At 52.4% G+C, this 286806-nt stretch overlaps 1 protein-coding gene across 1 annotated transcript; it reads left to right on the top strand.

The window, feature by feature from the left end:
* The first annotated feature begins 54743 nt into the window (after nt 1-54743).
* On the top strand, nt 54744-277144 carry Igsf21 (immunoglobin superfamily member 21). The gene is made up of 10 exons (XM_028880731.2): nt 54744-55258; nt 147718-147830; nt 197726-197847; nt 240911-241029; nt 265725-265840; nt 268501-268975; nt 275155-275240; nt 275727-275919; nt 276242-276280; nt 276898-277144. The coding sequence occupies exons 1-10, from the start codon at nt 55189-55191 to the stop codon at nt 276969-276971; spliced, it is 1407 nt and encodes a 468-aa protein (XP_028736564.1). The 5' UTR covers nt 54744-55188; the 3' UTR covers nt 276972-277144.
* The last annotated feature ends 9662 nt before the right edge of the window (nt 277145-286806 follow it).

Genomic DNA, 286806 nt, shown 5'->3' with positions numbered 1-286806 from the left:
GCTTGCAGCAGGTCTCAGTCCTCCAGCTACCTTTGGTCTGACTGCACGCATCTCTCCCACTGCTATTTGGACTCATCCATCTGTCCCTGTTTACCAGCTCTAGTAGCGTATGGGTGGTCCTCACCTTCTAGAATGTGCCTGTCTCTCGTGGTGGGCAGGCTCCTGGCTTTTGCAGCTTCCTGTCTCCGCTCCTCACATGGTACCTCGCCGCATGTGCGTGCTACACTGGCTGAGCACATGCTCCATGCCTCTGCTTTCCCATCACAACTGAAATTCTTGTCGCCTCTTAGGTCCCAGTCCCCTGCCTAAAGCATTCTCCCTGACTTCTCCCACATCCTTCATCCTCCTGCCTATTTGGCAGCAACCATTACACCTCTATTCAATAAACGACACCTGGAATGGTTGACTCTCTGCCCGCTCATCCCCAGGCTCCCCTGGGCAAGTAATGTGTCTCCATTGTTTACGGCCCTGCCCCGAGGCTCAGCACAACAGTGCTGGGAAAAGCCTCCAGGGAACTTTTGCCATTTGTCTGATGGCCCAGAGGCTCCTCCAAGCAAGCACTCAGCCAAAGCCCTCTGGCCTTTCTCTGCTTTAGAAGCAAATATGGAAGTTATGGGTTCCCAGCAAGCTCACTCCTAGGACTCTGTTTGGTCTAGGTCCCAGAAAACACACTGGAAATGCCTCTTTCCTTCTTCAAATTGAACCAGCCACTTCACACCAACCAGCTTGGGAAAAGTTAGAGAGCTGGATCGTGCCACAGGTTAAGAGCAATGTGGGGACACCAGCATTCTGCAAACCAGGCACTAGAGAAAAGAAATCCCTGCATGGAATACTCTCTCACCCCACCAGCCCATTTCTGATAGACTCGAGAAAGTCCTGGCATAGGTCCCCAGGGACACCCAAGTGGTGAGGGTCACTTGATATCCACTAGAGGAGGATCAGACTCTAGAAATATCTGCAGCAGAGGAACTGGAGATTTATGGAGCACGGCAGGTAGATCCCAAAACACAACATTAAGTGAAAAAAATTAAGGCACACAATGAGATCTATAGCCCAATACAATTTATGTAAATTAAAACGCATCCGCACGATAAGCAACAGCATATATTTCACCGGAAGCATCCCTGTCTGGGGATATAGATCGGGGATGTTAGAAAGAGATGGGGTAGGGTGGGCTGTGTGGAGGGAAGATGATGGAATGCAGCCAAAACAGAGAGAGGTAGGGCCTGGATGCCACCGAGATCATGGCAGTGAGAAGAAGGGGGAGGGGGAGGAGGTGCTGGACTTGACTAATTCAACTGTTTCCAAGAGATAATGGCACCAACTGATGAGTTAACCCATCTTCCTTCCCCAAAATCTTGGCATGCCTCTGGAATAGGGCTAACCAGGGTTCCCACCCTGGGCAGTCGGACAGCTTAGGTCCACTAACTTTTCCTGTGTGTTGTAAGGCTGTCCAACAGCATCTCTGGTCCCCTCCAAGTTGTGATGATCAAGATGTCTCCAGCCATGGACAAATGTCCCCCGGAAGACAAATCACCCCTCGTTGAGAGCCAACCAGTTGGAATGAAGCCTAGCGACCTGCCCCATGTCTCAACTTGCTGACAGAGACCCAGGTACTAAGAAACCACACACTCCATCCTCAGAACCAGCAGTTCCAGTGTATGCTTAAATCAGGGCTCTGTGGAGACTCCAGTTACAGCCCATACCTCCTTACAGCCCACAACTTCAACTGCCTTCCTCATTTTAACCAGAGGGTGCATTTGCATAGGCTATTTGCATCTGAGATTACCCATGATTCTTGGGGAGACCTTCTCAGGCAGGCCATGGCAAATATATATAATTCCATTTCTGCTTGTAGAATAGGATGGAGAAAGGCAATGGGAGCTCACGGAGAAGGTACTGGAAGGACATTTCATTGTCTATACACTAGGGAGCAGGATGGGATGAGAACACCTCTTAGTTATTGGGCAGGGAAGGCAGCCTGTGCTGATATGAGGTGTGAATGAATGATTATAGGGAATGAGTGAGACCCCCTGAGACTCACCAGGAAGGGCTATTGCTTCTGGTTATGGAGAACAGTACAGACCAGCCTGTAGGATTACAGTCCCAGCCCCACCCAGGGCCTTATGCATCAAAGCAGCACAGTGTAGAAGCTTTCTCCATAGGGACCACATCCCTCCCTCATTGGGAGGAACGGTGGTGAGGAAAGGGTCTCCCATAAACAACTGCTTAGCTGTTTATGGGAGTGCACTGACTCACAGAGTTCATGAGCCAGGACCCAGCAGGAACAAAGCAATGGCCAAGCAGGGCTCCTCTCACCACTCAGCACGTCTGCTCAGCACAGCGCTCGGCCAGGCCTCAACTCCAGAACAGAAGAGCACATACCGCTAAGCTGTGGTCCAAACGCCAGATGAGGTACGAATGCCCCGTGTGGACCAGTGCTTTGCTGGTGCCTTCCCTGCCTCCTTCATCAGCCCCAGGCACCTCAGGGGAGCCACACTGTCCACATAGCCACATACTACCCCATGCCATCCCGTGTCTGTGAGGCTCTGGCACTGCATAGCATGTATTCACTTTAGATCTCTCTTCCTCCCATGACTATGAACATCCTAGGGGTGGAGGCTATGACTGGATCATCCCTCCATCCCCCAAACTCGCATCCCACTCACAACATAAGCTGAGCTGATTTTGGAGTGAGGCAGAAGACTAACCTATTCACACCATTCTTGTTGACGCCTACCTGTGCCAAAGAGTTTCCCAGTTCCTAAGATGAAAGAACGTCTTGGGTGGGACTTTCCCCCCAAGCTATGGGTAGCAGGAGAGTGCTAGGTCACATGTTACCCTGAGCATTTGATCTCCTCAAATACACTGAGGGGCCCAGAAAGGGTCCTTGTCTCATTATGTCTTCATTCTTGATGCCTAGAAGAGGGTTTTTCAGATAGGAAATAGCCATAAATAGACAGATGGATAAGTGGAAGGATGAATGAGTGAATAGATTGATCCATGGATGGATGGATGGATGGATGGGTGGATGGATCAATTGACAGATAGATTAATGCATGAGTGGATAAATGAATGAATCAATGGACAGATGTATATATGTATGTATGTTTAGACGGATGGATGGATGGATAGACATACATATGTATGTATGAATGTATGTATGTGTGGACAGGTGGACAAATGGATAATGAAAACATGAGCAAAAAAAGCGAACAGATGATAAGATAGACACATGGTTGGGTGGTGACTTGGTAGTTTGATGGGAGTGTGGATTTATGAATGAGTGAGCGGAGGAACAGACGTGTGGGTGGAGCCAGAGTAGTGGTTACATGAATGAGAACGAGAGAGGTTAGGAAGAGGATAAGTGGTGGGTGGGCTTCAAGAGTGGGAGGGAGCATTGCGGGTTTGCCGGCGAAGGAAGTGCATATGGGTGGGTGGTACAAGAAATTAATAAATGACAGCTGGGTCTGTAATGGTGGCGCAAACGTACAAATTCCTTCCGCTCCCAACATCTCACTCAGACTTCTTAAGTGAAACTGCCCTGCTGAACTCTGTTTCATCAAATCCCGTCGCAAGTCCCCCTTCCTTTCCGCTCTCGTCCCCTTCCAAAGCTAAGCTCTAGCGTGCCAGATGGAAGCCTTCCCAGAAGTTGGGCTCCAGTCCCTGCCTCTGCGCTTAGCGCTCATAGTGAACAGATTTAATACTTAACTCCAGCGTCGCTCCGCTCCTCACCTGCCTGAGGAGGTAGAGGCAGCAATTTGCATATTTATTAAATATCTCTTAGCAGGGTACACAGCCGCAATGCTGCATCCCACTCCTGCTGGCAGACAAGCCGCACGATCGGAGCCGCATCACGGCCCGATAAATAGCTATTAGGACCCAGGATGCTGGGAGGAGAGAGAGGGGGCTGTGGGAAGCAGGGGCCTTGCTGCGGAAGAGGCCCCAGGGGCCCAGCACGAGGATGTCACACACTTGCTGGGCAGCAGGAGCTGCTGTCTGTGGCCCGGGCAGAAAGGGCTCCTGGGGTATCTGTTCAGTCTGCCTCTATGGAGTACCCCTGGAAATCAGCTGTTTCCTCAGAAAACCCCAGGAGAGGAGGTTTCAAAGCATGCTTGTTTTGTGTGTTCTTCTGCTGTTCAGCATACCTGGAAGTTCTTCCTACTGTCTGCACAGAATAGTACCTGTTTGGGCACAAGCCCACTCCTGGTCCATGGCCTTGGGTCAAAACAGAGACCCATCCACTGTGGGTTGAGCCACCTTGCCCCCAAACAAGTCACTTAGTGAGGACCAGGTTTGGTTATAGATATCCAGGGTCCTGGCACAAGTCTCTGAATAGGTACTGAGTGCCCTTCTAGGGGTCAAGAGGTCCCTGCTAGGAGCCAGAATGAATTGACCCCCCCACAGTCTGCCATCCCGGGGGGGCCACAACTCATCTGTCTGCCTCCTGCCACAATGTCTAGGCTGGGTCTTGGGGAGTCATCCTGTCCTGGTGTGGGTCTCTCTTCACTTCTTTCCAACTGGATGACTTTGAAAGCTCACCTTCCCCATCCAGTCAATGGGGGTGATGACCTTACCCTCCCAGGCTTGCTGGGAGGATTACATACAATGAGGGGTGCCCAGGACTCGGCACAAGGGCTGCCTCCAGTGAGGCATTCTGGAAATGTTTGCTATTGTTAATGAATCATAGAAAGTTCTAGATGTAAGATCAGTCTGGTTTAACTACCTGTGGCCAACTATGGTCTGAAAATATGAAATGGAAAATTCCAGAGTTCAGCAGTTTATTAGGTTTAAATCTAATGCCATTCTTAATGGCATATTGTGGTTTTGCTTGCCTCCACCTTGCTTGGGGATGTGAGCCATCGTTCTGTCTTGTGTGTCCATGCTCTGGGCACTACCTACTCCCTGGTCACTGAGAAGCCATTTGGTTTACTAGATCGAACTATCTCAGAATCCCATGCTAAGTTCAAAGGACAGACGCTTACTTTACTAAGTAACGGCTACAGCTGCAAGGAGGTGACAGAAAGGTGACGTGGGGACCTAATACACAGAAGGTCAGGTTAACTCTGGTTCCCCAAGGAAGCACTGCAGGACAATAAGAAGAAACAGTATAAATAAGGCTTGCCGCTATCCACAGTTAGAGTTTCCATTGGGGATCTTGGATCTCGTCCACCATGGATAAAGGAGCTGTTATATTGTGTAGACTGCCTGCTGGGTCTGTGCGGAATGTGAGTCCTCACAACTCTTCAGGGTGGGTAATATAAGACCCTCAGTTTGCAGGTAATGATACGAAGTCCAAGAATACTGAAAGAAACACATGTGATCACATGAGAGTGGGCGGGACTCATCTCTCTTGTCTCCTCATCCAGGGAGTGAGCTGGATTGGGGTGAGCCCGGCAGGGCGGACCTGGAGAAGCTGCTAAAGCCTCTGGAAACCTCTCATAAACATAAGGCTTGCCACTTGTAGGGCTGCTGCAGACAGCAGAAATCTCTGGTCATAAAGTTATCCTCATAAAACAAAGATGAAAAGAAAAAATGTACAATAAAAGCAGCAGTGTCCCTTAGGGAAGGAGCAGAGAAAGGCTAAGCTCCGAGGCTTGCCCCCCAGAGTTCCAGCCAAGACAGTAAGTGTGCCTCCAGCATGGGAGGGCAAGACCGTTGCTGCAACTGTGGCTTGGTTGGGGGTCACTCTGGGGGTCCCAGATGACTCCAAAACCACTCCTTTCTGTACCTGGAGATGATCTGTCCCATCTCTCCCGGAAGATGAGAAAAGTTGACTGTGTAGTGAGTGAGGTCTGGGCTTGTTGAGGGGGGGAGTGGGGTGGGGACAGTGTGGGGTGTTCACAACCATGGAGACAATGGGCTCCCAGGGCTGAGGGATGGGCAGGTCCTCGTGGGTGAGAACAGCGTCTAGCTGGGTATGATGTGTCTCTTGGACCCATCTTCAGAGCCCGCTCTGAAGCATCTCTACCATGTCCCTTTAACTATCTGTTCCTCATACTCAGCTTTTGTCTGCTGGGTCTCCATCTTGAGGGAGCATTACATTCCCTTTGTTCTCGGGCTTCAGGGCTGAAAGAAGTGATCCTCCCTGCTGACAGAGTGGACTCTGCCTCTCCCTGTATAAGAGATGTCCCTCGTTGGCCCCTTGCAGCCCAAGCACCTCAGTAGTTCCCTTAGGTCCCCAGCCTAAACCCCCAAAGTCAACCCCATCGAACAAACATGGCTCTCTCTTCACTAATCAGGGACTTCACCTGTCTCCAGGAGAACTCTGGGAGAACCACCCTGACCACTTCCCAGCATGCACCTCTCTTATCCCTCCCACCCATCTTACCCTTGGACAGAGTGAAGGACCGTGTTGACCCACTCTCATCTTAGGAAGGGTGGGTTTGGGGTCCATGGCTCCCTGGGGGTCATGGAGCCTCCCAGGTTGAGAGAGAGCTAACCTGCTCCTAGGCATGCTGTCTCTCTCACACTCAGATCTCAAACACATTTAGTAGATGTAAAACAAAACAAAACAACAACAAAAAAACCCTGTCCTCTCAAAGGCTTAACCCCACCCTGCTTGGGTATGCTGTGAAGGGAGAGGGCCTGGGTTTGGGGCTGGAGTGGGGTGGGAGCAAAGCTTGCAGAGACCACAGTCTTACCACCTGGAAAATGGGTTCTTAACTATCACCCCATGGGGCTGCTTGGAGTTAGTGCAAGCATTCCATAGCACTTGACACATGGCAAGTGGGAGTCGTGTGTTATTAATAACCGTGCTGCCATGGGTGGTAATACTGTCTCAGAAAATGCAGTTTTCAAAGTGGGAACAGGAATAACAATGTCACACTAAATGGCTCCCTCAGTGCCTTGGACCCCCCTCATCATGATCTGAATAGGGGTCACTGTTGTTCCCTCCTTCTCTCCGGGCAATGGAGTGATTCTCCCAAGCACAGAGTCAACTTCTGTCCACATCTGCGTGGGCCTCTGCTACCTCCATTGCTGGGTGACTGTGGACCAACCATACTTGTTTTCTGAGCCTGCAAATGGAACGGTCACATCTACAGGGCTTGAGGAGCAACAGAGAGAGGTCTCCGGTTGGATTAGGTGACCAGCTGGCAAGGCAGAGGGCTGCAGGGTGTCCCCTGCACATGGAGCCTCCTGACACTGGGCTGCAGCAATCATTGACCATGGAGAGATCAGTAAGGCTGACGGCATGCACCCTAGGCCCAAGGAGCCAGCAGCAGGGTTCCAGTTCCTGGGAAGCCCCTGGATGATCTATGGAAGGTGTCAAGGTGACATCAGAGTTGGAAGCTCAGAGGCCAGCAGTGGCAGAGCAGACACTGTCAGAAGAACAACTGAGACTGAGGGAGTGGGGTCCTCAGCACTTGGTGGCCATAGTGATGGGGAGGGGCCTTACCATGGCTGGTCACTGGTAATGACAGCTTCGGCTCCTCCATGCTGACTGGACTTGGCATCATGTGATCTATGCCTCACTCCCAGCAGTCCTCGGGGGAGAGGCCAGTCCACTAACCTTGAAAACAGGCTATGAGGTCAATCCAGGATCACACGCCCAGCTCTGGGTTGGAGCTTGTGTCTACCTCCAGTGCCTACGTTTGCTATAAGAAGTCAGACCACCTCATCCAGGACCAGTGGTTAACATGGGTGAACGAGTCAAGTCCCCTCTCTTGCTGGGCACATTGCGCTGGGGGGCAGTGCATCCCATCCCAGGAGGTGAGGGTGGGCAGACCTGGGCTGGACTCCTGGTCCATGGGAACCCTGGCGTGATGGATACTTGTGAGCATCATGCGAGACATAGAAATGTGTGTGTGTGTGTGTGTGTGTGTGTGTGTGTGTGTGTGTGTGTGTGTGTAGTCATTTAACTGGTTTAAAAACAGGGGCAGCCCCTCCACACCCTGACTGAGATGGGGGGAAGAGTCCACACCAACTCTCTATGCTGAGGATCACTCTCATACCCTGCCTGTTCCAGCACCTTTCGGCATGCCTGAGACTCCATTCACCGTGGCTGGTGTCTGTGCCTGGAAGACGTTGTCCAGCCCAGCTCTTTCTTGCTCTCTCCTCCAGTTGGCTCCTTTGGGAAGCTGATTCTGATTCCCCAGGCTGTTAGGGGAGCCCCCTCCCTTCTGGCCCCACAGCACCTTGAACAGCCATCTCCTCCTGGTAATTGCCAATTATATGTCTGTCTGGAGTACTTCGGGGCAGGGGGGGGATGTCATATCTGTCCCCAGCACCCTGCAGCTGGCAGAAGATACTCTGGACTAGTTGCAGAGCAGATGAACAATTGACCCAGTGAACAAATAAACAGATAAATGTGACAATGACGGGAAAGCCACCAGGAACAGCCCTGCCACCCTGCCTCCTTCTGGGTCACAAACATGCATCCCTCCCTGCCCCTCCACCCCTGGTCCTACCACCACAGGTGACTTTTCTCAGCACTTGAATCTTCTTGTCGTCTTTGTAGAAGATGATCTCTGGCTCAATGTAATGGTTCATGTCTGTGATCCCAGCACTTACTTAGAAGCCAAAGCAGGAGAATTAGAATTGTAAGTTTGAAGCATGCCTGGAACACATAGTGAGTTCATTCCTCAAGGGGTGGGAGTTTTAAAAGGAAAGAAAGAAAAATGCTACCTGGGTCATGAGGCTGGGAGGTCCAATTACAGTGAGTCCACAGCTAGGGGTCCAGGGCACAGTCTGCATGTAACGGGGCCCTTATGGTTGGCATGTGTAATTGTGGGGATCCCTAAGATACCCTAAGACACAATTCTGAGTTCACTTTTATTGTTACACCTTTTGCTGGAGGGGGGAAGGGTAGTTGTCTTCCAAGCACTGGCCATCAATTCCTTATCCCGAGCATGTCCCCAAAAGCTCTGGCTGTGAGTTCTGCATCATCATGAACTGACCACACCCTCACACCTCTCAGAGAAGTTTCTCTGGAGCCCACTCCTGAACTGCCAATCCCTGTCTTCCTGGAGTTTGGACATGATCCCTGGGGTGGTCTGTCCAGAGGAGATGTTCTCGCCACAATTCCCTGTATTGTAAAATGTCAGGATGTCTGTGCTCTTTATTTATAGACATATTGCTTTTCAACTTTTCTCACTCCAACATTTCAATGTGTTATTTCTGAAGATAAATGCACATTACGGTTTCATAATAGAAACTGCATCTCTCCCGTGTGTCACCTCTAAGCATGTATATACATAAATATGGCACATTGCCTCTGACAGTAATTTAAAAGGCACTTTGGGGAACATATTGATCATGACCGAGGAGCTGAGCTGGCAAGGTCTAGATTTCATAGAATCTGCCTCCTCCCAACCCTGGAGTTGGGAGCTGGGGACTTATGGTTTTCATTGATCTTTATATATTGGGGTGCTTGCTCATAAGCACCATGGGCTTAGGGGGAGGAGGGGAAAACAAAATTTTATAACTAGAGTGTAAACAAGAAATGAAAAATGCAGAAATGCAGCCTCCACACCAGAGCAAATGGCCGGAAAGCCAGCGTCCCTCTCCCAGATGGACTCAAGGCTTCCCTGTGGGAGTCCGTCTGAAGCTGCCCGGGGCCCTGGGGACTGGCACTTTAGCAACCATCCTCCAAGGATGGCCAATGTGGTCCAGCCAGAGCATCCTCTAGGACCACGCTAGCATCCTCTCTCCTCACTTGTCAGCCTCCTGAAGACCTCAGAGGCTCACCTTGATATAGTCACCTACTCCCTTGGAACCAGTCATCTTTCGGAAAGATGCTAGAAACCCATCACCCCTAGGAAGTTTCCATGGCTACTAAGAGCTACATTCTAGCATCTCATTCTCTCTGTGGTACCCCGGGCCCATCTTAGACATGATTTCTCTCTAAGCTATTACAAAGAGGGTGTTGTCTGTCCTAAACCAGGTACCTCTTATGTCACCAAGACGCTAGCGTTTGCTGAGTGTCTGTTGTACACCAGGCCAGTTCCTTTGGCACTTCCCAGTCATTTTCTACAACAGCCCTGAGAGACTGCTTTATTCCCGTTTTTGTTCAGAAGATAAACTGAGGCGGTCATTTTCCCCCTCCTCCAACCATAAACCTGGAGATCTTCTGAAAGTACATAAAGCTGCTGCTGCTGGGGCTTCCCGTGGAGCTTATAAGATGCCAATTACCCATCCAAAGAAACGTTGCCTGTGTAAGCACGAAGGCCTGAGTTTTACCCACCTAAAAAGCCAGGCGTGGTGGTGGGCTTGTAATCTCAGCACTAGGGCGGTGGAGATGGGCGGATCCCTGGGGCTTACAGGACCCGGTCAGCCTGGTGTAATCTGTGAGCTCCAGGCTGGTGAGTGACCCTGTCTCAAAAAAAAAAAAAAAGGTGGAAAGCTACTGAAAAAAATACCCGACACCAACCTGGGCCTCCACAGCTACGTGCACACAGGACATATGCACAACACAGACACACATTTTTTTTTTTTAAGTGCAGCTGGCTGCTGTGGCTCTGCAGCTCACAAAGGTGGTAAATCTGGAACCTTCTCCATCATTCCTCGGCTTCCTGGGTGCTGGCCCCTAGGCTGGTCAACCGGAGGGGCTCTGCTTCCTTTACCCTCTTTCCAGCACTTCCTCTGATCCCTCATGAGCTCAGATCACCGCTCGATCGGCTTGAGTCACTGCCCTGGTTCCTTCACTCCCCTCACGGTCCTGCCTGACTCAGTTGTCTTCTTGTCCACATGGCTCATGGCAGCCCGAGGGAGGCAGGCAGGAACGGGTCAAGCCATCGTCTTCCTGAAAACCCACCACTGGGCCGGATCGGTGCTGCCGAGGGTCAGTGGATGTGTCTTGCCTGTGCCCTCCTCTTTGGGCAGACATACGCGGTAGATTTTCAACAGATGGTTGCCAAGTAAGTTCCTCCCTCACCTTTGGGCCTATTCCCAAGGCTCTGTGCCCGTTAGCTTTTCCTTCCAGAACCTTCCAAGAATGGTTCTGTTTCAGTGCCTCAGCTCTGCCTCGGAGTCAAGAGAAAGAGGGCTGAGCTGGCCTTTGCCTCTGCCTTCCCCTCTCAATTACATGGTAATCCCTGTTAAAATTACAAATTTATTTATAGTTTTTTTTCTTCTTTTTTTTCCCCACCCGGCAATTTTTACAGCTCATCGGCTATAACAAATTCTACTTCATAAAGCGAAGGCTTGCCATTATTACCACATGGAAATGGACGGGGCAGTGACTCTCCTATTCCCAGCCGGCACGTTGTCTCCGCACATCCATAATAGCTTCAATCAATACCCTCGGGGGATTTGTTCTGCTCTGCGGGGACAAGAGCATTTGGACCCGAGAACGGCGCTTCTGCCTCCCAGCCAGCTGGCAGCAATGACCTCGCCCCACGAGAAAGCAACAGCAGAGAAGTCCGGACTGCTCTGTCTGGAAACAAAGGGCCCACACAGTGCTATGTGCAGTGTGCAGTCGTGATGGAAACCACAGACACATGCTAACTATCATCCCATTTTCCAGAAGGGGCAAGTGACATCTGAGTCAGGCATGGTGGCCTATTCCTGTGATCCTAGCACTTGAGAAGCAAAGGCAGAAGGATCAGGAGTTCAAGGCCCGTCTTCATGATATAGAAAGTTCAAGAACAGCCTGGACGTCTTGAGACCTTGTCACAAACATCATTGATGAGAAAATACATGTAACTGACTCCCAAGAGAGCAGGGAGGGGCAGACATTGGTAGGGGCATGTCCCTCCAGGCCCAAGAGGCTGAAAAATCCTTGGGTTCCCATCACCTATTTTCTGGGCTTCACTGAGGGGGACCATTATGCTACTCCATCATTCATTCATTAGCTCATTCATTCATACACACAATCTTGGCATTTCCTAGGTGCCATGTGCTCTACCAGATGTCTGGACCCTAGATGATATGATAACCATCTGTGAAATAAGGGGCCATTATCTTCCCCATCATGTGTAAGGACATTTGTATAATGTCCTGTCAACAAGAAGGAGGACAATGAGGAAGGCCTGGAGAAAGAGGAGGAGGCACAGACCTCTCATTGATTCCAGCCTGTGATCTCCTGTTGGCCTCTTGGTATCACAGACACAAGGGTCTGAGGGTCCTCCATCCGTGACCTTGAGCAGGGGACTGACATTCACTTTCTGCAACTGAAATAAGGGTTGTCCCGACACCCACCTTCCACCTGTCTTAAGGAATTTAAGGCAGACATGTGAGGCCGAAGAGATGGCTCAGAGCTGGTGGGTAAAGAGCTTGCCACACAAGCATGGGGATCCGAGTTCAGATCTCCAGGACCCATGAAAAGGCCATGAGAGTGAAGGGTTGTGCCTGTAACTCCAATGTATGCAGGGGAGAGACAATCACCAGAGTTTCTTGGCCAGCCAGGCCAGGTGAACTGGTGCGGTCTAGGTTCAGGGAGAGACCCTGTCTCAAAATATAGAGCAGAGAACAACTGAGGAGACCCGGGACAGCCTCTGGCCCCTATATTCACATTCATGCAAACGTGTGCACACACATGGACATGTACACACACAATACACACACACACACACACACACACACACACACACACACACACACACTGGGTGGAGGAGAGAAACTGCTTTAAAATATCAACTTGTGGACAGTACTCACAGTACTCAGTCCACATTCTTAGCAACTGCAACTGTCTGTGGGCACATTTTATGGGCAGGCAAGAGGGGATCGAGATGTCTGCAATGGAGCCATCACGGACAGAGCTGAGAACTTAGAGACATCCCCACGCCTTGCCTTCTTACCCATCACCTTGCATTCCGAGTCCTTGCATTACCGTATTTCTGTGTACGGGTCTAGTGGTCAGCCTTGGAACTGGGAGCTGGACCGACAGTGAAGAATCAGCAGAGGTAGAGTGTCTACCCTTGAGATGTATCGACTAAGGCTAACTCTCCTCTCCTGTGAGTACATGGTGGTCGTCACGAGGAGATGAGAAGGTGCCTTCAGCCAGGCAGCAGGGGAGAAGTCACAGGAAGAGTGAGAATTACTGTCTTGGAGGTCTGGGAGGAAGGGTACAGAGAATGCACTGGTCCAACGCCACCCTTACATCACCTGAGGTGTCTCCACCACTGCAGGCCCTGGGAACAACCTGCCTGTCAGTCAGGGATGCTGCCTGATAGGCTCATAGTGTGCTGAGCCCCTGCCCACCCCTAGAATCCTGACACTCTGCCCCCCCCACTCCCCATCATGCTTGATTCTTCATTAGGGACATCACGGCCATTTTCTCATCCCCTCCCTACATCCAAGATCCCCCACAGCCCTAAGTCCTGTGAGAATGAGTGGTCACAGTATAAGTCATGAATGAAAGTGGTAAAGTGAACGCAGCTCGTGTGCTCATCACTGGACAGTTGTCATAACGACCTGATGATTACACCAAGGTCCTCCTCAGTTCTGTGTTGACTCCACAAGTGGATCCATCTATCTTCCTTTCGGAAGATCAAGAGTCTTCTCCAAGGGTGAGCATAGACCATCTTCTCCCTTCAGGGGACAGGGGTGAGGGTAGGAATGACCACTGACACTTGGGAGACACTGTTACACTGTTGACTTCTCTCTGCTTCTGCCTCCAGACCTGACTGTATTAGGAAGGAAAATCCATCATTGTCAGAGAATAACAGGACAGCCCAGTGCTTGGGCACGTAGTTAGAAATGACCTCACCGAGCCTCCTCTTGCATGCCTCCACAGACAGGAAACTCACTCACTTCAGAGAAAGCCCATTTCTGAGCAGTCCTGGGTTATCTTTTGATGGGCAACAAGGTATCTTCAGCTTGTAGGTCCCAGTTCAGCTCTTGGATATCTCAAGACCACGCCTATTGCCTCCCGTCCATGCCAGCTGCCTGATTGCAGCAGATTGGATTCAAGAGCTGGAGGGACTTTCATAGTCCACATGTCCCCTATTGCATGATGAGGCCATAGGCCTGGCGGCCCTGGGACACATGTCTGTACGTCTGTCCTCATAGCAGGAGGAGCTGACATTGGACTTGACCCTCAAGGCAACCTTCCTGACCATTGCTTTGGTTACTCCAGGATAGGCCTTGGTCTAGCCATGCCTATGCCCCTTGGCTACAACTTACTCATGTGCCTGAAGTACACACTGACTTAAACTTGGGAAGCTGGGTGCTGGGTTCCATCTGACTCAGTGGCTGAAAGACCAGCATAGCACATTCGTGGCTGGTGGCCATGGGGGCCTGAGTTCTTCCATCTCACTGACTCTTGGCTTACTAAGGCATGGAAGGGAGCTGGGCATGGTGGTACATGCCTATAATCTCAGCAATTGGGAGATAGAGGCAAGAGTATCAGAAGCTGAGGGCTAGCCTTGGCTACATAGTAAGACAAGACTGGTCTGGACTACAGGATTCCCTGTGCAACTCAACAAACAAGTATTCTAAAAACGTACACAGGGCTTGCTTATTCCTTAGTTCATTTCCCCCTTTCTCCCTGACATCAGGCTGGGAATTCAAATGTCCCTTCCAAGCTCCCCTCAGTAATCCCTTTCTGGGTCCCAGAGGCAGCCTAGTGGAGCAGAAAGAAAAGTCGGGGGATGCAGAAACCAGTTTGTACCTGCTTCTTTTCCTCCAGTAGCGTGGCCAACTCTAAGGCCCTTCACTGGACCTCAGTCTCCACATTTTCAAGAGATAGATAAAGACACCACACCCAAAAGAACCCTGTGGTGATTTATTTATTTATTTATTTATTTATTTATTTATTTATTTATTTATTTATTTATTGTTGTTGTTTTGTGGCAGGGTCCCATGCTGTAGCTTAAGCTGGCCTTGAACTTACTGTGTAGCCAAAGTTGGTCTTGAACTCAAGGTGATCCCCCTGCCTCAGCCCCTCTCAAGTTCTGAGCTTACAGATATGTACCCCGTGCCCCACTCTACTCTTAGTTTTTTTTAATGTAGAGGACCACATGTGGCTAGCATATTGTCCAGCTTACAGTAAACTCTAGAAGCTCTGGATTTCCCTTCCCCACCCCCTGCACACCCACCCTGGTCCTTGCCAAATTCCTCCATACCTCAGCCTTCTCTGGCTTGCTCATTGAAGATCATAGTTACCATGGCAACATCCACAGACAGTGAGGCGCCTGGTCTGTGCTCACCCAGCCCCATCCCTCTTCGCCCCTTCACCTAGCCTGGCCCATTTCAGCCCTGGCAGCTGCCAAGGCAACAGATCGTGTGAGATGCAACTGGCCTCTCGTCCTGGGGCAGGCCCCTCTGCCTGGGGGTCTGAAGGGTTTAAGATTCAGTAGACACCACAGACTTTTCTCAGCCCGACCCTCCCTGAAGATATATTCCTCACCACCAGCACAAAGCACCATTCATGGGGCTAAAAGCAGAAACAGGCTGCCTCATCCTTCTGGAGGCAGACATTTGAGAGGGAGGTGTCGAGCCACTGATAAGACTAACTCCAGCTGAGGCCATGAACTGCTCCAGCCCCTCTCCTGGTGGTAGCTTGTTGGCATTGTCTGCCCTCACCTTTGCATGGTGTCTGCCCTCTCTGTGTCCGGCTGTCCCATTTTACAGAGGACACTGGAAATGCTGAGATTGGGGCTCAATTAAATGACCTTTTAACCTGATTATTTTCATCAAGACCTTTTTTCCAGGGCTGAGGAGATAGTGCTGCCAGTAAAGCACTTGCCTCCCTATTACGAGGGCCTGTTTAGTCCACAGAAACCATGTAAACAACATTGCATGTGTTAGTGCATGCTTGCAATCCTAGAAGAGGAGACAGGTGAATACCTGGAGCTTGCTAGTCAGTCATACAAGCTCTCTCTCTCTCTCTCTCTCTCTCTCTCTCTCTCTCTCTCTCGTACATATACACACATGCGTGTGCACACACACACACATACAAGCACAAACACAAGGGAATGGTGGGTGGGGTAGGGCTGGGTATAAGTCAACCTCTCCCACTAGCTGTGTGGCCTTGAAAAGATTATGTCACCTCTCTGGGCCTCAGAAAGGCTTTGCTTGCAAATGAGGATGAAAATCATCCCCATGAGGCTGTTGCAAAAATTCCAAGTGACAAAGGGTACTGCCTGTCACTAGCTCCATAGCTGATGTGGCAAAGCTGTGTGCCTTCTACGTCATGTGGCCATGACACGGATACTATAATCACCAATTGATATATCAGGACATCAGTGTTCTGAGCCTGGTGTGATTTGCCCAAGGCACGGTGGCGCCCAGGCTTAGCAGGTGACCAGCAAGCACATGGCAAGCCATGGGGCCTCCCACAGGGGAATACATGTCTTTTCTCCACTGTGTAGCTCCACGAATACTTCAAGCCCAAAACATGGGTCCCTTGGATCATCCCACCCTGAAGGGGCCTCCACTTCTCCACACTCCCCCGCCATTGGCACTCTCCAACGACACTCCAGAATGGAGCCCCTGGTGATCTGTCTGGTATTTTTATCTTCCCTCCACTTGCCTTTAGTTGTTTATTGGTGCGACGCAGCCTGCATACATGTTAAATATATATGCGTCCCTGTGCGCGCCTTCTCGACTATATTTACACAGCTCCTCGGAGGATTAATTTAACCAAATAACTGGAGCTATTTAGGTAGCTGACATTTACGTGGAGTGAAGTTGGCAAGGTGCTGGCTTTACTCCCAGGCCTCAGTTTCCCTACAGTCAGGCCCCAGTGTACAAGGAGTGCAGTAGCTGGTTAATCATGAGCCCATTACAAGGATCTGTGTGGTGCCAGGGAAAGCCCAACGCCAAACCCCAGTTTGTTGAGCTCAAATGTTATTTTTCCCACAGGACTTACATAGTGGCTGGTGGATTGGGCACAGCTGAAGCTTCCCTCATTGTGGGCATTTATTTGTTGGTGGCATTTTCTGCCTCACTCATTTGTAGGGGTAGCAAGTGACATATAAAATAAAATAAAAATTCCCTGACTTGGCCTGACAAGGGGATGGTGTCCTCAGTTCTCTGGTTCAAGATAATTTTTCTTCCCAAAGAACATTCTGGAAATGTTATTTTCTCTGTGTTTAGTTACAGTGTGTTTCCATCGAGACAGTCAATGGTAAGATGGACTCTTGGTCACTCATTACTGTCATGAGCCTTCAGTCAGAATTCAGGGCTTCCTGGTGGTCTCATTCCACTTGTCTTACAAGCAGTCTGATGGAGATGGGAAGATGGGGGGCATCCTCACAAAGACCCTCACCTATACTCAGGAGCACTGTGCTGCCCTCTTACCTACTGTTACCAATATTGGGAGCCCTGGTGGCCTCTGGAAACATGTCCCCACAATGTTCCTTGTTGATTTCCTTCTCTGCTTCTCTCTTTCCCTGGGGACCCTTCAGAATAAATTCCAGTCATGGAATTTTTGTCTTGGGGCTCTTCTCCTTGTAACGCATCAAGTATAGTTTTGCATGCTAACAGCCTGGGCTCTGGCGTCTCCCAACTCACCTGTGAATCTGAATTTAAGAAGTACCAAGGGGTGATTAAGCCTTCCTGATGTGCGGTTATACACCCTCTGTACCAAGCGTGGTAATCATTGTGCATGCTCCATGGAGACACAGATGTAAGCAATGCCCTAGTCGTCTAGCTTCTGTGGAATCTGGTCACAGCTGTAGATCAGCACCTTGGACAGCTGCTGTAACCCCAGAACACCTTTCAGCACTTCGGACAGCTGGTCTACCGACCAGACTACTGTTCAGCATGTGGACAGCCACCATCCCACCAGAACAGTGTTCAGGGCCTTAGAAAGCTGTTTGTTCCCCACCCCCACCCCCTCAACACTGCTCAGCACCTTGGACCCTTAGACAGCTTCTCAGCCCCAGAACACTGCTGACCCCTTCTCCTTTCCCTTTTCTCTCAGAGCTCACAGGGCTGATTTCTGCTCTCCTGTGTCTATCTCCCTGGATTACTGCTCCATCCTCCACAAACCTCGTCTTTTCTTCATCTGCTGCTTCTTCACTCAGCTGTGTCTTCAGTGGCCCAGACTGGGAACTTGTTTCCTGAGGTGACCCCTCCTTCACTTCTCACCCTCCTTGCAGGGTCTGGCAGGATGCATTGGCACCTGCAGGCTGTTTCTGTCCTCAGAACCCAGCACAGAAGCATCAAGAAACTCCAGATCTCTTACGCTGCCACATTCACAAGATGGCCAAGCTCCCCTCTCTCCCACACACCCAAGTGACTGGCCTTACCCAGTTGGGTCATCAACCTTAGATTTGTATCCAGCCTTCCCAATTCCACCCTGTCACATCTCCAGGCTTTGTGGCTTCAGTTTCTTTTCTCTCTCTCTCTCTCTCTCTCTCTCTCTCTCTCTCTCTCTCTCTCTCTCGCTCTCTCGCTCTCGCTCTCTCTCTCATAATGTCTGGGACAGTTCTGAACAAGAGTGGGAAAACCAAATTTGATTAATTGAATCAAACCAGAGAGGGAACTCTTAGTAAGTGCAAAAAACGTTGACTTAGCCTGGTGTGGTGGCACACCTTTAATCCCAGCACTCTGGGGGCTGAGGCAGGTGGATCTCTGTGAGTTCAAGGGCAGCCTGGTCTACATAGTGAGTCCCAGCTCAGCCAGAGATACATAGTGAGAACTTTTCTCTAAACAACAACACTAACTGAAAGATCTTGGCTTGTCAACTTGCTTCATAGCCTCAGGGATTTCTTTAACCTCTCACTGCCTCAGTTTCTCCATATTACTCTGCACAACATAAGTGGGTTGTTCTGAGGGATTCCTTCAATGGAGGAGAAAGCACCCTCTATTGAGTATTAAGAAAATGTCAGGCCGGGCGGCGGTGGTGGCGCACATCTTTAATCCCAGCACTCGGGAGGCAGAGGCAGGCGGATCTTAGTGGCCAGCCTGGTCTACAGAGCGAGATCCAGGAAAGGTGCAAAGCTACACAGAGAAACCCTGTCTCGAAAAACTAAAAGAAAGAAAGAAAGAAAGAAAGAAGGAAAGAAAGAAAGAAAGAAAGAAAAAGAAAGAAAGAAAGAAAAGAAAAAGAAAATATCAGATATGTTCATAGCTGGTCGTGATGTTGGTCCATCTCTGCTCCAGTAGTTTACCAACTGACCCTGCCCCCATCTACAAGGAGAAAAGTGGAAGGGGCCGGAAGCCCTCGAAATATGCTGTCTAGCCAAGTATCAGGACAAGCTCTCCTATTTGGGAGCAGAAGACACCTGAGCCTGGAGGAGTTGCCGGAGTCTTGGGCCAGGATCCGCCCTCTGCTGCTGCCAGCCTGTCCCTCAGAAGCAGAGCCCCCTCACCAGTGGTCTCACTGGGGGCCCACCCTGCCCCTGGCGTGTGTGGCTCCACTTACCTGAGGTGTGAGGCTTGCAGGACAGGGCTCCATGCTTGGCTGAGGCCGACTGCATCAGGGATAGAGGCCCGAGATTAAGGCCCCCACCAGAGGCTGATGGTGAAAGTAAGCCAATCCTCCCGGCCATGCTTCAAGGCCAGTGTTGTGATTACCATGACCATTTCACAAAGGACAAAAGACTCTGGAGGCCGGGCAGTTTGCCCAAGGTCATGGTTTGGATCAAGTTTGACTCTGGATCAGGCCCCGGAAAAGTCCTCCTCCTCCCTGGGGCTGGCGGACTCACAGAAGTTCTGATTCCTCCTTGACTCAGGAAGCCCCGCGGGTCCTGCCTGCTGCTGTGAGAGCAGACAGACAGGCCAAGGCAACACAAAGGAACATACCCAGATGGAAAACCAGACAAGAGAAGGCTGGAGCTGGAACCAGAAGGCCCGGGAGCCTCGAGGCTGAGTCTGAGAGTTAAGGGAAACAGAGAAGCAAAGAAATTCCTGCGCTGTGGAGACCATGCCTCCCTGTGGCCTCTACCACCCCTAGGACACCAGCGTGAGCCAGAGCCCCATTCATGAGCAAAGCCTGTGCTCTCTTAAGCCTGGTCCTGTGGTGGTCAAATGCTTCCCTATCTGTAGAGAAGCTCCAGTGTTGTGTGATACTTTGATTGCATTCTGACAATAAAGTTTGTTTTGAATCAGAGGACAGAGAGAGCCACTAGCTGACCAAAATTAACCATAGAGGTTTTGGAGGACTGAGGACAGATAGAGAGACAGGAAGTAGTAAGGTAGGGCTTAGAGAGGACCTTGGCCCTTTTGGATGGAGGAATGGAAGAGGTTGGAGGTCACTGGTGGCTTCTCCACAGCTTCTTTGATCATTCAGGTTCTTACCCCGATATCTGACTCCCTATTTTTTATTGATAAAGAATTATTAGATAAATGCTTCACCCTAGGATATCTATGTCCCGAGTAGCCCCCTGCCCAGATGCTCTCAACACGGCCATCACACCCCACACTCTTGAGAATATCCCTCCACCCTGTCACATGCCACTTCATGAGCTCCTCATGCTACTACCTACATGAGCACTGCCATCCATTTCTCCTTTCATCCCATGGATACTCACTGAGATGCTCTCTCAGCCCCCGAGAAGACATGGGTGAGAAAGGCAAGCCTCAGCTCACAGGTCCACCCACCAGCCCCTTCCTCCTCCAGGCCCTCCGAGTCCTTAACGTACAGACCATCCCTGTCCCCAGCTCCGTTGTGAGAGGACTCACTCACTTACTGAGTCAGCTTTCCACAGCTGTGACAAATACCATCGATAACCACCTTAAGGAGAAAAAGTTTGCTTCGACCCACAATCCAGCATCCATGGGGGCTGGGCCCTGTAGCACCAGGGCAAGATGATGCCTCATGGTGAAGGCTGCTTACTTCATGTGGGGCTGGGAAGCAGAGAGGAAGAGAGAAAGGGGCAGAGGTCGAAAATCTCCAAAGATACACGCCCAATGACCTAACTTCCTCCTACTAGGCCCCGCCTACTAAAAGTTTCTTCATACCTTGGGCACCCCGCCATTAGCCCATGGGTTTTGTTTTGTTTTCGGGGGGACACCCCCATCCAAACTATAGCACTAACTGAGCCCCCTTGGATGTCATGTTCAGAGCAAGGCATTGGAGAAAGCAGAGGGATGCCCCTCCCCCTCAGTCCACAGCCCCCTTTCTACCTTGCATCAGGCATGGAGGGAAAACCCCTCCACAAAGACAGTCTCCAGCTCCCCCAGATGGTCCCTCCCGGAAGCCTGCTGGGAGTAGGACTGCCTGGCCTATTTGGAAATCTTTGAGTACAAAAAAAAAATAGCTGAAATGACATCCAGGAGGTGGCTGTTCCTCCCCAAGAAAGGGAACACCACAGAGAATGTCATTCCTAAATCCTGAAAGACCCTGTGCTGCCAGAGAGGGCGGGGGAGAAGGCTGGAGTATCAGCAAAACCCCTGAAAGGTTCATTTAAGGGGCAATTCACAACCGGGGGTCGGTAGTTGAGAAGCCCGTTTACTCCTCATGGGGTCCTATGACTGAAGTTTCCCCACGTTTGGCTTCCTTCTAACCCCATGCTCAGTATTAGAGAGAACGCCATCACCCTGGGCCTGGGATTTACTTAAACAGCCAGTGAGCCATGAGCCATACATGGCTAACGTGTGTATTAAGAAACATTTATGAAAATCAATATGTCAGCCCCATAATTGATCCAGAGATGAGAACAGCTGGAGGAGCCCAGACTCCAGGAAGAGCAGAGTGCCTGTAATCCTGAAGGTGACCACCTAGCCGAGGCCAGCCTCCATCGAGGGATGGCCAGTGGCCCCGGGGTGGGGTCTTGTCTCTCCTGGTGTTTTCTTTCCTATCGGTGCCTGGAGGAGCATTGGGAAGAGCATGTTTGTCTTGGCTCCATGGGGAGGCAGGATAGCCTGGGAGCAGAGGCCTATTTGGAGGACCAGGTAGGTGACTTGAGTCCGGGACTTGGTGGAGAAAGTGTCTGCATCTTTCTTGGTGACAGTCTTTCCTCGTGGGACCAGAGCAGCTTTGGATGCCTGGCTGACTTGTGTCTAAAGGGAAGAAGAGGAAACAGACAACATCCCCAAATGCCCTAATGTAGAAGCCTGTTTTTAAAAGTTTTGTGTGTCTCTGTGTCTGAACGTACTTGTGTGTGATTGTGGACGAGTGAACACGCCCATGTGTGCATGGCATGTGGTAGAGTCTTTCCTCAGAACCTGGGGACCATGGATTGGGCTACTGTAGGCACCAGCTTGCCCTGGACATCCTATCTCTGCCTCTTGAGTGCAGGGATTACAAACCAACCTCCTTGTCCACATGGTGTTTGCTTGTGGGTGCTGGGGATCCCCCACTGGTCCTCATCCCTGCATAGCAAACACTTCACCTCCAGACCCCCTTCCTAACCCCACCACCTTATTTTTCAGTCCAGGGTCTCTCGCTGAACCTGGAGCTCACCTGCTTTGCTAGACTTGCCGGCAAACCCCAGGACCCTCCCATCTCCTCCTCCTCCTCCCCAGCACTGGGGTTCCACTAGGCTCTTTTATGTGGGTGTTGGGGATCTGGACTCAGGTTCTCATGCTGGAGCAACAGGCCCTTTACTGACTGAGCTCTCTCCCCACCCTGAAGCTGCTTTATGTGAGGACAGCTACACTGCAGTTTTAAAATCTCCGCTTTGGTATCCCAAAGTGCTGGGTTCAAATCCCAGCTTTGCCACCATCTCCAATTAGTCATCCATCCTGTCTGAGAAGCCACTGCCTTGCATGTAGATGTGGGAAATAATACCCCCACACACACCGCAGCAGGGTTCCAGAGGAGGAGCACAGTGAGTTAATGAGCAGAAATGCTGAGCATAGAACCTGGGCATGGCTAGGGGTCGCTAATAAGATGGCTGGGATTGGCAAACAATGGCCCCAAAGACCTTGCCCCAACCTCCAGAACTTAGAAGTGTGGCATTGTGGCAAAAGGGAATTTGCAGATGGGATCAAGTCAAGGATCTTATTAGAGACCTTGAGATGCGCAGTTTACCCTGTGTCCTTCTAGGGTTGCTATGGGAGGGACAAGGGGAGACTCGGAGTAAGAATAAAGAAATAAAAGCAGAGAGGAGCCACACCTGTGACCTAGTACTCACAAGACTGACACAGGAGAACCACAACTTCAAAACCAGCCTCATACCCTGCCTCAAAATGCCAAGGGCTGGGGACAGGCAACCTACCACAGTATCCATGTGCCCCAGCAACCACCGGGAGAACCTGATGGACGATTAGGACAGAATGGCAGTTATTTCTCCCAAAGATTGTTCTGTTTTGCACTGGTGTGCACAGGACTGGGCTCAGGATCCTCTTGCGGAGGCAGGGACCCCCGCCTAGCTCACACAGTGGCTGGCTCAGCAGTGACTCAGGCTAGGAAGCAGTGGGCGGCCACTTCCTTCTCTTTTGTCTGTTCTAAACCAAGCTGCCAGATCTGCAGCTTCCTTGCCTGCCCCAGGAGGGACTAGATGGGGAGGAGAGATGGTGAGTATGGGTGGAGGAGGTGGGTGCTGGAGCTGCCATGGGGGTAGGGAGAGATATCGGGAAGAGAGTGGGGAATTGCCGCCAGTATGGAAGATTCTAGGCATCTGCTGAGTGTCCAAATAACACTGTGAGGACCCAAGCTTAGGAACCTCATTTGGTGATCTGGGGTGCATCTCAGTTTTTATGTGAGGTATAGGTCTGAGGACCATTAACCTCTGTGTAAGTTTGGGTATAAATAGCTTGCACATTGGCTTTGAATGAGCCATGTCCACAGGGAACCTATGAACTTGAAGAAGACAGAGAAAACAAACAGGAGACTTGGGAATGAGAACTGGCAGAGAGAAGAGGAGATTTGAGTCTGAGATGTAAACTGTGTCCAGTCAGGGCACCCAGGGGGCAAACTTGAGCCTGGGCTTTTTCTCACCAGCCAAAGCCACAGTGTCTTCCCCATATTCAGGGCACCAGCCCACAGCAGTCACCTGGGTGACCTCCTGTGTGCTCCGGCCATTCCCACTCCATGCCAGCTTAGATGGCGTCCTCTTCTCCATTTAGATAGCAGCTGCATTCCTTGCCGAGGGTCCTGGCTCTCTCTCTTCTCATCGGAAGAGACTCTTCCACAACCGACCTCTGCACAGAATGCAGACTCGATCCAGGACCAGGGCAATCCATGGAGTGAAGGCACGGTCCCTCATACTAGTTCTTCTCCTGGGTCTAGGCTGGCATTGCCAGTGTGGCAGGAGGGATGGAACCCACCCTAGAGGTGTGACTACAGCCTCCTCAGGAAGGGAGAGAGGAGGCAGTGGTGCCTTCTTGCTGCTGCCCCAGTGAGAGCCACGAGTCTGAGTCTTCATTGAGTATTCTCCCCAACAGTCAGAACATTCCTTGTTACGGGGGCTGTTCTGAGCACTGGGGTGGGTAGCAGCACCCCTGTCTTCTAACTACCTGTTCCTAGTCACAGTGCCCCCAAATACATCCAGATAACTGTATGGGAGGGGCAAAATGTCTCCAGCCATAACCGTGGGGCTGGTCCTTAACGTCAGTGGCCACTAATGTGGTCCTTTCTTCTTCCATGCTCTTAGCCGTGTGACTCGCAGTCTCTTGTTGAAACGCGGAGTCTGTTTCCTCATTTCAGTGATGCTGACCTCAGCCACAGACTTACTCTAGACAATGGAATGAGAACAGAAGGAAAGAAGGGATGCATGGGAGACATTACTTGTTCGTATCTTTCACTCTGCTGTAGCCTCTGGAGGAGTATTCTGGAAGCATCTCAATGGCTCCAAGGAGAGGCCAGGGACACACAAAGCAAACCCGCTCTCCCTCCTATAGTTGGCGCTAAACCCACTACACTAGGCTGTTTCCAGCCAGGCTGCATTCATGAGGAGACAAATGACGGTCTTCAGCCTTAGGCTGTTTGTTACATAGCATCCTGGCAAACACTGACTGATACAGCTTCCTCTAGAAACCAGGAGACATGGCAGACTCCCCCTCTGTCCTAGGAGACCCTGCGTTATGTGACTGAAACAGAGCCGTGCCGACGTGTCTACAGAACTGAATATGCCAGGCAGAGAGAGGAGTGTGCCACAGGCTCTGCTTTTCAGAGAACTCAGATTACAATGGACACAGACAGATTGAAAATCCAGGCTGTTCTGGATGAGAAGACGGCTCAGTTGGTAAAGTATGGTTTGCTGTGCAAGTATGATGATGACCTCAGTTCAGTCCCCAGAGCCCAAGCGATAAGCCAGGTACAGTTCTTTCTTCTCTTTCTTTTCTTTTTTTCTTTTTTTTTCTTTTTTCTTTCTTTCTTTCTTTCTTTCTTTCTTTCTTTCTTTTTTCTTTCTTTTCTTTTCTTTTTTTCTTTTTTTTTTTTTTTTTTTTTTTTTTTGAGACAGGGTTTCTCTTTGTAGTTTTGGTACCTGTCCTGGATCTCCTTCTGTAGACCAGGCTGGCCTCGAACTCACAGAGATCCATCTAGCTCTGTCTCCTGAGTGCTGGGATTAAAGGTGTGGGCCACCACTGCCTGGTGTGACACATTCTTATAATCCCAGCACTATGGAGGCAGAGACAGGAGACAGGCAGATCTCAAAGCCAGTGAGAGACCCTGTCTCAAAAAAAATGGTGGCTTGCACCCAAGGATGACTCCCAAGATTGACCTCTGGCTTCCATATGTACATGCGCATACACCCACACACATAAGCACACATGAACATACACAAAATTAGAAAAAAAAAAACCAGGTAGTTCCACTTCTGCATTCCACACATTAGCTCCTGAACCACAGGCAAAACCAATCACCTATGCATCAACAGCAGCTCCAGTGAGCACTCTCTAAGCTAAGAAATACATTGTATAAAATACCCATGCTGATGAGGGAGGGGCTACTCTAGCCATTTCACACACACACACACACACACACACACACACACACACCACACGCACACCACACGCACACGCACACGCACACGCACACGCACACGCACACGCACACGCACACGCACAGCAGCAGCAGCAGCATCCATGAAGTCGTTCCGACTCCAGCAGGCTTCCTGTGCTACTCTCCACACCCAGCTGTTGGACTTTTACAAGCTGTCTCCAAACCAGCATGCTCCAAGGGGATCCGCCCTCTGGCCTCAAGCCTAACCTTCGCCTTTCATGAGTTTTTGTCTCCTTCAAAGGCACCTCCATCCATTCACGAGCCAGACAGAGAAGGTATCAAGAGGAATCAGTCAGGCCCTAGGCTGTGAAGTTGGTCTTAGGTCTATAGCTTAGATATGCTGTTCACTGGCTGTGTGCCCATGAGGGAGCCTCTCCCAGGCTGTTTCCTAACTTGTACAGTGATACAGTCATACTCCTGCCTCCTGAAGTCAATGGAATGGGTCACACACAGTGCCCAGAGCAGCTCTTGGTACATGGTGTCCTATGTTCAACCCATCACCCACCCCAGCCATCCTGGCTTCTCAGTAGCAAAGTTACATCTTTCCTCCTTCACCAGGAGCACTCAGAGTACGGGTCACTACCACCTGTACCCACACAACTCCAGGCAACAACAGTAGTATAACCTTTGAGGGGGGTGTGAGGAGAGAGAGAGAGAGAGAGAGAGAGAGAGAGAGAGAGAGAGAGAGAGAGAGAGCTAGTGAGTATGTGTTTTAGTGTGTGTGTGTGTGTGTGTGTGTGTGTGTGTGTGTGTGTGTGTGTGCACATTCATCACTACCTTTACCCAGGACAACCCCAAATAACAGCAATGGTGTGTGTGTTTGTGTGTGTGTGTGTGTGTGTGTGTGTGTGTGTAAGTGTGCGTGCATGTATGCACCCACACACATCCATGTGGAGGCCAAAAGTCATTCTTGGGTGTCATTCCTCAGGCAACATCCACCTTTTCACCATCATGCTTGACTTTTCAACATGGGTACTGGGAATTGAACTCAGGTCCCCAGGCTCACTACAATTCAAGCCCTTTATTGCCTGAGCTATCTCCCTGGCAGCCTACATCCTTCTGATGCTTAAAATCTCCCATGACTCCCTCCTGCCCTCAGCATGCCGTCTCATTCCTTACGAGCCCCTTAACACTGTGCCCCACTTGGCCTTGACCTCCACAGCTTCCTGCCCTCCCTCAGCTTCTCCATTCAGTTTCTTCTCTGACTGGTTCTCTCTCTAGTGGGTCACCCACAGACCTCTGCTAATCTCCATACTGATGTTCCTCTGAACTCTTCCCACTCGTCTGCAAGCTGCCGCTGAGGTGGTACTGCCCTCGGGACACCTGATTCCATAGCAGTCCCTGACTCTGTGTCCCACTATCCACCTGACTTACGCTTTATGTCAGCACCACGTCCCAATCTCATGTCCCAAAATGCAAACACATGGCTTCTTGTCGCAAAGTAAACAGTAGGCAATGCTTTAGTGTTCAGCTCCTCCTATATTTTCATCTATGCTGCCTTTTTAGTAGCTAAGGACTTATTGCAAGGACAGCATTCCAGCCCAGCATCACACACACACACACACACACACACACCACCACCACCACCACCACCACCACCACACCATGCATACTGGAAGTATTGCAGCTCTGAGGGGAAAAGTATCCTGGTAGTCAGGAGCCAAGGACTATCACAAAGTCACACTGCACAACAAACTTCACACAAGAGATTTATTGGAAAGACACAAGAGGGTGGCCGCCTCTGCTTGGTGGAGAAGCAGCAGGGAACTGAGCAGGAGACATGCTTATATACGGTTTCTCAGGGAAGGAGTTTTCCAGGGTGGAGATTTCCAGGGTGAGGATTGGTGGGATTTCCAGTCTTGAGCTTGTGGCAAGCCTAAGCAAGGATTGGTGGGATTTTGAGCTCAAGGATTGGTGGAATTTTGAGCTCAGGGATTGGTGGGTTTTCATGCTCAGGGATTGCTGGGTTTTCAGGCTCAGGGATTGGTGAGTTTTTGAGCTCAGGGTATAGTGGGCTTTGGTGGGTTTTCAAACCCAGAAGTGAGCTCAGACCTTTTGCCCTACACATACACCGGCATTCCATGCCTGCAGCTTTGACATTCTGTTCTCTGAAGAGGCTTGGGCTAGCCTCACCCTAGACCTGGATTGACTGAGGGAGCAACAGATGTGGGTCCTGAGCTCGTGCCTCAGTGGGCCTCAGGTGTTCTCATACTCTCCTTTTTACCTTCACCATGGGGGACATCCTGGCCTTCAGGAGCCTGAGAGCAGTCACCAGAGTTGTTACAGAATCACTAGAAGCCTCCCCATGCACAGGTACTCCAGATGCACAAGATCAGCAGTCACCTGCCTAGCCTGCAGGGGACCATGGCTGCATGAGGAAGCCCCACCCAGAGGCCTTTCTTTGAGCTGGGTACTTAGTGTTCTGTGTCACTGAGACTAGTAGACATTTGTGACCTGGAACCGTTGGGAGGGTCAATTACTGGCTCGGAAGTTGCTGGAGAAAGAGCTGAGGGCTGGGGAAACAGTCTGTGGGCCTTTAGAGCGTCGATGTCTGTGAGTGTGGAGCTGACCTTGATTCTCACCTTCTCTGTCACCGTTTCTGCTGAGCTCCTAAACAGCAGCACCCTTTAAGCTCTGCTTTAGGGCTCCAGGCCCCTCCCCTCCCACTGAAAACCAATGGCAGCTTGGTACTGAAAGCCCCAGGGCAAAACCTGCTTCAGAAGCTCCAGGCTGCTCCCAACATGCCTTGGGCAACTGTTATGGGGAAACAGTGAAGACTGAGTTGTTTTAGGATTCCAGATCCCAGCACCTGGCTGCACCCCACCGAAGCCTGCCTGCCCTGGTTTATGGCTCTCCAGGATGCCTGGCTTCTTGAGAGGCCTCATGGAGTCCATGTTCACCCCCTGTGTAAGGACCCTACTGTGGGTCTGTCTCCTAAAGGGTAGATCGTTACCGGGACTACCTGTGTCCCCAGTGCCCTGTCTCTTGGCTGCTCTTTTCGTCTGCCAGTGCTCACATGGGTACCACTTGCTTATGGATGGTCCAAGAGAAAGCAAGAGTTAGACTTGTAGATGCAGACACTCTAGCTAACATCCTTCTTAGAGAGGGAGGGAGGGAGAGAGAGAGAGAGAGAGTAGGTTTTACAAAGGCTGGTCTTTGGCACCTAGCTGAGCTAGAACTGAAGAACACTGCCCACCTCCAGCATTGTAGCAGGGAGAAGGATGCCCCTGCTGTCACTTCGAAGTCACCGGCATAACTGCATGTGTCGGTGATGAGTTGTCCAAACACGAGACTGCCCAAACACTGGATAACCTCTAACTATTCCTTAATAGTTAGAGAATGCAGAGAACATTCTCAGACCAAAGGGGAGTGTCTTCCAAGTGTCCCTGGAGTTTTCATGTCACTTGTATGTTGCTCCTATTCTATCTGCTCTTACTCCAGAGACAATGGTCTCTCTTGCCCAGGCGGAGCTTGTCATGGTTTCTTCCTCGGGAGCTGGTCTCAGACAAGCTTCAGAGATGTCTGCAGGATGTATCAGGGGTGGCGGTACATACCTGTCATCCCCAGAAATCAGGAGGTGGAGGCTCAGGAGTTCAAGGTGATCCTTTGCTATAAAATAAGTTCAAAAACAGCCTGGGTTGTATGAGATCCTATCTCAGAAAAAATTATGTCGTGTTGAGGGGCTTGCTATGTTTCATAGAGATATCCGAGGCTGAAGGAGGATTGTGAAGAGTCCCTGTGTATGTTAAGCTGGCAACCCCACATCCAGCATACGCACTGAAGAGTCATGCTATGTCCTATAACAATGAGAGTCACCACAGCCAGGAGGGTGAACATCCCGGGTGACCATTTGTGATGATGAGTGAAGAAGGTGTGGACTCTCCATGCAATGGGTTTGTGACTGGGCTTTTTACCTGTGACCGGCCACTGAGGTAACAGCTCTAGGGAGGAGGGCTTTGTTCTGGCTCTCGGTTCAGAGTTCGGGGATGCTGCATCCATTGCTCCTGCCTGAGTCTAGGGAGAACACTGTGGTGAGGCGGTATGCGGCGGTGTGCTCCCCTCATGCCAGCCAGGAAACAGAAGCAGATCATAAGGGAGCATGGGTCAGAGAATAGCTCCCTGAGGTACACCTCTGATGACTTATTTCCTCCCAGTAGATCCCCACGCCTCAGTTCCACCCCTTCCCAACAGTCTTGCTTCCTGCCCTCGCTGTGGAGATCTTTCTATACCAGAATTTCCCAGTACCTCCTCCAAGAACTCATCAGCCTCCTGTGCCAGTCAGAGTCCGAGTATTTGAGCGGATATTCCTGGCGAGGTATTGCTCCCAGTGACTAATGTTGATAACTTGCTTCAGCTCTCTGGTATCTTCCGAGAAGGTCCTGTTAGCTTCCTCATCTTATGCAGAGAGAAACAGTCCTACAGTGCCTTTGGCACAGACCCAGCCTCAGTAATTGCTCAATAGTAAAGCAGGCGTCCCACTGGGCCTGGGGACCAGGTGGCATTTCTTATCACCAATAATCTCTGTGTGACTACCCAAGTCCTTATTTGTGGACACTGAGGCTCTTCTCACTCTTTCACTGTTACAAATAATGCTGCTTGGATTTATGTATACACGCATGTGTATATACATGTGTGTGAACGTGTGTATGTAGATGCTTGTGTGCATGTTCTGTGTGTATGCATATGCATGCATGTATGAATGTACACATGTACATGTGTGTGCATGCATACATGCACGAGCCCAGCCTGAGTGTGCACACGTGCACAAGTGAGAGCATGTGTACGTGTGTTCGAGTGGGTGTGTCTGAGCTTGTGTGCATGCATACCTTCTACCTAAATATAAGAAGGAATCCATGAGGGAAAGTCCTAGCGATGACAGGTTACAGGGTTTGTGCTTCTCAAAACTTGATATTATAGCCCAATTACCTCAGAAGCAGTGGAATCTATCTACACTCTCATTTTTAACACGTCGAGGGGCTGGCAGGGGGTGTTTCTGCAGGAGTAGCTGAGGATACTTTAGGAACCCCAGGGAGGTTCACAGCCTCTGTAGTGAGGCCAACTCCTTGAGGAGACCAGGGTACCACCCCAAATCCAGGGTCTGCAGAAAGTGTGGATGACTGTGATGTTGTGACAATGGTTACAGACCCATGTGCTGCCACCTGGCTTTCCAAGTGGAAGAAATTGCCTTATCCAGAGAGCACTGGGGACTTCCATGTGGCAATTAGGCAGGACAAGATGACATCTGGGTTCACACCCCAGCCGGGCCATCACTGGCTGTGAGAACTTGTACGTGCATCCTTCTTTTGGCCTGCATCTCTGTCTATTTAATGAGAGGGAGGTAGCAGTGCTGAGACTCGCCCAGGCTCTTGTCTTTAGCTCGGTGGCTCTCAACATATGCAGAAATTCCCCATAATCCTCCTTCAGCAGCAGGTATCTCTATGAGACACAGCAAGACCCTCAAATGCCCTGCAGCCAGGAAGCCCAGCTTAAGCTCATGTCAGCTGTGTGTCTTCCCAGACCCTCTTGATGGTCCTTCATCCAAAAGGACTAAAACTAGCTGTACATGTCAGAGCCGGGTATGGTGACACACATCTGTAACCCCAGAACTCTGGAGGGTGAGGTCAGAGGATTGTGAGTTTGAGACAACCTGGACTACGTAATAAGACTCTGTATTAAAATCTAAGAGAAAATAGTTCAAGGTGAGGGCTGCCGGGGGATTAGAAGAGAGATTGCATGCATTCTGTTCAACCCATTTAATCACTCGGGGAATGCTCGCACACTTTCTCTTGGCACCTGCGGCAAGGAGACTGGGCGGGGCGGGGCTGCTGCTCAGACTTCAGCTGCCCAGCTGGCCATCCACCAGGGTGCCTTCCCTTGCCTTGAAACCCATCTGTAAATGAAGCTTCTGTGTCACATGCCAAGGGCGTCTTGAAGAGCCAATGAATGCAAGTTTGCTTTTGCACCTAACATTAGGAAAGGGCTTGGGGCCAAATCCACGGAGAGCAGGTATCCAGAAATCCAAGGAGACGGGCACCTTTCCAGGCCTTGGGTCCTCTGTGCTGGCCAGTGCTGGAGAGTGGAGAGAAGCCCGGGGACTTTGTCTCTCGTTCCGTGCTGGTTGTGAAAGCCAGGACTGGAAAGCCTCCTGACCTGCAGTCAAGGCCACCTGTGGCACCCAGCAGCTTGTGTGCTTGGATGAAGAACTGTGTTCCTTAGGCCTTCTTTTCGTTGAGAGTGGAGGAGCCACGGCTTTGTGGGGCTGGAATAGTGAGACCATCCGCAGGCTCGGGCCTGTCCCGGGTGAGGCTCAATCCCCACCATTGAACATTCTCCCTTCTTTCGAGTAGGTCGGGTGGTCCTCTGTGCAGAGCTCAGGCAGGCGCACATGGGGGTCCCGGGGAAGCAACAGCTGTACCCACAGAGGATGCCCAACACAAAGGTGCCGCAGGCCCCATTCTTCATTGTCACAGGTGTCATTTGCTCTTCCCTGAGAAGCAAGCAGTAGGCGCAGGCCCTGGACCCAGAGCCCTGGCTTCCCATGGAAGCCCCAACCATGACGTATCAGGTGTCAGCTCCCACCCTGGACAAGATTCCCCTGTGACTCATGGTTTGAGAGTCTCATATGACAAACCAATGGAGTCCTCCCTCTCCAGCCCAGAGTTGCCACAAGCCCCCTCCCTGGGTGTGGTGGTTTGAAAGAAGATGGTTCCCAAAGGGAGCGGCACTGTTAGGAGGTGTGGCCTTGTTGGAGGAAGTGCGTCACTGTGGGGGCGGGCTTTGAGGTCTCTTTTGCTCAAGCTTCTCTCAGTGTGACAGTCAGTCGACTTCCGGCTGTCTCTGAGTCAAGATGTAGCACTCAGCTCCAGCACCACATCTGCCTGCACGCTGCCATGATGATAATGGACCGAACCTCTGAAACTGTACGCTGGACCCCTCAATTAAATGTTTTCAGTTATAAGAGTTGTCATGATCATGGTGTCTCTTCACAATAGAAACCCTAAGACAATGGACCCAGAAAGAAAGGAAAGGATGTGTTTCCCAAGAGCGGGATGGGAGTGTGGCAGAGAGGTTCCAGAGGGGTCACCAGTCCTGGCACAGGCTGCAGGGGCAGGAGACAGCCCCATAGCAGGCCATCAGGACACAGCTTCTGCCTACTCCAGGACAGGTTCCCCTCAGCTTCTTCCCTCCACCTCCTTGTCCCCAGAGTGAGCTGAGGAGACCAAGGCAGCTAGGGCCAGTGGCTGGTAATGAGGCTGAGCCACCAGCCAGCCCCCCAGAAGGCACATTAAGGACATTCTCTTGATCCCACTTTAATAACCTGCCAGCCTGTGCGGCCAAACGTGGCTTGGAAATTGTGGGACAAGAGGGGTTATCTCTTATTATTTTTAATAAAGAGCTTTCCATAACTGACTTTGTCGGTGCTATTAACATGCGGCTGTGTTTAATAAGACCACACATAACAAGGGGCCTGCCTCGTTACTCACGCGCTGGAGAACCCAGAGCAGCTGCAGGGCCCATCAGCCTTCATGCTCCAGCGAACACCGGGACGGAGGCGGCACGCCAGGTCTGCGTGAATCCTCACTCGTGTTGGCTCCTGTGCACACGTGGGGCACACACCTGCTCTCCTAGGACATACAGATCACACACAGTCTTCACATACTTGTGGGCCACACGCTCAAGTATATGAAGGAGACCTGGTCACATGAGATGCACATATATGCACATATGTAGAGGGATGTGTACCTACACACACACACACACACACACACACACACACACACACACACACACGGTTTTCCAGTCCATGGCCTGTTGGGACATCTGAGAAATGGCTGCCACGGACCCCCAGATATCTCAGATAACTTTCAGAGCAGTAGTGTTGGAGGAGGGGGCCTAGAGGGCCCCTTTCCCTGTGTGTGGAGCATGATGTGGGTGAATGGACCCAAAGTGGGCGTGGCCAGGGGAGGTGCTGCCCTGCCCCTCTTCCTTCCCCTCCATCAGCAAATGTGTGCTTCTCTGTCTCTGTAAATCCCTGGGCAAGCAGGGTTTGGGCCCGCAAGTGTGCTCTCTGACCACACCCATGGCCAGCCTGGCTAAGGATTAGGATGGAGGGAGAGGGAAGGAAGAAGAGAGAAAGCAGCAAGAGTGAGTGCCCCCGTAACACAGCAAGGACAACGCCAGGGCTCTGGGTCAGTCTTCACATCAACCCCAAGGTGAAGGAGACTCAGTGTCCACACCGGAGACCGGGAGAGTTGTGCCATGTGCCTGTGACCCAGTGACACCATAGGGGCAGGTACCTTTCCCAGGTCTGCTGATTATGGTGGGTCCCAATATGGTGGGCCCTCACAGCGTCACCACCCTCCTGCCCACTCTGCCCTGTGGGCCAGCTGTCCCTTTGTGGGTTGAGAATAGCAGCCAGCATCCTCTGAACATAAATCTGCTCTGGCTGCTGTGACAGACACCTGTCAGCCTCTTGTCCCAGCTTCTTCAAAAAGGATAAGAGGGGGCCCTTTGCAGAGCCGAGCTGAGAAGGGATGAAAAGAAGGGGGCCAGTGTGAGGGGGTGGGGAGATAGGAACAAAACCGTCTTTTGCAAAGGAGCATGTGTGCAGCTCTGCCTTCTGATCTATATGCCTCTGGAAGTTGAGGTCTGCGGGGGTCCCTCTGAGCAGCTGTTTTATTCCAGCTTCTCTGCTCCGAGCGGCTTTCCAGACCCATCATCGAACAGGCTCCCAAAGGAGCCATCGATGTGTCCACAGAAGACAAAACAGTGAACCCCTCTGCCTTCCCCAGGCACTTGGAGCAGGCAGTGACAATCGACGTTTTAATAGCTGCAGTCAGCGTGGCACCGGACGCCCCTGGCCCAGACAAAGGCACTGGATGCCTGTGTCTCCCTCCCCAACCCCAGCCTGGCCTCCTCCTACCTGCAGCTTCCTGGGCCCTGTTCAATGTTGGTTGCCCCCACACTGGGCCCTCTAAAAGGTCAGAGGCCCCACCCTGTCTGCACTGAACCTGGACCTTGAACTTCAGAGGGAGAGACTGTAAGAAGAGTTGGGGCTGACAGATGCTGATTCAGAAAAGAGGCCTGGGTGAGGGCTGTGGTGCTAGGAGCTGAGTGAGCAGGTGAGCGGTGGGGGGAGGGGGCATTGGTAAAAGCTTCCAGCATTGTGGTTAACAGCTCTCAAGGCAGGTGGAGCCACCAGCCCCTCCAGCTCCTGCACTGACCTAGTTTTCCAAATCTGCAGCTCCCCGCTCCCTCGCCCAAATCCACCCAGTGTCCCTGCCCCTCAATGCAACCAAATTCAATAACGATAATGGACTGCATAGGCATACCCCAGAACCCCCATTAGTGCCCACTGTCCCAGCACACGTCTCTAATCGGGTTTGGAAGCTCAGCAGGCCTCAGATAAAGGGCATGGAGCATCCGAGGAGCCCCACTCAAATGTAGACTGAAGCCTTAAGATGTTATAATCACCACCATGAAGATTTCAACAGCACAGGGTCGGCCATTTACATATGTGTTTAGTGTAGACATGATCTAAAAGGGAGATGGGGAAACTGAGTCTGAGAGGTGGTCTGAGACCATGTACAATGAGGGACTGAGTTTGGGTTGAGTCCAGGCCACCCGACACCACTTCCATATAGCTTCATCTGCTCCCAGCATCAGGGACCTTGATGTGTGGTCCTCTCCTTGGAGGGCTGACTTCTTCCCGCTGTGTCTCCCAGGTTACTCTACATCAAGTGGACAACGAGGATGGACCATCAGGCAACAAACGGGGACACTTGAAGGATGAGGGGCCTAATTTCCTGTTTGGAACTGTGCAATGGCCACCAGCCATATCTGAAGTCACCTCCTTTTCCCACCTCTGGAGGTTCAGGGACAGTGATAGGAGGCCACCTGGAGCCCACACTTGGGAAACATCCAGACTGTTGTCTTCACAGTGTGCCTTTGGCAAATAGCTCCACCACACAGCTGTAATTGCTGGCCAGCAATACTGAGCCATCCTCCTTTCCTCTGCTGCCCCAGCACTAGGCTGACAGATGCATGCTTGTACACGCTTCTGGGAAGCACACCTCAGATCTCCATGTTTCTATAGGGAGCTCCAGCTTCAATGAGAGACTGTCTCAAAAAAATAAAGTAGAGACTTATGGAGAAAAAGATCCAGTGTTGACCTCCATACACCTGTGTGAACACACACCACACACATATAAACAACCACACACACATACACCACAAACACACTTGTTTAAAAAAATTCAGACAGTGGTAGCACATGCCTTTAATCCCAGCACTTGGGAGGCAGAGGCAGGTGGATCTCTGTGAGTTCGAGGCCAGCCTGGTCTACAAAGCATATGCCAGGACAGCCAGGACTGCAACACAGATAAACCCTATCTTTAAAGACCACATACACACACACACACACACACACAGAGAGAGAGAGAGAGAGAGAGAGAGAGAGAGAGAGAGAGAGAGAGAGAGAGAGACCACAGCAAGAAAAAGAAACACCAGGGCAGATCTCTTGCTCTAAGAGTACTAACTCTCTTAGGGGAGGGCTCACTTTAAGGAGCTCATTTCAACTTTACACCTCTCCAGAGTCCCTGTTGCCAAACACAGTCACATTCCAAGATAATTGGTGACAGCTTTGCATATGAAAGGGGGCAGATTCAGCAACCAAGGAGGTTCATGGAGTCAGGTGGGAGATGATGCTAGAGGGGTGATCCCATCTCAGAGTGTGCACAGAAAGGAGACATCTGGACATCTGGAGGCACAGGTGAGGCCCCGAGTAGGAGGCTAGGCTGGAACCACACCTCCTCAGCCTCTCTGGATCCAGGTTGGAACACAAGAGTCCCAGGTGTGCCCCCTTGACAGCCATAAAGCAGAATTCTGATAACGCCAAAGCATTTCCTCTGGAGCCACTGCGCATGTGTGCCTCAGCCAAGGATGCATGATGATTCCTGAGCACAGAGCTCTCCAGTCTGCAAACATTTCAGGACAGACTGAAAACAAAACTAAACAAGTCACCCCCAGCACACTCTGATGATAACAGCAGAATCAAGTCAGTGGTCCTCAGTGATTACAAAGCCAGGAGATCTGCCCCCTGAAATATCCAGCTTCCAACTCCACCGTGCTGGGCTGGGGTCCTAGACTGGATAAAAAGGGGAAAGCAAGCCGAGCATCCATCTCTCTCTGCTTCCCGATTGTCGATACAATGTAACCAGCTGCCTTTTGTTCCTGCCGCCATGCCTTTCCCTCCACCACAGACTAGGCCCCCTGGAAGTGTGAGCTGAAATAAATTCTTTCTTGTGTTGTTTTTGTTTATAGTATCTTACCTTAGTAAAAAGACATGTAATGAATATGGCGGGAGGGGTGAATGTTTCCTACAAAGTTCACCACAATGTAACTAACCAGACTCCAACAGGAAAAACCCAGACAGGAAACCAAAAGGCCTGGGCTTGACTATGAGTCACCTGGGTAGAGGTTTTTCTTCCCTCTGAGTATGCAGTGGGTGCCCAGGGCATGTCCACCTTACCTGCATCTCTCCATCCTAGTCACTTCTTATATGAGTCAGCCATTGCTGTGTAACAAGTACCCCCAAAACAAGAAGCTGAAAATTTATACCTGCTTGTTATTGTATAGTTTATATGGGTCAGGCGTCCAGGTCCTCTGGCTCTGAGCCTGTCCCCAGCTACAGTCACCTAAAGGTTCAGCTGGGGACAGACCTTTTGGCTCACTCTATCAGTGCTGGGTGGGATTCAAACTCTGTTCCTTGTGAGCTGATGTCAGGGTTTCCTTCAGTGGCTGGCCACAATGGCATTGCCACAGGGTTGCTGCCAACATGTCAGCTAGAGTTATAAGGCTAGTAAGGGAGAGTGCTGGGGAACATCAGCAATCTCTTATAACTTGATCACAGAGAAGACATCACCCCTGCCCCCATCTCACCCCTGAGAAGCCCACATGAGTCTCCTCCCCAATTGAAGGGGACTGTGCAAAGTCAGGTGACAGGGATCGATGGGACTATCTTAAAAGCAAGCACCTGGCTTCTCTCATCATTCCATTTGGCCTCTCTGGGTCATTGGAGACCGTGGTCCTCCCTCTTAACATTTGCCCAAAGTTCTCCATCAGAAAGGGTACAGAGCCTAGGAAGTGGTAGATGGAACTCAAGAAGCAGATCAACCAGGCAGTCCCGGGAGCAGGTGCTCAGAGCACCTGGTGAGCTGGGACATGGCAATAGCTGTGTTCCCATGAACAGGAGCCTACCCAATTGCAATTGAGGTACTACATCCTAATGACTTAAATAACAGGGCTAGGGCCACAGCTCCTTTGGTAAAGTGCTCGTCTACTGTGCAAAAAGCCCTGGGTCTGACCCATCAACACTGCATAAATCTGGAAAGGTGATGCATGCCTGTAATCCCAGTACTTGGCAGGGATCAAGAGTTCAAGACGAGCCTGGGCTACACAACAAATCCAAGGTCAGTCTGAGCTACATGAGAGCCTGTTTCCAAAAGGGAAGAGCATGTGAGATAAAAAGTGTCAGGGAGGTACATCAATTCACCTCTCATGTTTCCAGGGTTCTTGTGACTCTCCTGACTCCACGTGACCAGGGCACCAGCAGGTGCTACTGTACCCAGATCTGTGCCTTTGGGTTTGCAAGGGCTTGGCCTCTGTGAGAAGGCAGCAGGAGAAGCCCCTCCAGTGTGTAGGGAATGAGACTTCTGCATCAGGAGAAGTTGAGGACAAGACAGACACTGTGGGAGACAGAGGGAAATGCCCCTGAGAGAGACAGAGATATCATTACAGGTGAGTCCCAGCCACCACCCATGTTCAGGCTCCATGAACAGTCTCACATCCCCATGCTGGGGTGGTCTGGGCTAGGTCTCAGGGAAGGTGCTGAAAGGGTGTACATGTTACCTTTGCTTAGGAGCCCTACTGTGGAGTGGAGTGCAGTGCAGTGCAGGGTTCCTGCACGAGCCCTGGGGCTGACAGATTGGCTGTGTGATTATTCGCTCAACATCAGCCTTTCCATCTACACCGGGCACTATGTCTGGTTTTGTTTAGTGTGTGTTTCCAGCATCTCCTTCGGGGGCTGGCGCTTGTACAAGGGATGAAGGAAGGAAGGGATCAATCATCCAGTCAAGCCGTGAGCTCTCCAGTGGGGGCATGCCCATTTATCAGGACCTTGCTCGGAGGGTGCTTCCTCCCAGATACCTTTGCTCCTGTCTGAGCCGCTGTCACCCCAGGCTTCACAGCGTGAACTGCCCCAATCCCTGAGGGGTCCTGGGATACCGCTAAAAACTTGAAGCTCCGAGCACCCTTGCCGGATTTGAGATTGCTTCCTCATCCCATCTCTTTTGAGTTGCTTTGCTAGCCCTTTCTGAATCCAGTTTCCTTCTCTGTAAAGTCTACTCGGTAACAATACCTTTTAGGAAATAAATATTAAGCACGTGGGATGATGAGAAGCACACAGTAAATGCTCAATGAATGCTGGTGACATCCCACTTATCACCCGCCACTGTCACAACTCCAACTAATTACTCCTGGCCAGCGCTTGTCCTACCTTTACTTAGGGACCCATTTTTGCATTAGGAGGGTAAAAATGGTCGAGCCTTGCAGCCTTTCATATCCTCTCCTCTGTGCATCAGCACCCCCTAATCCACATCCCTGAAGAGGACTCCAGGACCCAGGCTCTCCTGTCTCAATCCTTCATTAATCTCGATTCCAGAGTCCTTGCTCCTGAGTTGATTTTCAGGTAGATGCTGATCAGTCATGAAGGGGGATGTGAGGAGCGATGTGATGGCGGATGCTCTCCTGGCTAATGAGGAATCACGGCCTCATCATGATATGATATAGTTAATTAATACAGAGTGCGCGTTGTGGTGAGAAAGGTCAGGATGAGGTAGGCGGAATGGAAAAAAGGTGTGATTTCCAAGGGGGCATGGTACGGCTGAGGCTCAGCAGGGCAAACACTCAGACGCTGGCTTCTGGCTTCTCCTCCCCTGCACTAGGTCAGGCAGGCAGAGAAGGCTCCAGCATCTCTCCCTCAAGAGAGGCATGGGAACCCCATCTTGCCCTGCCAGACCGTAGCAGCTCTAGTGTGTGGATCTTACTGACAGCCTGGTGAGTAGGAGCTGGGTGGAGGCCAGGAGAACCTGGGGGCAGGAAGGTGAGAGGCAGGGTGGGAGGAGGGCATCAGGGTAGCCTGGCTATAGGATGAGGGGTATCAAAGCTGATCCAACATCCAGGAACCCAGAGCTGCCTTCAGTGCTTGTGAGGCGCTGTCATCCCTCAGCTCCATAGGCCCCCAGGGTCTCTCCACAGCGCTGCTGACAGAAACATGGCTTCTGCCTTTACCAGAGCAAGCAAGGGCCAGGGATGGAAAGAGTGTCAGAAAGACCACAGTTGCCCCAGTCACCTCATCTTCGAACTGACACCCATCACTTTGCCCAATGGAAGCCACGCCAGAGGCTGCCTTCCACACGTGCACTGGGGCTGCCTAGTAGAAAAGACTCAGGGAACAGGGCTTTGTGCTTCTACCCCTAGAAAAATGGTTGACATCACAAAGACACCTGATACTAATCAGTATAGCACCAGAGGCTTCCTCCCTCAGGGAAGGGACTGCAGAGGGGGTGGCCTCTTGTCCTTTTTGTCCTCTTCTGAGCCCCAGGCAGGATATACAGCCCAAGGTTGGGTCTTCTCTTCCCAGCCAGCCCAATCTGTCACAGCTGCTCATTGCCCACACCTCAAGAAAGCAAGCTCCACCCAGGAAAATGTGTGAAAAGGACTTTTCGGCTGGGGTAGACCTCACTACGTTTTATTTCTGCTGCCATGTGCCTTAGAAACAGAGACTGTTTCTTCACGCAATCCCTCCTTGCTGGACTCAGAGCCTCCACATCTTCACTGATGCCCTTGTGACAGTTTCTTTGGCTGTATTCACTCAGGCAAGTTGTCTCTTGTCCCCTGGTCCTAGCCAGCGTCTCCAGCCTGGTAGTCTTTACCCAGCTCCCCTCCTTCCTTTCCTGCAGCCAGAGAGGCAGTAGGGGAATGCCATTAGGGTTAGAGACATGGTCCATGTAGACCTTGTCTAGAATCCACCAGTGAAGGACAGGGGAATGACGCAGTGGTAGACCTTGTTTAGAATCCACCAATGAAAAAGATGGAGAGCGTGACTTGAGGCATTAAGCCATTTGTGCCTTCATATCCTTATGCGGCTCAATTGTTGCCTCCTCTAAAAAGTCCTCTTAGCTATACCACATCCCTTTGGCCACTGTTCACATCATCTTCATTTACTACCTGAGACAGGTTGTAACCGGCAAGCTTCTCAACCTGGCTGTTGCCTTGGAGATTGTTTCTTTTGCCAGCAGACACCCAGCTCCATAGACCCAGGGGGTCCTGGTGATCTCAGCTGTGTCTCCAGCACCAGCGACGTCAGGACAAATCAGTTCCCCCTTCCAGAAGATAGCAGCAGCTTCAGCGTGCCCATAAACTTGCCTCCTCCAGCCATCCCTGGGCATGGCTGTCAGATAAGTCCATGGAAGCACAGCTTGGAGCTTGTCTCTTGATGGCTCCTGTCACTCCTGGCTCCTCATTCACAATGCAACCATTCAGACTTCTTGAGTCACATCATCTAGGATGTCTCCCCTGCTGCCTCTGTTGTAGAGATGGGAAGAGCCTGGGATTCTGAGCCGGGCTGGGGTTCACATCTCTGCCTTGCTATTTGCCCTGGTGCAGTCTGGAGCCTGAACCTGCTTAGAAGGCACAACCCTGGCTAACCACCAGAAGGAAGGCTCTGTCCTAAGCAGGTGGGAGCAGCTTGGGGGTTCTTCTGGATTTAATGGCAACAGATGAGCCCCTCCCTTAACTAGCCCATAATGCACTTCCTCTGTCCGTGTGTGTTGTTCAATGAGCTACTTGCACCAAGACCATACCTTCATAGGCGAGAGCCATCTGGCTGTGGCATCTATCACCATGTTCATTGCCAGGGTTGGCTTGATCTGGCTGGCCTGGCTGCCTGAGGGGGTGCCCTCTTTCTCTATTGCCACTCCACATGTGCTGAAGCTGTGTAGTCGTGGGAAAGGATGAGCTTCCTCCATAGAGGAAGACCATTTTTCAGTCAAGGATAGAGGAGTCATGCTCATCTGTTAGAACCACCAGAAAAGCTCTAATGGTCCATTTGCAGGAGAACAAAGGAAGTTAGGGTTCCAGAGAGACGTATCCAGATGAGGTACTGCAAATCTCTCTCTCTCTCTCTCTCTCTCTCTCTCTCTCTCTCTCTCTCTCTCTCACACACACACACACACACACAAACACACACACACACAAACTGTCCTCCTCTTGGACTCTTCCCCACCAGCCCAAGCCTTTATTCTGTGCCTGGTGGTGTCTGCAGTTTGTTGACCGTTCTTGTCCTTTATCCTCCACTGAAATCCCTTCTTTATGGCCCTGTGTATTCACTCATTCTCGGTGCTCCCACCATATGAGCAAGAAAGAGCCTGGCCAGCATCTCTTATCTAGAATGTCCTAACCACCCTCTCTCATTTGATCAATGTTTTGGGAGGCTGTGGGTCTCAAATATCCCCCTACAGGCTCATGTGTTTGAACCCTTAGCCCACCACGGTGGTGCTATTTGGGGATTTGTGGCACTTGGCCTACTGAAATGGGCCACAGGGGGCAGTTCTTTGAGGGTTCTGGTTCAGCCTTACTTCCAGGATGTTCTTTCTGCTTCCTAATCTGCCGCATAGTTGACCTGTGTGCAAGCTTGCCGGTGGACAGAGCATCCAGACACCACCATGGACAGAGCCATCCAAACACCACCATGGACAGAGCCACCCCACACAACCATGGACAGAGCCACCCTGCACCACCATGGACAGCGCTACCCCCACACCACCATGGACAGAGCCACCCCACACAACCATGGACAGCGTCGCCCACCAACAAGGTTCCCCACCAGGAAGCAGTGATGCCCTGTAAACTGTGGGCAAAGCACTTTCTTCCTCCATCAGGTGTCTGTCAGGTATTGAGTCCCAGGTGTCTGTCAGGTATTGAGTCCCAGCAGTGAGAAAAGAAATGAAAACAGACAAGTGTCTGTCTATTCCTGTAGAAGTCTCATCTCTAGCAGTCCTTAGCTGTTAACGAGGACTGGCCACTTTCTCCCATAGCCTGGTCTGCCCTTGGGAGCTACTCTGCGTGGTTTTGGGAGGATATACTCTGCCCACTCTGCCCACAGTGAGACATTTGAGATGTGAGTGCCATTTTGCACTGGAGACATCCTGGCCCAGCCTCTCTGACCAAGCTCATCACCTTCAGAGGCAGCTGGGTACTTGTTGAGTCCTATAAGACCAGTCTCCAACCTTAAAAAAGCCCACTCTCGGGTGCCTAGCAAGAAGAATTGGAAACTCAGTCTAGAAGATACCTGCCCATGTGTTCACAGCAGTGTGACACAGGATAGCTCAAAGGTGGGAGACATGGAGTGTCCACTCATGGATAAATGGACAAGTAAAATACAGTGTCTGCATGCACGGAATATTACTTAGCATTAAAAGTGGAGGAGGTGCTGGGGGGACTAAGTAAAATGCTTGCTGTGTAAGGATAAGGAACTGAGTTCAAATCTCCAGCACCCATGTAAAAATCTTGGCACAGCACCACACATCTGTAATCCCTGGGCTGGGGAATCAGAAATGGGAGGGCATAAGGATTTGCTGGCCAGCCAGTCTAACCAAATCAGTAAGCCTTATGTTCAATGAGACCATTTTCTCACAAATTAGGTAGAACGTGATGGAAAAAGACACCAGACATTGACCTCCGGCTTCCATGGGCATGTGCACACATGTGCATGTACCTCTGCATATACACCCATGAAAAAAGGAAGGGGGTAGCAACATGTATTATCACACAGGTGGACCAAAAGGACATTGTGTTCAGAGAAGCCAGGCATGGGAAAATGAACACAATGCTTCGCTACTCACATGAGGAACCTAGAACACCTGAAGTTAGAACAGAGAGGAGGGCTCTGGTTGAGACGGGGAGCAGAGGGAGGAAGAAGAAAGGCAGAGGTATGGAGGAATTTGATGTGTGCTCTGTGAGATGATAAAGTCCTGGAGACTGACTGAACTGCGATGGGACTCCATGGATCATTCCCAGCTGAGCTCTTTAAGATACCGAGAATGGTGATTCACTGTGAGGTTCCGCATCTCACCAGGCAGAGCAAGGATGCAAACACCTGGGCAAGTGGGTGTGGCCCCAGGGTCTAGCCTGGTCTCTGTGCCTCACCTGAGGTCACCAGACTCTGCTTCTACCCCCTTCTCTCATTAGCATGGATGTCCCTTCTCTCCCCACACCACCTGGTAACAGCATGGCTGACTTGAGCTGTTCTTTTAAATTTCCTGAAGTTTGAAATAACCCTGAAAGAAAACTGACCCGATCAAGGAGGAAAGGTGGGTTTCTGATTCTACGGTTTTCCTTCCAGCCTCTTTCCACCCCACCAGCAGCCACCGACTGACAGCCACACTGCACTCTTTACTGGGAGCCATGATGCTTCTCCAATCAGCCCCCAGGCTCTGTGCATACCAAGGCTCTTGATAAAGCCTACTGCTCTAGTCCCCTGCCAATGCCAGGCTCTCAGTCTCTGCCTCCTCCAGTCTGCCCAGGGTTCTCCTTTAGGGCATCTGGGACTACAGAGTGAAACCCTGTTTTTTTTAACTTAAATAAAAAGGACAGAAGATATAGAGAGCCAGGGTGTGAAAGAGGCCGAGATATGGGATTGGAGCTCAGCATCTTTTGATCTTTTGACCTCCCATCATAACTATAATTGTTCTTATATCTGTCTTACCCTAGACACATGCCCACCACACCCTAGACTCTCTCTCTCTCTCTCATTTACACACACACACACACACACACACACACACAACACAGAGAGAGAGAGAGAGAGAGAGAGAGAGAGAGAGAGAGAGAGAGAGAGAGATAAAAGTCTGCTTTGACCCAAGCTGAATGAGAGAGCAGTAGTCTCCACAGACATCTCCTCATCCCTCACTTCCATGAGTGGGCTCTTCCACCAGCAGTCTGGTGGAACATTTTAGCTAGACATTCTCAGGTATGATGTGGCCTCCCAGGAGAGAGCAGTTACCTGTGGCTACCTATGGGAAAGCATCGAAATGCCCTTCACTCAAGCCTGGGCTCTCCAGCTCATTAATCTCTTTTGTCTCTCTGACCTCCGACCTCCTCCATAAGCAGGAATCATACCTCCCACTCAGGGTCGCAGCCATGTTTAAGTTCAATAATGTATGTAAAGCGCCAGGCCCTGTCACGGGAGATCTGCAGTTGCTCTCCCTCCCCTGCTCCTCTCCCCATGGGTGCGGAGGCAGGAACACCCAGAGCATCCATTGCTGGCATTACTGCAGCTGGCCTGCGCCATCACGAAGCGTGGCTGGGGAGGATTCGTGATAAGCCTCTTAGACTTGTGATATTAGCATTCTCAGATCCTACTGCAAATTCTTCATCATATTTGTTCCTTAAGAGAAAAAAAAATACTGGGAAGTTTATAGGGAGGCAGAGTTAACCTCAGGGTATAGCTCTCCATTCCGAGCTAGATACAGGGGAAGGACTTTTTCCAAGGTCACATGGCTGCTAGGTGGCAATGTAAAGGTGGGAAGACAGATCTTCAAAAACTTGTTTTATTTTTTAAGTTTTGTTTTGGAAAAGTTGGCCCAGGTATGAGGGCAGAGGGCACCTCTCTAGGAGATGGGCCGGGGAAGGTGGCAGGCATCTTTATCCATGGAGTCTGTGCCCTGTGTGAACTTGTCATGCTGTTTCCTCTACCACACAGTGCATCCTTCCAGAGACCCTAAAGTGCTTCTGTGTGCCTTGTACATATTTATATGCCTGTGTGCTCGATAAAAATAAAACCACTTCAACCCACCACTGAAAGGCAGCCACTCGGGGTGTGAAATATGGGGCTTATCGAACCACCGAGAAGAATGGCTCTCAGGAGAGACCTCGTCCCTCCTGACATTGTGAGGGGGCAGTGGGGAGGAGGGACTGTTTGATTGTCTTGATAACGAAGTTCTGGACTTCTGTCGAAGCAAGTGCCATGGATACCCTTGGCTTGGGTGCTCTGGGATGTGTCCTTCACACACATCTTTCACATACCCCTGAGCTCACTCCCTGACAGAGGCTGTAGGCATCGGGGGCTCTGGCCACCTGCACTCCCCAAATCCTGTCCCTCAAGAGTCACTTCATGCTTCAAGGAGAGAGTTAGAGGCTGCAATGAGGGAGAATGTACTTGATAAAGGCCCAGCACCTTTGGTGCTATCATTAAGGACTATTCCAGGAGGGGATGGACTCACCCTGGCTGCTGCGACCTTCCCCTGGCCTGACGGGGTCGTATGTGCCGGGTCAGAGCCCTGCGGACTGAGGCTTTGCGCTCCTCTTTCCTTCTCCTTCCACTCTGCCCTTCTTCCCACCATCCTCCTGACCCACTGGGGCAGCACAGAGTAGTGAGAGCCTGGTGAAGGCGCCACCATGGGTGTCCTGAGCCAGTGGAGACAAACCTAAGCTCCGAGCCTGAGGAAGAATCAGCCAGCTTCCTGGGCAGAAGATCTCCTGTGCCAGGGGTGGGGCAAGAGAGATAGGAGTGGGTGGGTGGCCTGCGAAGGGTGCTCCAGTCTGAGGGAATCACATGAATAAAGTTCTGTGCCAGAGAGTGAGCTGGCTGGGCTGCTGAGGCTTTAGTCACAGCCATTCAGGAGGGTGGAGCTCTAACTCCGAAGGTTGGAGGTCATTCTGGATAGCTTAGTAGGACCTTGTCTCAAATCTAACAAACCAAAACAACTGGGACTGTAGCTCAGTTCGTGGGACATGTGCCTAAGATCTGTGAAGCCTTGAATTTGATCCCCAGAATATGAGAGGGGGAGCAATGTCCCAGCAGTGATTTTATAAGGAGCTGGAGGCCACAGGAGCTAGTCTGAGGCTACAGGCCAGAGTCTACTGGTTATACAGGGTAGGACTCTGTGGGTGCTATCTCCTCAGTTTGTCACTGCTGCTCTGTCTGGGGACATGAGCTATGTCCATGGGTAGAGCTAGGCTCAGGAAGTGAGCAAAGGCCAGTCTGAGGACCCTCGCTCTCCCTTTCAGGAACGGGGTTTTATGTGGGCTGAGACTGGAGCATAGAGGATTTGGAGGACACCAGGGTGAGGGACAGAGACCAAGTGGAAAGCAGGCATGGAGGTCTGCCTAGAGGTGCAAATGGGTACCCCAATGCTGGCACCCCGTCCTGCCGACTGTGAGTGCCTCATGGTGGAGACCAAGTCTTTCTGTTCTCTGTCCCTGGCACTCAGCTTCATGAGCCTACATAGCCTTTAGTTCCCTTGAACTATAGTGGTGAACTTTAAGAACCACTGGTACAAACTTGTTGGCAAACAGGACGTGGTGATGTAGGTCTGTAACCCCAGCACTTGGAAGAGAACTTGATGAGATCAAGGGCAGCCAAGGCTTCATAACAAGACTCTCTCTAAACCATCAAACACTAAACAAAGGGTTTGGTCATATGCAACTGTGCTGCGCTGTCATGCTCCAACCTGGTTACCTTTGATGGATGTCTAAAAAGGACTAACAAGGCTCTGTCTCCAGCTGGTGTCCATCAGTTCCCCTTCAAAGCGACAGACACTTTGAGGAACAAGAAACTCTCTGCTCTGCATCCTGTAGCCTCTGTTTTTGGAAATCCCCCAGCCTGATTCACCAGCCACTTCTCTGCAAAGTCACTCCCTCCTCTGGAAAGAGGGGATGGACAGAGGACAAGAGCCAGGCATGGAGGGAGAGCTGAGTAATCTGTTGGGGTCCGCAGGACGGTTTTTGTCACCTGCCCATAGCAGAGTGTGATGCCAGTGAGCTGCAAGGATGGCATGAACTCTAGGATCTGGGAATCCGTCATCTGGATGGATCAAATGTCAAACATCACCAGATCCCAAGATCAGTCAACACTGTCTCCCACTGTCAGAGCTGTTCCCGATATTCTCTTCCACACATGGCTCTGAGCAGTCTCCAGAGATACCGACTAACCTTCTGGCCTCCTGCCCAGACTCTAGTTGCCCGCTGTTCTTCAATGGTGAACTGTGGTGTGGTGTGCCTGGAAGGCTTCCTATGGGTGATTCTTCCCCCCAAATTACTCCCTCCCTAGCTAACCTGACACCTCCAGAGCTTCAGGGTCTCACCTCATCCAGGAAGCCCAGCTCAGTGCCACAAATGACATCTCTGCTTCATTAGTGGCCAAAGAGGAATGAGACAGAAGTGAGAAGGAAGTGATCTGTCTCAGCTGTCAGGGAGAGCCAGCCCGGCCTTTGCCTCTTCCCAATGGGAATCATGAGACCTATAGAAAAGAAATCATCTACTTGTCCATATTGTAAATTGATGGGATTTTTCTCTGACACTTCGGGACCTGAAGACAGGAGACAGAAAGCAAGTTGTGTGGAGGGCAGAGGCTGTGGGGCTTCACCGTAAGACTTCTGGAATTAATCAAAGCCTTGGGCACACACACCATTGTGCTCCCAATTGCATGTTAACCTGGATAGTCAGACCTCCCTTCTCAGTTTCCGAACATGTGACCCAGGGCCTGCATGAAAAGCAACAGAGAAGTCTCACGGAAGGAGGTATAGTGAGCCGAGATCTTCCGGAACATTCAGTGAGACCCGGGAGACAAGATTCATGGTGGGAAAACCCCGCCCTTCTATGTAGTGGGGACAACATGCCCCTCCATGCATATTTCGTGGAGCCTCTCCCTGGCACTCAGTTTCCTCATCCACAGTATTTCCTCGTCCATCACACAATGGTGACTAACTGGGCGAATGTCTGGGGATATCATGCCTTGTCTTGGAAACACTGACACCTAAGGAATTTATGGACTAAGAAGCTGATTCATTTTATGGAACCAGGGCCTCCTATACAAAAGGCTAAAAATATGGGGGAAATCGCATGTTCCATGGCGCCACCTATTGGTAATGTGCAAAATTGCAGAGTGTCGGGAAAGTAGGCAAGGGAATGTCCAAGGCTGACCTCAGATTTCGGCCCAGAAATGTTAATTCAGAGACTAGAGTCTAAAGCCACAAATGGATGGAATAATTCTGTAAAGTGTTGTAGATGAAAATGAGTTGGCTCCCCCTCCTTTGGTTTCGGATTATAGCCAACACTTTGCAAGTCTCTTGAGACCACTGTAGTCCAGCAACCCCTCCCCCTCCACTGCAGAGGCTGGGAGGGCAACTGAGGACCACAGAAGCAACTGGATCATGAGTCATTGTAACACCACTGTGCTTCTGACTGCCTCGGGTGCAGGTTCAAGAGCCACAGCTGATCCTCGTGGTTTGAGCATCATCTGATTTGACTACAAGCCACACTGGTCACTCTTGTCCCATCCATATGTTACAGGTGAGGAGGATGAGGAGACTGCCCAGGCAGGTATAGTAATGTGATCAATTCACATTTGTCACATTGGATAGGAAGAGAGTGCTTCCTTTCTATTTTCCAGTCAGAAATCGCCTTTCAGAGAGTTGAGACCAGGATTCGAGTCTAGGCAGCTCAAACCCAGAGCCCATGTTTTAAGTCACTCACTTGACTGTGTCTACTGGCACCTCTGGTAATGATTAGCACCTGCTGGCCTACTTCTTCACAGCCAGACAATGCAGCGTAAAGGAAAAGAATAAATCCTGCTGATGATTTCTAATCTATATTCATCCTTCCACATCTCTGTGCACATCTACCATGCCTTTCTATGATCTGTCTACCTGTTCATCCATCCCATTGCTCATCCATTCATTCATCTATTCATCACTCAATAAATTTCTCAGTTCATCTACTCATCTGTCTATCCATCCACCTGTCAATCTACCCACTATTCTTACATCCATCCATCCATCCATTTATTCAGTTATCCATCAATCCAATTATATATAGATTCCTGTCTGTCTATTATCTATCTATCTATCTATCTATCTATCTATCTATCTATCTATCTATCCATCTATCTATCTATCTATTTATCTATCTATCTATCTATCTATCTTCATTATCATCACCATCATCATCATCATCCCTACCCATCTTCCCATCCTCTTATCTATTTCCCATCCATCTACCCACAATCTATCTACCCATCCATTCAATTACTCATCAATCACCCATTTATCCATTCATATCTTCCTCCCTTCTTTCCTTCCTTCCTTCCTTCTCTCCTTCCTTCCTTCCTTCCTTCCTTCCTTCCAATAGTCACTTTTGATCTTTTTTTGGCACAAATGATCAGAAATGAATCAGCTGTGGTCCTGCACACATTAGGACTGCAATGCCCCATGAGGACAGAGAGCAGACATCTCCAGCTGCAGCGATGGAGAGTGGAGTGAGTCAGGTGGGTTGGAGAAAATGGGCCGGGAAACAGATCTGGAAGCAGAGACAGGTCAGCAGAGGTCTTCTGGTTTTAGATGCCAGCTTTACCATGTACCAGGCAGGTGACCTTGGGCAATGGCTTCACTCTCAGTGCTTTTACTTCCTTGTCTATTCGATGGATGTGCAGATAGAATCTGCTCCACAGGGCTGTGCAGGGCTCCATTAAGTAGTACACACAAAGCACCTAGCCTGGCAGGCTGCACTCAGTAAGTGGGACGACATGTAGTCAGTCGGTGGTGGTCATTTCTATTCGCTGTTGCTGTCACCTGTCTGCAGAGGCACCCAAAGGTTTGTCCAGAGCAATGCTCCCCACCTTGCCACAAACAGAATCCTGGGGCACAAGTGTTAATAAGAATTGGTAAGAAGAGGGTTGTCAAACAAAAACAGATTCCCACCTAATAAAGCTAGAAACAGGTGAAGAACTGAAGGACTCCTCGGAGCCTTTACTGTGCTCTTGTGGGCTGAGGGGACTACTTGGCATTTTCCAATAGATTTAGCCATGGAATCCTCTTTCCAAGAATTTTTATTACAAGCTTGGAAATGGTCCTTAGGACCCTGTTTGGAGAACACTGGCCTCCAACTCCTTCCTCTAGGTGAATGATAGCTAGCACCCCCATGTACATCTCTAGAGATTCCCACCAAAGCCTGTGGGGTCCTCTTCTGCAGACATGTGTGGAAGCCTGAGAGTGTAGATGGGGTCAAGTCTGTTAAGGACATGAAGTGAGCCTTAACTCCAAGTGGCCGACTCACGATTGATTTGGGTCATGCCATAACTTCCAGTTGTGTTGAATTTAGGCAAAGAATAAAGAGCTGGTCCTGCCTGGGATGCATGCTGGTGGTGTTCATTCACGGTATAAAGAGAAGTACGGGAGGGCAAGAGAGAGAGAAAGAAGTAGAAAGAGGCAGAGAGGCAGGGAGAGAGAAGGAGAGAGAGGGAGAGGGAGAGGGAGAGGGAGAGGGAGAGGGGAGAGAGAGAGAGAGAGAGAGAGAGAGAGAGATCCTTTGGGCACACACCTGTCCCTATGCTCAGAATCCCCTGCCTTACCCACTCTACATGATTCTCCTGGTATCTCTGAGACTCAGTTTTCTTATCTACAAATTATTGTCATGGAGAGCTTTCATGATGATTATGTGGGATAAAAGAAATGGACGCAATGGACTTGTGAAAGTGTTTCCATCTGGCCTGTGTATACACGCGGGTCCCTTGTGGCGATGGCAGATGTGGGCTGGCCTAGGAGGCTATGCAAGAGCTCTAGCTCTGAAGTGCATCCTGGCTTAGACTCTGGGTCTGTCACTAGCTGTGTCCTGGAAAAGTTGCTTAACTTGTTTGTGCCTCAGTTTTCTCGTCTCTAAAATAGAACCCACTGTTTCACATGCTAAATTCTCTGCCAGAGCCTGGCACCAGAGGCAGGTCCCCGAACTCTCTACCTCACTAAGTAGTAGTCCCCAAGCTTACTAAGCCCACCCCTCGGAACCAGTCTGTGAGAGCCAATGGTACGCTCTCCGCTGCTCTCCGCTCTCCCTCCGCTCTCCGCTCTCGGCTCTCCGCTCTCCGGAAGGAAGCGAACTAAAAGTGACCTGCACCGGCCATCCCTGGAGTGGGGCGGAGAAGGTTGCTTTGTGTGTTAGCACCCTCTGTTGGGGGAGCCCGTCTCAGCACCAAGGACAGAGGACTAGGGCGGGGTCACAGCTGGGGGCAGGCAGACAGCTGCACCTTGGCTGCCTAGAGGCCCGTGGCTCCAGCTGGGCCAGAGCCCAAGAAAGAGGCGTGGCCCACTGTGACTCATGAGTCTGAGTACCAGGACAGAAAAAGGAAGGCCTGCCTCTGGCGGGCAGCAGGTCCATTAGTAGACAGAAACTAAATTAAAAGCCCATGGCTGCCCTGGGTGACTTTTCCTTTGCTCAGTCACCCCGTGCCCCCTGCTAACTGACTCCCTGCGCTTCGGAGTCGCCTTTCTGTGCCGCGGAAGAAAGGGCTCCGGAACGGTGCTTTATGGAGCTGGAGGGGCGGGGCTGCTGGCTGAGCGGGGAGGCGGGCTGTTGCTGTTATCATTACCATATGGTAATAGGCGTGCGTTGGCAGCCCGGCCTCTTCTGGGGGAACCGACTCTGCACCTGGGCGAGATGTCTTTTCTTTGGTGGGCCCTGCTGGGCTTCACAGTCCTGGGCCTCTGAGAAGGTTTGTGGTCACAGCTTGTCACCGAGGACAAGCTTGAGCTCAGAGATAAGGGACAAGCCAGTGATCTTCTCTCATTCAGCCTTTCATTCATTCTTCCATCCATTCAATACTCAGTGAAGACCTACTATGTGCCACCGGTGAGGGTGACCAGTCCTTTTTACATAGGGTGATGTTCAAGGACAGTGTGGACAGTCAAGAGGACTTGGGGATGAAGGTGAGTCCACTGAGGTGTCCAAATTCCAAGCCCAAGACCTGGCAACACATTTCTTTGATTTCAAACTTTTTCTCCTATCTACCCTCCCCACAGATGCTATTCTCAGAAGGGCTCCATGGAGGCAACACCCTGGCCCTCTGAAGCTCCCCAGGGCTCTCTCCCAGCTGGTTGAGGGTGGGGCTGACAGGGAGCTAATATCACCCAGGTAGGCAGGGGCTACAAGCACTGCCTGCTCCTCTCATCCCCCAATGGCAGGGCTGGGTAGGTGTAGCCAGGAAGCCTTACCCACTCAGGCGTCACCTGAGGAACTCTGGCCTGTCCCCCCTCACCTGGCTGACTCTCCATTGCAGCTTTGAGAGCAGGAATAATCACACAGCAATGCATGCATTTCCTTTAAGCTCAGCTGGGTATGAGGTGGGGGGGCGGGGGGGCAGCGGGGGGCAACGGGGGGCGGCGGGGGGGGGGGCGGAGGAGGGCTGCGGGGGGGGGGGGGAAGCATTAGGACTTGGAACTCCTCAGCCCGGGAGCCTCTCACACAGAGGGCTTAGAAAGCTGGATAGCTTTTTCCTGAGGCAGAAGCAGAGAGGTGGAAGGGAGGGATGGGCAGGACCAGAAAGGCAACGGTTGTGCTCTTCCCATGGCTGGGTTAGGTCAGAAAGAAGATTTGGGGAGAGAGAGATGCCCTCAAGCTCACCCTCAGCGGCTTGGAGAAGATGAGTCTTGGGGGAGGGTCAAGAGGAAGCAAAGATCTGTGAGAGGAAGGATAAAGGCCCAAGACTCCAGTGTTCAAGCCAGATCCAGCCCAATCAGGCTGGCAACCAATTAGTCTGATTCAAAAAAAAAAAAAAAAAAATACCCACATAGGGACAAACTGTAATCAAACACCTATTTATAAGGGTTTATTACGATCATTATTATTATTTTACTGAGAGGATCATTCTAAAGCTTGTCAGGTGAACGTATGCGTTCAGATCTAAATAAATGCAAATCGCTCCTTCCCTGGAGCAGAGCCGCTGAGCAAGCCTGAGCTGCAGCTAGCTGCCTTGGGAGACCACGTGCTGAGGCAGGCTGCAGAGGGCAAAGGAAGGGATCGGGTCACTCCGTGGGGCATCCTAGCACACGTCTCTCCCAGCACCTGCCAAACCACTGCCCACTGCCCACCTGTCTCCCGAGGACCGCAGCCAGTGGAACTGGCAGTGTACCCATTGCCCAGCTGAGTAAACTGAGCAACAAATGGATGCAGCAGTCTAGCAAATAGAAGAGTTGGGACTTCCCAGGAGAGCGCGGTATAAGGAGCCCTGGGTCTTGGTTTCTGGGCCCAGATTTACCCCCTCGTTCTACCGGCCATTCTGAATCTTGTCAGTCAAACTCATGGTCCCTTGTGTAGCTTCACTACCCCCCCCCGCCGCCGCCCACCCCCAAAACTAAGAGCACCGGGCTACTCTTCACGTGGCAGGAGCCCCGAAGGCCATCTTGGGCCCAGGCTTAATGGTGTGTATGATCTGTGGGTGGCCACCAGAGCAATGATCTGACACAAGGTTCAACCCCCCACTTCTCAAGTGGAGGAGCTGGGGTGTCAGGCCTGATTAGAAGGTGACAGCTTGGTCTCTGACAGAAGAAAACAGTCGTGCCTCTCTTGCCCGGTCCTGCCTGGATGCAGAATGCAGCTGCGCGGGGCGCGGGGGTGGATCCCTTATTTGTGGAACACTGAAGCCCCGAAGCCCCTAAGGAGGACATTCATGGTGCCAAAGCCAGCCCCAGGACCCACAGATCCACATCCCGCCGGGGAAAGCGTCTCTTTCTAGAGGGAGGGTGCTCGCATCTATCAAGGGGGCGTCCAGAGACACCGCCAGGTGGAGTAGGGGGGGGTGTTCGGGTGGAGCAAAAGCTTGGGTGTGTGTGTGTGTGTGTGTGTGTGTGTGTGTGTGTGTGTGTAGGTGGATGCGGCTCACAAGCAAGCAGTTGTAATGTGACGGGGGTGGGTGGGTAGGGGGTAGGAGCCGATGGGGGGGGGGCGAGTTCTCCTCTCTGCAATAAATCGGCTTAGCGGACGAGAGCCGAACAGCCCAGAACGGATTAAAGAAAAGTCTGTAGAATACAGCGGCGAGAGCGGCGCAGGGGGCGGGGGCTGGGGGGCGGGGCGGCGGGGAAGGAGGGAGAGGAGGGGGCGCGAGAAGAGCGAGCGCGGGGCAGAGCGCGGCGGCGCGGGCAGAGCTTCGGCTCCAAACTCCGCCGCTGCCGCCACGGATCCGACTCCGGCCGCCGTGGGTGCCGAGCGCAACCAACCAGCCGGCAGCAGCTGCGCGCCCCGACCAGGTCCGGTGCAGCCCAGAGCAGTCGGCGCATCGCAGAGCAGCCCGGCGCAGCCGGTGCAGTCAGTCCATCTGGTGCAGCCCGGAGCATCCTAGTGCAGCCCAGAGCAACCCGGTGGTGCAGCCCGTTAACAACCCGGAGCAGCCCGGGGCAGCCTGGCGGCCGGGCCGCGGTAGCATGGGGACGTCCCCGTGGCGCCCCTCGCTACCCGTCACCGCCACGGCCGGCGGCCCGGGTCACAAGCGCGTCTGAGCCCATGGCGAGGGGACCCACAGCCGCCACCACGATCGCCGCCACCGCCGCCCCGGCCAGCGCCGCCAGCTCCTGGGCACCATGCGAGCTGCTCCAAGCCTCCGCCGCGCCGCCTGTCTGCTGCTAGCCGCGATCCTGGACCTGGCGCGCGGTGAGTGTGCGGGCGCCCGCGGGAGCCCGGGGCCAGGGGACGCGCGCGGGGACCGAGAAGGGCGCGGGCCAGGGCGGCTCTGCGAGTCTCGGGCTGCAGGCACAGTCCTGGAGTGGGTCTGTGCCAGGGTGTGTGTGTGTGTGTGTGTGTGTGTGTGTGTGTGTGTGTGTGTGTTGCGTCTGTATGTGAGTGTCCAAGAATCAGCTGTGTGTGGAGAGGGCAGGGGAGTCCATTCAGATGTGCCTGTGTGGTGGTGTGTGGGTCTGTGTTTGTGAAGGGTGTCGGAGAGTCTAGATCAGTTACATGGAGGTGTGGGAGAGAAAGTCTGAGTGTTTGGGGGTGTGAACTCCTTCGTGAGGGTATGAAGTGTGTGAGTGAGTGTCAACGCCATGTGTGAACCTATTAAGGGGAGGATGTGTGAGGTGTGGCGTTTCACGTGTGTCTTGGGTGTGCTTGCTGGCCCCCGGAGGGCTGCGTGAAAGCTGGTGACTGTGTTTCTGTGATTCGGGGGCAGGAGTGTGCCTACCTACACGTGGTAGTCTAGGACTTCAGGTCCTATGAGCTTGTGGTCTGGGAGCAGGTGCTGAGGGAGCCTGGGGCTCTGTGTGCAGAGAACTGTGATCACATCTGGGGCTGGAGGGGATCCAACAGTACGGCTGTGTCTCTCTCTCTTTCTGTGTCCTGCATGGACTTGGCCCTGGGTTAACCAAATGGAAGGCAACTGAACCCCAAAGAGTTGCCCAGAGCTAGCCGTGCTGGGCAACTAGGGTGCCGGGGTTGGGGCCGTCTGGGAGGAGGGGCATCCTGCCCAGCACTGCCCTCTGGTGGGTCTTAAATGACGGGAAGCCAAACCTGGCGACCTTTCCAGCAGGGAACAGGGGCAGATGCCTGCCCAGCAGGGCAGAGGCAGGGCCAACAAAGTCATCGGAAGGGATTCCAGGGGGCGTAAAGAGAGAGGCCTTCTCCAAGTCCAGCCACAACCACTGGTTTTGAAATCAGAGTATGGCTCCCCCGGAAGGTGGGAGGGTGTGAAAGTAGCCATTGTCTTCAATAGGGCCTTGGCCTCTGTCCCGTTTAGGCCATAGTGGAGGGTCAGTCCTTGTCCCCCATACTGGGAAGGGCCTAGATGAGCTCTGAGATTGTCCTCCGAGGGGCGTGCCCCTAAAATTACTTGCACTCTTCCAACCTCCTCAGTCTACTGAAAGGGCTTCGTCTACTGATGGGAGGATTTGAGTGTAGGTGTGGGTCCTGTAGGCAATGGGGGAGGGGCTGGTGTGACCCTCAAGGAAAGTCAGGCAGGTACTTTGTACCTCCTATCCTTTATGGGAGCAAATACTTTCTGAAGTGTGTCAAATCTCGCTGTAACTTTGGGAGCGAGGGCTCCCCCTTTGGGATGCCTCTTGAAAGAAAGATGATGTGTGGGAGGGTCCGGGTCCCAGCGCTCCCGTGAAGGCTCTGGGCTTTGTGGAAACGCACTGGAGCCCTCACCTGGACGCTACAGGGAGCGGGATTGGGGGTTGGGGACAGGACGGAATTACCCCATTCCCTCAACCTGGAATGCGCATGGTAAAAAGAAGCAGGGGAGGGAATGGAAAGAGCCGGGTGGGGAACCCCGACTGCGTCAGGACCCCACCCTGTGAGCTCGCGCCTGAGCCGCCAGCCCTGGTCTCCAGCTTGGCTGCAGAGAGCTATATCCCGGCGCACTGGCGTCTCAGCTCCGCTCCGCTAGCTTCTGCGGGCTGCGGGAAGCGCTGTCTCCCGGCACCCGGGTGAACGCGTGGAACTGGGACTCGCGGGTGGGGGTACACGTCGCCTCTCAGCTCCGCAGTCCCACATCTCTCGGTCTCAAAACTTTGTGCTGGTCGCAGGGACCCCGAGGTGACAGAGGCTTCTCTTTTTGAGATCCTCCGGGAAAGATCCACTTTCCCTTTCCAGGCTAGGCCATCACGGGAGGCAGGAGCAAGAGGAGGTCCTTTCGAGGCGTGAACCAGCGGGCTATGCCGGAGGAGGGCGCCTTTCCTGCAGGCGGTCGCGATGCCCACGATCCGTGCATCTGGCGTAGCTTTGCGGAGCCACCTGCCAGGGGATGCCTGGGAAGATGTGGGAGGGTGGATTCCAGGCAGCGCACCCAGAAAGCACATTGGCCCTCCCTGAGAAGGACACAGACAGTCATTTCCGCTGGAGGGGTACGACCATTGTGGTGGCAGGGCAAAAAGGCTGAGTTGGAGAAGTGTCTTTGCAACACTCCTGTGCCCCACTTCCTACCACCAGGCTCTTCTCTGGGCTCCAACATCGCCTAGGGACCCCCTGAAGTATCTTGATCTGGGTAAAAGGAAACCGCACACTGCACAGTGTCCCTAAAGAGAGAAAGTGCGTCAGGCTGAGGAGGTAGAGGGAGAGATGAGGCTCTTTAGACTTGCCTGGTTCGGCCTTGAAACATTCTCCACTGAAAGCAGTGGGCGCCGGGCAGACCTAAGTAGAGCTAAAAGGGTCCAGAGACCTGGCCTGCTGGAGTCCATGGTGCTGGGGGCTGCGCGGCTCTACAAGCTCCAGTTCTGCAGCTGGGTGTCATCAGGTGTGGGCTGAGGGCTGGTTCCACGATGCTCACGAAGGCGGCGGCGGCGGGTGGGGGATTCTGCTCTATGAGCAGGTATACTGACTTCTCTGCACACACACACACACACACACACACACACACACACACACACACACACACCCTCACCGCTCGGGGACACCACACTCTGTGTGTCTCCACCCGCTGCTGCTAGGGACTGACTAGGGGCTTGGCCAAGACTGACTATCGGACCCCTATCCACCACTACGCCCCCATGGTCACGCCCCTTCCTAAACCGCACCTCCCCACACCCAAGAAGATTTCCCTGGGAGATCGAATTACTATAAAAGGGAGTTTCTAGTAGGCTCAGAGCAACTTCTGAGTTCCAGGGTCACTGAACTTTGTGGCTTTCACCTCCACCCCTAAGATCCCACTGCCTTGAGCAGGGTGCTATGTTTCTATGCTGACCTAGTTTGGTTTAGGCCGGTGCCTGGACCTGGAAGTCTTTGTTCACAGTAATTTTTTTTTTTTTTTAAATACAAACCTAGACCACTCCTGTCCTGGTATCCTAGCTGGAATCGGGTGGTTTGATTTTGATTTTTCCCCTCAGTAGTTCCCATTGTAGTGGCCTGTCCTCATCCCTGCCCTCAAGATGGGTTCACAAACCTTTTTTTCTACAGATTAGGAAACTGAGGCTCCATTCTTTAAGATTAATCACAACAGAAGCATAGCTCCTTCCAGTTCCCTCCTGGCCCTGCCCCAGGCCCTCTTTTTACTGTTCCCAGTGGGCAGGGTGTTCTGGCTAAGGCTATCAGGTGCCCTCTAAAGGATGCCTTTCTGCCTGGATCCCCTGACTCAGAAGATGGATTGCATGCACACTTGAGTCTCACTGGACTCCGGCGAGCCCTGGCAGAGAGGGGAAGGGGAGGTGATGGGGTTTAAGGAGATGTTCTGGTTTGTATCCATCCAGAACTTCAACTGCAGGGGGGCAGTGTTTCTGCTCACTGGTCTTAGGGATGCCCGGGGGTCTTTAATTCGATGGCCAGCAGTCTGACTTTCCCCTCTGCCCCTCTGCTGCTCCCCAGCCCACTGAACACTCATTTGTAGACTCAGCCCATCATATTGTGTGCAGTATGGTGGGATGGAGCTTTGCAGTGGGGATGTGGACCTGACCAAGCAAGGGAGCACCCACCATAATGATGCTTACAGCTCCGTGGGAGGTGGATCCTTTGCTTAATGGAGGAAGGGGCTGTGAGTACTCTAGTCAAGTGTTTCTTTCACATTTATTCCTCCCTCTGAGACATAAAATTAGCCCCATTTTGCAGAGGGGGAAACTGAGGTTCAGGGGAGTTAAGTGACTTTGCCAAAGTCACCCAGTCAGTAAGGGATGAGCAGGGGGCCAGCATTGGGCTGTCTGCCTCCTAGCCTGGGCTCCTTGCCCTGGGAAGATTGATCCTCCCGATTTCCTCAGGCCCAGCCCTGAGGATGGCTGAGGGAACCAGGTCTGTCTGCATACTTCACCCTTCACCAAACTCAAGGTGAAAGAGAATTATTCAGTGTGTTCATCTGCACAGATGGGCGAGGGCGTGTCCCTGGTAGACACTGTCATCATTAAGAAAATCAGTGGGCATCTGCTGGGGGCAGGGTATGTCTGCAAAGAGAAGGACCAACAAGCATGACCTCATCCCAGTGTGTAGCGGGGTGGGGAGTGGGGTGGGAGAACACGTTCCTGAAAAGATGAACTCCTCTCTCTTTTCTTTCCCAACCCTTCTTTTCCCACTACCTTCCCTTCCTTTCTGGGCTTTTTCTTCCCTTCCCTTCCCTTCCCTTCCCTTCCCTTCCCTTCCCTTCCCTTCCCTTCCCTTCCCTTCCCTTCCCTTCCCTTCCCTTCCCTTCTCTCCCCTCCCCCACTCTCCCTCTCTCCTGTCCCCCACTCTCGCCCTCCCCCCTTAAAACAAAAGCCAAACTGAGAACCCTTTGTGAGTGGAGACTTGGAGTTTCTGCCAGGTCTGAAGCAGTCCACACACACCTGCACGGTGGTCCTTGAAGGCAGCCGCAACCACTTGGAGCGGGTGCCGAAGGTGCTGGGCCTTCTTTCCATTTCAACCACAGATGGTGAAGCCTAGGGTATCACTCCTGAGGGGGGGTTCCCATTCCTAGGAATAAATTTCAGGGCACAAACAGGGTGACAAGGCCCCACTGTATGTTTCCAGTAGATCAGAGGCGTCTCCTGGCTGGTCAAGGCTCCGTAGAAGGACCCTGGGTGCAAAGTGAGGAACTGAAGGCAGTCACTATGGAGCCCAGAGCAGCAGAGAAAGGGCAGGAGCAGGGCCCTGTCGAGGAGGCTCGATCTTAGCCCGGGAAGGAATCTGTGCTGGCATGTCTGCCAGCTCTCTCCCACCTCCTAGGCACACAGGTCTGCTCTGGGTTTGATTGAGACGCAATTCCAAACTACGTGTCAGTGAGTGAGCCGAGCTCTTTGGGCTCCATGACCCCCCCCCCAGCTGCTCCCCACTGCACTGCGGTGTCTCCAGGAAGAAGTGGCCTCAGCTATAGGCAAGTGTGGCCCTCAGGTCAGGACTCCCCAAGACAGGATCATCAGATGGAACCTGAACATGCAGCATCGAGAAGACAGAGAACTACTTAGATGCTCTCCTTGCCAATGAGGCCCTCAGAAGCTGACCTCTGTCATTTCCCAGGGCCTGGTGCTGGTGAGACTCTCCTCTCAGGAAGAGAGCTGAGATGAACCAGTTACAGCTCAGAGGCATTTGCTAGAGGTTCTGGTAGGGGGGATCCCTGTGTTAGCCACAGTCACCTCCTGGCATGTCCAGCTCAAGGTGTTGGACGGGAACCTCCACACTCTCCTCATCAGCCACTCTGGAGGTGGTGCCAACTTCCTTCAAAGAGCAGCACGGACCCTGTGTGTGTGGAGGGCCATGTGGTCCATTGGCTAGAGGTGGCTGGTCCCATCCCTGTGCTCTGTCTTTCCACTGAGTGCCATCTGAGACCCACATTGTCACCTCTACTGAGTGAGACAGGGGCCTTGTTTGTTTCTGCTCATTACTGCTTCTTCCCCTAACACATAGTGGTGCCCAGCACAGGGCTCTATAGATCAATAGGTCATCTTTAACCTTTAGACACACGTGCCAGCTTAAAGGAGCCAACAGGCAGCTTTTCTGCTTCTCCAGAAGGCACGTGACAAGGTTTGCAGCATGTGAGATTTAGTCCGGATACACAAGAGGACTTCCTGTCGAGGAAAGCCTTCTGCTGTTGGAACAACAGCCTTTTTTGCAGAAGACTGGTAGATCGTTAGAGTGGCCATCAAATGAATGAATGAGGTCTACCCCAAGCCCTGTCCCCCGCCTCTGGCAGTATGAGAATGTTCCTGCTGTCCAGTTCTGTGCACTGACTGGGCACAGTCACTCTGGCTGGTATCTAGGCAGACCAGTCAACTGTAGAAGACAGTGGGAAGAGCAAAGGACTTCCTATCGCCAGTGTGCTCCCGGGGCGGGGGAGGGGGTGCTGCCCTCGGCTGTGACAGATGTTGGAGAGGAAAAAGGAAGGGGGAGAAAGGAAAAGAATTATTGAGCAGCGATCCTGTACCAGATAGATGCACCCACAGTTTGTGTTACACCCTCTTGGAACTCCTATTGGTGAGATAGCCTCCCTGTCTTGCAGACTAGGTTATGAGTCTTGGGTAGCTCCAGTGGCCAGCCCAAGTCCCCCCTAGTGAGGGGGCTGGCTCTACCTCTGCCTGTCCCTCCTCAGCCCTGAGTGTTTCCTGTTACTAACTAGCACATTGACATCCCAGAAATGGTCAGTGCTACAACAAGGGCTCCAGAAGAACCTGCTAGAAAACACTGGGCAGGACACTTAGGTCTGCTGGGTCCACCTCCATCTCTTCCTTATGGCCCAGTATCCAGTGGTCTTGAGTTCCAGTCCCCATTTGAATTGGGGTCAGAGCAGGTCACTTCCTGGCACAGTGTACCTAGGCTTGACCCTGACCACCTCTGTCTTAGCTTCTTTGTCTTTCAAAAGGCAAGAGCAGGAGAGTGGGGGCGTGGCTCCGTTGTTAGGAGTGGGGGCGTGGCTCCGTTGTTAGGCGTGGGGGCGTGGCTCCGTTGTTAGGAGTGGGGGCGTGGCTCCGTTGTTAGCCTGCTGGCCTAACAGCTCCATGCAAACCAGGAATGGTGGTTCACACCTGTAATCTTACACTAGAGATAAGAGGATCAGGAGTTCAAGGTCATTCTTAGCTACACAGTCTGAGGCCGGTGAGAGCTACATGAGACCCTGTCTCACATAAATAACTATAAATGAGTGAAAAGTGAGGGCTGGGGGAGGGAGGGAGATTTTACAGGACACACTCCTGTGTAGTGGGCCCTGGGGGTTGTGGTCCGGAAGTTTCTGACAGGCTACATGGACTCGCCCATCTGTCACATGTCACCACTGCAGGCTGACTTTGCATCTTACAGTCCCCTCCACTAGTAACAGCCACCTCAGACCTAAAGGGACCTCTACGGAGGACCCCCAGGGTATGGACACCCACACAGTACTGCCTGGCTTGAAAACGTTCAGAGAGAGCGAATCATTAAGGAGGTAACACAAATGGGGCCTGGAGATGAGCGAGCGAGCGGGCCCTGAAGGCTGTGAGGACAAGAACACAGTCAAGCCCTTGTTTAGTTCTTGGTCCAGAGGTCACAGGGTCACACACGGCTTGGCATAGCTGCAAATGTGACACAAAATCATAAACTAACTGACAGCCTTAAGAGGGGTGTGTGTGTGTGTGTGTGTGTGTGTGTGTGTGTGTGTGTGTGGTTTTATTACAATGTCTTTCGCTGTCCAGCGGTTGGAGGATATGCCTGATAGTGCAGAGGGGTCCAAGGAAGATGGAAGAACAAAAATACACCATTGAGCCTAGAAGGGGTGGCCAGTGAGCGACCAGGCTGGTGTTGGACTGTGGTGGGCAGCACGCAGAGGTTGCTGCTAGCCAGGCCCAGGATCTGGTCTGTGCTTGGAGCCTGGGAGCCAAAGTGCGTTTGGTCCTATACCTGGGAACTCTCCAGAACCTCTGTTGGGTGATGAATGGTTGCTGGGGCTGCCAGGGCTGATGTAGCCTCTAGGAAGATACGCTGCCCTTCAGGGACTGCCCATGGCTGCCGATGTCCTGACTGGGGTCTTCCAGGACTGCATTGCCTGGACCAGAGCCAAGACTGATGGGAGAGGGTACTGTCTATGGAGAAACTTCTAGTCTCCAGCAGGCATCTGACTGGTCAGGGCTTGTCTCCAACATGTGCCCCATGTATGAACTTGAGGCGGCCGTCATTGCTCCCAGCCTTGGTTTCCCCAAAGACACAAGTTGGGTAAGGCTGCTGGGACAGGCATGTCAGGTGACGTGAGGAAGCCTTGGTGCCTGGTACAGGACATATGAGATGTGGCCGCTGTAATCACAACCCCTGGCTCTCAGAGAGTGGTGGCACCCCTGCCCAGGGCCCAGACAAGGTGACACAGTGCAGAGCAGTCCTGGTGACATTGTAAAGAACCTCCCAAGTTCCAAACCTTGGAACAGCAATGTTGGGGTCAGAGGAGGAGGACACTAGCTCCTTCTCCTCCTCCTCAGTTGTTTGTTAGTTTGTTTTACTTATGTCAGCACCCAGGGCCTTCTGTGCGATAGACAAAGTGATCTGAGCCACGCCACAGCACCGCTTTTTTTTTTTTTTTTTTTTTTTTTTACTTTGTCATTGTTATTTTTTAGATGGACTCTCTCTATGCAACCCTGGTTGTCCTGGAACTTGTTAGGTAGACCTGGCTGGACTCAAACTCACAGAGATCCTCCTGCCTCTGCCTCCCAAGTGCTGGGCTTGAAGGCTTGCGCCACCACACCCAGCACTTTTTATTTCTGATGCAGGGGTTCGGTAAATTGTCCACGATGGCTTTGAACTTGTACAATCCTCCTGCCAGGATTGCGCACCTGACCCGGCTTGTCCTCCCTGTTACCAAGGCAAACCCAGAGGCAAGGGATGGGAAGGACTCTTTCCTAAGCACATGTGGAGTAATGTGGGGAACATGGTCCAGCTTCCTGTCCCAGGAGAGCCCAGGGAGAAGGTTTCTGGGGTCTTCTAGTGGCTGGTGGAGAGTGGCAGCAGTCGGGGATGGGGGTGGGACAGGGTCCCCAGCTTCATAAATAACAGGAGCCTCGGGGGTGCGAGGCAGCTGAGCTGCTGGGTGTTTGTCCCTTACCAAGCTGTCCTCTCTGCCCTTTGGTCTGTCACAGCCGAGGCTCCTCTGATGGCCACTCGTCATGGGCGCTCCCATGATCTCACCAGTACCATCAGTCCCTTCCTTCCCGATCACTCGCACCCCACCCAAAGGAAGGCGTCCACTGGGGCTGCCCTGGCATTTTGCTGGGTTGGATGGGTAGCTCAGAGGCTCTGGGGCACAAAGGCCAGGCTGGGGGGTAGGCAGGGGACTGGCATCTGTATTTGTAGTTAGCGTTCATGGCTCATCGCCTGAGCCAGCCTGGCTGGTATTTCGTCAAGCAGAAATTCAAGCTATATAATAGCCAAAGGCCAGGTGCCTGGCTCCAGAGAGCAGGTGAACAGCTGCTAATTGTCACGGGGCACCTACTGTCCCAGGCAGGGGCGGAAGGAGCGCCGTGGGGACGGCGGTGATGGCCACTTCACAAAGACCTCTTTGTTCACTTCTGCTGCCGAAAAGTGGGTCGCTGCTTGCTGGGAGGGGAAGCGGTGTGTATGGCAGGACTGGGGGTGGGAGTCTGGGCCTGTCGCCTGACTGAGGCGCTTGAGGTGGGATGAGGCAGAGGCAAGGGAGCCTGTGTGGAGGCTCCTGAGGCTGGGGCTGCCTGAGCAGGCAGGGTTAGTGGCTTCCAGGACAGCCAGGGCTGCAGGGAGTGGCTTCTAGGCTCAGGACAGCTAGGTCTTCCCTGGTTCTCCCCTCCCTCTGCCTCTGTGCCGTAGGTGAAGATGCAGGGTTCCTGGACCAGGCGCCGTGATGAGTTCTAAAAATCCAAAGGAGAATGAATGAGCTAGTCCTGACCTTCATGGGGCTTACAGTCTAGGGCCACAGCTGTGGCCAGGGGGATAGCTTGGTGGGTAGAGTGCTTTCTGTGGGATCCCCAGAGCCCATGAAAAAGCCAGGCATGCTGCACACTCATAATCCCAGGACTTGCAGGGGAGGACAGAGACAGGTGGGTCCCAGGGGCTTGCTAATCTGACAATCCAGACAAAAGAGGGTCTCCAAGACCTGTGAGAACCTGTGAAGAAGCAACTGAAGGAAGATATTCCAACATCAGCCTCTGGCCTCCACACAGGCCTACGTGGGGTGGAGGATACACTGTGTACACACAAAAATATACATACACACAAATATACATAAACACATACATACAAGTACATACACACACATACACATGTTGTTTGTTTTTGCTCTTTTAGGGCCCCACCACTCAGGTCCCAAATAAATCACACATGGAGTCTTATATTTAATTATAAATACCTGGCCCTAGCTTGGCTTGTTTCTTGTCAGCTTTCTTAAATTAGCCCATCTACCTTTTGCCTTTGGGCTTTTACCTTTCTCTATTTCTGTATACTTTTCATTATTTCTTTTCTTTCCTCTTCTCTTCTTTTCTTTTCTTTTTCAGAGCTGAGGACCGAACCCCGGCCTTGCGCTTGCTAGGCAAATGCTGTACCACTGAGCTAAATCCCCAACCCCTTTTCATTATTTCTTACTCCATGTCTTGCTGTGTAACTAGGTGGCTGGCCCTTGATGTCTTCCTCCTTCTCTTGCTCCTAGATCTCTCCTCTCCCAGATTTCTCCTTCTATTTATTCTCTCTGCCTGTCATCCCCTCCCATCCTTTCTCCTGCCTTGCTATTGGCTGTTCAGTTCTACATTAGACCATCAGGTGTTTTACACAGGCACAGTAACACAGCTTCACAGAGTTAAACAAGTGCAATGTAAACAAAAGTAACACACCTTAAAATAATTTCCCCCAACATATACACACATATACATATGTGCAAACACACATACACACACGAAAAAAGATAAACACTAAATTAAGTTTCTCAGTGTCCATGTGACTGAGTCAACAAGGTTCAGTCCCTGTGACCACACAAGACATTTGGCAAGAACTTCCTGGATGCTGGTGGCTGATGGCCTCTGTGTGGGATGGTTCAGAGGGATGTTTCTACCTTAGCAAGTCCCGCAGGTGGGCTGGTTTTTTGTTTTTTTTTTTTTCTGTTTGTTTTTTGTTTGTTTGTTTGTTTGTTTTTTCGAGACAGCGTTTCTCTATGTAGTCCTGGCTGTCCTGGATCTCACTCTGTAGACCGGGCTGGCCTCAAACTCTCAGAGATCCCCACCTGGCTCTGCTTCCTGAGTGCTGGGATTAAAGGTGCACGCCACTGCCCCCCCCCCCCCGGCTTGTGCCATATTTCTTTAAGGTGTAGAAAGGTGCTGCCACCGTGAGTGGGGTGGGGGTGGGTGCTCTCGCATCTTCTCTTTCATTCCTGTCCTTCCAGCCCAGGAAGACACTTCAGGGGATGCCGTCCATCTTGAAATCTCTGCCACCACCTGCTAGCCTCCTGTTCAGCAAAAAGATAATGAGCTGGGAGCTGGGCAGGGTGGGACATACTGGTTTTCTCAGGACTCTTGAGGCTGAGGTAGGGAGATCATGAGCTGGAGGCTAGCCTGAGCTACATAGCAGAGCCCTGTCTAAGAACAGAGTTCCATCGCTGGGGCCACAAGCCCTCCAGAAGTGTGAGGTAGCAAGACACCTCACATCCAGTTTGGTGCTATTTGTCATTGGTTTCTCAGTTTATTTAAAGTAACTGGTGTTGGCTTGCCATTTGGGTCCCTGATTTAAATTCTCTCTTTCTTTAAAATGGCTTTATCTGAGTAAATAATGAGGGGCGTTAAGGAAAAATGTTAAGTGTGATGCAGAGCAGGTGGCATGGATCAGGTAGTCTGTGGAGGTGGTAGTGGATGTGAGCTGTGAGCCACTGGGTGGGGAGGGAGCCTTTGGTAGACAAGGAACAGGCTTTGACTTCTGGGGCACTTCCTGCATGATCTGTGAGTACTCCAGGTGGCATGGGGACTCAGGGGAGGGACCATCCCTATGTTTGTGCAGGGACTGGTCACAGTAGCCTGGGGGAACTGTGGAGACCAGGAAGCAATAGGCACAGAAACTGCCAGAAGGCCAGGTGGCCTGGACAGAGGGGACTTGTCAGGGGCCTAGAGAGGGGGAAGCTGCCTGTGGGTCTGCTGTTGGTACCCAGTGAGCAACAGCTGGAAAGCCTAGGCCAGCCTCGGAGGCTCTCAGCACACAGCCAAGGTGGAGTGAGCTTTCCTGCCACCATGAGAGAAGCAGCCCACTCCTACCCAGCCTCAGTTTCCCCATTTGTCAGAGGAGGGACATGCTCTGTGGCAGCCTGATGTGATGGGGGTGGAAATGTGAAGCAGAGCTTGGTACACTAACTACACTCTCCACAACGACAGTGTCCCAGTGACAGAGTCCATGACAGGTTTCCCCTGAGACAGGAAGGAGGCAGCCTGGCTTCTCCAGGGCATCGCAGTGTGCACAGGGTGTGCCAGCTTCCACACTGATCTGGGACGGCCTTGGCTGTGTGTCCTTCCAACTCTGGATGCTTCAGAATCCCTGAGCCTCCCTGATCCTCGGCCATCTCGCTGATGGATGACTTCACCCCAGGGCACACCGATACGTCGTTCCCACTCTATTTTCCACTCTATTTCCCACAGAGATGTTCTTTCTTCTTAGATCCATTCTGATCATCTCTCCTCACATCCCCACCGGCTCTTGCCATGTGCCACCCAAGCCACATCCATCACCAACAGGCTCCAACCTCGCTACTCCAAGCGGGTGTTCCAGGAGTGAGCCAGCGTGGTGGAGTGAGGAGCCTTCTTCTGTTTAAAGTTTTTTTTAGAGCACTCTCAGTAGAGAGGTGCTGACCCCCAAAGTCTCCTCTGAGAACACCCTGCACATGCCCACCCACCTCCCTTTCTTCTGAATCGGCCAAGTTCTTGCCTCCTGACCAGCAACTTCCCCAGCCCAGCCCCTCCTCCTCCATCCACCTGAGCGTTCAAATTGACTTTGATGCTGACTAATTTTGCCAGTTGAAATTCTGGAGAGGTTTATGCACACGGTGCTAGGTGAAAATTGCGGTGACAAATGCCAGCAACAATTTCTTCTCTGGCACCGTCTCAGAAGTGCCGGGGGCAAGACAGAACTCCCCTGCTTCAAGCTAACTTGCAATTGTCCATGCAGCCAGTCCTGCCCTTGGCTCTGCTTCTGAGTGGGTCCTAGTCCAGCCCTTTCCTTCCCTTCCCTTCCCACCCTTCCTGGCTGAGTTTGTGTCCTGAGCCTTCAGGACATCTGGCGCCACCTTGGGGACCAAGTTGGAGCAGGTGGTATTTCCATGCTTGTTACCTCTTCTGTGTCCCAGACTGTTCAAATTGTTTGATAAGGACCTTCTTCTGTGTTCTGTGGGGTGGGTCTCTATCCACACTCCTTGGGTAGGGAGCTAAGTCATCCAAGAATCCCACTTCCCTGGGTAGTTGATGCTCGTGGGTGCTCTCTTCTTACACTCAGCTGAGCTATCGACCTAAGTCCCCTTTCCATGACCTTTGTCCCCAGCACATCCTATCCTTCCTGCTCACATGATGGGTCTCTGAAAGTCAAGTTGAAATGGCTTCACTCCCTATTCATTTGTCTCACGCTAGGCATAATGTACAGCTTGCGATACCAACTGAATGACTCATAGTTCATATTCAAATGCTCGTGTGGCTGGTTCTCCGAGAGACAGTTCTTAATTGACCTCAAGGTAGCTGCAAGAACCTTGAAAAGGACTAGTTTGATGGGAAAGTCCCCAGCCTGGGGGTCCTTAAACCTCAGGAGATGGAGGTTTATGAGACATCCCACCTCCGTTAACTCTCTCATCCACTCTCCTGAATCATTGAAGGATACATCAGAGCGATTCGGTAATCTTCCACAGCAGTGTGTGGGGAAGACAAGCTCCATCCGTGTCCACAAGAGCTCCTAAAAACTCAGCTGGTGTTCCCCCAGCTGCGGGATCCCATCTTTTACAGAAGGAGAAACTGTGGTTCAGATAGGTTAAGCCACTTGCTCAAGATAACGCAGTCTTTTGAGATGAAACATCACCCCTGCAGCATCCTTCTCAAAAGTAGATGTAACAGGGACAAGGGACACTCCAATTGCCATGCATGCCTGGAGTGCAGACCTGTCCCTTCTGTGAGCACCACCTCTGGGTTGGACCCTGTGCTCTGGCTAGGGCTAAAGCTGGTTAAGATTATTGTCCTCAAGTGGATACAGAATTGTGAATCAATAATTACTATTAGAAGTTCTAAAATGGGGAGAGCGGCCAAGTCCATGGGGGACATAGGCTGGGGAGTCACTAATCTACATGCAAGCCAAAGATAACTAGAGAGGACACACAGACAGTCTTGAATTTTAGAAGTTTGCATAAAAGGAGCAATAACCGAATCTTTGTCTACAGAGCACTGGGCACTGGATTCTGGAGCAGAGAAAGAAATGAGGTGGGGTATGACACGCTGTAGGTCCAGATGGCTTAGTGACAGTCAGCTAGACCTGCTATGAGGTGGTTTCCCAGGTGTGGACTGTGAGTCCCTGGTACTCATAGCCAACTTGACAGGACCTGGAGTCACCTAGAAGACAAATCCCCAGGCATCTCTGAGGGGTTATCTAGACTAGGTTAGCCTTCAGCATGTCATCAAGGGACTATCTTGATTAGGTATTAGGTGGGAAGACACTAGACACCTGGGGTCCTAGTCAGAATAAAAAGCAGAAAGTGAGTTGAGCACCAGCATTTATCACGTCTCTGCTTGGTCACATGACTGTAGATGCCATGTGACCAGCTGCCTCACACTTCTGTCGCCATGACTTCCCCATCATGAGGGACTGCGTCCTTGAACTGTAAACCCAAATAAACCCTACCTTCTTCATTGCTTCTGTCTGGGTATTTTAATCACAGCAATGGGAAAAGGGACTAAGACATAGCTGTACTCACAGCTCCATCCTGGGACTCATGAGAGGCCTCTGGGGCCAATGGATGCTAGTCCTTCTGTCAGCCGTGTGCACCAGGAGACACTTCTGGACTCACGGTCCAAGATAGGGCTGCCCAGGCCCAGGTCCACTGCAAGTGGTACCAACAGCAAATGTCCTCTGAGCATCCTCGGTGTGTCCAGCACTGTGTCTGCTCTCACTCCCATGATGTCTTCCTAAGAGGCACCTGCTTGTACTGAATCTTCACTTCAAAAGAAACTGCAGCTGCAGAGATGTTAAGTCCCTTTCTCAAGGTAGCCCGGCTGGTGTGGGGTCCTGTTTGCGGCCTGCTTGCTCTCTGCTAACCTAATCTTTGCTAGCCTCCCATCCAGACCCTATACGGCTCTTGGTGGGACTTTGGGGCTCTATGACCTTATGGCTAGGTCACTGAGAAGGCCACAGGGCCAGCCTCTCTGTGCATCTCCATCAATGGGAGATGCTCCCCGTGCACTGTTGTCTGTGACTTCGCGGTTATTGCTTTTCTACAGTACATGGCTAACAGCTTCCTGCAGAAAGCATGCAACCCAGGGCTCAAACTTTAAAGGATCTTACTTAAGCAGCATTGTTTTCCACAGGAAGGAGCCACACAGACAGACTGTGTGGTTATATTGCATCATGCGAAGCTGAGCAGACAGGTGGATGGGGTTGGGTAGGTGTGTGGTCGACCAGGAAGACATGGTCCATGGTGGTGGGTGAAGGCTCTGCAGCCAACCCTTCCTCTTTCTGGAACCCCAGAGAGCATGGCTTCAAGGAAACCCATTGTTTACTGTTCCAGGAAGAAGTGGAGGATGGGTGGTGTACAGGGAGGGCCACCAGGGACACACAAAACTAGACAAAAAGGCCAGGCATTGGTGGTGCACGCCTTTAATTCCAGCACTCAGGAGGCAGAGCCAGGTGGATCTCTGTGAGTTCGAGGCCAGCCTGGGCTACCAAGTGAGTTCCAGGAAAGGCGCAATGCTACACAGAGAAACCCTGTCTCGAAAAAAAAAAAAAAAAAAAAAAAAAAAAACTAGACAAAAAGGTCTGCCTCCCCATGCTGTGAGCTGCCCTAGGACTTTTGACTTTTGTACATGCCAAGCCCTCTGTTCAAACTGACATCCTTTGAACTGAGTCATTCACATGTGATAGACTCTCCTCTGAGACATCACTTCACTCATTCATTCATTCAACATTTGTGGGTCATGCTCACACGCTGTGGAGCCCAGTAATGTCTAATGACCCATCTTCAGATCCCACTCCACCGCCCACACACTAGCACATGCCCTGGGCCTAGTCAGTGTATCTGCAGAGTTTGGGGAGCTGGTAAATGTGTGTGTCTTCTCCCCAGCAGCTTAGGACTTTCACACCAGAGACACCTGGAGCTATGGATGGGTTCACTAGGCCTTCAAAGCCAGACCAGCAAGGAAGGAAGAATCCTAACTTCCTGTGCTCTATTCATCCACCCGCCCATAGATCCATAGATTCACCTGTGAATTGTATCCATGTGCCCATCCACCCATACATTCATCCTCTCATCCCCCATGCATTCACCCACATATGCATCCATCCATCCATCCATCAATCTGTCCGTCCATCCATTCATCCATCCATCCATCATTCATCCCTTACTCATTCTCTTGTCCATTCCTGTATCCACCCATCTACCTATCTTCCCATTCATCTATACTTCCATACACACACACACACACACACACACACACACACACACACTTCTGCCTATTTTCTCACCCATCCACCCATTGTCCATTCCCCCATCCATCCATCTATCCATGTACCTATATATACTCTTGTCCATTTGTCTGCCCATCCATCTACTCATCCTCCCATCCATCTATACATCCTTCCATCCATCTATACATCCTCCCATCTATCTATCTATCTATCTATCTATCTATCTATCTATCTATCCATCAACCCACCTGTCTATCTATCAATGCATCTATCTATACTCATCCATCTGTCTACCCATCCATCCCATCCATCCATCCATCCACCCACCCACCTTTCTCCAACAAGTATTTACTGGATTCCCACTGTATTACAAGTGGCACAGCAGGCATTGGACGTGTGGGGAATGAGACTTAGGTAGAGGTTTTCCCCTTGAGCTGCCTCCTCAAGGGCAAAACTAGAGAGTAAGTATCTCCCTGAGTGGGGAGAGGCACCCTGCTAGGAGCAAGAAGAAGGCTGGAAGGAGCAATGGCCACAAGTGGGGTTCAGTGGGGAGGGTTCTGTCTGCTGTCCATCTGCTACACTTCAGGTGCTGGGGCTGCAAAGGAGAGCAACACCCCAGTCACCACAGCAGGACCAAGTGACTGGAGGCTGGGCTTTCAGGTTTGCAGTGAATGAAAGGGACTCCGATGAGACCCGAGAGGGCCTTGGAAAGCAGGAAGGGGTAGCAAGTATTTGACTGGCTCAGAGCTTCCAGACTGTGCTTCCCAGAACACCCAGTTTTCCACTGGGTACCATGGTACCACTTGGGAGGTAGCACAGGGGTCACAATCATCTTGACACGTGGGTCATGATGGTGGCTGAGGGGCGGCTCATTCCTGATGCAAGCATTCCTGTTCAGTCTTTTCTATTTTCTTGCCTGGGAAAGTAACACAGCCAAGCAAAGCCTTCATGGGTGAGGACAGGAGGATGAGGGGAGGTCCCAACCTCAGGGTGCCAGGTGCAGGATCCACTCTTATCACCTCTGCGTATGGGGACACTAAGGCTCAGGGATCTGTGAGGTTTCCTGGGCCACCAGAGGGACATAAATGCCTCAGATTCCTCTCACCTCCCATGCGGCATCATGTGGGTTGCTGTGGAAATGCCCCTCTCCATCTCCTCCCCCTTCCCTAAGACACCCCCAGGCCCCGCCCTCCCCGCCCTCCCCGCTGCCAGCCAACAGCTCCGCCTCGCCTCACGGGAGCCTTGAATTAGTAGAAATGTCCTAGGATCCCACGCTTCATTGTGTTTTATTAAGAGCACCCGAGCTGGCTCTGGCTGGCACAGCTGCTGGCCGTTCCTGCCCCTCCTCTCCGAGAAGGGCCACGTGTTATGTGCTACCGTGAGGAGGGAACTCTGCAGATGCACACAGACTCTGGGATTTAGAGAGAGAGCCCTGCGAGGTGTTCACACATCTCTAACGCATCTGGTCTTGTAGTAGCCATTTGGAGGCTCAGAGAGACTGAGGGACCAAGCCAGAGTCACACAGCACAGGGTACATGCCCCTAGTCTTCAGTTTGTGAAACTTTCCCCAGGCTCTATGCAAATCCAAGGCCAGACCAACGTCCTGTCCCAAGAGGAGTTACTCTCGGTCCCCTGCTGACCGAAGGGATGGCTGGTACTCACCCAGGGGCTTGTGAGTTTGGGTTTGGGACCCTGAGAAAGCACCAATGACTAGTTATATCTTCTGGGTCAGCCACCCCCTCCCCACTGCCTGGAAGATGCTGTCAGGGGTGATGGAGAGTCAAGGCTGTGGCTCTTCTGTTAGAAGCCACTGAACACATACGGGGGCAGTGTCTATGGAGTCTCCTGGAAGGACTTGAGGTGTCTTGAGTGGAGAAAAGGGAGGAGGGAGCATCTGGCTCTCCGTATTATTACTGTTGTTGTTGTTGTTATCAGGTACAATCTGCTGCTTGCTTGTCAAACACTGGTCTACCACGTGCCGGTCAACGTGGCACTGACTGGGACCCCAGGACTGACAGAGAAGCAGATGAGGCAGCTGTAAACATCTGGCTATGCCCTGCAGTGAACAAAGTAGCCAGTGAGGAGCCTGGGGTGGAAGGAAGGGCAATCCAGGGTGGCTTCTCAGAGGAGGTGTCTTTGAGCTGAACACGGGGCAGAAGAGAAGTGGGGAGGTTCAGCTCCACCTAGCCAGGGTGTGTGCTAGTCACTGACCCCTTCGCAGGGGTCCTTACCCAGATGTCCACATTACTGGAGATCTGTTGCCTGCAGTCCCCTGGCACCCTTTTGGCCTTGGATACCAGAAACAAGGCATTCTGAGTCCAAAAAAGGAGAGCAGGAGATGGAGACAAACCCATGCCTGAGCAACTCTGGATGGCTTTCTGTAGATGAGGAAACTGAGGCAGGGGAGGGTGCTGTTTTTAAGGGAACTGGGTTCTCCCAGAGTCTTTCTATCACTTCTGACTCCTCTTCTGCTTCCTGCTAGGTGATTGTGTGTGTCTGATGGGCTCGGGGTGGAGCTACAGCGCTGATGATCCACCCCTCACCTGGTCAGTTCCACTGGGTCCTCGGATAGCCTCTGGTCCCACAGGTCCCAGTGAGGGCACAGTGGGCTGGGTGGCAGGGAGCCATATGTATTGATGTCCCTCAGAGCTGGCAGGCGACGGGAAGCAGAAAGGTATTAATTAGCAGTTATTTGCTGGCAGTGAGATGGATAGAGATTAAGGTGTCGGCCCGCACATCCGTTTTGTAGCAGCCGAGAAGCAGTGGTAAATCAGCGCTATGAATCGATGCTGTGAGAAGGAGATACGTTTTAATCTTATTAGTGGCGTAGCATTATGAAGCCGAGAAAAGCCTCACTCAGGCCTAGGAGGGAGAGACTATTTTGTGTGAGGGGTAGGGGATGCCCGATGGGAGGATTCCAGTCAGGGGGTCAGCAGAGGGGCCCTGCCCAGCTTCCTGGTGTCTTTGTCATGGATTTAGCCCTACTGTGTGTCCCCCTGGGGCCTCTTCAGGAATGGACGGCTCTAACTTGGACCTGTCTGCATGGCCTGGTTGGGGTTTGACTTGTGTCCTGGATGACCCAGGATCAGGATCAAAGTTAAACTACACCTGCTTCTTGGTGTAGGGCTCAGGCTGAGAGAGAGCTTGGACAGTGAGAAGGGGACAGAGTTGTGGTTAGAACCACGGTGGGTATTGGGTGCCACTCTGAGCAGTGTGGTCTTCAGCTCTCCAACCACTTAGGATGGTGGGCATGTTTGCATGCGTGATTGGAGGTGCACACGTGTGTGGTGTGCATGTAGAGGTGGGGGGCAGCCTCAGGTGTGGGTGATCACCTTCCATCTATTCTGAGACCCCCATCATGCTGCATACTCTGGGGGTTCTCCTGTCTGCACCCCCTATCTCACCACAGGAGGACTGGGGTCAGATACACACTACCATGTCCGGCTTACATGGAGTCCAGAGATTCAAACACAAACCCTCATTCTCACAACAGGTCCTTTACTGCCGGGCGGTGGTGGTGCATGCCTTTAATCCCAGCACTCGGGAGGCAGAGCCAGGCAGATCTCTGTGAGTTCGAGGCCAGCTTGGTCTACAGAGCACAAGATTCAGGAAGGGCGCAAAGCTACACAGAGAAACTCTGTCTCGGGGGAAAAAAAAGTCCTATACCCCACTGTGCCGCCTCCCACCCTGTCACTTCCTCTTTCCTCAGGAGAAGAGAAGAGGGCTCCCTGTGGATCCAGAAAAGCCATTCAAGGCAACAGTCACTGCTTATGAAAGTGGGCACAGCCCCGGGGAACTCTCATTCCAGCTTGGGGACAAGATACCAATAATGGGCTTTTGTTCTTCCTTTCCATGTGTCTCAGCAAAGGAAACATATTGGTGGCCCAGGGTTGACTTCCTGTCCCCTCTTCTGTACCCAGAGGCAAGGGAGGATGTCACATCCCATCCCTGGCCATGATTCCCTCACTGATACCTCCTGTTGTGAGTGTATCATCTGGATATTGGGTGTGGGAGATAGACATCAGTCCTGACCACTCCCCCATCTGCCATCTGTGTGACCCTGGGCAAGTGACTTCACCTCCCAGAGCCTCGGTTTTCTAGTGTAGAAATGGGGGAACAGCTGCCACATGGGACTGTCATAAAAGTCAAATTAAGTAAATCCCTCACTCACAGAATGGCTCTTTGTAGGATGGTGCAGTTAACCATGTGGTGCTGTAACAAGCAAGCCTCCAGCTGCCCTCAGAGGGCTCACCTGCTGTCTGTTTTTCTGGTCACACAATGGCTCACTGCAGCTGACTTTCCTCCACACAGAGTCATAGGGATCCAGTCTCCATCCACCTGGCGGCCCTGATGCCCTTTCCTGGGGCTGTCTACCTGTTTTCTGCCTTGTAGAAAAGGAAAGAGAGAAAAAAAGTCTTTCCCAATTATTTAAAAATTGGTAGCCCTATCCTTCTTCTCTTGACCATCTATCACCTGCCACACCTGAATGCAGGCTTGGGACAGACAGGCCACTGGGGTAGCAGGGGCAAGTGGAGACAGCCTTGCTGGGGAAGGCCATGGGTTTCCGGCCCTGCTGTAGTCAGAGCCCACTCGTCTCTTTCTGCTGGCTCTGTGTGACGGCAGAGTACCCTGATGCTTGGACTCTGGACTCTTCACGTTATCTGCTGCCCTAGCACCCAGCACTGAGCGGGGTGCAGTGTTTACACAGGATGAGACAGGCACATGGACCAGGAGACAGAAAGACTAGGTCATTTCACCGGACCCTGCGGCTCTCCTGGGATTCACCGCCAGTCTGTGACCCTTGGGACCCAGCCTGCCTCATGGACTAGACTGCTGGAGTCCTGCCTCTGAGTGTTTGGCATCTGTGTGTAAATGACAGGTCTCGTGTCTATGGAGTGGGGGCCTCTGTGAGCACCTTTGGAGAGGTCATTCAACCTGGGTGACTCCAACTTGCTGCGGAGGGATGGCCAAGGTGATGGAAGGGACCCCCTCGGTCCTTCCTTGGCAGAGCCCTGAAAACCTAACCTGCCCCCCACCCATTGTAACTACCCCTCTGTGTTTCTCTGTGGTTGAGGCCCTGGAGGGTACCATGGTGGGTGTGGCAAGTGTCCTGTGGTCACTTTACTGCCTGGGGTGTTTCTGGTGGTCCCTACTTCCTCCCCTGGTGGCCAGTGGAGCACAGAGACAATAGAGACTAGGCAGGCAGGCGCAGGAGGGGACCATTGTGACAAGTTGAGTGGGTTCCTCATCCTTGCCAGGCTGGTGAGAACTTAGCTTTAAATTCTTAACCTAAATAGAGTTGTCTCCACCCCGCCTCCCCTGAGGATGCAGAGCACTTTTTTGGAGCAATTAAGGAAGAGCATAAATCAGTCCGGGTTTAAAAGCTCCCTCCATCTGACTCTGTGGCTGGCTAAAATTAGAGTCTCCATAAAGGAGGGGGCAGGGGAAGCCGGGGTTCATCAAGGCTGGGGGTGAAGCCAGGCTTCAGGCCAGAGCCGGAGCAGGCGAGCCAGGACCACCAGCCCCACCTCACCTCTGCTGACTGGAGCACCTGGATGTCCGCCTCCAGACTTGGACCTCCCAGATGCCCTGCTCTGGGGGGAGCGGTTTGCAGAGTGACAGAGCAAACACACACACATTTTCTGTGTGCCCTTGAGCAAAGCGCTCCACCTCTCTGAGCCCATAGCGTCTGCATGTAACAGCCCTTCCCCACTGTGGGATTACATCATGTGAGCAGATGGGATTTGATGCTGAGTGTTGCTGGCTGGGGTGCAGGCTGAGCACCCCGCAAAAATGCTTGTGTGAGAATGCTTTCAGAACTTAGGCTTTGGACTTGCATGTGCCTGGTATGCTACCCCGAGATGGGTCTGGAGTCTAAACAGTAACTTGGAATTGATTTATCTCATCTACATTTTAAACACGGAGCCCACAGGGAAGTTCAGATAAGATCAAAATGGTTCCAGACACAAGACAAAGTTTTGCAATGTGGCATTTTCTGCTTATACCATCACACATCTTTCAGAAAGTTACAGACCTTGGAGATTCTTGGACTTTAGATGTTTTGATTAAGGGTACTTGACCTGGGCCCACACCCTATGAGACTGGCAATATTTCTCTGTCCCCTCTGATCTGAGACTTTCCACTATGCCTGACCACCACAGCACACAGTGAGAGCAGGAAATGTGACCCTCACCTTAGCCAGTAGTGACACATCCCCAAGGCGGACACCCTCCCTCTCTCCCCAAACCAGTACAGGCCGGCTCACAGCAAGCTCACATCATAGGCCCAACAAGGCTGCTGAGCATCAGTGGGGTCCCTGAAGACTGGCAGGGTCTGTCCCTGATACTCACACAGTGTCTCCACTTCTCTCAGAACCTTGGCATCCTGAGTATTAAGAGCATTTGGGGAGCATTCCCTTTGCAGGTGAGAACCAAGTGAGACCCATCTCTCACACAGGAGACCGTTGCCCAGTTCCTGCCATGTGCTGGGCTCCAGCATGCTGCCCTCCAAGGGTTGGTACCAGAGGGAGAGCAGATGGTAGAGTAGCTGGGAAGCATGAGGCTGCTCTGAGGTGAGCAAGTGAGAGAAAGGGTGAGGGATTGAGTGAGTGATGTGTGAGAGATTGAGTGAGTGAGTGATGTGTGAGTGAGTGAGTGAGTGAGTGATGTGTGAGAGAGTGAGTGAGTGATGTGTGAGTGAGTGAGTGATGTGTGAGTGACCAGTGAGTGATGTGTGAGTGAGTGAGTGAGTGATGTGTGAGAGAGTGAGTGAGTGATGTGTGTGAGTGAGTGAGTGAGTGATGTGTGTGAGTGAGTGAGTGAGTGATGTGTGAGTGACTGAGTGAGTGATGTGTGAGTGAGTGAGTGAGTGAGTGATGTGTGAGGGAGTGAGTGAGTGATGTGTGAGTGAGTGAATGTGTGAGTGAGTGAATGTGTGAGTGAGTGTGTGAGTTAATGTGTGAGTGAATGTGAGTATGTGAGTTAATCTGTGAGTTAATATGTGAGTGAATGTGTGAATGAGTGAATGTGTGAGTGTGTGAGTGAGTGTGAAGCGAGTGAGTGAGTGTGTGAGTGAGTGAATGTGTGAGTGTGTGAGTGAATGAGTGAGTCAGTGAGTGATGTGTGAGTAAGTGAATGTGTGTGAGTGAATGTGTGAGTGATGTGTGAGTGAGTGAGTGAGTGAGTGAGTGATGTGTGAGTAAGTGAATGTGTGAGTGAGTGAATGAATGAGCAAGTGAAGGAGGGAAGGAGGGAATGGATGAGGGAGCAGGTGAATGAGCGAGTATACGGATGAGTGAATGGAAGGCCACTCCTCCCTCTGAGGCCCCCGACCCCACCCTAAAATTCTCATTCCTGGGGATCCCATGCACAGTGGTGGAGATGTGGCCCTGTCCACCCTTTGCCAGTCACTGGGACCGTACATAGGCCAAGGCAGGTCATCACTCAGGCCCCTCCAGGGCTAGGCCTTCACCCATCTTATGCCTGTGACCCCAAAGGCCCTGTGTGGACCACTGTGACTGCCCTCTCTGTGGGACAGGTTTGTGGCTCCCTCTGGGGTGAGTTAATTGTTCCCAGCTTATCTGCTCATCTCCAGGCCTCTTATCTGGGAATAAGCATTTGGGCAAACACATTAGGGCCAGCTGGAGCCTTTGGATAAACACCTGCTGCCTCTTCTGGCCCAAAGCTGGGTGCCTGCCTGACTGGCCAGCACCTTTCTGGCTGAGCCTTGCTCTTGCCCGTCACCAAGTCTGTCCAGCCACCCAGCACCCACCTTCTGGGGTCTTGACAATCCCTGGTGCCCGAGCCCTGGCTCTCCATCAGCTGCAGCTCAGCCCTGGGCCTCAGTCAGTCCAGGGAATCAAGGTGAAGAGTCTGCACACAGTTCCTGGCTGTGCCCAGAGGACCAGGAGTGCCTGGGTCTTGTGCCCAGTGCTCCCCCAGCCCTGAGAGGAATGGACTGCCATTGTTCCGGCACCACACAACGGAAGCCCCAGTGCAGTCACTAACAGGGACGGCAGTGGCTGGGCTTGCTTCCCTGCTACCACTGTCTGCGGCTCCCCAGTACCTGAGACCCCTGGCCACTAGGTCATCCTGGTTACAGGAGACTTCAGAGTCTGCCCCTAACACCCGTGCTCTGATGCACAGTGAGGGGAACCAGCTTGGGGAAACAGAAACTTAAATGGAACTCACAGCTGTGATCTGTTTGCATGGGTTTCCACCACGGAGGGCGGATTTTCACATGTTTATCATCTGATGATCCCACCACAACCCTTCGAGGTAAGCAAGACATATTTATTTAACAAATATTTATGTACTACTTACTGTGCGCTGGGCACGCTTTGGAGCGCCTTATGAATATTAATATCCTTAATCGGCATTAAAAACGCTGCACTAGAGCCTATTATTCCCCCCATTTTGTGAATGAGGATATTGAAGCACAGAGAGGTTAAGACACTGACTTGAGGCCACATAGCAAGTGAAGAATAGAGTTAGTCGGCAAGGCTGCAACTCCTCCAGGTACCTCTGCCTGCCCAGACTGGGGCTGAGGATCAGGACTGCCAGAGCCAGGATTAACACATGGGCGCCAGCATCAGTGAGCTTTAAGATCTGTATCTTGCCTGGATATAACATAATCCCTCCCAGGCCACAGGCCGCCTTTCTTCCCAGCCGCAGCTTTGTGCTGATGTGAGTTTTTACATCTTCCATGACAAGGACCGGGGGCCAGAGGCCACAGCGCAGACACTCGCTTCTCAGGGGTCACGGGCTTTGGGGGTTCCCTTCAAAGCAGAGCCGGATGCAAGGGTTTATCCATGGCTGGTATCTTTGGAAGTGGCTCCCAGAGGCAGCTGCCCTGTGGAGGAAGGAGGTTGGTGACCTGTTGATGGCCAAGGACACTTTGGAGTGCAAAATCCTGATTGGCTCCACATCGAGCCAAGCACACCGGTGGCAGATTCCTCTTGGGTGAGATTGTGTGTGTGTGTGTGTGTGTGTGTGTGTGTGTGTGTGCGTGCGCGCTACACAGTGGTTACTAAGTTTCTGCTCTGTCTACAGATGGGGAGACTAAGGCACAGAGAGGAAGCCCCACAGTCTGTGACTGAGACAGGAATCAGGTTGCCAATCATGGAGCATTAATGGTGTGCCCACTGTGTGCTGGCTGGTAGCTCTATCCTGACAGTGGCCCCTATGGGACTCAGTCCCTCCTGAGTCCTTTGTCCCTCCTGGGCTCAGCCTGCATTTTCTTGCTTCTCAGGGATGGTTCCAGTCGCGGATCCTTTTATTCCATTCGATAAAGACAATTTGTGGCATATGTGACCCCAGCATGTGACATTTAAGCCTCTGTAAAACGCTTTGTGTGAGTAAATTCTTTCTCCCCTTCCCTCCAGGAATACATAAGGAAGGAATGTGGCCACTGAGCAGAACAGGGGTACAGGCTAACTCACACAACCCATTGCTGGGGTCTATGCCTAGGACACCCCCGTGAGAGCCCAGAGACTCAACCTCTCCACTACTGGAAGATTGTGGGGCTTCTTGGGTGATGTCTCCTAGTTGGCTCATGGCCTCTGGGCTGTCCCACCCTTCCTTCTGACACCCCAATATTCCTCAAGGTCCTCACCCTCCCACAAGAGCTACCCAGGTGGACCCAGCTGTGGGCAGGCCCCGGGGCGTGTTGTTAACTGCAGGTCTGATTTCTGTGGCTGTAACAAAATACCGGAGGCTGTGCAATTTATAACAACATAGAAGTTTAGTTGGCTTGTAGTTCTAGAAGCTGGAAATCTGGAGCCTGGGGCTGGCATCTGCTTGGCAACGGTGAACTTGGGGTGCAGCTGGAGGTTCAGCCTGACCCTGAGTTGAAGTCTGGCCTCACTGTGTGCTAGGGTGTGACCCAGGATAGATTGCTCAGCTGCTCTCGGCCTGTGCCCTCCCCTGTGAGATGAGCCAAGTTAGCCATGCCTGCGGTGCCCGCACTCCAACACTGTGACTTCTTGTGCCCCTGGCCCACTGTTAGATCACCCCAGAGCTGAGAGCCACAGTGGTTCTGAGTCAAGGGCAATGGGGGAGGGCAGTCCCCAGCAGCATTGGGCCTGACTGCCCACAGGCCAGCTGTGTGGACATCTGTAGGAGAGACATCTACGGCAAAGGGGGGGGTGATCTAGGCCCCATCTGCTAATAATGGCAAGTTGGCTTTAAAGCAAGAGAAGCTGGGATCAGACACAAGAAGGCACTCTGCATGAGCAAGGTTGGCCATCTGCTTCTCCACTGGCTGCATGTGGGGCGAAGGTGTAGGAAGAGGAGCCTGGAGTCCAGGCCTGAGCACAGGACACGAAGACAGGAAGACGAGAGAGAGGAGGTGGGGAGCCTGGTACTCACAGAGCTAGCAGGCTGCTGAGAGAGGCCCAGAGGCCCTGAGGCCCTGTTCCCTGTTCTTCCCATGCTGGAGAAATGAGGTAAATGGCTCCACCTCTCTGGGCCTCCATTTCCTTATCAGTAAAAATGGGAGAAATAACAACAAATCCTGCGGGCTTGGTCCACAATTTCTTCAATTGCCATCTAGAACTGTACAGTCCACAGCCACGGTTTCACACACACTGTGTCCGGGGGACCCTGTGTGGTCTACACTGCGCCCTACCCTTAGAGACCCTTTCTGTCTTCCCAGCAGCCTGGCTGGAATGTGCTGTCTCTGTTTTACAAATGAGAACACTGAGGTTTAGAGAGACCTGTTGTTCATTATTACACAGCATCAGGCTGGAGAGTCAGGACTAGAACTCAGAGATCAAAACCCTGGCTTGGGATGGGACACTGGAGTCAGTCCGTGTCTCCAGTGTCCACTCCGCTGGCATCTGGTGGGAAGGCTCAGGGCCCTGGTCCAGCTGATGAAATCACTGCCTCTGGTTAGTCTGTAGGCAAGCATTCAGCAACGCTCAGCTGACCCAGCACAGAAGGGGAACCTGTGCCAGGCAAGCTCCGTGGGGACCCCCTCTCTGAGGAACCCAAGGGAGATGTTCAGTTGCTGTGTGCCTCAGTTTCCCCATCTGTGGCCTCAAGGCTGGTGTCCAGATGGAGATGAGGGTGGCCCAAGTGGCATCCGCTGTCCTGGGTGAAGAAGTCTGGGAAGCCAGGGCTTCCCACAGCCTCAGATGAGCCAGCTTTATTCTCTATTTTTTGATTCTGAGAGGGAGGCCTGAAAGCTGCCGGTAATCAGAGTGTTTGAGGCACACAACAGAAAATAGCGTCTTCACCCGGTGTCATTATCCCACCCCCCATCCTGAGCAGGGGGACATTGTCTGCTGGAGGGGAACACAGGGGAATGGAGAGATTTCTATCTTAGAAGTCATCACCCCGAGTCCAGGGACAAGGCTGTTTTGGCCTTTGTACCCTGGCTCTCACACTGGTGTCTAAAAGCTACCCATTACCCTGTTTTCACCACCAATTTCCTGGATTCATCCTCCTGAACCACCTGGGGGACTTTACAGACACACAAAGGCATTCAAAGTTAATGGCGAAGACAGTGTGGAAACTCAGCCATAAACCCGCCTCCTCCCTGTGCCCAGCATCCGGTCCCTCCCAACTCCTGCCTGGCAGTGTGGGCTCTGCTGCCCCAGTTGGCACTGGTCCCTTGGACACGGGGAATAGTGGCAGTGAACGTCCTAGAGGTGACCTTCCCCCTGCTAGGGACATTCACTTCTGCCCAACAACACACAGGCAATAAATAAAGTCACAGTTTATGTAGATGCTTTGAAGTCCCACAGAAGGCTAGGTAGGGACCAAGATGGTAATATTCCTCATGTCAGCTTCGAGGGCAGTCAGTACTTCAAGTTCACAGTGAGCATGCGTGCAATCTCCTGTGGACACAGTCCAGAGGGCGCGTGTGTCCTTAGTGCGTCCTTGGGCCCCCAAAGGGCTCTGGGAAGAGACAGGGTCCAGATGTGGGAGGAGTGTTTGATGCAGCTCTAGCATTTCCAAACTCTGTCCTTCCTCCTGGGGAGACCTCTCGGTTGGAAGGGACAAAAGCCCCAGCCTGGTCTCATAGGGCTGAGTGGACCAGAATTGAACCTGGCTGTGCTATGCAGCCTTGCGAAGATCTCCCACCCTCTCTGATGCTGTTGGGACAAGGGCCTTAGGAGGAGTCTGCATGGCACTGTGAAGAGCCAGGCAGAGCTGGAGGTGAGCCATGCCAGTGCCTCTCACCTCTGTCACTTTCCCATTTCCTTGCAAACTTGGAAAGGGCCAGACTGGCTGCTGAGTCTGCCTCAGAGCCCCCAGTGAGAATCCCTGTGTTTCGGGTGGACTTGCCCATGCCCTGGAGATGACCCTGGTAGAAAGGGACCCTTCCATCCCTCCATCCCCTCCAGGGAGCGAGCCATCAGGGTGGGCTGTGGGAGTGGAGGGTCAGCTGCTCCCATCCCATACCCTTGGCCCTTGGCAGAGAGGGGCTCCCTGTCATCTAGGGGGAGTGGGAGGAGCAGGTGGGGTCCCCCAGCCAGCCTATGCCATGGCCAGGATTGCAGCCATGGAGGGTCTCAAGAGTCTTATTGGGGTCATCATCAGATCATCTCCACCCCCACCCTCTTAGTACCCTTAGTATCCTCTTAGTACCCTTAGTACCCTCTTAGTACCCTTAGTACCCTCTTAGTATCATTAGTACCCTTAGTACCCTCTTAGTACCCTTCCCAACCTTAACCAGCTTCCAGCAGATCCCGTAAGTGTCATGTGGCTTCTTGGCTCAGAGATGTTAGAGGATGACTCAAGGTCACACAGGGAAGCCAATGTCAGGGTCCACACGTACCTCCTCTTCTCACTCACCCCCATATCCAGAATCTGGCTGCTTCTCTCTGTTGCTACTACCGCCCCCAACCCAGGCCACCATCTGCCATTACTGCTTCCTCCCAGCTGGCCCTGGCTGCCACTCTTACCCTCCATCTCAGCTCCTCATGGTGCCCAGAGACACGTTATTAAAATGTAAATCAGATCAGATTGCTTCCCAGCTCAAACCCTCCAAGGCTGTTGTACTTGACTCCTAATCCCCCAGCTCATCCAGCCTGCACCCCCTGCTGCCTCTGTGGCCTTACCTCCTCCCTGGTCTCACTCACACACTGACAGTTTCAGCTCCCTCCCTCGGGGTCTCCTGGCTGTCTCCCCACACCTCTTGTAAGGAGCTGTGCAATCAGAGACATTAGGTATCTTACCTGGGGTGGTGCAGCTGATTAGCAGTAGAGCCAGGATTTGAACTCAGGCAGTTCTGTTCGGCATGCAGGCTCTGAGCCTCAATGCCAACTGTGAGCTGGTCTCCAGTGCCCAGAGCAAGGCATGCCTACAAGATAAAGGAACATGGACCCAAGTGAGCAACACCCAGTGGGGCTCTCAGAGGCCAAACCCAGGGGAGCAAAAAATGAGTGGAAGAGGCGAGTCTGTGCCACTTAGGGAACATTGTGTTGTCATCAGTGAGCAAGGCTATTTGTATGCAGTATGGAGTGGCCACCCCACACAAAAGGACCAGTGTTTGCTATAAGCTCAGACCCGAAGCCCAGAGCTTGAGCTTGAGCAGGCCATGCCTGGGGCCCTGTGAGGCGGCCTGCTGGAAGGCATGCGGCTGTATCCGCAGGTCTCTGGCAGGCTGAGTCCAGGGACAGGGCTCCAGGTCTGTGTTGGCCTGCAGAGCACTGTGTCACGTGTGCCACACGTGTGGCCCTGAGCTCTGCCAGTCAGTGCTGGGACTTAGACCAGCAGCCTGCAGGGCCATGGGCCCACGATGGGTAATGATGCATAGAGACAGGAATGCAGGGAGACTGGGGTGCTTGGGAGGCCAGGGCTGGGAGGTCCCTGAGATCTTGGGGTGAGGCCCCTGTGTGGCAGGGAAGGTGACTGGTCAAAAGGGATACCCAACAAGTGCAGGCATTTGGCCACACGGCTAAATACTAATTGGTGTTGTCAATACTGGTGTCCGTGAGACACAGGACAGTCGCTGCTCAGAACTGGTGTGGTGTGTATCTCATGGAGCTAGCTGGATGCCTGCCCAGTGGACCAGTGTCCTCAGTGCTGCCCGGCTTAGTCTTCAGCCCCCCACACAGAAAGAGTTCTTAGCAGGGTAACCTCTGGGCTCGGCCCTCCTGGGCTTCACTTACCCAGCCTTCCTCAGCTCTGTGACTGTGGTCCCGTGGTCCCCTCATCACTTACCTGTAAAATGTCTTGAAGTCTACTATGGGGTCTGAGGCTTCTGAAAACCCCAGTGAAACTCTGAGCAGAATGTGGGCTCTGAGCATCTGGAATTCAGAAACCCCAAACCCAAAGTGGTCCCAAAACCAAGTGCCAGCCCAGAATCATGATGGAAAATTCCGTACTGGGAAACTTGTTGCATGCACAAAATCATTAAGCACATTGTATATGGCCTGGTAGTATTGCTCAGTGTGTATGGGACCCTGGTTCCATTCACACTGCAAATAAACAATTGTATATCCATCCACCCATCCATCCACCCATCCACCCACCCATCCATCCACCCATCCATCCATCCACCCACCCATCCATCCATCCCATCCACATCTATGGTATGAAATTACCATAAGACCATGTCAGAGACACATGTAAAGCAAACATGAATTTGGTGTTTAGATGTTGGCTAATTTTAGTTGTCAACTTGACAGGTTCTAGAATTGCCATGGGGACAAACCTCTGGGCGTGGCTGTGAGGGAGTTTCTATCTTGGGTTAGCTGAGGTGGGAGGATCCATCCTGAATGCGGGTGGCACAGTCCCATGGGGTGGGGTGAATAAAATGGAGGAAGCGAGCTGAGCACCAGCATCCATCTCCCTCTGCTTCCTGACTGGGGATGCCATGTGACCAGCACCTCAAGATCCTATTGCCATGCCCACCCCACCATGGATGGGAGACAAATCCTTCCGCTTGTGGCGGGTGTTTGGACACTGAAATGAGAAATGAGCCCATTACACACACACACACACACACACACACACACACACACACACACACACACACCGCATCATGGATGCACAGGTGCCGTTCAGTTGGGGGCATTGTGACCTGGGCATGTTGGATAAGTGTTGGGGGAGAATCCTCTGGCTGATACTCACTCAGAGCCTCGCAGACCCCCAGTGTCTTCATCAGGAATGTGGGGCTCCTGCTGTGACCTTGTGAGAATCAGGCACTGCTTCCTGATCTAGGGACCCACTGCGGCTCCACTTGGCCTCTTGGGAGCTGTGAGAACTGGAGGCAGGTAAAGCTGTCCCCTCGAGCCTCAGTTTCCCCACGGGAGGACTATCAAAGCTGTCTTTGGGGCAAGGACTAGAGAAGAGAATACCCAAAGAGCCTAGCGTAGAACCTGCCCACAGCATTGACTTAGCAAGCCGCTGCTGTGTGTGCCGCAGCTGTGGTGACGTCCCCAGGGGCACACTGGTCCTGCTCTAGGCTGCCAACAGCAGTAGCACATGGCATTGAAGGGAGAAGAGTCCCAAGGTTGTCCCCTCTTGGAGCAGGAAGCTTGCCTCTTCCCCTCCCCAAGGAGAGTGATGCATGTCGTTTTCCTCCTGGAACCGTCCCTTCCTAATGACTTCAGAGGCCAGCACTGAGGTCCTTGTCCTCACTGGGCACAGAAGGCCTGCTCAGTCCCCACTGAACCCTGCATCTGGCCTGTGTCCAGCCCGCACCCAGCCTAAACCACGTCCGTGCCCAGGCCTGTTCTCTGCACTCAGCTGGGCCCTGGCACCTGGTCTCTACGAGGAAGCTGCAGCCAGCACAGTGACTGCTAATTAAACAGCAGTGGCTGGATTCTCACCCTGAGCCAGGTGGGGCCTGGTGGCTCCTCTCCTCCTCCCACCCCATGACTGGGTTAACATCCAACTTCATAGATAAGGCCATTCGGGTCAGGGAAGCCACGTGACCTGCACAGGGCAAGAGAGATGATTTACTCTGCCGCCAGGTATGACCGTGGCCAGGGACGCAGATCAAGGTCACGCCAAATACTATGTTCAATAAAGAGCTTGTAGTTAATAAATAGAACAGCGGCAGCAATGAAAATCAGGAGTCAAGGCATTTTTCAGATACATTGTTAGAAACATGAGGTAGGCAGGTTATGGGAAACCACTGCCATAGGCCTCAGATGTTATCTGAAGACATTCTTAGCCTTTGGTGGAAGCTGGGAGTCAGTTTGTACTTTCCAAAGGGATTTTACCTGATAGCCCAAAGGGTGTCAGGTTAAAAACAAGTAGGTAACTGATCATTATTCAGAGGCTGAAGATACCTTGGTTAGGATTGGTAGCATTCCAACTCCCCAGAAAAACTGAAGTCTTCAACAGTCTATCGGCCTTGTAGTGTGTTCAACGCAGGAGCAGCTTTTGTGGGAACTCCCATTCACACCCCAACCTCATGCCGTGCATACAAGTCCATCGCCACGCCTCAGAGCTCCTGGAGCTCTGTCTCGTTCCCCAGCTGGGTTCACCTTCCTCTAGGAGACACTGGCACTCAAAGCAGGCCTGGGCCTGAGTGACCCAGGTGGTAGGAGTGACGAGCCTCAGGCTCCGCGTCCTCCTAGGCCTCAGTTCTGAGCTCTCATTCCCCAAGAACCATGTCACCCACAGACTTGCCGGAGAGATTTCACTCTCCCGTGGCCACAGTGGCCTGTTGTCTGCGTACCTGCCTTCAGGTGGGGCACGTATTCTCCTAGCAGCCTGGTCCCCAACACACACCTGGGCAGGTGCTTGCCGGGTCAGGGCTTCCAAGGCAGCTCCTTAAGGGAGAGGGAGGAGAGGGGAGCTGGCAGACTTGGGTCTGTAAGCAGCTCAACTGTCTCAGCACATGCAGTGAAGCACCTGTGTCTCCCTCCTGAGGGCCCCCCCCTCCACAGCTGTGACCCCAGGGGCTTGATTGGCAGTTGCGTTGGCGCGCTCAGCTCAGGATGGGCTTCAGACCCTCCTTCTGTGGGAGCCGCCAAGAAGTAATGGCTCTAGGTCCTGACTCTGTCCTTTGTGCTGTGTGACTTGGGTACCCATCACCCTCTCTGAGCTTCTGCCTCTTCCTCCATATGGACCAAGGAGATGATGATGCCTGGTTAGCGTGGCTGCATGGGAATGAACCCCCCCCCCCCGTCCCTGTGCACAGTCTGCTGGCCATTTCTTACGAACCCACCCGACACCAGCCTCGGCACAGAGAATGGCCAGTACCAGCTCACACACTTCTCCATGGGTGATGCTGCTGAGTCCCAGAATGGAGGGCCTCTGGGCATCCGAAAGCCGAGTCCCTGCCAAAGAGCCTCAGCCCAATGGGCTGCGGGCATAGGGTGGCTGTGCCAACTCAAGGACGGCCAACCTGAGCTGGGGGCTGAATGTGGACTGTGCTGGGCCGGGGGCACAGGGGAAGTGCTCTGGCAGGCCTAGAGGCAGAGGGTGTTGAGCTTTTTGGATGCTGGAGCCATGATGCGACCCTCGGTGTGCCTCGATCTTAGCCGAGGGAGGAGGAAGCTAATGAGGAGTGGGTACAAGGCCAGGAGGCTAATTGATTAATGCTGGGTTGTGTTTTGATGAGAGACACGGGGCTGGTGAAAGGTGAGGTATTAATGCTCGCACACATAATTTCATGTCTGCTGACGGCGTCTGTGTAAACAGTTACCCAGCGGGAGCCGATCTAGAAAGCAGTCCACTGCTCCAGGCCCCTACAGGGCCCCGGGGCAGGAGCTAGCCCTGCTTTTCCAACATGAGGGCATCATTCTGACTGGGTAAGCCCATGACCAGGACTGTGACTGGCTCTTCCATTGTCTGAGGGGCCACGTCAATGGAGAAAGTGACCTTTGGGGAAGGAAGCAAACTTCCGGGAGAGCGTATATATCCATCCTGCTCATGTTATGTCTCCCCCTTCCTCTCCATAGACAGGAGATGAGTTCAGAGAGACTAAGCCATCAGTCCAAGGATGCCCAGCAAGTGGGTGTCAGAGTTAAGATTCCTATCCCATCCAGCTTAGCTCTGTTCCTGAACTTGGCCTTCAGGAAAATGAAGCTGAGGCCACTGTTCCCAGGCCTGAACCCCACCGGAGGCCTCATCTGCTGAGCCTCCTGCTGAGGACACAGAAGGAGGCTGCAGCATCCTCACCAGGGACAGTCCCAGGTGGCTCTGGGTTCCACTGACCTCCAGCCACGTAACCTCCATCTCTCTCCACGTCTGTGTAGCCAGAGAGCAACCTCATGGTGTGACAGGGAGATGGAAAGGATAGGTTGAGGCCTGGTTCCTATTCAGCAGGTCCCAGGAGAACCTCCTGACTCCCACAGCTTTCTTTATCCCTAGCGCTGAAGGGGATGGGACCCAAAGCCTCCACACACGAGGCCAGCACCCTGCTGCTGAGCTGCACCCCAGCTCTGCCCCCCTCTGTGCGTGCCCCAGCTCTGCCCCCCTCTGTTCTGCACCCCAGCTCTGCCCCCCTCTGTGCTGTGCCCAGATCTGCCCACCACCGAGCTGCCTTCCTCCCCACAGCGTCAGCCTCTGCTTCTCTCTGGTTCTTCTGGATCTTGGGGACTGAAAGGTGCTGACCCTGGCCACCAAGGTCCCAGCGGGTCACCTGCTCCGCGTCCTTGCCGTGAGCGACCTCACCCTGTGGCTGCCCAGTCCGTATGATGGGGCTCTGTGGGTCTCTGTCACAGCCCCCATCTGTAGTCACCCTAGGCAGGGGCTCGGCTCCTCTCTGTGGCCCCCATGTCATCCCCCTGCAGCCGCTGGGCCTGCTCTGGCTTCTGCCTCTGGGTCAGGCCAGTGGTTAGGAAATCAGGCCAGCTCACCCCCACCTCCCTCCTCGGGCTGCAGGGCTAATGGACACTAAGTGGTTATTTTGCAGATGAGGAAACAGCAATTAAGAGAGGCTAAGTAACTTTCCTTTGGTTCTGGTTCGGCTCCAGATGCGCAGTTTTTCTGCTTCATCCGATTGCCTCAGACGGACAGGTCCTCACAGGCAAGACTCTTCCCCGAGTCTCCTTTGCATCATCTCCATCACGCACTGTAGGCTGCATAGGGACAGCAGTTGTGCATCTCCTGTCAGCCTGGGAGCCTGCAAAGGCAGCACCCGAGCCTCCCCCATCAGACTGGGAAGTTACCTCCCCCATCAGACTTGGAAGTTACCCACAGGATCAGAAAGTTACCTCCCCCATCAGACCGGATCATCCCCCACCATCAGAAAGGGTTCCCTCACTGAATGCAAGCTCCAAGCCTCCTTCCTCAGACACGAAGTCCCTGGAATAACTGAACGCCCTTCCCACCACACACCCGACCTCGGGACCTCTTGCTTTGGCCCCTGCCTAGCTGTGCCCGTCACGGGACCAGTCCTGGGCCAGGGCAGGAACTACCAACAGACCACAGCCCCAGGCACCCCAGGTGTTAATTAGCACTGCCTGCTCTCCAGTTTTCCCCCATTTATGCTAATCAGAAAGGTAAGAGGCGGATAATGAAGTGTTTGGTTTAATACTATGTGCTAGGAGGGAAGAGGAATTTTAATTACTGGCTTCTAATTGGATGGATGGCCTGTTAATATCCTCCTGACAGCATGTCTGAGCTGCCACCGCCCACCTGCCCAGGCTTCCTTGTCCAGTCCGGCTATGGATACTGGCGTCTTAGGTACCTATTCAGTCTGTCCTTGTTCAGGGGATCATGTCAGCAGCCCTCTGCCCTGACATCGAGGACTCTGTGTGACCTCGATCAAGTTGCTGCCCTTCTCTGAGCTTCCTGCTCTTCAAGGGTAGGGAAAATAAGCCGAGCCGTGCAGGCAAAGGTTTGCTGGAGAAGGCGTCCTGGAGTTAGAGTGTGTAGGTAGGAGATGAGGGCAGCCTGGAGCCCTGGAGGAGGGCAGGAAGTGGAGGGTCTGGGGAAAGGGGGAGGCAGCAGGTTCAGAGGGCAATCTGCCACTCATCCTTCAGGGCTTAGCTTGGTGCCCGCCCCCACCACCACCACCAAGCAACTCCTGATCCCTGGACTCCTGCTCAGGGGTGTTGTCCTGGGCTGAGTGGCTTCTGTTCAACCCCTAGTTACCCTCTTGGTCACACAGGGCTGTCACCAAGACCATCAGATTCAGAGTTCCCCGGGGGCTGTTCTGTTTTGCTGACCCTGTGTCCTGGGCCCTGGACAGCTCTGGAAACCCACTGTTCACTTGGCACATTTATCCAAGGAAAATGGCCTAGTTCCAGCTGGATCTGCTTCCTGAGCATGCTCTCAGTCAGAACAGTCTGGGTTCCTGAGCAGGTAGGCAACAGGGAGCCACAGAGGATTCTACACAGAGGGCTGATGGACTGGTGTGGGCCTCTTCTTCCCTCTGATGTATTCTCTCTCTGTCTCTCTCTCTCCGTCTCTCTCTCTCTCTCTCTCTCTTTCTCTCTCTCTCTCCATTTCTTTCTCTGTCTTTATCTCCCTCTCTCCCTTTCTTTTCTCCTCCTCCCTCCCTCTCCCCCTCCCCCTCCCTCCCTCCCTTCCCCGCTCTGTCTTTGTGTGTGTGTGTGTGTGTGTGTGTGTGTGTGTGTGTGTGTTGTGCAGACACACACTCAGGCCAGAGGAGGATGTTGGGTATCTTCCTCTACTGTTCTGCATTGTATTCCCTCGAGACAGAGTCTCTCCCTGACCCTGAAGCACTGGGCTAGGCAGCTAGGTGGTTGGCTGGTGAGTTCCCAGGCCCCACCAGTCTCCCCTCCACACCCCAGAGGTTACAGACCTGTGTGGCCACGCCCATGGTTACACGGGTGTGAGGATTTGAACTCAGGTTCTCAGGTGTGTGCATCAAGCATTCTTACCCTCTGAGCCACCTCCCCAGCCCTAAACACCCCAGTCTCGACCAGGCCCAGTCCTACGGGGGGACACTAAGGACTGTTTCTGGGTCTTCTGGGAGGAGCAGAGAGAGAAAAACCCTCTGGGAAGGAGGGCCCCCGAGAGAGGAAGAAAGAAAACAGTCATTCCATGCCAGGAGTGTCACCGGATTCTCAGAGTGTAATAAGGGTCAAAAGGCCTCAGGAACCTCTGGATTGGGGACTTCCCCAGCCCTGTGGCCTTCTGAACCTCAATGGTTATGTCTGTAAAATGGGCTGAACCTTCCTTCAGAGTGCTTCTAGGAGAATCAGTGACAAAGAATCCAGGTGGTATTGGACCTGTCCCATCCTGGGATGGCACCTGACAGGAACCACTTAAATGAGGGGAGGTCTATTTAGGTTCATGGTTTTGGAATCAAATCAGAATTTGGCTCATGGCAGCTGTCACAAGCCGAGGGGAAATGGGAGTCGACTCTTAAGCCGTGCTTCATTCAGAGAAGACAGGGATCTGAGAAGACAAGGGATTAGCATCCTAAAAATCTCCGCTCCATCTCATCTTAGCTGCCAGATTGTACAGGGAGAGGAGGCGGGGACAAAGGCTGCCAGTCAATCCTTGCTCAAGCTCACCCCCTGCTCAGGGGGCCTGCAGCTTTGCTGAGATCTTCAGCGACTGGGTTTCTCCTGCTCCTCCCCACGCCCGGCAAGGGTCAGGATTTATTGAGACTCGTCAAGTCAGTGTCTTGTCCAGGATCAACCTTGTCCTCTCGGGTGACATCTGGGCTGGGAGGGATTAACCCACAGTAAATACACCATCAACTGTGTGCGTGCGTGCGTGCGTGCGTGCGTGCGTGCGTGCGTGCGTGTGTGTGTGTGTGTGTGCGCGCGCGCGCGTGCAGATTGCATTCTATAATATGGAGGACAGGTGTCTCTTTCTAACACAGAATGCGGACACCCCTCCCCCCCCCCGTCCACCCCTTCTGTTCCATCTTGGCATGGAAGGCCCGACAAGGCACCTTAGTCTTCGTCGGCAGGACTGCTCGGTGGAGGCTGTTCCCATCATGGGTAACTGGAAAACAGAGTGCCAAGGAGGCTCCAGGGCCTGGCATCACTTTCAAAGGGCCCCTGGTGCCCACTCCCCCCAGCCAGGCTCTCTTAAATATTTCACAGCCTCCTCAGTAGTCCGGCTGCCTAGAGACTAAGTGTTCAAAACGGGAGCCTTTGGGAGGACTTTGAAGATCTAAGCCACAAACCCAGGACAGTGCTCAGCGCATAGAAGGGCTCGCCGCTCAGTGCTCAGCAGAGGACATTGCTGTTAGACCCAGGGGTTGATTGGCTTCCTGGAGGGAGCTGGTTCCCTGGACAGGGAAGCATATGTGTGTGGCAGAAGGGAATCCTGGCCTGCCTTCTCTACTGGTGGATGGGACCCTGCTGGGAGCTCATTAAGTGGTGGGGATGGTCTAAGGCAGTGTGGTTCTCAACCCAGGGGTCATGTATCAGATATTTACATTATGATTCCTAATGGTAGCAAATTACAGTTATCAAGTGCCAACGAAGTAATTTTATGGTTGGGGGTCATCACAGCATAAGGAACTGTATTAAAGTTTGCAGCATTAGGAGGGTTGAGAAACACTGGTCTAAGCGACAGAATGTGTGGGCGGAGCTAGCACCCAGCTCATGCTCACTGTGGGTGACAGTGGCCATTCCAGTTGAAGTCACATCAGTCACGACCCAGGGACAGGAGCAGTGACTTTTCATTCTGTACTTCAACCTCCTGGCTCTGTGTGGAGTCACTGTGTGGCTGGCAGGCCTGTCTCTATCAGCCACGGCATGCTAGGCAGATATGGATGCCCAGGTTGGGGCACCAGAGACGCACGCTGTGGGGCAAGTTCCCTAGAGAAGCAGTTGTTCGGGGAACTAGGTGAGTCTGAGTGGGGTGGAGGTTGACTGGGGCTGGTGTTTCACCACGGCCACTAGGCAAGGATTATAGGTTGCTGGGAACAACCACGAGGCCTCTGACCTATCTCTCTGCAGGGGTTGGTCTCCGGGCCCCCTCCACTGGAGATCTGTGAACGCCTCCACTTAGGAGTCTGGTGAAGGGAAGAAAGACTGCCCCGCACTTCAGCATTGCCTTCCATTCTCAACATGGCTGCCCTTCTCCACCCAGAATCCCCAAGGCCACACAGTGCCTGCTGGGCTCAGGAGGGAAGGGAGAGCCGGAAGCCACAGAGTGATCACTGTATACCGCAGGTGCTACAGAATAACCACTGTATACAGCAGGTGCTGCTTGATGCATATTCATCCCCAGAGAAAGCAACTCCTGGAGCTGCGGGAACAGTGTAGGGATGGACTACAGAGGATGCCACCCCTGTCGGACCTTTCACCTCTGCTCTCCCCTCTGGGCCTGTGGCACCTGCTCCACTCCCCAGACTATCCTGAGGCCAAGAGGCTCATTTACCTTCCTCCGAGCCACTTCCTGGGCTTGTCAAGTACAGCCACTCACATTGTCCCAAAGACATTACAGGGGACCAGAAAAGCCGCGTGCTGGGTCTCAGGATGGGGGGAGGGGCGGTGGCGGGCAAAGCCTTAAAAGATAAATGAGCTTTGCAACCAGGAGGGAAAGTCAGAAGGAGAGCAGATTCTAAGCAGCCATTCTCCAGTCTGCGCTCATGGGGCCCATGGGGCAGTGGCTGCAGAAGAGGCCAGTGCCCCTTAAACATTTATTTGGATAGAACAGATGAAACCAACTCCGGGCATGAGTCCCAGCTTCCCCTCTGGAGCTGTGTGACCCTGGGCATGCCCACTTAACCTCTCTGAGCCTCAGATTGCTCATCTGCCCAAGAGGGCTCCTTAGAGGGCTTGCTTTTATGTGACAGGGACAGTGCAGGGCCTGGAGATGTAAATATTCGGTCAGCATCCACTCTGTTCTTGTTCCTAGATGTCGTAGCTAGCCAAGGCTATGAAAGAATACTCAATTCCCAGGCTAGAGTAAAGGGAGAGAAGAGGGTATAAAGGAAGGTTTGGAAGATAGGAGAGGAACCCTAGCAGAGTCTTTGGCTTTGGGGGAGTCCCAGCTGTGTTCTAGAAGGACAGGGGGGGGGGTGAGGGGGAAGCTGTGGTGTGTCCCTGGAGGAGGCCTGGAGCTGAGTGCCGGCTAAGTTGAAGCTAGGCATGCAGGATTCTTAAATGGTAAAGCTAATTAGTTCCCGTTAGTCTGCGGTGACTTCTGAGCTGAAGAGGTTCCCAGTGGACGGAGGCGAGGCTGCAATCTGGGGTCAGGGTATGTGAGTTCCGCTCTGCTAGTTCCTAAGGCCGACTCTGGATAAGTCTTCAGGGCTGCAGCTTGTTTCCGGTGGTGCAGCACAAGGGGAGTCACAGGACCCACCTGCGGGGGGTCACTGCAAAGACAGAGCCCAGCAAAGGACTGTGCACACAGTAGGAGCTCAGGAAATGGTGTTGATTTGGGTGTTATTGTTGGGGCCTCAGAAAGAACAGAGAGCAGTCCCAGCTTGGCCCAGTTTCCCAGGAGACCACTCTGGTCTGGATGAGCGTTCCCTGAAACTCCCAAGACTTGAGCATGCCCTGAAACCTTAGTCTCTGGCCAGGGTACTGTGGGGGAGGTGGTGGTGCCTTTAAGAGGCAGGGCTTTGCAAGAGAGCTTCCAAGAAAACAGAGGGGCATTGGGACCTCAGTCTCTTCCTCCTACTCCTTGGTTTCCCCCACTACGTTACCCCAGTGTGTTGATATTTATCCTGTGTGAGCATGAACACCTTTTCCTATGCAAACGCCATTTGTGTTTTTCTTTGGTGAATTTATTTCCTATTCTTTGCTCGTGTTTCATGGTTAGCCCTTTTCTTATTCATTTCCAGGAACTTTTTATATATTCAGGGTATTTATTGCAATAGGGCTCTGCATTAGTTTCCAGAGCTGCCGTAACAAAACATCAAAGGTAAACTTAAAAAAACAGAAATGAGTTTCTTTCCTAGATGTGGAGGTTGGAAGTTCAAGACCAAGGTGTGGGCAGGGCTGGTTTCTTCTGTGGTTCTCCTCTGTGGCTGGTGGATGGCCTCTTTTGTGCCATGTCCTCCAGTGCTTTCTGTGTGTGCTCACATTTTCTCCATGTGTTAAGAGCAACAGTCCATTGGATTCGAACTGATACTTAGTGGCCTCGTTTTCACTTAATTCCTTGTTAAGGGCTTGTGTTCCCGGGCAGTCACCTTGTGGGGTCCTGGGGGCATCAGGGCTTCAACAGAGGAGTTAAAGCCACCAGTTCAGCCCGTGTCAGAGCCTCGTGTATTTTCTGTTTTCTCCTTTACACCTCTATATTTCTCTTATTCATTGCACAGAATAACTTTCTTAGATCTCTAAACTTGAGTACCTGGGGTGCATCTACTGCAGAAAATGCTGCTTCTCCTTCCTGCCCCCAGCTGTCCTCAGAGACCGTGGACCTCACAGGAAAGGACGTGGCCAGCTTTGAAGTTCCTCTGGCCTGATGTCCTGGCGCCGACAGGCAGTCCAGTGACCTTGGGCATCACTTTGCCCCACCAGCGTCTCAGAGTCTCTACAAATGAGCTAAAGATAGCTGGCGGCAGGGCTGCAGGACAGAGTGAGATGATGTCTGCACAGTGTGGGGCTCCCAGCCTGGTGCATGGGAGAGGCTCACGGGCCGTGGCGATTGGGACTGTCTTGATGAATTGAAGCTGATATTTATCAAGCACCCAGGGTATGGGCCGTGATGCCCTGGTTGCCTGGAGAAAGAGTGAACGAAGCAAATGTAGCCTAGAGTCCTCATGCATGCTCACTGGGGACCAATGGCCAACCAAGGGCTCGCCAGAGGATGCCACACCGGCAGGGGAATGGTGCGGTTTGGCACAGGGGGCCAGCAAGAGATAGTGGAGTGGAGAAAGCCCAGAGTCACTGTGACAAGGTGGGAACAGGCCTAGGGTAGCTCTAGGAGATGATGGAGAGAAAAGAGCTTGGCTTTGCACTGTCTCCTCCGAGTCTTGATGACACTCACACACGGTACATCACTGGCCTGGCTATCCAGAGCAGGAGACAGGCAGGAGACTGACTGGAAGCAGAGTTCAGGCAGGAAGCAAGTGGAGAGAGTTCTGCATGCCTGAGCCTGGTTGGTGGCTGGTGAAGAAGATGGATACTGCCTGCCCACTGGCCTGTCAGGGACAATGTTCCCTAAGCAAACCTGGACTTCACGTTTCACTAGCTGGCTCCTGGGGGTGGGGAAGGACCCTCCTTCCTGTCTGTCCGAGAGCCTGCCTTGGTGCCTCCACTTTCACGGTCTGGAGAACACAGGTCACTTTGTTTCTGCCTTCCCCGCTGACCCAGCCGAGTCTGAACTGTCCACCACAGCAAGAGGGGCTGTGATGGGGCTCACACGCTCCCAAGGGGCCACCCCAAAATGCTCATCTGCTTTTCATGGATCCCAGGGCCAGTGCCCTCGTGGGACCCATGTATGTCTCTTTATTGCCAATGAGACACAAATCCCTCATCCTGGAAGATGTGTGTGTGTGTGTGTGTGTGTGTGTGTGTGTATGGATGCACACACAAGGTTTAATGTTGAGTGATAGTTTTCCTCTATCACTCTCCAACTTGTGTCTTGAGACAGGATCTGTCACTGAACCTGGCACTCTCTGACTTGGTCAGCCTTGGAAGCCACTGATCTCCGAGGATCCACCTGTCTCCCCAAGGCTGTGATTACAGATGGGTGCCACCACACCCACCTTTTCCCCTGGGGTCTTCATGCTTGCTTGGCAAGCATGTTACTGACTGAGTCCATTCCCCAGCCTCCTCCTGAAGGTTATTTTTACTATTGGACTTTGTAGGTCTTTGTGGGTTCGTGGGAGGAGGTGGCTGGCTTAGGGTCATGGTCCAAAAGCTTTCAGACTGAGACAGGCTCCTCTTGCTGCCTTGGCATGCACGCGGATATCGGGAACGGTCGAAGCACCGCAAATGGCTGAACTCCGGGGAGGGTCTTGGCCACTGCTAGCAATCGCCCTCCATATCCCTCTACGGCCAGAGGAGTTCTCAAGGCTGTTAACTCACATATAATAACCCTTAAACACTGCCATTAACTCACCTCTCATTCCTGCAAACTGCTCAGGAAGGTTCTTGGCGTGATCGATGGCTGCTCTTAAGTCGGTACCCAGCCGCTCACGCACTCGGCCTGAAGCCGGTGTGCAGTGTTGCATAAACAGACCCACAGTAGCATCCAAGTGTGGTTTCCACCCCAGGCCTGCACCCAGGACTGTCGTCTCTTGGACAAGGGGCACTGAGTGGGGGACAGTAGGTCCAGAGCTGGACTTCTAAGTCCCCAGATGTCACCGCAGCTAATGACTCCAGGAGAGCCAGTGGCCTGATCCCCAGTCTCCTGTCCTTTCATTGTCCCCCAAATATGCGAGGAGCGAGGTTGGGCTGAGGAAAGAGTAACCACTTGTCAGGGTTTACATGTGAGGTCCCAAGCTTTTTACAGGATATCACAGCAAACCCTTAGGTTTATATCATGGTGTGTGTTCTGACCATTCACAGATGGGAACCCCAGAACAGGGTTCTGGTCCCCAGCTTATAACAGGCTAGGACTCTCAGGTGCCGCTGTTTCCCGAAGAAACCCAGGCTCTGGGCTAGCTGTGGAGTGGATGGTGCTGGTAGTTATGAGAACAAGATGGAGAGGCGAGCCGGGAAGGGAGCTGAGCGCTTGATTGGCTCTCTGGTTCGCAGTCAAGGGCACGGTACTCACCCAGAAGCTGCACACACATCCACGCTGCACTTGGCAATGGACAGTGTTAATATTTAATGAGCCGCGGTGGCTGCGGGGGAACCGCTGTTTGCTCAGCAATTCAAGCTCCCTCCTCCCTGGAGGCTCGGGATCCATGAAGGATCGCAAAGGCCTGGAGGAGGCCCAGGCTGAGGTCCCCTCAGGTTCGACTCGAAGCACAGCCGTCTGTAGAGCAGCAGCTGTGTTAGCCTGACATGAGTCATGGCGCCTGACCCTACATCAGGCCAGGGTGGAGAGCGTGGTCAAGGACTCCCTGTGCTCAGAGACCACTGTCTACAGCATCCATTAACATGGGTGCTCCCTGCATACCAGTCCTCACTGGCTGGGAATCAAAATGACAGGAAGGAAGTGGGGTATGGGGCATACGCCTGTTGTTCTGGCACTAAGGAGGCTGAGACAGGAGGATGCTTGCAAGTTTGAGGCCAGCATGGGTTACAGAGTGAAACTCTGTTTCAAAATACAATAAAATGGAGTTCATGTCTCAGTGCATAGAGTTGTTGCTGAGCATGCATGAAGCCCGGGTATGGTCCCCAGCACTGTGTAAACAAAGTATGGTGAGGCACACCTGTAATCCTAGCATCGGAGAGGTGGAGGCGGGGGGATCAAAAGTTCAAAGTCATCCTCAGCTACATAATGAGTTTGAGGCCACTCTGGCTACATGAAACCCCGTCTCAAAATAAGTTAACAGTCACAAGATGAGCTGATGGCTGTGGTCCATGTGCTGTGTGTTTGGTGGGAATAATTTTCCAAGTCAGAGTTCCAGACGGAAGGGGGAGAATTGTAGCCAGTGATCCAGACACTGAAGGGTTTCGGGTACACAGTCAGACCTGCAAGTGTGAGGATTATGGGTGCTGGGGAGGGGTGGTGTAAGACCTGGAGCTGGGACCTGCCTGCCTGGTGGCTTTATCGATGAGGAGTCCCAGCAATGCATAAGATGCCGCCTTGGGGGTCCTTTCCTGGGCAAAAGGATACACTGGTGGAGGGTCATGAGGGAAGGTAGAGCCTGGGGCCGAACATCCAGCTGAGGGATGGGGTTATAGTATCTCAAAGGGGCCTGACTGTGAGTAGGACCTTCTGCCGGTGTGGAATGAGGGAGATCTGCAGCTCCCACAAAACACACTGATGACTAGCTACAGATGACTCATTTGGAGTGGTACCGAAAGGGTGTCTCTCTAGGTATAAAAATAGCCACTATGGGGGCCAGTGGGGTGGCTCTCGCAGAGGACTCAGGTTCAGGTCCCAGTACCCCCACGGGGCAGCTCTTCACCCCACCCTACCACCCCACCCCACAGCAAACGTCAGAGGCCATGTTTGCACCCAGAGTGCTTGGCTCCAGAGCCCATACTTTATGTACCTACCACGGCTGGCCTTCTGAAGCTGGGCCAATCTTGTTGGTCTTTTCCGGGCAACCGTCCATCGGTCTTGGTTCCCAGGGGCTGCAGATTTGGAACTCTTTGGTTAACCTGTGTTCTTGGGTTCAAAGAACAGGGAGGTCAGAGCAGGTCATCATCAGGAAGGATTTCCTGCCCCATGTGGTCAGGTGAATGCAAGGGGCAGGAGAGGAAGGCCAGAGGCAGGCCACAGGTATAGAAAGAGCCAGAGAGGTGGCTACACATGCTTGTTGGGGAAGGATGTGTGTGGGAGCAGGGGTCTGGGTAGTGATGTGGGAAATGGAATGGAGGTCCCATCTGAGAAGTTTGGGGAGTCAAGACTCCCCGCCTTTCCTAGAACCGCCTCAGAATCAGTGAGCTCCATCTGTGGCCAAAGAGTCAGGCCTTACAGGGAGCATTCCCAGCCCCCAGGACTTAGCTGTGATTGGCTGAAGGCTAAGACCATTTCCTCTGTCAGTGATTGGTTGCAGCATGAGCATTGGACACAGTTCTAACCAATGGCAGGAGTTCTGCAAGGGAGCTGCTGCAGGCACCTGGGAGGAAACAGTGCCTCTTCTTCCCGGACTGGGGTGTATCTGCTGTGTCCCATCAATGGCTGAGGGAGGCAGGAAAGAATGACAGACAAGACTGGAACCTTGAGGAGGGCCTGGGCTAGTGAATAAATCAGTCCTAGAGTTCTCCGAGCTCAGAAGTGCTGATGTGAGGTAATTTTCAGCATCGTTTAAGACATTGTCAAACCCCTGTTGGGGTTTTCTGTTACCTGAGCTAAAAGGAGCTACTTTACACCTTGCATTAATTAAAGTTTATTGAGCATTGATTATTCCTGGAGAGAGTCACAGGTGTATTCAAGTCTGAGATCACAGAGTGGCAGGGTTATTTCTGTGGCTCTTTCCGTGCGTGTGCGCACGTGTGTGTGTGTGTGTGTGTGTGTGTGTGTGTGTGTGTGTAAGAGAGAGACAGAGACAGAGAGACAGAGACAGAGATACAGAAAGAGACAGACAGACAGACACACAGACAGGAAGTGAGAAGGAGAGAGGGGGAATTCTCCCTCTTCACATAGGGCACCAATCCTATTGAATGGTGCCCTGCGCTCCTGACCTCATTAATGCCCTGACTCCAGGTGTGGTCATTCTGGGGATTGGGGCTTGGTGTACAGATGGAAGGGATGTGACTTCTCCAAGGACCCAGCTTGCAAGGGGACAGAGCTGAGATGTCAGCACTGGTCTGACTGGATTCATCCCAGACGTGCACTCGGTGTGTATGTATGCGTGCGTGTGCATGTGCTCCAGTGTGCCCCACATTCATCCTTTCCCCTTATTCTAGTGGTAACAGCCAAAGACCCTGCCTCAAACACAATAGTAGGTAGAGACCCACAAGCAAGGTTGTTCCTCTGACCTCCACATGCGTGCCATGACATACATGTACATATACTCACACACATGCGCACATGCACCATACACACACACACACACACACACACACTTCAACATTTTTTTAAAGCTGTGGAAGAAACGCACCTCCCTCCCCCTAACCTGTTCTTTGCCATTGATTGTGCCTTCCCCTCACCCCAGGCCCAGGTGGCTACAGAGCTGCTCCTGTCTCTGAACTTCAGTTTTTTCTAGAATTTCTATAGAACCAGGCAATCTATGGCTTAGGGACTTGGTTTGTTTCTCTTAGCATAATGCATTTCAGATTCAGCCCTGTGTAGGCACAGATCTGTAAGCTCCCCTGACCCCTGTATGGCCAAGTAGTATTCTATGGTGACATTAGGTTGGATCTGGGATCGTCTGAATGTGACCCACTGCCGTCCTGAAGTTGGAGTGTTTGTCGTTCTCTGCATCCCGTTTCCACTCTGTAAGAATCACACACCACCTGTGCTGCTCGCCAGAGCTGACACGTGACACAGGGTTCCTACTCCTAACGGCTCTGGTCCCTTGGTGTCACCAGAGAGCCCGTGCCCTGAGCCCTGCAGAATTCTGCTTGTTCTTCACAGCCAGTGCTTAGCGTCTTCACAGATGGACAATGAGCCCTCTTTCTATCTAGTCCCAAACCTTCATGCTTCATTACCGCCCTTCCCGCCACTGCCGAGGAGGCGGGTGCTTTGAAGTGGGAAAGTTGGAAAGAGCAAGATGGATGCACAGGCACAGGGACACATCACTCCCCAAGTCACGGTGTCTGCAAAAGGCTGCTTGAGGGTAGGCGCGTCCTGGCCACCTCCCCTCCCCCTAACTTCACAGAGTTCACACTCCTGTGTCTGCCTGGAGGGGCTTCTTTGCTGGCAAAGCCATTCAGCCTCCCTGGTGCCATCTTCTTCCCTCAGGAAGAAAGCGAGACTCACATCAGCCTCACACTGGTTCCCACAGAGGTGGCTGCCTGCCATACACCAGGTCCAGCAATTTCTAGGCCTTTATGGTGGTTGCTAGGTTTGTCCTCAGATCAGCCAGGTGTGCAGGAATCCTTGCTGAGGGTGGGTCAGCCTCCGCAGGACCTGCCTTTTGCTGGTGAGTACCGGTGTAGAATAGTGTGTCTGTGAGGCTCAGACTCAAGCCAGGTAAGATGAGGATGACTCATTTCTCCCCAGCTCAAATCAGATCTGAAAAGTGATGCCTGAGACCTAATGAGGCAGAACACACTGGGGTCCTTCTTCCACGGCTGTGGAGTGACATGTGACATGTGTAAGAGTTGTTTTGTCCTCTCAGCATTGCCCCAGCGGAGTCTGGTGTCCTCCAGCCTGAGTCCCTTCCTCCCTTCCCGCTGTGTTCACCTGACCACACAGGGCAGGAAGTCCTTCCTGACGGTGCCGACCTGCTCTGACCTCCCTCTTCTCTGAACCCGAGAACACAGGAGTCTGGTCTTGTCTTCCTTCCAAGGGTGAGAAGATGCTCAGGCCCAGAAGGTCCCCAAGGAGATAGTGTTCTAAGTCATTGTCAACTATAAACATAAAGAGAACGTCGCTGCCACCTCTGGAGCCAAGGGAACTTGAGGGGCCATCCTGGGACTGCAGCAGCGACCAACAGACATCCACGACATTTACAACGATGTCTGTGCTCACCCCGGGGTTTGTAGAACACCGTAGGCCTTGACCTCAGCACTTTCTATGGCTGTTCCAGGCTCCTCCAAGTTTGGCAGTTGTGGGGCTAGTTATAACTGTCAACTTGACACATCTCCTGGGAAGAGACTCCTAATGAGGGATCATGTGGCCATGTCTGTGGGAGACTGCCTTGATTGCCTTAACTGATGTGGGGAGGTCCAGTCTGAAAGAGGCCGGTGCCTTGCCCTGCTTGGGCCCTGGACTGTAGAGGCGTGAGCAAGCTGGTTGAGGTGAGCATGTGGACACCCATTCTCCTTGCTCTCGACTGTGATGTGATGTGACCGGCTGCTTCATGCTCCTGCCTTGACTTCCCTAAAATGGATTATAACCTAGAATTATGAGTGGAAATAAACCCTCTTTCCTTTAAGCTAATTTTTGTCAGGGGTGTTTTATCACAGAAATAGGGTGGCTGTGATATTGCTTCTATTTAGCAGGCACATAAGTGGACCGGCATGCTCACTCACCAGGTCTGTGCTGCGAACTTGATTGTCCCAGTGATGTCTGCTCACCCAGCTGTTCTGGGGACACATGCTGCTTGATCCTGGAAGCTGGCTTACAGATGAACTTTGGGGACAGACCCCTTGTTAAAAAAAAAAAAAATGATTGCAGAGACTCTGGTGGCCTTGAGGACCAGAGTCAGAGCCAACCCCAAAGAAATAATGCAGTGGTACACACTTTCCAGAAAGCCCAGGACTGGGCAGTTGGGCCTTGGGGTTTGGTTTCTACCCAGAGAAGATCATGGGGAGTCCTCACAGGGACCCAGAATGGCTTCTAAGCTCTGTGGTGTGCACACGTGTCCACAGGAAATGGATCACGTTCCCCCTCGGCACACTGACCTTGGTAGGTTTCCCCAGCCTTGCTTTGTCCCCACTGACTCACTTTCAAATGTGCTCAGTGACGTCCCGGCACCTCATTTGTTTGTGTGGCACTGGGAATGATGGATGCCTTCGCCTCACCCTGCTCAGGCAGGCAGAACCCTTTCTAGCAAGGGCGACTGGAGACTTGGGGATTGGACCAGCAGGGAACACAGCCACTTTGGAAAGTGACACTCAGAGAGTTACTGGGGGGGTTGGAGAGGCCCTGGAGTCAGGGTGCGGTCTAGAGGGGTCATAAAGACCAAGAAGCCCCCCAACAGCCACTGACGGTCACCGACTGGTGGCTGCAGGCTGACTGGTGGCTGCAGGCTGACTGGTGGCTGCAGGCTGGCAGAGAAGAAGGGGTGTGGGCAGCTTCTTTGCTTTGGTTCCCTGTTAGAGCTGGATGGAAGCTGGAGATTCAGTCAGGTGAGTGGTCTGTGACCTTGAAGTGTGAGGTTGGGGGGAAGGAAAGAGAAGAGAAGAGAGGGAGGGAGGGAGAGAGAGAGAGAGAGAGAGAGAGGAGAGAGAGAGAGGGAGGGAGGGAGGGAGAGAGAGGGAGAGAGAGAGAGAGAGAGAGAGAGAGAGAGAGAGAGAGAGAGAGAGAGAGAGAGATGAGCAGGTACTGAACACCTACTGTGTGCAAGGCCGCAGGGTCCCTCCCCCCCTCTAGAGGAAGCTCTGGGGCAGCCCAGAGATTCACAGCCAAGACTTGCTGGGTCCCTCAAGTCACTCTCGGCACTGACCCTCACTTTCTCCACTTATAGCTGAAAAAATAGAAGCTTGAGAAAGGTCCTTTGCTGCAAGAAGGGATCAAGATTTCAGCCAAATCTTGGGGCCCCCGTCCCCCGTCCTGCTATCAGCCCCTGCTCTTGAAGGACTCACTCAGTTTCCTGCATTTCCCTCATCTGGGCTCAGGGGATTAGGACAGTTCAAGAGGCTCATACTGACAGTTGCAGAGAACACAGCCAGGTGCAGGCTGGCACTCTGGGGGCTGAGACAGGAGGGTGGAGAGTTCAAGGCCAGCCTGAGCTAAAGGAGGTGGGGTGCCTTTTCCTAGTTTTCTTCCTCTTCACTCCTTGCTATGAGTTCAGCTCCTTTGATGTTACCCTGGGGTCACCTTCTGTACCTCTCCTGTTCCCTGCCCTGGAGCCTTGGCCCCCAAGTGACAGGCACATTGAGGAGGTGGTGCACGTGGAGCAGTGAGCTCTAAGCTCAGGGATGCTTGTCCCCTCCCCCTCCTCTTTGAGCCTTGGAGGGCATAAGTTAGATAACCATGACACCTGTTTTAAATTAGCCTTCAGAAGCCTCCGACAGCTGAGAAATTATTTAACAGGGAAAGAATTGAGTACATGAATAAATATTAATATTAAATCACAGCGTCTCTCGATTTGAGGGGAAGGGAGGGGGGACTTGGCAAGAAACAGAGGCAGCCTCGGTGGGAAGACGCCGCTGAGCATGGAGTGAGGACAGCCCATCGGTCACCCGGTCCTGTCAGAGCCACACGGGGACTCCATCTGTCAAGGAGGCCGGCAGGTGGCAGAGGTGACTTCTGAGAGTCTTGTGATGGCTCAACAGGTGTTAGTCTGACTCTAGCCTCAGGCTCAGGCTGTGGTGGAGAGATGGTGCCTGACAGGAAGTGGATTCCCACCCCAGAGCCCGGAGCTGCTGCCCGCTGTGGCCTCTGTGGCCCTTCCCCCACACCACCGTGCTGACGCGCGTATGTTCAGTGAGTGCTTTGGTGTGAAAACAGACACAAGCCAGGCTGAGTCCTAATTATCTGCCCACAGGTACATGGGCTAACCTGGGCTTCCAAGGGAAACATAATGGAGAACTTTCTGCTGGAACCTGCCAGAGGCACTGCCTCCCTGGTCCGTCTGGGTGTCTGGTGCCACATCCAGGGAATTGGGAGAGTCTGTCGGGGAGTGGGAGGTTCCAGGACAGACCTAAGGGCTGGGAGTACTTGGGAGCTGGTCCCACTTTTCATGCCTACATCACAAATCAGCATTAAGCCACAGTCAGTTACTATGAATAACAAAAGAGTAAGCGTGAGCTACCCTCTCTTTTTAACAGCCGGGCAGAGCGATCCTTGGGGCTCCTAGAACCCACTCAGCACCCACAAGACTCAAAGTCCTGATGGCTAATCTCCTTCACCCACGTACCATTCAGACATTTGTCTCTGTGACCAGAAACTTCAAAGGTTCCATGTGGCCCCTGGCATGGTTGAGCATAATGTTGGGGGAGTGTGTGGGGAGGAGACTGCTCACCTCATGGTGGACGGGGAGTAGAGAGGAAGAAGGATATTAGGGACTGGTACAACTCTCACAGGTAACCCCACTCCCATTGACACACTTTCTCCAACAAGACTTCACTTCCCCAAGTTTCCAGAACTTTCCAAGACAGTTCCACGAGCTGAGGACAGATAATTTAGCCTGTGGTGGGCTTTGCATGTCTAAGCCATAGGGCCTGGAGCCCTCCCCCAGTATGGACACCTGGCTCCTTCATCTCCGTGGGGCCTCCCTTCCGTGTGCCCACCCCGGTGACACCCTTCCCGGCCTTTTGATCTAAACAGCCCCCTTCCCTCTTCTCTGAGCGCCTCTGACTCTGCTTGTTTTCTTCTTGGCGCTTACCACCTGCTAACGCCACAGCGGGTACAAATACGCACCGAGAATGTAGAGGAAGACGTATGGACTCAGTGCGCAGGACAGAGGCTTCCCAGGTCAGAGTCCACTTGGCTGAAGCCCGTGAGGGTATTCACTTGGTCTCATCCACTCTGAGTCCTTAGCTTCTACCTCAACGAATAAATGAATGAACAAATGAATGAAGTATGTCTGGCACTAGAGACAAAAGGTTTTGCTCCCTGCACTTTGGCCCACTCACTTCTCACACTCTGTGCAGGAGGTTTCTGCTTCTAGGGATCCTGAGGCTGGAACCTAACCCGAGGGAACTGTAGTCAATACAGCAATGGCTGCCCATGACAGAACATTGCTGGAAAATCCAAGATGTGGGTCTAGGAGGGACTCAGTCAGGAAAGTGCTTTTTGTGCAAACATGAGGACCTGGGTTCCGTCCCCAGAACCCATGTAAAAAGCCAGGCCAGCATAGTTGTGTGCATTCATGCTGGGGAGGCAGAGACAGGTAGATCTCTGGGGTTCACTGGTCAGTCAGCCTCACCTAGCTGGAAAGCTCCAGGCCTGTGAGAGACCCTGTCTCACAAAACAGGTGCCTGAGGTGGACAGTGCCTGAGGAATGACACCCAAGGTTGACCTCTGGACTACACACACACACACACACACACACACACACACACACACACACACAGGAACACACATGTACCCATATACATATGCACACACACACACGCACGCGCACACACACAGAAACATACATGTACTCATGTGCACACACACATGCATAAGAAAGAAGAAAGAAAGAGAGAGAGAGAGAGAGAGAGAGAGAGAGAGAGAGAGAGAGAGAGAGAGAGAAGGAAGGAAGGAAGGAAGGAAGGAAGGAAGGAAGGAAGGAAGAAAGGAAGAAAAAGAAAAATTCCAAGATAATGAGCAAAAAGCAGGTCTGGATGGTGCCACAGGAAAGGGTGAGGCCGTAAGGAGGGTGACTCAGTTTCCCCTCCAGGTTCAGTGTTTTTGTCACTGTCTGCTTCTGAGCATTCTAAGCTCTCTGTTGGAATTTAGGAAACCACACCAGTCCACAGTGGAAACTAAGAGGTGAACTTCACTCTGGCCTTATCTCCCTTGTTAGGGAGGGGACAAATGGCCCATGGTACCCACCCTTGCAGTCTCAGTGTGTCTTGCCTCGGCCTGGCCTCTCGCTGGGCCTCCCCTCTGACTCCTGCTCCTCCTGCCCCAGCTTAGGGCCTGACACCTATGGGTGCTGGTGATCCTGTGTCATGAGACACTCACCTCATGTTCTCATCCTCCGTGCAGCCTGATCACTCGGCTCTGTCACGCAATGAGACAGAGCCACCACCAAGCTCTGCTTCTTGTCTGGTTCAGACTGCACTGCAGATGTAACAGGGTGTACTTAATCGGGGTGCAACACACAGTGACCCAGATGCGGTCTCAGATCAGGGTCCTCTGGCTCAAGCAGCCACATCTTGTAAGGGACAATAGTGATGGGAGCATTTAAGTGTTGGGAGCATTAAGTGAGACAGCATGTGAGTCTGGGCACCAGAACCCAGCAGCATCCTATCCTCAGGTCCCAGACCCTTCCTTCTATGGACAATGGCTCTGCCCAGCATACCCTGGAGTGATGTAAAATGCCAGTTCCTTCTCTCTGTACTAATTGTTCATAGATAGCAGGTGTTGGTGGACTGAAGGAGGCCTTCTCTAGGGATGGTCACCCTACTCCCATCTCTGCAGAATGTGGAGGACCTGCTACCTTTGGCTCCCTGGACCGAGGCACTTGTGGGGGCCTTTGTTAACACAAGCTCCTATCTCAATGGAACAGCACTCATCCAATCACACACTGAGTAGGGATGGGTTGTACTCACTGTCTGGTGAGTTCTGCTAGAATTGAAGAAAGTGGACTCAGAGAAACTTGCCCAACATCACCCAGCTGGAACATTCCAAAGCTGGACTCAGATGCGGGTCTGTGGATACATGCTCCATGCCAGGAACCCATGTTTACAGGGTCTGAGTCTTCGTTTGTTGAAGCAAAACTTGGAGTATCTGGTAGATGAAGATTCTTGACCAGAAAATGGAAAGTTCCTCATTTCTAGAATGTGTCTTTTGAGGGTCAGCTCCTCCTGCTGTTCCTGAATCCTGTGTGCCTTGGGCAAGCTGTCCTGGTACCTGGGACTTCCTCTCTTCTATGCGACTTCTGAGTCTCAAGTGAACCTCTACCTATACCGTCTTAGTCATCACCAATGGATGGATGGATGGGTGGGTGGGTGGATGGATGAATGGATGGATGGATGGGTGGATGGGTGGGTGGATGGATGGATGGGTGGATGGATGGATGGATGGATGGGTGGATGGATGAATGGATGGATGGATGGATGGGTGGATGGATGGATGGATGGATGGATAGATGGGTGGATGAATGGATGGATGAGAGGATAGACAATGGACAGAAGGATGGATGGGAGAATAAATGGATAGGTGATATATAGATGAGAGGTGATGGATGAGAAGATGAATGGATGGATAGACAGATGGATGATAGATGGACAGGTGAGTAAATGGGTGAATGGATGGATGAAGGATGGGTGAGTAGGTGGATGGATGGATGAGAAGATGGATGTTCAAAGTAATGATGAATGAATATATAATGGATAGAAGGATGAGAGGACAGATGGCATAGATAGATGAGTATATGGATGGATGAGTGGATGGGAGGATGGATAGATAGTTGGATGAATGGTTGGATGGAAGAGAGCATGAATGGATGGGTGGATCAATGATGGATGGATAGTTGAGAGGATTGATAGATAAATGGTGAATAGATGAATTATGGATGAATGAGTGATGGGTGGATAGAGGTATATATAAAGAGGGGATGGGTGAATAGATGGGTGAACGGATGGGAGGATAGATGGTTAGGAGGATGAGTGGATGGATAGATGGAAATATGAATGGGTTGATAGCTGGATCAATGATTGGTAGTTAGATGAATGGTGAAAAGATGAGTGATGGATGGATGGACGGATGTCACATACAACTCACTAGAGCTCTGTCCTCTCATGAATGGGGCATTCAGTGAGAACTAAACCACCTGGCTATGCCACACTCTGGCTCAGAAAATCAGCTCTATATAACTAAACAAAGTAGTGAGACTTCAGTCCATGGGGTTTGAAGCACCATTTTGCTCTCAGATCTGGGAGCTGTCCCTTCCCACTCACTGTGTGTAAGGAGGCCCATGGCTGTGAACCGGCAAAGCTTTGTGTAGGTGGCATCTCAAGGTAGCTGGCAAAAAATGAATGCATACATACAAGACATGTAACAGTCAGAAGAACTTTCTGGGAATGATGAGGAGCTGGCCACCAGCACCGATGGGTGTGAGGTCAGAGGTAAGCCGGAAAGCTGACAGTCCTGTGAGACTCACAGTAGTCATTGTGACTGCTAGCCCCAAACTCGGCAGCTTAAAACACTCTCATGTACTTTTAGAGCAGGGGTTGATGGCAGGTGGGGTGGTAACTGAAGCTGGGCTCCGCTGGGATGTCTGAACTGCGGGTCCAGTTGCCTGAGCTCGAGGTTATAGGCTGAGCCGTGTGTCCATCCTGGGTCTGCAAGACGATGGTGCCCCTCTCAGAAGAGGGCAGAGGATGCCACATGGCTACGCATATTTGAAGCACTTGCTTGCCCCTTCCATCCCACTGACTTTATAGAACAAGTCACGTGATTGAGCTCTGGCTTGATGAGATGGGAAAAGGGAAGAGGGAGTGAGCTGAGGGTCCAGGCAGTCATATGGTGGCTCAGGGTTAGGATTAATGGCACACCAGTTCTTACCAGCTATGTTAGTTTGGATGGACAACTTTTCCTCTGTGTGCCTCAGTTTCCCGTTTCAGAGTCAGACACCACTGACCAAGATCTGTTCAATTGCACAACCCCCCCCCCCAGGTTCAGGCTGTAGTATATCTAGTGAGTGTCTGCCTCAGCCAGGATCCCAAAGATGACGAGGGACCCTCCGACCTCACCCTTGCCATCAATTCTGTCCCCCTCCCCCGCTGCGCCTTGGCCTTCTTTCCCCATCTGAGCTGCCCCTTCTCCCATCCCCCTCCCCAGAGTCTCCACTCTCTTCAAATATTAGGAAATGTCCCCGAGGTCCCTGATCTCGGTCATGGTTAAGCCTAGCCCGTGAGATTTGCTTGCTTTAATCTTTCCACGTAAATTAATCTCGCTGAACCTTTAATCATCCTCCTCGAATGAGATTCAGATGAGACACATGTTGGGGCTCCGCTGTCCGTAGGCTGCTGACAGGCTGGCATGCTGATGGGGTTCCTGTCTTAAAAGAGAGGGTAAGAGGCTGCCCAAAGATTAGAAGTTTCTGAGCCTCAGAAGCGCACACCCAAACATCTGTCCAAGCTTCAGTGTGTGTGTGTGTGTGTGTGTGTGTGTGTGTGTGTGTGTGTGTGTGTGTGTGTGTCGCTGGAGGGGTCCACACTCGGGTGTTTCTTGAAGTAGGAACTGGGAAATAGAAGCACACCCTCCACCCAGCCAGCTCCTCTTGTGACCAGTTGGCTACCATCTACCCCTGCGTGGAATGGGTGCCAAGTTTCTTTCCCTCAGCATGAAGGAACCCTTTAGACCAGTGATTCTCAACCTTCTGAATGCTGTGACCCTTTAATACAATTCCTCGTGTGGTGGTGGCCCCCAACCATAAAATTATTTCATTGCTACTTCATAACTGTAATTTCGCTGCTGTTATGAATTGTAATATAAACATCTGACATGCCACCCCTGTGAAAGGGGTCAAGACCCACAAGTTGAGAACCACTGCTTTACAGCCTTCTTGAGAGGTTCAATAAGGCAGTAGTGCCCCGTTGGACATAGCGCATGGGTTCTAATCCCAGGCAGGACACTTTGGGCATGAATGAGTGACCCTATGTGGTCACCTGTAAAATGGGTGATACTTCTAAGACTATTTGGCCCACAATTGGCTTAGGAAAGGTGCCATGTCCAGGGATTGGGGCACAAAGGGAGAGGTGAATACGTCCCAGCAGCGGGTGACTAAGTGATTGGGGAATGGATGATAGACTTTCCATCTCTCCATCTCTCTCTTTTCTTCCCTCCTCCTGCCTCCCACTTGCCATCTCTTCCTCTGTGACCAAAGGCCCTCCAGTGCCTCTGGAAGCTGCCAGATCCCATCCAGGCTTCTCTCTTAAATGTCTACAGCTGCTCCAACCCCTTCCCTCTTCTCCTTTTCAGTCTGCTGAGAAACATTCCCTTGTAGCACCAACAAAATCTTTACAAAATGTCCATGGTCCTCTTTCCATCTTTAGTGAACTTTCCCATTTATAGAGCAAGGCCCAAAGTCCATAAAAGGTCCCAGTGTCACCCCATTTTACAGATGGGGAAACTAAGACCAGCCAGGAAACTCCAGCCCCAGAGCCAAGCTTGGGGTCCTGTTTACTTCTGTGGCTCTCTGCTGCCTCCAGCCATGCCAAGCTTCCCTGGCTGTCTGGACTCACCGGCTCCAGCCAGTCTCAGAGACTCATGCGTCTCTGTCTCCTCTCATCACCCAGTCACCTCTGGGTGACAACTGCTGGTCCTTCAGACCACTGTTCCCACATTTGCTGTGGGGGGCTTTCCTGAGGTCTGAGGCCCATGGTCCTCCTTCTGTGTTCCTCCCCATGACCTTTGGCTCCACATCTGCTTCTAAAGCAAAACCACACAGTGAGCTCTGGGGCACCTCAATTGCCACAGCCCAGCAGTGCGCAGGGTGGGCACTGCATTCCTATAGCTCCCGGCTCTGGAGGGTAAAGTTCAAGGTCAGACACCTGTGTTCAGCTCCTGATGAGGACTCTTCCTCGATGGCAGATGGCTGCTTTTACGCTGAGTCCTCACCGGGAGAGAGATGGGAGGTGTGGGGCTCTCGTCTTCCTCTTATGGGGACACTAATCCCTCACAGAGACCCACCCCCTTGACCTCACCTCTTAAGGCCTCACCTCCAAATCCCCTCATGCTGGGGGCTACAGCTTTGGTGTATAGATTCTGGAGTGACACATTCAGTTGATAGCAGACAGAACATTCTGGATTACTGGTTCCAAGACCAGTTCTTGGCACTAAGAAAACATGAGGGATATTTTCCGATTGAACAAGTGACCAAATGAAAGAGGAAAAAGCGAGATTAAGGAGAGTGCTCGAAAAAATGGCTCAGTGGCTAAGAGCACCCACTGTTCTTGCAGAAGACCCAGGTTCGGTTCCCAACATCCACATTAGGTGAGCCACAACCACCTAATCCAGCTCCATGAGGTCTGGTGCCTTCTTCTGGCCTCCTCTGGCACCTGCATGCATGTGTGTACACACATACACATATGCACTTAAATAAATCTTTTGTTTTAAAGTAAAACAAATGGGAAAACATCATAGTCCCCTTGGATAGAGGCAGAGATTGGAATGGAGCCTGACCCTCCCTCAAATGTCCTAAGCAGTCTGTGAGCACAAAGGAGGCAGCAAGTCACCACTCAAGAGAGACACCACCTCTGATTGGCAGCCACCTCCCTGGTTGCAGAGTTGTGACTTGTTTGTGAAGTTCTACTTTCTCCTTCTGAACATAGAAACACATTAGAAAAAAAATAAAAGAGGGGAGGAAGCCGCCACGAACCGCTCTGCTCCCCCAGCCGTAAAAGACACCTCTGGGAAGAGAGCCCGCCTGTGAAATATGGCCCGGCGATTAGATCTCGAGTCGCGAGATATAAACCATGAATTTCCATCTCCACCTTGGAAATACAGTTTACCGTTGGATCATGGGTGAAGTATGGCTTTGGGGTTGGTGCAAGCCGGTAAAATATGGCCTGTGATCAGACCACTGCAGAGAGGCCCGGGTGTTCGCTGGGACCCAGGTTGCCACCACAGCCCAGTAAAGGAGATAGAAATCAATGCAGGGAGAGGGAAATTGGTAACAGTGACATTTAGGGACCTCTTGGATGATGTCACCATCAGGGGAGAGGACTTGCAAAATCATGCATGTATGGTCCTCTGCTGGGCGATGTGGTGAGGCAACAGAGACGGCCCAGTTCCCCCAGCCCCATCCAGCTCATGAGTGCTTCCTGGAGAAAGTCCCCCAAGAGCCATTTGGGGCCCCATTGAGGTCAACCCGGTCTTTAGTATGGGAGCTAAGGCCACACAGTAGGGCACCTGCAGAGCTGGGCCAGCAAGCCAAAGTGGCCTCTGGTCATGGTTTACAGTAGGTTACTTCTCTCTCTCTCTGTCTCTGTCTCTGTCTCTGTCTCTCTCTCTTTCTCTCTCTGTCTCTCTCTCTGTCTCTCTCTCTGTCTCTCTCTCTGTGTGTGTCTCTCTCTGTCTCTCTCTCTCTCTGTCTCTCTCTCTCTGTCTTTCTCTCCCCTTCCTCTCCCTCTCTGGAGCAAAAGACTAAATTTAGACACTAACACTTGGCTCAGAGCGACAGCTTAACACACCCAGGTTCCTGCTTAACACCTAATTTTCCTGGTGATCATGTGGTCTGGGTGGTACAGTGGTCACCATGGCCAGCCACCCTCAGCCCTATCCAGAACAGGCAGGCCCCTGTCTCAGAGTTGCCCACAGCTGATCACTGAGCATGGTCCAGCTATTGTGTCAGGATCCTCTCAGACTACCGGTGCAGCCTCAGCTCTGTTCCATAGGCCCCTGGGGGACCAGCTCTGTCCCCTTTGCTCCTCCACGGCTCATAGTTGCTAACTCAGGAGACCCCTAGAATGCCTCTGCACACACATCGCTTCCTCTGCTCACACTAGAATGCCCCTGCACACACATCTCTTCCTCTGCTCACACTAGAATGCCCCTGCACACACATCTCTTCCTCTGCTCACACTAGAATGCCCCTGCACACATCTCTTCCTCTGCTCATACTAGAATGCCCCTGCACACATCTCTTCCTCTGCTCCCACCAGAACGCCCCTGCATGCAGCTCTTCCTCTGCTACACTCTGTTTCCAGAGAGCTCTATCCACAGCAGACACCCACTGTCCAGTCTCCTTCCACTCCCCCATCCTAGTGAGCAACTGTAGAACGAGACCGTTAATGTACCTGTCCCAGGCCATTTGGAGGCAGGTAAGCTGTGTGTGTCCATGTATGTATGTATACAGAAGGAGGTGTGTGTGTGTGTGTGTGTGTGTGTGTGTGTGTGTGTGTGTGTTGCACAGGAGCGTGCTTAGCACCGCTCTGGGCACACCATGTGTTCCTGAACATCCCTGAAATCCCTGACACACAAGTGAGCCCATGCCACCGTCTCCCCTTGCTCTCACTGCGGAGAGGTCCACAAGCCTCGCTCCTGTGGTCTGGGATGCTGTCTGCCGCAGTGCCGGCCATGGGGGCTGGAGCTGGCACTTACCAGACCTTAGCTCTTTGCAGTGTGTTCTCCCTTGGTGTGGGTATTTGGTGAGACCCTGGGAGGGAAGGCAGGCACTGGCTTATCTCTCCAGAGCCAGGCAGCTGGCTGGGCTTATCTCGGATTCGAGCTTGTAAAACATGGTTGCTATCATGCCGTCTCTCAGAAGGAGTCAGGGTGCTCCCAAAGGGGCCTTATTCTTTTGATTATGACTTGTGATTGGGGAGAGAGTGGGGGACCCTGGGTGGACTACAGTAAGTCCGCTGAGGAAGCCGGGGACACTGGGGCCAGACCTGACACCATATTGGAGTATGAAGCGTCAGAGTGCACAGCATTCTATGTCCTTCTCCCTGGAGAGTGCAGCTGGGGATAGGGGCTGATGGCTTCTAGGAACCCAGCAGTGGGACATTCTGGAAAAAATGAAAGCCGTGACTACGCCGTCAGCCTGCTGCATTCACCCTTTCCTTGGTAAGCAGTTACTAAGTACAACGCCCTCTGCCAGGGCCTGAGCCCTGGTCTTGGAGAATGAAAGTTCCAGAACCCCGCCTCTGGCTGGTCACCGGTCCTCTCTGAGTCTCATGTGTCTAGTTGGAAGAACGATACCCATTCATAAGGGACTCCGGAGGCAGTGGGTGTGAAAACTGCCTTACGAACTGTGGTGTGGTGTGCTGTGCTCACAGGAATGACAGAATCAGAGGATAAACTACATGTAGACTGCAAGTTCAGCTATGGTTTGCTGTGGACTCCGGGGAAGTTGGGATGAAGCAGACAGTGTCCCAGGCAGAGGAAACAGCATCTGTGAGCTGCAGGGAAGGGCCCTGGTGTGGGCCTTGCCAGGGGCACGGGAGCAGACGGCCCAGGCTGAGCTGATCTGAGGCTGCCTGGCTGGTAGGGGGAGGCCGGGCCCATCTGGCTCTGCCTTTCTCCTGTCACTCTGGGCCCTTTTGTGCTCAGCTCTGTCACTGCTTCCCTGTGATTCCCTTTGAACTTGGCATCTGTCTGGGGCTCCCTCTGGACCGCCCCATGTACGTAGGCTCAGATCTGTGGGCGACCCTGGCATCTGTTCCAGGGACAGGAGGTGATTCCCGCTCCAGCAGCTGAGTGGGGGAGGGCAGGCCAAGAATGGGTCCTCCTGGAAGGTGTGGCCCTACCTGACAGCAAGCAGGTGGCACTTACCTGTGCGGAGAGCCAGTGGGCAGTTTCCGTCTTTCCTGCTTCCTCGGGCCTGCCAATGGTTCCATCCTCAGCAGCATTCTGTCTCCTGCCTGGCTTCAGGTGGCAGGAAAGACTGCCCACACCTAGTTCTTGCTTAAGGGACCACCTCTGCCATTTGCTGACTCGGCCAGGCCTCCAGTGACCTCCCCTTTGCCTCTGCAATGGGGATAAGGCAGGGTTGAGCTACCACAGGATACAACTGGCCTGGAATGGCCCAGCCCTTCCTGCCTGTGGATGGGGGTTGAGCACTGACCTAATGTCAGTCTGCATATGGTTCTTCCAAGAGACTTCATCAGCCCCTGAGCTTCAGTTAGCCCTTGCAGAAGATGGGAGAGACCTAGCCCAGAGCCGACGGGCATCTTTGGTGAGCTCCTGAGAACCAGGCCAGGTATACCATTAGCACAACATGGGTACTGCCACCATCACCTTCCCCACCTAGTGTCTTTGGGAGCCTGGCCTATGCCTGCTGTGAAATCACAAAGAGGGCAATGGCCTCCTCAGGGTTCATGACTGCGCTAGCACCTATGACACCCAGCACCTACTGGGAGCATATCGCAGTGGGGACAGGAATGCAGGAGGGTGGGGGTGGAGGTGGAACCAGAGCCCTCTGGCTACCCACTCCATGCCCTGGCTTCCATTTGGTTCATGTCTGGGCAACCTCGAGAGAGAGAGAGAGAGAGAGAGAGAGAGAGAGAGAGAGAGAGAGAGAGAGAAAACTGTATAGGAAACAGCGTGTGAGCCTTTCTGGAAAAATGCAGGGTACAGCCCACTGACTCCATTTGCTTGTTGGAAATTTCACTTGAGCACCAGGGAGTGGGAAGCGATGGTGGGAAAGGTCTGGTCTTTCTAGCATCTTCACCTGACAGCAGCTGCAGGCAGGGTGTCCCAGAGAGCACGGAGTCCTCCATATTCGTGTTCTTGGACAAACTGAAGGAAGTCTGCATCGTAAGGAAGGCAATGGGGGCCGAGCCCAGGGGACGAGTAAGAAAGAGGGCCATTTGTGATGAACGCCAAGTGGGGTGGGCTCATACAGATGGCTGGCGCTTGCTGGGGCAGGAGGTCAGCTGGAATGAAGTTAGAAAAGCCAGGCAGGTCTCTGGGCCAGAGAACCCTTTCTGTTCGTCCTAACTTCTAAGCCTCGCCCGCAAAGGCTGTGCCTTATTGGATGTGTGCGTCCTCTGGGCCATTGACGCTGTGTCTCTCTGGAGCGGGCTTCCTCTTCCCATTCTCCATCTTCCGACCGAGTCTCTCACTCACCTGGCCTCTCTCTTCTTGGCTTTCTCGAGGCTGGTGCCCGACGCCGGGGGTGGTGTGTAGTAGGTGTGCTCTCCATTCTCTCGTTCCACAGAGAGCTTTTCATGTGACACCTCAGGAAACTGAAACCAGACTGGGAATGAGAGACACCTGGGTGGTGGGGACCTGGTAGCTGGAGACCCCAGTCCTGGGGTGGCGGGGCAAGTTCAGGGGTCCATAAAGCCCAGCAGGGAGTGGGAGGGAGGGAGGCCAAGAAGGTTTTCTGGGAGAGGTGGCGGCCAGCGTGCTGATGAGTTAGCTGCTAAGGGGGAGGAGAGGGAAGGTCACCCCTACAGGAGCGAGCAGCAGGTGTTGAGCCCTCCGGCAAGAGCCAGAGCTCAGAACCTCAGAGCCAAGGGCACCTTGGTTGAGGCCCGAGGGTGTGGCAGAAACATGTCGGGAGGGGAGATGGTGAAGTCTAGGTGAGGTGGAGGGCTTTATTCTTGCGGCTCACACAGGGGTGGGGTGGGGGGTGGCGTGTGTCTGAAGCAGGCACTGACAGTGTTAGATCAGTGAGAGCAGAGTATAGCAAGGCCAGAGGCAGGGAGGCCCCGAGAGGAAGCTGTCCCTAGACAGCGAGAAAGACTAATGGGCTGACCAGGTGTAGAGACTAGAGAGAGCAGGGGTGTCGCTAAGGCCTCGGAACTGGGTTCAGTCCTGACCCCCAAGACCCGCCTAACCTCATGGCTAGGGGGAAAGGCTGAGCTTGGGGCCCTGACTTCCTGCCAAGCGGCTCTGCCAGATCTTTGGGTACAGTGAGTGACCCAAAGGCTGGTCATCAGCAAGAGAGCCCAAGGTCTGTCCTCGAAGCCACAGCTTAACAGCAGAGACCCTTGCTTTCTAGAGGTGTCCTCCAGGTGTTTCTGGAGCTGTTCTGGAGCACATAGAGGGAGTTCTCCATGACCAGGCCCTGTGTCACTCTGTGCGTGACCTTAGCTGAAATTCCTGGCAGTGCCGGGGGGTGTCTGTTTGACCGCCGTAGAGACGGATGCTCAGAGGGGAAGTGGCTTGTCCCAGGTCACACAGTACTGCAGCAGGGACACTTTCTCACACCTCTCGGCCCAGGCTGGGGCCTCCACCCCCACCTGTCCCCAGGAAGCCGGACACCATAGCTCTGCAGAGCTGGGAGTGGTGGTGCCGTGCAGCTGCCCGTCTGCGGGAGGGATGGAGGAAGGACGAACAGCTTCCGCGATTTCCCCGGCTTCCCGGTACCCGGTATATATTTTTTTCTAATCGGCCCAGCTGCTGATAGTTATCTGGCTTCGCTAGAGAGCGAAAGAGACTTTGTGTCAAATGCTGAAAAATGACTTTTCAGGCAGCCTCTCTGTCTCCTGAAAGGAGGTGACGTGCTCAGCGCATACAAATCGTTCAACAGTCAGGCGTCTCCAGGCGAGCAAGGAGTGTGTTTAGATTGCTAAAACCACTCTTGTCCCTTCCCAAGGTCATGGGCAGGCAACTCAACCATGCCAGCGCCTGCAGGACATGGAGCCTAGAGCTGCACAGAGCGATGATGGTGAGCTAGGTGAACTCTGCCAGGCATGGGACAGGTCCCTTCAAGGCAAGATGTGTAACAGCCCATGAGGAAGGCTAACCTCAGGTTCAGCTCTCCATCGACTCACAGCAAGCTGTGTGACCTTAGACACATTCCTGGACATCTCTGAACCTGAAACACTCCCTGTATTAGCGTCTCTTAAATTCTGATTCCAGCTAAGTTAGTCACAGACCAGAAGTTCTAATAACTGGTTTTCTTAGGTGCCTGTGAACTTTCAGAGGTTCCCAGGTGGCAGAATCATCCCCAGCATTCCCCCCCCCAACACACACACACACACACACACACACACACACACACACACACACACACAGGCTGAGTGGAGAAGGAGGGTGGGTTGAGGGGCACAGGATGCCCAAATCAGACTCTGGAGACTTTAGTAGTTTCAAATCCCAGCTCTGACACTCAGTGGCTGTGTGATCTTGGGCAAGTGTCTTAACCACTCTGAGCCTCAATTTCCTCCCCTATCATCTGGAGAAATAACCAAGACAACTACAGGGGACATCCATGGGAAACAAGGTCTCCGAACACTGTCACGTATGTAGAATGTCCCTGTCCATGTCACTACTTGTCATGTATTGACTTCATCTCAGCTGAACTATGTGACCCATCTCCTAATCTTACCTACCTTGATTTCTCCACCTTATAAAGGAGGAAGAGCTAAGAATCTGAAGCCCTTCAATCGCCTGGCACATAGTGGGAAGTTTATCCTGGCAGAGTTTTCTAGCTCTTTGCAAAATGATGTCAAAAATAAAGTTTGGTCTTCAAATGTCTCTGAAGTTGTACAGTCCTCTGGAAATTAACAACTGAGGTTCATGGGATAGAAATCCAGGCAAAAGGTGCAGCTGCCTGCCCCTCCTGCGGAAGAGCACTTCCCACTCCAGCGGGCCACTCCGGGCTGGCGAAGTGTCCCAGAGAAGGGAACAGCTACCATGGCAAGAACCTAGATGGCCAGGATTGTGGCCAGGTTCTTAGTCTGCAAGGAAATAGTCACCATCCTTTGTATGCCTTAGCGGGTCTTCAGAGAGGCCTGTGATGCTACTCAGGGCGGCCAGCAGTGTCTCCCTCACACTGGGGCAAAGCCAACAGCCGGCTCTGGCTGGAGAACCGCTGATATCAGGGATGAAGCCAGCCATGTGCTAGAGAGGGAAAAGTCTCGGGTGTGGGCTCAAGGGGACACTGAGGCAGACTAAGAGAGTAAGGAATTTATTAAAAGTTATTATATCATGGACAGACAGACGAAAGCACCATGGCAGGGACTTTGAAGAGAGGACTCAGGTGCCGGCTGGCGGAAGTGGAGTCTGTTCTTACATCTTTCTGAGGATGGGAGGTTTTCATAGCAAGCCAGAAGCCAGGCCCCCAGATTCCTAGACAGGAGGCAGGGACAGGGTGGGGAGCGGGGAGTGTGGCCGCTGACACCCCTTTGACGTAAACTTACCTCCCAGATGAGAGATGCTAGTCCCTGGGAGTCTGTACGCTGGGGCACACAGACAGAGTCTCAGTGGGTGCCTGTCAGTGACTGTCAGGGGAAGGGCTGCAGGGGTGTGGCCTGAGCCACAGCTGGATTCTCACATCTTATTCTCACCCATGTGAAGGGGCCAGTGCAGTGCTATGGGGCACAGGCAGATGGCCTGCTGGGGCTCTCAGAGACTGCCCCTTACTTCCCATCTACCTGTTCCTCTTCCCTTCAGACCTTGGGCTGAGATCCAGTGCCTTCCAAGGCGGTGAAGGAGAGGCATGAACCAGACAGGCCAGACCGTCCCCAAGCCAAGCTCTTTAAAAACTGCTCATGCCTGGCACCCCAGATGTCCACAGCTCTGAAGAGATCAGTAAAGCCTCTGGGGACCCAGTGTGCCCCCTGTCCCCTCTCCCTCCACTTCCTCTCCTCAGTCACAGCAGCAGCTCAGACTCCGTTTAATTGTCTCTCTATTGTATGCTCCACACAGGGTAATCTCTGCTGGAACCATGTTAACAACCATTCACGTCAGTGCTGTGTGGCATCGGGTGCTTGCTCCACTGCGGGGCCAGATAAGGTCCTCCAGCTTCAGGGTGCTGTCCCTGATGTCCCCAGAAATCCATCCCTAGGCGGTTATATTGCCAGGATCACATCCGAGGGGGTCTGCAGGCCAAGTGACAGTGGGGACTCTAGAAACCAGTGATGGCCCCAAGCCCCTGCTCCTCACCTGAATGTGGGTTCTCTGGGTCCCCTGCTGGCTGGGGAACGCTGCGACAGTGTCTGTTTCAGGGTGGGGAGGCTTGCTTGGGATCTGGGTTCACATCCCACCTCCTCCTCCTAGCTATACAGCGGTCGTATCTCTTCTCTGGGTTCTGGTGTCTTCATTTATAAAACACGTAACAAGCCCAGCTGCTTTGGGGACAGAGGGACTTCAGAGAAACCTCAGAGCAAGGAGCTAGCGGAAGGACAGCTCTTGGGGTGTGTCCAGCTGCTCCTCCCATCCCTTGCCTTCCAAAGGTGGCTTGAACAAGTTGATGCCCACCCTCCCAGCTCTGAAGCTGGAGGTCAAAAGTCAAGGTGGGTTCCTGGGAGGAAAGAGCCTTCCTTGCCTGCTAGTTTGGGCATCTGTGGCAGCGTTGGGTGTCTCACAGCCTGTGGTTGCCTGGCCTTGGTTACCTCCTTCGGTCTGTGCCTCTTTCCTCAAAAGGTCAGTCTATCTGATTATGGTCCAGCCTCACTCACTGCAGCTTGACTGACATCTCCAAAAACCCTCTTTCTAGATAAGGCCACATTGAGAGAGGTTTTTTTTTTTTTTTTTTTTTTTAAGAGACACGGTTCATCCTGCAATGTCATTTTCCAATCCACCTGCCTGGGATCCTTGTGGCCCTGGACAAGAGCCTGTCTTTGAAGATTCCCTGCAGGAACTGCCACATTCCTTATCTCTGTTCCCGGGAGTCCTGGTGTCCCCTTTCAAGTCCCCTGCCCCATGCAGCTCTGTGGCAGAACTGTGTGTAAACAGATAACAGTGTTTGCCCACATCGGGCCACACTAGAGAGAAGAGCGTTTACAGAAGTCAAGATACAGTGTCCTTCCACACTGAGGGAGACTTAGAAAGCTCTTGGGGGGCCAGCAGATCTGAGCCTTGAAGGGTAAAGCAGACACTTGGGGTGGAAAGGGCATGCTTGTAGCTGTCTGTAGATGGGGCTGGGCCAGTCACTGGGTGTGGCTCCTGAGGATCCAACTCCCAGGAGATTAGGCAAGGGGGCGGGGAATCAGGCCGAGGTTTGGATGAGCACTGGGGAGCCAGTGATGGTCGCATATCTGGGCTCACAGCACTCACCCAGCAGCAAATACGTCCCAAGACTTGAGCTCATGGGGCGGCTTTGCCACAGAGGGACATGGCTGTCGCTGAGAGTGCGAAAAGAACTCTTCCATCTAGAAATCTCCCAGAAGGATCTTCAGCCGAACTGGCTGACAGCAGCCGCACCAACTCACCTGCGCTTGGTCCATATCTCTTCCTCTCACAGTGGCGGACATCAGACGAGGGCCTGGGAGACCCAGGAGCGAGCTTCCCCCCAGAGACCCAGGGAAGGATTGATACCCCCCCCATCTTACCCCTTTGCCCCAGGGGACAAGAACCCTGGGGTGGAGGCTTACCCTGCCTTGCCTGCATCCTCCATTCACTGCATGACTAAGGTTTTAACTTTGACCTCCAAGACCAAGATTTTCCAATACCCAACCCTGGAAACACACAGTTTAGGTCATGAAGGCCCAGGCATCTATTCCCAGAACTGGTAAGTGGGCCATCACCACCTACAAAGAGCTCGGCATTTAACTGGTCACCTGCACCATCCCCCACTCCCAGAGTGAGAGCAGCTAGTTTGGTGCAGAAGTTCCCCGAGCCCTGCACAATTACATCTGGGTCTCCAGTCGTTCATCCTGCCGCCTCCCGCCAGCCTCACTTTAACTCTGTTTACATGCTGCAAAGTACATATGATCACTATCATGTACTCTCCTAATGTCAATTTTCCCGTGATGAGCAGGAAGCTGTAAACACCTATATTTCCATAAGCCTATTACAGCCCTATGTACTCAGAGTCAATGAGCTGGACAGAATTACACGCCCAGCATGGCTGGGACTTGCAGGGGATCAGGCCCGACAACGCTGGGAGCCTGGCGACTTTGGTTCCTCTCTGTCATTCACTGACCACCTCCAACACCCAGGAGGCCCTTCCTCCATCCCTCACGCAGCTGCTCCTGTGAAGCAGAGGGAATGTTTGAACACCAAAAAGGCCCCCAGGGTGGCTGCAGCATGCATCTTCCAGTACTGGTCACCGTGGGAGAGGCGCCCAGTGTCTGGCCTTCTAGACCCATGCTTGGCTAGGCTCTGAGCTTGGGGTAGCCTTTGTAGTTCTGCAGAGCTCCAGGGAAGCTGGGAGGCCAGGATGTGGCTGGCAGTTTGGTGGCAATGGGATTTGAAAGGCCGGAGTCCTTGGAGAGATACACACACCTTCCCCAGAGATATCAGACTTCAGGTGTTGGGGGAGTTTACTTATCAGGCTACCGTTAGGGCAGACCTCCAGCTCCTCCCTGCCAAGGTGCTTGGTGTGAGGCTGTATTGTCGGAGGCTCTAGCACCAAGGAGGACTGTTTCCTCAGCTGTGGTCTAGGGCCGAGACACAGCCAAACCCCAGCTGGAGCTCTGTGGAAACTGCTGAAGGAATGATCATAATACATTGATGCTGTGTGTGTGTGTGCGTCAGCTTTCTGTTACTGTGACAAAATGCTTGAGCTAAACAGCTTGAAGAGACTAAAGGTTCATTTGGGCTCAGGGTTTCAGACACCTTTCTTTGGTGAGAGAGACATGCTCCCATGGTGTGAGCGCATGTTAGAAGAAAACCGCTCACCTCACAGAGCTGGAGTTCCAGTATCTCCTTCGTGAGCATTCCCTCAGTGACCTAGATTCGTTCCACTAGGCCCCGCCCCCTAAAGGCTTAACCATTTAGAACAATGCCACCTTCCTGCAATTATGCCTCCCACACAGGAGCCCTTGGGGGACATTAAGATCTGAACCAGAATATCCGCCCAGAACTAGCGTGACAGAGGCTATGTGGGAGGGGGCAGATGGCAGGGATCAGAACCCAGCCTCCAGCACTGACAGATTCTGGCCCTGAGGTCAGGCAATGTCCCCTGTAAAGAACCAGATGGTAGACATCTTAGGATGTGTATGCCAGGAAGCAAAACAAGAGAGCTCACCCAGGCACTGATGTAACCACTGAAAATCTAAGCATTTGAAGATACAGAAGTCATTCCAGAGTGCCGACGGGCCCCAGGGCAACAAGTGGACTTGACTCTCGATGCAGTTAGCTAAGCTCTGCCCGGAGCCCAATTCCTTCATCTGTGTTCTGTAACCAACGGGTCTCAGCACCAGGGAGATCGTGGCTGACAGCACTAAGAGATGGGGAAACTTAGCCACAGAAAGTAGACCGTCATCCAAGGCCGTACGTACGCTGGCGAAGGGCTGCAGCTGGGCCTCCCAGCATCCACCCCGGCTGCCACTGTGGCCAGCGGCTCTTCTCTCGGTCATTGCCGCTAAGTTCATTTTCCTTCCCCGTGAGCCCAGTGAATCTAACCAGGACTAAAACACAGATCCTCCCAGGAGGTGGGGGGCGCAAGACTGCCTCACCTCATGTGGCGTGCATTTCTGTATTTTATGTGGCCTCCAGCTGCCCCCTGGCTTCCTGTTATTGGAGCTGTGGACTTAGCATCTCTGATTATGTGTTGGGGCTGGGAGACAGAGGAGAGAAGACACCAGGTAGGTGACTGGTATTAGAGGCCCAGAGCAGTGTGTAACTGTGACCAGTGGATGACCCTGAATCAGGCCATCTTGTTCCTTCCAGTTCTGAAAAGAGAGGCTGAGGCTAGATCAGCTTCCCAGAAGAGGGAAATCCCTCTGCCTGGTATCAGCCAGGAGCCTGGAGAAGGCGGTGGCCTTTGGAGACAACCTCCTACCTCCCTCCTGGTTGAGCTGTAGAGAACTGGCTCTCAACAGCGCTAAGATCCCTTTTCCAGCTGTCAGCATTTCCTTCTCAGTTTTGCTGAAGGTGGCCTGAGGCTGGAGCCACACTCGGAGGACTTGACAAAGCTTCCTGCCTCTGGGCTAAGCTGGAGAAGTTTGGGGTCCACACTGTGTAGAGCAGAACAGGTGTTTACGTGCCAAGTAATAGTTGCAAAGTCCCAATTTAAAAAAAGGAAAGAAAAAGACCAGGCCTAGACAGATGGAAAAAGAACTCTAATGTATTTTTTCTGCACCCTGAGTCACAGGGCGACTTTTGCCTTGTATGTAATCACTCCCGTTGGCTTTCCCTTTTGGCAAAAGAGGATGGAACCACACTTGGGAGGCTACCTGCTCCATGGCAAGCACTCCCTGAGTGTGGAAGGCTGTTTGTCATCTGGGTCTGTCTGCTTCTCTTTCTGGCAAGGAGAAGGTTGGAGAAGCAGCTGAAATGGATCAAGGCCCACTGGAACACAAGTCCAGCAACCCAGTGTGACAGCCGACCCCAGCTCTGCCTTGAGAGCAAAATGAAAAGCTGTGTCCTCGAACCCAACAACACCACTAGCAGGCATAACTGCCACCTGGAAGTCACATTCAAACCAGGGGAGGGCTGGCTTGAGGTTGGGACTTAAGGTGACCCTTAGGAAGGGTCTTAATTCAACCATAACCTAGAGACTCAGACTCAAGAGAAGTCATGAGTGACCGCTGTCTGAACTAGTGAGAAAGACTCCTTGGGAAGCCTCTGTGGGGGGCGATCTGTCTTACTGTGGGGGACACTGTGTTGATTTGTCATTTGCTATAAGCGCATGCGGCATGAGGCACAACACGGGCTCTTCGGAGGCCCCGCAAGCCACTGCCGACCATCCACAGACAAGAGTTCCCCAAAGCAGAGATGCAGCAGAGGAGGACGACGAGGCCCATCCCTCTTAACTGACATTCTAGCTGGGGCTTGAAGCGTGTACGTAATTGGCCATAAACAACAGATAAACTTAAAGTACAGTCAGGCAGAGAGCTCGTGAAGAATGAGGCGGTTTCTGGGAGAGGGAAGGCAGGTGAGGCTCTCAGGCAGGCAGGCAGGCGTGGTTGTCAAGGCCACTGTGGGGATTTGACTTTGAAGAGAGAGCAAAACACAGTGAGTGGGCCATGGGTAGAGCAGGGGTGAGGGTGTTCCTGGAGAGGGGCAATGACAGTACCTGCAAAGGCCCTGAGCGCGGGAGTGAGCTTGAGGTGGATGAGGAGAGCCGAGGCCAATGGAGCTGGGATGGAGGGAGAGGCCAGGAGCAGAGTGTTGTGGTTGGAATTGTAATGGACCTTATAGGCTCGTATACTTCAATATTTGGTTCCCAGTTGGTGCAACTGTTTAGGAAGGATTAGGAGGCGTGGCCTTGTTGGAGAAGGTGTGCCTCTTGGGTGGACTTTGAGGTTTCAACAAAGCCCATGCCAGGCCCACTGCACCCCTGCCTCCTACTTGTGGGCTAGATGTGAGATCTCAGCTACTTCTCCAGCACCATGCCTGCCTGCACACCACCCTGCTCCCCGCCATGATGGTCATGGGCCTACCCTCTAAACTGTAAGCGAGCCCCCAATTAAATGCTTTCTTTTATAAGTGGCCTTGGTCATGGTATCTCCTCACAGCAATGAAACAGTAACTAAGACTGGGCTCAGGAGGCCCAGGGGGGGCTGTCTCAGTCAGGCCTTGCTGCAAAAGCATGAGGAACTGAGTTCTGATCCCTGGCCCACATGGAAAACCGTGCGGGAGTGCCTGGAGTCGCAGCACTGGGAAGGTGGAGACAGGTGGGTATCCAGAGCTCCTTGGCCAGCCAGGCTAGCAAAGCCGTGGGCTCCAGGGAGAGACTCTGTCTTGGTTCTTCCTGTTGCTGTGATAAAATACCTGGACAAAAGCAACTTCAGGGTGAGAGGAGCCAAGGGTAAAGTCCATCACCTGAGAATTTACATCAGGAGCTTGGGGAAGCTTCCACAACCCAAAACAGAGCAAAGAATGCATACGAACACCTGCCTCCCTTTCTTCACTTACACAGTCAAGGATCCCAGCCAGGAAATGGGGCTACCCATAGTAATCAAGATAATCCCCTTACGCATGTCCAGAAGTCTGTCTTCCAGGTGATTCTAGATTCTGTCAAAATGGCAGATGGCACTAACTATCTGCAGACTCTGTCTCAAAAGAGACAATGAGGGTGAAAGCCGATGGTGATTTCTGGCCTCCACAAGCAGAAACGTCTGCACCTGCACCTGCATGCACCCATTCCCCCCCACACCCACAATAGTAGGGTTGATGTGCAAGCTGTGACACTACCAGGGCTGTCCAATATGACAGGAGTTACTTAAAGACTTGGAGCTGGGGCAGCACAATCGTGCTGATCCAACAACAGGCTGCTCCCACCTTAGATCAACACAGGGTATTAGTTCACTGTGGCACTGTGGCAAATAGTAGATCCAAAGAGATCGACTTCAAGAAGCCCTGTCTGTTGTCTCACAGCTCTGTAGATTCGAAGTCAGGGAGCGCTCCCTCCCTTCAGTCCTCCGAGTGGGTCTCACAAAGTTAAAGTCAAGGCTATGCTGGCTTACTGCGCTTTCATTACAGGCTCTGAGCAAGAATTCACTTCCAAACCCACTGAGGTCACTGCAGAGGTCAGTTCTCAGTGGGTACAGGCCTGAGGTTCCTGCTCCCTTGCTGGCTATTCTTGGTATGTCCAGAGAGGGTATGCTGAGTCTTTGGACTTTGAATCTCTCTGGCCTCCTCTTGTGTACCGACTGGAAGAATGCTGTCCACTTTCAAGTGGGCTGGTGCTGTCATACAGGCCACCTATGACCCTACTACTGTGCCTGCTTGCATTCGAGTGCGCATCTGTGTGTGTGTGTGTGTGTGTGTGTGTGTGTGTGTGTACATGCGTGCACGCACGTGCATGCGTGTGTGCGCCCAGGTGCACATGCATGTGCTGTGGAAGCCAGAGATCTGCATCAGGTGACCCCCTCAATCTTTTTTTTGAGACAGAGTCTGGGGTGGTTAATTTTGACAGAATCCAGAATCGTCTGGAAGATAGACCTCTGAACAGGGAGATTATTCTGATTACTATCGATTGAGGTGGAAAGACCTGGCCCGATGAGGGTAGCACTATTCTCCAGCAAGGATATATTGCATAACACTCATGGCAAGACAGCCTCTCATGATGAAGAGATCCACACATGGAAGTTTCTCTAATTGGAGAATGAAAATCTCAAATTATAAAGTCAAGATGGCAATGCCAGTCTCTATTGGACCCTTCCAATGAGTGTTTACTAAGCACTTCTGCATGCCTAGGAGTGTGTGTAGTATGAAAGATAAAAAGCAGGAACAGAAAATATCATCTCACAGGGCAGCTGGGGATATATAAACAGCAAGCAGGCATCCCTGGTTAACCACAGGGGTCCGTCCTCATCCACAGGTGCTCAGGTCCCTTGTACAAAGTGGTGTAGGATTTTTATGTAACCTGTGCACACCCTCCTGTATATTTTATATCATATCCAGGTGACTAGGGTATGTGATGCATACCGTGTCAATAGCTGTTCTAGGAGCTGGGGAGATGCCTCAGTCAGTAAAGAGCTTGCCTTGCAAGCAGAAGGGCCCGAATTCACATCCAGAATCTACGCAAAAAGCCAGCTGTGGTGCGCATGGACTCGGCCACTCGGGGTGACAGAATGGGGTGAAAGACAGTGCCATGATTTGGGGGAGTGGAGGGAGTGGCTTCAGAGTTCCTGGGAGAGGTAGGGACAGACTCTCCTGTCAAAGGCAAGTGGCCTATGGGCATGTCATCAGGGACGCTTCAGTAGATGAGATGGGGTTGCTGTGAGTGATGATAGAAATGGTAGAGTGGCCCCCTGGAGGAAGGGAGGAAGCGGGCTGCTATGGCAGAAATGACCTTCACCTTCCTGAACCAGCAGTGGCCTCCCCACCCAGGGATGCTGTCACTTCTCTGGCGCGAGCCACTTAAGGAGGAAGGAAAGCCATTTAAGGGTCTGTGGTCTAAGGACACAGTCCATCGTGGTACGGAAGGCACTGTGACAGGATCCTGAGTCGGCTGCTCACAGTCAGGGACAGAGATGTTGCTGGTGCTCAGCTCACTTTCTCCTCTAGAGTCAGCCATGGAGCCCTGGTCATGGGGTGGTGCTGCCCACATACAGGGTGGGTTTGCTCATCTCAGTGAACCCAATCTAGAAATGTTCTCACAGACAGGAATGTCAAGCATGTGCTGTTGAGAAAGTGTAGCCGGCCCACGAAGGCTCCAGGCTGTGCGACCTTGTTTACATGGGATTAGTAAGAGAACAAACAGAACTTAAAGACCAGCAGGGACAGAGGCCACTGTCCTCACAATGGGAGCTGTGGGAACTGAGGAAGGGGGAATTTCTGGTGCTCGATGATCTCAGAGGCTGTCCTGGTGGTGGCCCTCTGGGCTTGTCAGTTCTGCTTTATAAGGAGAAGCGGGTTACCACAGTGAGAACATGGCCACAGGATGAGTGGCATTGTCTGCAATCTCCAGCAATGGGAGGTGAGGCTGGAAAGGGGCAGAACGAGACTCTGATCTGCTCTATTGACCCCACCCCCACCCCAAGCCTGTGACCCTCCCAGGACAGGCTAGTCTGGATCCACCCATCACCCCAGTGTGTGCACACAGTAGGCTCACCGTCCATAGAATTCCAGATGTCATGGGATGGCTGCTGGAGCATGTTCTGCCCTGCCCCTGAATTTTCATCCCTAGCTAAGACACGGCCCAAGCATCCTTGTCTGAGCCCCAAGCTGTCACTAGGGGCAGGTGTCCTGTATCCTGCAGGACAACCAAATGTCTCCGGCTCACCTGTCCAGCCCACCCACTCCAGGCCTGGCCCCTCCATTCTGAAACACCTGCCACCTGGACTTTGGCCTCTAGCAAGATCGGACCCCAGGAGCCTCCAGTGACAGGCGAGTGTTCTATCATGGAACAAATGTAATAGGTTGATGTTTATCTTGCAGGCTGCGTGCGCCTAATAAAGTATTAATACCGAGAGCAGATTGCTTCTCCATCCAGCAGGCAGAGTATGATTGCAGAGGAGGGAGGAGCTGGTGCTCCCTGGAGGACAGAGTCCCATATGCTCCCTGGAGGAGGGAGTCCCAGTGGACTTGTTTCTTGGCGGAATGGATGCCTCTGTCAAAGGTGACTGCAAAGGACATTTTTCATAGCATGCCCAGGTTGCACAATCACTACACATTCAGAGGTCGGGACAGGTGCCCTGACGGAAGGTGGAGGCTGATCCACTTGGGTGGAGGAGAAGTTTGCCTAGGCTTTGAGGGTATACTCTCTATGGTGGACTTTGGGCAGTCCACGCTTCCAGGCCCAGATGGCTGGCCCTGAGTTTGGGAGACTACTCCTTCAGTGTTGAGTTTCTCTGCCTCTGTATTGCTGACGTTTGGGACCAGATGACTATTGGTTATCTGGGTCTGTCCTGTGTCCCATAAGATATTTCACAGGCTAGCACCCCTCCGGGTGTCTTCTAGTCATCTCCAAATGTTCCCTGGGGATCAGAACTCACCCTGGCTGAGAACCACTCTGCTTCGGTCAACTGCCTTATAGAGCAGAAGGTCCAGGCACTCAGTGAAAAGACTCTAATTCTGGAGCTGGGCAGATGGCTCAGTGGTAAAAAGCACTTGCCGTGAAGACCTTCATTTGGTCCTCATGTAAAAGTGGGGTATAGTGGCACGTGTCTGTTACCCCAGTACTGGGGAGGCAGAGGCAGCCTGATGAAGCCCTGGAGAGGGCTGATCAGGCTATCTAGCGGAATTCTATCAAAGGGCTCCAGGTTCAGTGAGAGACTTGAGGAAGACTCCTGACATTGTCCTCCAGCCTCCATATGCACAAGCAGATATGGACATGCACAGTCACCCCCCCTTGCACACATGCACATGTACAAACATGTACACATGCAGACATTATACACTCACACTGAGAAGAGAGAGAGAGAGAGTACAAATCAGAAAAACAGACCCGATGCCATTTAGTCATCAAGAAGCTCTGGTCACATGAGCTCACTTGGAACAGACGCAAGCTACATTTTTCAGATCACATCTTAAAATAACAGGGTCAAGGAAGCAGAATTGTCACCAAGCAAACTCTTCAAATTTCCAGGCCTTTGGTGCAAGAATGAGGTAATCCCATGCAACGCCAGTTGCTTTTTTGGGAGAAAAAAAAAAAGACAAAAACATTAAAGAAATATCCCTTTCCATTGCCCTCAGCTCCCAAACCCTAGCAATTAATTCTTATACGCTGAAGGACTTCTGTGTTTATGAGGCATTATTATTTAATGGAGGCCTATTTTAAATTGTAATTTTTTTCATTAAATTGCCTCGTTTTACTTATTAAGACCAGTTTATATCCTAGCTTAGTCTGTGTTTCTTGAGTAATAACTATTTTTCTTTTAAGATATTCTGTAATAACTTATTATTCCAAGTCAGAGACGCCTCCCCGTGGCTTATGAGTTTGTCCCCATGATGTTGTATTCGAGGGTGGAGGATGTGCATGAAGGTGGAAGATGTGGGCAAAGATAGAGAATGCGTGTGAGGGTGTCGGATGCAGGGAAAGGTAGAGGATACGGGGAAGAGAGAGGAGGCAGTCAAAGATGGAGGGTGCGTGTGAGGGTGTCAGGTGCATGTGAGGGTGTCAGGTGCATGTGAGGGTGTGGGATGCAGGGGAAGAGAGAGGAGGCAGGCAAAGATGGAGAATGCGTGTGAGGGTGTCAGGTGCAGGGGGAGGCAGAGGATACAGGGGAAGAGAGAGGAGGCAGTCAAAGGTGGAGGGTGCGTGTGAGGGTGTCAGGTGCATGTGAGGGTGTCAGGTGCATGTGAGGGTGTCGGATGCAGGGGAAGAGAGAGGAGGCAGGCAAAGATGGAGGGTGTCAGGTGCAGGGGGAGGCAGAGGATACAGGGGAAGAGAGAGGAGGCAGTCAAAGGTGGAGGGTGCAGGCCAGATCGCCTACAGCCTCTGCTCTGGGAGTCTACGCCGGAAGCCAGTGAGGACAGTGCAGTGTCTATGGACCCTTGAGAGATCCAGGAAACTGGATCCACCCTCCTTGGAGCCTTCACATGCCAATCCATAAAACATCTAACTAGAAGGAGAATGGGGACACAGAGAGGTCAGCTGCAAAGGCCAACTCCACTGTCTTGGCTGAGTCCCTGTGTACAGGCACAGCCCTGGGCAGCTTGCCTGTTCATCCTTCTGCCTCTCTCTTGCCAGCCGTCCACATATGACAGAGGTGGAAACTGAGGCATGGATCCTCACTATGACTCACTCAGGGAAGCATGGTAAGGCCATGGAAGAGTCAGAAGCTGTCACTGGTTTGTCTCATTCCCAAATTCAAAGTCAACCTCTCTGGGCACCGAAATCCCTAACAACATATGGAATGCCATCCTCTCCTTTCTCAGCCTCACCACTTGTCCTGAGAAATAAGCACCGTGGACCCATTTCTCAGTTGAGATGACTGAGGTTCAGAGGAATAACCATTTGCCTCTGAGCATGGCAGATGAAGATCAGTCCAGTCTGGTCATCTGTGTCAACAGCTGAGCAGTTTCTCTTCTTCCTTCCTGACCATCCTCAGCCTCCCCGCGTCCAGCTGTCTCTCCAGCCTTATTCACTGCCCCACCCCTGGACCCAGACACCACAGAGACAGCTCACGAGCATGTCTGCAGCACCTGCCTCTGGCCCTTCCCCCTCACCTGACCTGAGATGAAGAGATGGCTTCATCTCATCCGCCCCTAACACAGAGGCTGGGGAAGCCCATTGAGAAGCCCTGATCCAGGGCAGAGTGGATTTGTCTGTCTGCCCACTCATTTGCTTGTTTCCTCCTCCCTCCCACCAAGAACCTGCTGAACACCTACTGTGTGCACTATTAGTAGAAGCCATACAAATGTCTAGGCTCCTTCTGTGCTGTGGCCACGCCCTCCTCCCCATCATTCCAGACCTTTCCAACCATGTGGCAATGGAGAAAGGACCATGTAGGACTGCATGTTCTCAGACACAGGCCTGGTGGCTGCATTGCACTGACTAGAATTCACTCACATAGCCAAGCCAAATTGCAAGGGACACTGGGAAGTGTTCCTAGCTGAGGACTGGGGTGTGTGTGTGTGTGTGTGTGTGTGTGTGTGTGTGTGTGTGCATGTGTGCATGTATGTGTGTATACCTGTGTGTGTGTGTTCGTACCTGTGTGTGTGTGCATGCGTGTGTGTGTGTATGTGTGTGTGCATGTGTGCATGTATGTGTGTATACCTGTGTGTGCATGTGTGTGTATTTGTACCTGTGTGTGTACCTGTGTGTGTACCTATGTTGCATGCGTGTGTGTGTGTGTGTGTGTGTGTGTGTGTGTGTGCAAGCACATAGGCACATAGCAATCTGTGTGGGTTAGGAAGGCACATGTGTGCACAGAGTAGGCATTGTATACAAGAGAGATGTGAGGATCCCAGTGTAAACTTGGGTTAGGGAGCCTGGTGTGGACAAAGGTAGCAGCTACAGCGTGTAGGCATCTGCACCTGTGACCCTGTAAAGCGTTTCTCCAGGCATCGCATTCCCTGACAGACACCTCAGAGGCAAGAGGATGCACTGGGCAAGGCCTGGCCTGCTCTGACCTCGGGGTCTCCTATTTGTAAAATGGGAAGGGAAGTCCCTCACTTTGGCTTCTTGTGGGGAGATGGAGGAGCTTCAGGTGTCTGTGAACAGCCCCAGGGTCTCCTTATTAATAGTATAACCACATCATTATCAATAATGAAGCACAAATTAATAATAAATAAACAAACTAATGATAAATAATACATACACCATGAATAATACATTAATACACCCAGGCTTCCAAACATCTATTGCTTTTGACGTGGGTACTTGATGAGCTGGCTGACGATCACAGGGAGGGGGCTGTCGAGGAGGCCCAAAGACTGAGGGTCCAGGGCATCAAGCACGTTCCCGTAAGACTGAAAGTGCTTTGGTCCCTAGGGGCCCAGAGCGGAACTGACCTTCTGCTGGGACATCAGGGCCCAGGAGTCTAGTGGGATGAGGTGTGCCTTCTTCTCTGCATGTTCTTACCTAGAATAAGGTAGGGGCGGCAAATACAGCAAAAGAGCCGGGATGTGGCTTGGCTGGTAGAGGGCCTGCCATGCATGCCTGAAGTCCTGAGTTCGATTCCCAGTACTGCGTAAGCCAGGCCTGCCTAGTGGTTCAAGTCTGTAATGTCAGTACTTGAAAGATGGAGGCAGTGGCATCACACGTTTAAGGTCAACTTCGGCTACATGGTGAGTTTGACCAGCATGGGGAGGGGGACTGAACAGAAAGGCTTTAACAGAATCACATAGTGTGAGTGGAGCTAGCCAGCGAGGAGGCCTGGAAAATGTCTTTGTCTGTGGTTTCATCTACTTGGAGATGGAGTATCGCTATGTGGTTCAGGCTGGCCTTGAACTCACAACCCTCCTGGCTCCACCTCCAGAGAGCTGGGGTTACATATGGTGTATCGCTGTACCCTAGCCATACAATCTGTCTTGAGTTAGCCAGTAGCTGCAAAGCATAATGGCATAATAATGGGGACATGCACTTGGCCTCGAGAGGACAGTCAGCTGTGGGAGACAAGGTAGCTAGCTGGAAGGGTGTCACCTTGCTGTGCTTTAGGGTCCTGGTAGATGCTGTGGGAAGGCTCTTGACCCAGATTTAAGAGGCTCTGCCCAGGATGAAGATGAGGCCCATGTCAGGGAGCTCTAGAGCAAACTGTGTCTTTGCCCCGACCTGAAGGCATGGTAAAATGTGAGGTGATTGGGATGGGACAATGTTTTTCCAGGCAGAGGGAATGGCAGGTACAGAGATCTATTCCCTGCTGGAAGCCTGCTGTGTTTGGGGAGGTCTAAATAACTCAAGCGGGCAGAGGCTCAAAATGAAAAAGGTAGAGGGACTGAGGATGAGGCAGGCTCTTCAGCTGAGCCTTCCCAGGGTTGTGGCTTCATCTCCAGATCAATGGAAAATCAAAGCAGGACTTGGGCATGGAGCCCTGAGAATTCACCAGCTGTTCCCCGGCACACAGGTCATGAGGACCCGTGTGTGTGTGTGTGTGTGTGTGTGTGTGTGTGTGTGTGTGTGTGTGATGGGGATGGGTCCTTCAATATCACACTGGTGCAGCCACTACATGCCCACATCACCCAGGAGGCTGGTCATGTCTAAGGATGGAGAGTCACATGGTCTATCTAGTAGAATTCAGGTGGGCTCCTGTGAAGATATCAAGTGAACCACTGTGAGCTCCTAAAAAGGAGCATCAGTCTGGTGTAAACCAGGCAAGGAGAGCATGGTGCTGAACCTAGATATTCATGACTGGATCCATTTAGCTGAGCTCACAGAAGGAAACCCCACAGGAGGAAGGAGAACGGGGTGAAGGCAGAGGCTTGGGAGGCCTCCTGGCGGGGTTTCAGGAGAGCAGAGGCAAGATGTGAGACTGATTGAGTTGGAGGGGCTGAGAGAGGGGAGCTCATCAGGGGCCCAGTTGGCCTTGACAGATTCTGAACTTGATCCTGAATTGGAAGGCAATGGGGCAGGGAAATTGAATGACATTAACCAGAGACAGGGCATCAGTATTTGCATTTTAGAACTATCTGAAGCTCCAGGGGTGGAGGTGAGTGAGATTAACAAATCTGCAGGTTACAGAGAAGAAATCTGCATTGCAGGGTCCTGGGGAAATAATGTTCCCAAAATGAGGCAGAATAAGGCAGAGAGAGCACGAGAGGCAATTTTGAACCAGCCATCTCCGAGACTGATGAACAGGTAGCTTTCTGTTCTGGGTGGTCTCTTTTCTTTTGCAGTCAGAGATGGTGGTTGGGGGCACTTGTGAGTCTGCCTGGGAGGGCATATTTCACAGAACCCCATGCCCCTGCCTGTAAGGTGTGCTTGCAGTAATTGGTTCCCTGTAATAATATTTATTACGACAGTAATTACGCAGCACAGGCGCCCAGGGAGGCTGTCGGTGGCTCTGCAATACGATATTTATCTTCATGAGATAGGGGTGACCTCATTTCTTCATGAGTGGTAATACATGGAGCTCTCTTGCTGCCATATGAAGATAAATCCCAGACCTCAGCAGGGGAAGGGGCATCAGGAATTGATGTGGCCCTGATCCTCATGGTCCATGCCCCACCAGCCTTAAGTCCAGCAGGTGGAGGTCCGACAACTCCCAGCTCACGTGTTTGAGTTACAGTATAGTCCATGCTGGTTCTCCAAAGACTAGGTCTATGAACTGTCTGCACCACTCAGCACCCATTCACCCAGAACAGAGCTGAGGGTGTCCCTGTCCATCAGGATCCCCTCATCTGGTAGCAGACACAGCCCCTGTCCTGAGGTGGAGAAGCAGGCAGCTCAGGTTGCTTTTCTTTGCTGATTTGCTTGACATCGAAGAGGTGTCTGGCACTTAGAAGGCCAAAGTCATTGATCTAGAAATGGCTTTAGGGGACTGTGTGTCAGGAATGGACAGAAGTTGGCTGTTGCTGTTTAGACGTGAGTGTCCCACAGGCTCGTGTGGTGGATGTGAGTGTTCCCACAGCCTATGGGCACCAGCTGGTGGTACCATGTAGGAAGACTGTGGAAGGGAGATGGAGTCAGTTGGGGGAGGTGAATTTCTAAGGCCAAGCACTGAAGTTTGATAGGCCAGCCCCAATTCCTGCCCTCTGCTCCCTGAACACAGTGGTTTGAGAACATCCCCCACAGGCTTCTCTGGTCCCCAGTTGGTGGCCTTGTTTGGAAAGGTTTAGGAGGTATGGCCTTGCTGAGGGAAGTATGTCCCTTGGGATGGCTTTTGAGAGTTTAAAGTTGGACCCGATTCCAGTTGGCTCTCGCTGCTTCATGGTTGTGGTTCAAGATGTGAGCTCTTGACAAGCTGCTCCAGCCACCAGGCCTGCCATACGCTCTCATGCTTCCTGGCCATGACAGACTCCGGAACCTAAACCCAAATTTAAACTCTTTCTTCTAAAATTGACCCTGGAGTTTTATCTCAGCATCAGAAAATGACTAATACTAACTGTGGGCACACTGCGACCACCTGCCTGGAGATCCTGTCCCATGCCTGCCCTGCCCTGATGGGGTGCACCCTCAAACTGGGAGTCTAAATAAACTCTCCCAAAAGTTGCTTTGCGCAAGTGTTTCACCATAGTGATGAGAAAGTGACTGATCATGGGAAGTGGTTTTAAAGGTGCTGAGCCAAGTGATTTGAGGGTTTAAAACAAGTATTTTATTTTAAAACATTCAGCAAAGAAATAAAAGATGTAAAGAATGAAATGGAAATTATAAAGACCTATTTTTTTTGTTTTAGGTGTGTGTGTGTGTGTGTGTGTGTGTGTGTGTGTGTGTGTGTGTGTGTGTGTGTGTGTGTGTTCCTGGAGACCAGAAGAGGCCATCAGACTCCATGGAACTAGAACTAGAATTACAGGTGGTTGTGAGCTGCTTAACAAGGGTGCTGGGAATAAAACTGAGATCCTGCACATAAGCAGTATGTACTCTTAAATGCTCAGATAACTTCCAGTTCCCAAATAAAAGTCCTAGAGCCCCTTCCCCAAAGAAATGTAGTATACGAGCTCATGGAGATGGAAAGCAACAGAATAGAGATGCCAAAGAGAGATAAGTGAACCTGAAGACATCAGGAAAGGTGATGCTAGGAACAGGGGAGGAGAGATGGAGATACAGATGGGGTGGGGGCGGGCCAGTGATGCTAACATAACAAACGAGTAAAACAAACGAGACAGGCCGGGATATATGTTTTGGAGAAACAAATAAAGGTCAAGAGTTGGAGAACAGCAGGGATGAGAATCCATATGCAATGATGTCAGCAGAAAGACCTCCGTAAAGAGAAGATGCATGGGCCGAGGAAAACTGAGGCATTGGGCCATGTGTGGAAGACCACTTTACCCTGGGAGGTGGAGGTGTCATGGACAAAGACCCTGAGGTGGGGGCATGCTCAATGGGCTCAGAAATCAGCAGGGCTTCTTGTGAGCAGGGGGCACAGAACAAATTGAGGGTCAGGGAGGTAAAGTTGGAGTGGTAGGCAGGTGCAGAGCTGGTGCTAGGGGACCAGTTAGGAGGGTGCTACAGTAGAGCCACTGGGTGGTGGTACCAGGTCCAGGGAGGGGGTGGTGGAGGCATGAGGCTGTTGGACTCTGGATGTAGTATATAGAACATCCAGGCCTTGTTGTCTCCTCGAAAAAGAAGGGGTATACTGGGAAGAAGTGGGTGCTTGAGAAACAGGGGAAGTACCCCATCGCTTGGGACCTTGTCCTTTGAGGGTGTAGAAGGCATCCAAGCCATGTATGTGCCAGGCCTTGTTGTGTCTTCTGTTGCCAGGGGTAGTTACAGAGGATGACTGCCTCTCTCTGGGCAAAGGCTCCTGGCATGGGCATGAGAGAGAGTGTGAAGCCAGGAGCTCAGTAGCAAGAGCTACCTGGAGAATTGGGCCATGGCCAAGATCAAGGTTGCTGGGAGCTACAGGGAGCCTACAAAGTTGCTGCGAGCTATGCGAGAAACCAAGGTGGCGCCACCTGTCACTCTATGTCTGCTAGCCTATAGTCAGGCAGCCTGCTCCCTGACCCCAGCCTGTCATGCTGAAAGCTCTTCCTGGGATGCTGTAGGTGGGTCCCCTGCCTGTCCCCTAGCTTCTGCTCTGCCCCTCGTTTCCTGCTGACCCAACAGCCAGGTTGTGTAGCATCCTGAAGAAGGGAGGCTGCCAGGCAAGCACTCACCATCCAGGACTGGTTTTCTCCTAGGAAAGGAGTCCTTAGCCTGAAGCCCTGAGAAGCCCCTGGGTGCTCAGCTGGTACAGACCTGGTCCAGAAGGCAACAATCAGAGGCAGGTCGGAAGACGCTTGAGGGCACCAGAAGTCCTGACTCACAGGGGCAAGGTGCTTCTGGTGGGGCCTCTGGGACCCTTGTCCTCACTGACTATGGAACCATCAAGGGGAAAGACAATTCATTTCGTCATTGTGGGATCTCTAAGTATGAGTGTGGCAGACAGAAACAGTTGTAGGGGTGGTTATCTGTGCTTTACATTGAAGCAGTGGGTAACTGCTAGACACCTGCCCCTGTCAGGGCATGGCCTGAGACAGGACACCCTTAAGACCTGGGAGGGGTACGTGCTCAGGCCACGCCCCCTGGGTAGGGCAGGTACCTAGCATTTACCTGCTGCTTCCCTGGAGGTGGTACTTCAATGTAAGACACAGACAACCACCCCTACAAACAGTCCATGGCCAGTTTGTGTCATCATTTGAGACAGGGCCTCCTGTAGTCCAGGATGGCCTTGAACTCACTAAGTACTGAAGGTGACCTTGAACTTCTGATCCTTCTTCTTCCACTTCCTCGGTGCCAGGATAGCGAGCCTGGGCTACCATGCATGACTAGAAACCGAGCCTGTAGTAATTTACCCAGGGCCACTCATGGACCAGGTGAGGCTGTTGCTGGGACAACCAGTCGACAGTTTGCAAAGGCTCTTCAGGTTTCTCATGCAAAGCCCCTTATCCTTGGTCCTGCACCAACCAGGATGGACATGGGTCGAACTAAAGCTGGTCGTGCTTCTCTGGGCTCCCTTGCTGACTTGTCCCATGGAGAGTCAGGCTTAAGCCAAATCTGGTCACAGCCTTGAGCTTGGCACTCTGAGAGAGTGACTCCACAATGCTTCTAGACTTCCAAGGAGGCTTCGGCTATCACCTCCTGAGGTTGAGGGCGTGGCCTAAATAGTCCTGCAATTAGTTAAATGTATCTTTTTGTTTTTGCTTATGTTTTTTGAGACAGGGTTTCTCTGCATAGTCCTGGTTGTCTCAGAGCTTACTCTGTAGACCACGCTGTCCTGGAACTCACAGAGATCCACCTGCCTCTTGTCTCTCAAGTGCTGGGATTAAAAGTGTGCACCACCACCCGACACTGAATGTGTCTTCATCTGATCTGCTTGTATCACTGTCAGGGGAGAGCAATGACTGTGTCCAGTAGAGAACTACTTAGTTAGGATGGAGCCTGTTCTGCTCCCAGTCCACCTGATGCTGATGCTGATGCTGATGCTCAGCGGGGCTCGGGCATCGGAGCTGATTGGCAGTAAATTTAATGCTCGCCATCACAGGTTCCATCTACCACTGGTGTCTGAGTAATTGGTGGATACACTTGTCAGACAAGTGATGTGCGTTGTGTGTAGGAAGGAAGGTGGCCGCGTGCTTCAGCCAGGCCTCTGCATCCAGACCAGCCTAGGCTGAGCTGGCATCTGTGGAGGAATTCTGTAGAGCAGAGAGGCCCTAAAAATCCCTTGTTTCATGGATGAGGAAACTCGGAGCCAGCCGGCACATGCCGGAAGTCCCCAAGGCTGGTCCAGCAGCAAGGCCAGGACCAGATACAGCTCCCTTCTCTCTGTCCTCAATGCCCTGGGCTGGTGGATGAGCCTGTGTCCCCACCTGACCTGCTCAGCTGCCTCTGCCCCACCCCATCCAGCCCAGGTCAGGGTGGGGGTTCCAAAAGGCCGCTTGATGCTGTTCCCAGGGCATGGATGACCACGTGATCCTCACTGTATCATCTCCTTTCACACTGTTGTCCAGATGTTGGCCTCTGTCTTCCCTTCCTGGGACTGACCTAGAGGGAGAAGAGGCCAGTAGCCCGAAGGGTTCGTGTCACCTCCCACGTGGGCAGTAACTGGGGAGAGTGAGGCCACACTCACTTGTTTGAACTCAGTGGATCCTTGTCTGTATCCCACGGGAGGAAACAGTCCCATAGAGGTCCCATCTCCTGTCAGGTCACTGTGGAGTGGTAGGGAATGATGCTTGCCTGGCCCTGCACTAGCTGGGTGCCCGGCCTGAAAGCCAGCTTCTAATGATGATCCACTAGCCGCCGTGGAAGCTGCACACTGGAGGTAGGCCGATTCTGAGTCTTGGTGGACCTTGTTAAGTTACATGACTCTGCTCTGGGTAGTGGCAAAAGGTGAGAGGGAGAGATTGGCTTCAGAAAGTCAGTTAGACCCGGGTTCGAATCCCACCCTGCCCACTGCCATCCACATATCATGGGACAAAGTGCTTCACAGTTACGAAGAGCAGAGCCCGTGTTGACAGAGGCATGCGTAGCTAAAAAAAAAAAAAAAAAAAGGCTGGAAAATCAGCCCTCCTCATCATCCTGTTTCAGTGTTCTGGGGAATAACCAGAAAGAGAGACAGATGGGCAGACAGTCACACTCTAGCGTGATTTTTTTATGGCTTCCTACAAATGTACACATTGCTGCCCCCCAGCTAACAAAAGCAGGGAGAACCAGCGTGCTGGGCAAATGAGAAAGAGTTCTACAGAGGGGGTCCACCTTCCTTAGTGTGGAGTCCGGCACCCTCAGCACCCAGGGTGCCTGGACCTGGGGGCGGGGGCGGCAGCCAGGAGCCTGGGAGAAGGAAGCACTGATGGGCCACTGGATCTCAGCGGAGCGCACAGGAGAGAGCCCGTCCCTTACCTTCTGCCTCCCATTTGCCACCGTTCCTTCTACGCTACCCGAGTCCCACCTGAAGCCCTGCCAGAGACTGCTCCGGTGGGTAAGGTGCTGGAACTCCTACCGTGGCCCAAGCCTGGAGTCCACCACCTACCCCAGACGGCCTCTGCAGCACGTGTGTCCTCTCTCACAGGCTCCTGCCTATGTAGCTACTTGGCTCACATACTCCATTATTTCAGGCTTCTCGAGAGACGCTGGCCGGGAAGAACTGTTCTGAAAGCCTGTCCCCTGTTCCTCTCCACGGCTTTGCCCTGATAGATCCTTCCTCCTCACACATATCACCTTCTGATGTATTGCCATTGATAATCAATGATGGCTTTGTCTGCTACAACATCAGCTCCATGATGGAGGGAGACTCTGCTGTCACCGGGACAGCCTGTGTTAGTTTCTTGTCCTGCTGCTGTGTGTGACAAAGGACCCCATCAGAAGAGCTTAAAGAAAAAGGATTTTTACTTATTTCCGCTCCCTGTCCAGGGCACAGTCTGTCAGAGTGGGGAAGCCGAGGCAGCAGGAGTAGCAGCTGGCCACACTGAGCAATGAGTGCTTACATGCTTGTGCTTAGTTAGATTTTTCTACTCTTCGACAGCCCAGGATTCCCTGCCTGGGGAATGGTGCTACCTCGAGTGGATCAGTCTTCCCACCTCAATTAACATAATTTCACAGACATGCCCAGAGGCCCGTCTCCTAGGTGACTCTAGCTTCTGTCGAGTTAACAATTAGTTCCAACTGTCACAAACCCCATGGCCATCCCATCAAGGAGAGACAGGTGTCCTTGGCCAATCATTTCTCAGAAGTAGTTGGCTGCAGAAATCGGCTTACCTGAGTGGGAGTCAGAAGTTCCATCTCTCCAGACTCCCAGTCATCCATGAGAACCACGTGCCATCTAATACAGCATGTCTACCGTTTCAGCCCCACCTCGTGCCTGTGCAGGGGGCTGGTCTCTGTCATACGCGGGGATCCCCAGGGCTTCTGACGTCACCTGCTGATGGTGCTCACACTTCAACCCCATCTCCAGATCTGAAACCCTGCTCATTCCATGTCCACCCCCAAACTCTTTTCTGCCTCCGCAGCAGTGGTCCTCCATTGCCCTGGCCAACTACCCCTGCTCCATCAACTCATCACGCAAGAGCACAGGCCTTTCCTCCTCCCACCTCAGGTTGTGAGCCCATTGCCTACCTGGTCTGGTGGTGCTCAGCTCCTGTCTACACTTCAAAAGTGGGAAAACTGAGAGAAAGGGCTGGGTGACCAATCCCACCATGTCTTCTGGGCTTGGTAACTGGACTGCTTGTGATTCCCTCAGCCGCACCCCTACTCCAGAATTCCAGAACAAAGACTCCAGGCTGCAGGCTCACATGAGTTTGCTTGCACATTCTTTCACCTCTTCTGTCCCTGGAGAGACTGTGACATGATGGGGTGGGACGTGCCATGGAGTGGAGGGGAACTGGATGTGAATCTCAGCTACACTGTGTGATCCTGTCAGTTAATATATGTGCTGACTAGTTTTATGTCAACACAAGCTAGAGTCCTCTGAAAGAAGGAAATCTTGATTGAGAAAATATCTCCATAAGATTTCTTAGTGACTGACAGGGGAGGGCCAAGGCCATTGTGGATGGTGTCATCCCTGGGCTAGTGGTCCTGGGTTCTATAAGAAAGCAGGCTGAGCAAGCCATGAGGAACGAGCCAGTCATCAGCACCCCTCCATTGTCTCTGTATCAGCTCCTGCCTCCAGGTTCTTGCCCTGCTTAAGTTCCTGTCCTGACTTCCTCCAGTGATGGACTATTATCTGGAAGTGTAAGCCAAATGAAGCCTTTCCCTCCCCAACTTGCTTTTGGTCATGGTGTTCCATCACAGCAACAGAAACCCTGACTAGGACTGAAGGGCTCTCCACTAACAGGCCTGAGCTTGGCAGATATGGTGCCACCTGGTTTTGCCTGTTCTCCTTCCCTCTTCCTAATGTAATGTTAGATTACATTCCTAAAGCTAGCCCTTAAGGTCTGTTCTCTTATTTGGCCACGGACTCATTCCTGAGACTGATCACCAAGGTCCAACTATCACAACACTAAGATCCAGCAGTCAAGTTCCATTATTTGACTACACTGGGTAACCTGTCCAGTCACGACTTGCCAACTCATCCTAACACAGACACCCCCCCCTTTTCCTTAAAAACTCACTGCTGCAAAAAAACCCTGCTGCCCGCCTTTGACCTCTCCAGACACGGCCCACCCCCTTGCTTATCCCTCCAGGCTAATGAATCTCCTTTCTGCTGAGAACTTGATGTCTGGGTGTGTTCTGTACTGACTCCGAGGGGCTGGCCCAGCCCTACATGGACAGTACACCTCTCTGTTCTCCTGTAAGGTGTGGGAGGGGACATCTCTTCTTGAGAATGACCGTGCTGGGTGCATGTGACACATTTAGCTAGGGCCTGGTACACACCGTATTTACCATGTCCTGCAGGTTAGGCTTGCCTGGGAGCACTCCAGTTCCTTGTAGCCCTTTCGGCTGAAGGAGGCCTCCTTGTTGGGTGCAGGTTGGGGCCTGGACTACACAAACTGCGCCCGGCTTCCCTGTTCCCTCTCATAGCCACACACAGCCCATATGATCCCGGGTGGTGCTCACATGATGACGTCTTTCTTCCTCCTCTGCATATTTCAGAGGACATGAGCCCATTGTGCCGCCCTGTTTCTCAGGTTCCGGCCCAGGTCTTGCTCAGGACACATGGGAACAACTGTGTTGTAAACCAACCTGAAGACTGGCCTTGCAGTGGTATGGCAACTACTTTCTTAGACTCCATGGACTCAGGGGCTCTCCATGAACCTGACTTCAGCTGACATTAGAGAGGGTCCCAGAGTGAGCCCCTGCCTTCAGCCCCTGCTCTGGAGCTGTAGCCATGCAGGTCCAATTCGATTCCTACTCCCACATTGATCTCTGACGGCCGCTCTTGTTTTTTGCCTCTCGGAGTGTCGGACCCATTAAGCTACACGCAGGGGTCAGGCCCCTGGGACTTGATCCGCTCAGGTTCCCTGCACAATTGAAATCCCAGCCCATCCTGGCTGCTTTTCTCATTAAGGCGATTGGACTGGATTGATCTAATCAATCAATATGCAGACATCAGCCGTGGGAAGTCCATCAAATGAGCCTGAGTGGTCAGGCCCAGAATGAAGTCCCCACCAGGCTGAAGTGGGCACGTGGCCCTCCGAGTTGGAGGTGGGGAGGCAGAGGAATGGGCCAGAGGTCTCGTGGGGGTCTGCATGGTGGTGTGGAGGCAACAGAACCCCCAAGGCATGACGACTGGACTGAAGTGTTTCTAGATTCCAAAACTCCTCCCCAACTGGTCAGCCTGTCGTGGGCTCCCCCATAACCAAACATGCCCTCCCTTAGGTGTCTAGACATGTGGGGATGCAATTGCCGGGTCCTAAAGAAGCCAGTGGTGGCCTCTCAGGGTCTTTTCCTGGGAGTTAAGTGGCTCTGAGGCTGGAATGGGGGTTGGGTGGACCAGGTCCCACTGTGCCTCAGGGACCCTGTGTGGGGTCAGAGGAGGGGCCTCCCAGGCAAAGTGGTTTGGAGACACCAGGGTAAGTGTGTGTCTCTTCTGCAGGCCCTAGAAGCCTATTGTGTTATCTTATGTAGGCTCATGTCTGACACTTGATGCCCAGTGGGTGGTGCTGTTAGAGGGGTGCTGAACCTTTAGGAGGTAGGGCCTGACTGGAGGACGTGGGCGGAAGGGAAATCCTTCAAGGTTACAGCCCCGCCCCGTTTCAGCTGGAGTCCTCTGCTTCCTGGCCAATGTCGTGGAACAAGTCACAGCTGTAAACTGCCACCTCAGTGGACTCCAGCTTCCGCCCTCCCTGACCCCACCCAGTCCCTGCCCCCCCAACCCCGTTCCCCTACCCCACCCCACTCCCCTGCCCCGCCCCCGGCAGGGACTACACGTAGTAGGTAGCTACACCCTCTCAGTCCAGGAGCCACAATGAACCTTTCCTCCCTGCTGTGGCCTCTGCAGGTGTTTGGTTATCGGAACCGAAGGGTGGGGAGGTAGTGTGGAATCCCAGCCTTTTCCTTTGGTCTCAGAAGGTTTTAAATGTTTATTTATTTGTCTAAACAAAGGATTTCAGAATGAAATCAAACCTTCCACAAGGTGGAGGAGTTGGGATGTTGCAGGTCCAGCGCCTGATTAGAGTTTCCCTGGGGGTGTCTATCCCCCAGGGATTCTCTTTCCTTTCCCACTTCCGGTGTCTGACCCAATATCAGGTGACACCTTGGGGAAATGCGTTAACTCAGCAGACCATGAGCTCCCCCCAGCCAAAGTTAAGACCAGTGCCAGAGAGCATCTGCCCCCAACCGACCGGGTTTCCCCCTTGCCGTAAAACCCTCTGATGTCTCCACCAGTGAATCTGAAAAGTCACCTGATTCATGACTGTTCTCCATTCTATTACTATAAAAACCTCATGAAACTGCTTCTGCGTCGGAACACGGAATTTAGGGTAACCTAAATCTCAGTTCACAGGCCACGGTCACCCATATTCAGCTTCACATACATTACCTCTTATCCCGTTTGAAGTGAGAGTTGTGGGTTTTGTGTCAACCTGTGTGTGTGTGGTGTGTGTGTGTGTGGTGTGTGTGTGTGTGTGTGTGGTGTGTGTGTGTGCGTGTGTGTGTGTGTGTGTGTGTGTGTGTGTGTGTGTGTGTGTGTGCATGTGTGTATGTGTACCCTATGGTGTGTATGGAAGTCAGAGAACAGCTTTCAGGAGTCTGTTCTCTCTTTCAGTTGTGGGTTCTGGGGACTGAACTTGAGTCGTGAAGCTTGCACAATGAGCGTTTTTCCCACAGAACCAGCTCGCTGGCCCTCTTGGGTCTTCTATATAGAAGGCTGACCTGTGGGAGAAGTTCTTCAGTAAGGGGGACCCATGGGAGCCAAGGAGGTGACAGAAAAAACACGCCAGTGAGAGGGAGAGAGCGTGAGATCAACTCTGTCACCCTTCCTGTTGTCTCAAGAGTGAACAGTGACGTGACCTCCACACGGGAGGCCCAGCCCTTCCATCAGCGTCCGCCTCACTTTCCTGTTTCAGATAGCAGTCACTGTCCCAACCCAGTAATGTTAGGTTCTTGGGGTCTTACTCAAAGAACTGAAGAATTGCAAATAGCAAAATAGGGAGGGATTTTATTCAGAAGTGCCATGAAAGTGCAGGCCAGGAGAGCAGGACTCTGCGCGAGTCACTCCAGAGGAAGGAGGCCTACCCCTTCTCCTTTTGAGGGCTCAGGAAAAAGAGGGAGCTGTTGGGGTGGGTGGGGGTGTTTTTCTGTTTGGATTTACAGGCTTGGACTATGGAAGCCTTCATTCGTATGAATATCCTTTCCTATAATGCATATGATCTTAATCATATGCATGGCCAGTCATGCATAGACACAAGATGGTACATAGGGTATTCCCTTCAAAGTTCACCCCAACGTAGTTCGCCTTTCCCGCAAGCATCTAAAATCAGTTCAGGCTGGATGGGTTTGCCAGAAGGGAGTAGTCTGCCCACTGCACCATTTGGAGTTTGGTGGTGTAGCTCAGTGTAGGTGGGGGTCCTGGGTTGCTAAGCTACCCATTATGCTTGTCTGTCTCATCCGCTCTCTCCTTCCCTCCACAGGCTACCTGACAGTCAACATTGAGCCCCTTCCCCCTGTGGTGGCTGGGGACGCAGTGACCCTGAAGTGTAACTTCAAGACAGACGGACGCATGCGCGAGATCGTGTGGTACCGGGTAAGTGGCCACCGCACACGGCTGTCTCTGTGTACTAGGGCTATGACAAAATCCACAGAGAAGGATGCATCCTCAGTTCCCGCCATCCCTAAGCTGCCCTTTGGTCTCCTTCTTTTCTTGGTCTCCTCTGTGCTTCTGATAACCCTGGGAATCCATCAGTACCCCCAGTAGAAGTTGCTGAGAGTGTACAAGCCCTGGGGACGGTGTGCAGCTGGGAACAATACTGATGTGGTCCCAAGAGGGATGCTTTGGCCATGTTTTTGGCATGGGAGAGAGGACAGAAGTCTTCCTGTCTTTGGAGCTGCCTTTCAGCAGAGTGTGCTGATGCACAGCTCAGCACTCAGGAGGCCACGGAGGGCATGAATCTCTGTGGGTCTGAATGGGTTATCCCAGGCTAGTATCTCTTTAAGGAGCAGGGGCTGGGCTCCCAAGAAGGGTCAGCAGGCGTGGAGGCTGGTCTGTGAGAACATGCCCAGGGATGCCACAGACGATTCCTCTCCTGGGATCTAAGCCAGGGCCAGGCATCGCTTCCCGGTAAAGGCCAAGACTGGAAACGCATTCCTTTGTGCCGTCCATAGAGCGTGAATCACAGCTCCTCCACACTGTTTGGGGACATGTGTGAATGAGAGGACACGCCACGTTCCCCAAACATGCTGTGCATGGAAACCAGCAAGGTGAATTTTGTATAATTTTCCTGTGTCACAAAAATCCCTTCTTCTCTTCTTTCTAACAGTTGAGAAAAGTAAAAACCATGCTTTACTTGGGGGCCATGTGGAAAAGCAATGTGCATAGAGTGGACTCCTGCCTTGTGGTTAAAGATGCCTGAGAGAAAGCATTCTGGAGGGGTGGGTGTGGGCTCAGTGGCTAGAGTGCTTGCCTAGCGTGTATGGAGCCCTGGGTTTGTGCCCCAATGTTGTATGAAACCTGGTGCAACGCACACTGGTAATCCCAGCACTTTGAGGTGGGTGCAGGACCAGAAGTTCAGGGGCATCCTTGGCTCCCCTGCCTGGCATTCACCCACAGAGCCTAGAAACTTGGGGTGAGGGGGGAGAGGAAAAAGACGCCCTGAATACCTCAGTGCTCCTCCATTCAGGCCGCTCTCCACCTCCTCCTTCCTTGCCATCCATCTTGAATTTCTGACCTTTGGTTTTCCGTTTGCTGATGAGTGGTGTTCTGTTGGCTCTGCCCACGTTCCTTTGAACCCAAGCCTATCCTCCATCTCAGCATCATAGCCCTTTCTGCCTGGAACCAGCTCTGGTGCCTTCCACCCATGCCCTTGCAAGTGTGAGCTGCATGCTTGGACCCACGGTCCTCATTCCTGGGAGAGGGAGACCAACCGGTCCAGACAAAGTCAAGGCTGGCAAGAGCCTAGCCATGGATTGTATCATCATCTGTGGAGTCACAGGCTCTGGGGGCTGCTTGCCTGTCACAGGCTGTACACATGGAGGGAGCGAGAGGGATGAACCCCAGCTACTGGCTGACACTGGGGGGCGGGCACAGCTCATCCTTCCTCACCCCGGACTGGAAGCCAAGTGGGGAGAGAAAAAAAGGTGCTATGGACTGGTGGAAACGATCCCTGGGGAGGAAGGTGGGGTAGAGTTGGAGCTGGGAAGAGTCCAGGGGCCCCATAGCCTTCTATGTCCCCCACCCCCACCCCGGCAGTCAATATGCCAGAGGAGATGACAGTCCTCCTGAAGAGACAGCTTCCAGAGGAGGGACACCACCAGGCCAGGCTGTGCCCATGCACGGGGGTATCCCTGGGGCTCCCTAAACTGGAGGCACAGTCCATCATGATCTTCCAGGCTGGATGGAGGCTTCCACTTTCCTTCTGCCCAGCCCAATCTACCTGCTACATTGACTGTTTAAAGAATTGGTCATGTCTCTGATGGGTGTCAGGCCCTCTGTCTGGGGCTACGGTAGGCTGTACTGATTTATTTTATTTCAGTTCTCATCTTTTGACTGAAGGCCTCTGGCGTGGGGGTATGCAGATGTATGCAAATCGCATGCAAATTGTCCACTGGAGCCAAATGCCGGGCCCTTTTAATTCTGGAGCTGGACAGGGTGGTGGCTCGGCTGTCTGGCTGCTCTCCTGGGGACCAGAGGAGCCCACATGCTCTGTCCGTGATGGAGGCTGGGGCAGAAGGAAATTCCAGGAAAGATGCTCGGGGCTGCCAGCTTTTTCCCTTTGACTGCTGCTCTTCTGGACTCCCTCTTTTCCCACGGAGCCAGCTGAAGAGAGAGATAAGAACTGACCTAGTCAGGTGGAGGCTCCAGGACCTGGGGCTGGGCATGGTTTCCAGGGGGTGTGGGAGAGACAGCAAGGAAAGCCCCAGACTCCTTCTCCGATGCACATCCCCGCTACCCGACCGGCCCTCTTAGCCAGCATCCATCTTGCCTCCCCTCCAGAAGCCTGGCCACAACAGCGAACTGCCCAGTGCCTTTGGTTTTCAGGCCCCTCCTCCTGCCTCCCCCATCTCCTGAATGAGTTTACAGAGCCTGGCTTAGAAAGAGATGAATAGATCCCACAGGCTCAGCCAGGCCCGGGCCTCCAGTCCCTTCAAAAGGGAAAAGCAGAGGCATTGTAGAGCACCACCACCGCCCCCCCCTCCGCTCGTTCATTTCGATGGGCACGAAACAGCCCACTGCGTGTGTTCAGTCTTGCAGCTCTGCTCTGCTCTAGAAAAGCGTCTGCACGGGAGATCGTCAGAGGTTTCCCAAGGCATAGAAGCTTGAGAGTAGCTGAGTGGTAGAGAACTTGCCTGACATGTGCAAGGCTCTGGGTTCAATCCCCAGCACCACATGTACGCACACACGCATGCACGCACGCACATGTATGCAAGCACACACACACACACACACACACACACACAGGGAGGGGGGGAGAGAGAGAGACTTTCCAAAGCATAGAGAATAGATTGGTTCTTTGGGGAGAGAGGGGAGCCAATAATACTCTCTGACCTCTGGCTAGACATCTGGGGTTGCCGAGAGGGAAGAAAAGTGATGGAAAGTAGCCTGAACTCAGGTACCTTGCCTGAGGTCTGGCTAACAAGGAAAGAGCTCAGGCCAGTTTGGTGAAGATGCCCAAACTACCAGATAGTCTTAAGAGAGCACAAGCCATCAGAGCATCCCCCACGCCCTCCCCCATGCCAATCTGCATCATCCATGTGGCTGACACTGGCCACACACAGCTGTTCTGATTTAAGTTAAAGAGCAAAATGCTTTCCCCGTTCATCCAGACAAGTCATTTCTAGCACTCACCACACAGAGCTGGTGGCATCAGATTGCATGCAGCAGAACAGAAATAGAACATTCCCATCTCTGTGAGGGTCTGTTGGAACCCAGGATGTCTCTGGCATTCAGACCTCCTCCCCACCAGAGACTAGAATAGACTGTGCTTGCCTGTCAAAGGGATGGCGCTTGCTCTTCACAGAGCCATTTCCTGGCAAACTCATGCCACAGTGAGTTCCAACAAAGTGAATTGTATTGATCTTTTGACCTATCACCGTTACAGCATGTATGTTTGTGGTAAGGGAGGGTGGGAAGAAGGAAACTGTTATCCCTCTTAAAATACATTTGAGAACATAGAGAGGTCAAGGGAATGGTCAGCCCCCGAGCTCTCAGGAATTGCGGTGTCTGTCCGGTGTGACCTAAGGATGCCTTGCATCCTTCTCATCTCCCTGGGACGTTTCTACTATTGTATGAGTTCGTCTCCTAGAATGGAGTCCCCAGGCTCATCTGCAAGCCCTGGCTCATAATTCTTTCTATTTTCTCAGCAACATGCAGTAGCTATAACAGTGTAGAGGTTCAATTCCATACATGGCCATCTCACATCCCATCTACCTTAGGACCCAAGAAAGAACTTGTTCTAGATGAACGTTACACAGCAAATTTCATTTTGTCCTTCCTGTCCACTGGGGTCATGTTTAGAAATAGGATGAATGCTAACCTGAGTGGATGACATTATCGTGCCATTCCTGGGAGCTGAGTACAGGGTCAAGGGCTTTACCCTTCAATTTCATGTTGTCACTGGCAGGCAAATAATACTGTGAATTCTGCCTTTCAAGTGATGAAACCGGGGACATTCAAAATATTGAGTCCCAGGTTCAATATTTTTCAATGACTATTGCATCCCCCAGCTCCTCCAGAATGTTCTAGACACACCCTCCTTTGAGCACCTCAGGTATAAAAGATGCATCTTGTTTCTGTGATTCTGGGCAGTTACTGCAAATTGACCATGGTAATGATTAAATTAAGAAAGGCTGGGCTTTGGAGAGGTGGATCTGTCAGCAAAGGAGTTTGCAATGCAAGTGTGAGGACCTAAGTTCAAATCCCCAGAACCCAGTGAAGCCAGGTGTGGTAGCATGAGTGTCTGTAATTCCAGAGCTCCTATGGGGAGATGGTAGAAAGAAACCAGGGGATCCCCAGGTACTTGAGGGCCAGCTAGTCCAGGAGAAACAGAAGAAATCCACAAAAAGACCCTGTCTCAAACAAGATGAAAGGTCAAGACCAATACTTGAGGTTGACTCTGTACACATGTACCCACGTTTGTGCACACGAATGTTCTCTCTCTCTCTCTCTCTCTCTCTCTCTCTCTCTCTCTCTCTCTCTCTCTGTGTGTGTGTCTCTGTTTCTCTCCATCTGACTGTCTGTCTGTCTCTCTCTCTCTCACACACACACACACACTCACACACACATACACACACTCACAGACCATCCATGTAGCCTCCGCCTTGAGTGAAGAGCACACATGTCCACCGAGACTAGGACCTGTCTGTCTGGAGAAGTGGAGGTCTCTGCAGACTCTTGGTAGAATGTAGGCACCGGGCACATTTCTTATTAGGAAATCCTGTCTAAACTCATTTAGTTGGGGGTTGCCTGCCCAGCAGGCAAAGCCAAAGGTCTGTTTATATCATAGAAATCCATTAAGCAACCACAGGGAATCATGGGAATTTAACCTTTCGTGGCGGTTTTTATCATCGCATCTTTGTTTTGTCTTCTTCCTGCACTATTTATTCCCAAGATCTGCTCTGAGCACAGGTTGCAAGGCCATGGGAAGAAAGCCACAGAAGGAGATGGAGCGGGGAAGAGAAGGACACGTGGCTATAAATGCTCTGCTTTCTGCGGCCTTTATTTTTAAATAAAGGATTTATTTTTACTTATTTATTTACTGTGTGTCTGTATGCGCATCTGTGTGAGTGTATGTATACCACATATCTGCGGGTGCCCAAGGAGGCCAGAGGGTATCACATGCTTCAGAACTGGCATTATAGGTAGTTGTGAGCTACCTGATGTGTTTGCTAGACATTAAACCCACCCACCCCACTCGACAAGAGCAGCAAGATCTCTTAACTGCTGAGCCATCTCTCCATCTCTCCTGCTCCTTTCTGCATCCTTTCATCTCACCTTCTCACCTGTGGATGCTGGCAGCTGGGGGTGCGTTTGTTTTGAGGTACCATTGGTGTTACCTGGCCATGCACTCTCCTTCACTTCCCTGAGAGATTTCTTGGAAACACTCGGGGAGGCTGCAGACAGAGAGGGAAAACACTGGGCTTGGAGGCCAGTAAGACAACGGAGACAGAGAAAGGACTGGTAACTGAATGTCTACAGTGAGTTCTGGGGCTTGACCTTGGCATGTGCTCTTGGGCATAGGTGGGTATAGTTAGTACTAGACTCGCCGTGGAATCTATTCTATAAGTGGTAGGCATTGTCCCATCATGTTTCCTGGTGACCTAAGAAGTCTAGATAAGGTAAATTTAGAATAAGGGTGGATGATGTTTAGGGAGGACCAGCACCTCTGGGCTCATTACACACAATCACACCAATACCACATTTTGTCTCTGGGTGGTGTTGCTGTGAGCTCAAAGGTTCTCGTTCCTAGAAGCGACTGCCCACGGTGAAGCCAATTGGTGGATCTTAGACTCTGAATGCTGGAGTCCAGGGCAGCTATTTCTTTTAACCAGCTCCCCAGCTGACTGTGGTACCCTTGACCCGGCAAATGACTCTACTCTGGTGGTTTTGGAAGAGGGGTCTAATCCACTTGTCCAATTGACATTCACTCGGTGTGTTATGGCACTAGAATCAGAATAGTTCTAAGCACTGAGGGTGCACCAGAATGTGGAATCATAGTCCCTCACTCATGCCGCTCCCCAAGAGACAAGTTTAAAAGTTCCATCAGCAAGTAGGATTCTAGGCATCAAGAAGTTTGGTGCCTATGATTAAAATCGGCTATGGGGTGCACAGGAATTTGTGGTCAAGAACTGACCCTCAAGGAAACTGAGATCACCAGGGGATCAAGGAAGCCTCTGTGCCCAGGGAAGGAGGCAAAATATTGCAATGAAGTGAGGCACACACGCCGAGGGCCTGTACAAGGCTCTCAGAGAACAGGAGACAAGCTTGGGTGAGGAAGGTAGGGACCATTCTTGCCCAGCCTGTGCTCCAGGGAGCTGAGTCTCCAGGGGGTTTCTGACCACAAAGAAACACAGAAGTAAAATGAGAACCCAAGAAAGTCTGGTCAATAATTTATTAAGGCATGCAATGGGGATAACATATTCACGGATACAGAATGAAGCGGCGCCGCTGCCTCCTCGTCCACCAGGGAAGGACGGGGAAAGCTCCGTCCCAGCTCACTGAAACATGGCGTCAGGAAACCTTCCATGTCCCAGAGAGAGAGAGCACAACCCTCCTCCTCAGTTCTTATCTGATCACGTATCCAGATAAGACCATGCCCTAAGGGCAGTCACCCCAATACCACTGGCTGAACAGATCAAATTCCCACAACACTGAAGGCATTATTTTTTATGTTTGTATTTGTGAGTGGCATGCACGTGTGCACGTGTGCACGTGCGTGCGTGCGTGCGTGCGTGCGTGCGTGCGTGCGTGCGTGTGTGTGACTTGTGGGAGTTGGTTCTCTCCTTCTGTCATATGGGTCCTGGGAATTGAACTCAGATCTTCAGGCTTGACAGCAAGCGCCTTTACCCACTGAGCCATCTCACCAGCCCAGCATTAAAAATTTTAAGACAAAACGACCAGCAGCTGGCTTGCTTTATCAATCCCTGCTGGTAGAACATGGAATGGAGCAGTAAGAGAAACAGCAGAGAGGTCTCCTTGGAGGTCACTGAAGTGAGAGGCGACCGGGGCTGGGTGAGGACCACAATGGTGATGGACAAACAATCTCATCCTGTGCATTATGGGTTATGGGGAACATGGGACCCAGCAGGGTGTGGTCTTGAGGTTGTGACCATCAAAGGGGCTGGACCTTGAACTTCTGATTTGCAGTAGGATGGGAGCCTGCTGACATGTGCAATGGGTGATGGACACGGGGCTTCGGGAGGGCTCGTGGCTGCGGGGTTTAGGCAGCTGGGCGAGGGTCATGGTTGCTGATCATTGAGACAGGGAGGACAGAGAGAAGGTTGAAGGGACAAAAACCAAGGATCGTGTGGGCCATGTTAAATTGAAGTACCTCCAAGACATGGTGGTGGAATTGTCACCACAGAAGCTGGGGAGTTCTGGGCCAAGGCAAACCTGGGGGTGCTGAGGTCCCCAAGGTTCATGTAGTTGATACCTAACCCCTAGTGCAACCATGTTGAGAGGTGATACAATAATAAGGTCCCTTGTCTCTTTTGCTGCCCTGCTTATCTCTTCCACGCTTGTAGTTTTGGAACCATATTCTGATGAACCCTTGTCATTGAGAAACCAAGCTCGGGGCGTTGGGTAAACAATAGTTTGTGTGGCTCATGGTTTTGGAGGCTGGGAAGCCCAAGGCTATGGGTTCACATCTGGGGTTGTTCTTGCTGCCTCATATGGTGACAGGAGCAAGGTCATGTCTACATCCAAGAGGGAAAGTGGTAGAGTGCACGCTTCCCTCAGAAACCCAGTCCTGTGACAGTGAGCCTCCTCTCAAGGCAATGGAACTCATTAGTGTATGTCAGCTCAGCGCTAGTGGCCGTCTGTACGTGTGTGCCCGCCGTGTGTGCACCCTCCCCGTGTGTGCACCCTCCCCGTGTGTGCGCCCTCCCCCGAGTGTGTATAAGCAGGCACTCTGCTGACTGAGCTATCTCCCTAGCCTGTGTTGTGCAAATCTGTGGGACCAAGAGACTGAAGGACCTCAAAGGCTCCTTATTCCCCCCACACAAAGCACAGGAGCCCCAGCATCACGTGTCTGGGTGGGTGGTTAGCGACATGAACTGTGCAGTGCGGGTTGGTGGAGTCCAAACTCAGGATGCGCACGGGCGTGGTGAGATCTGTAAGGCTGTGAGAGTCCTTCTTCATGAGCCTTCCAGGGATCAAGATGAGGAGGGGCGGGTGCCATAATCAGCATGGGTGGGAAGAGCCACTGCCGGAGACTGGGATCAATCCAGAGCCCCAGCTCCATCAGCCCGGGTTTGCACATGGCTGCTCCTGGCCGGGGGAGGGAGATAAAGAAAGAAAGAAAGGACAGCTTGATGTTGGCAGTTCATCACTGCCCTTTCTGGCACCAGGAGAGGAATTTTTGACCAGAAAAAAAAAAATCCTTCTGCTCTTGGGGATTAAGATCAAGTTCCCGATACTGGCAATGAGATCTTTTCCTGCCCCACACGGGCCTGATAAGAGCTCTTGGCTCCCAACCTGTCAAAAGGGAGAGCCAACAGCTGGCACGGACTCCCAAATATCAAGATGTTCTATTGGCCCACACATGGACTCCACAATCAACGGTCTTTCTTATTGGATGGTGACAGAAGATTGCAGCTTGGAGAATCTAAGGCCAACAGGGTGATGGCTGAGCTTGTCTGGTATGTGTCCTCATTTATCCGCTGCATCCATGAGAAAAGAGCCAGGACCTGGCACAGAGTATCCTGCTGTGTGGCCTTGGGCCAGCCACTTCCCCTCTCTGAGCCTCAGGCTCCTTCCTGTAAAACTGGAGGTTAATCCCAGGTGGAGATCGGAGACTGTGTTGGTTCCTTCTCACCTTGCAGGCAGCCTCTGCTTTGTCTCATCTCAGAGGATCCCCGGCTGAGGGAAGAGACAAGGCTGCCCTGCCAGGACACCCCTCAAGGTGAGCTTCGCGTGGCTCTCCATTGGAAGTGGGAGCCCTGGCCTTTGCTGCTGCAGGGCTTCTGAGCTGGTGGAACACGGAGCTATAATAAGCCCGAAGTGTGATTTTCAGTGTCTCTGCCTGACTCACGCCCTGCTGGGTTTAAATGACAAGGGGCTGACTTAACTTGTCAGAGAAGGATTAAAGGCAAACTTCCACTCCAGCACACAGGAGAAATAAAACACCACCACAGACCTGCCAGCTCCATCCAGCTCTATCCAGCTCCTTCCTCCTCTGGCCCTGCTCCTCCTGCCCCCCCTTCCTGATTGGGTGCAAAGCCCCTGGCAGTCTACACATCCTTGCCGATGGCCACTGCCACGGGCTCTTCTAGGACACACACATGACAGTAACACTGCTGCCCTCTCTGTCCCACACTTCACACCAAAGCTCTCATCACCTGCAGGGTCAAGTTCAAGGTCACCTGATCCAGTTGCCAGGCCTGTCTGGACCCAGCCTCGCTGCTTTCGAGGCTTCCAGTGGGCACACCGCTCGATGGTCACATGGCTTATCCTCAGCTGTGCCAATGTTCCTCGCCACCTCCCTGCCTTGCATCTGCTACCGCGGTGCCCTTCTCTCCCGCCATCTGGCAAATGCTGACGTTCCCGAGGGCTCAGCTTCAGGGTCACCCCGGGGAACCGATTCCCATCCTTCACTCTTCCTTCCATCCTCTTCCTCATCCTTCTTCCTTGACCTTGTTGGAGTTAGCTCGTCATGTGCACAGCCCTGCCATGTAACTCAGCTCAGGCGTTAGAGCCTCCTGACTGTCGCTAAGAGGACATGTGCCTTTTGACGGAGAGCTCAGAGAAGGGACAGGGTTGGCCCAAGGCCACACAGTGGGATGATCAGCCCAGGATCCTGGCTTTTTTTTCTCTAGCACACATGGGAAAGGGAGAACCTGCCCCTGGGTGAGCTGCGTCATCTCCTGTGTTTGGGACCTGCCAGTCTTTGCTCCTCTGCTGCCTTATTGTGCTTGGGCTCAAGGGATGAACTGGATCAGTGAAATCACTCGTTCAAAACACACCCTTCTGGCTGACTGGGCCTGTATCCTGCTGCATCTGCTCATCTGAGGTCTAGTGTGGTCCTGCGCACACGACTCAGGGAGGGAGAGAAGAAACAGTATCAGACGGCTTCTTCAGTCCCTCTCCATGGTTGTTTTGAGGCAGGGTCTCTCACTGAGCTGGGGTGTGTGTTATGTCAGTGGTGCGGCCAGGCTGGCTACCGGTGAGCTCTAGCAATCCTCCGCCTCTCCAGAGCTGGGAAGAAAGAAGAAAGGGGGAGGGAGGGAGGTTCTGAGGAAATGTAAAAGCTAATTTTCAGTTGATCAAGCAAAGAATTTTATTACAGTTTGAGCTTTCCAACCACAGATGGGCTGTCTTGGGGATGGGTGGGTTCCCCGCTTGAAGGTGTCTAAACACCTGTCAGAGTGGCCACCCACTAGCACGGCGGTAGAGAAGGCTCCTGGCTAGCTGAGCACTGAGTGAGCGATTCTCTGCAGTTCTGATCTGGGTCTCTGGACTGTCCAGGCTCCACTGCCCAGCAGTGTCGTGGTGGTAAGGATGGCAGGCCAGCCAGCTTAGCTGATGGCTATGTTCTGTAGAAAGCAGGTGTCTTGGTGACTCCTGACCCCACAGGAGAGGGACTTCTGCATGCCTGGGAACCAGGATCATTTGGCTAGATCTATCCAGAGAAGGTGCCTCCTGAGTGGACATCCAGGGTGAGGCCAGCTATGCCTGGCAGCTGACAGGAAAGGAGACAGGAAGGAATTTGTCACAGAAGAGGACTCACGCACGGGTGGCTCTAAGAACGCTTATCTCTGTGTGATCCAGTACCATCCACAGGTCTTGGGACAGAGCCCCGTGGTACACTACCCCAGCCTGCATCTCCATCTTCCTCTCTGTGAGCTCTTTCTTCCGTGGATGCAGAAGCTCGGGTGTCCAGAGACCTCCTGGAACTCCCAGGAAAGAGCAAGGGCCATGGTTGAGGAAACTTGGGCCAGGGTGGGGGTAGGGGGTGGGGGTGAAGCTGAAGCACAGGTGATCCTCTTCACCAAGTCAGACTGGAGAGTAGCTAATCCGAATCTAAGACTGGGAGCCCCCAAGGCCAGATGCTAGGAGAAGTGGGGACTCCCGAGTGGCTGGTGCCCTAGGAAGGGCTGAACCCTCTGGAGGAGGAGCCTGCAGGTTAACAAAACAGGGTTCAAACCCTGTCTCCCTCATAGCCACTATGAACCTCTTTCCCCGCTCCCCAGGCCCCTGCCCCCCCCCATCATAGCATTGGTCACCTGCGGTGATGCTGGGTATTTCACTAGCTACCTGTGAATATTCAAGAGCTGGGGACAATGAAACTTGTTGTTTGAATCTTAGATGGTCTTATAATAAAAAAAACCTGGGGCCAGATATTGGGGTGAAAGCTGAAAGATCAAAGAAGCAGAGCAAGCCACAGCCAACCTCACCTCGCCAACTCCTCAGCCGATCCTGTTTCCTCAGACTGAAAGCCTCTGAGTCCTCACCAGAAAGGGTCTCAATTGAACTGATTTAGTTCCTGTTTCCTCAGGAAACTGATATATCTTTCTCTGCCCTGCCGTCACTTCCTGGGATTAATGGCATGTGTGCTTCTCAGTACTGGGATTAAAGGTGTGTGCCACCACTGTCTGGCTCTGTTTCCAGTGTGGCCTTGAACTCACGGAGATCCAGACGGATCTCTGCCTTCTGAGTGATAGATAGGATTAAGGGTGTGTGCCACTGCTGTCTGGCCTCTATGTCTAATCTAGTGGCTGGCTCTGTCTTCTGATCCTCAGGCAAGCTTTATTGGGGTACACAATATATCACCACAGAAACTTGGAGAAGTAAGCTAACTGGCCCCAGGTCTAACGTCTAGGAAGGTCCAGGGAGATCTGAACACTGGCCTGTCTGGTCATCATGGTGCACAGGCAGGTCTCCAAGGCTTCTGGGCCGTCCAGTTCCACCCAATAGCCAGGAAGAGGACATGGGCGGTGGGGGTGGGGTGTGCAAACCTGGCTGGAGGCTTCAGGCAGTTGTCATCATCGCCCGGCTAGAGCCACCTGTCTGCAGAGGCACAGACCCATGAAGAAGCTGTCACCCTCCAGCAAGGATGTGGGGGAGACATGGCTTCCATCCTGTGGGAAGACACGAGCGACATGGTTCACTTAGCGGGAGATGAGCACACAGGGTGGAGAGGCGGTAGCCATGTACCACCCCCTTCCTGTCCTCACGAATTCCTCCAAGCTTGGTGCTCCTTTAGAAAATGCTGGGCGTGACTGCCCAGAGCTGACTCCTCATGGAGGCACAGCACACAGAGACCTCAGCCATCCAAGGGATGGAGGCGGGAGCCTGGGTCAACAGAAAGCCCGCTCAGGAGACGATTCAGCAGCTGATGTTGCATTGTTGTTATTATTCTTTCACAAGGTGGTGGAAAGACTCCAATGAGTGTAAACAAGTATTGTGAAGCGGTGGTTCTTGGGGGATATACTTTAACGGCTATAATAATCATTTTAATTGGCACATTAATTATACGAGAGCAGGTGCTTCCAAAATAATTGCGGATGTTGGAAAGCTGTTTATTTCCTTAAGTGGTTCACATAGTCCCCTTTAACCCTGCTTATTCCTTGAATATCAGATCACTCAAGGTACAACCTAGAGAGACAGAGGAGGGGAGCCCAGTTCATCTGTGAGCTCGAAACCAGGGTGGTCCCCAGCTCCGCACTTCACCCCTCATCCCTCCTGATGGAGAAGAAGCATCAGTAGAGAGTTTGGGTTTTCACACAAAGGTGGTGTCCCAGCATGCACCTTGCTGGGACAGATAATGGAGTCCCAGTGCTAGAGAGGAATGTCCTGGTATACAGCTGGGACAGGCGTGGTGCATTGAGAGAAGAGAGATGCAAAGGCCCTGGGGGTGGCCCATCTCTACTCCATTGGGTGCTCAGTGAGGGCCTGGGGGAAGGAACGGAGAAGACTGTGAGTCATGGAGGCCTGAGCAGAATGCACTATTTTCAGCCGTCACGCTGTGGGGCTTGGACAAAATCCACGAGGGGTGATCCAAGATGGTTAAGAGCAGGAAGAGTGCCACCATCCAATTTTATAAAGTTGCTGTCCTTGCACAGAGATATTTGACAAGTATCTCCCATTTGGCACGACTACCATGAAGCTCTGCATCCTCCCTCAGCCCACACCTCCCCTTTTCCTCATCATAGCAAATGACGTCATCACCCACAGATTTCCTAAACCAGAAATCTAGGGTATTTCCTGTCCTCTGGGGTCCCCTGTCACTGTCCCACCCACATCTCCTCCATCTGGTCAACTCTAAACACCTGCCATGAATCCGTCTCTCATGGAAGCCTTGGTCACCTCTCGGAGTGGCTGCCCCCTAACTTCACCTCATCCTCTCTGTGCCCAAGTCCATGTCCATGAGCAACCACGGTGCCTTTCAGTATCTGAGTCAGGACAGCGCCATCCCCTGGAACTGCTTGGTACTGCAGAATAAACCAAGAGGCCCAGTGGGTGGTTGAGGGGTGCAGGGTGGGGCTTTCAGCTACACAGAGGGAGCCCTGTGACTGGGGCAGACTGATCGGGAAAGAGAGAGCCTCAGAGGAGTCCACCTGTGACACTGAACAACCCCCATCTCTCCCCAGACTGCCCTGCAGCCCTCCTGGCCCATCCCCATTCCCTATCAAATAGCCACAGAAGACCACTGTGCCACTCACAGCACATCGGGGTCCCGGGGGAGGGAAGGAAACTGCTGATGTGTGCAGGCCGGACATTTGGGCAGACATTGTGTGGACACTTCTAGTAGGTTCCCTTGCAGCTTTCCTAACAGTTGCATAATTACATCACCTGCCAATGGCAGTGACCTCCCTCTCTTCCCGACCCAGGAGGCATCCGCTCCTAAGTAATAAATGCTCATAGCCTGCAGCCAGGGCACTCTTGTTAGACTCTCTGTGGCTCTAGCAAGTGTCTTAACCTCTCTGGGCTCTAGTTTCTGCATGGTGGGCTGGAGAGATGGCCCGGTGGTCAAGAGTGCTCGCTGCTTTTACAGACGACGTGAACTCACTTCCCAGGACTCACATCAGATGGTCCAGAATCACCTAGAACTCCAGCACCAAGGGTCATAACACCCTCTCCTGGCCTCCAAGGAGACCAGCACTCACAAGGCATGCACACACAAATCCATCAATCAGTAAATACAAACTCACAAACAAATCTTGCTATTTGTGGTGGTTTGAATAAGAATGGCCCCCATAGGCTCACTGATTTGAATACTTGGTCCCCAGTTAGTGGAACTGTTTGGGAAGGATTAGGAGGTGTGGCCTTGTTGGAGGAGGCGTGTCACTGGGGGTGGGCTTTGAGGTTTCAGGATATCAAAGCCATTCTCAGTCTCTCTGCCTCCTTTTTATGGACTAAGTTGTAAGCGCTCAGCTTCCTGCCACCATGACTGTTCTGTCGTCATGAACTCTGACTCCCTGAAACCATAAGCCCAATTAAATTCTTTCTTCGTGGTGTCACATCAGCAGAAAAGTACCTGACATGTTATGTAAGCAGTATTTTTATACTTACTGAATTTCTTGTCATTTCTTGACTTATTCCATCGTCTAAAACTTCCTGGATTCTTGTAAAAAAAAAAAAAAAAAAAAAAAAAAAGATACTTTTCCTGGGTTTCATTATTTAACTTACATATATTCACTACTGATTTCTGATAAATACATTTTTTGGTCATATGTAGGAAGGTTACTTCTATTTCAATTTTCCTAAAGATTTTTAATAAGGAAAGTTAATTAAATGTTCCTTAAGAACCTATTGAAGTAATCATATGGTTTTTCTCCTTTAATTTACTAATGGGATGGATTATGTTGATGGCTTCTCTAATATGGAGCCTCTGTTGGGTTTTTGTAATTTCACTAAACAAATATCTAGTGCCCCAAATTAAAAGAACTCTCCAGTACTTATTTATTAGTATTATAAATGGAGCCTCTTTTGTTGGCTTTTCTGTGGGTCTCTGGGATACAAGAATGCGAGACTATTGATTTTCTGTGTGTGGTTTTTATCTAGTCTACAAATGAGATGCACTTGGCCTTTTGGCTTTCTGTCCCCTTAACTGGTCGGAGCATCCTGTCTCCCCAAGCCGATGTTATCTCCTTCACTCCTGAGGTTTTCTGTGAACAGATGTGTGAGGAGCATCCACTGTGGGCCAGGCACTAGGCTGGGCTCTCTGACCCTGGCTCCCATTGTCCCTTGTCAGGACACAGTGGTGACAAGAACGTCTATTCAGTTGCTGTACTGAGGGCAAGGGGCCGAAACGGGCGGGGAGTCCCCAGAGCCACTTAGAGGCTGGTCGGGATTCAAACATTTTAACCCTCCGGGCAGGCCCCCTCCTGATGGATGGTACTTTTTCCCGTTGAGAGACATGAGTAACTTAACCTTAACCCAGAGGGGAAACTGAGGCTGGAACCACAGTGGCCAGAGCTGGCAGCGACTGGGGTAGGGGGATCTTAAACCTTCATCATGCTTTCTGAGAACGAGGGTCCTGCCTCAGGGGCTGGGCCTGGAACTGCAGCCTGCCTTTGTCCTGGGCTTTCCCCAAGGCCGGGTGATTCTCTCCTACCTCTGGGGCTGGTGGCATCTCAATGCCCACTGGGACCCCTTCTGCCCACCTTCCTCTTCCTGCCCCATCCCAGGACTTCCTGCTGCAGTGAGGTCTTGGTTCCTGCCCATCCCATCACTCTTGACCCGCTCCCTCTCCCTAGTGTCTGGGCCTGCCAGAGTCCGCTGTCCCAGACTCTTAGAACTTAATAGGAAATCCATTCTGGCCAAGGTAGTAAGCTGCTTCCCACTCAGGGAAGAGAGCCTGACTGCTAAGAACTACCTGGGCTTCACCTAAGTCTACCTACCATAAAATATTGGGGATACTGGGGCCTCAGGGATAAGATGTGATTTCTCAGAAGTCACTTGAACCCAAGCCCTTCTGACCCCAGAACTCCCTCTAACTATTTTCTCATCCCCTCACAATGGTCAGATAGCTCTGCCAGGTTGCCAGACTAGCTCTGTGAGGTTGCCAGGGCACATCCGAGTGCCTGGCCTGTGCTGGGACAGACACAAGCTCTTCCTCCCTGTCCTGTCAAAGCCCCGCCTGGGAGGCTCAGTGCTAAGTCCCACCCAGTGGACACTTCGCTCATCTGGGTGGTGACCTGGACCAAGAGTGTTGATCATCCCTTGACAGTGAGCTTCCAGAGTCCCTGCCAGAGCGGGGTGTGAACATCTGGAGCCACAGGTGATGTCCCTCAGATGCTCCAGGCTCCAGCCAAGAGGCCTTCCTGGTGAGGCAGGCCCCAGGCCCCTCAAGGCCCTTTGTCTGGAAATGAGGGGAGCAGTGGCCCCTGTGGGGTATTGAGGGAATCATGAGCTCTTTCTGGGGGTCCTCTTACAGCTCCCCATTTGTAGCAGGGGCTTACACAAACACTCTAGGATTTGACCTGTGTCTGGCCATTGAATCATCACACCCACTCCACGGTTATGTGGGGCACTGTCTCTAACTTCTAAGTGGAGATAACCAAGGCTCAGGCCAAGATGGAACTTGTGGCTGACGTGACACTGAAACTGTGGTGGCCTGGCGTCTGCATGCACACTCTCATTCAGTCCTGGAAGCCGCCCCTCACTCTCCACAGAGGCCACGTTCTAGGACACGCTCTGTGACGTGAGTGCTCCAGTCTCTTCTGTACAGGGCTGGGGGGATGCCTCAGTTCATACTGCGCTCGCCATGCCAGTGTGAACAACTGAGCTCCTAGCTCCAGAATCCAGGCAAAGCCAACCCAGGTCCATCATCCCAGCACTCCTACAGGGAAGTGGAAGACAGAAGCAAGAGAATTCCCAGAAGCCCCTGGGCCATCAGTGAACAACAAAGAGACCCTTTCTCAAAGCAAAACGGAAGGTGGAAACCAGCACTGGCTTTCCTGTGCCTTCTATGTGTGCACCATGCATTGCGGGTGTCTGTGCTCAGTCACACACGAACGTGAGCACGCACATAAAATGCCACAACCGTCTGAGTTTAACCTACACCGTTCCTCGGGTGCTTGAGTCACCTCTGGATTAACTCCTGCTGACAATATAATTAACTACTATGTTTCTAGCTCATATTATTATCCTCTGTTTAAGAAATGTCAAGGGGCTGGAGAGATGGCTCAGCAGTTAGGAGTACTTGCTGCTCTTGCAGAGGACCTGGGTTCTGTCCCCAGCATGCACATAGGGCAGCTCACGACCATCTGTAACTCCTGCTCCAGCAGATCCGATGCAGTCCCACATGCACACACACACATATACACAAAAAATAAAAATAAAATAAAACCTTTACACAAGAGGAACAAGAAGAAGGAGAAAAGTACGTGTGTGCTCAATGTATACACAGCTATCATAGCCGGATGTGTCCTTGTCTGTCTTCAGTTGACCATCGTAAACTCAAAACCCAGGACAGCTAAGGGAACAGCCAGACCCGTCCCATCCTCCAAACTCCTCTCCTCTTCACACAGATATAGTAGGTGACAGAAATAAACCCAAAAAGCCCAGGGCTGTCTCAGAGCCCTGGGACACTGGTGAGGGGACATAACTTCCCACAGAGCCTGGAGAAGAAACCCAGCCAGCTCGTTGGGATTAAAAGCTTCATGGGCTGAGATGTGCCAACCTCTCTTCTGCTCCCCTGGGGGTGGCTAAGCCTGTGCACACCCCAGGACCTGGCAGAGCTGGCCAATGGCGGAGATTCGAGCAGAGCTGCCAGAGTGAAGCCCCCCTCAGATCTCCACCCTCACACAGCTCGGGAACTCAGGCTGCTCTCAGAGGCAGGCTTCTCTCAGCGCTGGTGGAGGTTGGTGGCCTGATTGATAGTGGCCTCTGTAGAAAGTGGTGCTGGGATTTTCCATTAGAACCGGGAAGCTCACTGCTGTGGCTTTTTAGAAGGTTAGAGGGTAGGGCTGAGAAAATACTGGCGAAGCAGCCAGCTGCCTCTTTTGTGGGCCTTCAGGATTTTGTTCAGTTTGTCATCTCCTGCCTGCCCTGGGGCTGAGGCTGCAGCTATGTGTAAGGTGAGTTTGTGCTGATCTGAGCCTCTAGCCCACCCACACCTACACCCACTCTCCACCATGGACACTTCCTGTGGTCTCAGCCTCGCTTCCTGTTGTCAGGGAGGTCTTGGAGGATTTGGAGTCCTTGCCTGCCTCTTCCAGGCGTGTGCTCTCTTCCTGCTGCCTAGGGATAGAGCATGACTGACTGAGGTGCGGCTTAGAAAAACAGAACCTAATGCTCACTGCCTGTTCCTCTCCGTCTGTCCTTCAACCCCTGTTTTTCTTTGTTCCTCCATCCTTCTTTCTCTTTTCTCCCCTCCCCATCCTCCACGCCCGATCCATTCATCCGTCCTGTATACTCGTGTCTAAGTGGCTTGGAATCACTCCTGGGGCTCCCAGGGGCTGAGATTCTGCCCTTGGTGTCTGTGTGGGTATTCCTTCAGAGAAAAGGCCTGTTGCTTCCTCCTCAGACTGGGAACCCCTAACAGCAGGAACTGCATGAAGTAGGAGAAATTGCTAAACTCAGAACACTTCCTTTCTTTGTATTGTACCAAAAACCCCAGTCACCATGCCTTCGAGGCGGGGAAGATGGGAGATGATGGGATGTACTTCAGTCACTTATCTTGTAAAGGCAGCGTATTGAAGGAAGGGTTTCTTCCAGCTCACAGTTCAAGGATGTGGTCCATCAAGAGAGGGAAGGCATGGCATCAGGAGCTTGAGGCAGCCGGTCACACGGCATCCCCAGTCAGGAAGCAGAGAGATGGATGCTGGAACTCAGCTTACTTTCTCCATTTTACTCAGTCCTGGACCCCAGGCCCTGGGACGGTGCCGCCCACATTCAGGGCGGGTCTTCCACCTCACTTAACTTAATCTAGAAGCTTTCTCACAGACATGCCCAGAGGCTTATCTTTTCAATGACTCTAGATTCTGTCAAGTTGACAGTCAATATTAACCATCACAGATGGCTCAGTCTGTTAAGTGCTTGCCTGACAAGCATACAGACCTGAGTTAGAGTCCCAGGACCCATGTCAAAATCCCAGCACTGGGGAGGCAGAGACAGGAGGATCCTTGGGGTTCGATGGTCAGCCAGTCTAGCCTAATAAGTGAGCTCCAGGCTCAGCAATGACTCTGTCTTTAAGGAGATGGACAACTCATAAAAACCACACTCAAAGTTGTCCTCTGATCTTCACGCACACACATGCAACCCTGACACACAGACACACTCATGCACATGCAACCCTGGTGTGCGCGCATACATGCACACACACACACACACACACACACACACACACACACACAATTTTTTTAAATTCCTTTGGAAGAGGCTCAACACTTACAAAGCAGAAAGTTGGCTGCAAAGCCAGTCACAGCCGGCTGAAATCTGAGCTCTGCTGCTGCTGGTTTGGGATTCTGTGGGGCTTCATGTCCTCTGGTTCTGGTGCAGGGTGGAGATGGTACCCAACTTCACGGAGGGAGAGGAGTTAATGCTCCTTGTCTACAGCCTGCCTAATGTGTCCTCATGCCAGGAGCCATTCTAGGACTAGAGTATAATTGTGATAAGGCAAACAGAATCCCTCCTCTAGTGGGGTAAGGAGACAGACCATTAATTAAGTAATTAGCAAGAAAATAGCAGGCGGTGATAAGTGCCGTGCACATAATTGAGGATGGTGTGATGGGGAATAGCTCGCGATCTGTAGATGGCAGGCCAGGAGAGAGGCAGCCGAGAAAGTGGCATCAACACTGGACTGGTAAGAAGGAGGGAACCATGCACAGGCCTGGGAGCAGAGTGTCCTGTTGCTGTGATAAGACACCCTGACAAACGCGACTTAAGGGAGAAAGGGTCCAATGCCTCCCTCTCAGTTCAACTGCACGGTCCATCATGGTGGGGAAGCCACAGCCGCAGGAGTGGGAGACCGTGGTCACATCAAATCCACAACCAGGAGCAGAGGGGGACGAATGCATGTTATAGTTCATCTCCCTTTCTCCACTGATAGGGAATGGCACCACCCACGGTGGGTGGGTCTTCCCACCTCAGCTAACCTATAACAGAGATAATCCACACTGGCCTGCTCAGAGGTCCTTCTCCCAAATTGTTCCAGAGGTCGTCACATTGACAGCTGAGATTGACAATGACAGAGAGCATGCCAGGCAGAGGGGCTACCTAACCAAGGAATGAGCTCGGTCATACTGTAGAATTCAAGCCATAGGCCTGGAGCATGGAGGGGCAAAGGAGAAAGAGTTTAAGCCAGAGAAGAGACATGGCAGTCTCACAGTAGGCCTGGTAGAGTCCATCCTTAACACAGGGGGACTTGGGACTTCCTGGAGAGGTTTGTAATGTGAGTACATGTGTTTGTGTGTATGCTTGTATGCATGTGTGTGTGTGCACAGCATGTGTGTGTGTGTGTGTGTGTGTGTGTGTGTGTGTGTGTGTACATAGGCCAAAGGTCAAGTGTCTTCCTCTACAAATCTCCACTCAGTTTTTGAGACAGGGTCTCTCGCTGAACCCAGAACTCACTGATTCAGCTAGACTGGCTGCCATTAACCTTGCTCTTCCTGTCCCTGCCTTATCTCCAGTGCTAGGTTGCAGACAGGTGCCACTGTACCCAGCTTTTATGTGGGTGCTGGGGATCTGAACACAGGCCCCCATAACTGTCCAGCAGGAACTTCGTAGACTGAGCCGTCACCCCAGCCCTGTGTTGAAGAATTTAATAGGCTCAAACTTACCTTTGCAAAGAAATTCTCTGGCGGTGGTGTAGAGTCTGGACAGCGAAGGGAACGTGAGTCAGGATAGCAAAGGTGGTGCCACATTAACAAAACAGCCCCAACCTCAGTGGCCGGGTCTAACATTTACATCTCATTGACAAAATCCTCAGCGAGGTGGCTCTGAGATCCAAGCTTATTCCACCTGTGCTATCTAGTTTTATTTCAACTCAACACCAGTTAGAGTCATTTCAGAAGATGAAACCTCAACTGAGAAAATGCTACCACCAGATTGGCCTGTGGGGCATTTTTTTTTTTTTATTAATGATTGACATGGGAGGGCCCAGCTTACTGTGGGTGGTACCATCCCTGGCCTAGTGGTCTTGGATGCTGTAAGAAAGCAGGCTGAGCAAGCCACGAGGAACAAGCAATCCATGACCTCTGCCTCAGTCCCTACCTCTGGATTCCTGCCTTGTGTGCCTGCCCTGACTTCCTCAGTGATGGAATCCAACCTGATAATTATAAACTAAAACAGACCCTTTCTTCCTAAGTTATTTATGGTCAAGGTGTTTCATCACAGTAATAGAAACCCTAACTAAGACACCAACTAATATATCTTCCCTTTCAATACGCATCTGAAAAGGGTGTTACACAAATACAAGAGAGCTGCATTTTGCTTTTATGGTTTCAGAAGCAGCTTAGGTTGTTTCTGCTCATATTCCATTGGCCAGAATTTGGCAGTAGCTGCGAGGGCAGCTGGGAAATTCGGTTCTTCCCAGTTGCTCAGGTAGAAGCTAAGTACAATGGGATCTGGTGAGCACAGAGCACCATCTGTGATGAGGTCAGAGGTGGATGTGGGAAGCAGGGTCAGGAGGATCCTCCAGACTTCCAGAGTAGGGCTAATGGTGGCTGCATGTGACTTGTGGCAGTGGGGATGCAGGGAGGCAGACAGATGTTCAGTATCATTGGACACCTGCTGCTATGCCTAACTGGGAGGCGCCACTCTGCTGAACTCTTATTATAGTAATTCCTCACAACGGGGACATTGTCCTCTTCTTTTGTAGGATGAGGTCAAAGTCCCCCCAGATGGCTTTTCTCTTCCTCTGTGAAGTCAGTAGGCAGAGACATTCTCCCAGCAAGCTTGTCAAATGTGATAGTCATAAACACACCAGAGTGGCATTTAGAGATGTTCATGTCTTCTCTCTGCATTTATCAGGGGAAGGAGTTGCCCAGAAGTGACCATGGACTTGCCCCTGCTGCAGAGATGGTCTGTGTCTAAGCAGGGGCTGCCTCTGGGTGTCTCATGGGCTTCCCATACAACGTAGTAAGTTTCAAACTTCTCCTTCCTCAGAAGGGCCAAGGGTGCAAACAGCCGGGCAAGCACCTGAGGTAAAATGTCTCCCCAGTGTCATCTGCTGAGACCTGAGGGAAGGGAAAGAGAACACTGGATCCTGCGGCCATCATGGGATCTAATTTTTTTTTGGGGGGGGCCTCCTCTTTATTTTGCCTACTTATCTTCTTCTTCTTTCTCCCCCTGAACCCCAGACTTCCCCTTTAGAAGGAGCTGAGGATGCCAGCCTCACGTGGCTGTGACAAAGACACGTTGAAGTTAGAGGGAAAGCCCAGAGGGGATACTGGGAAATCCTGTGATGGGCCTAGGAACAAGACAGGGGACACCGAGCCCCTCCGCAGCCAAGCCCCTCACACCCCACGTGCTAAGGCGGGTCAGCTTTTTCTGGGTCCCAGGAACTAAGTATCTCATGCGTCACTGTCAAGCTTGCAAACCACTCTCTACCCTTGGTGCTGCTGTTGTCATGGTCCAGGTCTTTCTGCCCCGTCTGATGCCGCTGGAGCCAGGCAAGTGGTCTCGGCTTCTACTCAGTCCTTGGGTCAAATCTTTCCTGAATCAGGATGAGCATCAGAAATATGACCCTTCATCACCAGGGTTTCTCTCCCACACCACCCTCCACTGTGCAGGAGTAAGGCCTGGGCACAGCTAAACACCCTCAGACCCTTAGCCAGAGATCCCAGGAGCCACAGGGAAGCCAAGCTTCCCCAAGTCACTGACCACTCACAATTTCCTGGCGGCACTGGTGGAGTGTGGTGGTGCGTTCCCACAATCCCAGCACTCTGGAGGCTGAAACAGGAGGATCTCAAGTTCAAGGTCAGTCTAGGCTACAGTCAAGATCCTGTCTCAAAAAGAGCAGAGGTTTCTGATGTTTGTCTTGAATCAAACTGAGTGGGTCTGGGAGAGAGAAAGTTGTCCTTGGAGACAGAACCAGGTTCCAGGATTCTGGAAATAGTTCATGGGCCCTCAGAAGCAGTGTGGGCCCTGCCCAGCTCTGTGTCCCTGATCAGGGAGCTGCAGGATGGATCCTACTGCCCTGTTGTTATCCATGGGCACTCAGAGGCAGTTCAATAAAGAGAATTTTAAAGCCTTTTAATGCTTCACAGGGAATCTATCCTTTGCCAAAGTACCAATTAAAGAGGCAGGCAGTTCAATGTGACTTTATTACCCACATTTGGTCTGGAGGGGAGGCTTGGGTAATGAAGGCCCCAACACCCCCTTCTCTGCTTCCTACAGCAGGGATTGTATGGGTAGTCTCCAGGGGCTTGCCTCCTTCTGGTCTCCAGAGAGAGCGGAGGACACTCTCAACTAGGAGTGTCCCTGCCGCAGAGAGAAAGATACCATGGAATTAGGAACTCAGGGAAGTTCTCTGAACAGAAGTCATCAGCCAAATGCTGGATGGTGGGGGACGTCAGACACCTGGGTCAGAGACCCTGTAAGCAAAGGCAGGACCAAGGCAGTTCATCTAGAATGACAGCCAGCCCACTCTATGTCCTGGGCACTGTGCTAAGTACTTTATATACGACCTCTGATCTGTCAGACCACCCCATGCCCCTGACTCTCTTGTCACCATTCTGCAGATGGGGAAACTGAGGCCCAGGTCAGTCCAACCAGCCATTCTTCTGGCTACTGTTGGAGCTAGGTAGTTGGTCTCAGGGTTTCTGCTGACAACTCCAAGGCTAAAAAGTGGGAGAGGAGCAGGGAGACTCCAGGAGTGCCTGATTTGTGAAGCAGACAGTGTCTGCACTCTAAGCTCACTGGTCTCCATTTCCCCTCCTTCTGTCTTCCCCTGAGGACAGCTCTCTCTGTCCACACAGGCACTGTATCTAGGCATCCCTCCTAGTCTGACCTGGACTGGACCTGTCTCTGTCTCTTATTAGCTGTCTCCATCCTTCCTGTTCTCACAGATGCCGTTAAAATGATATCCCTCACAGAGGTCTCTCTGTTGGATGGTCCCTTGGGTTTCTTTAATGGTCTGAGGAGTCCTCACTGACCATCAGATAGACCGCTGCCTGCACCATGTTCCAACATAGATGGTTCAACAAGGTGTCTCATGGTGCCACCTCATTCTAGAATTTTCTGAAAAGACTCTGTCTGTGTCTAGAGCCCATTAGGGCACAGTGGTCACTCAGAAATGTGTCTCTCCACCCAGCCAACCATCCCCCTGACTATTCATCCTTTTACATATCCATTCGCCACTCTGTTTATCTATTCACCTATCTGTCCATCCATCCACCCATCTATCCATCCTTCTACATATCAATTCACCCACCTATGTATCCATCCATCTACCCATCCACCCTTCTGTCTATCCTTCTACATATTATTTCATCCATCCACCCATCTACCCATCAACCTATTCATTCATATATTCACTCACCCACCCATCCATCTACTCACCCATACATCTGTCTTTCTACACATCCATGCATCCGTCCACTTGCCCATCCATCTGTCCACCCTTTTATAACCATCCATCTGTCCACCATTTATTCATCCATCTGCCCACTCATACATACATGCATCTATCCATCCACCCACTCATCCCTCTACCCACACATGCATGCATGTATGTATCTGTCTAGTGCCTATTTTTGAGCGTGACGCCTTCCACTCTGCCCTTAGCACTGTAGCTGGAACTTTCTAGACACTGGAGGGTTAGCTCACTTTAAACTTCATCAGTGTCCTGTGGCGACCCCAGGGAAAGTGGCAGGCCAGGTCCTGCCCAGACCTGTACTTCCAGTACCCATTCCTTTCAGTAAAGAAGGGGAAGGAGGGCTGGGACGATGGCTGGGTTGGTCAAGTGCTCGTTATTAAACCCTGAGGGGCTGTGTTTAGATCCCTGGCCATGAAGCTGGGTGTGGGCTCTGCCTGTAATCCCAGCAGCATAACTCAAGGTCTGGCCCTGGTGCTTCCCACTCTCGGTGTTCACGGAGGAGCAGCCTGACTCAGACCCCACCTGTGCCCTGGGCTCCCTCCAGGAGTGAGTCCCTTCTAAGCGCTGTTCACCCCCCTGGTCTGTCCTTTGTGGAAACTCAACAGGATTCTTCCCACTGGCCGCTAGCCTGTTCTTCTCCGTTCTGTCTGCCAGGCCTCTGGGAGGAGAGGCATCCCAGAAAAACATGAACTTCCTAAAGACTTCCAACAAAGCCAGTCAAATCCCTGCTCCCCCAACCTCTCAGAATACCAGGGAGCTGGAGGCCGGCTCCCCTCTCCCGAACCCCGCTTGGGTGCCAGCAGAGCACCCTCTCCCTTGGCTCGGGTGCTCGGGTTCCTGCCAGGAGAGGGCTTGCTGGCTGTCTCCGCAGCTCACCGTCTCAGTGGCTTCTCTCTGCTCTTGGTAATATTGGATTAGCCCACTTTCTTGAAAGCTGATTTTCTATTTGCATAATCCTCCCCTCTTGGAGTTGCAGGGCCCTCGGTGATAAGCCGATGGGCCAGGGCAGTCAAGCAAATTATACTGTTGATTCTGAACAGGCGTTGAAAGTGGAAGGAGTGTTTTTTTTTTTTTTTTTTAAGGAAGTCATACATATTAGTTTTAATCTTCATACTCCTTGTGACCAGCAGTGACATTCTCATGTGGGACGCCTCTGCCCGTGCCTCCTGGAATGTTGCCCCTTCACCAAACCACAGCAGGAGATGATCAGAGCTAAGTTCCCATCAACTGTAGCATCAGATTCATGCTCCTGTAGTCATTGCACTGGAACACAGTGTGGGCTACCTGACAGGCACCTGTTCCCTTGGGGACGGTGGAGACAGCAGGGGCTCCCAGATCTGCAGTGTCAAGTCCTGGTCTGAGTTAACATCAGCTGACTTGGGCTCCCCAATGTCCGATTAACATCTCGGTTCCCATCAACAAACACTGAGTATTGGTCCTCTCTGTGGCACAGACCTTTTCACCAAGTGCCTACTGTGCGCCAGTCCCACATGACACCACCCAGAGTACTTACTGATCACAGAGGACAACGGGGGAGCATCCAAGAGGGTGTGTCCTTCTTTGGGGGGGTGCTTCTCTCTTTGCCCAACACTGGACTCAGAGCACCCCTCTCCTGCCCAGATTCCCTCTCCTATGCACTATACCCCACCTACACTTTCCCATTTTTTTCCCTCCTGCTCACTTAAAAGTGAAAAACGCCAGGCTAGACGCCCCCCCCCCCAGCTCTTCTCAATCCTACTGGACTTTTATATTTTTGTTTGTTTGTTTTGCATTCTGTAGCCCAGGCTAGCCTTGATTGCAGTGCATTCCTCCCGCCTCAGGGCTGAAATTACAGATATAAGCCACCAGGCTCAGCTTGTCTCTGTTGACTGAGGAAGGCAGTGTCACAGAGGCAGGAGGATGGACCCAGTGAGCATGACAGGAGAGGTACCCTCTAGCTTTGGGCTTCCGGTGACCTTGACCTTGGCCACTGGGTACTTTGGGCAAAGCCAGGGAGGGTGCTTGGGAGGCACCAGATTAGGAAAGGGGAAACCCACCAGAGCCTCAGTTTCCCCAAATGTAAAATGAAGGGCACTGTGTAAGACCATTTGGGGAGAGTGGCCCTCCATAAGGGAGGTGTGAAGCTTAGGGTAGCCCAGACTAGGCTGTGTCCTGGGACCAGTGTTTGTGCCTGCACAGATCTGGAGCCCATCCACAAGTGGGAACAATCTGCACCACATGTCTGTGAGTGGGATGTGTGCAAACCAAAACCCCATTAGGTACCAAATCGATAACTCACCGTGATCTCTCCACTATAGCCTCGTTCCCTGGGACAGATCCTGCGGCAGCAGTCCACTAGAGCCAAGGTGCTCCTCTGACTTCCTAGAGGGCAGAGCATACAAAGCACCAGGCCCAGCCCCCTGGCCTCCCTCCCCTCTCCCTCTGCTGGGTCCCTGTGACAGCAGGTAAAACACTAATAAATATTGAAAGAAAGGGAAATGGCTGTGGCTGCCGAGCCTCTGGGTGAATAAATAAAAGAGCAAAAAGGGAAAAGATCTCCCCAGGTTGGATGCCTGCCAGATTGCCTGGAGGCCGGGGGATGCAATGCCACATTAGTGTACGGCAAAGGGCGTGTGCTTGGGGCCAGCCGGCCAGCCTGGGTGGGTTGGCACCTTAAGTGTTGAGTGAGGCCACTCTGAGCTGCAGTCTCTTCCACTGTAAAGGAGCAGATCCACGCCCATCTCACGGTGTCAGGATTAGAGAAAGGAACTGCCAGATTCATAGGGGACACATACATGGTCAGTGCCAAACGCAGGAAGCCGGCATTAGACCCTATCCCAGGACAGTGGCACAGAAGTGGGGTGTGCAAAACTGTGGTCCTCTGTGATGAGCATGAAGAACGGAGAGGACCAGGATGTGATGTCCACTCATCCCTTGGTGACAGTTTGCTTGTGAGTGCCCTCCTCGGAACCTCGTGCATGCTAGCTGCCCCTGTGCCTCTCATTGAGGACCTCTCTCTTGACAGGACTGTGAGGGCCCAGCACTCTGTGTGTGTGTGTGTGTGTGTGTGTGTGTGTGTGTGTGTGTACACGTGTGCTCATTCCTGGCAGAGGGAGGGGGCCCATGGATGAGGAAGGACTGGAGGGGAGGTAGAAGAAGGAGCTGAAGGTACAAGGACCTGCAATGCCACAATTGGAAAAGGATGGTGGAAGTGTACCCGCAGGAGGCTCCCTGCAGAGAAGCCCAGCATGCCGGAGCAGCAGGGGGAGATGGTGCCTCGATGCTGTGCAAAGGCTGCTGTGCAAAGGCTGCGTGTGAACGCCAGCGGTCACTGGCTGGATGTGTGTGATTTTCTAGGCCCTTCCATCCCTGAGCCTCACTTTCCTTCCTCCTCTGATGCTGTAAGACCCCCTTCCCCATCACTGATAGCTGGGTGTTTCAGAGAAGCCCCTAGAAGGTCTCTGGCCCACAGAGCATTCTTAGCCACGATAGCCTTTCCTACTGGGGCTGAAGAAGCAAAAGTGATCGGCAGAGGCCCAGGATGGGCACAGAGGGGACCCTCAGGAATAAATCTCCAGTGACATCTTAGAAGGACTTCCTGTTGGCATCAAGGGAAAGGGCGGATGGCCAGTCCAGAGGCCCAAGACCAAACAGGATCCAAAAGACCCAGGGATGTTGGCTAGATGGCCAGCATCCTCAAAATTATGGCATGGTCACCATAGAGACCCATCCTGGCCTTGGCCAGTGGTCTTATCCACCTGCATGAGGGAGGTATCAGGGCTGAGGACTCCATAGGTCCTTTACATCAAGGACGGGAGCAGCCTGACATATGTCAGTCATACATGTTGATCCATCGGCTAGAGCACAGAGTGGTTCCCTGCACTCTCACCTCATTCCATCCATACACCAACTCCCTCATCTGTTCCACACTAAGTCCATGAGAACCACAAGCGCTTCAGGGGATCTTGGGCAGTTACGTGAGGTGACACACGAGGCAGCATGGTGGCTGGCTGGGAAGGCACACCTCTAGATGTCAGGAGGTGGAACAGGAAGAGGGGGAGGAATTAGGGAGGAAAGGAAGGTGTGAGGAGGAGTAGGGAGGAGGATGGAGAGGAGGGAGGTGAAAGAGGAGAAAGATGAGGAGAGAAGGGAGAGAGGAGGAGGGAAGAGGGAGAGATGAAAAGAGGAGAAATGGGGAGGAGGGAGGGGAGGAAGAGGAAGAGAAGGAAGAGAGTGAGGAGAGAGGAGGAACTGTCAGCAGCAGCATCCCAGAGGCCCTCTCCTGCAGGACTCAGAAGCCACAGCCAAAAGGGTTGGGGTGGGCCCACCTGAAGCAGGGCGTCTCATGAAGCCCCTGGCTTCTGAGACAGAGACCTGAGCATCTGCAATTTATCCTGGACGTGATCCAGGGAGAGCCGTGCGAGTAGACCAGATGAAGGAGGGGGAGTGAAGACCACAGGTAGAGCTGGTTGCTGAGCTGTCTTAGTGCTGCTGCTCCAACTCCAGTACACCTAAAAGTCACCCCTAGGAGGCTTGTTAAAGAACATCCCAGGGGCTGGAGAGATGGCTCAGTGGTTAGAGCACTCTTCCAAAGGACCTGAGTTTAATTCCAGCACCCTCTTGGCAGCTCACACCTGTCTGCAGCTCTAGTTCCAGAGGATCTGGCACCTTCACACAGACACATGTGCACATAAAGTAATTAAAATTATTTTAATTTATTCTATGTGCACATCAATGCACATAATAATTAAATCTTAAAAAAAAAAAAAAATCCAGAACTTCCCTCCAGAGAGCCTGCCTGACTCAGCGGACCTTGCTGTGTGCCCAACACAGGAGCGCTGACACTGAGCCACACTCCCTGCTCAGGCCCTGCCGGGTGATGAGGGCCCAGGGACCACGCTGACCCCACCCCTGGGAGTCTCTTGTGTTAGCTGAAGAGAGCTGCTGGCATGTCTGGTGGAACTTGTCGGCCCTGTGTAGGGTGACAGCCGCTCCTGTGTCTGGGCCAGAGGGTCCCAGCTTGAATCCTGTCAGAGGTCTGTACCTATGTGATTTAGGCCAAGCCTATAACTCTCTAGAGCCTTGGTTTCCTCATCCTTAAAACCGAAGTAATTCTGACAGAAAGTCATTCTGAGAACTTCAGGAGAACAGCCTGGTGGGCATGCCCAGCACATAGTAGGTGCACAATAAAATGATATACTTTTTTTTTTTCTCCTGCTGAAATTTTGCTGGGTTTTCATCTCAGGTCCAGTCAACAGTTTGCTACTGAATAGATCAACACACACACACACACACACACACACACACACACACACACACACACACAGAGTGTTTTTAAAAATTAATTTAAAAGTGTAGGTTCCAGTGCCCTTGGGGCCTGCCCAGCCAGACTACTCAGCCCCACTCACTACAAAACCCAGGGAAGGCACAGCTCTCACTGCCTGCCCATCCCCCACGACTCCAGCACACTCCTTCTCCTTTCCATCTCCTCTTCCCCCAGTTAAACAAAGCCACCCAGCCGGGCAGGTCACCTGACAGGGCTGCATGTACTATCTAAGTGGGAACAACAACTCATCAGACAGAGCGGTTCACAATTGCTGGGGATGAAACTATTTTCTTTTCAATCTTCCCTGAAAAGTGACGGATAATAACCGGCCTGGAGATTGTAATATTATTAGGGCCCAAAATAAAATAAGCCCCTTAACTGCTTCCTCTCACACAGAGAGGCCAAATTCGTTCCTTCACTCATTTAAATAAAGTGATTGTTTTCCCTGCTCGTTATCCTAAATTCTGAGATCTAGGGGCCCCTCCCTCCCTTCTGAGGGAATGGTCCATTTCCCTTCTCCTAGCATCTCCAGTGGGGTACCCATCTCTGCCTCCCACCAGCATTGTGTTGAGGCCCACCAGCAAGAAGGAAGTATTTATGGACCACCTGTAGTCTGCCTGCTTCTGCACGAACCCCACCAGCATACAGAAAATGCCCAACTAGCATCCATTGCCATTATTAAAGATGATGTCATGTGGAGCATGTGTACCATGTTGCTGTTGGATGCTGTGTACTATGCCTTCGTTGTTCTAGCTGCGAAATGGGCAGAGAGCGCATGAGCAGAGTCCTCCTGGGATCTCTTGACAGGACAGGAGGATAGGTAACACCTGGGCAGAGAATCAGAAGTCTGTGGACCTGGACATTTTTATTCCAGGGACAGATGGAAGCTATGTCTGCAATAGGTAGCTTTGTGCTGGGAAAAAACTGTAAGCTGAAGCCAACTCTTGCTAGGTCCTGAGTTCTAGAGGGTTCTGAGGGCAGCCTGCCTCCTCCATACCTCTCTCTGATCAACTATGACACACCGCCTCGCCTTCCTCTCCTCTGTGACAAGGAGAGAGCCGCTGTCCATTCAGCCTCTGAGCAGCAGCTACCCTGTGACGGATGTCTTGTGAATGCCAGCAAATGTGGTCTGCCGCTGACCTACGTCAAAACTCCTCTATTTTTCCCAGCCGGAACCATTTCCTGCAACCTTGAAACGCCCAAAAGGTCTAAAAAGTGAACAGCAGAGTGTTCTGGAGACGGTCGGGTGGGAGGAGTGTGTCTGGTGGCAGACTGAGCCCAGCTTGATGCACTTGGTGTCAGCCCAGCCTGGCGACAGGAGGTTTCTCGTGGTCTCTATCTATCGCACTTATGCTACCGTCCAGACACTCAGCTGCAGAAATATTAGTGCGGACGACTATGGAGTGAGCTTCCACTCGCGCTCTCTCTGTCTCTCTGTGGTGTGTGTGTGTGTGTATGTGTGTGTGTGTGTGTGTGTGTGTGTGTGTGTGTTCCATTCCCCACTCAGGATACGGACGGCCTGAGTTCTGGAATGCTCCTGGCTCCCTGGGTGTGGGTGTGAATTGCCACCTGATGATGTCTGGGGAGATTCTCATCAGCCTGCAGCTTCATTCTTGCCCACTGCGATCTGTGCTCCTAACCCCTCACACGCACACTGAGTCTCCATGTTCAAGGTTAGTGCTGCCCAGAACTGCCCGCTTCGCTGTCGGGTTTCTCTGCCGCTGGAGGCGACAGTGTCCATCCTCCCTGCCATCCCCATGCTTGGTGCACCCCCATCCCCCGCCTCCCCGTCACCCCACACACACTGCTGGCTGAATTCTCTGCTCTTCACACATATTTATTTATTTATTTATTTTTGCACCAGATCCGCACAGCCAGGGAGCTCAAAACAGAAGTTTCCCCGGCAAACTGCCTCTTCCTAATGCTTACAGAACTGCAGACACCAAGGCCCCTGGCCAATCAGCTATGCCCAAGACCTGGACCTTCCCTGGCATTTCTTGTAGCAAGGATCTGGACTGAGCCAGAGAGATGAAGACAGGAAGGAAGAGAGAGCATTAAGGATTTCGTGGAGCCTGATTGGGGGAGGGAGTCCTTTCCTTAAGGCTACGCAGCCCTGGTGGAGATAACTCTGAAATGTATCTCATGGGTTCTACAGTAGCATGGTATTACTAGTCAATGCTGCTGACCACTGGCTGTGTGCCAAGTCCTATTCTTTATGTGACCGGGATCATCCAATGTTCGCAACACCTTGCCCGGTGTCTGTCGCTGTCCTCATTGGACAGCTGAGGAGAGTGAGGCTCAAAGAGGCTCGGTAAATTGTTCCAAGTCACAAACCCCTCTCCAGGGGAGCCGGGAGCTCATCTCAGGCATCTGGACTCTAGAACCCAGATTCTTGACCACCCATGTGTCATTATCTGTTTGTTACCATGGTGATGCTGTGCAGCAGATGCCGGCAGAGCCTCCTAGGCGGGCAGCAACAGCAATGGGTGCTTTGTGCTCACCCGTCTTGGGGGGATGCTGGGGCAGCTGTGCTTACTCACATGTCTAGGGCTGGCTGGCTGTTAGCTAACCCAGGCTGGCCTTACAGAGACATCATCAGTGGCTCAGCCCTGTCCCCTGTCGGCCTCCAGCAGACAGCTCAACAGGTTTCTGTGGGTATATCGGAAGCCCGTGTGCTGTCCTTGAAGGCTATGTGAGGGTTGGTGCCCTCTGGTCACTTCTTCCTCTTAGCCAGTTCCATGGCCAGCCAGCAACTCAGTCAGGAAGCAGATGATGGTTCTCTAGGGAGAGACACTGAGTATGGACATGGAAAAGTTGGAGCAGGACCTCAATTCACCACATCACAAATGGCCTCAGCTCCTTCAGCTTTGCAAAGTGTGGACCCCTCTAGGTGCAGCCAAAGACGCCATCTTTGAGAAGGTCCCAACTGACCGCCCCCAGGAGCACAGAATCGATAGCTCCTTGAGATCTACCTCCAGGGTCTCCCAAGACAGGGAAGAGGAACCACATCCCTCCCTCAGGGAGTCAGGTATGAAGAAGGGGACTCACCCTTAGCTCCAAAAAACCCACGGAAGGACAAGAGTCTTCTTCACAGGACTCCCATCTAATGGGGAAGGTACTGACTCATTCTAATAGGATTGGGCTGCAGAGTGCATGGGGTGAGCACGTGATGAGAATATAGTAAGACACAGATGGCCAGCTGCATAAGAGACTGGCTCCAGGGGTCAGCCTGGTGGGCATCCTGGAGGAGGCAGTTTGGCCTTATTCAAGAGACAGAGGGAACTCTCAATGTTGGTGTGTGTGTCGTCGGGGGTGGGGTGGGGGGTGGGGTGGGGGAGAGGGAGGTCTGTGTGCTGGGGACAGAGGACATAGGCAAGCGATTTTCCTGGTCCTTGCTCATTGAGTCGCCAATCTGCCCTGCTCCACCTAGGCTGAGACTCTTCTGGACCCTCTTCTCCTCCTTTCTCCATGACAGCTACTTCAGGAAAAGAGGGAGAGAGGGAGGAAATGTGGAGGAGAAGGAGGAGGAAGAGGAGGCCTGAGTTTCCTTCAGAAAGCTAAGAGGAAAGACAGCCAATGAGGAGGGGAGGAGACACCAGATTCCACAGCTGATCCTGTGATGTCCTCAGGCCTGGAGCTCTCTGGGTACAGCATCAAGTGGCCAGGAACCAGCTCTGGTTCTGAGGCCACAAAGGTCAGAGTGAGGAGAGCTGACCCTTGGGCCCGATGCCTGGGATCCAGGGAGCCGCAGCCCAGGCCCTGAGCCACCAGCTGCTCTTGGAAGGGTTATTTGAATGCCACCATGGCACCCATCACTCCAGCGTCTACACCAGCGGGGGAAATGGTTGCAGCCAACACTGTGGGACCTTGGGCTTCAAACAGCTCCTTTGTGGTTCCCATGAGGACATTTGTCCGACTGGCTGCAGGCAGGAGCTGCAGGGTGGGAAGACCTCCTTCGCTGTACCAGCTGCTGGGTGCAGCTCCCGGCTCGTGGTAGGTGCTTGAAGCAATGGGCCACAAGCAGGATGGGTGAGCTGGCTTCCCTCCCCACTTGCTGGGAGTTCAAAATGGGGCTACCTTGTCCGAGTACATGCTGAGTTACAATTGGCCAGAGTAGATCAAGGAATGCCAAGGTGTTAGTGATGGCACACCACTGAGTGTATCTGTGAGGGTGTTTCTAAAGAGGATTAGCAGAGTACCAGAAAGCCCACCCTAGATCGGGAAGACCCATCCCCCGGGCTCGGGTCCCCTTGAACACAAAGGGAGAGAGGAGAAGCCAGCTGAGCACACTCTTCTCTCCCTCTTGGTCTGCCAGGCTGTGAGCCAGCAGCTTCCAATTCCCGGTGCCACAGACCCAAACGGCTCCTGCTGCCATTCCTCCCTCACCATGACGGACTAAACCCTCAAACCATGAGCAACACAGACCCTTCCTCCTCTAAGTCGCTTATTTCAGGTACTGCTCACAGTAACAGAAAAAGTAAGTAATGGCTACAATGGTCTGTACCCAGGCTTTATTCTGTTTACTTGCACTGGTCATCTTTGGAAGATCCAGGTGGACACTTAATGTTTCAGCCATCTGGGAGCACATCTGGCCCTTGGCATCCTGTCCCTCAGTACCAGCTGTCTTCTGTCAGCCACACTGGCATGTGCACACTGGCATGTTCAGCTAGGCAGCCCGAGTGCTATATCAGTGGGGCTCCCTGGGACTCACTTTCCTCATACATAAGCGGAGGGGCTTTCCAATACTCTAGAAGATTCCTTTTGGTCCTCTGAACTCTGACTCACATATTATGGGTAGAAGGAGAAACCTACTTATATCCCTCTTCATCATCCCTGTCCTACACACACATACACACACACACACACACACACACACACACACACACACACACAGCCAAGCACATATGAGCATGCACATATATACACACAAAACTAATGTATTTCCTAAACCCTGGCATGTCTAGGAGAGAGGGGCGGAGGACAGAGCATCCTCAGCTACCTCTGTCCCCCTCAGGGCTCTCTATATGTGGTGTGTCCTCCCCGAATTCCATGTGCCCCAGGGTGCTAGGCACCTTTTCTCCTCACCTACCTCAGGCATGTCAGCCCAGCACTGGCATGTGTCTCTACCATCAAGAAGGGCCAGGCTGAACTCCATTCATGGTGGCTTAAAGTCCACCAATGACTTCCCATCAGTGTCTGACCACGGGAATGGGTATGACATTGTCAACCACACTGAAAACAGGCCGGACCTGGTGACGGTGGCTTTTCCTATCGCCTTCCATGCAGACCCCAGGCCCCTCACGTCATGCCTATCAGATTTCAAAAGGGAAGGAGAACTGCCCCAACGGGTGCCATCAAAGCTGTCAGCCACTGCGCCCCATGCCAGGCTGTGTGCATTTGACGCCCCAGCTGCCTTCCTGCCAATCACACCTCATTCTGCTGCCGAGCCCACAGCTTCGACACTGCAGTATTTACCTGACAGCCTGGGGCATTTCCGGGCTCTACTTCTCAGGCTGAACAGGCCTGGAAGAAAGCAGGGCTGTGACATCTTGGGACACCAGGCCCCAAATGGGAAAGTGTGAGAACAAGGGGTCCTGGCGGTCCAGACAGGCGCTGAGGGATGGCTCCTCTGCCCGCCTCATAGGGTTGGAGATGGAGCACGAGCCTTCACGGGCTTCTGTGCAGTATCTGTTAGCAGAAAAATCATTCCGTCTCTGAGTTCCCGACAGCCATGAAGCATTGCCTTTACACAACGGAGCCGTCACCGCAATGTCACCCTCTCTGCTTCACGGAGGACGCAGGACTGAGGTACTCACCTCGTGACAGCTTGCCTAGGCTTTCTCCAGTCTCCACTCAGAAGGCTCCTGGGTGAATAACCAGGTCGCTGCAGTCCCCCCCCAAGTGTGTGTGTGTGTGTGTGTGTGTGTGTGTGTGTGTGTCACACAGGTCGACATCAGGGCTCTTCCTCAATTGCTTCCCGCCTTATTTTATTCACTTGTGCATGTGTCTGTGTGGAGACATGTTCGTGTCACAGTGTGCTAACAGAAGAAGTCAAAGGACACCTCTTGGACGTCAGTTCTGTCCTTCTTCCCCGGGGTCCAGGACCAATCCTGTCAGAACTGTGCAGCAAGCACCTTTACTTGCCCGGCCATCTCTCCAGCCCTTCCTTACATTCTGAGGCAGGGTCTCACACTGAACCTGGAACACAATGATTCAGCTAGACTGGGTGCTCAGCAAGCCCTGGGGACCCTCCCATCCCCACGGTGCTGTGAGTACTAGCAGGCATCACTGTAGGTCCAGGGATTTGAACTTGGGTCTTCATGGTTGTGTGACTAGCACTTTACTGCCCAGGTCATCTCTCTAGCCCTGACTACCAGGTTTTAAATGTGAAGGTCACGGCTTCCATCCCAAGGCATTCTGGGCTATTGTGCACCTTTCTCTATCCCGCCGCCTTCCCGCCTCTGCCTTCCCCACATACCCAGAGTGGCCAGATGACCAGTCCATAGCCACAGTGGCTGCCTATCAGCCTCAGCTGTGAGGCCTTAGTTGAAGCCCATGACCCCTGTGTTGTATGGAGATGATTCTGCCCCCTGGGACTGTGGACAGGTGTCTAGAGGTCACTGTAAGATATCCCAGGTCACCAGTGACCCTGACAGGTTCAGCAAGTGGCTGGGGTGGCAGAGGGCATCTTGAGAGAAGAGGGGGTTTCTAAGACTTTTCCTGGGGAGATGTAGACATTCACTCCAGGCAGGGTACAGACCAAAGAAGCAATCCTAATTAAGTCCAGTTTAATGAAGCGGTGAGAGTTCATTGGTGTTACTTACAGGAGTGTATTTCCTGCATCACCAAAGAGCCTACTCCCACATGTATGGCTCTTCACCAGAGTCGTGTCCCTGGAGCTCCCCGTGTGACTTGAAGGCAGTTCTTCCTAAGAGTCTCCTCACTGTAGCAATTGCTCCTGCTGAAATTAGCTTGGGGTAGGGTCTTGGAATCCTGTAAGTTTTGGGAACCTCCTGAGACTTGTGAGTTTCCTTGACTTCTGGGCCTTAAGGAAATATAGCCACACAAGAGGCTGGGCTGTGGGGAAGATGTCTCATGGGGCCATTGTGAAAGGTGGGGCTCCCTAATTGCATCTTTCCACCACATGGCCACAGTCTCGGTATGTTAATCTACAAATAATCAGATGCTATTTCTGAGAGTTGTAATGAATGGATACAGAGACTAGACACAGAGTCCTGCCTGCGGTCCCCTCTCCAGAGGTCACTCTTACTGCCCATGTCATGGCAATGCTGCTGTCCTATGCCTGTGTGACCAGGCCAGCTCCTTTCTGAACTTTCTCACATGAGATGTGTGATCTGGAGGACACTGAACCTCAATGAGCTGAGACACCACCACAGCCCCCCAATTCTTGTCAAGCCTGACTGTTCTGAGTTGGGGAAGAGTCTCCCCATAACCCCCTAACCCAGAGCTAGACACTGGCTGCACTTGAGCCTACAGATCCCTCCGGGCCCTTTGACATTCACTGAAGTTCCCCAGAGGACAGGGATATATGCGATGAAGCAACAGGACCACCCACTCATGCTCAGGTGGGCGCTGCTGTCTGCTCCCATGCTGAGGAGCTCCTGGCCAGGTTTTCCAGCTCCACCGCACCCCACAATTCCTTCTCCACTAAGAGATAAAGAGGTCTTTCAGTCACACAAGCCAGGCCTCTGCTTGGAACCTCTGTGTCTTCTCTTGACAGTGAGGACATAATCCAACTTCCTTACCGTATGGAGGACCTCATGAGACCTGACTCCAGACACCACCACAATACTTATGTCACCAAGCTCGGTACAGGCTCAGTACAGACAACTGTGTCCCATTGCCAGGCCTTGACAGCTGCTCTGATCGTCGTTTTTCCTCCTGATCACCACCCCGCACCCCAACCCCCGACCCTCTTACCATCCAGGTTTTACTGAAGACCCATGCTCCCTAAACGTGATCCCCAGCCCGTCTCCTAGCTTCTCATACCTTGACTATTTCGGGGGTTGGGGGTTGCTTTCTAACATAGAGCCCACTAGGTGTCCCCTTTGCCTGTAGGTCTGGTGGCTGTAGGCATGCCTCACTGTGTCTCACCAGCCCCCGAGACCAGAGGTCACATAAGGCAGTGAGTGTGGATCACACATTTTGTCCTTTCCTTATCTTGGGAAGGGGGCTATCACATCCCATTTTACAGATGGGGAGCCTGAAGCTCCCGACTGTAGATGCCTGTCCTGCATCTCTCAGGGGGTCAGCCCACCAAGAATGTAGACCCAAGAGTGCATGACTCCTGATCCAACATGTTTCCTGTCCTCTCTCTTAAGTCAATCTGTCCGTGAAGTCCTGGCTCTCTGGGCACAAGAAAACACCAGCTCTAAAATGCAAAGCAAATGGGATTTTTTTTCCGGTTGTAATGATACCAAGTGTTTGTCCAAAGCCAGGTAAAGATTTTCTTTTTAATATGCTGAGTGATCTTTACTGGACAGCCTCCTTGTAGTAAGAACTCACCTCAACTCCTCAGTTCTCTCTCCCCTCTCACTAGAAGAACATGCCCCCTGCTGAGCAGAGGGACCGTGGGAATTCTATGTGCCCCCACAAGACGCAACCTGGAGTCATCACTGTGGTCCATCGGACAAGGGTTACCCCTTGGGCTCTGGCAGGGAGTCAGGAATTCTGAATGAGATCCAGCTCCATAATTAATGTGCTGCTGTGTGTCGTGAGGCAAGTTTCTCAATGTGTCTGGTAGATGTCCACAAGGTCCACCTCAAAGATGATTCCGTCTGGGCTGGGAAGATGGCTCAGTTGATAAAGTATGAGGACCTGAGTTGGAATTGCTAGAACCCAAGCAAAGATCTGTGTGCGGTGGTGTATCCCTGTGACCCCAGTGATGGCAAGATGGGAGACAGAGGCAGGCAGGTTCCTAGAAGCTCTCTGTTCAGCCAGCTTAGTCTGTTTGGTAAAGCTCCAGGCCAGTAGAGACCCTGTCTTAGTAAACAAGACAGACAGGCTGGCCTGAGGAGTGACTCCTAAGATTGACCCCTGGTCTCATGCACCCACATATATACAGGCATATGCGCGCGCGCGCGCGCACACACACACACACACACACACACACACACACACACACACACACACACAATTTGAAAGGGGCCCTTAAGGTTTTTGCAATTCATTGTATGCAAATATCACCTCTAAAGAAAAAAAAAGACTCATTAATGGACTGTGAACTCTAAATTGTGTTGTCTACGCAGGAGACTTAGGAGCCAAGCAGACTGATGTATGTGACTTACCAGGCAATGGACCCAGCGAGTGAGGCAGGTGGATACCTGGAGAGACAGAGACCAGACTAATCCACAGGGTTCTGTCTCAGTACCGAGGCCAGGCGCCAGGCACACTGAGGCTGCCTTTTACATCCCTCACACTCCACTGGATGTTTGGGTTTGCTGAGACATCCCTGAAAGTAGCAACCAAAGCAAGAAGTCACAGGGCCTCACCCGGGGCTCAGCGCCTCAGAAGCCCATCTGTGGAATGTAGAGTGCACACCTGATCCAGGACTGTCCCTAGGACTGACTCCAGAGGACCCCAGCCTCCTCTCATGAGCTTGTGGCCCCTTCCCCAGCCACGTACTTACCCATCGTCCCTGCTAAAGGAAACACAGCCCCCTCTCTACCGAACATGCCTCTTCCATCTTCTTTAATTGTCCATCTCCTCCCATTACAGCACATGCTGAGGAAGAAGAGGCCTCACAGCCATGTCCCTTGCTCCTAAAACAGTCTCTGGCACGGAGTAGAAACCTAGGGCATCCTTTTTGCATGAGAAATAAGTGATGATAACCTGCAAGTTCCAGCGTGGCCCCTAACTCTAGATATCTGCCACCTGAAGTCTACGGACTGCTCAAACCTCCTTACAACAACAGGCAGGACAAAGAGGCCAACCGTCCCAGTTCTACTGGACAAATGAGGAAACTGAGGCCACGAGGTGGAATGTAAATGTCCCAGCATGCCCTGCCAGTGGCAGCAATCCCTTCAGGACTCTCCCTCCCTCGCAGGCTGCTGAGCTTGTGTTAAAGGGCCCGTCCCCGGAAGCAGCCAGCAGATGGACAGGCGGACGGGCTCCGCTTGGCTGGGCTGCCCACGATGCCGTGTTAATTATACAGGGCGGGAGATGCCAGCCAACACTGTCTGCAGTGTATCTGGCCTGGTATAGCAGGTGCACAGGCTGGCGTGGGCCGCTGATGGGTACGGCCGTGGATCTGCTGGCAGCCAGACCTGCTGACACGGCCCAACTCTTCGCAGCACCGCTGAGCACGGGGGCCCAGCCACATTGTCACGACAAGGGCCCTCCGCAGGGACTGGCACCCTTCCCGGCCCAGGCCAGGCAGCTGTCAGCCAGCGACAGTGTCCACACAGGTGTGCCCTCAGACAGGATGGCCCAAGGTTTTGGGGACTGAGCACGGGGAAGCTGTGGAGGTGCCACAGCCAGGCTCTGTGACAGAGCCTTGCACACAGAGAAGCAGATCCTGGGACTAGCTAGGAGGACCCAATCAGGCCGCTGTACCCAGCCTGCTCCTGAGGTCTGAAGATCTAATCAGCGGCCCCAAAGAAGACCCAGAAAACGATCTCTTCCTCTTCTCACAACCTCTCCCCAGGCCTGGGCACCAGTTTGAGGTCCGCTGTGTATATAGCAGTTTGGAAACTATTTGGGGTCCCTGGACTCTGCAATGCCCTTCTTAATGCTTTTGGTGGCTCCCAATCTCTACTCAGTGGAACAAAGGATACCAACCTGTGCCACATCCTGTAGCTGACAGTGGGATTCTCACTCTACCTGACTGCCCAACACACAGAATCCAGAGCATCCTCCGGTGCCCTCAGGGTGTGCTTCTCCTACCCCTGACCTACAGCTGAGGAAAGCAAGGTAGGGAGATGTGGGATCTAGAGGTGCACTCACCTCAGAGAGAAAACGCTACCCACTCAGCTCTGCAGTGTGGATTAGGGCCTCCTGTCTCCCCAGGGCTGCTGTAGCTCAGGCTCTTGCACCACATCCTGGGAGTCAGGCTGCTTCCCAGCTGACTCTGTAAGACTTCGAGTGAGGTCCTGGTGATTGTGCTGTGCTCTGAACTCCAAGCGCCTGGCCTCAGTCCTATGGCACTTTTCACGACTCTTGCTTCCTGTTTGCGATGGGGATGAGGTTGCCCAGAAGGTGATGTGGGACGCTCGTGTAGCTGGAAGGGTTTAAAGGCTCAGGGGACCTTGCCTAGGTGTGGTAGGGACAGCCAGCCTGATGCTCTTTCACTCGTGTGGAAACAGCCTGGCATCATAAGAAATTTAGACACCCTGCCTCAGTTGCTATCTCCTGTTTCTCTTCCTTGAGTCATAGATCAAAGAGGGGGACATAACAGCTGGGCTTGTCACTGGGGGGGGGAGAGTACACACTGACCAGGTGCCACAGACAGACATGCACGTATCCCACTCCCCATAAAAAGAATAAACATTTACACATGCGCACACACACACACACATGCACGCACGCACGCACGCACGCATCACACACGCATGCACCACACACGTCATTGGCAGCTCACTACACCTGAGCCCATAGACACATCATCTCCCCGAATGTGGGCTTTCACACTTGTGCACACGCCCGCCCACATAAGCCGGCTCCCCACCTGCACCGTTAGGACAGCCGTCATACCTATCCCCTCACCTGCCCACACGGCAAGCCCAGGACCCACAAGGAAGCTGGCAGTCACTCTGCTCTCCTCCTCTCCCGTTCTCATCAGCCCCCGCCCCCCCGCCCGTCCTGTCCCTGAGCGCCTGTCTGCCATCGCACCATAACCAGATGAGACAAGGCAATTTATGATACCAGCTGTCTTTGTCAACACCGGATCTCCCACACACGCCAGGGAAGCCAATCACCCCAGCCCAGCCTTGCCAGGAGCGGGAGCTCACAGAGTTGGCACAGGAGGGCGGAGTAGGTACCCAGGGAGGTGGGTGGCCTTTGTTTTTCCTTCTCCTCCTTGGTTATCACCCATCCTCTCTCATGCCTGCATCTGTGGCTACAGTTCCCCACCAGGATAGAGAACAGGTAGGCAGGAGCTTTATAGGAAGAGTGGTCCAGGGTCACCATGGCAATGAGACCGCTAGAAACTCTATGTCCTCCTAGACCCAGAGGACCACAAAGTGGCTCCATCAATGTCTCCTGGCTTCCCTTCACATTCATGTTTCTCACCCGCTTCCCGAGCATCTTTATCCAGGTTTTTTGCCCCTAAAACACCTGTCCCCTTCCTGGCCCTGGCCCAATTCTCCACCCCAACCCTGAGGCCTTTCTATAAAATCCTTAGAGTCAGAAGCATGTTCAAATGTCCACTTCATCTCAGTCAGGCAGCCTGGGCAGGTGACATTCCTTCTCTGGCTACAATTTTATTTCTAGAGTTTGAGTATTTGCCACACGCTAGACTCTATTACAGAATTTGAATTCACAGCCCCCTCCCACACCCCACCCACTCCACCCCCAGCACACACAGACCATCCCAGCTCCATGCTGCCGCCCTGCTGGAGGAATCAGGAAATGCAGAGCCAGATAGATGAGAAGCCGGTCTCCCTCACGGTCCACATCTGTTTGTGTACAGTTGCTTCAGCTCCAATCCAGCCTTGCAAGACAGATGTTAATCTCAGGCACAGAGGGATTCAGGCTGCAGCCCAGGGCCCAGTTCCACCTGGGTGATCCTTTGATGAAGCTTTGTTGACCTAATTGATGTCGTCTTGGGTCCCTGCTCAGCTCTCTTGGTATAAGTACCAAAAATGGTAGCTGAGGACAGGGCCCCTGAAGAGCCCACATTTCCTCTGCTGAGCTGTACACTTGTTTAATGAGTGTAAACTGAGGACTTACTCTGTGCTGGTCTCCATGTCAGACATGCAGGGTTGAGCAGCATGAAGAAGGGACCTCTGAATGACAGTCACATGGTAGAAGTTTCTAGAATAGCTTTTCATTGTCTCCCACAATGATCAGAATTGAAATTCCAAGTCAGTAGCTGTACCCACTTCCCTTCATGTTTTACAAGTGTGTGCCTGTTTCTTACAACATTTAAGACAGGGTCTCATATAGCCCCAGGCTTACCTCCAACTCGTGTTGAGGATGACCTTGAACTTCTGATCCTCCTGCCTCTGCCACCTGAGTGCTGGCATTATAGCTGTCCGGCCTGAGGTTTTACACACGATCCGCAGGCATTCTGCCCACTGAGGTGCTGAGCTGCTCCGTGGCATGGTTTGGTTCTGTGTTCTGTCACTTGAACATCTGACAGATGCTCCTTTTGCCCTCCGCAGTGCTGGAAGGCCAGTCCCTCACTTTCTTGTTCACTGCCAGGGAATGTGAGTGGCCTTGCTGGGGACTTGAACCCGTGCCTGGCTGATGCAAGCTCCCAGGGGCCACCCACTCCTCTACCTCTAATCAGTTCATTAAAGTCTGCCTTGCAAACACTCCCTTGCGCTGCCCAGGACACGGGGACCTCAGCTGCTCCATTTCCAGGAGAGCGAATTCCTTCCCCGCTGGAGAGGAGTGGAGTAATGTAGGCAGGCAATTTAAACAGCTCCGCAAACCCGCAGTTTCCACTCTCCGCCACTATTACACTTCCTGGCCGCAGCGGGATTGGCCCGTAAGTGGGATATCAAGTTTATTACAGCTATTTCCAACCTGTAATTGGTTTTGTGGAACACAAAGAGAAAGGCTGGGGGAGGAGAGAGGTGATCCCCCATTTTTTTTTTCTTATTTTTTTTCCCTTTTATGGATGGTGGCATCGAGGGGCATTGGTGAGAAGGCTGAAGTTGAAGACTTATTTGTTTTTTCAAATTAAAATGTGACTGGCTGACCAGTGGGCCCTCCTGCGGCTGGCTGGGCTGCATCCATTGGCCATGCTTCTATGAAGCAACTTGTAAATTCATTTGGCCACAGCCAGGGTTGCTTCCAGGGGGCCGGGCGGGGAGAGTCTGGCACTGAGGGTGGGGAGCAGGGGTGTGACAAGCTGTGGTCAGCTAGGGCTGTCTGCCTAGAGCCACAACACTGGGGTCACCGCATGGGGCCACACAAGTAGACAGAATGTTCAGAGGCCACCAGGCCTCATTTTCCTCGTGGAACATTTAGGGAAACTGAGGCCTAGATAAGGAACAGTATAGAGACAACTTGTAGCTAATGACTTGGGGAACTCATAGCAGAAAGGCTGACAGGGCAGGACAAGAAGAAAACACCTTTGTGAAAGCATCTACTGTGTGATGCCAGCCTAGCCTGGCCACACAACAGTGTGACTGCTTGGAAGCTGATTGTTGGTGACACACATTGAACACGTGTGCGTCTGTGTGAGTCTGTGCTTACAAACAGCGGTGAGCACACAGTAAGAACTCAGTGAGCGCTGGCTATGGTCAGTCCCCCTACCCAGGACATCACTCTCTGCAATTCGGTTACCTGTGTGTGAAGGGTTAATCTGTATTCTCAGTGTAACTAGATTTAGAACCATAGAAACCCAGCTCTGGACATTCCTGCAAGAGAATTTCTAGATGCGGTTAACTGAGGCGAGAAGACCTGCCCTGAAAGTGGGCGGCACCCTCCCCAGCAGGCTGGGGTCCCAGGCTGAAGAGACAGGAGAAAGCAACCTGAGCACCACTGAGCATCAGTGGGAGAGGATAGTGATGGAGCAAAGTCCCTAGGCTCATGGCAATGGGGTGGGGGTGGGGAGAAGGGAGAGAGAGAGAAGATGGAGACCTAGACCTAGCTATGGACTGGTACCACCCACAGGGTGGCCCTCCCCCTTAGTTAATCCTCTGGGAACTTCTGACTACAACCTTCACAGACACGCCCAGAAGTGTACCTTTCTAGTCTTCTGGATGCTTCTCCGTCCAGTCTAGCTGAACCTACATACCTCCAAGGAGACTTCTCCAGTCACCTTCCCTCCCAAGGAACTCTGCACCTCCAGGAGCATCATGGGTAGCTCTCAGCATCTGCCTGTCACTGCGGACTCATCCTCTCCACTCACGTCTTCCAGATGGCTGTGGTCTGAGTTCTGCCCCCACCAGATCCTGAATGGGACACGATGGGCTGTGGATGTGCCACAGCCTTCCCTGCCTTCCTCTTGCCTGAGTGAGGATGGAAACCGTGCTTGTGTCTCATACACTTACCACACTTGCCCACAGCTCAGAACCTCTGACCAATGAGAGCATCACAGTGTCCCAAGGCAGGCAGTGCTCCAAACATCTGGTCCCTTCCCCCCAGCAAACAGTCAAGATAAAAAAAAAGGGGGGCAGTTTTCACATTGTCCCAGGGAAAAGGCTGTGACTAAGAACTAGGGGTGACGCTGCACGTCTGGATTGGCAGGGTTCAATAGGCAGAGACACAGCTCACACTCCAAGTTGGTGAAACTCCTCATAGTGAGGTTCAGCACAACTAGACACTGTTTCAAAAAAAAAAAAAAAAGAAAGAAAGAAAGAAAAAGAAAAAAAAGTAAATAAAACCAAAGAAAAGCAGGCTCGTCCTTGAGGCTCTCCTGTGCCTCGGCCTGCAGCAGGGATTTATGGCTCAGGTAATTCTTCCTTGCTTTATCTGGGGTGTGGGGGTGTGTGAACGCTTGGGGGGGCGAGCGTATTTTCCTAGTCATAAAACCCTCAGTCCCGGCGAATAAATTTGAGGAGACAGTTTTACTGACAGATTTTTTTTTTGCCTCTGTTGTGTAATAAAAAAAAAACGGAGTGAAATTTGAGATTGGGGCGATGAGGGCTGTGAGTTTCGGAAGGAGATAAAAAGCTCTACCTGAAGGCAGGCAAGGCTGGAGCCAGAGGGCTGCCGGGGAACCTACTGCCCGCCCTTCTCATGCCATGTGAGGTGAGGCCAAGGGGCAGTTAGGCAGCCTCGCCAGCCTGGCGGGGTAGGCAGGGAGTGCTGGGCCCAGTGTAGGGCCTCAGCTGAGTCTTCAGCTGCAAAGCGACTTGTTAACATCCATTGCACTGTCTTCCCAGGGCATGGGGGGAAGACATACAGATGAGAGATGGAAGGTTTCCCAACCTTGACATGTATGTGTGCATGTGCGCAGGTATGTGTGCACATGTGTATAGGTGTGCATGTTCTTATGTGTGCATGCACATATGTATATCGATGTTCGTGGTACGTGCAGGCACACGTATGTACATGTTTATGTGTGTATGTTTATGCATGTGTGGTAGGTGTGTGCACATGTATACAAGTACATTGGTATGCGTACATGTTCATGTGTGTATGTGTGTGCACACACACACACATGCACGTGCTAAAACCTAACCTTGTGTCATTCCTCAAGTGCCCTCCATCTTGGTTTTTAAGCTGGCACTCACTGATTAGGATAGGCTCAATGACCAGAGAGACTCCGGGATCTTCCTGTCTCTGCCTCCCCTGTGCTGGGATTACAAACATTGGCCACCATGGCCAGCTTTTCCTCTGTGTGCTGGGGACCAAGCTACCTCCCCAGGCCAATCTCAGTGTATCAACAGTGTGCTGAGGAGTGTTTGGGCTGTGTCCTATTCATCAAAAGGGTCAGCAGTCCCCCTGGCCTGCCAGCTACATGCCAGGACCTTCATGGTGACAACCAAGACTATCTCCAGAACGTGCCATGTCCCCTGGTAGAGAAGGGGTCAGAATTGTCTCCTAAGTGCTAGAAAGGTGGCTCAGCAATTAAGATCACTTGCTTTTCTAGCAGGAGACTTGGATTCTGCCCCCAGCACCCACATGACAGCTCACAACCATCTGTAACTCCAGTTCCAGGGGATCCAGTGCCCTCTTCTGGCCTCTGTGAGCACTGCGTGCACATGATGCTCAGACACACAGACAGCCGAAACACTTATGTTTATAAAACAATAGAATAAATAAACAAATTGCCTCCAAGTTGAAGGACCTGGTTGAAACGTACCTTGATGTCTCTAAGGGGCCAAAGCATCTTTGAAAGGTTTGGAAGAGGGGAGCTGTGAGCCCACCCCAGGCAGGGCTATGGTTGTGAGTTTGTTTGACTTTGAAAGCAGCCAGGCCACTCGGCCCCGCCCACTCCCAGACCCCGCACCGTCTGGCTCAGTCCACTGTGGGCATCCCCAAAGGGCGTCCTTCCTGGGCAAGTGCCAGCATGGAGCCACATGCCCGTGAGATGCGGCCTCCTCTCACTCGCCACAGCTCTCCTCCCCCACGCTGCCATCCTACTCTGGAATCTGGGTCCTTCTGCAGAGCAGGTGAGGTGAGAGGTCATATCTCCCTGTCCTCGGGCTACACAGAAGAGGGCAACATAACTTCAGAGGGAAATCAGCCAAGTAACGAGCTAGGTAAGTCTGGAGTGGTGATGAGAGGCAGGTGGGCTTGGTGAGGGCTGAGAGGAAAGCCAGTCTGGGGAAGTCCTACTGCTGATCCCACTCAGAGTCACAAAATCCACGAGTGTGTTAGCATCCTTCCACCTACCACTGGTACTTACTTAGGCGCCCCTGCTCTGAGTCGCACCTAGTCTATGGGACAGGTGACAGATGTGGCCAGCGCATGGCACACAGTTGGTGCCCCATAAATGCTGGCTCTGTTGTTGCACCAAATGTGTGTTTACTAAACCACCAGGATGTAGTCGAAGGCAGCTTGGGTGCGGATGAGGCCAGTCCTCCGAGCTGGGTGGACAGATGCCTGGGGAAAGCACTCTCAGCATCTCCCCGTCCCCGACCCCCCTTCCCGGCAGCCCCCTCCCCTGCTTCCACCAGAGGAGCTGCGGGGAGCTAATTCCACTTCTCCAGGCCCAGGCATGAGGCCGCCCTGTCGCAGGCTGTTAGTGCGGAGCCCAGCTGAGCGGCGAGAGGCTGCGAGCTCGCGGTCTATAATAGAGTTGCTGAGACAAGCGGAAAACTGCAGCCGAGTAAACAGATAAATAATTGAAACAGTGACAACACATACCTTTCTGCTTTGTGGAGTAACACTTTCATTAGCGGGCGGCGGTGGAGACCAGGCGTGCGCGTCGGGCGGGCGGGCGGCCGCTGCTGGGGAGCTCCGGACACTAGGGCCTGGCTCTTCGTCGGCTGTGAGCAGCAGGACCCTGCAGCAACCTGTGCCCCGGCACTGATTGACCGTCACCTCCTGGGGTCCCCTGCTTCCCCAGCCCCCCTGCACTCAGGTGGAATGGAGACCTTGTGACCTCCTGAGGGACTGTCCCAAGGGTGGTTACAGCAAAACAAACGCAAGTACCCCATGTCGATAGGCCTCTTCCGTCCGCCGTCGTCCGTCCATCCGTCCATCCGTCCGTCCCCGGAGCATATAAACAGAACCCATATCTGACCCTGGGTGACTGGTGCCTGCAGGGGGGCGGGGCATTCTTTGCCCATGGGTCCTCAGTGGTGGCAGTCTGTTGTCAGTACCCTTGCAGGGGTGGGGGGGGGGGGTGGGGGTGGGGGTGGGGGTGGGGGTGGCTGCTCCCTCTTGCTGCAGGCACTCTCAACAGTCACTGTCACAGAGGCAGCTGAGCTGAGCCCTCCTGCTTCTGGCCTTGGCTCCCACTACCTGCTCTGCCTGGCTGACTCTTGAGCCTCCTGCAGAAGCCGCTTTGACCTCACACCCTCCTCCGAGACGCCCCTTGTGAGCGCTCCCCACCCTCAGAAAGTGCCCTTCCCCCTCCTCTGGATTCCCATGCCACCCTGGGCCTAAACCTCTCAGGATTTATCAGAACTGGCTGTGATGTCTGGGGCTGGTAAAAGCGCTTGTTGCTCAGGCCTGGTGACGGGTCTGATCCCTGGAGCCCACGTGGTAAAAGAGGAGCACCAACTCTGCAATTGTCCTCTGACCTCCGCGGTCACCCCCCCACACACACACACACAGCATGCACACATACACAACAATAATAAGTGCACTAAGAAACAGAAATAGTTGCAATATAGCTTATTTGTCTTCCCATGTGTTGTTTGCATGCTGGTGGTCCCCGGGCCCTCTGTTCTCCCCAACTTACCGGCTAGCCTGCCCCCTCCCCTTCCTTCTCTCTACTGACTAAGGCCCTGGGACCAGGCCCTGATCCCATAGCTCACTCTACAAAGCCCACTCTGGCCCTGCCCACAGTTGCCCAGGCCACACTAGCCAGTTCTGCAAAGCAGAGCCTTTGTGGCGGTAGGGATCTCCTGGTGCCGGGAAAGACCCAGTGGGGAGAGGCCGCTAGCTCTGCTCCACCATGCCTGCAGGGCCTCAGAAGGCCCCCCAGCGTTCGCAGAATTGAAAGTCCAGCAGCTCCCTGCTCATAAGTCAATGCTCTGGTGGCTTTCACTGGTGGGAGGGAGCCAGGATTACTCACAGGCTGGCTGTTGCCTCCACATCACAGGCCTTTGCAAGAGGCAGGAGGAACAGGGCAGGAAAGCTCTGTGTGGGATGCTCTTTGTCACATGTTGTCTGCTGTCTCCTTCTTCTCTAGGACGTGGTGGTGATGAGCTTGGCCTCCCGGGGCCAGAGGCTGTCATTCTTTTTCATTAATTAATTTATTTTACTTAATTATTTATTTGTGCGTGTGCATGGGTGCATCTGTACATGCCACAGTGTCCTCGGAGGCCGGAGGACAACTCGCAGGGGTCAGTTCTCTCTTACCATGTCGGACCCAGGAATCAAATTCAGCCGGTCAGGCTTTGGCTACAAGCTCCTTCCCCTGCTGAGCCATCTCACAGGCCCTGTGGCCCTTTCCCAAATTCTTAAGGTGTCAGCGGGTGTTTGGATTCCAAGACCAGGGAGGCCGGGCGAAGGCGAAGCCAGGCAGCCTCCGTGGATAACGGATGGGGGGGGGCGGCAGCTGGCGTCTGCCGCTTCTGGGTGGGAATCTCCATCAGCAGAGGGGAGGGACGAGGGGAGGGACGGAGGAGCAAGGGGAGGGTCAGGCCAAGGGCACTCCTGAGGAGAGCGGTGACCGGGGCCGGCTGGGCACTCACCTGTGGCTCCTCTGCTCTGTGGCAGGTGACAGATGGTGGCACCATCAAGCAGAAGATCTTCACCTTTGACGCCATGTTCTCCACCAACTACTCGCACATGGAGAATTACCGCAAGAGGGAGGATCTCGTGTACCAGTCCACTGTGAGGTGAGGCCCCCCGAGCCGGCAAGCTGGCGGCAGGCGTGTGCGCAGGAAGAGGGAGGGGCCGGGACTGCGGTGTGCTTGCCCGGCCCCTGTCAGCGGCCCCTAGATGCTCTTAGGCAGTGGTTCTCAACCTGTGGGCCATTACCCCCTCCACGGGGATGGCACATCAGATATTCTGTATATCAAATATTTACATTAAGATTCCTAACAATATCAGACTTACAGTTATGAAGTAGCAATGGAAATAATTTCATGGTTGGGGGTCACCACAACATGAGGAGCTGTATTAAAGGGTCACAGCATCGGGAAGGTTGGGAACCATTGCTGTTAGGGGATGCATCCCCCTCCTTGAGCTGCTCACAGAAGTGGAGCCAAGCCCTGGAGGGAAGAGGTGAAAGGAGATGAGGCCATGGCTCCTTCCATAATCATGCAAGACAGGCTTCACAAATCCCGTTTGTAATGCAAGGATGCTGAGGTCCAGAGAGGGCAAGAGCTATGCCGAAAGTCACACAGCCTAGAGTGACAGATCTGGGAGGTGAATCCTCTCTTCCCAGCCTGAAAACACACATAACACATTTCATTGTCTCCCGAGATGCCTAAGGTTACAAGGGCCCCAAGTGGGGGACACCTGGACTCTCGCTCAGGAGTAGCAGGATGAGGAGAGAGGAGCCCTCCCCTGTTTTCTGAAAGGCTGCAGAACCAAGATAGTTCAGGCTCACACGCGGGGCCAACATGCTCTACATATGTGGGTACCCATAGCCCTACATATTCCCCGCAGACCGACATCGTACTTTATTCCTCTGACCCTTTATGCATGTTAGCCTCTCCTGACAGAGAGCCTTTCCCACCTTTGGTCACCTGGTAAACTCCTCTTCAGCCTTCAGAACCCACTTAGGCAGTTCCATCTGACTAGCATGTTCGAAGACTAGCTCTCCCTGGGCTGGATAGCAGAGGCTCCCTCAGTCTCCCTCCTCCCCCTCCCCCAGCCTCCTTCAGTTAGGGGATCCATCTTACTGTGAAATAGCTTCACAGTAGTGCTGGATATAAACTCACACACACAGACTCACACATGTGGGCACGTGTGGCACGCGCAGCGCGCACACACACACGCACACACACACACACACACACACACGCAGGCATGCACACACACATGTGCACTGTTTTATACTGTGTGGTAAATGCTTTGTCTGCGCTCTCAGAAAGCAGTGTTACCACAGAAACCATGCTGGGAACAACAGGTGACTCAGCCCTTACGACACCTTATGCAGTTACCCCTGGAGTTGTGGGGCGGCAGGGACATCCCTGTGAGTATCGCGATGTCACAGTCTTTAGACCCTGAGGCCTGATGTGAACAAGGCACCACCCCTTAACTGGGTCTCTCACCTACCCCTCCCTCTGCTCTCAGCAAGTCAATGTGTGGCAGAAGTTTCGAGAAGAGTGGGCCCAGCAGGCCCTGGAGAACTTCCTTTGTGGTTAGGGGTCTCGGTTTGCATGAGAGTAAAATTACAGAATGGGACAGAAGGTTTTTGTTGTTGTCTTTTGTTTTCTGTTTCTCGCAAAAGGCCCCGTGTGGGATCTGGCTGGGGCCTCCCACCTGCTGAGTGAGGGCCAGAAGGGGGCTGTGAGCCCTGTCCAGACTCCCAGTCTCAGGCACTGAGCTAGGACCCCAGTCCCAGCTGTTCTTTCCCAGCCCCCCCCAACACACACCCCCCGGAGGGGCTCACAGGAGGCAGGCAGGTGTCTCTCTGTATTTTCCCTTCTTTTGAAAAGGAACACACTCCAAGGATAAATCAGTTACCATCAAAATGAGAGTGGAGATAAAAAGCATTTTGGAGAAGAAATAAGCACTGCCCTGGGAGCCACGGAGAGTCCCTCAGCGGGGGACTTCTTGGCTCCGAGCCAGGTTTCCCTAAACCCAGTCTGGGAGCGGGTGGGTAACTCAGCATCCAGCACTGGTGAATCCTCTCATTTCCAGTGGGCTCCCAGTCACAGGTGTGGCTTCATGGTCCCACCTCCCCCATGACCCCTTAGCTAGAAGGAAACCCAACCCCTGCACACACACGCCTGCTCACCGGCATTCAGAAAGCCAGCAGGTACCTGAAGACCCGGGTTCAAATCCCAGCACAGTTTACCCAGTAACCTTGAGCCAGTCTCCCAACCCCACCAGCTGGAAAGCTGGCTGACCAAATTAATCTTTCTGTAATTGTAGAATTTGGTAAAAATTGATGCCTTATGACCCCAAGGCAAATGCTGGCAGTTCCACACAGTGAGCAGGTGACCTGTTCTGAGCGGACATGTTCGCCCCTAAGCCTCGAACAATCCTCTATCCCCACCACAAGGCAAGCCCCATCTTGCGCCAGACTCCCTTGAAGTCGCTATGTACACACTTTCTCTTTTGCATCTCACATTCCTCATCAGTAGCCCCTTGAACTTGGAAAGGTAACATTTTTTTTTTTACACCCCTTCTCTGCATTTTATTTTATAGAAGGGGTCAAAGTTCAGTAAGGCCAAGAGTCTCCCACTGGAATGACATGAACTTGATGAGACCTTAAGCCTCTTCTTCCTACACTTATACCGTGGTGCCCTCTTTGTTTTACAGTTGATGAAAACAAGGCCCAGAGAAGGTAGAGGACTTGCTCAAAGTCACACAGCAGCTGCAGTTTAAGTCTTAGGACTTAAGGCCCAGCCTCCTTTGTTCCCCCACGGTCATGCTGGGGTTCTGCAGCCTTCTTTCTAGGCAGAGACACCAGGAGGCCTGAGCAGAGGGTACCACGGAGCAGAGCCACCATGCTTAGGGGATACCAGGAGGCAGTAAAGGAAGAGACCTGTGAAGTCTAACAGCGTCGGGAGCATGTCCTGATGCCCAGCCGGTGAAGAAGGAGCCGCTGCTGTGCCAGGCAGTGAGGCCCATTAGGGCTGGCGGTGGGGCTCCGGGCTCCGCATTTACATATAAATGAAGATATTTACAAATTAATGCATCTCGGCCCAGAGTCCCAGCTCTGCAGCTGTCGGAGCGGCTTCCTCTTCAGCTGGGAAAGTGGGGTGAGAATGAGGCTGGGAATATTACCAGGAACCGGCAGAGGACAATTTCCTGGGGAGCCTCAAGGAGCCCCAGGGACTCCCCGTGCTTGTCCACAGCTGGTGGGCAGAAGCCGGTGGGTGGCAGGGTGTCTGCCTCCTGTGGGTGCAGGTGTGCGCCCTTGTAGTGCAACCTTGGGCACAGCAATGTACCTCAGAGGTCCTGTCCCCAGTGACGGATGGGAAAGTGAGAAAGAGACTGGTGGGCAGTGGAGGAACTCACGCCTTAGATCAGAGTAGAGGGGAGCGGGCAGTGAGCGGAGTGCCCGCGGTGTAGGAGTGGAGTGGGCAGTGAGCGGAGTGCCCACAGTGTAGGGCAAGAGTACTAGAGTACTAGTACTGCAGTACCACTGACAGTATAAAACAATGGAGTATAGAAAGTAGTGTGTGTGTGTGTGTGTGTGTGTGTGTGCGTGTGTGTGTGTGTGTGTAAGCTCACTTGGGTGGGTACACACGTGTATGTGCAGGTCGACACTTCCTCTGTCACTCTCTACCTCATACACTGAAGCAGGGTCTCTCATCTAAACTGAAAGCTCATCGAATTCACTAGTCCAGCTCATAGTCTAGCTCTGAGAATGCCTTATCTCTGCCTCTAGGGTGACTGCGGCTGCAGGCAGCCTACTGTAACCACATGCACCGGGAACCTGGATTCTAGTTCCCACACTTATGCAATTACTCTGTCCCTGGAGCCGTCTCACCAGCCCCAGGAAAAAGTGTTTTACTGTTTAGGGTGAGTTCCTCATGTGCAGTTTCCTGATATATAATACACACCATGGCAAGGAGGACAGGCCAGATTTGGCCAGTGCACCATTTGGCAAGGTTTAGTTTAAGCCTCTATCCAAGCTATTTCCAGTGTGCAATCTCTGCCATGCAAATCAAGGCCATGTAAATAAGGGTCATGCAAATAAGGTTTATGCAAATATGGGTCATGCAAATAAGGGCATTCCTGATCAAAGGGTGGTTCTCCAGGAGTGAGGGCTGCATGACACAGACGACTAGAGCATAGACAGTCGCGCATCAGGGGTGTGGCAGGAAGCAGGGACCAGTCCACGTGTGCAGGCACAGGAAGCAAAGAGGCCCTGAGGTGAGAAGGGCTGCCTGGGGTGGAGCATGGCCAGGGCTTGGGAAACAACAAAATAAGCAGCAATTTACCTTCAGCATCCTGGAAGCCACCAAGGGCAGTGGCCCACTGTGACCTAAACTTGAACGCTCACACTGCTTACTGAGCAGAGAGAAGAAAGACAAAGTGATTCCTGGAGGAGGCTGGGGCCTGATCTCTGAGTCCCACAAACATGTGAGGGCACATGTCATCTCACTCACTGGCTATTTGAGCACGGCCTGGGCTCCGTGGGAACTGAGCACACAGCCTTACCCTCCAGGTCATGGGAGCCGGGTGGGGTGGGGGTGGGTGGGCATTGTCAGGTAGGCACTAAAGCAAGTGACTGATCCTGACGGCTCTGACATACTTTGGGTCTGGGGTACACTCACCAAGGAGGCAGAGCCATGCTATACAAAAGAGGTTGGGCCTTAAAACCTGTCCCTTCCTCCCCATGCTCTCACCAGGCAGCAGGGTCCCCAGGGAACAGTGCATCCTCCCCCACCTCAGCACCCAGAATCTGCTTGACTAAACTTCAGAGAGAGGCCGTGTGTTGTGGGGGCTGGGAAGAGGGAAGTGAGCTGAACCAGATGTACAGATAACCATTCGAGCAATGAGCCATCCCAGGAGTCGCTCAGACCCACGCCAAGATGACTCAGCTCGTGGGGCTGAGGATGGTGGCGTGGAAAGTGAGCCTAGAACTGAAAGCGGCTTTGAGACAAAAAGCTGGGAACAGAGGCTCTGAGAGGAAGGGACAATATGTTCGGAGGAGCGGGAAGGTGCCCCGAGAGGGACAAGGCCACTCCAAGCAGGCAGACAATGGTCTTTACAGAGAAGCCCTCTGGAGTCTGCTCTAATGAAAACGCACTTGTGGGTTTTAAATAGACACATTAGCAGCTCAGTCCAAAGAGCCGGGCATCCATGGCCCTTTGAGACCTCCCACGTCTTCTCCGATGGTGTACTCGGCCTGAATGCTTGTCTCGCCTCGGGTGCAGAGAAAACGCCGTGCCAGCCTCAATGGTTTGGAAGCCTGAAATCTTGGTCCCTTGGTCCTCCGGGTGCCATCACAAGGTGCCATGCATCTGTTTTCCCCGAAATGTATGTAATGGGAACTGCTTGCCCATCAGGAGGTCGCCCATTCACTCACTAACTTGACTCTTAGTAAGCACACATTGAGTACCTACTGTGTGTAGAGTTTTAATTACAACAGGAAACCCCCAGCCTTCAACCACAGTGGGAGCCCTGCCAGTCCCAACGGCAAAGGTAGGGTTCTTTTAGAAGGGAGCTGCAGTTCTTCTTATGGCCACTAGGGGAGCTTTCAGTGACTTGCCTTTGGGCATCCCCTGAGCCACAGCCTGCCACCACCAGCAGGCAGGGACCAGAACCACCTCCTCAGTGATCTGCTTGGAAGTTGCTTAAAAATGTGAATTCCCAAAACCTAGCAGGGCAGAATTTTATTCAAGCCTGGAATTAGGCCAGGGGACCAGGAAGCCAGGTTTTAAACTGATGTTGGCACTGAGATTTCAAGAACCTGACACCACACAACCATCTACTTGATCAGTGCCAAAAGATCCATGGACATGGGTTGTAGAGAGACTCAGTGGCTAGGAACACTGCCTGCTCTTCCAGAGGACCAGAGTTTGGTTTACAGCACCTCCATCGGGCGACTCACAACCACCTGTAACTCCAGCTCCAGGGGATATGATGTCCTCTTCTGGACTCCATGGGCACCTTCACTCAAGTAGAGAGAGAGAGAGAGGAGAGAGAGAGAGAGGAGAAAGAGAGAGAGAGAGAGAGAGAGAGAGAGAGAGAGAGAGAGAGAGAGAGAGAGAGAGAGAGAGAATGTAATGTTGTAATGTTCTGGTCAAGGAAGGCAAACAAACCCGAGCCCAATGCTGGGAGAGCGACTCAGTGTTCCGTCTCTACCTGCTGCCGCAGCTGGTAGATTCAACTCCATTGGCCTGCAAGAGAAATCCTTCCACCTGAGAGCCCTTGGCTGCATTGCCCAGGTCCCCATGGGACTGTCCCCTCCTGGACCCCATCTTCCTGTCTTTGCTCTTCCTGTTCCTGCCCAGGCCATTGACCTGTCCCCTCCCCAATTCATCCCTCCTCAGAAAGCACCTGCCCCTTCACCCAGTAGTGCTCCAGGCCCAGCTCAGATATCCGTGGGGTGCAGTGGCTTTCCTGCCCCTCACCAGCAGGCGGGATCCATCTTTCCTCAAGGCAAGAAGCCGCTGCCTTTCCTTCAGCTTCCCAAGCCAATTGCTACCGTCTCCTGCCTCTCTGCTGACCCGGGTCATGAGCAGCCCTGCAGGGCAGTGCCCGTCTCCTCCATAGTTCAAGCTACTCCTTGGCACCTCCTCCTTCCCTCCCCCAAGTGGACATTTGCCTTTCCTTCCCTGACATCCGCTTTCTTTCATTTTTCCTAATATTTTTCTTTATTTCTCTTCCACACAGGACCCCTGGGCTACCTGGGGGGTGTGTGTGTGTGTGTGTGTGTGTGTGTGTGTGTGTGTGTGTGCGCGGCCATGTTTCTGTCTTTATGTTGAGCACACACACTCACACTCACACGTTTGCATGCATAGACAGACACATACATACACACATGTATGCATACACACGTGTGCACACTTGCATGGGCAACCCTTTCATCTCGGGCTTGTAGTGAGTGCCTCCACGGTCCCAGCATCTTGCTGACTGTACAGCCCCTGCCTCTGTTTCCATGGTTGGCAGGAGGGCCAGAGTACTTCTTCATTTATCTTGAGAGAGCAGAGGCATTTTGAGGCAGGAAAATGGAGTGTGCTTGCTGAGCACACAGCGTCCTCGCCCACCCACCTGCCCCAGGGAGACCACTGCATTTACAGAGCACTGCTACCTTCCTACATTCCCGCAATTCATGGGTAGAGACAACAGGGGCAGAACACACTACAAAGCTGTCTGCTGCCCTCTGGTGAAGAGCTAGGGTATTACAAGTAGGGGCTAGCTTGGGTTGCCCGCCCCTGTCTCCAAAGACAGGCCTGGTTTCTAAGGGTGGGCAGGCACCCTCTGCCTACTGCTGTCTCTAGGGCCTCAGTGGCCTGCTAGCAGCTTGGTGAAGGGTTGTTAGGCTAATGAGCTGGTAGCTACCGCTCTTCAGCAATCAGCCCGTCTTTGGCTCACACTGTCTGATTAAACCCAACATTCACGGTGTGATACAGCCCCGGGCCCCTCACAGGGCGCCAGCTCAGCCGAGGAGGGAGGGACTTGGCTCCCTCGCAGCCTGTCCCGAGCCGATGGATGGAGACTCACGGGCAGTCCCATCTCTCCTCTGGGCAGTGTTACACCTCTAACCAGGAGCCTCCCAGGGACAGCCTTGCCCCCAAGTTGTCAGGAGCCACTAGCCAGCGCCAGACTGTGCTCTGGGTGAGTGGTGGGAACATGGCCTTGATTCCTGCCGGGCACCATCTGCCTCGTTACTTGTTATTTAAGAAAAGTTTCCTTGCTAGCTGCTGGCACTGGGAGATGGACATGAAGTCAGGACCCTGTCCCCTGGGGTGGACATTCCCAGCTCTGTACTGGTAACAGTGGAGAGTGAGAGGCGACTGGGCTCTGTTGCCTGAGGTGCAGCCTCTCTGTGCCCCACAGGGTAAGTTCCGTGAAGCAGCCAACACCCCCCCCCACTCCCCCATCCCCCACCCCCACGGCAATGAACATTCTGCAAGCAGGGGCCGGAGGCTGGGATATGGACAGCATGGAGGGTAGGGACTCAGTGTCCCTGCTGAGCTTTGAGTCAGGAGAGGCTGAGAGGCAAGGTATCGCAGAGCAGTGTAGACTTTTCCATTGAAATGCAGCTTCTGAACCAGGCCCGAGTTTCTGTGAACCCAACCACTGCCCAGAGAAGGTAACACTGCTGGTCCGAAGCCCAAACAGACACACAAGGGAGGCTGACACAGAAGGATTGTTGAGAGTTCAAGGCCAACCTGAGTTAGAGTGAAACTGTCTCAAAAAAAAAAAAAAAAAAAAATCCTCCGAATTCCTGAAACTGTCTAAAAAAAAAAAAAAAAAAAATATGTTAAATATGTTAAATAAGCCATGGCGCAGGGACCCAAGTGTTAGGGTCACAGTAGCCCATGCTGATTCCAACCAGCAGGCAGAGTGGGGACAACTGTCTAGACCATTCTAGACCATGAGAGATCTTGAACCACACTCTGAGAGTGGGGAGGAGCCCTGAAGCAGTTCATTGAAGCTTGACGACCCTGAAAGGTCAAGGGTCACCAGGAAAGTGACAGAAAGAGGAGGAAGTGGACCTGGGGGGGAACACACTGACCCCTGATCAATGGAGCTGAGGGACATGAGAAGGAGAGGGTCAGGTGACTCCTGGCGCATGGCCGAAGCCCTGGGACTGGGGGAGTGGGGATCTTTCCTGAGCTGGGAACCTGGTGAGGACTGGGCGGGGTGTGGGGTTCACAAGTGCTGCTTGGATACGGTCTGCCACACTGGTGGACCCCCAAATAGAGAGACCAAAGAGACCACTGAAGATACAGGCAGAGGAGAAGCTGCTAGTCATTGCCACACAGATGCCACTTAAAGCCACCGTCCCCTCCCAGACAATCAGACCTGCCAGCGGCCTTCAGTGTCACCCAGACCAGCCCTCCCGTTCTCCAGATGGGAGCCAAGGCTCAGAGACTACAACTTCTCTATGATCGCACGGCAAGTCGGCAGCTGAGTCAAAACTCAGACTTCACTCTTTTCCAGGCTGGTGTCTCCGCGGCCCAGCCTGTGGGATAGAATCGCTGACATTACAAATAATTTATCTACCTGCAGTCAGAAAACCACACACACACACACACACACACACACACACACACACACACACACACACACACACACACACACACACACACACACACACACGCATAGTCTTTTTACTTCTAAGTAAAACACCAGAAACAGGCTGCCAGATTTACTACTAATTATATAACCATTTTATTGCTGATATTAAAAAAATTGAAGGCTGAAACTGTCCAGGAAAGGCCTAATTTACTAAACAGCTTAGAACAAAGTCTTTGTCACGCAGGTGTTGCTGTGCATTAGAAGGGGCTCCGGGCGGCTCAGACCTCCCCCTTAATATGTTATTGTGGCCTGATAACATTTCCCAGTTTCGAGAGAAGCTCTGTTGCCATGGAAGGTAATTGTGTTTGTGGCGATGCGCGTTGAGGAGGCTAATGGAGTGGGGAGGGATGACACAGATGGACAGGTGGACAGATAGGAAGATGGACTGGTGAGTGGATGGACGGAGGGTTGGGTGGGTGGATGCACATATGGATGTGTGTATGGATTGATGATTGTATGTATATATGAATATATATATATATGTATATATATATATATATATATGAATAGATGGGTGGTTGGGTAGAAGGGTACATAATTGAGTGGGTGGATGGATGCATGCATGCATGGATGCATGGGTAATTGGGTGGGTGACTGGCAACATGGATGAATGGACAAGTAGATTTTTGAATAAAAGGATAGATGGACAGATGGATAGATGGGAGGATAGATGGATAGATGGAAGGATGGATGGACAGATAGATGGAAGGATGGATAGATGGATGGATGGATGGATGGATGGATGGATGGATGGATGGATGGATGGATAGATGGAAGGATGGGTGGGAAGATGGATGGACAGATGGATGGATGGAAAGATGGATGAACAGATGGATGGATGGATGGACAGATGGAGAGATGGATAGATGGACAATGGATGGACAGTGGATGAATGGAAGGATGGATGGATAGATGAAAGGATGGATGGACAGATGGATGAATAGATAGATGGAAGGATGGATGGACAGATGGATGAAGAGATAGATGGAAGGATGGATGGACGGATGGATGGACAGATGGATAGATGGAAGGATGGATGGATGGATAGATAGATGGACAGATGGATGAATGGAAGGATGGATGGACAGATGGAGAGCTGGCTGGACGGATGGAGAGATGAATGGATGGACAGATGGATGGAAAAATGGATGGACAGATGGATGAATGGAAGGATGGATGGATAGTTGATGACTAGAAACTGGGTAGCTACCCACATATAGATGGATGGACAGATGAGCATACCTGGACACAAACGCATCTAGATGGTCATGGACAGATGAGTTGAAAAAAAGACTCCTATCAGACTTCCACCAACAGAGACAAGGTTCTGAGGATGGTGAGCCACTGGGCCCTTTGTACAAAGTGGGTGTCATCACCTCAGTTTGTAACTGACACCTTCAACTGATACCACACAGGCTGGAGAACATGGCAACCCTTCCGTTTGTAGTAGAGAAGACCAGAGAAGTTGAGTGACCCGCTTCAGGTCACACAGCCCAGAGGTGATGGAACTGGCTTTCTAATGCCCAGATAAGGGCTATGAGTTTCCTTCTGGTTCTCTCCAGGGGCATCATGGTCCCTCATTGTGCAGCATCCTTCCATGCCTATCCAGCAGCCAGAGGGGCTTCCTAAAGGGGCATCATGTCATGCACCTCCTGCTATGGCCCTACAAGGGCCCCACACTCTCTGGGCACAGAGCTCAGCTTCCACCACATCTGCCTACTTGGACCACCCACCTGGCTGTCCTCCTCCAGACCCCTCACCAAAGCCTTCAGTCACCCAGGCCTTCTTGTCAGGTTTGTAGCCACCCCAGGACATTTGCTCCGGCTTTTCTATCACCACACACTCTTCTGTCTCCATCTTAGATCAGACACCACCTTGGCAGAGATGGCCGCCTGAGCTCCTGGGCTGCCCACAAGCAGTGGCGGCTGTTTCTTGGTCCCATCGACCTACGAGGGGGGCTGCCAGTCTCCTCTGAATTCACCGCTCTCTGACAGGCCCTCTGATTTGCCAGAGAATGTTTTCTTTTGACCCTGCCAATGCACATGCCTTGTGGACCACAACTTGTTCCCTCTGGTTCCCTTCTGCAGACGTCTAGTGTGATTTCAGGTAGCACTTCCGCACTCAGAGACTAAGAGCTACTTCATACACAGACAGGAGAGTCTGTGCAGGACCTGGCTAGCGGACCCCTACCCAACATAGAGCCGAGGCACCTGGGCCAGTGGCAGAGCAGACTCCGCCAAACACACAGCTTGTCTGAGCCTCAGTTTCCATTCACCCGAAAGAGAAGGGCACTCCCAGGTCCCTGCACATCTGGAGAAGTGGGCAGCAGACAAGATCCTCATAGTTAGTTACTGCATGGAACCATTGCTGGAGCCAGAGGCTGATACGTAGGAGGCTGGTGCCCACACTTTCCCTGTGGCTTGTGCAGATGTTGTGGGTATTACTGGGCATGCTTACTGCCGGTCTTTCCTTCCTCCCTACACAGGCACGCCTTTGCTTTTCTTCCCTACCATGCGATTGTGTATTTTGTGGGGAACACAGGACCAAGTCCAGCCATTGATCTTCTCCCCAGCCCCACTTAAGACTTGTGAGAGCTCTAACATAACATCTTTGCCTCTTTTGGCTTCCTGCTTAGGAGCCATGTTGAGTCCTGAGTCCTCAGACTGAAGTAGTGGACCTGTAGTGATGGGTTAGGATGTCGGGACGTGTTGCGCCATGTTCACACATGTATCAACACACCCTCATGACGTCATAGCCAAGCAGCCCATGCTAAGACTTCTGCCATGGCTCAGAAATGAAGCTCAGAGAGGCTGTGCGATTTGCTGGAGGTCACCCAGTGAGCATGGGACTGAGAGGAGTGTCAAACCCTCCAGCAGGACCCAGACTGTCAGCCTCTACACTGTTAGTGCTCAGCAATGCTGAGGCAAGGGATGCAGGACCCCAAAATCCCTGGGCTGTGATACAGGCGGTGGGCAGGTGAGGTCCAGTGCTTCTGAGAGCAGTCTGTGGTGAGGCTGGGCGGGAAATGGGGGGTGACATGTCTTCAATGGGAAAAAGAGGCAAGGTCTGGGTCATCATGCTGCTGTGGGGATTGGATGAGTTCTTATCTTGCAAATGCTCCTCCTGGCCTCGGGCAAGCCGGCCTGTGAGGACGACAACCACAGCTGCCTTTTATAGGGTGTTTTGTGCCCTACCTCCGTGTTCTGTGTTCTGTGTAGGACAAATTACATGTCATAAAATATAATAGGAAGAGTGGGAGAAGCCGCTGAATGGCAGATGCATGCGTCTGCAGAGTGAGCCGCCCCCGGCCATCGCCCATGGTCTTGATCGAGGGTCTTCTTATCCCCACAACACTTGTGCCCACCTGGCCCTGCAGAGCTCAGCGCTGGAGGAGTAGGGAGGGGGAGGGGGCATGAAGGAGAGGCTCTTCTGGCTTTGTGTGTGGAGGGATGTCCTGGCCCCTCCTGGTGCCCCACCCTCCGAAGGGCAGCACCCATACGCCTGCTCCCACCCGCAGCTGGCCAGGGACTCTCCAGGATGCAGCTGGGTGACAGGTGTGCCTGCTCTAGGCCCCTCCTCTTCATAGGCTCTAGCCCAGCTCTGGAGCCACTGAGGAGCTGTGCTTCCTCCATTAGAGGGGCTGGGACCTGTGTCCAGCCACAACCCTGGTGTCCCCACCCACCCTCTCCCAGAGGACTCAGACAAGAACCAGACAACCCCTTTCCTCTGACTCACATAGGTGTGATGTGAAGGCAGGGCTGTGCCTATGGACCAGCAGTCCCCAAGGCCATGTTCTGGATACAGGAAGCCTGCAGGGTAGGCCCAGGGTTTGGTCAGGCCTCAGACTGAGGTAGGCTCTACAAACGGCAAACTGGAGGTATCCGGACCGTGCCTGGCAGCCTCATCCAGGGGCAGCCACAGCTAAAGTCTGTGTTTCAGTACCCCACAGGGAAGAGACAAGTCTTCACCCTGTGCCCACTCCTACCCAGCCTGCCCCCAGCAGAGCCATTGTGGAAGAAAGAGGAGGTACCTCAGGGGTTCCATCTTGTCCCTCAAAGGGCTTTGCTGCACAAGCCTGGGCTGAGCTACCTCACTGTCTCTGCAGCCTCACTCTCCAGAGAGGCCAATGCCAACGCATGAAAGCAGCACCCACTCACTCACCTGGGGCAGACTGCATGGGAAAGGTGCCGCTGTTAGCCCATTTTGCAGATGAGCAACCTGAGGGCCCAAGAGGTTAAATATCTTGTTCTGGGTGAGACAAGAGGCAGAGCCAGGATTTAAACCCAGGTAATCAGAGTCCAGAATAGTGCCCTTCCTCACTATACCATACCTTACCCCCTTTCTGTCCCCAGCAGCCTCGAAGTTCAGTCCAGGGACAACACACCTGCTCTTTCAGGGCTGTGAAGCCTCAGGCAGATACTTTGACCTCTCTAAGCCTGTATCACTCTCAGAGACACACGGCAAAACTCTTGTCCATGGCCAGTGTCCTTTCTCTTGGTTCCACCAGCTGCTCATAGCCCCTCATTTTGCCTCTACATAGGCAAGAAGGTGAGCATAGGGTGTCCTGTGTGCTCCAGAGCCCATGAGAAGCAGGCTAGTGCCTGGCAGACAAACTGCTAGGAGAGTCTCCTTCCTTAATACTGGCTGGGCTGGGGACACAGAGCACTCCCACCAGTTGCTGTTTAGGACAAGAAGTCACTGAACACCTCCAGTACTGACCACAGCTGCAAAAACCTCAGGCCCGCTACACAGGCCACCCCTGGCCTCACATCCCCACCTCTAGAGGCCAGTGGATCCATACACCGGCGCCCCCAGGAGGCCACTCCCCTGTGTGGTTCCTGTCACTTTAAGATGTGACATGGACACGATAAAATGTGCTGTAGAAGGAATCCAGCTCAAGGAATCGCCCACACAAAGTTTCTGTCTTAATCACTTTCCTGTTGCTATGACAAAACACCGTGACCAGGGCAGTTTATAAAAGAAAGTGTTTACTTGGGTTTATGGTTCCAGAGGGTTAGAGTCCGTAGTAGTGGAGCAAGGGCATGGCGGCAGGAACAGCGGAGAGCTCACATCTTGATTTGCAAATAGGAAGCAGATAAAACACTCAGAATGGTCTGCATCTTTTGAGACCCAAAAGCCTGGCCCCAGTGACACACCTTCTCCAACCAGGCCACGCCTCCTAATCCTCCCCAAACAGTTCCACCAACTGGAGACCAAGGATGCAAACATGTGAGCCTGTGGGGACTGTTCTCATTCAAACCACCAGTTTTCTCCCCTCTAGATGAACAAGCTATTCTGACCTTGCCGTCTCTTTAGCCCCTATCTTCTGCCTTTGCAATGTACAGCCAAGGACTCACATTTCCAGGTCTGGCTTCTTTCACTCAGTATAATGTTTGGTGGATTTCTCTGTTCATATGGAACAGGGGTTCGTTTTTTTCAATTGCTGCGTAATACCCCACTGAATGGATTCATTGGCATGTATGTTATCCATTCTCTCACAGAGTGCCATTGGCATTATGGCTTCCATTTTTGAGCCATAGCAAGCAAAACTGCTTGGGACGCAGCTTTTGTTTTTCTTGAGCATGTCCCTGGGAGAAGAAGTCAGACGAACTTTTCAACCAGACAAACGATCAGGTTCTTTGGAAGCTGTCTGTAGTTTCCCAGAGTGGCTGTAGCAAAATGCCACAAACTTCGGGGCTTCACCACAACAGCTCATTATCTCAGCCCTGGGCTGGAAATACGACCTACAGCTGTCACAGGGCTGTGCTTCCCTGTGTGCTCTGGGGAAACCTTACCTTGCTTCCTTCCGGCTGCTGCACAGCCCGTGGCATTCCATGGCTTGCAGCCGCCTCCCTTCGGTCTGTCTTCGCCATTGCGGCCACTTCCTCGGTGGAGCTGTGTCTCTGATCCTCTTTTCTTCTAAGGACGACACCCTGATCCAGTGTACCCTCACCATTGTCCCTGGAGAGACCCTGTTTCCAAGGAAGTCACACTGGCAAGTACAGTAATCGGGAATTCAGCTTCTCTTTGGGACTCAAGCCACAATGTGGCCTCATGGTCTACCAGAGTACACGCCCACTGTTCATCCACGCTCTTGCTAGCCACGCACGCAAGCTGAGATATCTCCATCCTTCATGGCCCTGTCTTCTGGCTATACGGTGGCTCACTGCTGAAGGCAGACGCTGTGGTTTCCACCCAAACTTGGTCTGTCAAAACTTTAGTCCTTTAAAGCCAGAGTCACCCACCTCTGCCTGCAGCGGTCCCCAGGTGTCTGCCCAGGCAAAGTTCGGCAGCCCTCCCTGTACCCTTTACCTGCTGGCTACTCCAGAGTGTCTCAGATCCTGGTACCATGCAGCTCTTAAGGATGGATGAGCAATGGCCAAGCTGGTCTCCAGACCCCACTGAGTAAGCACTGGTCCAGATGTCCAAATGGCTCCTTCCTGCATTTCCTCCTGGTCTCTGTTCCGATGTCCTCTCTCTGCAGAAGACCTTCCCTAGCCGCCTTGTCTAAAGCAGCATCCTGGGCTGGGGAGATGGCTTAGTTAATAAATTGCTTGTGGTACATGCTTAAGGACTTGCATTTGATCCCAGAACCCATATTAAAAGTCGAACACAGCAGCTCATGTCTGTTATCCCTCTACTGGGAGGCAGAGGCAGGCAGATAGATCCCTGGGGCTTTCTGGCCACCCAATACAGCCTAACCCAACATCGACCTCAGGCCCACATACACTATGTGTGTGTGTGTGTGTGTGTGTGTGCGCGCGTGCATGCGTGCGTGTGCGTGTGCGTGCGTGTGTGTGTGTGTGTGTGTGTGTGTGTGTGTGTGTGTGTGTGTGTGTTATGGCAGGAGCTTCCTCAATGGCTCATTCTTTGTCTGGAAATGGATTCTTTCATTCACCGTCTTCTCTGATCCACCCTTAACTTCTGGAAGCTTGGCTGCCTGGGGCTGTCAATGGCATGTTTGCAGTGAGTGGGGTGAATCTAATATGAGGGAGCAGCAGCTGGGGGCCCTGGAGGGCTGTGTGAAGGAGGCTGATAGACAGCAAGCTGGTGAAGCCGGGGCTGGGCACTCTGTAGTGTCCACTGTCCCGGACTCTCCCGGTGACATCTGCAACCCCATCACTGATGCACGCTTGGAACGAAGCAGCTTTGAGGTTGGCCTTTTGGCTCCGTTGGTCGAATGTTCACTCAGCATGCATGAAACCCTGCACTCCACACCAGCACTGTATAAACTGGGTATAGTGGTGCATGCCTGTAATCCAGCACATGGGAAGTAGACACAGGAGGCTTTGGAGTTCAAGGTCATCCTTGGCTATATATCAAATTTGAGGTCAGTCTGGGCTACATGAGACCCGTCTCAGAAGGAAAAAAAAAGAGTGAAGGGAACTTAGTACCCCATGACCTATAAATCCAACACCTGCCATGTCCGTTCCTAGGCTGGGACCTATGACCTCTTGTAGCCATGGGCTCACCCTGAACCCGTTAAACTCTGAGTCCCCTGCTTCTCCCTAGCAAGGACCTCTGTGATTCCATCAGCCTCCTGGGCAACCCAGGAGGATCATGTCTGTAACGTCCTCTCACCATCGGAGGTGACATGTTCAGACACGCGCATCTCCGAGAGGGCCACTATTCTGTCCCCACACGGCTGTTGTAGCAGCAGTTCTCAGTGTCTGCATTTGCCTCCTCCACGGAAGGTGACCTCATTGGAACTGGGGGGGGGTTCCCCTCTTCCCTTTGCAGCCCTAGCTCCTCTGATGGCGTCTGGTGAACCACAGAAGCCCACGGCACCTCAGGGGCAGCAGCCCAGTAACCTACCCATGTGCTACCGAGCCAGCGTGGGCCCACAGGCCGTGCATCTGTGGGGCGGAGTCCTCCCGGAAGACGCTGTGTGGGGCCACTGTGAGGCTTCCCCTGGTGAAGGAAAGGGAGGCTGGAGGCAGGTAGGGAAGGAGGGCAGGAAAGGTCAAATTAGGGCTCCCAGTGACAAGATTTACCCCCAACGCCCTTCACACAGGTCCCTCCCAGCGCCCAGCTGTATGACTGTGTAATATAACCAAGACATAATCAATGTTTATCACAAGATGTAATATGGTAGAGTCATTCCAGAACTGCCACTAATTGTTGTAAAGCCCTGAGCGAGTCAATATCTCTCAGGGTCTCAGTTTCCCCACCCGTAAAGTGGAGATGGCAGTGGTGGTACCTATCTGCAAAGGGTTTGTCAGGCAGAAATGAGACAGGCAGTCTCCAGGGCTGGTCCACGGCACACGGAGAAATAAGCTGGTTTAGTACTGATTTCCAGGTGAGCAGTGTATGTGCCTCAAGCCTTCGGGGAATAGTGACCCCAGCTGGTCACGGGCCAGGCACAGAGCTGGGCTCCAGGGAGACAGCTGTGGACAAATTCAGCTACCCAGGGCTCCCCTTCACCACATGGGTAGAGCTTACTGTGGCTTCCATTTCATGGAGGGGAAAACCAAGGCCTGAAGTTGCTGAGAACCTGCCTGGAGCCACATCCCTAAAAAGCAAGGAGCGGTGTGGATAACAAACCCTCGCTCTCAGGCGCGATGCTCTGAGCCCTCTTCACTTAGCGCTGGTAACTCAGAGCCCTGGAACTCTGCCCTGGATCTTACTGGAAAACTTGGATGCGGTTCCTAAGCAGAGGTCTCTTCCCCCCTCCATAATGACCATCTAGGGATGATGTGAAAATTTGAGTTTGATCAAATTAGGCCCGTGTTGTGGTGTAACTTTCTCCATTCACCACAAAGCTAATAAACTAATAAATTAGACAAATGGAAATATCACTGGCCAGGAATGCACACTAAAGCATTGCCGTAATTGCTTTCACGGCCGGGGCCAATTTCTCAAATTTCGCCTTGGCCAACTTTCCCCAGCTCACCATGCCTCTAATAAGGCATCACTCACTCTACAAACATTCGTTGACTTACTTCTTTTAACTACAGTAGAACTGAAAAGCACCTCATGAACCCATTCTCATGCACTCACTTCCTTGGGAGGGAAGCCCATCCAGGATTTTTAAAGCAAAGAAGCTCTGTAATGTGGAGCCTGGTCCCCAGCCCAGAGCGGCTGTCTCTTCCTGGCCAGGTTGCACTGTCTGAGAACCCTGTAGGCCGTCCACACAGATAAAGATGACACAAATTTTGGGTGGCACATATCCCTAGAATTGTGTGGGGCCCTGTGCTGTGACTTCCATGAGCATTCATTTAGGGCTCTGACATAGAGACCCTGCATAGGTCCTTCTCTGATGAGCCCCACTTTGCAAGAGAGAAGAGTGGATCAGAGGGACCACGTAACTTGCATAGGCCACGCAGAGCATGACACAGTAGAGTTGGGACCTGGCTGGTTTCAGTCTCCACAGCTGTGTGCCTTGCCTCTTGTGTGTCAGTATAGATGACTGACACATGTCCAGCCTAGCAAACACCTGGAGACCCTGACTGCTGGGAGACCCCCTCCTTGAGCTTATAGGAGGTGTTCACAGCCTTGGAGAAGGGGCACAGGGCTGGACAAGCAGGCTGTGTACTGCACTCAGGGGCAGGTGCATGATGGAGAGGGCTGTTAGATCCTAGGAGCCCGCAGTGGTCATCTTCCCTTGGCTGGAGGAGGAGAGAGGAGGGAAAAGGGCTGAGTGCATTAGCCCGGGGTCATAGTTGGTCTGAGTGAGTGGGATGAGGCTGGATAAAGAGAAAAACAGCTTTCTGGGTGGAATGCATGGCAGAGGTGGAGGCCGAGGAGGGTGTCCAGGGATCACTGGCTGCAGTGAAGTGGGGTGACCATGATGGGGGTGTTGCTGGAGGGCTTCTCTCCAGGTTCCCCAAGCCCTGCAGTCCTACAATCCACTTATAAAATAATCACTCAGACGCTTATATCACTTATAAACTGTATGGCCGTGACAGCTTCCTATTCTTTTATCTTAAATTAACCCATTTCTATAAATCTATACCTTGCCACGTGGCTGGTGGCTTACCAGCGTCTTCACATGCTGCTTGTCCTCGCGGTGGCTGCCGTGTCTCCCCTACTTCCTGCCTGGTCACTGGCCATCAGTGTTTTATTTATATAGAGCAATATCCACAGCATGGGGATGCTAGGCTGTCATCAGTGACCTTGTGGAGACCTTGGAACTATCAGCTGAGAGTTCTCTCAACTTAGGATCTCTGTCCCCAGGGCCCGCCCTTCCTAAGCTTTGCCTGACTGTGTAGCTGGTAAGGGCTTCCTCTGGGCAAGCCTGCCACACCATCACACTGTTGATTTAACGTGTGTTTAGGTGGCTCCTTCTGTCCTTGCCTGCAGCACTAGAAAGCAAACTCTACTGGGACAGGAGCATGGCTTCCTTGTCACCATGTCCCAGTCATTACCCCAGGTACCATGGAGTGACATACACAAACTAAGTGGGATTATCACATGGAGGGAAGAAGCTGGATGGATGGACAGACAGAAAGATGGCTCGATAGTTGTGTAGATGGGTAGTTAGATAGATGTAGGGATAGTAGCTTGTGGATGTATCTATGTATGTATGTATGTATGTGTGTGTGTGTGTGTGTGTGTGTGTGTGTGTGTGTGTGTATGGATGGATGGATGGATGATGCATGGGTTGATGAACAGATAAACAGCTAGACAGAGGTAGATGGGTGGATGGATAAGGTAGATAAATGGGTAGATGAGTGGAGAGACAACTAATAGATGGTAGGTGAATAGATGAATAGTAAATGATGAGTGGGTAGGTAGATGAACAATTAGGTAGCAGGATAAGTGCATGGATGGGTGAAGGAGATAATGGCATGGATGGTGAATGGATAGATGGATAGATCAATGAATGGTGGACGGTAAATGGATGGATGGTGAGTAGTGAATGGATGATGAATAATGGACAGATGGATGTTATTTAGTGGATGATGGATATGATGGATGGATGGATGGATGGATGGATGGTGAATAGTGGAAGTATGGATGGTGGGTAGTGGATGAATGGATGAGGAATAGTGGATGGATAGATGGATGGATAGATGAACATAGTGGGTGTTTGATAGTGAATGGATGGTAGATAGTGAATGGGTGGATGGATGGTGGTTAGTGAGTGGATGGACAGTGGCTAGTAGATGGATGGATGGATGGTGGAAGGATGAATGAATGGTAGATGGATAAATGGATAGTTGCACTGGAGATATGTAAGACCCTGTGTAGAAACCTCATCCCATGACTGGTAGAGTAAAGTCATTCCCTGTTCCCTTCTGTTGAAGCAGAGTCCAGGCATTTTCTAACTCAGGGTTCCGGCTCCTCTCCTGCTCACTTTCTGGAAAGCAGAGCCCTTGATGGGAAACCAAGACCCAAAGCCAACCCCAAACCTAAGGCGTGACAGAGGCCAATTGGGGTTGTCAACCATGCCAGTCACTGGGTCTGGGCCAGGCAAGATGCCAACCAGCAGGGCCAGGCCCTGGGGACCTTGGCCCTGTCAAAGTAGAGCTATCCCCTGGCCTCTTCTTCCTGGCATGGGCCTGGCCAGTGCCATGACCAGAGAGCATGAGCTAAAGAGCTGAAGACTCGGGAAGGAATGTCTCCTTTGGATGGGAGCAGTCTCCCTAAGCTTGTCAGAAGCTGCAGCCACTCTGTCCCTGCTCAGAGCCTGACAGGGGCCTCCTCCTGTGCCAACTCTCCTGTCTCGGCCCTTTCTATCTCCCAGCACCAGCGTGGGTGGCTGTCCTCATCACATATCAGCCCCCATACCTCTCCCTACGGTCAGGTCCCTGATATCACCACTGCCCTGCTTCTCATCCACAGTCCCTCTCGGGGTTGCCGGGAAGAGCCCAATTTCATTTGCTTCATATTGGGGGGGGAGGCATCATTCTTTGAGTGTTCTATGGAATGTGCAACTTGTACCTCAATTTCCCCAACTGCTGACTCTCCCTGAGCTCTCTCAGGACCTATCAGAAAGTGTGGCATCATATCACATGCTCACCCCAGCTCCAGGTGTGGGGCAAATGTCGAGTGGCTTGTAGGCTGTCCTTAAAGGGGAGGGCCACCCCTTGTGCAGGGCTGATTGGCATCTCTTTCCACCACTCCCTGGGGTCTCCCTTGCATCTAGCACCTGCTCCTCAGGGTCATGATGAGGGTTAACCATCCCACAAATCAAGCTCTTGAACCCCATACAGTCTCAAGTAAGCTGTGGCTGGTATTACCCACCAGCCCCTCCAGGACCGTCACTTGGTCTACTCTAGGGTCTATGACTAGAGAAAGAACCTTCTAGTCTTCCTCACATGGTCCCCTCTCTCCTGCGCAGCTGGCAGCAAAGAGCCAAACTTTACTAATTAGTTTGAACCAACTGCCCGTGATCGCAGCGCCTCCTAGTGGTGGTGGGGCCTCAGCAATGGCCACACTGCCCCCTAGTGGTGGGGCCTCAGCTTTCACCCAATCTGTTGAATTCCAGAGCAGGTACAAGGGCCACTAGCTTCACCCCTGTTCTAGGAACTGCTGAGCTCTCAGAACCCAAATCACCAGAGAGCCAGAGCTCAGACATCCCGAACTGCCCGATATGTAGTCGTCTAGAGCACGTGTCAAGAGCAGCATCTGCCTGATGCTGTGCATCCGGGTCCCTAGGACCTCACAGTCCTTTACCCACCTGGTCTCTGGGCACGAATCCACACCCTCCCCAGGCCTCTCAAGGACCACCAGGCAGAGCCAGTGACCGGAAGAAACGTGAACCCTAACATAGGCATGAAGTGAGAAGACGTAACTTGCCTGTGTTGGCCGTGGGCAGCCATTCTCCATAGCACGTCCACACATTCTCTCGCTTAATGCTCTCAGCAGCATGAGGGAAGATACCATGATGGCACCAGTTTTTAGATGGGGAAACCGAGGCACAGGGTGATACAGAAACTTTCTCCAAGTCGCCCAGCCAGAATGTGGAGGAGTGAGGTTCAAAGCCAGGCTGCTGCGCCGACATGCACGCTCTCGGCCTCCACAGCATTCCCTCCGGCTCTGGCCCTCGGGTCTGGAGACGGCCCAGCAGGTATAACCTTGGAACAAAAACCTTGCCTCAGGCTAGTAGTGAGAGTGTTAATAGACTCTCCACCCAGCAGGATGGTGGGCTGCACCACACCCACATGCTGGCATTTTCTAGGGCCAGCGGGGCTGTAATGGCGTTGCCGTGAGGATGAGAGAAGGGTAAGGCCAGACCTTCCTCCCAAGCTCACGCTTCCCGTTCTCAGCTTCCCGACACTGCCACAGAACGCTTCTTCCATCCTGGTGCTCAGCAGACTACAGACGGCGGGGGCTTTGGCTGAGTGACACGTCCTGCTGGCCGCTGCTCGCTTCTGCAGGCCTTGTTTGTGTGTGTGTGTGTGTGTGTGTGTGTGTGTGTGTGCGCGCGCGCGCGCACGTGTGCACATGTGTATATGTTTGTACATGCACGTGTGAGAGTGTGTTCGGTTAAGTAAAGCTGTTTCTTTCTTTGCTTTGGGAAGAATCCAAGTGACTCCCTCTAACAATATGTGCTCGGTGGGACACACAGTGAGTACACACAGTGGGAGCACAGGTGGGTACACACAGTGGGAGCATAGGTGTGTACACACAGTGGGAGCATAGGTGTGTACACACAGTGGGGCACGCAGTGGGACCACAGGTGGGTACACACAGTGGGAGCATCGGTGGGTACACACAGTGGGAGCATCGGTGGGTACACACAGTGGGTACACACAGTGGGAGCATCAGTGGGTACACACAGTGGGAGCACACAGTGGGTACACACAGTGGGAGCATCAGTGGGTACACACAGTGGGAACACAGGTGGGTACACACAGTGGGGCACAGGTGGGTACACACAGTGGGGCACGCAGTGGGAGCATAAATGGCCGCTCCCAGTTCTGCGGAGGGGTGCCCACATTAGCACCCAGCCACCCTGGTTGTTCCTCCCTTGCCCTTTCAGGATCTCCTGTGAGTCCCTCCTTCACCAGCTGGAACTTGAAGGTCAGTTGACAAGTTCTGTGTGACTCACATTGATTATTTCTATTTAATTGAATCAATAACAAACTCTGGAAAATCGAGCGATTTCACGTGAAAAATCTGTATGTGTCGGGTCTCTGTTAGGAGACTAAAGATGTGGCTCTTTCTTTAGTGGTTATTTCCAAATTATAGTCACCAAACACTGTAAATAGAGGCATTAAATCAGGAACGGCCTCCTTGATTCCCACAGCCCACAGCACTGCATTGTAGAATTAGTTTGAGGTTATGCAAGAAGTTAGGAAGGAAGGAAGGAAGGAAGGAAGGAAGGAAGGAAGGAAGGAAGGAAGGAAGGAAGGAAGGAAGGAAGGAAGGAAAGAAGGAAGGAAGGAAGGAAGGAGAGAAGAAAAGAAAGGAAAAGAAAAGAAAGAAAAGGAAGTTTAACCCAAACAAATTTCTTCTCTCTCCTATGTATCTCAGGGCTCCAGTGTGTCAGATTCCAGTCACTTCCCTCTTGGGATCTCCATTTTCAAGGTCTCCTCAGAGCCCATGAAGGTTGCCCTAGCTCCGGCCATTGTATCTATACTCCTCCAGTGTGTCAGTCAGCTTCCCCTGTTACCAAACACTGAGGTGGACACCTTCAGACGGGAGACTTGTTTCAGCTGTCAGTCTGTGGTTAGCTGGCTCTATTCCTTGAGCCTAAGGTGAGGCTGAACATGGTGGTATATGTAGTGAAACAAACTGCTCAGGTCACCAAGACCAGGAAGTAAAAATAGAGCAGGAGGAGGAGGGACAAGGTCCCAGTCTCCCTGCTCAGGACACACCCGGGGTGATCTCACTTCCCTCTTCCCCAATTCTTCAAGGCTCTGCCAGCCCCCATTAGCCCCATCCCATCCGGACAGTCTTAGCCCCTTGGCCTCTGTGGGGGCGTGGTTCTGAGAAGTTGTACCTAACTTCTCTCCTCAATCGCATGGCCGCCCTCCTACAAGGGAGCCTGGGAAATGTAGTCTTCACTTCCGCCAGCTTGTATCCATAGTAACTGTAGGCTGAGCCACCCTCTGAAACCCTTGGGACCATGACTGCTGTGGGTTTGGAAAATTTTCGGATTCTGGAATATTTGCATATGTATTAATGAGAGGTCTTGGGGGTGGGCCTCAAGTCTCAGCGTGTAATCCATGTTTCCCGCGCTCCTAACAGACACAGTGAGAAGGCAGCTCTGTGCCGTATTTTTCTTTTTTGAACAATTTTGTTCATGGAGCAAAGCTTCTATGGTGTCTAATTTTTCACAGGGGTGTTCTGCAGGTGCTCAGCAAGCTCCAGGCTTCAGAACCTCTCACATCCCAGAGTTTCACATTTGGGATGCTCCGCCCGTGTAGCCATGAAGAGGAGAGATGCTGAGTCACACCGCTCCCTCACCCAGGCTGGGAACTCAGGAGCGTGAGACCTGGCTCTGCCCTTGCCTCTCGGTGTCTTATCACTCCTGGGAATTTACATCGTATTATTCACCTCATAAAGTTGTTCCAAAGAACTCACAAGGACAGAGGGCAGAAACAGTGGCTAGCAAAGCGTGTGGAGTTTAATACAAACTCAGAGACTGCCACTTCCATCCATGCGGCTCTCCAGATGTCGAATGACCACCCCTCAAATAAGGCATCTCTTCCTAGGTCCACTTTCCTGAACACTGGGAAAACCAACATTGAGACTTCCCCTCTATTCCCAGAGCACTCTACTTATGCCCAGACTCTATTTTCTTTTTTTTTTTTTTTTTTTTTTTTTTTTTTTTTTTTTTTTTTTTTTCGAGACAGGGTTTCTCTGTGTAGCTTTGCGCCTTTCCTGGAACTCATTGGTAGTCCAGGCTGGCCTCGAACTCACAGAGATCCGCCTGCCTCTGCCTCCCGAGTGCTGGGAATAAAGGCGTGCGCCAACAACGCCAGGCTACAGACTCTATTTTCTATAAGATACTCGTACAATCACGCTTTTTGACATGCCGTTTACGTGTGTATGTAGATGCATGTGTGTGTGGAGGCCGAGGACGACCTCAGGTGTTGATCGGGAGCCATCATCCATGTTTGGAGACGGTCTCTCATTTACTTGAAACTTGGCAATTTGGTCAGACTGGCTGGTTAGGAAACCCTGTCTCATGTCTCCTGTCTCCCGGGCGCGGGGATCGCAAGCACGTGCCGCCACAAGCACACGCCACCATGCCCGGCTCTCTGACATGGGTCCTGGGGATTGAACTCAGTTCCTCATGTTCGCGAGGCAAGCACTGATTGAGCCATCTCCCCCAGCCCGTTTTATATGTCTAGAGCTTACTTTGCATGTGTCTGCCATGTACAGCTAGACTGGGGGGCTCCGTTGGACGGGGGACGTTAGGGTTGGGTCGGGGTGGGTTAGCTTTTGAGACAGGTTCTCACTGTCTAGCCTTAGCCAGCCTGGAATTCACTCTTCAAACTAGGCTGGCCTCAAACTTGTGGCAATCCTCCTGCTTCTTCCTCGCCAGTGCTGGGATTACAGGTGTGCATCCCCTTGTCTGGCCGGAGAGCGGGTTCATTTATTTTTTTTTTTAATCTTCCTTACTCATGATGTGTTTCCAGGCTCTAAGACAGACTGGCACATAGTAGGTGCTCAGGAAAAGCGTGCTGGCGGGGTAATAATGAATGACGGGATGCTCTTCCTCCTGGAACACCCAGCGCCCTGCTCGCTCTTTGTCAGAGACAGACCAGGAAGCCAACAACCTTTCAGCTTCCGGCTCCCATGGCAGGGAGCCCAGCGCCAAGCACACTAAGATAAATACCTATTACCGCGGATGGGATCTCGGTGCCGGCTAGAGTCCAGGCATTTTAATTTTGTTTTGACAAAGAGGCTGATGGGAGAGGTTAGCGAGGCCCCCCTGTCTCCCATCTGCCGCGGCCCCGGGCGCCCCGGCCTGCCCTTCTCTGCCTTTGGCAGTGTGTAGCTCAGGACTGTGAAATGTAATTGGCCTGCCCTACTTTTTAACAGAACGCAGATTGAAGGATTGGGTTTTTGGTGGGATGACCTGTTTAAGAGCCTTAAGAGGAAGCTAGGAGTTTCAATTTTCCGCTGCCAAAGCCAGGCTGTTTTTAGCTTGGCTTTGATGAAGCAGCAGGAATCGGGTTCGGCCTGGGGTCACCCATCAGCTGACCTCATTGGGAAAGGCCTCCTGTGGGGCTCCGGGCCCAGCTGCAGCAGGGCAGGCAGGGGGAGTTAAGATTTGCTTTACTGATCCGAGTAATTGGTCCCCCACAGACGCCACCCCCCCACCACAGTCACCCCAAAGCCCAGGCCCTCCCACCCCCAACTTTGGCGCTGTGAACTTCTGAGTTTCCCAGACCCACACTCCTGCCATTAACTGAGTGACCTCTGACAGATTGCCTGGCCTCTCAGGGCTGCTGTCCCCAATCCATTCAGCCAGTTCCATCCTTCTGATCTGGCTGGGGGTGGGCAGGTACCGACTGCGAGACGCTGGCTGACCGCTGGCTTGTATCATTGGCTCAGGCTTTGAGGTTGCTTCATGAGAACCTGTCACCCTGCAGGCAGTTGAGATGATCAACAGCCATGTAGTAGGGCCGGGCCAGGTCTGTCTAGCCCTTCGGAGAAGCCTGCTCTGAACTGTGCAGCTCTGGCATCCCGCCGCTTTGCCAGGGGTCAGGCCCCTTCTCTTTGAGCCTGTCTTCTGATCCCTTGTCCAGCTGTGCTGAGCAGAATGTCCTGTGGGTGTTTTGTCCCACAGCAGAGGAGTTTGTGTGATAATGTCTTATTAGAGTTTGCTTCTGGGAACAAAAGTAAGCCGTGGTCCCTACGGTGACCACAGGCAGAGCCAGGCTGCTCACCAGGCCCCAGGCTCTCACGGCTGCCAGAAGGCTACACTAGAATCACAATTCTCTGCTGCGTGACCCCATTCTCTCGGCTCCTTCTGCTTGCCTTGCAACCCTCTCTGGCTTGAAGGGGTGTGTCCCTCCAACCACCGGCATCATACCCTCCCCTGGTAGAAACCCTCTGGGCCTCTTTTTGGAAGGCAAGACTCCTACCCTAACTGCACCTCACGGACCTGCTAACCAGCTTAGCACTTAGCACTGGGGCTTAGAGTTCCTTGGGAAGAGTGACCGGATGACGACAGGCCACAGCAGGTGTCACCTCTGGGGCCTCTACCGGGACTCCGCCCAGCTGAGCCCCCTGCCTCTGAGTCAATAGTTTCCTCACGGGGCTGTTGTGGAGACGGAGATGGGAGAGGGGTGCAGATACTGACTAACCTGCCCCGGGTCGCTCATCATTCGCCTGGGCGTTCCCCACTCACAGAAGGTTCCAGAGTAGCTCCTATGTCTATGACTGTCCCCGCAGCTGAGCTCGGGGTGGGGGTGGGGCAGGAAAGGGGGTGTGGAGGTGGTGGAAAGAGTTGTTATCCAAGTCCTCGCCGAGGGTCTGTCACGGAGCCGGGGCTCCGTGGCACAGTGCATGCCGTCTCCCCTAGAGTGCAGAGGTTGCGTGACCTCATTCTGCCTTACACACACACACGCGCACACACACACACACACACACACACACACACACACACGTGTAGTTGTATTCACTGAGCAAGGTCAGAGTGGTAACCAGGATAGAAAGGAGGACACGGGAGGATGAAGGGCTCCCCACACTTCCTCTCGCCTGCCGACCACCAACTCCAGGCAACAGGCTTCTTGTCCTTCCCGTCCCTGCTCTCACTGGCTTATTCAGGGACAGAGACAGAGACTTCCAAAGAAATAAAATAGCCAGGAGGGGAAGGAAGGAGTGGCCAGCAAGCCACACGCCATTGGCTTTTCCGGCTCCCTTGATGCCCAGCACCCTCTGTTTGATTCCTCTTTGGCCAGCTGCCCTGTGTCTAGTCTGTGTCTCTCCCCAGGGTCGTTTCCTGTGGAGCCTGTGCCCCACACTGCCTGCCAGGCCCAGATGCAACGGGGTAAAGAATAAAGGGCAGGCGCCTTCTGACCCCTTCCCCTCACCGTACTCCTATCCACCACCCCCCGCAGCCCAGAGCCAGCAGGCATGAGCAGCCTGACTGTGAGGGGCTAAATGAATCCATCAGGACCTGGAGGAGGAAGTGGTTTCCATGGTAGCAGCAAGAGGCCAGGAAGGGAGGCCTGGAGAGGGGGAGGCAGGGAGTGGGGTGGGGGGTCTGAACGGGGTGGGGGGGAGGCAGGAGGAGAGGCCGTGGACAGAAAGTCAGGGTGGGGGTCTGCAGGAGAGGTGGAGAGAGGATGAGGAAGGTGAGGGATCAGGTGCAAGGCCGGGGGTATCAGCTGCACAAAGCAGGAAGGGCCAAGATATATAACAGGCCAGAGAAGAGAGGCCTGTAAGTGGTCCCGCCTGTCACCTCCCAGGCTCCCTCCCGGACTTGGAGTCCCCAGGCTGGCTCTCTCTGGCTTTTCCTGGGCAAAATGAAATGGGAATTTCTGGGAAGCTGGTGCTGGCCAGGTCGCCTGATAGTAAATCATGGCCCACGCCTCTAGAGCACCCCTCAGATGGGAAGGAGGTGTCTTCCAGGCACACCCCACCCTGAGAGCTTCACACTCAGGGACATAGGGCTCACTCCATTTATGAGGCAGAAGCCATGGTTCAGAGGGCTGGTGCAGAGTTCCAACCAGTTCCCTGCTGTCTGCTTCAGACCATCCTTTGTCAGGAGACGAACACAGAGGACCCCCCACCCACACCCCGGGTACTTCTCACAATGCAGAGTGAGGGCCTGGCCAGAGAGTCACAGCCATCAGACACCTCAAACTCTTAGTAGAAGGGCTTAACGCTCCAGGACAGATTTGCTATCTAATCCAGCTGTGGCAGTTGAAGGTCCTCCAAAGGTCCCCAGAGAAGGCAGGGGAAGGAGAGCCTGGTGGGCATCCTCTCTAGACGCCTCTGCCCTGCTGTCCCTCTCCATCATCTCCCGCCCCCTGCCCAGCCAGCCTGTATGTGATTAGATGCCTTTGGCATTTGGTACCCACAGAGCAGCTAGAAACTCTTTTCAGGTTTAAAGGGGTGAAAATTGCACTGATGGGTTTTAAAGGCCCTGGAAAAGGCCCTTGCACAGCCCCTGTCAGGAAAAGAGAGAAAAGGGGAAGAGAAGACGGAATGGTACCAAGGCCCCCATGCGGGCAGGCTTTGATGAAGCCTGAACACCTGCCCAGCACTGCCCCTGCCCACTTGATCCTAGTCGGATCATAAAGCCCTGAGGACCCAGCAGGAGCAGCTCAGGCCCCAGGACAGCCTACCACAAGCACCTGGGGCTAGGACCCAACCTGTGCCCAGCCTGGCACCATACTGGGGTACAATCCCTGTATTCCTTAGTGCTCTGTCTGGATATAGGTCTGGTCTGACCTGGGGGTGGCCATTGCTGAAGCAGATTTTGCTCCATTGTTCCTGTCTGCCCAAAGATCAGACCCGACAGTGCAGAAAGCACTAGCCTTTGTTCGCCCCCCAAGGTCGCATTGACTAAACTCCTACGGCAGGAAGACTTCCACACAAGTCATCACCCGTCTCCCAGGCTCACTCACTAACAAAAGGCATCATCTGTGAAGGACTGCCCTCTGTCAAGCCCACCCAATTGCCTTAAAAATCAGTTACTGCCTTCAGGACCGCCTGTGTCCCCTGTCCCCCATGAAAAGGGCACACAGCACCTGACTCTCCTTGGGTCATTGGTCATCCATCTTCCTTGATGTCCCCATGAGCCAGCAAGTGATGTTCTATCTCCCTCTCTGATGGTGTGTGTTTGTATTCACGGGTGTGTAGATGTACCTTTGGGTGGAGTGCATATGATTTGATGCCGGAGATCAAACTCAGGCGTCCTTCCTCAATGTTGTCCAGTACTGACATGGACTCTCATTAACCTGGGTTCCAGTGGTTAAGTGAGCCTGGCTGGCAAGCCAGCCCCAGAGATCTGCCTCCATCTCTGCAGTCCTGGGATTGCAAATGCATCCCTACCAACCCTGGCTATGTTTATGTGGGTGGCGGGGGATCAAACTCAAGACCTCACACTTCACAAAATGAACCATTTCCCAGTCCCAGCTGTTTGTTGGTTGTCTGGTTTTTTGAGATGGAGGTCTTATTTTAGTGCATAGGCTTCAAGCTCCAGGGTCCCAGAGAACGTGCCTCAGCCTCCTGAGCAGCTGGGACGATCAGGGTGGGCGACTGTGTCCAGTTTCATGGTTGCAGAACATCTTCTTTTTCCCCTTGCTACTTAGTTTCGGAAAACCTCCAGTGGTTGGGAGGCGAGCCTTTCCTTCACTCCTGCAGGGGAATGGCCAGAGAGAGAGGGCTGCCATCCCCAAGCAATAGCTCTAACGGATGTTTTTCCTATCTGTAGGGGCTGTGGGAGAAAGTGGACCCAAACTCGCCAGCCTGGGTGAGAACACAGGTTCACCTGTCTCATGGAGACTTCGGTTCACAGCAACCACTGCCACGGGGCCCTGAGTGCCACTGTGCATCCACCCCTGTGAGAGGGCTTCCTGATGCCGTCATCAGGTCACCATTCCTCACACACCTCCAGGGAGTGTTCATCTGCTGGCCCCTGTGGTCGGTCCTGTCTTCTCTCTGTCTGCTGCTGACCAGTGTCTGGTCTCGGGCTAGCCACACCCCTCTCCTTAATGTTCTTCTCTATTAAACATTAGGTGGCCAGCCATTCTGGCATGCTGGACCTGAGAACTTTCTGCTGAAACCAGGCAAGGCTGAGACTCCCAAGACTAGATGGTCACCCTGGTTGATGACCATGTACGAGGTGATCTGGTAGAGAAGGAACAAAGCTGTGCAGTCCGTGCCTGTCTGGCAGGTGCCTTGCTCAAGGGACTGGCTCTGTGAGCATGCCCATGTGGGTTATTCATCGATGCAGAGGGTCTCTCATTGGCCAGGAGTTCATCCATTAGCTTAGACTGGCCAGCATGCCTTGGGGAATCTGCTTGTGTCTACCTCCTTAGTGCCGGGATTACAAATGTTCCCCACCATGCAAGGGTTTTTCATGTGGATTTTGGGGTAGAATTTAGGCTCTTGCAAGGCAAGTACTTTACCTGATGAACCATTTTCCCAACTCCTGGGACAGCCTCTTCATCCATCTGTCTTTCACTCTTGTGAATCCACCCTTTCCAGTGGACCTCTTTGCAAAGGGCTTTCTGAAGGAGAAAATCAAGGTGCGTCACAAGAGGTGTATGTATATGGGTGGGGGCTCATTTCTAATTCTAGACTGTTCTGCCCTGTCTTCTGTGAGTTAAACTTCTCTCTTTGTTGCCAAGCAGCTCGAGGATATACACAGACCCACACTGTGGTGGAGGGTGACTCAAGTATTATCACTGCAGGTGACTTTAGTCAAGTCAGACAGGACAGGCTGCCCTTGGCCTGGGTCTGGAGTCTGTGTTTCTTCTGAGCTAGGCTTGAGTGTAAGTCTACCTCCAGGGGGCCATGAAAACCAGGGAGAGAAGAGTAGGAACAGAGAGGGTCTAGAGAGGAGGATGGAGGCTGTAGTGTGTATGGGATTAGCTTTGTGACAGCTTCTGTGGTTGAGGGGACCCCTGCAGAGCTGTGACATCTGTCATCTAATCCCGTCCATTGGCACAGGCTGTGATCCAAGCACTTCTAAGCTCTAGGCTCCAGTTTGGGGGTTGGAAAAGCCCAGAGATAGGAACCACCTCGACTGCTTTGTGGGCAAACTTCAACAGATGGATAAATCCAGATCATAGAGAGAGCCAAAAACAGGAGACTTGAAGTGTGTTCATTGGCTAACTGCAGCCTCAGTTTCCCCCTGAGAGCCTGTGAGAAGCCTTCACCTCATCTTCAGATGGCCATCTCCAAGAGGGGGGATTCCTGTGCTTGCCTAGGGTTAAGCCATGCATCCAGAGCCCTCCTGGGGTCTTCCACTGGGGAGTCCATCCCCAGCCAAGCTGTGATCATTTTTTCCTGTCGTCCCCAGATACCTCCCCATGGGGCCCAATGCTCCCACCAGCAGCCAGTCTTTCTCCTTCCATGCCTGGGACATTGGGAGGGACTGTGAGGTTGTCTCTGAGGGGAAGCTAAGAAGCTGGGAGGACAGCCAAAGACAGGAAACAGCTGGGACTGGCTGAGCAGGTGCACATCTGGACCACTGGTCCTCCCTTGCACCACTCCCAGCTCCCAGTCGAGCTCTTCAGATTACACAGGGTACAAACGTGAGCAGCAGGGGAGGACCTCACTCCACCCCTTCTCCTTACGAGGAGCAGGCAGCTCTTATTAGCAAATACCCAACAGCAGCCAAGGCTGCCCGAGACTTTACAGCCATTTGTATTAGCTCTGCCTCACCAAGGTGCTCTGCCCAAGCAGAGCAGGCATCAGCATCAGAGGGCATGACCCTGAACTGAAAGAGGGAGCAGGTGTTTGAGGGAGACACGGCGGTGGGGGTTGGGTGCTGGGGCTGGCAGAGCAGCCAATGGAGGCAGCCTGGTGGTTTCAAGAGCTGTAAAAACTTCATGACCTCACACTTGGTCTCTTGCCAGCAGGGATGAGGGACGGCAGAGCCCTGGCAGGCTCTGGGCTCATAAGATTGCAGGGGGTGTGTTTAACCTACTTGCAAGAAAGAACTCTTCCCATCCCCTAAGAGGCTCTGTTTCCATGCAAACAATGCTGTCCAAATGAAAAGGCGCTCTCATCTCTTCATTAAAGCTCGGCCTCAAAGGACCCATTGCTACCTGAATCTTCGCTCCTAGCCTGCAACGAGGTGCCGCGTGTATAAATGAAGACGTTTGAATTACAAAATGCCTTTTAAATAGAGTGCATTATACAAGTTTGGTCCTGAAGAGTCTCCTCATTCGATTGCTGGATTTTGGCAAGGGATGTGAGGCCACAAGCCATTTTCTTCCCTCCATCTGTTCCTTCCATCCTCCTTTTTGGGCCTGAGCCAGATCTGAGCTTGCAGCGAGACTGGGCTTGATCCTTATGTGAAAGGAAGCCTAGAGAAGGCAGTATGTGGAGGGAGGGAGGGGCTGCATCCCGGTGGTCAGGAGATCAGCATCCCGGTGGTCAGGAGATCAGCATCCCGGTGGTCAGGAGATCAGCATCCCGGTAGTCAGGAGATCAGCATCCTGGTGGTCAGGAGATCAGCATCCTGGTGGTCAGATCAGCATCCTGGTGGTCAGGAGATCAGCATTCTGGTGGTCAGGAGATCAGCATCCCGGTGGTCAGGAGATCAGCATCCTGGTGCTCAGGAGATCAGCATCCCGGTGGTCAGGAGATCAGCATCCTGGTGGTCAGGAGATCAGCATCCTGGTGGTCAGGAGATCAGCATCCCGGTGGTCAGGAGATCAGCATCCGGTGTCAGGAGGTTCAGAATCAGCAGAGATAGCATCCTGTGTCAGAAATCACCACAGCAGCAAGGTATAGGTGGGACAGGCTGGATGGACTGGGGGAGACTGGTGGGAAGGAGGGAGAGGAGAAAAGAGAGGTCCTGCATGAAAGAGAGGCTCAAGATGGAGGAAGGGAAGAAGTCTGTCCCTGAACCTACCTTACCTGTGCAAAGAAAGGAGCAGAGGGGTCCAGAGGAACCCACTTGCATCTCATAGAGAAACCCACAGCTCCCTGCCAGTCTCCCAAGCTTTGTTTTATCTGATTACCCCAGAACCCAGGGCTTCAGGCATGGAGAGTGCACACTGGGGTTCCCCCACAGCCCAGGAGTCTCTCCATCCCTGCCACACACCTGCCGCCGCCTGGGCTTGGAGTTTGAGTGTAAAGGTGACTGACAATGAGTTCCTTAGATGTGGGAGCAGACTGGATGTCCAGAAGAGGTAGGGTGGGAGGGACGCTTCTAGAAGGCTCATGAGTGGCTTATGTAGAGGAAGAACTTGGGCCAATGAGCTGGCTCAGCAGGTAAAGTTGCTTGCCTGAGTCCAACTTCTCGAAGAAGAGACATGACTCCACAGCATTTTCCCCGACCTCCACACATGCCAGAAATCACTTACCCATATGTGACACATATCATGTACACTGGCTCACACACAAAATAATATGCTTTAGGAAAACTTAAATCTGAGAGGATCGGGAAGCTGACTCACCAGGAACAGGTGCTCGATGCTGGGCCTGACAAACTGAGTCCAACTCCTAGGTCCCCTTGTGGTGGAAGAAAACTGACTCCCTCTGGTTGTCTTCTGACCTCTACACACGTGTAAACAGGCTGTGCAGCACGTATGCTCATACATACCCATGCACATAAAATAAATAAATAAGTGTAATGATATTTTTAAATAAAAAAAAAAAGGCAGAAAGCCATTGAGGTGTGGGGGGGAGGCTTGTCTGATCCCTTTAGAGGAAAGTCAGGCAGTGACTTTTAAAGTGAGCCATACACCAGTCATGCTGTCTTTCTGTGGTTACCCAGGAGAAATGAAGGCAGGTATCTGAGGATATACTGCAGCTGTGTTCCTAATGGTGAGAGCCTAGAGCAACATAATGCCCATCAATGGGCAAATGGATAAAGATGTCCACACAGCAGGATGACATGCATAGCCAGATCCACGCAACGGGATGTGGCTCAGCCATGACCGGGAAGGAGGTGGTGTGGACAGAGGCCACCCAGGAGTGAATGGCAAGATAATGATGAAGAATGGAGGTTGCTCGTTAAAGGCTCCACCCCAGGCTTAGTGCTACACCAAGTTAAACAGAATCTTTAAATATCTGTAGATGGGGTAGAGGGAGACAGAGACAGAGACAGAGAGAGAGATGGAGAGAGCGTGTGAGCGCGTGTGCCACAGCACGTGTGCAGAGGCCAAAGAGCAGCTCCCAGCAGTCAGTTCTCTCCTTCCACCACACTGGAGCACCAACTGTTGTCCCGCCACTGTGCAACAGACTCCCGGCCAGCTGACCCACCAGCTCCTGGGTGATTCTCCCGTCCCCGCCTCCCATCTCCCCATAGGAGTGCTGGGATTACAGACTCTACCGTATCCAGTTCTTCACGTGGGTTTGGGAACCAAACTCAGCAAGCGCTTCCACCCACTGCGCCCTCTCCCCAGCCCAGCGGTGGGAGCTTTAAGAGGTGGGGCCTGGTGGGTAGTCTGTGAGCTATTTATGGTGATGGTTACAGGGGAGAGTGGGACCTGCTTCCTCCCCATCTGTCTCCTCTGGGCTATTTTCTTCTCCTTGCCGTCGGCCCCAAAGTATCAGGGCCAAACCCCCGTGAACTGAAATCTCTGATAAACATCGAGCCAAAATAAACCATGTCTTTGTGTATGGCGAGTGTCTCGAGTATCTCATTACAGCAGCAGAAAGCTAACACAGAAAGCTAGCAAAAGGTTGCAAGCACTGTAAGACACAATTTATAGAAGATCCTAGGCAATGGGTTTCATGGGGATAGATAGATCTGTGGCCTTCTGAGGATGGGGGAGTGGATCGCAAAAGGGCATGAGGAAACTTTGGGAGCAATGCATGGGGTCATTATATTTATGGTAGCCATAGTTTCAGTACGCTGGGACCTTTGAAGTGTGTAGAGTTTAAATACATTAACATTGCAGTTCATCATTTATGCTTCGGTATAGCAAGGACGAAACTTCAAACCAAAATGCACTGGAGGGGGGCGTGGCTCAGTTGGTGACGCCCTTTCCTGTGCAATCATGAGGACTTCAGTTTGGTCCCCAACATCTGTATAAAAAGCCAGGCACGATGGTGCATGCATGCTATCCCAGCAATGAGAGGCCAGAGACAGGCAGATCCCTGGAGCTCACTGGTCAGCTCTCGTCTCATCTGATTGGACAGTGCTAGGTCCCAGTGAAAGACCCAGACTTGAAACACAGGGAGGGAGGCTCCTAGGGAACAATACCTGAAGTTGACCTCTGGTCTCTGCATACACATGCCCCCCATGTGCAACTACATACAAATGAACACACATGCGCACATACACATGCAATACACACACATACACCCTTGAACACACACAAATAAACAATAAAAATAGAGTTAGCAAACAAAGGGGGCTGGAGAGATGGCTCAGTGGTTAAGAGCACTTGCTCCTCTTCCAGAAGAGCCAAATTAAATTCCAAAATGCCACCTGTAGCTCCAGCTAGGGGCGTCTGATGCCTCTGGCCTCCTTGGGCACCTGCACCCCTGTGCACAGACACATACATGTAATTAAAGATAAAAAATAACAATGTAGCAAAATTTTCAAGCAAAGAAAACCCCAGCAGAATGGTGAGGCTTCTGGGAGATGTGCAGAACAACGGTAAAATTTACAAAAGCCCCAGGGGCGACCAGGTGGGACTGGCTTTTTTTTTTTTAATGATGACCTTGTTCCTGAGGCAGGTTCATTACTGTCCAACTCAATTCTTCTGAGCAGGAGGGAGGTGTACACACAGACAAGACAGGAAAACAAGTTCCCAGTGTCTCCATTCAAGCACGCTTCTCTGTCTGGCTCCTGGCTATAGACTAAGCATTGAAAACAGCGAGAGGCAGTGGCTTCATAATTTGTCTTAAAATTTTAATCAATTAATGGCACAGGAGAAAGTAGGAGGGCGAGCGCTGAGAGCTGGCTCAGGTCTGTGTGCATTTGTGCGGCCCTTCACTGAGCGTCTGTCTGTAAAGGTCCTTCGCTGCCTCTCCCGGTTCCCCAGCAAGGCAGAAGGAGGCTACACAGCTGGACCCTTCATTCTTTGCCTGGCCAGGCTCCTACGTCTGCTACCTGGATTCTGGGAGAATCAGAGGCTCTTCCCAGCGTCAAATCAAAGCCAAGACAAACAGAGGGGCCAAAAGGCTGCCGTGCCTTGACAAGGTGCATGGGAGACACCCCAGACTCCCTGAAAGCTTGGCAAAGAGAACTTGGGGGAAGCAAAAGGCCATCCTTCTTCTAACAGAGAGGAAGCATATGGCTCTTGTTACCTGGGGAGGTGGCAGGCTCAGAATAGAAACACACAGGGCAGCAGAGGCCAAATCACTCAGGAGGCGCTCAGCTCAGGAAGAAATGAGGTGCAAGGGCAGGGTGAGGGGGGTAAGGAGTGCATGTGCCCACTCGACCATCTGCCACCTCTGGCTTGGGTTCTCACCTGGGCACCTGCCTGCTCACTCTGTGACACATCTTGTCTGTGTGCTTCATCTTCCTTGTCTGTACAGTGGGAGATCATAGAGTAGGGGTCGGTGAGTTGGGAAATGTTCACTGGGAAGTCTCCACTGTGAATCTGCAAAGGTCAGCACTTCCAGGGCTAAAATTCCACACAGTATCGTCATGCCCAATCATCAGATAGGAAAAGTGAGGCCTTGGGATGTTGGTTTTAAATAAGCGGTACTGGTCACTGTGTGAGAAAGGTTCCATGAGGCATGACAAACCCCAGTATCAGAGCTTGGGGGGGGACAGAAGAGAGTGACCAGGCCTGCGGAATACAGGTGCAGGGGCGGGGGAGGAGGAGAGAGCAGAAGAGAGGGGTCTGTGACCGGCTTTTTAAGGATTTCCCTGCACATGCTCATGTGGGCTTACGGAGCTATGCCACGAATGCGCAGATTGCGTGACCATGCCTCACGCATTATGTAATCACGCAGCACACAGATGACGTAAGGTGTAAGACACCTTGCTTAGCTACTGAACGGCGCATGTGCGATCATATAGCTGGCGGAGTGGCAGAATCCTAACATGGGAGGTCAAACAGCCTCGGCAAACACCGCAAACTGGCCAGGTTCACCAGAGACCCTGGTTTATAACAGCTGTTTCCACTGACCTGGTCCTCCCAGATACTCAGGAGCACTTAGCTAGAAGGCAAGAGGCTTTCGGAGAACCTCTGGACTGAGAGGGGAGGTGCGTGGATGGTACCTGCAGGCACACACAGAGGGAAAGGAGCTGGGTCTTTTGTCCACGCAAAGGATGAGCAGTCAGGGCAGCCTGCCTGGTAGGGGCAGCTCAAGAACGCTATGTGCCTCTAGGATCTATGTCACTGGACACTCATGATGCACCAGCCCTAGGCAGCGCCCTTGGGTGAGCCCTGGTAGTCTTCCCAAAAATCTAGTGAGTGGTGTGACAGATGGGGAAACTGAGCCTGAGAGAAGTCACATGATTTTCTCAGAGGACCAAATCAGGGCTGCAACTGAGCTGGGAGTCACATGTTGATCCAACAGCCTGTGTGCTTTGTAACCTGTGTGCTTTTAAGCCCTCCACTGCACTGCTGGGGTCAGGGGAATGGCTAGAGACTTTCCACAGGAACAGGAAACGAGGAACTCTCCAAGTAGAGATAAGTAACTGGTAGGTATCTCCACACCACCACAAGGCTCAGCCTTGCAGAGCACCCAGTAGGTCTAAATGCTAGAGCATGTAGTTGGTCTAGATACCAGAGCATGCTATAGACATAAATCAGGGCACACAGTAGGTCTCGAGTCCAGGATACATAGTAGGCCTGGATGCTGAGATGCACAGCTCGTCCAAATATCAGAGCACACAGTAGGCTGAGATGCCAGGACATACAGTAGGTCTAGATGTGGTTCACACAGTAGGTCTAGATGTGGTTCACACAGTAGGTCTAAGTCTGTATGCAGATGTGGTCCTCTGGCCCCTACATGCTGCAGAATTGCAGTGTCCGGCCCCCATCCTCCCCTGGATGAGGCTCAGGCCAACAGGTAAAGGCAACATGCCTGCTCCTCCTGTTCCCAGCTTTTCAAAAACACAATTACTCGCCCTTCAGAGATGCCGTCAGTGTTGGTAAACTCCAGCCGCTAAACTGCATCGCCCCTATCTGCGCACAGACGCTGCGGTTATTAATAGTTTATCGACCTGATCTCGGGCCATCACCGATGAGAGCGGCCTCCTCCCACCCCCTCGGCCCCCTGCTGCCTGGGAAGACCTTCTATCCAGCCTTCGGATCAATGCCACTCAGTGCTGGGGGCGGGGTAGGCTCTGGACCACTTAATCCACTTTCCAAGGATGACAGTGGAAGATCTCGGGGTTTGATGAAGGAGACGAGGCGGTTAGGTGTGGATCAAAGCTGTGACCTGGCAGCTTTGGATCGGAGATGAGAGCCAGAGCGAACCTGGGGATGAGGCTGCGTCTGGATTCAGATGGCAGCTGAGATAGAGGAACGGCAGCGTGGGGTGTCCGGGGACTCTCTTATCTTGGCTACTTTTCCATGATTTAAGATTATCCAAAGTAAAATGTTATCTTATAAAGCAGGAACAAGGTGTATGCAGGAAGAAAGGGCAAGAAGAACAGAGGGGCTGTGACTGGAGGAAGGGGAGGCAGTGGGGGATGAGGTGGCTGAGGAGGCTTGTGGGCAGTTCCTGGCCATTTCTCCCCAACGCTGACCGCTTTCGGAGGGGTTTAGAGGAGAGGGCCTGGTCTGGATTCTGCATTTGAAGGGGGATTGAAAGATACGGAAACCCCACTTAAATCCTGAGCTTGTCTACAGGAGAGTGGGGAGGAGGTGGGGGGGAGAGTGGAGAAGGGAAACAGTGTAGTTCAGGACGTGAAGAGGTGGACACCCAGGACCTGGCCACTCACTGCCTGGGAGTGTGGAACAAGAACTGCCAAGCTTGTGCCCAGTGATGATGCGGCTTAGTGGTCCAGCCAGGCCAGGCACAAACCCTGGAGCCCAGCAAGGAGCACCAAGTGGAGCTGTAGGAGCAGCCCCAGATGGGAAGCTGTCTTGTCTTTGAAAGCACCACCCCACGTGTCCACTGAGCTGTCTTCCACACCACCTGTGAGGTGTCACCCACACGTCACCCAAACATATGGCTTGTGTTACCGTCACTTGAGCATGTCATCAGCCGAGTGATTCCCAAACATGTCCCCAGTGCTGGGGTCACCTAAACACATCTGCATAGACACCCATGGGGTGGTCACCTGCGTGCCTCCCCCTGTGTGTCAGCCATGCCCTCACTATCTGGTGACATCACCAGGAGCCTCCGGCTCCATCCATCCGCCCGCTCCCCCCCCCAGCCTGTTTCTTTACACACCCCCTGCACCTGTCTCCCTGGAAAGTCACTTAAGCAGGTCGACTGCATAATAGACACCTGTGAGGATAGCCGAAACATGTCACTTAAGGTGGTTGTCACTCAGCTACCATGCGCAGCAAGTACGTTGCTGTTCTCCATCTAGCTGCTGTTACAAAGGAAATCATTCCCAGGGGAGACAGGTTCCCTGCTGTTCCCACTGTCAAGGCACTTTCTTCTGAGAGGAGTGGAAGGGGCGGCGGGGGCGGCATCTTCCCCCCATGGAAAGGGTGCTCCCCACACTTCAGTCCTTCCTGACAGTGAGGAGACCAGATGGCAACCTCTGTGTAGTCTATGGAAATGAGGGTGTTGTTTATGCTAATGAGTGCTGGGTGCCCTGCGAGGGAGGGAGGGGCTGCTAGGGGAGCTGGCTCAGCTCAAAGCGACAAGAGCTTAGGACGAGGCTGAGCGCCCAGGTGGGGGGCGTGGCGTCGGGGGGGGGGCGGGCACAGAAGTGACTCACAAGCAAGAGGAGCTGAGACAGGCTGGAACCTGAGGTTAAACTGCTCTTCACAAGATGAAAGAGAAGCTTGGAGCGGGCAGACGGGGAGGAGGGGGGAAGGATTGAGCGGAAGGGACCTCCCAGCTCAGGAGCCGCCCAGGAAGAGCCTTGAGCTAATAACGGCCTCTCCATCCCCCATGGGCCTGCGACTCGGCTGGGCTGGTGAGGTGGAGGAGGACCGTGAACGAATGTGGATGTCTCCCTTGGTTTTCTGCCTGCTCTGGGAATGCAAAAATCAACATTGACACAGGGGCCTCCTCGGAAACAGGCCAGTATAGGTCGGGACTTGAGGAGAGATTTGGATTTGCCCAGTGTAGTACCAAGCTGAGGCTGCCTGCTGGTCAAAGTGCCTGGACACCCCTTGGCAGGAATTCTCACCTCTAGGGGCATCATAGGTCGAGGCCACCCATGGCCTCTGGGTAGGTGTGTGCAGTGCCCTCAAGTATTTATCAAAGCCCATCTTCACTTCGTTCCTGGGATGTGTCATCTGCGCTACACAGACACACACAGACACACACACACACACACACACACACACACACACGCACACACACACACACACAATGAAAGTGGGTGCTCAAAGGTATGGCTTCCCCAAAGTTCCGTGGGTTCCACACAGAGGGAAGCATAATTTGAACTCAGTTCTCAGAGCTCTTTGCAGCCTAGATGGCGGAAAGAGGCTGCCCCCATTGTGACTGTACCCCCCAGGAGAAAGAAGGGCATACCAACTCATTCTAACGTGACCTGACCCTGTAGGCTCTGTAGAGAGATCTAGAACAGGAGTCATCAGACGATGGCCTGTTTAGTCACAGCTTGCGAACTGAGAACGTTTTAACAATTTTGAATGATTGGAGGAGAAAAGGAAAAGTGTAAGTTTATTCTGTGACATGAACATTCTGAGCAGCAGAAAACTTGACAGTCATGAATAAAGTTTTATCGGAACCCGGCACACTGATTGGTTGACAGGCTCTCTTCAGCTGTTTGTGTGCTATGAGGGACAGAGAGAAATTACAAGATATCAGCTTTAAGACTTTTTAGATTCGGCTTTGAATTAATGTGTATGAGTGTTTTGCCTGCATGTATGTAAGTAATCCATGTGTGTGCAATGCCTGTAGTGGCCAGAAGAGTGTGTCAAATGCCCTGGAACTGAAGTTACAGACAGGTATGAGCTGCCATATGGGTGCTGGGAATCAAACCTGGGTCCTCTGCAAGAGCAATAAGTGCTCCTAACCACTGATCCATTTCTCCCAAGACTCAGGTGTGTGTGTGTGTGTGTGTGTGTGTGTGTGTGAGAGAGAGAGAGAGAGAGAGAGAGAGAGAGAGAGAGAGTCTGTTTTAATTTGCCTATGTGTATCTGTGTCTTGGGGGTGGGTACACACATGAGTGCAGGGACTCACAGGGCCAGAGGTATCAGATCCCCCTTTGCTGGAGTTACAGGCTGTTATGAACTAATCAATGTGGTTGTTAAGGACCAAACTAAGGTCCTCTGCAAAAGTTCAGAGCCATCTCTCCAGCCCAAGATCAACTTCAAGAGGGAACAAAGCCTGAGATATTTACTCTTGAACCTTTCCAATGAAAAGCAAGAGGGAGTTTGAAGGGACTCCCACACACACCCCGGTCTGGGGACCTTGGAGGAGAGCCAATTCCCTTCAGCCCACTGCTCAGCACACATATTGTAGCACGGGGGTGGGGTACTGGTCAGTTTCCCTGTCTACCAGGGAGGAGATTTCTTGGGAACAGGAATGTAATTGTGCTTCTTTTTGTGTCCTCAGGACAGGGCATAAAGTGACCTCTTGGCTGTCTGAAGACAGGATTCCATGGTCTCACAGTGATATCTTAGCTATACAGGGTAGGGCAGTCAATAACATCTCATGCCTCAGTTTCCCTGTTTATGGAGTGTAATGATCAACCCCCATAGAATGGCCCCAATAGGTTCATATATTTAAATGCTTCGTGCCCAGTTGGTGGAACTGTTTGGGAAGGATTAGGAGGCGTGGCCTTGTAGGAGGGGGTGTGTCACTAGAGTTGGACTTTGAGGTTTTGAAAGCCTGTGCCAGGCCCAGTCTCTCTCTCCCTGCCTCCTGCCTTCAGACCAGGATGTAAGTAGCTCTCAGCCACTGCTCCAGTGCCATGACGATCACATACTGACCCTCATAAGCTATAAGCAAGCCCCTAATTAAATACTTTGTTCTATAAGTTGCCTTGGTCATGGTGTCTCTTCACAGCAATAGAGCAGTAACTGAGACATTGGTGGTTGTGAGGAATGACTGGGGCCAGGCTCATGCAGGCAGCAGCTAAGCCCAACTCCTGGAAACCTGCATCACCCACAGGGCATCCTAAGAGTGGCACACGACCAGCTGGGTAGCTGCTCCTGGGCACAGATTTAGCTCAGGCTGAACATAGCACTCACTATCCGCCTCTGCAGCACCAGACACGGAGCCTGTATACAGTGGGTGCTGCATAAGTGCTGTCCTTCCTCCAAGTCCAGGCTGCAGGTGTGCAAAGTCTTTGCAGAGTGAATGTGTGGAGCCTGGACAAGTTTGTCCTGGGGTTGGCCTCCTGGATGGAACATTGCCTCCTCAGCCTTGAATACTAGCCTTACCGTTTCATCTGCTTCTCTGCAGGCTGCCTGAGGTCCGGATCTCAGACAATGGTCCCTATGAGTGCCATGTGGGTATCTACGACAGAGCCACCAGGGAGAAGGTGGTCCTCGCCTCAGGCAACATCTTCCTTAACGTCATGGGTGAGTCAGTGTCTCAGGAAGGAGGGATGCGGGTGTGTGTGTGCACACACAAGCAGGCTCATAGAAACTGTCCTGGGACACTTTGTCAAATCCTCTGGTTTCTGTATAGGAGCCTCTCCGTCTACTGCCCTTGGCTGGGAGAAGGAAAAGCCAGACTCTGGCAGGCTATGACTGTGGAACCTGGCCCCAACAGCCTCTTATAAGGGACCCACTCTCTTCCCAGTCCCAAGCTCTAAGGACTCGTGGTCTGTGCCTTGTCCCTGACATGACACATCCTCATGTGCTAGGTGTGTGACAGGCTGCTCGTTGACTGGACTAAAGAAGTCACTGAGGGAAGTGACTGCTGTCCAGAGACAGCAGGCGACCACAGCCCCTGAGCCACATTTATAGATGGTTGGCAAGGGACGTCATTCTCTTGAGCCACCCAACTCCATGCCCTGTGGCATGGTGTGGCAGGTGGAGGGAGGCCCTGAGCCTGTGGCTGCTGCAGTTGCTCTCCCCAATAGGGGCCAAGTCTGCATCAGTAGAAGCCCCAAGAAGCACATGCTGAGAGAATCTTCTTTAGGGGATGACCGCCCAGGAGCCTCCGCGGAGGGAACCCAGCACCACAGCTGTGATACGCTCCAGAGACTACCACCCCTGCCCCCGGGCTCCTCCCAGGGCTTTTCTGGGGGTATTGAAAGACCAGGAAGTTAGAAAACATCCTGGGCTGAGTGTGGGGGCTCCTGGGTTCTCACCCTGGCTCTTTGCCTCCATTTGTGCATCTGTGATATGGGACAGCAACACTAATATCTGTGTCCAGCTGCGTCATCGGCTGAATCAACCCTCACCCAGCCTTAGTTTCCCCATTGGAAATGCAAAGGCCTTGCTCTGAGTAGTCTCGGGAAGTCCCATCAGCGCGATGCTCTTGCCAGATGAACCACCATTCTGTGGCCACCCCTCTGCAGGAATGCAGGGCCTTGGCCTTGACCCAGGCTCTGTGTCTCTGTTTTTCTTATCAAATAATATTTGTCAGGGCAACAAAGCCTGCTGTACTCTGGCAATCAATGAGAACACAAAGGCCCCGCAGAAAGTCGTCGATCTAGGGAAATTGAAAACCTCCAAAGGCCAGACATCCGGAGCAACATTGATCCCACCCCAGTAGCCTGGGTAGGAGGCGGCATTGCTGGGCAGACTGGCTGGCTTCTCTGACAGCGCATGCTCAGTGCTCAGCCCTGAGCTGGCCACCCCAGGGAAGAAACACAACTCAGCCTGTACCATCAAGGGGCTCCCAGTTCAATGAGAAAGACAGGCCCCATTATTTACTCATCAGATGTTTATAACATCTGATGCATTCAGGGCACAGGGACAAACCTGGAACAGAACGAAGTTCCTGTCCTTGGTGGGTTTGCAGCGCAGGGTGCGAGCCAGGCATAAGACGCATGCGCAGCTGTCTCTGACAGATGCCGGAAAGAAGGTAGAGGAGGGCTATGGGTAAAGAAGCCATGCAAAGGGAGGGATGCTAATTAGGAGGGAGGGACTCCAGGGAGGCCACGCCCCTCTGCAACCACTGGGCGCATAGCTAGGTGCTTGCATACATCCATACATCATGCCACTCCATCCTCACAATTAACCAGGGAGGAAAGGCTACCATGAACCCCATTGTTTGTGTTTGGTTTTGCTTTTGAGATGGGATCTCATGTAGCCCAGGCTGGCCTCAGACTCTCTACCTAGCCAAGGGTAACCTTGAGCTTCCAAGCCTCCTGCTTCTGCCTCCCAGTGCTGGGATGACAGGCGTGAGCCACCACACTCCGTTCAAGAGGTGCCAGGGCTTGAACCCAGGGCTTCATGAAGGAGACGAGCACTCCATCCAGTCAGCTACAGGCCCGGCCTTTTGAGGAAGTTTGTAGACGGCTCTCTGAGATCACAGTGTTCATGAGTTACTTGAGGAGTGAAGGTTCTGGAAGCCTGGAGTGCTTCTGGGAGTGACAGGTCCAGCCAGGGTGCTCTGCCTACCTAGTTTCCCAGGGCTGCCTCTCTAGAGTCCACCTGCCTTTGCACCTCACCCTGGAGAAGTAGCCAGGATCTACGGCAGCCCTGAGAAGGGCAGCAGCCACCCACGCTGGCCACGCCACCTGCAGAAGTCTTCCCTTCAGTGACATTTGCATGCCACCCACCCACAAGGTCACCATGACAGCGTCCCTTCTTTTCTGTGAGGTCTGCACCAGTGACTCAGCAACTGTCAATCAAAATCGGGGAGGGTGTGATGATACATGAGCATGTGTGTGTTGGGTGTCCTTGCCCGTGCGTGTACACAGAGCCCAGGTGTCAGGTGTCTTCTCTCATTCTTAACCCAGTGGCAGGGTCGTTCCATGAACCAGAAGCTTGAGTTGGCAGCTAGACTGGCAGCCAGCCAGCCAGCCAGCCCCGGCAGGCCTCCTCTCTCTGCCCTCTGTGCTGGGCACACTCCGAGCATACCCAGATTTCTCAGGTGTGCTGGGATCAAACTCCAGTCCTCACGTTTGCGAGGCAGGTTCTCTTAACTACTGAACCGTCTATCCAGCTCAAAGAGATTTTAGTTTTCTTTTTCCATGTTCCTGTGTGTGTGTCCACGTTTGCATGTGTGTGAGTGCATGTGCATTGGAGCACCTACATGTGGGAGCACCTGCATGTGACAGTGAGAGTCATCCTCAATTGGTCCTCCACTCTGTTCATGGAGGCAGGGTCTCTCAATCAAACCCAGAGCTTGCTGATGTTACTAGTCTGTCTATCCACACCTACCCAGCATTTACATGGGTTTGAACCCTAGTTCCCAAGCTTGCACCAAAAGCTTTTTAACTACGGAGCCATCTCCCCAGCCCTGAGAGGTGTTTTCGTTTGTTTGCTTGCTTGTTTGTTGTCTTTTTAAAAAATTATGCTTCCCCCAACTCCACAACTTTCTTCAAATGTGTCTGTGCCAAGGCCAGTTTCCAAAGTCACAGGCCTCCTTGCCATCCAGACTTCTCTGTCCCTGCCCATATCCTTTCTCGGTGTCTCAGAGACCCTCCAAGTGAGTAGAGGTCATGCAATGCCTGGGCCCCCTTTCTGCCATGAGGATGTGACAGCTAACAGTGAGGCAGGCTGGGGTTCCCGAGAGCCTCTCAGGAGAGTGAGGGGAGGAGCTGGGGCTGTGGACAGGGCCCAGGCCACCTCCATCAAAGTCACCGATCACTCTCAGTCCTCCACAGCTGCTCACAGAGGCCTCTGGGTGGAGATGAAACGGAAAGAGTGGCCGTAATTTCACGCCTATCACATCCCGCCATGTGGTAGGAAAAGACATTTGGGAGGCCCGTGAGCGACACTCAGGGTGTGTGCTGCACACAGCCATTAAAATGTTTTCATCCGAGCTGCCGACAAATCGTGAGCCAATTTGAGAGCCGCGTGCTGGGCTCCGGGAATATGCTGCACACAGTCATGGGAGGATGGTAAAGCTGCTTCCTGGAGGTGCAGGTCACGGGGGTGAGCGTGTTAAGGGGCTTGCGTTACAAGCAATTAAACATAATGAGGCCCGGGCTCTTCGCCCCCGCCAAAGCTGAAGTCTTCCTCCTGAGTGGCCAGGGGCAGCACCTCAGACACAGGTCACGGCATCTGGCCTGTGCTGGTCCCAGCTCAGTGCACACACCAAGGCTGATCACGTGACCCTACAAGGGCTGTTACAGACGTGGTTGTCCTTGTTTGACAGAGCAGGGAACAGAGGCCCTGAGCGTTGAGACCTGCCATGTGAGCGAAGGGGCTAGGAGGTCCTATCCGGCCTGCTTTGTTCACAGCTAGCAGCCCCAACTCCATGCCGACTCCCAGGGGAACACCCTACCTTTGTTGTAGGTTCTCTGTAGCCCCGATCCTCACCATCTGGGGGTGTAGGACAGAGGCCTCACTCACGGAGCCCAGGCTGGAGCATCTGGCACTGGACTCTCCTACAGTCAGGTGGGGCTGTGGTACCCAGGCGAGGAGATAGGGGTCTGGGGAAGGGAGAGGAAACATCCACACTGCCTCCATCCCCATCCACTGCCCAGAACAACCCTTTCTGCTTAATCCCTCTAACAGAGTGCTGGACCTGGAGTCTGGCAGACCAGGTGACAAACTCCAGTTAAGTTAGTGTCTACTTTTGACGCGGGTGGTCCATGCCATTCAACTTCTTTTCCAATATATATATATATATAAAGTTAATAGTTAATAATTCATAATGCCTTATTTTAAAGACAGGGTCTCATGTAGCCCAGGCTGGTCTCAAATCGACGTGTAACCAGCAATGACCTTGAACTTCTCTTTTAAAAATGTATTCGTTTTCATTTTATGTATATGCATGTTCTGCCTGTGTGTGTGTCTGTGCATCATGTGCATTGAGTGTCTTCAGAAGCCAGAAGAGGGTGTCGGACCCCCTAAAGCTGGAGTTACAGGTGGTTGATAGCTGTCCTGTGGGTGCTGAGAATTGAACGTAGGTCCTCTGCAAGAGCAGCCAGTGCTCTTAACCCCTGAGCCATCTCTCCAGCCTCATGAACTTCTAACCTCCTCGCCTCCACCTCCCAAGTGCTGGGATTGCAGGCATGCACGGTGAGGTGCTGGGGGGCGGAACCCGGGGCTTCGTGCATTGTGTGTAAGCACTCTATCAGCTGAGTCCAGAATGTCATTTTTGTCCAAATAGATCAGAAAGTGGCTTGCGTGTCTACCTGGGGTCATCTCTCATCCAGTCTTCCCCTGGCAAGTGTTTATTGAGCAGCTAGCTAGCATGTCTCATGCTCAGCCCACAAGCAGGGTGTGCGGCCCTGGAGAGTTATGGAAGTGGCCCAATGAAATCTGGAACTTACTTGAAACCTTATGAGATATATTTTGTGGTTTGTAGAAGACAACGTATTGAATGACCACACGATTGGACATGCCTGTGACACATGCTGGGTACTGTGCCATGCACTGGAACAGTACTTCAGGTGTGCAGCCCATAAAGTGGGCTCTGAGCCTGGACAACACTGTCACACAGCGTTTCTGAAAAAGTGGCAAAGCGGTCAGGGACCAGCAGAGAGAGAGAGGTGGTGGCATTTGAGCAGGGTCCTTGGAGAAGGTGGCATTTGGAGAGGGTACAACGGCTGCTCCTTCCTCAGCAGCCCCCAGCCCCCAGCCTGCTCCAGGCCAGGAGTCCAGTGGAGAGTAAGGCAGAGTCCTCACCCCGGTGACCTGCCTTCCAACAGGGACGACACAGCTTGAGGTCCCCACATGAACCTTCAAAAGTGTGCTCATTTCCCAGGCCTGCCTGGAGCGTGTGACTGTGAACTGGTAGAGTGTGGCCGCAGTGACTGGCTGCTGGTGACTGTGGCAGCCTTCACCTCTCTGTTCCGTGACCCAGTCCTTCTTCATGCGAGTCGCTCTCTGCATCACGTGGTGTTTCTTTCCACGAGGTTGTGCCACCCTGTCTACAGTTCTTTCTTTCTGATTTTATTATATTTTATTTTAAGACGGGGTCTCACATAGCTCGGGCTGGCTTGGAACCAAGGATGGCCTTGAACTTCTGATATCCCTGTCTACCCCCAGATCATGGGGTTTACAGACATGTGCCACCACATGCTGGGGATCTAACCCCAGGCTTTCTGCCCGCTGGGCAAGCACTCTACCTACAGGGCCACATCCCCAGTCCCACACTTTCTTCTTCTGAGGATACCGGTCACTAGATTAAGACCCGCCCTGGTCTGGAATAGCCTCATCTCAACCTAATTAGACCAAGAAGGTCACACTCTCAGGGACCAGGGCTTAGGACTTCACCATATGTTTGAGGAAACAATTTCAAGCCAGTAACGGAGCCAGGAGGGTGGAGGCTGGGATTCGGAAGCCACTGCTCTGTGTTCCCAGTGACATGGCCACCCATCATTGTGCAAGCCCTAACACACCAAGTCCAGCTGTTCATGCATTCCCTTAAGAACACGCGAGCGCTCAAAGAGGCAATCCTGCCACTTTCCCTTCGACAGAGGGAAACAGAAAGGTGCTATCGCTTGCTGGGTTCCCTAGCCAGAAAATGGAGTGTGAGGTGTGGGAGGCAAAGACTTAGCCTATGCCATAACTGACCACCTGTCTTAGTTGATGTTCTGTTACTGGGGAGACACCATGACCACAGCAACTCTTATAAAGGGAAGCATTTAACTGGGGCTGGTACAGTTCAGAGCTTTAGTCCATTGTCAGCATGGCAGGGAAGCATGGATGCCTGCAGGCAGGTAGAGAAGTAGTTGAGAGCTCTACATCTGGATCCAGAGGAGCAGGAGAGAGAGAGAGAGGCACTGGGCCTGGCTTGGGCTTGTTCATCCCTAGGGACACACTCCCTCCAACAAGGCCACACCTCCCAATCCTTTCAAACAGTGTCACTCCCTGGTGACCAAGTGTTCAAATCCGTGAGCCTGTGGAGGACACTCCCTCACAAACCACCACACCCTCGGCCCCGAAGGTGGCTTCCCACCAAGCAGTGGGGACTCAGACAAACAGGCCCAGAGTGTTCGCCGAACAAGGACGAAGCACTGGGTTCCATGCCCAGCACTACATAAAACTGGACGTGGCAGTGCCCTCTTATAATCCAGCACTCAGGAGCCTGAGGATTTCAAGGTCATCCTTTGCTATGTATGGGTTTGAGGCCAGCCTGGGCTACATGAGACTCTGTCTCGAGCGATAGGGAGCCATCCTCTCAGGGATCCCCTCTCTTCAGAGTTCTCCAATGAGGATGGCAGATGTAGTGACCCTTTGACCCCCAGGCCAAAGTGCAATGCTTTCCACTTCCGGAGCACCCAAGAGCGGTGCTTGTGTGCGGCACCTGGTGTGTTTGTCTCCAGAGTGTTCTGCACAGCTTTTCTTGCGGCTGGTGCTCGCTCCCACCCCCACTCACCTTACCGTCTCTTGCGATGGTTGTATCTTTGAGTGATGACTCACACATCGCCGTTCATTTAAGAGTTCCCATTTACACCCAGGGCCCTGCGGCCACCATCATAGTCACTTCTAGGATGTCTCCATCACTCCCCAAAGAAACCTTGTGGCCATGGTCACACATTCTACATCCCCTAGCTTCCCTTACTCTGGGTATTCCAAACAGTCGAAATCATATAAAATACATGGATTTTTTTGTGACTGGCTTCTTTCATTAATATTCTCACAGTTCATATGTGGTATACCAGGTGTCAACATTTCATCATATTTTAGTATTAAGCAGTATCCCACTTTATGGATTTCCCTTATTCGTGGATCTTTTGTCTGTGGAGGGCGCTGGGTTGCTCCCACCTTGTGGTGCTCTTGAATCGCGCCGCTGTGAATACTTGTGAACGAATTCTTGTATGACCATAGTTTCTGCCTTCTCCTCTGGAAGCAAATTGCTGAGTCAAATGGTGAATGGACTCAGTCTCTTAAGGGAGTGGCAGAAAGCTTTCACGGTTGCTGTATGTTTTGGGGGGATTTGGGTGATTGTTTTTGTTATTGTTTCATTTGGTTTAGTGTTTTTAAGACAGTGTCTCACTCTGTAACCCAGGCTACCCTTAACTCACACCAATCCTCCTCCTCAGCCTCCCAAGCACTGGGATTTTGTGAGACTCCAACATGCCCATTTTACGTTTCCCAGCGGTGTGTGAAGGACCCAGCTCCTCCAAGTTCTGGTCAACACTTGTTACTAAAAGCCAGAGGTCTTTTTGGTCCCGCCATCTGTCCTGGTCGGGGGAGGTGGCATCTCTTTGCGGGTTTAAACTGCGCCCCCTGCAGGAGGCTCTTGGCCATGTCAGTATCTCCCCTGGGACCAGCCAATGCATTCCTTTGGTCCTGCTTTGTTTATCTGTAAGGGTCCTTGATCTCCTTAGCCCTCCCTCATCATCGGCTCCCGATCTGCATATCCTCTCCCATTCTGTAGTTTTACTTTCAGGAGGGTGACCTCTGGAGAACAAAAGGCTTTGACACCGGTGTTCTATTTGATCCACTTTTCTTTTATTGCCCTGTTGTTAGTGCCTCAGTCAGGGAGCCATTCACTAACGCCAGGCACAATTTACCACATAGTTTTCTTCCAAGAAGAGTTTTTATGACTTTAGCTCTTTCATGGGCAGACAGTGCATATTGAGTTATTTTATTGATGGTGAGAGGGAGGGGTCCAGATTTCCCAGAAAATTCCTGTGGTACACTATCCATCCCATTGAATTCTCCCAGCCCGGCTAGCAAGCACACTCTGGGGCGGGAAGTTGTCTTGGTTCTGATTCTTACCCAGGTGTTGAGGACTGTACCTCACTCACCATCTGACACAAGAAGAGGAAGAGAGTGACAGGGTCGGTCGAGTGTCAGAAATGTCCAGGCCTTGGGCAAAATGCTGGAGGTTTATGGAATATTCTCTTGGTGGGCAAGCCACTTCTGACAGAAAAAATAAAATGTTTCTCACATGCTTGGCTTTTTTTTTTTAAGTTTGCTTATTTAATTAATTTCTGTGTGCTCCCTGCAAGAGTCGATGTGTACCACCTGCACTCAGGTATCCACTGAGTCCAGAGAGCACCTGATCCCCCAAGAGCTGCAGTTATAGGCAGTTGGGAGCCGCCTGATTCGGGCATTGGGAACTTAATTAAACGTAGGTAGGTCCTAAGAGTAGTAAGTAAGATCTTAACTGTTGAACCATCAATCCCCCTTCAACCACCACCACCGAGTGCCCAGCTCCTGGGGCTCTCCATTCTGCCTCACAGTTCTGTGCTGGCCCTTATGCACATGTGTGGTTGGCTCAGCAACCATGTGACTTTGGGTACTGGGTTTATGGAATGCTCCCGGTGACCAGTTCATCCAGGTTCCCCACAGAAAGAAGCTTGCCTTGGGTAGATGAAAGCTTTCAGAAGAAAGGACCCAGGGGTTCCTCAGGATTGGTGGAGGCCAACCTACCTCCCTGAGGTCTGGCCAGAGCTCAGGTTCTTTGTCGAATCCAGCCCAGAGTGCCTTTCTTGAGAAAGGCAAATTCCCAAGACGAGTTATTTAGAGTTGTCAAGAGCACAGTGCCGTCTGTAGATCTGTAGAGTTCCCTCTTGTCTTGGTTATTATTCTGTTGCTGTGATGAAACACCATGACCCAGGCAACTGACAGAGGAAAGAGTTAATTGGGCTTACAGTTCCAGAGAGTGAGTCCATGACCATCATGGTTGGAGACTATGACAGAGGACAGGCAGGCATGGCATTGAGGCAGTCACTGGAAGCTCAGATCTTGAGATACAACCTTGAAGCAGAGAGAAAGAGACACATGGAACGGTGCTACATCTTTTGAAACCTCAAAGGCCGATGCACCACCTCTAACAAGACCACACCTCCTAATCCTTCCCAAACAGTTCCACCAACTGGGGACCTAGCATCCAAATATATGAGCCTGATGGGGTGGGAGAGGGAGTTAGGAGTCCAGGGGCACCGTCCACCAGTGGACAGGAACGCTGCACTGCTCCAAGGTTCCTGGCAGGGGCTGCTGAGAGGCAGGACTCACAGCTGCAGGACCATACATTCCAGGATGCCTGCTGGGAGGAAAATGATGGACTCCAGCCCCTGTCTGGAAGCCTGAGGGGATGAGCCACCCGCTGGGCACACACTAATTACAGTAACCAGCCCTAAGCAACCTCTAAAGCGCAGACCCAAGGAGCCAAGGCTGGGTGCTCCACAGAGGAGGAGGATGTGACAGATCGGGATCCAGGCCAGAGCCACAGAGAACTTGGGAGAGCTCAGAACCAAGAGGCACTGGGAAGCCAGGCTGTGAAGCCCAACTCCTCTCTCCTCCTTCAGAAGCCCCCAGAGTCTTGGGCTGACCAGAAACCCCAATGAGGCTAGATCTGTGACCTCTCTCCTGTCCTGCTATCCCCCTCTGGGTTAGGGACAAACCAATGTTTCATGTTCCCCAAGAAGAAGGTGTCTGGATAGTCACTGTCCTCAGCTAGACTAGGCCCACCATGAGTATGGGGCTGACACACTTATGATGAGACACCGAGGGCTTTGTGTGTGGGTATACATTTTCTACCCACCCCTGAAGCTGTTTACTGAGTGTTTATCAGCCACCAGGCATGGCTAGTACCAGCTGGATCTAGGGTATCAGCTCTATAAGTGAGGCCTGTTGTTTGTTTGCCTGTTTCACAAAGGGGAAAACCAAGCTGTAGGAGATGTGCCCAGGGACGCAAGTCTGGGTAGGGTAGAACAGCATTTCTCAACCTGTGGGTCGCAGCCCCTTGGAGGCAAACAACCCTTTCACAGGGGTCACATATCAGATATCTCACGTATCAGATATTCACATTACAATTCATAGCATTAGCAGAATTACAGTTGTGAAGTAGCAATGAAATATTTTTTATGGTGGGGCTGGAGTCACCACCACATGAGGAACTGTATTAGAGCATCACAGCTCTAGGAAGGCTGAGGACCACTGGACCTGCTAGTGTGAAGCCAGGGCTCCCTGTGAAGGCATGTGGATGAGGGCTGAGTCTGGAGGGCAGAAGCTGAGTTCTTGTCTTAAGGAGAACTGTACAAACAGAAAGGAGTTCATTAAGGGGGTGACACAAAGAGGTTGGCGCTGTGTCGTACCACACCTGTGGCCTGGCTCTAAGAGAGCAGGAAAGGGGCGAGATAAAGTTCCCAGTGACTTTGATGGGTCATCAACACGGTACTCACTTCTCCCAAGTTCTTACAAATGCAGCCTTCTGAGCATGCGCCCTTGGCTGAACATGACCCCAGCACAGGGAGGGTTGAGTCTTTTCTCTGCTGCCTTTGCTGTGCTGATCTCTGTAATGTCCTCCTTTGCTATTTTCTATTCTCCTGCCTCACCACCGAGCTCTACTTCAGCCCACTGTGGAGTATGAGGAGCATGACCTGGAATATTACTTCAGTTCCCTGGGCCTCAGTCTTCCTTTCTGCTAACTGGGGGATTGCAACAGCATCTCCCCCGTTGGGGGATGTCAAATAAACAGAGCCCTGCGGCCCAGGCTCGCAGTGAAGGGGTTTCTCCTTCCCCACTCTCTGGCCAGCACTCTCTCTGTCAGCATCAGCTTCAGCAGGGGCCAGGCCCAGGTGACAGCTGCATGAAATAGTAACAGCCGGGGGCAGATGTCTCAGCAGGATGGTGGCAACTCTGTCCCCTCCCAGGGTGTTAAAGCTATGTTGACTGCCAAGAGATGGAAGCACATGGAGCCAGCAGCCTGCCCAGACCCACCCCTTCCAGTCTCCCTGTCACTTCGTCTCTGGGTGGGTCTTCTTGCCTGGCAATGGGTCTCCTCTTCCGTGGGCCTGCTACAAGGCACAGACAACATGGTACCTATGAGTGGACAGGAAGCACTCAGCCTGTTTGTACAGGAAGTGCTCTGCTCACACACCACATACTGCCATTGTGATGGTGCAGAGAAGTCATAGAAAGGCTGAGACTATACAAGCCAGCCCTAGGACTGATCAATAAGCACAGCATCTGGGCATGAGGGTGACCATTCTGCACAGCAGTCCTCAGGCATGGGGACCAACTGGAGAGAGAGGATAAGCGTGGATATCTAGCAAGACCTGGCACAGGATTGAGATGTTCATCTGAGAAGGACAACTGTGAGACCTCAGTCAGTGCCCTCAGCTTCAGGGATATGGAATGGAGACCAAAGGCCCCGGGCAGCTCTCCAGGCCTACTTTTTGTTGATCACATAGATCTTCCAAGATGGCCAGTGCAGGGTCTGAGATAATGGCTCAGCTGAGCTGCCCTGAGGGTCCAGAGCAAGGGATGCAGTCCAGAGTACTCGGGCATGATAGGCCAAGGACCTCCAAGCTGGATACAAGCATGTCTGGAGCATGACACTGTTGTCTTGAGTGCCTAGAACCAGCTGGGGTTCTGGAGAAGGACTGATGTCCCCTCCACCCACATGCCCTGCCCATGGGCCTCTCGGTTGCCAAAGCCCCCGGCTGAGCACCAGTGTGGAATAGGCAGACAGATGGGTCTGAGCTCAGAGGAGCACTTCAGAGTGAGCCGAGTCATCTAGCAAGGACAGTCACTTCCCAGCTTCAGGCCCCAAGGTCTGCGCCTGCTGCCGGCTGCCTGCCCCCTGCACAGGATCCTCGAATCCCTACCCATCCTCTATGAACACAGCTCTGCCAAGTTGGGGTGCCCTTGACAGCAGCCCACTGTGCACCTCACACAGACCCAGCACATTCATTCAATCAGCCATCCAGCTCGTCCTCTTGAGCCCCTTTCAAGGGAAATGAAAGGATGCTCAGCCAAGGGCAGCAGGACAGCCAGATGGCCACTGCATGAAAAATCATCCCCACCAGACACCGAGCCTTTTCTCAACATGGACAGCATAAGATGCCCAGACACTGTCAGCTGGTACTCCAGCAGCCTGGGCATCAACAGGTGGGGGTCCAGAGGAAACTGAGTCAATGCCCAGGCACACTGTCCGCTGGTACTCCAGCAGCCTGGGCATCAACAGGGGGAGTCCAGAGGAAACCGAGTCAGTTCGGAATACCGAGCTGGCACCCATCACCCTCTGATGCCGTTCCTTCTCCGCTTAAGGCTTGAGCTCAGGTGGAGACATGGCTATCGAAGCCCACACGGGGTGTGGTTTATATTAACTGCCTCCACGATCGTGAGTGGGAGAGCAGACAGCTTGGTCAAATGGCACACCCCTCTGTGAGGGTAGGCTCCCCAGAACCACAGAGCCTGTGGCCACCCTCCTCCTCCCCTCCCCTCCCCAGGGAACTCAGTGCCCAAGGAGAAGAGAACAGGACATGTGTCCACTCATCTCACAAGCTCTCCTTCTAATTCAAACCACCTTTGCAAGCACCCCCTATCTTAGGGTTTCCATGGTGTCAAGAGACACCATGACCATGGCAAATCTTATAAAGGAAAAGATTTAATTGGGTTGGCTCGTTTACAGTTCAGAGGTTCAGTCCATTATCATCATGGTGGGACATGGCGGCATGCAGGCAGACATGGTGCTGGAGAAAGAGCTGAGAATTCTACATCTTGATATGTAGGTAACAGGAAGTGAACTGAGATACTGGGCATATCTTGAGTGTAGGAGACCTCAAAGCCCGCCCCCACAGTGACACACTTCCTCCAACAAGGCCACACCTCCTCATAGTGCCACTCCCTGTGAGTTTTATGGGGGCCAATTGCGTTCAGAATACCACACCCCCTATGAGCCTGCTACATGGAAGGGATGAGTCCTAGTCTCCCCATGGAAGACCACCTCGGGAAGAGACTGGGTCAACAGAGAGCAGCCAAGTAAGTATGGTTGTCAGTGGCAGACTTTGCCCCAAGCCCTTTAAATGTAGAGATTCCCAACCCTCGGGACATACACAGACCTCTGGCACTTTAGTCAGCGAGGAAGCTGAGGTCCAGAAAGGTGATCATGACCAAGGCCATGTAGTGAGTCAGTGGCTTGCAAGCCCAATAGCCTCATTCCAGAAGCTTCTGTGTGGCCTCTCACTGAGACGGCCATCTCGCCTTCCAGAGCCAAACAAAAGAAGCTCATCTCCCTTGAGCTCTCCAGACAAGTGGCTGCAGCATCCAAGTCTCCCCCACCTTCTGGACCTTCCGCATCTTGCCACCCATAGTGCCTGTCTATTTGTAGATGCGCATCCACTCCACTCGGCCTCCGGGCCCCCGTCTGAGCATGTCTGCAGGAGCACCATTAAACCCTGACAAGTGTTAGGTCAGCGCAATGCTTTCTTCCCCACACCACCGGGAGCAGGATTTAGTGTCTCTGGCAGAAGGTAAACTCCGCTCCCTGGGACAGGACCCTTAATTACCAGTGATATGTGATGTTGGAGCTGCAGCGCCTCAGGCCCAGGATTGTAAAGAGAGCAGAAGGCTGAGGTTCTCCTTTCCCATAACCAGCTGAGGAGCAAAAGAACCTGGAGCCGGAGCGGTGGGAGGCTGGCAGTGTGGGAGCCAGCTGCAGCCCTGAAGGGAGGTGGGCTGGGGAAACACAATCCTGGCACTGTGTACTGAAGGGGAAGCTGAGACCAAGATCACATCGCAGGTGGGCTCTGCCCTGGGGCTTATAGTCCTGACTGCTGATCTGGCCACGGTGGATTCCTAGACTTGGTTTCCCCATCTGTATAGAAGGAGGCACGGCTCCTTCATACACTCTCAGTCATTAAAGCTTTGGCTGACTGAGGCTCATGATGAGCCAGGCGTTGGGCAGAGTTCTTCAGGGATGCTCTCACAAGAGACAAGGAGATTATTCCCATTTTGCAGAAAAGGAAACTGAGGCCCAAAAGTTCCAAGGGCTGATGTGTGCACCAAGGGCCTGACCTCCGAGCTCCAGGACTGACACAGGGCTGGAAGGCCTAGTTCCTTCCTCAGCGAGTCCATGACTGGTAGGGAGCCAGGAAGGAACACAGGTTCCTGGAAGACTGGGGATGGGAGTCATGGGGGAAGACAAGGGTGCAAGCTGAGGGATGTGGGCATCCCAGGCAGGAGTCAGTCTCCTGGGGGTGCTAGCCCCAGCTGGTAGAAGCATCCTATGGGGCCAGATGCAGGAAAGAACGGGTAGTGTACATCCTTCAAGCAGTGTCTTAGGCATCGTTCTTTTGCCGGGAAAACACCATGCCCGAGGCAGCCCTTAATTGGGCTTGCTTACAGTTTCAGAACTTCAGTCCTTCATCACCTTGGGGAGCGTGGCGCCATGCAGGCAGACACTGGAGCAGTAGCTGAGAGCTACATTATGATCTGTGGGCAGAAAAAGAGACTCCAGGCCTAGCATGGTCATTCAAAACCCCAAAGCTCATGCCCAGTGACACACTTCCTCCAACAAGGCCACACTTCCTAATTCTAATCTTTTCAGATAGTCCCACTTCCTGGTGACTAAGGACTCAAATATGTGAGCTTATGGGGACCACTTTTATTCAAGTCGCCACAAGCAGGGAACACCCCTCTATGCTGGAACATGGGGAGGGGCAATCAGAGGTGGCAATGATACTAGCCATGCACTCAACAGGTGACAGGCAAGGGTCTCAGTACTTTACGTAGTGTTCAACTGAACCTTGTAAAGCCCATACTACGGTGGTTCCATTCTGCAGATGAGCAAACTGAGGCTCAGCAACCAACTGATATCCCCTAACCATTGAATGTCAAAATGTAACTTTGAGTCGCCAGATTCCTAGGTCAGAGGTGAATCAAGTGGCTGAGGGATGAGCATGCTCTGAACACTGAGCAGGATCCCTCCCCACGCTCTAGCACACAGGGGTGCTCCCTGCTTGTGGCCGTTTTGAATAAGAATGGCTCCCATAGGCTCATAAATTTAAATACTTAGTCACTTAGGAGTGACATTGTTTGAAAGGATTAGGAGGACCGGGAAGGCTGTGAGGAGGGGATCCAGACCCCGAACCTCTGGGGCTCCACCAAGCCCCTCCTCCTCGTCTGCAGTTGGGCACCTACGAGAAGAAAGTTTCACTTAGCTCGTCCATGGATCCAAGAGAGAGCCAGTAATGGAAGCAGTTGGGAATGTTCAAGGTTGAAGCTGAGTGTGGGTACCTGTGTATTCATGGTTCGATACATCCCCCCCCCTTTTCCCACTGTGCGTGCGTGCGTGCATGCGTGTGTGTTACACACATATGTGTAGTATGCACATATTGCATGGATGTGGGCGCACATATATGTACTTGTGCGTGGAGGCCCATGACTGATGTCAGGAATCATCTTCGAATGCTCTTCCACCTCATTCATCGAGGCAGGATCTCTCAATCAAACCCAGAGCTCATTGATACAGCAAGTCTCACCAGCAGCTTGCTTTGGGGATCCTCTGTCTCTGCCTTCTGAGGCTGGAATTACAGGCAAACCACCACACCCACAGGGCAATTCCACAGATTCTGGCGACTCCAACTAGTGTCCTCATGTTTGTGTGGCAACCACTTTAACCACTGAGCTACCCAGCCCTGACTGAACTTCAGTATGAGCTGTCAGGGAGGAAATGTGGGAGCTCCTTTCCACCGGAAACCCCCCCTGCAGCTCCTCATGAAAACCACATTATGAACAGCAAGCCAAACAGATGACTTATTTACCTCTGACTTAAAAATCAATCCTAAAATACTCACAGGCTGAGAAAGGCAATGGAGTCAAGGCCTCCTGGAAAATCCGTCCCGCCCCGGAAGGAAGACTTTGAGCTGGGTATGGGGTGCAGATATCGGGTCAAGAGCAGGCTGACCCAACATGGTGCCTTCCAGGAGGCTGGGGATGTCCAGAGGGCCGAACTGGTGGACAGCCAAGCTGCTCCCTGACTGCTATGGAAGGTGGGTGTGCAGATGACCGCTCGGCCATTGTCTGCTGTGGTACTGGTTAAATGGGGAAACTGAGGACAGGGAAGGGGAAATCATCTAGAGATCAGAGTCAAAGCCTCCACACACTTCAGCTCCTTGACTTCCTACTGGTGCCTTTGTTCCCAGGGCAACAATAAATAAAAAGCCAGAGTTCATGTCTGAGTGGCCACACACTGGAATGTCCATTTTTTCCCTTGTGAGAGTGGTCCAGTAAGGAGAGACACCCGGGAGACTCCTAGCCTTGGCAAGACCAGAACCCAAAATTCCACTGAGCATGGACTCTACTGACTGAATTGCTCTTCTAGCTGGAGCCCTCAGCCAGGGACACCCACCTCCATCTCACACCCCTCAAGTTGCTCCCAGAGACAATGCCCTTATTACCCTTGTCCTACCAGCTACCTAGGAACACAGCTCTCCTAGCCAAGACTGCAGCCTCCCAGCTGGGGGTCCCGAGCCCTGTGCATCCAGGTAGGGGTGAGCCCTGTTCCCAGCCACCAACACAGAGGCTCCGTGTGTGCTTGGAGGGACATGGCTCAGCTAATGGGACAGCGGTATTCCTGAGAGGGCTTCCTGGAGCCCAGCAGCCCAGCCTACCCATGGGCTAGGAGGACACTCTTCAGGGTGCTTCTGAGCTTACAGCGCCTCCCTGGGGTTCCACAGGCTTCCAGAGGCTTCGAGTACACTGATACCCAGGGTGAAACTGCCCGAGCATGTGATATGCACCTGTGGGGTACACTAAAAAGGTCCCCCATATGGACCAGCCCTGTTGTTATGAAACGAATCTGTGGCATACCCCACAGACTTCATCTCTGCATCTATGGAAGGTCTTTGGCACATTCTCTCTATAAAGCACAACAGCAGTGTACGACAGACAGCTCAGACTCACAGGAGGGAGTCCCCCACGAGGCTTAGGCCAAAGAATCCCAGGACCATGGGAGGGTCTACCACACAAGACTGGCAGCTTTGAAGACCAACCTACAGACCTGGGTTATTGACAAGCAGCCAATCCAGGCATGCTGGAAAAGTCCCCCAGTCGTGGGAGGCAGGGCTTTGGAGGGTGAAGTCCTGGACCCAGTCAGTGCAGAGGGTTAGGGACGCCCCAGGCCTGTGTGTGGATGCTTGGAGAACCAGGCTGGCATCTCCAACTCCCTCGGGCCCGCTCTTCGTAACCGCGACTACTGTCTACTGAGCGTCTATTATGTACCAAGTCCTCTGTTCACAGGTCAGTTTGGGGGTGAACCCACTGAAGCTTGCCCAGGTCAAGGCAGCAGTTGGCACAACTGAAAGCCCAGTATCTGGGTACGGAAGGGGTCCAAGGACTTGCAGTGGTGACGGACTCCCAGAGAACGCTGACACCGCTGGTCCAGGGAACATATTTTGAGAACCAGTGGGTTCAAGGCATAGTCTAGAAACAGCACTGGAGGGCCGGTGAGATGGCTCAGCAGATAAAGGTGCTTGCTGCCAAGCCTGGTGGCCTGAGTTCGATCCCCAAGCCTCACAAGGGAGAAGAAGAGAATCAACTCCCACAAATGATCCTTTGACATCCTTGTGCATGCTATGGCATATCTGCGTGCGCGCGCGCACACACACACACACACACACACACACACACACACACACACGCACGCACACACACAGTCAAAAGATTGGAGTGACAGTCCAGACCCAACAGGAAGTGCCACTCCCCTTGAAGTGTGGACAGGGTCTCTTGCCCTCCCTCCCGCACTGGCCTCACTAGCGTGTGCTTTGCTCACTCACTATTCCTCTGCGCGCCCCTGCTCTCCAGAGCACTCAGCCAGAGCTTCCAGCTCAGCTGTTTATCACCTGTCACAGCCGGCAGGGAGGGGCAAGCAGGTGAGTGGGCACTGCCAGCAGCTCTCCACGGAGTAGGCTCAGGAGATCAGGTGATAACCTGACATGACCGGGATCCTGCTGAGCCCAGAGAGGTCCCCATCTCAGGGTGGGAAGGACCCTGGGACAGTGGGTGCCCATGCTGACAATGTCCTGGGACACGGACCCCCTTATCTGGCCATTGTCTCAGTACAGGGATCCCACAGCTAAGCCCAAGTTCATGATGGGGGCCTGACTCAGCTCTGCATCTGGGGCCCATGTAGGCACAGCTACTAAGTCTCTCGCCTGCCATGGATCATGGTTCTGTGTGGGGACTTGTCCTGGGTGTGCTGGGACTGCCTGGGACTGTGACTATTCAACTCGATATTTAATTTTCCCCTAAACCACAGACTTGAGTCCTTCCCTCCCTCCCTCTCCTTTTTCTTCATTGGCAGGATCCACATCTACTGGGAACCATCACTGGGAAAGAGCGTGGCAGGGAGATTCCCACCCTTTTAAATGGGGCAGGAACTGGAGGCTGCGGCATCTGGGTCCCTCCCCCACTCACCCATGGTACAAACATTTCTTGAGTGATTCTGTGTGTTGCGAGGAGACAAGAGTCCTTCTCTTAGAGTGTTTGGGGAAGGGGAAGGAAGGAGGGAAGGGATGGGAAAAAGGGACAGAGGAAGCTCAGTGTGTTTGGAGCATGGTGGCAGGGTGGGTACCTGATGGAGAAGGCTAGAGATGAAGTCAGGCTGGCCCAGAGCACTCTCAAGGTCTTCTGGGATCCCTGTCACAGCCTGGCTTGTCCTCTGCTCACAGAAGTGAGAGGCCCAAGCAGGAATGGAATTTGAGCTTCTGCCTAAGGTTTAAGGCTGGGATGGAGGGGACAAAGTCCCAGCCCCCCGGAAAGCACAGCCCAGCTGAGAGACAGAGGCAGACCCTGGTCAGAGTGACAAGCAGCCTGAGGGTGGCCAGCTCTGGGCACCCAGAGAAAAGGCCTTGCCAGGTTTAGAGGGCTGTCCAAGGAGGCCACACCTGAGGCCAGCCTTGAGAGATGAGGCAGAGTCAGGTGGGGCAAGAAAGCATCCAGGCCCAGGGTGAGTGAGGCAGGGAGGCTGTGCTGGGCTGCTCTAGAAGCTGCAGCTGGGAGGGCTTCCTGGAGGAGGCGCTGTGCTGAGTGACATCTTGAAGCAAAAATAAAATGACTCTGGGGAGAATGGGAAAGGAACAGAGACTCAAGATCAAGAAATCAAAGAAAGAAATGAAGGTGGACCACATGGGACATTTATATTCATGGACACTTATATTAGAGGCTAGTTTTCTGGTGTTTGAAATACAACATAATGGCTAGGAGCTGATTGAAAAGGAAGGCAGTCGATAGAGCAGGCACGCTGAGAGGAAGAATGGATTTTTTTGCAAATAATATAATTTTGAACTTGTCCATTCCTTCTTCCCGCCCCTCCCCGAAATCTAATTGATGCCCTCCCTGTGATAAATGATTCTCAGGACTGGAGCAGGCTCAGCACCTTCACAGAGTGGTACCTGCAGGGCAGGTGGGAGGGTCCCTCCCTGAAGACAATAGTGTTCTTGAGAGTCCAGGGGAAGGGCTGTAACAATAGAAGAGAATTAACACAACCTTTCTGCCAGCTCAGCATCCCACATTCTCATAAGAGAATGCCCATTTTTCTTCTGCTACCCTCAAAATACCTGTGAGCTGGGATGTTGGCAGATGTGTCCGATTCAACCCATTTCACAGACGGGAAGGCTGATGCTGGAGAGGGTGGCACCCGATTGATACAAAGCTCTGATGATATTGTCACCTGATCTGGGGATGGAGCTCCGCTCTGCCTTTCTTAAAGTGGGTTCCCCGGGATGGGAAGGGTGACCTGGCAGGGTGGGAGCACAGGTGGACAGAACCTAGGGAAGGTTCCCTGTCCATGTTGCCGGTGTTTCTATACCGGGTCCTCTTTGCCAAGACGGAGAGATAATTTACAGAGCTGAGCGAGCGGCTGTACTAGCTCAGAAGTGAGTTACGGAGCCCGAAACAAACTTCCGCTTGCAAGATACAGACAGGCCATATTTCAGGATTAATTTCATAAAATGGATCACTGAGCATCATCATACTCCATCAATATGAATTGCTGAGTCTAAAATAACTTCACCTCCTGCCTCCGTCAGTGGCCGTGGGCCGGGATGATGGAGGCTGGCTGGGCTGTGTGGCGGTGTCCGGTTGGAAGCTGCTGTGTCTCGACAGCGGCGCACAGAATTAGGCAAGGAAACTTCCAGAAACAGATGCCTCCTCTTAAAACCAAGCGAGAAATAAGCCAGAAAGCACGCTGGCTGGGTGGTTGTGGGGTGGAGTCATGGGATCTGGGGAGTTTCAGAACAGTGCTCATCAATGCAAAGGGCTTGATTACACACAGGCAGCGCCTCTGAGAGACGCTGGGAGCTCTGGGAACTCTGGACACCACTGTCCAGTGGAGACAGCGGAGGAGTGGGAAGGAGCATGAACACGCTCTCCACTGAAGCTTCTTCTCCATCCCTCATTGCCTGAACAGAGCCGAACACAGCCAGGTGGCCCCTGCACACTGCTCACTCTGGCCTGTCATTGAACTGGCTTATTCTTACCCACGAGGTCCCGTGAACTTTACGGCTGGGCCCTCCGCTGGTTGTCTTTGGATGAATGGAGACTGACTCTCAGGCCCAGGACACACAAAAGGCTGCTTGGTTTTGACCTTGATGGAGACCTACTAGGGAAGGAAATGAAAGTGGGGATGGGGTTGGAGTCTGGGATGGGGTGGGGGTAGAAACGAGGCAGGAGTGGGGAGAAGGGAGAAGATGGGGTAGTGGTAGAGGTGGAAATTGAGCTAACGCTAGAGATGGCAACTGGGCGCGGTGGCGCACACCTTTAACCCCAGAACTCAGGAGGCAGAGGGATTTCTATGAGTTCAAGGCCAGCCTGGTCTGCATTTACTGTTCCAGGCCAGCCACACAGTGAGACCCTGTCTCAAAAAAGGGGGTGGTGATGGAGGTTTAGGACTACAGCTTGTCTAGCGTGGAGTCCCGAGTATGATCCTCAGCACCGTGTAAACCTGGCATCAGCTCACTTCCAGTCCCAGCACTCAGGAGGTAGAGGCAAGAGGATCAGAAGTTCAAGGTCATCCTCTACTATATATCACCTCAGATACAAGAGTGATGGGGGAATGTCTTTCTGCACGCTATGAAAATATGTTGCTCTTGAAAAGTAGATTCAATAATCTACCCTTTCATCCTATCATATCTGTATCCTATATTTTTGTATCATATCCCCCTTTCTTCTTTTCATGAGACTGTCTCACAAAAGAGATGGAGGTGAAGATGAGGAAATAGAGGTGGAGGTCCGGAGTCCATGGTCCATCGTAAGCTCCCTCCCTTCTTTCTAAAGATGCGTGGGTGGGTGTGCAGCTCTGGTGTAAAGCAGTTGGCCAGCATTCAGGAGGCTCCAGATCCCTTCGCTAGCACGGCAAAAATGAAGCAGAGCCAACAGCATTCATTAACGTGACTGGCTGACTGGTGGGCATGTCAGGTACCATGGAGTCACCATCCCGTTCGTTCACTGCTTGAGCAGTTCCGTCAGGCATGTTCTCCTCAGTGTGACCTCGGTGAAGTTGACTGTGGTGGTGTGAACGACACTGGCCCCCAGAGACCCATGTTTGAATACTAGGTCCCCAGTTAGTGGAACTGCTTGGGAAGGATTAGGAGGTGTGGCCTTGTTGGAGGAGGCGTGTCACTGGGGGTGGGCTTTGGTGTCTAAAATGCCTCCTGCCATCCCCAGTGTGCTCTCTGCCTCCTGTTTGGAGTTTGAGAGGTGAGCTCCCCACTGTTCCTGCCGCCATGCCTTTGCTCCACCATCATGGACTCTAACTCTCTGGAAACATAAGCTCAATTAACACTTTCTTTTATTGGTTGCCTTGGTCACGGTGCTTTAGAAAATTAACTGGTCCAGCGACACAGGAGGAGGGTGGGTTTGGAGAGTCCATCTTCCCCTGTGGTGGGGCAGCATTCTGGAGGGTGAACTTTAACTGGCACATTTTGGAGGTGAAGATGAGAATGAGGGTGGGAGGTGGTGATAGTGGCGGAGGTCGAAGGGCTGATGATGGGAATGAGGTCAAAGATGGAGATGATGACCGATGGAGGTCGGGATGGAGGTGCTGATGATGGGAATGAGGTCAAAGATGGAGATGATGACCGATGGAGGTCAGGATGGAGGTGCAAAGAGAGGTGAGGATGAGATATATCAGAGGGACACTAACCGTGATGGGGACCACAGATGATGAGCTCAGGCAGGGGGCGGTGTTTTAGGATGAACCCCGACTGGAGGGTCCTCAGCCTTGGGGCAGCAGAACTAGAAACAGTTTCCAAGGCAACTGGACCGCCAGGTCTCTGGAGATGCTGCAAAGTCAGGGAGTGAGCACTCTCGGCAGCTGAAGTTTGCACTTGGACAAAAAACGTATCGACAGACACTGGCCCCATTGAAGGCTGAGCTGTCCTGGTTACCTGAGAATCTGGACTCCAAGCTAGGCATTGGTGGTGCACACCTTTAATCTCAGTGCACAGAGGCAGAGGCACGCAGATCACTAAGAATTCAAGGCTAACCTGGTCTACATGGGGAGTTCTAGGTCAGCCAAGGCTGCATAAATGAGACCCTGTCTAAAAACAGAATGTAAGCCACCTTTCAGCTCTCAGCTTTACCCCATGCTGACTACGTGAGCTGGGGTCTGTTCACACAGCTCCGGTTTTCCCATCTGTAGAATGGGAATAGCACACACTCACCTCCCAGGCCAACGACGAGGCTGAAGAGTCAGCTCACGGAAGCGGGGCTGTCACTGATTCTTGCTGTTCGAGCTTGTTTTCAGCGCCGTTCTGTAAAAGTTACACTGCGGAGTTTGCAACTTCTGGGTAATTGAAGTGTTCTGGTGTGCATTTCCTTTCTCCGAATTCCTACCCCACTTACCATCTGCTTGGAGCCATCTTCCACTTAATTACAATTCCCCGTCTATTGTTCTCTCAAGCTTCCCGCTCGCTTCCCAGCTCTTGCCCCCAGCATGTGTGACTGCCTGAATGAAATGATGGCTCCTACCTGGCTCCATCTCACTGGGCCCTAAAACAGAGCAGCCCGTGCTTGCCACCCCCACCAGCCGACAGGCTCCTCAGCACTCTGCCTCCTTGCTGGATGCCTGCAGCAGGCCCCTGGCACCAAGCCCCACACCTGGCGGGTACCGGGAAATGCTCGCTGAACTTAATTAAACTCAACTGGGGTGAAAAGCCCCTACAGGAAGGCAAGGTCTCCAGCATCTCCTGTTTGGTGTACGCCGCCCCCTCCCCACCAACCATTGCCCACAGGCCCAAGGCCAGGGAAGCAAGAATGGACAGCCTGCTCCCCAGCAGAGTTCAAAGACGGTGCCTCCTGCAGATGCCAAGGAGGTCAGGAAATCGTAGTGAAGTATCATCTTAAGGCTGAATTCCCAGCATGCAGCTCTGCAGTTCCTCTTAGCTCAAGCTCTGTCCCATGGCCTCATCTGCTAGGCACTGCTCCCGTTTAACAAAGCAGCGCTCAGAGGCTCACAGTGTGGTGACGTCCCCAAGACGTGGGGATGGTGGCGACTGAACTGTGGGCAAGAAGAAGAAGGTGAGCAGGTGAGGAGGCTGCTAGCCACACTAAGCCAGGTTCCAGGAAGGGAGATAGAAGCCCCCAGCTCGGGGTGACCTCTAAGTCACTTGCTTAGCTCATTCCCAGCCCACAGAGTCTACGCCGCTGTCCCGTCCAGCCGAAACCCACACTGTGCTCTCTATCTCTTCAACATAAAGTCGTTCCAGTGTGTCCCCGCTCTCACTTCAAACTTTCAGTGGCTCCCTCCTACTCTCAGGAGAGAGAGGAAAGACCTCTTAGTCTGTGGTGAGTGAGCTGGTCACACAGCTTTCTGAGGTTGGAAGCAGAGGAGGAAGCGATCGAGGCCTTGATCTGCAGCAGTTGCTGATATCATGGTGTAAAGATATCCACGGGGACCTGTTTCAAGTTGGTAGCAGTTTAACAGCTGGTTCACAAATTCCCAAGAATATCATAGTCCTCTGCACAGGTTGGAGCTGGCTCCAGCCCCAGACAGCGAGCGACTGCCACTCACCGGCCCTGCTTGTGTTCTGTCCGGCTTCCTAGCTGTTGGGGCAACCTGAGCACACAGCTCACCTGGCTCTCCACTCCAGTCCATCAGGCCTTTGCCCGTCCTGTTTCTGTCCTCCAGTCAACTGCTGCTTCCTTGGTCCATAGCACAGTGTGGCTTCTCTGGCACTGACTCCCCAGGACCTCTTGACTGGGACAAGGTTCCCCTTTGCGCTAGGATGCTGTCTCTAGGGTATGTCCTACCATTTCAATCCTCGCGACCTCTTGAGTGCTCTGTATTTCTTCCATTGGGCTAAAAGTCCCAGGAAGCAGGAGCCTGCTCTGTGTCCCCAGAAAGAGACACCATGCTTACCATAGTCAATACCACAGCAGCCCCCGGTGTAGTGCCTGGTAGATCTCTTTCTGAGTCCCCCAACTGAGTCAAAGCCTCCTGTTCTTCCCTTCGGAAGCTCCCCCCACCTCCATCGAAGTCGTGGCTGCTGACTCACCTGCCCCCTTCAGCCGGTACCAGGCCCAGAACTTCACGCTGGTCTGCATCGTGTCAGGAGGGAAGCCAGCGCCCATGGTAAGTGCTTGGGGGCCTGGCCTCAGTTTGCCAAGACTCCTGCTCCCTGAGCCCTCTTCAGGTACCACTTCTGTGCCCAGACAGGAAATGGTCTGCCCGGCACCTCTCTGATTCCCTCTGCCCCATCCTGCAATCCCAGATCTTCACAGTAAGGGTCTTCCAGGACAGCCCACCACCCAATACGCTCCAAGCACCCTAGGTTTTCAGGGGGATAGGGAATAATGAATGGGGTCCAGAGATGGGAAGGGACTTCATAGTCTCCCTGATATTGAGAGATGGGCCCCAAGTTCATGTTTTCATACTTTAAGCCTGCTGCTCTTCCCAAGCCTCCATAAGGTTAGGGAACCCCCAAAAGGAAGAGAGGAAAAGGGAAGGGAGAGAGAGAAGGGGGCAGGAGGAAAGACAGAGTGGGGTTCTCAGTTATGGGGACCCATGAGCACCTGGACTGAGTCCTGCTTCTGGTCACACCAATCCCCAGGACTGACCCTGAGCAGGGGTCCCCTCCCCTTCTTAGTTTTGGTACAAGTCCAAGGAATTAGACACTATCGATGATGTTTCATACGCCATGGGGCCCTTTGGGCCCAATAATTACTCAATGAAACCTCATGTGGCCAACTTCTAATGGGGCATGTGTGTGTCATGAACCCCTCAAAGGTCTCTGGAAGTAACCCTGTGCACCCATATCAGAGCCTCTGAGCTACATTTGGGGGAAACTCTAGTGTGGGCATTTTAGAATACTCTACTCCTCAACCCAGTGAGTTTCACACATTCCTTGGATTATCGCGGTGGTGGTGGAGAATGGGTGGGGCTGGATCAATGAGGACCTGCAGTTAGAATTCAGGTGGAGAGGTAAGTGGCCTCCTCCTTCTCAGTGTGACTGTTTCTCATGTGTTGGTCAGCGGTAGGACCTGAGGATCTGACCAGCCACTGTTCAGAGCCTGAGACCCAAGAGCCAACTGCAGGGTACGAGAGTGGATATGTGTAGAGATGCCCCATAGGGAGGGGGCAGGAACACAGATAAGGCAGGGATCGGGGGTGTGGAGACACAGGGGCCTGGGATGAGGGTACAGGGCACAGAGGTCAGCAATATAAGACACGGAGGTCAGGGGTCAGGGATGCAGAGGCCTTGGGTTACAGTCATGAGATCACTGGCGAGGCATGGGGACAGTTAGGGCTCAGTGGACAGCTTTAGAGTCACACTGTCAGTCCCAAGCAAGCGGATGACAAAGGTGGCCTCAGAGCCACTCGATGCCAAAGATGTGGCTCACAAGTCTCCCTGAGCCTCCCCTTCAGGACCCAAAAGGACGTCCAGTCTCCCCCTAATTAGGAAAGTTGGTCTTTCCGACATGAGGGGAGGGTTTCCTGGCCCTGGGGCTCTGGGAGAGCACCCCCTCCCCACCTCAGCCCCTAGCTGCCCCTGAAGACACAGTTATTAAAAAACGCCCCTCCTTCACTGTGTTCTTCCCTGCCTCTCCTCCTTCTCGGTCTCTGTCTCTATGAAAGATCCTCATTGCCTGACATTCCAGGCATCTTACGTCTGTCTGGAGCATCAGAACTTGAAAGCAATTCTTTGATATAAATTACAAACCTGCTTTTGAAGCACTTTTCAAAAAAAAAAAAAAAGAGGAAGAAGAAAGCAAGGAAAGGGGAAGAAAAAAGACCCCCAAACCCCCAAAGCAGACCATTGTGTGCAGAGGATCCTTCTGCGGGGCTTTAAACTCTGACAGGTCCTCCACACCCACATATCACCCCCACACCCCCACACCCCCACACCCCCACCCCAACCTGCTCCCAGACACTCCCAGACCCTCCTCACCACCCACCCCAACCTGCTCCCAGCCCCTCCCCCACCTGCCCACCCCAGGCTTCTCTTCTCACACCCACTGAGTCCCTGGAGTCCCTGAGCACCGTGCTTCCTGCTCTTCTCTCTCCCTGTCTCCTATCGATTTATTTATTTGATTTATTAAAAAATACACCCAATCCCCGAAGGCCTCTGGGTGCATGTACCAAAATAAGAAGACAGCAAATTAAATTAAATGCCGCCTCTCAAAACTTGAATTCCCTATTAGCAGAGAAAGGGAGACGGCGACGTCTTCTTCGCCTCATCCCTGCACCTAGCTCCCTCCCACACATGCACCTGGTTTCTGCATAGCAGCTCCAAATTGCCGAATTGTGTGAGCAGGCAGAACACACACACACACACACACACACACACACACACACACACACACACTTTCTTCTCTTCTTCTCATAGCTCATTTTGCACCCACTACACATTCCCTCCTCATCCACATGCCCCAGGGCAGCCATGGACCATGCTGGAGCCCAGGTGATAGCTAAGAGGCATCTAAAACCTCTCTCCCCACGTGACTTCATTTAAGCCCCAGATGGCTGCCTGGAGTCAGTGGTCTTATTTCTCTTTACCAGTGGGGAAACCGAGGCTAAGGGTCTCCCCAGCTTGTCAACAGTGGGCTGAGCCATCTCTCTCCAGAGCTGTGTGTATTCCCACCATGTCTTGTTGGCTCCTGGGTCTCCAGAGAAGTGAGGGAACGGAAGGGGAGTGACAGTCCTCCTGCTGACTGGGAGGACTCTTCTGAGAGTCCAGTGGGAGAGGAAACCATCCATCGTTACCCTTCCCCCTGTCCTGCTTGCAACTGTAGGTTTACTTCAAACGGGATGGGGAGCTGATCGACGCAGTGCCCCTCTCAGAACTGCCCGCAGCCAGCTCTGGCCCCCTGCAGGACAGTAGGCCCTTCCGTAGCCTTCTGCATCGGGACGTGGACGACACCAAAATGCAAAAGTCCCTGTCCCTCCTGGACACTGAATACCGGGCTGGACGTCCCTACACGGAGCGCCCCTCGCGCAGCCTCACCCAGGACCCCAGTCTCTTCGTGCAGCCCACCACGGAAAACATCCCGGAGACAGTGGTGAGCCGCGAGTTCCCCCGTTGGGTACACAGCGCCGAGCCGGTCTACTTCCTGCGCCACAGCCGCACCCCAGGCAGCGATGGCACGGTGGAGGTGCGGGCCCTGCTCACCTGGACCCTCAACCCGCAGATCGACAATGAGGCCCTCTTCAGTTGTGAGGTCAAGCACCCAGCGCTGTCCATGCCCATGCAGGCGGAGGTCACGCTGGGTAAGACCTGCTCGTCTGCAGCCCATCAGAGATGAGAGGTTGTAACTCTGCAACGGAGGCCCGGGTGGGGGGCGGGGGGCTGGAAGTGGCGCTCGGGCTGCTAGAAGCCAGGGAGAGGGGGAGTAAATGGAGTCGGGTCAGCTCAGGGGAGAGCCAGGGATCTTTGGGAAGGTTGGTTGTCGAACTGGAGAAAATGGAAGTTTCCAGGAGGTCAGTGGTGGTGTCTGTTAGGGTCAAGAGCACAGGTGTTCAGTGGGAATTTGCTGGTCACAAATAGAAGCTCAACATGGAGTCTCATTTTACAGATGAGCAAAACTGAGGTCCCAGTTAGTGAAGCTGCTGTCCCTGAGTTACTAAGTTGTACACAGCAGAGCTGGACTCTTGGGTCCTAGCTACTGACACCTTCTACATGCCCAAGACCAGGTGCCCTTGACTGGCTTGGAGTCATGTCCCCAAAGACCCTTCCAAATGGATGCAGACTCCTTCAGCTCCTACAGAATATGAGAAGGGCAGTTGCCTGTGTGCCGCCCATTGCTTCCCTTCTGTTCATGGAGCAAATGTTTGTGGAACCCAGTGCAGCAGGCAATGCTGTTGTCCCAGACCACAGATGTGCAAACTGAGGCCCAGAGAAGTTCACTAAGTTGTTCAAGGTTCATAGGGAGGACTCAAAAGGCATGCCTTGTTTCCTCCCAGCATCCACCTGCTAGGGCAGACACCCCTGGATACCTTCCATGTCTTTATCCATTTCACAGACACATCACCAGCCCCTAGAAGGCTAAGCCTGCCCAGACGCCTCCCTCAGCCTCCTGCTTTGCCAACCCTTTGCTCTCTCTGGACCCTCCATCTTTCCTGGACCTTTGGCTTCTTTGCCCATGAAAATCACACCTTACCCCATGCCCACCAAGAAAGAGACGTGAACAATAAAGACCCTTGAAGCCTTCAGAGGCCAACTTGTGTGCCGCCCCTGGCCAGACCTTTCTACTTTGAACCTGCTCTGTCCCTGGCCCCAGGCTCCCCTCACCTGGCTGGGGTCTGTGGACACCTCCTTTCCCAGCAAAGCAAGGAAAAGTCAGGCCCAAGTAGTGGGCCTGGATGGTCACACTATGCCCCTGGGGAAGTGGGGACATAAGAGAAATCCAGGACTCCCGAAGTGAATGGGAGAGCCTGGGCTAGCTTCTGTTTCTACCTAGACTGCCCTGGGACTCTGTTTTCTGGCCTGATGAATAACAAATGGGTCAGCAAACATGGTGTAACCCCACACTAGGAGCTCAGCTTGAATCGTTGCAGTACCCTGGGTGGCCACTGAGGGCGCTGTGCTTATTCCCATCCTTTAGATGAGGGACCTGGGTTTTACACGATTTAGGTCAATTAGCTGGGGCTTTCTTCCTTAGTCACTGCCTTAGTGTAACCTACCCGAGGTTTGTGGTCAAGGACACACTGAGCCATGAGTGTGGCCTGGCAGAACGAGGACCCCTGCGCTCTGAGAAAGGCTGTGAGTGAACAAAGGGGTACTGGGTTCCAGAATTCAAACAACACCCAGCAGGAACTTTGAAGAGCCACCAATGGCTGGGTTTGTCTTCTGCAGCGGACCTTACTCTCTCCCCTGCATTCCTTTCCAGGGATGCCATGTGTGGCTCACATGCCACTTCCTCCAGGAAGTCAGCTTGGTCCCTCAAGTTGACTGCTTCTCTTTCAAGCCCCTCCCCCTGGGTTTGTGAATCTCTGGTGGGAAGCCTTGAAAGCCTTGAAAGATTTCTTCCCATTGGTCAAGACAGAAGCCTCAGGGCTACTCACTTTTCCATGGTCTCCTCATGTCCAGGTCACCATCTGCCAGGCAGCAAGGCCTCAGAATGCTTCCCAGACCTGCCCTGATCATACTTTTCTTGTAACTACCCATCAAAGCATTGCACATCCACCCTTGGAATGCAACATGGCCTCCAAACTGGTCTCTCTGCTTCTGGGGCTTTTTTTGTTTGTTTGTTTGTTTTGTTTTGTTTTTGATTTTTGGTTTTTTTTTTGCCTTATACTATTTTTCATCCCAACTGATCTAGTTAAAATATAAACCAGCTCAAAATTCAGATAAACAGCTGCCCAGACCCTTCAATGTAGACACTAGACTGATGCAGAGAAGAGAGCCCAGAAACAGACCTGCAGGCAAAGTCGATTGATTTTGACGGAGACCCTGAGGCTGCTCGGACAGTAAAGACAAGTTCTCTAACACATGGCCCTGGAACAAGAGAACACAGGAAGGGAGAGGGAGACCTGGCCCCTGCCTGGCATGCACGCAGGTTAACCTGCAGTGATTGATAGACTCCAGTGTAAAAGCCAGTGTCATAAAGCTTCTGAAACAAAATGGAGAAAAATGTCTTCATGGAGCCGAGGTAGCCAACATCCCTTACAGCAGTCATAAAAAAAAAAATAGAGGAAAAATTGAAAATTGTTCGATGGGACTGAATCAAAATTCAGATCTTCAGCTCATAAGAAGGCATCCTAAGAAGAATGAAAAGGCAAAGTGTGGTAGAACGAGGGGAAGTACTCTCAGGCTTATGTGGAGCATTGGTACCCAGGATGCATAAAACAAAGACCTAAGCCAGGCATGGCATGCACATCTGTCATCCCAGCACTTAGGAGGTGGAGACAGGAGGATCAGAAGTTCAAGGTCATCCTTAGTTACATGGTAGCTTAAGGTCAGTCTGGGCTACATTAGCTCTGTCTCAAAACAAAATTAGAAATAAAAAAGGAAAAGTCTTATAAAACAAAAAAATGGGGGTGAGGTAGGGGGAAATCCCCTAGTAGAGGGACACCCAGGATTTATTTTCAGTGCTGGAGATCAAAGCCAGGGCCTAACACCTGCTAGGCAAGTGCCCTGCTGCTCACTGAGACGCATCCCTAGCCCATGACATCCTGCTTTTAAAACCACCCATAGACATGTTAAAACACTGTGACTCATCAGGGAAATGGAGATTAAAACCTCAGTGAGATAAGCATTTGTAACTACTAGACTAGGTAAACTTTTAAAAATTGACAATACCAATGCTGATAAGGCTGCAGATCAATCAGAACCCTCCTACATCATTAGTGGGAGTATAAAATGGTACTCATCCTTAGAAAATCCAACAAGTTTTTTTTTCCAAATATGATAAACACCTTACTCCTGTCTCCCAACATTTTCACATGGATGGATGGATGGATGGATGGATGGGTAGGTTAGGTAGAGAGGTGGATGGGTGGATGGGTAAATGCCTGGATTAAAGGTTGGATGAATTGATTGGATTGAATGGATGAATGGGCATAGAGGAAGGAAGGGAAGGAAGAAGGATAGATAGACTATGGATAGATGGATGGATGGATGGATGGATGGATGGATGGATGGATGGATGGATGATGGATGATGGAGAAGTTTGATGGTCAGATGATGATATGATAGATGGATAGATGAATAGACTAAGAGGATGGGTAGAGAGATCAGATAGATGCATAGATGGATGGGTGAGTGGGTAGATGGGCAGATAGTTGGGTGGGTAGATGGTGAAAAGGTAGATAGGTTGGTTGGATGGATAATGATAGATTTGATGGATGGATGAATAAATTGATGATGTTGGATGAATCGATAAATAGATGATATGTGGATAGATGGATGAATGAATGATGGTTGGGTAGATGGTAGATGGTTGAGTAGATGGGAGGATGCACTGGACAGATGGTAGATGTTTGGGTAGATGGTGGATGGTTGAGTAGATGGTGGGTGATTGGGTAGATGGGAGGGTGAACTGTATAGATGGTGGATGGTTAGGTAGATGGACAAGTGAACATCTTGATGAGAACCCAGAATTCCATGAGAGTCCCAGAGAAGCCTTTCCTTGAGACCACACAAACCTTCCTCACAGACAGCGAGATCCCACAAGTGGGGGTGTAATGGGAATTTCTGCGTTTCCTTGAGCCAGGATTTCACTCTGTGGCCCCTTCCCTCTCCCAATGTCATTTTCGGAGCTTCTCTTAGGCAGATGATGAACAGGTGAGCAGATAGACGGAGCTGACACTCAACCCACTCCACACCACAGCCTCTGAGATCCTGGGCCCATATTCTGTTCTCCAGCTTTCTATGCCGGGACGTGAGAGGAGTGAACACCAAAACTGTGTTGGCGCCTCTGCTCGGCACTCTGGGTTGTGTTCCCAAAGCAGGCGGGGAGCCTGGCTTTGACTGTCAGGAGCTGCAAATGGACTTCATAGTGGTGGTGGGATGAGAGGGTGCAAGCAGCCAGCCTGACTTCCAGAAGCCAGGGCCTCCCAGCAGTCTTGAGGGGAGGGAGCTCCAAGACATCTACAAACACCTATGTGCTGGAGAGCTCGGAGGGACAAGAGTGTAGCAGACCCCTCCTGGGCCACCCTCTGTGCCCCTCAGGGTCAGCTTCACATAGGAGCCACTAGAAAAAACACAGGGCAGTTGAGAAGGCTGTGTGGCCTGCTGCCTCACTGCCCTGGGCTCCCAGCCTCTCCTGAAACACTGACCTCCAGGCTCGGCTTTCTCCTGCAATGGAGGCCCTTCAGCACCCTCTGCTGGTTGAAGCTGTCAGTGGCACAGACCAGCCAGGGCCATGCCACCCCCCCAGGGCTTCCCTCTGCGAACCTATCTCTTCCACAGCACCCAAGAGAAACTGGAGGAGGCAGGAATGTTCCTTAGCCTCTCTGTGCTTTCCTGTGCTTGCAGGATCATCTCTAAAGGCTAGAAGGTGAAATGAGATGAAATAGAAAGTGTTGAATGAAGAACCTAGCATTTAGATGTTGGACAAAAGTAAGCCATGGGGGGATGGGAAATGGCTCCAAAGTGGAGCTTTTTCCACCCCACCCCCAAGTCTGCCATCTGCCAGAATAGACTAGAGCTTCTCCAGTGTCCCTGGCTAGCGCTGCTTCCATGCAGCTGGCAGGTGGATGCGGCAGCGGAAGCATCCCTCTCCTCCCCTCACCAGGCTTCCGTCCCCTCTCAGCAGGCTGGGTCCTTCCCTCTGCCCATGCGGCCCTTCAGATGTCTTCCTCGCAGTTAATTAACAGTGCCTTGGTCTTATTCTCAGAGTGAGATTGGCAGAGCCTGGAGTCTGCTCACATCTGCCTGCTGCTCTGATTCACATTGTGAGTTAAGTGGGGACAGCCCTGGAAACTCTGTGGAGTCTGTCCCCAGCCCCGCCAGCTCTCTGGTTGACCTTAGGACCATGTCCTCGATGTGTTCCCCTCTGCCTGGAACATTCCTCGTATGCTTCACTTCTCTGGGACACTGTGACCACTACCTGCCCCCCCCCAAGCTGTGTGCCACCTCTGATGGGCTCAGTCCCCGCACACAACACTGGTCATAGTTTGAGTCTGTTTGCAAATTAAATGTCCCCCCTGCGAACGGATAAGTTGCAGACACTTGACTTTTATCATTGTCCTTTACTAGTCCCTAGTCCTGCTCCAAAGCCTGACATATGGCCAGCTCAGTAATTACTATTGAATGAGTGAACAAATGGACTAATGAAGGCGGGGAGTCAGGAAACATGTGTAATTGACTCTGCGGGGACCTTGGACAAGCCTCTTTATTATGTGTGGGCCCGGTGTTCCCCTCTGAAAAGAAGAGAAGCCCAGGAAACGGTTCGACCTCCCTCAGGCAAGGGGCACCCAGGGCATCGTGTCTCCTCAGCACATACAAAGCAGCAGAGGAAGATTGGACTGGGCACGGGAGGACCAGAGGCAGACAAAGGCCGGCTAGGGAATGAGGCGGTGGCTTCACGCTGTGCACGCACCCCCTTCACAGAGATTCCAGGAAATCCCCTGGCAGTAGGATCCTGGATCAGGAACCCAGAGGCCTGAATTTTGGTCCTGATTCTTCCTCACTGTGTGACCTTTGGCAAGTCACAGTGAACTCACGGGGCCTCCACGAACTCAACTGGACAGAGAGGACAATGGTTTCTCTTCCACGGATGTGTGAGACCCACGAGCACAGGGACCCATGTGTTTTTGTGTGACGTTGAATCCCCAGGGTCCAGCTGGAGTGGGACACATAGTAGGGCTGTAGGGAATCCGGAAGGAATGAATGAGCCTCCTCAGAGCTCCCGAGAAGCAGCCCTGGAACTCACTCTGCTTCCTGCCCCGCTCCACTCTCCATGCTGACCACACCCACCCACCACTTTCTCTTTCTCTTGATACAGTGGCTCCCAAAGGACCCAAAATCGTGATGACACCCAGTAGAGCCCAGGTTGGGGACACGGTGAGGATCCTAGTCCACGGATTTCAGGTCAGCCTCTCTCTGGATACCTGAGTGGAGTAGGGGGTGGGTAGAGACACCCGATAGGGACCAGCATCCCTGACTCACTCTCCTATACCCACAAATGTGGTTCCCATCAACCTTCTGTCTTCTTTTATTCCAGCCCTGACCCCCAAGTCCTCTCCACCTAGTCTCCTGTTGTCCAGGCTGTTTTCGAATTCCCTAGTTAGCTGAGGATGACCTTGAACTTCTGACCCTCCTCCCTCCCTCTCCTCAGTTCTAGGATTATATGGAGATACCATCACAGTTTACAGGGTGATGGAAATGGAACCCAGGGCTTTGTGTGTGCTAGGCAAGCACACTACCAACTAAGCTTCACCCCCAGTCCCCTTCCTGAGGTTCCAAGGTGCTGCTTGAAGCCCATTAGCTGAGAACTGGGGCCTGGAAAGTCTCCAGCCTCCCCATGTTGGCAGGATGCTCCCCTGTGACTCCAATATGTCCTGCTCCCCTCCACAGAATGAAGTCTTCCCAGAACCCATGTTCACGTGGACGAGAGTGGGCAGCCGCCTCCTGGATGGCAGCGCTGAATTTGATGGGAAGGAACTGGTGCTGGAGCGGGTTCCTGCTGAGCTCAACGGCTCCATGTATCGCTGCACTGCCCAGAACCCCCTGGGCTCCACCGATACACACACTCGGCTCATCGTGTTTGGTAGGGACCCCACAGGACCCCCGAGGATAGGCCTTGGCTCAAAGCTGTCCATAAAAGGCCCTTAAATCTGCCTCAGAGAGATCATTCATTCACTGATTGCAATCACAATGGCTTTATCACTGGATGGCCTCTAGCTTCACATCTGGGCTCTGACACTTAGCAGGCCTCAGTTTCCCCATCTGTAACATGGTCAGATATAGGGAGACTGAGTGGCGGCACCACCCCAGTGCATATAATACCATATGGCAGGTGTCTGGAGAAGGTCCTCCATGCTCAGAACTCGGAACCACCCATTCTGCTTCTCTTTGTTTCTTTCTGACAGAAAACCCAAATATCCCAAGAGGAACAGAGGATTCCCGTGGTAAGTCTCCACCCTCAAGGCTGCGCCCTTAAAAGTGAGGGCTTTTCAAGGCCCCAGAAAACGCTTGTTGCTAAAGCACTTCCTGCCTCCCCTAGTTCCTCTCCTCCGTCAGGAAGCCATGGCCTCGGATAGGCAGAGCTGAGGTTAGGCAAAGGCAGGCGCTAAACAAGGCAGGCGCTACACCCTCAAATAGCCAATGGGATGTCAGGAGCCAAGGGTGTCCCCTCTCATTGCTCCCAGATCCCAACAAGCCATGTCTGGCACTGACCATGGCATGGGTTTCTGACATCTCTATGGGACACTTAACATAGACAAACGCCCCAGGCTGCTCCCTCAGCCACCCCAACCTAGAACTACCCATGGGATGCAGACACTACCCATACACAGCGCATCTCGCAGTTCTCAATGAAGCTTCCCATTCCTGGTTCCCACTGGCCCAGCAGGCCTGCATCGGGGACAAGGCACTGGACCCATGGCAGGCAGCCTGCAGAGCTGAGGTTCGAACCCATTCAACCAATGCTGCCCCCTAGCATCGTTGTTGGGAACCCTTTACCCCACAGGCCTACCATGACACACAGACAGGCTGCAGCCCTGACACCGGCTCTGCCCTCTCGCAGGTTCTGCATCTGGCCTCACTGGCGTCCGGCTCACCCTGGTGCTTGCCCTGACAGTGGTCCTGGAGCTCACGTGAAGATGCTGCCTCCTCCTGATGCTCCAGTGACCCAGCATCTCTGCGATCGATTTTCATTTCTTTTCTAAACTATTTCCAGTCTTGTTCTTAGTCTTTGCCCATGTCTTGGCTTCTTCACTGGGTTTAATTAAAACAAACAGACCAATTTTCCCCACCTCGGTGTGTGGCTCTTTGTTTTTCCTAAGTCTAGTAGCAGCTACTGGGTACCTGCTGGCATCCAGTCTTGGGACAGGCATAGAGGTAGGATGGCGAAGGAAATGGAAAGCCTGCACTCCTGTGAGGATGGGTGGACATGCCGCTCCTGTCTCATTCAGTCCTGAGAACAGCCAGGCATGGGAAGTGGCCATGATCCCTCAGGGGAATGTAGCAGTCAGCTGTAGCCACAATAGTGCCGCCTAACAAGCCAAATCTTGGTGACAGGCGACAACATGCATGGATACTTACTTATAGATAGCAGTGGTCCAGATGGCCTCATCCAGGCTCACCAGACAGTTTAGCTTCAGAGAGCAGACCCTGCTGCAGACTAGACTGGCCTCTAGTCACCTCTATGGGCTTGTGAATTCCATATGTATTTATCCTGGAACTGGAGGAAATGGAGCAGGGGCTACCTGACATCTGATCGTCTTTCAGTGTGTATCTGTCAGCTTTCTGTCACTGTAACAAAACACCTGAGAGAATGTACTTATCAAGAGGAAAGGTTTCTTTGGCCTCTCAGTTCTAAAGATACAAGCCAGAAGCCTCATTGCTTTGGGGCTCTCAGGAGGCCCATACGTCATAGCAAGAGGCACACCCACTAGGAGGCAGGAAGCAGACAGAGAGGAAAAGGAAGAGACTAGGTCCCATATCTCCTCTGAGGACACACCCCGCCTGTTGATGGTCCCACCACCTTCTAATAGGGCCATCCCAGGACCAGGCCTTGTAACCAGGCCTAAGGGAGACAGACAATAACCTTGCTAACTAGAGTATGGTGGAACCATCAGAACTTGAGGAAAACCTAAGTCATCACTTTTAAAGCCTCTGCCAGGGTCATGTCCGTGGACATTGGTTGAGCCAAAGAATATTGCATGGCCAAGGTGGGGGATGAGGTCAAGTCCCGCCCCCAAGACCTGAGAGGCCCCCAAGAAGATGATGGAAGATGGGACATGTCAGAAGGGATAGGGTGGCATGGAATAGGGTGGGATGAAACGGCATGAGAGGGGTATGCTGCAGTGAGGCTGAGTCTCATACACTAAACACACTGAAGATCTGTCTGGAGCTCAGGGACACTCCGAGGCTATCGAATAATCCTCTCCTACCTCAAGCTACACACTGACAGCCTTGCTCTCTGGAGCATTCATGGTGAAAGAATATGGCTCTAAGGCCACTGCCCTAGGCAGAATGATGGCTTCCAAAGCTGTCCACGCCCTGCCCCAAGTGCCTGAGCAGGACTTGCTGATCTGGACCAGGTCTGGTGGCTCTGAGCTGGATCTGCCTTTGCACCCTAAGAGCTGGCCCCCTCTCCCCAGGTGGCTTTGGCCAGGATGACTCAGCTCTGTGCTTTGTGGTCTCTCAGGCTCTCTCAGCTCAGTGAGGGGTGGAGGAATAAGAGAGCTGAAGCACACAGGTCTTGTGAGGCCCCAGGGAAAGTGACACACCATCATTTCCGTTGTATTGAAAATAAAACTAGAGCCCTCTTTGATGGGAGCTGAGAGTCACGTGGATATAGAGCCAGGAGTGGGGTGAGAGCAATTGTGCAAGCTACAGCAGCCCTTAGTTCAGACTTGAAATTTATGCTAGACGTGGTGGTGCAGCCCATTGTCCCAGCACTAAGAAAATAGGCTCTGGAGGATTGAGAGTTCAAGGCTATCCTCGGTTACATAGTAAGTTTGAGGTTAGCCTAGGCTATGTGGGTCCCTATCTCAGAAAAGACAATCGGCCTTTGTATTTTACTTTCTGTGTGTCTGTGTGTGTGTGTGTGTGTGTTTGCCCATGTGCATTCATGTGTGTTCATGTGCTTTCATATGTGTGTGTGCAAGCACACACATGCTACAGTGCTCCTGTAGAGGTCAGGAAAGAACTTCAGGTGTGGGTGCTTTCCTTCCACTTTGTTGAAGGCAAGGTCTTTTTTCTTGTTTTTCTGCTTTGCACACCAGGCTGGCTGGCCCAGAATGTCGGGCAATTTTCCTGTTCCATAAGCCTGTGATAGTGGAGACTGCAGACATTCACCACAGCTATTAACGAGTTCAGGGGTTTCGAACTCAGGTCCTTATGCTTACGTGGTGAGTGCTGTCACCCATTGAGCCCCCTCCTCAACTCAACAATCAACCATTGACTTATTTATGTTTATGTGTATGAGCATTCTGCCTGCATGTATGTCTGTGCACTACATGCCTGGGGTACCCAAGGAAGCCAGAAGAGGGCATCAGACCTGCTGGAACCAGAGTTACACACCCTGGTGAGCTGCCATGTGGGTGCTTGGAACTGAATCCCAGGCTCTGCAGCCCCCCAAAGCCAGCCTTTGAACTTGATATTCTAGCGTCTCGGCGTTCCCTTATGCCTTTTTACTGTCGTTAAGCTGAAGTTCTTCTGCCTACCAACTGGTGTTGGAATACATCAGAAACAAATGATCGACGCAGTAAATATTTGCTTTCCCGAGTCTGGCCGGTCAGTCAACAGCAGTGAAGTTGATGATGCTCTCAGACATTCATCCGTGTGCAAACATCCAAGACGGATGAGCAGGCAACCAGTACCTCCAGCGTCCTTTGCCTACTTCCTTCTTCCTCGAAGCCCTGTTTTGTCTCACATGAACCATCTGCCCCACTGCTGCTGCCCGGCAATTCTTTGTAAGGCCCCTGCTTCCAGAGGTTTCTATTTTCCGAAGAAATTTTAATACACAAGTTTATTCTCTCTCCTTGCCTTCTTAGAGGGAAGCCCACGTAGGCATGAAATTGGACTCGCTTCGCCCTGTTAGCAGCAGGGGTGCTGGGCTCCACTGACCCCTGAAGTGCATCAATAGCTCAGTAGTCAGCAGATGAACCATGGGAAGTGGTGGAGGACTGGGGCGGGGGGGGGGGTTGTGCCGAGCTGGGAGGCTCCAGGGCTGCAGCAGGAGGGGGAACCATCTGCTTGGGCTTTGCATAAGGACTGGAAGGCTGCTGTTTGGGGTGGGAATGGGGAAGAAAATGCCCAGCCCCAGCTGAGAGGCGGGCCCTATGCATTCAGTCTCCCATGGGTGCCATCATCCATCCCCCAAACTCTAAGCCTCTCCCAGCCAGGGCCTGAGCTGGAGCAGAGGAGAAACCATCCAGACTGGGTAGGGTCTGCCAATAGGAGCCCCTGTCCTTCAGAAGGATGGACCCATTAAAAGGACTGCACTGCACACTTTGTGTGCCATACTCTGGGGAAGCAGAGTGAGGAGAGGAGGGAGCACCCACAGGGAGACTGTCCTGCAGCAGAGGTGGCGGGGGAGGCAGGGGGAGGTGGCCTTGACTTTACGGCTTCCCTTGAAGGATAAGACGGGCAACTGAAGTCAGCCCTACCACTCCATGACGTGGCCTCACGTTGGTCCAGGTGCCTCAGCTGTGATCCATATGTGCAAGTGGGAGACGATCTCAGATTCCTGTTTTCTGTGCATGAGTCCCTGAGGCCATTGCTTTGAAACACAGAGCTCACCTGGGCTTGTAGCTGCCGCCACACCAGGTCCCGGTTACTTCATCTTTTCCCACTCACCAGCTACAGCTCCCTGAGGCCCCCTGCTGCTCACCTCCCCGCCCGGGCTATGGTGACCACCATCGATCCCCTGATCTTTGGAGGATTTCAAGTGTGTCCAGCAAGTATAGAGATGGCTGCGGGGCCTCAACAGGCCTGTCTCTAAAGTCACATATGAGAAAGGCAGCCATGCTTCCTTTTCTGTTCATCTCTGAGTCAGGCTCATGAGCAAATATCACGAATAAGTGAAGACACCACAGTCACTTAGTGGCTGGGTGCAGTGGGATAATGCTTTTGTACACTGGTTTAATAAAACGCTGGTTGACCAGTAGTCAAGCAGGAAGTATAGGTGGGATAAGCAGACAAGGGAAAAGGGAGGCTGAGTCAGGAGATGCCAGCCCACCATCCAGGGAGCAGCATGTAATGACACACAGGTAAAGCCATGGAAAATGTGATGATTTATAGATTAACAGAAATGGGCTGAGTTTAAGTGTAGGAGGTGTCAATGGTAGGCCTGAGCTAATGGTTGAGCAGTTTTAATTAATATAAGCCTCTGTGTGTTTACTTGGGTCTGAGCGGTTACAGGACCAGGTGGGAAACAGGAAATTTATAAGTGGCTGTGGGACCTTGGTGCCGGGCGAGCACAGGAAAACTTCTACTACAGCTGGACTCCCAGATCAGCTGCCCATACTCAGCATCCGGGGTCCCCTTCCCACTAGGGCAGGAATTCAGGGACACTCATGGCCTGTATTCCTCTGTTGTCCCTTTCAGACTGGAGCCTGAAACTTAGTTTCTAGCTGCCTGTCTGCTGGGAGCTTTGGAGAGAAGCAAGCCTGTGGCCACTGTCCCCTCCTCAGCCCAGGACACCAGTCTCTGGACCTATGCACCTGCTGTGAGTCTGAGGCACCTGCTCCATCACCCCAAGGCCCCTACACACAGTCACGCACCGTTTGCTTTGTTCTATACTACCTAGGGCTTTCACAGGTGACTGTGACCCTGACCACAAGCTCCACTCTGAGCCACCTTGTCTGTGGGAGAAACAGAACAGTGAACAAGGCTCTAAGAACCCCACAAGACAGCCACATAGGACACCTTGTGATCCAGAAAGGCTGTGGGTTTTATTAAGAGTCTATGTATACTTATGTATGCATGGAAGAAACAAAAGCCAGGGTCCTGGAGATTTGGCTGTGTCGTGGGAAAAGACAAAGCTCAAACTTGGGCTTATACATTTCTACTCATGCAAGGTGCGTAGGCTGGTGCCAGGAACACCTCCTTCCAGAGCCCCGACCTGCTGGTAGAACCTGAAGGGCAAGGCAGGTTGGGTGAAGGCTGGGAAGAAGATGAGGGGAAAGTGAGGAATAGGCTGGGTGGGGGATGTGGGAAAGGCAAAGAAGGAAGGAGAGGATGTCAGTTACCAAGGGCTTTGGGGCATCGTGGGTCAGGTTGCCCCAGGGGTCAGCCATGGAGAGAGCTGGATGCTTGAACATATGAGGAGTTGGGGAGAAGGGTGTCACCTGAAGAGGAGGGAAGAGAGGTCACAGTCCAGCTGGGCTCCGGGGACACCAAGAGAACAGACTGATCAGCATTGAGGGAAGTACCAAGAGAACCGGAGAAGCAGGGAGCAGTCAGAACTGAGACAAGGGATGGAGCTACAGAGAGAGATGGGCAGAGGGAGCCAGAGGTAGGAGAGGGAGGGACCGAATGAAAAGGAGAGAGCTGAGCAGCATGCATAACCAGCGGCCTCGAGCTCCTGCCCCTGGGACATCTTCCACTATGATGGTCTGTAACTTTGAATTTTGAGCTGAAATAAACTCTCTTCCCCTTAAATTGCTTTTGTCAGCGTATTTTATCACAGTAACAGGAAAAAATAAAAAGCTGAGACACAGGGAGATGGTGAGAGAAAGTGAGAGAGAGCCGAGCCCAGGCAGGAGGGACTGAACACTCCCCGTGTCCAGCTGAGACGGAACCATGTTCCGACACCCATGGCCAGTGGAGGAGGGAGCTGGTGAGTAGAGCGTCCCAGAAAGCACTTGGGCTGTTGTTTTAGGATCGGCTCCCTCAGTCTCCTTCAGAATGACAGTTCCAAGTGATGGGTGGATGATAATAGGCATGTAAAATACATGCATGGTTTTTTCCAAATGCCAAAGTCTCAGTGATAGACCTAAATGTCAGCCAGCCCTGGGCCCATAGCGTTCCTGACCTTGGATTGAGCCTCCCCTGCCTCCACCCCCGTCCCTGTCCCTGGCTGCAGCTGTCTCCCTGGAGTCCAGCCCTGGATCTCACAATCTCCACTCCAGGTTCCCTGGCCACTTGCCCCTGGTTCCACCAGACCTGTAGTTCCTGGAACCACAGATAAAGGACATCTGTCGAAAGAGTCTCTTTCTGAACTGGGCCTTCTGTTCTAAAACCAGTGGGGTCTCCTGGTCTGCTTTGAGGGAAAGTCCTGTAAGTCCTAAGGTTTTGCCCTTCTGTGAGAGGCATAGGCAACCCAATCAAGGCCCAGACTCACCTGCTAATGACGTCATGGTCACTGCCAGCTCTGCTATTCATCCCACAACCTCCTCTCCTCACCTCCTTGTGCTTCTCTTTCCCCTTCTGTGAAAGTGGGGTACCCAATGGGTTCCTGGCACTGTCCTCAGAGACCTCAGCGAAGACATGGAAATCACTTCCCGCCATGCCCAGCCCTCAGTGAGGGCGCAGCAAACATGAACTAGTGTGGTCTGTATTGAATGACAGGGAGCCATGGGTGGCTACTGAGCAAGAGCTGGGGCATTAGCACCATAGAAGGGACTAGAGCAGATCAGTGTAGGAAGTCTTGGGGCAGGGGGGCGGGTGTCTGTGCCCTTGGACCAGTAGCAGGGTTGGTTATCCCTGGAGCTTGGCATAACGTCCCAGTCCTCAACTTCCTGATGAGGTGGGAAATCTCAGAGTGAGCAAGCCACCTGCCCAGGTGGACAGCTGGGCATGGGAGAAAGGACTGACTACAAAGAACTGAGCAGCTATGGGATGGGGAAGGAAGTGGTGTGGGGTGACTGATGAGGGTGGGGTGGCCTTAGCCCTCACCGATGGAGGATGACTAAGAAGGTACACACAGCAGGACAGTCGACAAGCCAGGCTTAAGGAGTGTATTACTCAGGGTTCTCTGGAGAAACAGAACTGATATCCAACAATGGCTGTCTACCAACGTAAGGCCTAAGAATCCAGTTGTTCAGTCCGTGAGACTGGATGTCTCCACTGGTCTTCAGCATATGCCAGAATCCTGAAGAAGTGGGTTCTGATGCCAGTCAAGGAATGGACTTGCCAGCAAGAGCAAGCAGGCAGAGAGAGAGAGAGAGAGAGAGAGAGAGAGAGAGAGAGAGAGAGAGAGAGCGCTATGCCTTCTTCAAAGTGCCTTCTTCCATGCCCTTTATACAGGCTTCTAGCAGAACATGTGACTCAGATTGAAGGTGGATCTTCCCACCTCAAAATATCTGGATTAAAAGTGGGTCTTCACACTTCGAATAATCTAATTAAGGAAAAATTTCCTCAAGGTGTACCCAGCTGCTTAATTCCAGATGTAATCAAGTTGGCAACCAAAAATAGACATCACAAGCCCACCCCTTGTCAATTTGATACACAATCATATCTCCTTATGCTATCTCCTTTCCAAAGGAAAACAATAACCAGGTCATAATTATGCCTAACATGATCTAACTATCCCACGTGCAATTGCAACCACATTATATATTTAACTAGGTCATAATTATGCCTAACATGATCTAACTAGCCCTTGTTCAACTGCAAACACATTATAAATTTTAGAATAGGTGGCAATGCCCCTTGGGAGATATTCTTTTAATATCTCAAACTTAAATATAACCACTGATATCCCTTTAATTGATGTTACATTACATGATATATTGAGGAAAGAAAAAAGTCTGTACAAACACATTCTTAACAAAATGTGACAGAAACAGTCATGTCAATTATAATCCTTGTTTCTGCAACTAATCACATGGCCTTAGCTGATTTTAGACTTAACTCCTCTGCTACCCATTCTGTATTTCCTCCACCCTCTGCAAGTGCCACAGCAGGTCTTGGCTCCTCTTGTGGAGGACTGACCTACACCTTCATTCCTGACAGGTCTGTGCCCTTTGTCATCCTGCCTGAATTAGATTGTTGTCATTTCCCATTAACTTAAATCACAGGACATGGCAGTCCCAAGAGACACTCTAAAGGATCTCCTGCACTCCAGACATAGTCCTTCTTACATCCATTGTGGAGAAGCAATCTAATCTCCCCATGGTAATCTGGATCGATCACCCCTCCTAACACTGTTATTCCTTTCTTGGCCTGTTAGCCTAAGGGCATCAGAAGTCCAAACTGACCAGGGGGAAGTCTGAACTTCACGTTCAACAGAATGTTTGTTGTGGTTCCTGGAAGGAGCGCTCCCTCCTCTGGAACTAAAACTTCTAGGCCAGTAGATCTTAAATTCTCAGAAACAGGAAGCAAAAATGTTCCTAGTGGGTCACTAGGGACAATGGTGAGTGGAACTATTCCCTTTCCACTCCCTGATTCCTGGACCTGTGGATCCTGGCTCTGGGAGAAACTGTACCATATAGTGGATGCTGATTCAAAGCATATACCACCCTCTGGAGAACCCTGCTCCGGCCCTCCAGGCTGCTGACATCTAATTGATATTGTAACTGTGTCTTCAAAAGACCATTCCAGCATTCTGTCCAGCCAGGAGCTACAGGATGGTGAGGAACGTGGTCAGACCAGTGGATTCCGTGATTGTGGGTCACTGTAACACTGCTCTGCTGTGGAGTGAGTTCCTTGGTCAGAAGCAACACTGTGTGGTATACCATGATAGTGTATGTATAATGCATTCTGTAAGTCCACAGATGGTAGTTTGGGCAGAAGCATTACATGTAAAGGTAAATCCATACCCAGAGTAAGTATCTACTCCTGTAAGGACAAAGTATTGTCCTTTCCACTGGGGAAGTGGTCCAATGTTGCCAACCTGCAATCAGGTCACTGGCTGGTCACACCGGGGAATGGTGCCGTATCTGGGGCTCAGTGTTGGTCTCTGCTGTTGGCAGATCTGGCACTCAGCAGCAGCTATAGCCAGGTCAACCTTGGTGCGTGGAACTCCATGTTGTCTATCCTATGCATAACCCCCATCTCTGTCACCATGGCCACTTTGTTCATGGGACCATTGGGCAATGACAGGGATGGCTAGAGAAAGAGGCTGACTGTCCACAGAATGGACCATCCTATCTACTTGTTTATTGAACTCCTCCTTGGCTGAAATCAGCTTTTGATAAATATTTACATGGGACACACGTATCTTTCCATCCCTCAACCATTTGGAGAGATTTATCCACACACTTCTTCCTGATATGTCTTTCTCACCAATTTTCCAATCATGCTCTTCCTAAGTCCCTGACCATCCAAGCAATCCATTGGCTACCATGCATGAATCAGGGAAAAATTGTACATCTGGCCATTTTTCATTCCAAACAAAATGCAAGAGCATGTGTACTGCCTGAAGTTCTGCCCACTGGGATATCCCTTGACTGCTATCTTTCAGGGTTGTCCCAGAAAGGGGTTGTATTGCTACATCTGTCCATTTCTGGGTGGTGCCTGCATAACGTGCAGAACCATCAGTAAACCAGGCCCTAGTCTTCTCTTCTTTAGTCAGCTGATCCTAGGGAACACCCCATGAGACTGTAGGTGGATGCTTGGCAGCAGGTGGCATTGTAGCGAGTGAAATGATAGGATGTAGGCACCTTCTTCATGTAGCCTGTGCATTCAGGACCTGATAGGGCCTGATCATGTATAAGCTACTTCCGTTTGATAATAAATTGCTGATGTGCACATCCTACTTAGGACTTGATGAGTCCGATAACACCCAGCTCGTGATGGGCAGTTCAAGTCACATGGTAAGTTGGTGGTCCATTGTCAAACATTCATTTCCACTAAGGCCCAATAGCAGGCCAAGAGCTGTCTTTCAAAAAGAGAATAGCTGTCTACTGGTGAAGATAGAGCCTTGTTCCAAAATCCCGACACTCTCTTCTTTGATTCACCTACAGGGGCCTGCCAAAGGCTCCAAACAGCATCCCTATCTGCCACTGACATCTGAAAGACCATCAAGTCTTGCTGGATC

Source organism: Peromyscus leucopus, chromosome 2, assembly GCF_004664715.2.
Source record: "Peromyscus leucopus breed LL Stock chromosome 2, UCI_PerLeu_2.1, whole genome shotgun sequence".
NCBI classification, from domain to species: domain Eukaryota; kingdom Metazoa; phylum Chordata; class Mammalia; order Rodentia; family Cricetidae; genus Peromyscus; species Peromyscus leucopus.
The sequence above is the reverse complement of the archived record's forward strand: the minus strand, read 5'-3'. Positions and strand labels throughout refer to the sequence as shown.

Excerpts from the sequence above, each read along its gene's own strand:
- Igsf21 (XM_028880731.2), top strand. The coding sequence starts at position 55,189 with ATGCGAGCTGCTCCAAGCCTCCGCCGCGCCGCCTGTCTGCTGCTAGCC. Across the intron at positions 147,831-197,725 it reads GCGAGATCGTGTGGTACCGG|GTGACAGATGGTGGCACCAT; the intron begins GTAAGTGGCCAC and ends GCTCTGTGGCAG. Across the intron at positions 265,841-268,500 it reads GAGGGAAGCCAGCGCCCATG|GTTTACTTCAAACGGGATGG; the intron begins GTAAGTGCTTGG and ends TTGCAACTGTAG.